At 42.5% G+C, this 228,976-nt stretch overlaps 25 protein-coding genes and 3 long non-coding RNA genes across 68 annotated transcripts; 17 read left to right on the top strand and 11 right to left on the bottom strand.

The window, feature by feature from the left end:
• Positions 1-2,623: 2,623 nt before the first annotated feature.
• galr1a (galanin receptor 1a) lies at positions 2,624-24,531 on the bottom strand. Its single transcript, XM_046418161.1, has 4 exons — positions 24,336-24,531; positions 4,176-5,033; positions 3,925-3,990; positions 2,624-3,497 (listed from the first exon to the last, which is right to left on the bottom strand). Exons 1-4 carry the CDS (start codon positions 24,465-24,467, stop codon positions 3,144-3,146), a joined length of 1,410 nt encoding a protein of 469 aa, XP_046274117.1. The 5' UTR covers positions 24,468-24,531; the 3' UTR covers positions 2,624-3,143.
• On the top strand, positions 16,614-23,460 carry mbpa (myelin basic protein a). Of its 5 annotated transcripts, XM_046418164.1 has the most exons (7): positions 16,619-16,918; positions 18,683-18,778; positions 19,258-19,284; positions 20,185-20,205; positions 21,562-21,645; positions 21,758-21,778; positions 22,189-23,460. In XM_046418164.1, exons 1-6 carry the CDS (start codon positions 16,799-16,801, stop codon positions 21,758-21,760), a joined length of 351 nt encoding a protein of 116 aa, XP_046274120.1. In that variant the 5' UTR covers positions 16,619-16,798; the 3' UTR covers positions 21,761-21,778; positions 22,189-23,460. The 5 variants fall into 5 exon arrangements, with proteins under 5 accessions (XP_046274119.1, XP_046274118.1, XP_046274123.1 ...); XM_046418162.1 differs by lacking the exon at positions 21,758-21,778 and having other exon boundaries at positions 16,617-16,918; XM_046418167.1 differs by lacking the exon at positions 20,185-20,205 and having other exon boundaries at positions 16,618-16,918.
• Positions 24,532-26,250: 1,719 nt separating the features above from the next.
• zbtb22a (zinc finger and BTB domain containing 22a) lies at positions 26,251-31,172 on the bottom strand. 8 transcript variants are annotated; one of them, XM_046418624.1, is made up of 4 exons: positions 31,059-31,172; positions 28,823-29,041; positions 27,934-28,705; positions 26,251-27,785 (listed from the first exon to the last, which is right to left on the bottom strand). In XM_046418624.1, exons 2-4 carry the CDS (start codon positions 29,027-29,029, stop codon positions 26,665-26,667), a joined length of 2,100 nt encoding a protein of 699 aa, XP_046274580.1. In that variant the 5' UTR covers positions 29,030-29,041; positions 31,059-31,172; the 3' UTR covers positions 26,251-26,664. The 8 variants fall into 8 exon arrangements, with proteins under 8 accessions (XP_046274580.1, XP_046274575.1, XP_046274576.1 ...); XM_046418619.1 differs by lacking the exon at positions 31,059-31,172 and adding an exon at positions 30,644-30,857; XM_046418620.1 differs by lacking the exon at positions 31,059-31,172 and adding an exon at positions 30,644-30,856 and having other exon boundaries at positions 26,251-27,782.
• Positions 30,613-36,964, top strand: scn1bb (sodium channel, voltage-gated, type I, beta b). 2 transcript variants are annotated; one of them, XM_046418639.1, is made up of 7 exons: positions 30,613-30,740; positions 32,300-32,383; positions 32,479-32,645; positions 33,974-34,211; positions 35,131-35,272; positions 35,837-35,911; positions 36,460-36,964. In XM_046418639.1, the coding sequence occupies exons 2-6, from the start codon at positions 32,335-32,337 to the stop codon at positions 35,904-35,906; spliced, it is 666 nt and encodes a 221-aa protein (XP_046274595.1). In that variant the 5' UTR covers positions 30,613-30,740; positions 32,300-32,334; the 3' UTR covers positions 35,907-35,911; positions 36,460-36,964. The 2 variants fall into 2 exon arrangements, with proteins under 2 accessions (XP_046274595.1, XP_046274594.1); XM_046418638.1 differs by lacking the exon at positions 30,613-30,740 and having other exon boundaries at positions 31,264-32,383.
• An 89-nt stretch (positions 36,965-37,053) lies between these two features.
• On the bottom strand, positions 37,054-44,611 carry naxe (NAD(P)HX epimerase). Of its 4 annotated transcripts, none has more exons than XM_046418634.1 (7): positions 44,474-44,611; positions 40,246-40,436; positions 40,052-40,160; positions 39,538-39,648; positions 38,531-38,641; positions 38,259-38,406; positions 37,054-37,867 (listed from the first exon to the last, which is right to left on the bottom strand). In XM_046418634.1, exons 2-7 carry the CDS (start codon positions 40,416-40,418, stop codon positions 37,668-37,670), a joined length of 852 nt encoding a protein of 283 aa, XP_046274590.1. In that variant the 5' UTR covers positions 40,419-40,436; positions 44,474-44,611; the 3' UTR covers positions 37,054-37,667. The 4 variants fall into 4 exon arrangements, with proteins under 4 accessions (XP_046274590.1, XP_046274592.1, XP_046274591.1 ...); XM_046418636.1 differs by having other exon boundaries at positions 44,495-44,611; XM_046418635.1 differs by having other exon boundaries at positions 40,246-40,505; positions 44,474-44,592.
• Positions 44,612-44,961: 350 nt separating this feature from the next.
• Positions 44,962-55,177, bottom strand: LOC124075173 (lamin-A-like). 3 transcript variants are annotated; one of them, XM_046418629.1, is made up of 14 exons: positions 54,761-55,177; positions 51,373-51,523; positions 50,617-50,954; positions 48,978-49,134; positions 48,447-48,572; positions 48,123-48,293; positions 47,807-47,932; positions 47,466-47,686; positions 47,081-47,354; positions 46,748-46,855; positions 46,537-46,656; positions 46,318-46,374; positions 45,743-45,940; positions 44,962-45,569 (listed from the first exon to the last, which is right to left on the bottom strand). In XM_046418629.1, the coding sequence occupies exons 3-14, from the start codon at positions 50,952-50,954 to the stop codon at positions 45,534-45,536; spliced, it is 1,932 nt and encodes a 643-aa protein (XP_046274585.1). In that variant the 5' UTR covers positions 51,373-51,523; positions 54,761-55,177; the 3' UTR covers positions 44,962-45,533. The 3 variants fall into 3 exon arrangements, with proteins under 3 accessions (XP_046274585.1, XP_046274584.1, XP_046274586.1); XM_046418628.1 differs by lacking the exon at positions 54,761-55,177 and having other exon boundaries at positions 51,373-52,818; XM_046418630.1 differs by lacking the exon at positions 54,761-55,177 and having other exon boundaries at positions 45,743-45,937; positions 51,373-52,818.
• On the top strand, positions 53,606-61,475 carry usf2 (upstream transcription factor 2, c-fos interacting). 2 transcript variants are annotated; one of them, XM_046418631.1, is made up of 11 exons: positions 53,606-54,037; positions 54,782-54,825; positions 55,070-55,185; positions 56,483-56,602; positions 56,757-56,919; positions 57,602-57,689; positions 57,977-58,021; positions 58,474-58,532; positions 58,677-58,768; positions 59,264-59,392; positions 60,020-61,475. In XM_046418631.1, the coding sequence occupies exons 1-11, from the start codon at positions 54,000-54,002 to the stop codon at positions 60,107-60,109; spliced, it is 984 nt and encodes a 327-aa protein (XP_046274587.1). In that variant the 5' UTR covers positions 53,606-53,999; the 3' UTR covers positions 60,110-61,475. The 2 variants fall into 2 exon arrangements, with proteins under 2 accessions (XP_046274587.1, XP_046274588.1); XM_046418632.1 differs by lacking the exon at positions 57,977-58,021 and having other exon boundaries at positions 53,607-54,037.
• A 642-nt stretch (positions 61,476-62,117) lies between these two features.
• On the top strand, positions 62,118-65,716 carry tekt2 (tektin 2 (testicular)). 6 transcript variants are annotated; one of them, XM_046417412.1, is made up of 11 exons: positions 62,135-62,175; positions 62,408-62,480; positions 62,792-62,951; positions 63,108-63,233; positions 63,322-63,527; positions 63,611-63,754; positions 63,954-64,068; positions 64,380-64,487; positions 64,619-64,762; positions 64,902-64,981; positions 65,133-65,716. In XM_046417412.1, the coding sequence occupies exons 3-11, from the start codon at positions 62,796-62,798 to the stop codon at positions 65,335-65,337; spliced, it is 1,284 nt and encodes a 427-aa protein (XP_046273368.1). In that variant the 5' UTR covers positions 62,135-62,175; positions 62,408-62,480; positions 62,792-62,795; the 3' UTR covers positions 65,338-65,716. The 6 variants fall into 6 exon arrangements, with proteins under 6 accessions (XP_046273365.1, XP_046273367.1, XP_046273366.1 ...); XM_046417409.1 differs by lacking the exon at positions 62,408-62,480 and having other exon boundaries at positions 62,118-62,175; XM_046417411.1 differs by having other exon boundaries at positions 62,118-62,480; positions 62,795-62,951.
• LOC124074459 lies at positions 62,358-75,879 on the bottom strand. The gene is made up of 4 exons (XR_006845855.1): positions 75,619-75,879; positions 75,437-75,511; positions 74,162-74,214; positions 62,358-63,447 (listed from the first exon to the last, which is right to left on the bottom strand). It is a non-coding gene; the product is annotated as an uncharacterized LOC124074459 (long non-coding RNA).
• si:dkey-211g8.9 (free fatty acid receptor 3) lies at positions 66,628-69,810 on the top strand. The gene has a single exon (XM_046417415.1). The coding sequence runs from the start codon at positions 67,923-67,925 to the stop codon at positions 68,922-68,924; it is 1,002 nt and encodes a 333-aa protein (XP_046273371.1). The 5' UTR covers positions 66,628-67,922; the 3' UTR covers positions 68,925-69,810.
• LOC124074457 (free fatty acid receptor 3-like) lies at positions 72,658-73,790 on the top strand. Its single transcript, XM_046417416.1, has one exon. The coding sequence runs from the start codon at positions 72,658-72,660 to the stop codon at positions 73,639-73,641; it is 984 nt and encodes a 327-aa protein (XP_046273372.1). The 3' UTR covers positions 73,642-73,790.
• A 732-nt stretch (positions 75,880-76,611) lies between the features above and the next one.
• Positions 76,612-93,837, bottom strand: ago3b (argonaute RISC catalytic component 3b). Of its 7 annotated transcripts, none has more exons than XM_046417392.1 (20): positions 93,670-93,837; positions 93,205-93,493; positions 89,069-89,240; positions 88,827-88,947; positions 88,517-88,725; positions 87,627-87,763; positions 87,037-87,192; positions 86,670-86,757; positions 86,427-86,574; positions 85,714-85,833; positions 85,490-85,633; positions 84,688-84,854; positions 84,296-84,480; positions 83,932-84,091; positions 83,564-83,654; positions 83,090-83,284; positions 82,668-82,802; positions 82,353-82,454; positions 81,974-82,173; positions 76,612-81,452 (listed from the first exon to the last, which is right to left on the bottom strand). In XM_046417392.1, the coding sequence occupies exons 2-20, from the start codon at positions 93,221-93,223 to the stop codon at positions 81,344-81,346; spliced, it is 2,658 nt and encodes an 885-aa protein (XP_046273348.1). In that variant the 5' UTR covers positions 93,224-93,493; positions 93,670-93,837; the 3' UTR covers positions 76,612-81,343. The 7 variants fall into 7 exon arrangements, with proteins under 7 accessions (XP_046273348.1, XP_046273350.1, XP_046273353.1 ...); XM_046417394.1 differs by having other exon boundaries at positions 85,511-85,633; XM_046417397.1 differs by having other exon boundaries at positions 84,688-84,821; positions 85,511-85,633.
• Positions 93,838-94,484: 647 nt separating this feature from the next.
• Positions 94,485-97,199, top strand: olah (oleoyl-ACP hydrolase). Its single transcript, XM_046417417.1, has 7 exons — positions 94,485-94,746; positions 94,855-95,056; positions 95,206-95,344; positions 95,450-95,549; positions 95,953-96,122; positions 96,231-96,313; positions 96,574-97,199. The coding sequence occupies exons 2-7, from the start codon at positions 94,921-94,923 to the stop codon at positions 96,714-96,716; spliced, it is 771 nt and encodes a 256-aa protein (XP_046273373.1). The 5' UTR covers positions 94,485-94,746; positions 94,855-94,920; the 3' UTR covers positions 96,717-97,199.
• A 4-nt stretch (positions 97,200-97,203) lies between these two features.
• Positions 97,204-117,218, bottom strand: LOC124074451 (sodium/hydrogen exchanger 3-like). 3 transcript variants are annotated; one of them, XM_046417402.1, is made up of 18 exons: positions 117,104-117,218; positions 116,157-116,399; positions 115,610-115,655; positions 103,695-103,997; positions 102,929-103,089; positions 102,139-102,217; positions 101,852-102,029; positions 101,547-101,767; positions 101,238-101,440; positions 101,050-101,139; positions 100,899-100,969; positions 100,679-100,808; positions 100,437-100,582; positions 99,926-100,049; positions 99,273-99,446; positions 98,850-98,904; positions 98,671-98,742; positions 97,204-98,282 (listed from the first exon to the last, which is right to left on the bottom strand). In XM_046417402.1, exons 4-18 carry the CDS (start codon positions 103,915-103,917, stop codon positions 97,969-97,971), a joined length of 2,241 nt encoding a protein of 746 aa, XP_046273358.1. In that variant the 5' UTR covers positions 103,918-103,997; positions 115,610-115,655; positions 116,157-116,399; positions 117,104-117,218; the 3' UTR covers positions 97,204-97,968. The 3 variants fall into 3 exon arrangements, with proteins under 3 accessions (XP_046273358.1, XP_046273356.1, XP_046273357.1); XM_046417400.1 differs by lacking the exons at positions 115,610-115,655; positions 116,157-116,399; positions 117,104-117,218 and adding an exon at positions 110,539-111,009; XM_046417401.1 differs by lacking the exons at positions 115,610-115,655; positions 116,157-116,399; positions 117,104-117,218 and adding an exon at positions 105,190-105,778.
• lipea (lipase, hormone-sensitive a) lies at positions 117,101-124,682 on the top strand. Of its 3 annotated transcripts, none has more exons than XM_046417404.1 (11): positions 117,101-117,228; positions 119,276-119,522; positions 120,035-120,319; positions 120,499-120,589; positions 120,690-120,835; positions 120,935-121,120; positions 121,617-121,769; positions 121,961-122,105; positions 122,420-122,647; positions 123,059-123,435; positions 123,791-124,682. In XM_046417404.1, exons 2-11 carry the CDS (start codon positions 119,283-119,285, stop codon positions 124,031-124,033), a joined length of 2,094 nt encoding a protein of 697 aa, XP_046273360.1. In that variant the 5' UTR covers positions 117,101-117,228; positions 119,276-119,282; the 3' UTR covers positions 124,034-124,682. The 3 variants fall into 3 exon arrangements, with proteins under 3 accessions (XP_046273360.1, XP_046273361.1, XP_046273359.1); XM_046417405.1 differs by having other exon boundaries at positions 117,211-117,481; XM_046417403.1 differs by lacking the exon at positions 117,101-117,228 and adding an exon at positions 117,235-117,663.
• Positions 124,683-125,039: 357 nt separating this feature from the next.
• LOC124074453 (probable ATP-dependent RNA helicase ddx6) lies at positions 125,040-135,738 on the top strand. Of its 2 annotated transcripts, none has more exons than XM_046417406.1 (13): positions 125,040-125,240; positions 126,424-127,505; positions 127,597-127,701; positions 128,265-128,394; positions 128,634-128,780; positions 129,053-129,147; positions 129,305-129,427; positions 129,778-129,906; positions 130,264-130,380; positions 130,587-130,650; positions 130,740-130,841; positions 131,006-131,231; positions 131,323-135,738. In XM_046417406.1, the coding sequence occupies exons 2-12, from the start codon at positions 127,263-127,265 to the stop codon at positions 131,224-131,226; spliced, it is 1,476 nt and encodes a 491-aa protein (XP_046273362.1). In that variant the 5' UTR covers positions 125,040-125,240; positions 126,424-127,262; the 3' UTR covers positions 131,227-131,231; positions 131,323-135,738. The 2 variants fall into 2 exon arrangements, with proteins under 2 accessions (XP_046273362.1, XP_046273363.1); XM_046417407.1 differs by lacking the exon at positions 125,040-125,240 and adding an exon at positions 125,286-125,415.
• Positions 135,739-136,441: 703 nt separating this feature from the next.
• On the top strand, positions 136,442-140,519 carry tomm40l (translocase of outer mitochondrial membrane 40 homolog, like). 2 transcript variants are annotated; one of them, XM_046418343.1, is made up of 10 exons: positions 136,442-136,585; positions 137,127-137,344; positions 137,524-137,591; positions 137,834-137,926; positions 138,020-138,121; positions 138,561-138,666; positions 138,765-138,887; positions 138,999-139,075; positions 139,264-139,366; positions 139,755-140,519. In XM_046418343.1, the coding sequence occupies exons 2-10, from the start codon at positions 137,128-137,130 to the stop codon at positions 139,892-139,894; spliced, it is 1,029 nt and encodes a 342-aa protein (XP_046274299.1). In that variant the 5' UTR covers positions 136,442-136,585; position 137,127; the 3' UTR covers positions 139,895-140,519. The 2 variants fall into 2 exon arrangements, with proteins under 2 accessions (XP_046274299.1, XP_046274300.1); XM_046418344.1 differs by lacking the exon at positions 136,442-136,585 and adding an exon at positions 136,595-136,836.
• Positions 140,520-140,765: 246 nt separating this feature from the next.
• Positions 140,766-142,029, bottom strand: LOC124074974 (apolipoprotein A-IV-like). The gene is made up of 4 exons (XM_046418345.1): positions 141,953-142,029; positions 141,782-141,835; positions 141,510-141,660; positions 140,766-141,428 (listed from the first exon to the last, which is right to left on the bottom strand). The coding sequence occupies exons 2-4, from the start codon at positions 141,819-141,821 to the stop codon at positions 140,849-140,851; spliced, it is 771 nt and encodes a 256-aa protein (XP_046274301.1). The 5' UTR covers positions 141,822-141,835; positions 141,953-142,029; the 3' UTR covers positions 140,766-140,848.
• Positions 142,030-143,696: 1,667 nt separating this feature from the next.
• On the top strand, positions 143,697-145,625 carry LOC124074764 (apolipoprotein A-IV-like). Its single transcript, XM_046418002.1, has 4 exons — positions 143,697-144,231; positions 144,318-144,374; positions 144,473-144,626; positions 144,849-145,625. Exons 2-4 carry the CDS (start codon positions 144,335-144,337, stop codon positions 145,426-145,428), a joined length of 774 nt encoding a protein of 257 aa, XP_046273958.1. The 5' UTR covers positions 143,697-144,231; positions 144,318-144,334; the 3' UTR covers positions 145,429-145,625.
• Positions 145,626-147,612: 1,987 nt separating this feature from the next.
• On the top strand, positions 147,613-150,153 carry apoea (apolipoprotein Ea). The gene is made up of 5 exons (XM_046417595.1): positions 147,613-147,707; positions 147,951-148,014; positions 148,532-148,676; positions 149,240-149,527; positions 149,684-150,153. The coding sequence occupies exons 2-5, from the start codon at positions 147,972-147,974 to the stop codon at positions 149,982-149,984; spliced, it is 777 nt and encodes a 258-aa protein (XP_046273551.1). The 5' UTR covers positions 147,613-147,707; positions 147,951-147,971; the 3' UTR covers positions 149,985-150,153.
• A 1,383-nt stretch (positions 150,154-151,536) lies between these two features.
• On the top strand, positions 151,537-157,277 carry msto1 (misato mitochondrial distribution and morphology regulator 1). Of its 2 annotated transcripts, none has more exons than XM_046417592.1 (14): positions 151,537-151,749; positions 152,535-152,664; positions 152,775-152,844; positions 153,015-153,090; positions 153,238-153,295; positions 153,395-153,545; positions 154,134-154,248; positions 154,395-154,529; positions 154,626-154,778; positions 155,162-155,293; positions 155,368-155,552; positions 155,947-156,051; positions 156,166-156,278; positions 156,364-157,277. In XM_046417592.1, the coding sequence occupies exons 1-14, from the start codon at positions 151,666-151,668 to the stop codon at positions 156,621-156,623; spliced, it is 1,767 nt and encodes a 588-aa protein (XP_046273548.1). In that variant the 5' UTR covers positions 151,537-151,665; the 3' UTR covers positions 156,624-157,277. The 2 variants fall into 2 exon arrangements, with proteins under 2 accessions (XP_046273548.1, XP_046273547.1); XM_046417591.1 differs by having other exon boundaries at positions 153,392-153,545.
• A 115-nt stretch (positions 157,278-157,392) lies between these two features.
• Positions 157,393-163,492, bottom strand: srsf4 (serine and arginine rich splicing factor 4). Of its 2 annotated transcripts, XM_046417593.1 has the most exons (6): positions 163,270-163,492; positions 162,220-162,359; positions 160,330-160,436; positions 159,287-159,501; positions 159,043-159,120; positions 157,393-158,302 (listed from the first exon to the last, which is right to left on the bottom strand). In XM_046417593.1, the coding sequence occupies exons 1-6, from the start codon at positions 163,374-163,376 to the stop codon at positions 157,813-157,815; spliced, it is 1,137 nt and encodes a 378-aa protein (XP_046273549.1). In that variant the 5' UTR covers positions 163,377-163,492; the 3' UTR covers positions 157,393-157,812. The 2 variants fall into 2 exon arrangements, with proteins under 2 accessions (XP_046273549.1, XP_046273550.1); XM_046417594.1 differs by lacking the exons at positions 162,220-162,359; positions 163,270-163,492 and adding an exon at positions 160,911-161,019.
• A 561-nt stretch (positions 163,493-164,053) lies between these two features.
• Positions 164,054-168,085, top strand: xkr8.3 (XK related 8, tandem duplicate 3). Its single transcript, XM_046416902.1, has 3 exons — positions 164,054-165,011; positions 165,651-165,838; positions 166,019-168,085. Exons 1-3 carry the CDS (start codon positions 164,686-164,688, stop codon positions 166,768-166,770), a joined length of 1,266 nt encoding a protein of 421 aa, XP_046272858.1. The 5' UTR covers positions 164,054-164,685; the 3' UTR covers positions 166,771-168,085.
• Positions 168,086-168,370: 285 nt separating this feature from the next.
• On the top strand, positions 168,371-173,622 carry LOC124074228 (XK-related protein 8). The gene is made up of 3 exons (XM_046416901.1): positions 168,371-168,785; positions 169,386-169,579; positions 170,549-173,622. The coding sequence occupies exons 1-3, from the start codon at positions 168,490-168,492 to the stop codon at positions 171,370-171,372; spliced, it is 1,314 nt and encodes a 437-aa protein (XP_046272857.1). The 5' UTR covers positions 168,371-168,489; the 3' UTR covers positions 171,373-173,622.
• eya3 (EYA transcriptional coactivator and phosphatase 3) lies at positions 172,517-188,198 on the bottom strand. 3 transcript variants are annotated; one of them, XM_046416898.1, is made up of 19 exons: positions 188,060-188,198; positions 184,627-184,725; positions 183,892-183,941; positions 183,611-183,705; positions 183,440-183,520; positions 183,256-183,310; positions 182,075-182,184; positions 181,666-181,803; positions 181,382-181,467; positions 180,677-180,854; positions 180,275-180,444; positions 179,959-180,042; positions 179,784-179,873; positions 179,438-179,496; positions 179,149-179,309; positions 177,796-177,910; positions 177,302-177,423; positions 177,099-177,199; positions 172,517-176,410 (listed from the first exon to the last, which is right to left on the bottom strand). In XM_046416898.1, exons 2-19 carry the CDS (start codon positions 184,672-184,674, stop codon positions 176,330-176,332), a joined length of 1,824 nt encoding a protein of 607 aa, XP_046272854.1. In that variant the 5' UTR covers positions 184,675-184,725; positions 188,060-188,198; the 3' UTR covers positions 172,517-176,329. The 3 variants fall into 3 exon arrangements, with proteins under 3 accessions (XP_046272854.1, XP_046272855.1, XP_046272856.1); XM_046416899.1 differs by having other exon boundaries at positions 184,627-184,721; positions 188,060-188,196; XM_046416900.1 differs by lacking the exon at positions 181,666-181,803.
• Positions 188,199-188,204: 6 nt separating this feature from the next.
• Positions 188,205-210,005, top strand: LOC124074226. Its single transcript, XR_006845822.1, has 3 exons — positions 188,205-188,269; positions 190,635-190,774; positions 209,268-210,005. It is a non-coding gene; the product is annotated as an uncharacterized LOC124074226 (long non-coding RNA).
• On the bottom strand, positions 188,802-200,950 carry si:ch211-195b13.1 (STKc_SGK domain-containing protein). 2 transcript variants are annotated; one of them, XM_046416897.1, is made up of 13 exons: positions 200,712-200,950; positions 193,956-194,031; positions 193,112-193,187; positions 192,978-193,018; positions 192,815-192,872; positions 192,624-192,707; positions 192,393-192,524; positions 192,177-192,289; positions 191,911-192,034; positions 191,708-191,803; positions 191,457-191,612; positions 191,257-191,346; positions 188,802-190,819 (listed from the first exon to the last, which is right to left on the bottom strand). In XM_046416897.1, the coding sequence occupies exons 1-13, from the start codon at positions 200,737-200,739 to the stop codon at positions 190,655-190,657; spliced, it is 1,239 nt and encodes a 412-aa protein (XP_046272853.1). In that variant the 5' UTR covers positions 200,740-200,950; the 3' UTR covers positions 188,802-190,654. The 2 variants fall into 2 exon arrangements, with proteins under 2 accessions (XP_046272853.1, XP_046272852.1); XM_046416896.1 differs by lacking the exon at positions 200,712-200,950 and adding an exon at positions 194,543-194,798.
• Positions 210,006-216,998: 6,993 nt separating the features above from the next.
• LOC124075215 lies at positions 216,999-219,815 on the top strand. The gene is made up of 3 exons (XR_006845969.1): positions 216,999-217,937; positions 218,139-218,864; positions 219,023-219,815. It is a non-coding gene; the product is annotated as an uncharacterized LOC124075215 (long non-coding RNA).
• Positions 219,816-228,976: the final 9,161 nt, after the last annotated feature.

Genomic DNA, 228,976 nt, shown 5'->3' with positions numbered 1-228,976 from the left:
ACACTAAAATGTTTTCTGTCTTTTATTTAACAGCAAAATTCAACAACAGAAGGGCACATTGTGACCAGATCTCACATTTGGTCAGATACTGACTGAGTGACACTAATCCTGGGTGTCCACCTTGAGGCTGTGCTCAGATCCTCTGTGAAATTGTGTGTGTGTGTGTGTGTGTGTGTGTGTGTGTGTGTGTGTGTGTGTGTGTGTGTGTGTGTGTGTGTGAAGCATCCACGCCTGTAGCTTCTTCATATTCGGCCAGAATCTGCTTTACTGGCCAAACGTGTGAGCACACACAAAGCAGGTGAATTCATATCAAAGTCTCCATTCATGAGTCTGAACAGACGTGGATTTAAACTGCACACAACCGACACTAAGTGGTAATTCTGTACATCATATCAGCAGCTTGTATTAACAATTTACTGCAAGCAAAAAACCAGACAACTGCTATTCAAATATTGATGTTGGTTTTCTGTATATGTGAATGTAGGAAAGTATACATGACCACCCTGCTGTGTAAATTAGCTCCAGATTAGGCAGACTGATGTCACGGCTTCCTCCTCATCAGTAAGGACAGCATTCACAGTCATTTCAAGTGTTTGCCTGCTTAAAGTAACAACAGGACGTCACATGCGGCGCAGAATACTTAAATGAGATCTGACTACCAGCGTGGGGTACATGCTTTTGAACACCTCTCCAGACGTTATCTGCTCCCTTTCTTTACAGCAAATCTCATTTTCACCTCAGAAATCCTTTCATGTTATGCATAAAATGTTAATATTCATATGCAAATGCTCATCCTCTCATCTCTGAGGCTACAACAACGATTGCTGAGGTTGGACGGCGTTACAGAGAAGTAACATGCAGCATTACCTGTTTGCAAATTTCATCTTAAACAAATTCAGCCTTAGGGATAAACAGGAAACAATATGTAATCTGTGCTGTCGGAAAGCCTGGTGAAAACGCAGCTCTGGTGAAACTGATTGCATCTGAACAAACTGTACCATTCAGGGATTACGGCTGTGCTTTTGCGTGTACAAGTGAATAATTTATTTCTAAGCAATATTATTTATTCATTTCTCTGTATAATTCATTCACTCACAAACTCATTGTACATTTATTTATTTGGGTTTTTACGCATTTCCTTGCTTACGTGAAGAAAACCCGCACGGACATTTTAGCTTTAAAGAATACAAACACTAAATCAGAAATCAGATTGTACAGTAAGTTTGAAGTGTGCGTCTGTGTGTGTGACTCTGGATGGGGATATACTACAGAGAAATGGGACAAAATTTGCAAAGTATTTTGTTCGCAGCCTCCTCCTGGCCCTCACGTGGACACCTGGACTGTGAACAGTCTGTGGTAGCTCAGGTGTGAACCAGCGAAGGGCTTTATTTGTCTTTTTGTCTTTGGTGACAGAATGGTTATCTGTGACGCCATTTACATGCTGCATTGTTGCTGTACATGTACATGATGTGCTGTGGTACAGAGCCAACATATGTACACAGCAACTCAAGTCTTCAGATACACCAAACAATCAGAGCAGAGTCTGGCGATCGCTGCATGTGAAGAGAAGGTTGCCTTTTGTACTTCAGGGTCGCAGGGAAGGACGAAATGTACAGATGCTGAATGCATCCGTTTGAAATTTGAACTAAAAGCTGCTTCGCAAAGACGAGCTTGGCTGTGGCTTGTTGTTAGAAAAGTCATTAGAAAATCTGCAGCCAGAGAACAGGACCCTCATTGCAGATGGTTTATTTGTCACCAGCTGAAGCACTGAGACCCACACAGACCCACACTGACACGGACGATAGACAGATTTTATCTGGACACAGCATATTGGTGCATACAGTATGTCAACCAGAAAGAAACTACAGTGCAGTGCAACACGTCCAGGCCAGTGCGGCAGAGAATTAAATTCATGTTGGATAAATCTGCACCTCACGATTTATTGCACTTAGTCACTGCAGTGAAGTGTAGGAAGCAGTGCGGCCTCCACACCAGAGTATGGATGTCAGTGTGGCAGGTGGGTGCAGAGTACAGAGTGGAGTTTGTATCCTGTCGTAGACCAGACTGTTTATTAAACGTAACGCTGATCTTTTCCTAATCGTGATAAAAGATTTCAGACGCTCACCATGCCTGAACTGTAGTCTCTTTGTCATCATCAAGATGTTTCCTTGACATAATCGTTGCATTGCATTCAGTGTGAACAGCAGTTTATCTCTGTTGTTGTCTGGCAATAGTCTGACTCACTGAATGTTGTTATAAGCCTGCCATTGCACTCTCCTCCCTTCTGCTATCCCTTCTGCTATAGGTCAGAATCCCTGTCGCTAAGTCGCTAAAGCAACAACCCACGGATCAAAAAACTGCATGTTACCCTAACCTGGTGGCTGACAGTATGGACCTAAACAAGCTGACACCTTTAACTGTTTCTTTATCAGGGATTTAGCCATTTCACTTCAAGTTCCCTCCGACACTGACTGTTTCGCAGAGGCGCCGCTGTGATCCGAGGCCATAACATATTAACACTATCTAATTCAGTCGCACAAAACCCACAATGTGATTGATGGCATGAACCATTTGTATTTCTGTTATTTAAGATATTTAAGAATGTTGGAGGGGGGGGGGGGGGGGTTAGCTAACTAGCTACAGCTATAATAAACCTCAGTCTCCTGAGTGGGAGTCCTGTGTCCACCCCCGACTTGTCCCTTGACTCTCTCTTATTCGTACTTATCTACATAACTCTAAAGGTACGGTATGTAATTACTCCCACTAAGGGTTCTTCAGTCAGAACAATAAAAACAAAAGACAATGTTTGATGACGTAGTGACGTAGCATTTTTAGTTACGTTTGCTGACATCCTTCTTCGTTCCTAAGACTTGTTATGGACAGGGGAATTTGGTCATGAAAATCTAAACTCTTATCCACCATCTCTCTTGTTAAATTACAGCACACATTCTACTTCACATGGCTGCAGAGTTTTTCTTTGCCTCGTCCACTACATCAGGAGAATGATATTCATAAAATGTTACTGAGGTTAGCAGTGATTACTTCAGGCTGAGCTCATGACAGTACCAGTACTTTTTAAACCTTAAATATCCTTACATGTGACGGCCTTCAAAATCCAATATCTGTCAGACTCCATTCAGAAATCAAAGCATTTTACTGATCTGAGAGTCGTGGCCTTTGCAAGTCACACTGATGTTGATGGACGGTGCCATCTCCACCCTGCTGCGGAGGTCCCTGGTGTCGTTCACAGGACACTTGCTGGGCATCCGGCACCAGAAAACCTGCTTGTAGGAATTCCTGAAGTTCTCCGATAGGAAAGCGTAGATGATGGGGTTGACGGAGGAGTTGCTGTAGGCCAAGCAGTGAGCCACCATCCGGAACAAGAAGGAGGCCTGGTTCAGGGGGAACGAGCCAAACTCCACCCACAGGTGGACGATGTGGTGAGGCAGCCAAGACAGGCAGAAGACCACGACCACCACCAGGACTGTCTGAGCAGTCTGTGGAGGAGGGACGCAGGAGATAATTATTATATCAACAATACAAGATGACGAAATGTGAATGACAAAGTGGAACTTCCAGATATTTTTTTTGCATTTCTATTGGCTGAATTTCATTCCCAACAAGATTTTCACACGTGGTATTTCAGTGATATAAAGATTCATGTAAGTCGTAAGCTGGTGATAATTTTTTTAAATTGCAAGTTAATATGATGGACAAAATGTAGGAAAAAATCTCCTAATCATATATGACGTGATGAAGTGTTTGAGAGGATGAAATGCTTGAAAAATGACTGTAACAGTTGATCGGTTATCAGTCAGTTAATCATTTTTAACTCTACATGCAAGCCTGCACAGATTGTGCACAATTAGCGTTCAAGCAGCACAGACCTGCCAAACACAAAGACTGAGACAAGCTCACACCGACCTTCTTCTTGGAGAGCTCTGATTTTTTTGAAACATTCCTCAGCTTTTTGTGTAGATGATTCAAAACCTGAAAAAATAAAGATATGGTGAAAGACAAAGGCTGCTGACTTAATTATTTTCTTTGTTTCTGAATTGAGAGCACTGAATTGAATTGCAGCACCAACACATTTTGACATTAACAGTACGGTCCAGACTCATGCCAGCTGCTTGAGCTTGAAAATCAAGTCAGCACCCTGATTGATGCGCACCCACCTTCGCATAGCAGACAGATATCAAAGTGAGAGGCAGGAGGTATCCGAACACAAAGGTGCACATCACGTAGACTTTCCTGTGGTGGTCCGGCCAAACCTCCCAGCAGAAGGTGTTGTTGTCCTCCCTCTCCACGATGCTTTGGTAGTGCGCTACGGGAGCTGCCATGACCAGAGACAGGATCCAGATCAGCACCACTCCGAGCATGGCGTGCCTTCCCACCCGGATCGACGAGGATTTCCTGGCGTGGACGATGGCCACGTAGCGGTCCACGGACATCGCCGACAGAGTGAAGATACTGACCAGCATGGACACAGTGAAGAAATAGTGGATGAACTTGCAGATAAAAGCTCCCAGCACCCATGTGGGCAGCATGTAGATGGTGGACTGGAAGGGAACGCAGAAGAGGAGGTAGGACAGGTCCGCCACGCTCAGGTTGAGGATGAAGATGTTGGTTGTGCTCCTCGGCTGTCCCGACTTACTGCGCGCCAGCACCGTGATCACCATGGTGTTCCCGAGCACACCGAGGATGAAAATTAGTCCAAATATCAGAAGAGAAATAAAATTATCTACACCCATCCCAAGTATATGCTTAGCTGGCAGCACCACGGTGTTGGTGTTGAAAAACTGACTTTGGTTCTCCACCTGTAGCTCCATCTTCTTCCTCACCACTGAGGAAAAGTTACGTGTTGGTATAAGAGATGAATGTGCTCCACATGAGCGCGGGCTGAGGATGGATTTCCTCTCCAATAAAGGTTGGATGGAGCTCATGTATTTGAAGGCTGCTCCTGCCTTCTCAGGCAACGTCAGCGAGTCGTGCGCAGCAGATCCCACCAATACCTTTCCAGTGATACCAGTGACCTGAAGCCAGTATGATGGGAATGAACTGAAATCTTCTCACACACTGTCAGTGACAAGGCTGTTCACCACACATCCTGTCTCACTTTGTTAAAATAGTCTTCTTTTTCTTCTTGTTATTGTTAATATTATTACTAAACGTAATGTCTCATATATTCAGATATGTCGGGCTACACATTCTATGAAAAGTGTCAGTATTTAATGTGTTCTACAATACTTATATTGAATATTGATAATTCATGCATTGTGCAGTCCATCTTTGTTCATTACAATACACGTTTCCTGCAATGTAATGAACCTGTCTGTCAAGATTAACCAAAAACCCTTCAAGTTTCCCCACAGAGTCCACTTCAATCTGCAACAAATTGAACGGATCCAGACATCTTCTGACACTGGGTGGCATCAAAATTAATTATGCTAATCTAAGACCTCTGAGGTTTTCTCCACTCAGTCAGGTCTCACTGTCTGCTAATTCACCAATTGTTCATTTTACATTCCTATTTTTTCACATCTTGCTTGACTATAGTAGTCTACTCTATTCAGTATAGATATAGTACACAGTAATCCTTATATAGATGCTGTCTATTCTAAATCTACACTTATGCAATATTGTCTTTGTACACACAAACACATTTACACACAGGCCTTTCAGTCCATGTCCATATAAACCATGCTCACTATCATAATTTGTTAGTAGCTACGAGAGTAAAGCAGCAGCTGCCCTTAGCAGATCAAAAATATATTGAAACTGTTATTGAAAGTGGTGATTTTAGCAACTAAGAGGCAAAGAATTAAGGATGTCCTAGTCTCTGTGTGCAAGCCAACATATAAAAAAATTACGCTATAAATAAAGCTATTTTAGCTTTACTGTGTTAGCCTAAGTGCTAAAAATCTATCTATGAATGTTGATATTGTAAGTTATTTTATTGAGTGGGTAGTTAAGGGTACGTCTATGTCACGCTTTTATTTTGAACGGTAGGAAACGGAAACAGGCGCTACATTAGGCATGGAACGAGAACAAATTTGACGTCATGCTTTAAATTAAGGAGCCGATCGTGTTATTATTTCGTTATCTTCGTAACTGTAGGCGTAACTTCTGATCCTCTGCTATAAAATTTACGGATATTTAAATGTAGTTTCCAGCTGTCTCACGAACAATATTTGAAAGTTCATCTCCCTTAAACTTCCGGTCCTTCGTGATAATTAAAAACTCCGCCTTTTTGGCCTGCTCTGTAAAAATATGGCGGTGCAACATGGCGGACTCCGTGGAAAAGGACTCATGCTGGACTGTTGAAACCAAAGCATCAGTACTAATTTGGTACCAATCCATCAAGTAGATATTGAGATATTTCACAAAATAACTGAAAAGTGTGAGCTGTTGGTAAAACAGAGGGAAAAGTCTTGATCTTTAATGTCTATACAAAATTTCATGACAATTCATTCTGTAGTCATTTCAGTCTGGATTGAAGTGGTGGGCCAACGGACATACGGACTAATATTGTTATCCAAATCAAAGTCCCAAAATTTCACAGGAGTGCAAACTCAGATTTGCTCTTTGATCTTCCAGAAATATTTAAGAACTTTCCTTTAAGGGAAACAATGAACATTTTGATTTAATTCTTTTTCTGAAGAGCCACTACTGTCAGTACAAATGTGCACCCTCAGCCATAGGAATCATTTCTCTCATTTCCATTGATCATCCTTAGTTTTCTGTCAGTGTTATTGATCTACTCTGACCAGGTCTGAAAACATAGCAGCTATATTATCATTATGCAAGCAGACGAGTCTCAGACAGACCAGTGCTGGGAGATCTGTCCTGGGGATAACCATCTGGAAATGACGACAGAGATGGTGCACATGCTATGTAACCTGAGAGCCAAGGCTGATGTTATCTGGTGCTCCACTTGTCCTCAGAAGATTGTACACATTTGAAACCTTTATTGTTTATATGTGTTGTTAATTTGCTGGTGCTAATCAGGTAAATTCAGCACAGAATCTATACTCTTTCAGTGATGAAAACCTAAGGATAATGGAGCTGAGGATGGTAATGATACTTGATGGTCTTGCTGATGAAAATGACAGTGCAGATTATGGTGTTTGTGACCAATTCCCCCACTTAGCCTATCTGAAAATTAATAAGGTCATTATAGTACTTTTTTTTTCAGTAGCAAGGTTATTATAGTTTTGGGAGCATGGCGGTTGTTTTGTAATTGGTTTCTCGGCTAATGTCCTGAAGCAGCCTGAAGTTTCCATGGTGACTCTTTACTCCATCGACCGAGATGTTATCCTTCTTTCTTCCGGGGAGAAGAAAGGCACAATGAAGCCTTGCAACAGCATGCAATTACCCATGAAATATATGTATTATTCCTGCAGCATCTTGACAACTTGGTGTCTGCTTTAAGAAAAATAGATGACCTGTCCTGTTAGATTCTTGGCGCCGTCCACGGTGATGAATTATATCAGCACCTCGGACAGCTCATCTACTCATGCTGCTGAAACTTGTCCAATTTGCTATCAGTCACAAGGAGATGATTTTCTACTGTAGCTGAACTTTATTATTTCCTTGGTGGTTTTTTAGGGAGGTTCAGGCAGCAGTTGGTGAAAACACTCTCCATCACTTTTGATTCCCAAAGAGGAGAAACAAAAGGACATTTCCGAATGATACGAAGGAAGATCCTTGCGTCATATCTCTAGAAAAGACTGTGAGCCAAATTAAAATATGGTACTGTATTTTTTTCCGTTCTCCTCCTTACTCTGTGACGCTGTATGTTTCCAGAGGTTTCTCTCTTTTTGACAAACAACTGAGGTGATAAGTGAAGGAGAGGAGCGATTTAAGTTAACTTTGTGTTAGCATGGACTAATGAAATCTTAAAGAGCAGAGTCATGAAGGTCTGAAGTCTGAAGTCTTCCTCTCCATCTGCTTTTCAACTCAAATGCACAGTGATATCAAGATATCACACGACAAGCCCGGTGTCAGTGCGTCATCTCACTCCCTCCCCTGTGATTTTCTTCGGTGGTGAAATAAGAAGATAAGCTGCTTTGGACCCTGCTGTTCTTACTCTCAGGTGGTTAGCCCTTTAGCTCAGACTTTAGTGAGACCTGTTGTTACCATGACACTGAGCCATGAGAGAAGACAGCAGCAACAGCACATCCATTTACCCCAATAATTTGAAATGGACTTACCTTGCCTGCTAAATAGCTGCGAGCCAAACATTGCCATTTGGGCAATTCACGGCTGGCACACCACAGTGTTTGTTTTCTTTTGTTTTGATGAGCACTTTGTCTTCATTTCTCTTTGTTTTGTACAAGTTTTCAACTCATGATGACACAGCCATAATTAGTTTCATTTTAATGAAAATAACTATTATTATTATTTTCAATTATTTGATTTTATGCTGATGTTTATGTGTGGAAATAAAGACTAATAACATACGTGTGCAGTGTATTGGGATCCAATACAACCGCATAACCACTCACAGCAATGTTTTGTTTTTTTTTTTTTAAGAGAACTTAGGATAAGAAACCTAATAATCTGCATACAAGAACATTATATCTAATGTCAAACAGCCACTAAGGAATACAATTTAAAAAACAAAACAAAACAAAACAATTACAAGAGTCATAAGAAACATCTGTTAATAATTTAAAATCTTAAAGGGGAATGAACAAAATGTAGGGCGAAGGCATTTTATGCATGCAGAGGACAGTACCATCATAATACCTGAAATGAGTTAAGGTTAAAACAACATATGGGTTATCTAAGATGGTTATGAGATGTAAATGAGTCAACAGATAGGAAGTAGTTTGGTGAGCAATGATGAGTACAAAATTCAGTTTATCAGAATGTCTTCATAACTGAGCATTGACATGAACGGTTTTTGTCTTTAATTCTGCACGGAGAGCCTTTTTACGGGTCAAATATGGAGCATGAAATCTTGAATAAGAGTCTGATGTCAAGCCACAGTGCATTATTTAGACTTTCTGCTGAGTGAGTGCTCACTGCAGGGCGTCAGAAGTTCATTAAATCACTGTTTGTCTGATGTTTTGTCCACCTACTGTCCTCTTCCTGCACAGCGCAGTTCCCCACACCAACAGTAGAGGGAGCAAGGGAGGTTTGCCTCTGTGCTCGCCACACACTGTCCCATCTTCTGTGTGTGTCAAGAGCGACAACAAACAGAACTGCTATCAAATGCAGCAAGCTGCAACCTTTATTTGTTCTGAGAAATGTGTTGAATGTATGCACTCAGTGTCAGCAGCGTCTGCAAATTCAACACAGTCATGCACAACCACCGAGCTCTACCGCTGAGGACAAGGCGGATTAAAGGTGTGTACTCAGTCACACACTTCCATATCCTGCAAATGCAACATACTACAGGAATCAGGATGGCAGTTCATGGAGTGTTCAAGTGGAATTCAGGATTCAGGTTGTGCTGGCAACAACAGCTATTTTCAAAGATCTGAGGGAACTTTTTGTAAATGTCAAACACATCACTGGCTGAGAGATTCGCATGAAAATGATCAATTGTGAAGGCAGCAGCTTGTGCTCACATGTGACTGGATGTGCAGTGAGTGAATACATAACACACAGTCACAGTGAATAAACACTCAGCACACAGAGCTCTTTAACAGAAATGAAAATTATATGCTTGGTGTAAGTCTCAACTGCAGACTGGTTGTAGGTCACTGGTTACTGGTTTAAGGTAACTGGTATTTGTGCAGCATGTATCCGTGACACTGTGGTTTTGAAATTGGTCCAGCGATGAGTGAGGACACTGCAGTGGGCTGCTATGTAATCCTCCTTTCTTGTTCTTTCAGTTGGATACTTTCAGAACAGAGCTACTCTTGCTCATTTCAGCAGCTTTAACTCACTGTGGGAAATATGAAGATATTCATATTGTCTGCTCTTGTCTGCTGGCTGCTCTTCCTCTCACTCCTCTCTTGATATTTTTACATCTAACATGGTGAATTAAGGGTTTATTTTGACCAAACCAGAGTCTGTGATTGTCAGAACATTAGAAAGACGAACCAAGGGGCCTTTGGATATTTAATTTGTACAATTATAAAGTCATTCCCATCTGCCTCAGCTGTACTGTACTTAGTTCAATGCTAATTATTAAATGTTAGCTCTAAACAAAAATGGTAAACCTTATGCTAAATATAAGCTTGGTGGCATCGTCACTGTGAGAATGTTTGCATGTTGAAGTCGTGTTAGTTGTAGTCTCTTCTTAAGTTCTGAATATAAAGGATTTTGTTTCAGGAGAGAAATACAAGGTCTCTATTGAGCTCCTAACTATTGCCTCATTGGTCCAATGAAAGCTAAAAGGATAATTACATAAATGTTTTTAAGAGTATTTATGTAAGTTTAGCATTAGAAAACGCCTGTCTGTGAAGAGTCATTCTACTTTGTGTAACATGCATGTTTATCTGCAGTTTTCTTAGTTCAAGCTGCTTTTACAGTAATGTTGAAGCATGCTTGTTATGTTTTTTAGACATTTCTAACAAATCTGTTCCTCAGATGCACATCTGAATACATCTGATCCTCTTGGGAAAAAATGACAAGGTTGATATAAATGCCAGGATGCTGCAGTTAGCTGCTTTTGTGAAGCATCTTGTTGTTTTCGCTCACCTCGGTTGCCTACCAACATATTTCAGTCACTGGAACACAAGAGAGATTTACTGTTTATATTTATGACAAGAAGCTCTGGTATTCAAGGGATTTACTCAACATCCCACTAATCCAGGATGCTCACCATGCTGGCCCCACCTTCGGTGGTGGTACCAGGTGTGCAACAGGCCATTTTTGTAAACATCAGTGAATCTAATGAATATGAAGCGGCATGGATGACTTTAATCTCTCCCAGGGCCATATGTGTGATAATCAAAGGATGCTGTGAATTTCTCTGAGAAAAATTATTTCACAGGTGTGTGGCAGTGGAGTGAGTGCAGGAAAATAGATACAAGGACCAATTACTGTAAAGCGCAGAAATTAAATATTTGATTTGTCAATTAATTGGGGAAAAAAGTAACACAAATTTTAATACGAATAGTTTCCTGCACCAGAGAGTATAGTCGTTATAAAGTTGTCCTTTAAAAGGGACAGTTGACCCCTTTTAACTTTGATCAGCACAAGCAAAATGCCAAATAGTTCTGTTACATTGGAGAGAAAAGCAGCTGGTCTCCAAAACATAGCATCTCACACCAAAATAATTTGGATGATAAAGAGCAGTAAAGATAAAAGGAAAAATATGTATTTTTGATTTTTGGGTGAACGGTCCCTTTAAGAGTTATGGTCAACTTAAAAAATATTAAGTGTCATGCAATTATTTAATGTCTGATGTCTGAAGTTACATGAAAAGAAAAGAAAAAAAAGAAAGAGTAACTAAAAGAAAAGCAAAATAATTAAAAGATCCTCAACTTCTTTTCTGACATTTAAAAATCAGAAAAAGAAATCTCTCTCTCACGCTTCTCCTTACAACAATCCTTTACTTACAGCAGCACTGCTTCAAAAATATCCTCAAGCCCTCGGCTTGAAACAAAAGAGCATGATATTGTTGAGATCCTAAACAAATGATAGCTTTATGCCCGAGCTCTGTGTGGCAGCTCCTGCCAAATGTTGATGGAATCATTGGCTTTCAACCACAAAGACATTTGCATTGAGTTGTTTACCAGCCAAAGCATCACTGTGAGGATTCACTGTGGGAAAAGAAACCATTCACATCTTACAGTTGATCCTATTAGTTCAAACAATGGGAATTTTCTCAGACAATAAACACACAAAATCAGAAAATCAGTAGCAAGTTTTTAAAAGCCACATCAACTCTAAAGACACTGGTTCTTTATTTAGCATGATTTATCACACATGTAAAATGAGACAATTAGATGTCTCACTGAAAAGAGGAAGTGCAGAGACTTTTCATGGCCCAAGCGACCACTGGATGGTGACATCAGCTGCTCAACATCATAGCTATGTTGTCATCTATAGGCTACAGGGACTGGATGCGACAAAAAGAGGTCATCCATGGTAACAAAGACAATAACACAAAGGCTTTTCACTCTCAAAGCCAATTAGCGAAACAGGATAGAATCAAGTATTCCTATTTTCCCTTGAGTTACTTTCATCCCTCCTGGATTGGAGAGAAATACCCTTGAACTGAGCAGTACAGTCGTTAAATGCTTTAACAATCAACTTATGTAACACCCCCTATTTTCACGAGGCAAATAAACTTCTTCGGTGACAGAAAATCTGTCAATGAAAGTAAAAGCAATCCACTGCTATTGTGTATCAGCAGCTTTCAGGGTCAGATAGATTTAATTTTGCAGAAGGACAAGTTTTCAACCCTTGGTTTGGTGGATAAATCTGGTTTCGCTACTTTTGATAGCTACTCATCTTCGAGTACAGCCGCACTAATCTAAATACATGTGTATCCATAGATGGGGGTATGGAAAGCATAAATTAATGAACTGAAACAAGCAGATACGAGAGTATATGTATGAAGTATGTGATTGTGTCGGACTTACTCATGCTTAGGCTAACCTACACTGGTTTGATAGGCGGTTTCATCTTAATGCCATGGCCTGCTCAGTTATAATAAATATGTTGCTTTCACAGGCAGCATCCCGCACAACCCGCCAAGCAAGACCCAAACACTCATCCTTAACTACCTCATCTTAGCGAGAAACAGCATGCTTCTGTCCACAACATCACAAGCTAACACCATCACGAATAAGTCCTAATCACCAGCAGCCAGATAACATAATATGCTAACTACAGTATTACGATAACTAGCATACTGCGTCAGTCACCAAACAGGCCAAAGAAGTTAGGGTAAGCTAACTAGCATGTAGCCAGAGCAACCACCTGGTATAATGTTTTCCGTGATCACCTTCTTAGTATGCTTACCTTTTAATGACAAGATTATAGGGCTGGATGAAAAGTTCAAAATCAATTAAGTTAGCACAATTCATTTTGAGGGACTATGTTACAAAACAAATAAAGGCACCAACTGCTCGCAATGGGACGCCAGTGTTCAGAAAGTCCTGGTGAATTTTACTGTGAAATGGTTCCAAATCTTGTATCTAGCATGTAGCTAACTTCATGTTATCTACCATACAGGCATCCAAGAGGACACTTTAAAACATATGCAGTCCCAGCATGCACTCCGTAATGTGAGTCTCTGTGTTAAAATGACTGGCCATTGAATTTCAGAGAGATAGGAGTCAAGATGGCGTCAGGTCATGGCGACACACCAAGTGCACAAGGGTGCCTTCACACAGGAATTTCTTTGTTTTAAGATTTCCATTGGTGCGGATGACAATAAAACATGAACTTGTGCTTGAGCTGAACAGAAGGTTTTGTTTACACGGCTCTAATAAAGTAATCATTTGTGTAAAGGGAAACAGATTGTAGGCTCTTTTTGACTATTTTTGACAACACTCTCTAGCTGAGACTGTGACTTATCAAACTGAGTTTAAGAATCTCTCAGACTGACGGTTGCATTTGTACTCACTCACTTAGTCATTAAAAACTGTTTGAAACCATTACTATAACACCAAACATACTGCCACATCTGTTCATTTTCTACACATGGATAGCACAGAGGAAGGCTTTCTTTCTTTATCTCTCTCTCTCTCCAGTAGCAGATAGACATTCAGTTGCCTCTCTGAGTGGGCGTCTTGGTCTTGGTCAACATTCTTGCTGGGGTTCAAGGATATCTCCCGTGTTTGTGTCCCACAGCTCCGTTGCATGGTTGCTATTGTTTTCCCTGTGCTCAACCGGGGCCTTCCAACCACAGGAACAAATCCAAGACTCTTCTGGACACGAGGGCACAAGCAGTGTGGTCAGCCCACAATCTGCATTCCTGTACCTCTGTCATGTCCGTGGGTGCTGCGCTGAGGCTCGGCCCCTCAGGACAAACAGACAGAGCACTGTGTGCAGGACAGAGTGGACAAACATGTCTCCCTCTGAGTTTATCCCCATTTCACTCTGTTTATACAGGAAACTCGGCAGCCATGTTGGCTCCACAGACATCAATATTACGGGCTCATGTTTACGTGAAAGTTGCACCCACTTTCATATTCAGGATTCCTCAGCGGATGAGTTCATGTAAAGGCCTCGAGGGACTCCGTTTTTACAAGGACTTTGGTTTTCTCTGAATCATCTTCTCTAATTATTGCTGAATTAGCTGTATTTGAGCAACATGCAGTTGCCAAAAGATGAGTGAGCTTATATTAGCGTTTGTATTGTTTTAACAGTTCAAACGGTTCACCAAACTGGAAATACATGACAAAATATATACATTGCTAAAACTGAAACTGACCAATGTTATAAGATACTGATTTACTAGTATTACAAAGTAGAAATAAAGTGAAATGAGGAAAATGCTCAAAATAACAAGAAATATGACAAACTTTTGGGTGTCAAATAATGTACACAGACATAACTTTTAGAATGTAAAGATAATCTAATGATTGTGATAATCGCAGTTCAGGCAAGACAAGACTATGACTTCAAAGCAGCTTTAGACTCGTGAAGCAGTACATTAGTGGTGCTCTGAACTAATATCATAATGTCATAATAACAATGCTAACATGCCGATGTCAAGCAGGTATAACTATAATGATCACCATCTGATTTTAGCACGTTAGCTGCTAACATCTGCTGTAAACACAAACTGAGGCTGATGGGAGCATCAGATTTGCAGTTATTTTGTCATAAAACCACATACTGGACAAAGTGAAATTTTGACCTGATGATGGTGTTAGATGAAGTCATGGGATCATCACAGTTATGTAAATCATTACTCAGCAATGTTAAAGGAGATCAGTTTATATCTAACATATAATTTGATTCATAGTTTGCCACAACTTAGGTTTGCTCTAAAGTAAAATGGTTCGTTTTCTAGATTCGCCTCAGTTTTAAAGAGCTATGTAGTGTGATGCATACACGTCTTTCAACTGATGTTTTTTGCTTGTTTGTTTATTTTGTTTCGTTTTTTACTATACGAAAACGGGAGCTTCATTTGAAAAAGGAAAAATAGGCCCTGATGCATGCAGCTGCAGTGAGAGGGACTGGAAAAGACAGAAACATGATTAGACCCTGCCAGCGTTATCCTATAATGAAGCTTAGCGATACCATAGCAGCAGTGAAGAAACCACTCCTGTTCACAACTGGTTTATGTCCAGTTTTTAGCTCTGTGAGAGTCCATGATGGAGAGCATTTTTTCCCCCTACCTAAAATCAGATAAACCCAGAATCATCTCTCCTCTTTCATCTTGTCTGCAACATGGAATATTTTGATCTGCTCGCAGTCTTCTCATATCCTCTTTTACATAGAAACTGTTCCATACATATCAATATAAATCATTAGTCCAGTATATATCCCAGTGATTTACTGTCACTCAAATTCATAAAACACATATCAGTTTGTCAAAATTTAAAATTTTCCCTCATGCTCTTCCTCAACTTCTGCAGCCATATCTTCACCTCTGCTTTCACATGTTGAGGGTTATTTGATGGATGAACAGATTCATCAGTTGCCACACACGTTCAGTTTAACAGACGCAAGTTTTTCCCTGCTCTCAATGTTACTTTTGACTTTAAATAAGAAACTGCAGTGACAAAAAAGCACTTGTTCTAAAATATTAATATTCTGATGCTGCATGGGTGTTTTCTATCACAACTAACCCTGCAACAGATCCTGCTTTGTTCCCTGGCTGCTGCGGGTGAAACAACACATGCAGGAGTCCTTGTAGTGCTGGACTGTGGTGCAATGGCAAAGGAAAGCAAAAGTCACGCAGACATTCAAGGGCATTTGAACTCATGTGTATAAAGGCTGACAATGACTGAAACCGTCACAATAAAGTGAAGGTTGAGCTTGGTATTCTAGACTTTGGAGATGGTGGTTTGCAATGAAGTCCTCACAATGTGAAGTTCGCCCAGTTCTAACCTTCCATTATTCTGAGCACCTTAGAGACTTTTTGTCCATATTAGCCTTTTCATCTTCAAGAATAACAGTTGACAAAGAAGCCTTGATTCATTCTTGACACTGAAATGGTATTGAAGTGCTACCTTTGGTTTGCCTTCAATGGACAACCTTGCATTGACATTACAGGAAAAGTTTGTAATTTTTATGGCTTCACAGTTTCCATCAATCATAAACATTCAAACATGCTCTATGGCTTTCAATATGAAAACACAAAAATACTCGGCTTAGCTTGAAGTTTTCACCGAACAAGCTTCTCCGTTATCCTTGGCCTCTCCACATGTCAATCTGGGTGACTGTACCTCTAATTTAAACACAATCCATTAAGAAAATATATGAGGCCAATTCAACAATGGTCTCACAGTTCTTCGGGTCGCTTTGCATCAGGGTGTGAGTGCAGACTCAGAGATAACCCTTGTTGTCCCTGTGGCCGGGGTGAAGCAGATGGGGAGAGGAACAATGGCTGGGCCCATGCAGAGGGCGGCAGTGACTGACACAGCCACTGAAGCTCCAAAGAATGCCTGGAGCCACGCCAGAGCCATGAACCTCATTGCCACTCCAGCAACACTGCAACCCCACCCCGCCACCACCTGACCCTCCTCACGTCCCATGGTGCCCTGGGACCAAGAGGACAACACCTTCAAAGGCGGCCCCAGTGCATCAGAAGAGCTGCAAACCAAAGTGAAGGAGCAGCAGAGCCGGGTGTTAGCACTGGGGACTGTCTTGGAAGAGGACTACTGAGTGGATAACGAGAGGTCAACCCCACCCAACCTCAACAACTGCAAGCATGGCTACGGCGAGCACCTCAGGGCAGAGCACCTTTGGGCTGGGGAGGAAAAAGAAGAGTCCTGGACTCATGGACCAGATCAGCAAGTTCTTTGGAGGAGACAAAAAGAAAAGGAGCAAGGTGAGCATCCGCATTTGAAGCGATATCTCAGGGATTTTTGTCCATTAAAACTGACTTACTTTTAGAAAATTGAAAAAAAAAAATCAGATCATGTTCTTAAGTGCACAACAGTTCTGCATAATGTCCCATTTGTTTTTAGGGCTCTGTTGAATTTGGACATATTTGTTAGCAATGCCAGTCGTAGTCAGTGTGGTTTAAACGAAGACTTAAGACTTTTAGGTTCTCCGTATGATTAGCTGATCATCAACAGTCTCGCTTTGTGACAATTCTAAGATTACACGTTGGGTTTGTAGAAATTTAAAAAAAGCTGAAGATGTCAGAAAATTTTAGAATTAAGGAATATGAAATAAAATGAAATCATAATAATAAAACTAATACAATATAATGAATCTTGAAAAATTAAGCAGAAGATAAAAAAGACACTCAATTTCAGTAACGCCATGTAAAAGAAGTTACTAGTTTTAAAACAGAGAATAGTGTATTTTTCAATTTGGCTTTTGGACATTTAAAAGAACTAGAGAGCGCTGATGGCTCATTTCCAAATCGTCCAAACAGTCGTTATTTTAGATCAGTGATCAGCGATTAGCTAATTTTTTTTAATACAGAGGCAAAAATCTTATAATAACGATATTATTTGGACTGCTGACTGGAACCGAAATGTTTAAGAGGCTATGAATAAAGATAATGATTTTCAAGGAGGCACTTTATTGATACTGCACTAAAATAAACAAATTTTATACAAAACAGTTTCACCTGGATTTTTAAATTGCAATTATTCTTAATTTCAGACTGTTTACATAAACTATTTTGAGTTCGGATTTTAACTTTTTAATTCACAGTACATTAAGTTAAAGAAATACTGATGTCGGGGAAGCCATAAGCTAAATCTGCAATAGATGCACCAGCGTGCAGGCAAATTAATTTGAGATGCGAGCCTGGCCCTGAGCTGCTGATAGAAAACCTCAGCCAAACTTCTTTCAAGTTGAAGAGTCAACACTGTGTGATGGGAGGGACCCTCCGGAGTCAGAGCTTTCATCCCCTTCTCTTTCATCTTACATCCGAGTGTTTTTCTGTCGAGGTGTAGCGCAGAAAGATGTGAGATTTTTTTCTGGTGTGTGTGTGTGTGTATTCACAAATTTTTCGACAGATGAGTTTGAGGAGTGTGCGTCTGTTTTCAGATCTTTTCCCTCACATGTTACAGGCTCTCGATCCTGCATACTTAATATGACACAGTGGCAAAAGAAACCCACAAAAATAGGCTTCTGTATGTATCAACAGTATCTTTTTGGGTTTCTTTACTTGCTGTGATGAAACAGCAGAAAACACACATTAATGGAAGATAAACAGACATCAGACAGTGAGTCAGACAGACACCTGATAAATCTCTTGAATGCGGTATTACATTCAAGCGCTTCACTCTCTTAATGTGTTTAGTACTTTAAAAGCCTCTAATTGATTTCTCTCTCACTTGACACCCAATGGGCCTTGAAACTTTGATAGTTATTATATTTTGATGTATGGTACAGCTGGGACCAACTTTCAGGAAATAAATGATGTCTATTCAAGCTCATGCAAAGCTAATCCCTTATGAATACACTGCACGAAAAGATTTTTCAGCGTTGCCAAGTTACATGCAGCTTCAGGGTTTTAGAAACCTGATGCCATTTGATTTGAATCCAGTCTGATTTCAGAGTGGCATCACTCCACCTTGTGGTATGTCATATAAACATATACAGTGACTTGACCTCTGCTGATCCACCCCAGGGGTCCTTCCGGGGTCACCTGGCCGCTTCACCCCAACAATCCTCCACTCGCCGCCGGACCAATGAAAATGCAGTGGTGCATTTCTTCAGGAGCATTGTAAGTGTCCTTGAGTAAATGGTCTCATGTTGCATATGTTGCATACGTAATATCATAAGTCACACATAACCATGTACATTAAGCCACTTTTTTGTTGCATCATGCTATCATCCTGAGTTTTATTCAAATGGTTTTATGTATTACTCCGAGACTGCCAGGAGCTGCATAATTCTGAACGCAGAGCAAAACCAATTTCCTTCTTTTTATAATGTGTGACTGTTGAACAGTCAGTGTCTTTTCTTTTCTTCTGATTTACTTTGGATCCAACTACTGGCATTAATAGTGTGGCAGCGTATCAGAAACAACATGCTAAACTTTGTTCCTCAGCTCCCTCCCTGATTACAAAGCTGCGTGACTCCTTCATTTACATAGGCCGACTGAAAAAAAAAATAATTTGTTTATTTCAAAACAGTTTGTTGTTCTACTTTCCTGCCCAGAGCAATCAGTCATGCTGTCGTTTGTTGCTTGATGTTTCTCAGGTTTCCTCTCCTCGTCCTAAATCCAGGGTGAGTCTCATTCCAAAACAGCAGTCCTGATCACTTTTTAGTCATGCTTGTAAGGTTTGAACTGTTGCATTTTCTTTTATGAAATATTATGCTTTTTGTTGGATATCCACTCTGGGTAGGAGTGGGTAGGACTTTTGGGTTACATCGGGGACCTTTGAGAGCATTATGTGTAGGAGTCGTTAGATTTTAACTTTGGCTCCATCTGGTGGTAGCATCAGACAGAAACACGCATCATTAGCCCTCCCCCCCAATGGATCTGAGCCATTGTTTCAACAAATAACAATACAACTGTTATATTTTAACAAACAGAAGCACGTGCCATGAAAATAATTTGAGAGATGCTACGCTCAAATAACAAGGCTGAGATTCTCCAGCCACACTAGCGGTTGGGCACAACGGTCCACTGAGCTAAATGCTAACATCAGCATGCTAACATGGTCAAAATGATAAAGATGACAATGCCAACATTTAACTGTTTAGCAGGTATTAATGCATGTCGGTGTTAGTTTTGCATGTTAATATGCTAACATTGGCTAACAAGCACTAAACACTAGTTTACCTAATTAACACTAAACAGCGGTCTTCAGCTAATGGTTAGCTATTAGCACTAGTTTCACGCTATTAACAAAAATAGCTAAGTGTGACTGGATGCCATGAGTTTAGCAGGTGTTAAGCATGCCTAAAATGGTACGAGAAAAGCTTAGTGGCATGAAATAACACGAAAAGCAAAACAGTCATTGCGATAACATACAGAATTACTTTAGATGTTCACATGTTTTTCATACGCCATTTGGTGAGAGCAGGCTGTGTGTCTTTAACTGGATGACTCTCTGGTGTGTTGAGGCGGATGCTCTGATCTCACCCTATCACTGTCTGTTTGTTTTTTATTTCCATGTCCAGTGGAGAGACGTATTGGGCTTGGTACGTCACACAATCTTTCCCTTCTCAAATCAAACAAAAGCCCCACTGCTGTGTGTGTGTGTGTGCAGTGAACCCATTTCTGTCTGCAGAGAGCTCCTCTGCAACGTGTCTTGTGTCAGCAGTGCACCTGTTAGCTAACCTTCACTCCTGTCCCGTCTTTGCCGCTTTGAGATATCTTTTATACCCGAGCATGTGAAATCGAGATGTTTTCATTAAGAAAAAAAGGGAAATCTGATTCACGGGCACTTACAGTCACTGAAAGGCAAAGCTTAAAAATCACTTTCATTAACTAGTTGATCAGTAAAAAAGATTGATTTATTCATTTTGGACACCAGGAATTATTGGCTTATTGGTAAATTTATTTTCTTTGCTTCAATCCAGAGCGACTCACTGCTTCTGGATGACTTTGAAACCGCTCGACTATTTATGAACCACAGCCGGTAAACATTTTCTCTTAGGACCTCCTGGCCTGCATCACCCTCCTCCTCCTCCTCTTCTACTTCACACTCTGTAACATCTTCATCCCCCCTCTGTGCCAGCGATGACTCACTGATCCATCTGTTTTGCCTCCCAACCTTCTCTTTGTCTCGTCTGTCTGGGGGCTGTAGGCGGCCATGTTGTGTATCATTTGACCGTGATTAGCCACTTGTGTCTGTTCATCGTGGACCTCATCTCGTCCTTGTCATCCACTTTCTTTCCCCTGAAGGTTGCTGCTACCTGAGTCTGGTCCTGTCACATGTTTATGTTTTCCTCCATGACATTTTCTCACAATATGGTACCAAAGAACTGCTGTTTGAGAGAAAGCACATACCAGCAGTTTTGTTGTTGTATTTTTTCCCCCACATACACAAAGAGTGAAATTAAAGTTATGCACAGAAAGAATTTTATAACTTTTATACAACTACAAAAACCTCACATCAGTCCACAAGGGAAATTCAGCTTGAAGCAAAGCTAAATTATGAAAAAATAAATCCAAACACCAAAAGGTCAAAGCAAAGGAAAAAAGGGCAACATGTGAAAAAACCGTAAAAGCTCGGGCACTAATAAGAGGTTTACAACTTTCTCAACATTTCTGAAGGACCAATAATTTTTTTTGGCCCACCACAGCAACAATTGTGCCCTCTTATAACATTTACAAGCAACTGCATTTGGCATTTTGTTGAAGTAGTGGGACATCTCTGCTGAAGCGTGTCTGATCTTGTAAAAAAAAGAAAAAAGAAAAAAAAAGAGAAAAAAGCCATCGATGTAAAATGAATTAAATGCCTGGTTAAAGGTTATGCCATGACAAAGCACCGAGCGTGTCTTCAGGCCCTGCTTTCAGATCTCCATCTGTGCTTATAGAGCATTTTTTTCTAGGCCTCGTCGCCGCGTGCCGAGAGCACAAAGTCGCCGGTCAGAAGACGCAGAGACCAAAGCACACTGTCCAGAATCTTCAACCTGGTGAGCTTACCGCACATCTGCCTCCTTGTTCTACTCGAAATTTCCTCTTTCTGTCTGTGAAACTGAGCTTCATGAACGCCGTTTCCTGTCTGTGTCTGCCCAAACGCAACAGTGACGCTCTCGTCAGAGATCAGTGAGTAATGAACAAATACAGATCAACGAGTGACCATTTCAGTTCATTCATCCTCTTTCGCCAACACGCTTTCACAGCAGCCCGTCATCATCATAACAAACTAATGAGCTTAAGAGCAACATTTTCATTTTTACATTGACACAACAAATAAACCCAACTATTACATTTCTCATACACGTATTCATTGACTAGTTTTCTGCAATTGTCATCTACCTCGACTTTTTCTACGGTTTATTTTCAGTGTGGATGATCTATTGAAGTCCAATAAATTTGGAGCATTTGACAATCACAACCGTTCACATGAAGTTTCAGCACAGCATCGTCCCAGATTGCTCTTAGAAGACATCTCTGGGGACAGAAAAATCGATGTTTTTCCTCAGCCAGCTCATCATCCTCTCCCTTCTCTCCAGGGAGATACCAAGTCCCGTCCACCCCCTAAACGCTGGAGCACCATCTTCTAAGCTCTCCGCCGAGGACCAAAGTGCAGATCCGACGTCGACGGGACAAGATGAAGGAGGAGGGACAGATCTGCAAGCGGCAGACTCACAACCTCAAGAAATGTTAACCCACTAATACAAACCTCCTGTATGTTTGACACGGCATGAAATCCACTCTCCAGGGATGCTTTTAATCCTTCTTCTAAGCATATCTCATCTCAGTCTTTATTTAGCTGTTTATAAGAGTCTGGTCATGCTTGTAGTAAAATATCTTAGCGTTTAAAAAACAAAAGAAATCACCTATTCAAGTATCTTGGTCTGATGGTGCTATAGTGTCTGCTGTCTGAGGTTTGTTCATGGCAGATGTTTGTTTTTCTATTCGTCTCCTGTCCATCTGCATTTTGTATGAGTGACGCTTTATGTATCTCGCTGCTTCCTAGAAACACAGCTGACACACCAAACACACCACTGTTTTTGTTTCACATGTGAAGTCCAGATGGAGTGTCAGTCCTGTTTGTGGTTGTTGTTGTTGTTGTTGTTGTTGCTGCTGTGCTCAAGCAAAAACGTATATGTTGCAAAGAAAATGCATTTGAAAATACAACTGGAAACCTACAGAGTATGAGCAGTGTGGACTCTAATACTGTATTTTATTTAACGGTTTTATTTCAATATGCGTCAGTGTGGTTAATAAAACATGTACAGTATGATTTCTTTCAGAATAAATAAAATGCCCTTTTCAAATGCACTGTTACATATAAATAAGTAATACAAGGGAGGGAAAGCATCCTTAAAACAATTGGTCTCTCTTTTCAACACAGCAGTTTCTGTTTGTTGTTCGAATTAGGTGTGAAATTTTAATGTTGTGTGCGTTTCATTCAGAAGACGACAGGGCAAACGTTCGTTTTATCTGATGGTCAGATAGTAAGTTGATCAAAGGTTTACGGCGATAGCAGAGACGGTATGAGGAGTTCAGTACTGAAGGGCAGCACGTTGATTTCAGGTGTTCTGACGCACGATTTGACAATTTTATTTCATTCATGATAAACTGCGTTGCCATTCTCATTTGTACATAATCTGTCTGGTTAACGGAATAGTCAAATGAACTGCAAAGGTGTTGCTGACGTGCGGTGGTGCTACAGGAGTACGACTGATGCTTTAGAAAACTGAGTGCTTCCTCTTTATGTAAAACTCTTAACCTGAAATAAGCATGTTAAGTCTTCTGTTATTAAATGTTTTATAATCTGATATTTTTGTTGTCTTTATTAAACCAATTTTTCCATGTTTCTGGGATTTTGGTAGCCAGATTACAGTGATACACATTTACAAACACACTTTTTTTTTTAAGACCATAGAAAATATTTTGACTCTGGGGGGGAAAAAAAAGGCTTATTTGCTTTCTTGACTGGAGTTGAGGACATAATCTCACATCTGTACGGTAAATGTGTAGCTGGAGCGAGGAAACGATTAGCTTAGCTTAGCATAAAGACTGGAAACAGGTAGCCTGACTATACGACTCCATAACAACATTATACCTTGAAATAAACATGCGTGTTGAAACATTTTCATAATTCTTGCACAGGACTCACAACAGTAACCTGAAGCAGTAACACCTTCCAACAAGTGAGTCAAACAGCAGGCGAATGCAACACCACAAAACAAAACGTAGCAGACCAACAACTAAACCACAGCTACAAAAAGCCAGTCTGAGATTTACTTCTTAATGATAAATATCTTCTGTACCTTCTGTTAATGGTTATAGTTATTGTTAGCCTGATTGTTAGCTATCCACTGGTAATCCCATCATGATTTATTTACCACAGAGACCTGAGTGTTATCAACCTTCTCATCCAACGCTTAGCATTAGTATCGCTTCTTTCCCAAAACTTCTGACTAAAATATTCCTTTAATATTACAAGAAGTAATAAAAAAGTGCAACAATCACACCTTGTTGGTCAAGATTTTTTTTTTCTACTATATGAAAGCATTTCAAACTTAAATTATTAATTACAGAAATATCACGTTTGATCATAACATTCTTGGTCATGAGTTAATTGGAGGACCCAACTGCAGACAGGACATTGTTGTAAAGAGAGCAAAAAGACTTAAATAAATAAACTTACTCTGAAAATAACTGAAGAAGGCAAACACAGGGCTGCTGGGAATCCAGGCAGCTCGAGTCCAGCTCCACCTCGAATCCAAAAGAATAATCCAAAAGATAAGGAACACAGACAACCAGCATCACAGGTAGGCATCAAACACAAAAAACTGACAACAAACACAAGGAGAGCACAGGTATAGACAGAGGAGGTGACAAGACACAGGTGAAGCTACATAGGGGAGGAGCAAACAATCAAAAAAGGAGGGAAAACAGACATAGAGGGGAATGTAAAGCTAAACAGGAAACAAGGGGAGAAAAATTACAAAATAAAACAGAAAACTAACTAAACTGAAACATCAAATCATGACAACATTTCTGTCTTATTCCCTACACTTTTATTGCAGTTGAGATGTCATGTTTGCGTAGAAATAAGTAAGTGAGACAGTGGTATGTGAGTATTTACCTCATGTTTCTGTACAGGTGGTACAATTACAAATTTGACCTATTAAATATAAACCCCGGTGTTCGTAACCATGACTTCATGGCTTCAAGGTTCACGAGCAGCTCAGTAACTGGAGTGTGTAGAAGAGCTTAAGTTGGGGCAATTGGACTTCAGTTTAAAGTGAAGACGTGAGAACTGCAATGAAGTGTACGTTGAGCAGACCAATGTGGACACGAGACTCTAACGAGTCACATGATGGCTGGGTGGGACGATGACACATACCTTCTTGCAGTCACATGATGGCTGGGCAGGTCAACCATCTAGTCAGCAGGTTTAATACCTGGGACTCCCCACCAGTTAATCAGTTAATCTTTGGATGAAAAGTGAAACATCCTCACTTTAAACTGAAGTCCAGTTGCTCCAGCTTTCTATGCAACATGACCTGGATGACTGATAATCTACACAGATGTACTGAAATACGTACTGCAGTAGACCCTAAACATAACCCAAGATGGTGGATCTTAAGTTATGATGGAAACACTCCCACACACTCTTGAAATATCTTTCCTCTGGAGACCAATCATCTATCTCAGGCAATAATCCCAATATCAAAGCGTTCTAAACACGATGATCTCAAAGCTGTACGTTTTGTGCTACATTTAACTGAACGCTTAATAAGGATGATAGTCACAAGTAGGGTAAACAGAGTTTCTCATCATTAGAAATAACGCTGGGATAGAACCTTTCAAGGACAACGGCCCCCAGAACCACAATTAGCAGAGCTTCATCTCTCCTGTACGCAGCGTTACTGCTATAATTGGCTCAGTGACGCAAAATCTGCATCACACAATGTGGAGGTCAAAGGCAATTTTGATTTTACTTTACACATTTTGGCATCCACCGATGACTAGTATGAGAAAATGTCTCCAAAAATTCATTAAAACAAACAGGGTTATCTGATCTTAGGCAGCATCCCACATACATTACTGTAATATGATTTAAGCAGTTGTTCTTCGTAACTGTTGTGTAAATCCCTTTTCCCCACTGTCCTAGTAAGACTGGTTATATATAGTCTCGTACTGTATGTAATACAGTTAGCTCCTCTTGCACCTCTTTGTCGAGCTGCTCTTTGTCACTGCCTCACGTTTGTCATTGAAATGAAATCGGTTGTGCCCTGAACGCTTCTGAACACATTCAATAACATCTCCCATTCATCAGCTTGTCACCTTTAACCATGTTTTACATTTGATGGCGGCTGCTTTCTTCACACGCAGTGAATGAAGACCTTTTGAACAATTTAATCACAGGAGAGAGATGCTGTAGTATTGAGCAAGAGAGACCTCTGCTGCTCTTACATTACGCTGCAAAGAAGCTGTTCTAAAATGATATGAGTCAAACTGGGTTCAAATGACCGACAGTGAGTCTCAGTGTCGCACAACATGCATCAATGCTTCCAAACAAGCGTTGCAGGATACAAACCAACACTACACAATCAATCAGAAAAATCAGAAGTGTTTTTATTACCATATATAACAAGATTTCTTTCCTTGAGTGTGAAAAGAGACATCTATATGGCCCATTAAAGATTTTTATTTCTATCCTTGTATTTATTTTCTAATGCAGATAAATGGCAAATAATTTATGTGCAAAACAACACAACACAGCTTGTCACAGATGTACAGTTTACAGCACGGAGGCTACATGGCGCTGCACAAATTAAAAAGGACCACTTGAATGAAGCCTAATTGTTCCTTTTCTTCATAATATCCATGACGTGTAAAGAATGCTCACAACAAGGATCAAACAGAAGCAGCTGCTCATAAAAGCCTTCAGTGATTTCAGTCAAGATTTTTAAAGTCATCATGTTGTCCCTGACAAATGAAATGCTTTAAATGTTTCACATTACTGATTAGTTTCCGCTAAAGCTCTCACTCGCCTCCTCTTTAAAGACGTGACTATCTGTGTCTAAGGCTTGTGGCTGAGTTCTTAGATGATCCACAATCCCAGACACACCACGCAACAGGCCACGCATCCCCTCCTCCATCTCCCCGTGAAAATCCACCTCTTCAACTTTCACTTGTCCTTCCGTTGCAAGGAAAGCCTCCCCATCTTCAAACCCGTAACTGTAGCTGTCATCCATATCCGCTGCCGGTGTGCTTGCGTTGTTGCCGTTAGCGGAAGAGCTGGAAGCAAGTCTCTCACATCGGGCCTGATGCCTGAGGAAGCTGTCTCTCCAAATAACTTTCTTCCCACACAGGCCACATTCATAGGGCCGCAGCCCTCCATGAGTCTTAAGGTGCTTGGTTAGATGGTGCTTCATCTTGAAGGACTTTGTGCAAACAGGGCAGCCAAAGGGCCGTAGATTGAGGTGCTGCATCTTCACGTGACGATCACGCATGCTCTTCAGGGTGTAGGCTTTGCCGCAGTGGCAGAAGTGGACTTTGCCCGTGTAGGGGGCACCGGCAAGGGACACTGAGGATGAAGAAGATGGGGTCGGGGGTGAAGAGGGCGGTGGAAATGCAGCAGAGGATGGAGACAAATGGCGGTTTGAGGTGGAGGTCAGTGTGCCACCCTGCCCCACGCTGGTGGAGGGCCAGTTCACCTCCGAGCCAGCCATGGTGAAGTCAGGAGACACAGGCACCAAAGGCCTCTGTGAAACCTGTCCTGTGCCATCTTCAATCTCATCGTACGTTTCTCTGCTGAAGGTCCCTTCTGTGAAACATTCAAAATCCACATCTTCCTCCTCCTCCTCTTCATCCTCGTCTTTATTGCAGCCGACACCCTCTCCTTCCTGCGGCCTCTGCTCCTGTTGACACCAGGGACCCGCCTGCCACTGCAGCCGGGCTGAAACGGGACAGGTGGGGCCGGGAACTCCCTCACTTGTCTGGCAGGCAGGAACAATAGGCGGGTCTGAGGAGGCATCACTTCCTGCCAAGTTTTTCTGCACTTTTTCCTTCATTTCCTCCACACTCGCCTTCCCGCTGGATTGTCTGGCACCTACGCTCTCATTTGAAACTGGGTGGGAGCCTGCTGGAGAAATAAAATCACATACAGACATTCACAGAACAAGGAGAGGAAACATTTTATGACATTTAAAACATTTTAAAAGTCCAATCCAGTTCTATCTAAGTCTTCTCTGTACAGCTCTGAATGAGTCTAATTTTTTTCTTTATCTTACCGCAGTGTCCCATTTGTGTAAAGCCTTCCTTCTTCCCCTCCGTCTCCTCTCCTACTCCCTCATCGGCCTCAATCTCTCTTTTCTCATTCTTCCTCTTCTCTCGTGGCTCGTCACTGTCCCCGCTCTCTCTATTCTTATCGAGCAGTCTTTCGGCGCTCGGCGGAGCTCCCCGCAGTTGAAACCTGACTTTCTGCTTTAATGATTCGCCACCAGGGAGCCCCGCGTGGTGCCGGATATTATGGCCTGGTCCATCATGAGCAAAATGGCTGCTTTTGGTATGGCTTGATACCCATGCCTCCTCACAGCTGGTGTAATCACTATCCACATAGCCAGGGAAGGTGTCGACTTGAGAGTCTGCTAAGTGCTGTGCTGATGAGGGCCGTGGGCGTCCCCATCTGGGGAAGTGCTGCGGGCGTCTCCATGTTGCTAAGGGAGGCAAGGCATCAGGCTTTCTCTCCTTCCTTCTTCCCTCCGTTTCCAGATACAAGCAGTCTGTGCTGCTCGGGGACTGCTGGCGAGAAGCAGTGCCAGGGTGAGCTACGGCCGCCTCTCCAGCGGGGACTTCTACTGAAGGCCGTGGCCTCTTCAGGATCTCGGTGCATTTGTCCACGATGTGCCACATCTGGAGGAAACTGGCCACAGTGACGTAGTTAACAATGTCATCGTGCACAATGCTCAGCTGGCCCGTGTAGGCAGAACTCAGGACACTCTCAAAGGCCACTGGGTCCATAACTGAAGGTAGGGAAACAGTTGTAACATTCTTCAGTAACACCTGTTGAGAGACACAAACAAAGACATACTGAGTTTTAGGCATCTTGACATAAATATGAACTGACTGAATGAACCTGTTCATACATACATCATTGCACACTGATGTTCCCTGGCCTACCTGGTCATGAAAGTATGGCGAGGACGCAGCGAGCACACAGCGGTGGGCTCTGAACACTTGGCCTTGCACCTGGATGGAGAGGTCACACAGCCTGCCCTCTTCCCGCTGGCGGTTCAGACTGTCCATAACAGCAGCACGGGCACCAGGAAAACACACCTGGACAGTCAAACCAGCTGGAGCAGTGGAAACACTGCAGGTCGCATCCATGGTCACACAAAACTGTGGATAAAGCAATTAAAACATCAAAAAGTGTAAAATGCTCAATTGTTTATGATATTTTGTGTCTCAGTACACATAGAGGTGCTTATTTTTCTAATGTTTTATAAAGTAATTAGATTTCTGAACATGAACATAATGTGTATAGCATTAGTAGGTTACATATCTGTACTTCTAATCTTTTGCTGCCGTGGCATTTCCTTCCACTGCGTTTCCCTGTACAGCATATAACATGTTTGAGTATTTTTTGTTGGGCAAATTATTTTTAAGAAGCTTGTCCTTCGTGTCAACAACAGGTTTAGGATGTGTATATGACCATTATGTACAGTTTACACAATGCTCAACTGTGCTTGTTTATTGACAACAACACAAGTAAGGCTACAGACTCATCATGCTGATTAGACATCTTAATGAAGGCAGAAAATGAATTGGACAACATCACCAGTGAATGAACCAATTCACTGACTCTCACATTCCCAGTAAAGATATTCTAAATTCATTAATAGGAGACAATTAAAGTTTGTCCATTCACCTCGAGCTGAGATATTTTGTCAACTAATCAACAAAAAGTCTGTCTTGAACAATTCCGATTATTGATTAATCTTTTTGAAAAGAAAGAAAGATTTAGCTCTGCAAAAGTAAGACTTCCTGCTTCAGGAAACAGGCAACTTGAAGAAGAGTATATAATGGCAGTATAATTAACCATTTTAAAAACGCTGTAAGTTCGGGGTCCAACTAAAGTTTATTTTATTTATTTGTTAGGGTAATCATTAGGTCTAAAACAAGAACATATTCCTGATTAATATCATTCTAAAATCCCCAGCCAGCTATCAAATTCGATAAATAAAAGCATCAAATCCGGACAAGGTAATGTTTGACATGTTGGCATGACATCAATTAATCATTACCTTTCAGCCATAACTTAACTTCCACTTACTTAGTCACTATTTATCTGTCAATTCATTACATATGATCAATTCGTCGATTTATTGTTTCAGCTCTGGAGTCAGTTTACATAGCAGAAGGTAGACTGTCGACAACTTACCTGTTGTGGGCATCCAGAGCTGTAATGATTTGTGATGTAAAGGAAATCAGTTCCACCTGATGCTCGCTATCACATTTAGATGGCTAATGTTAGCTTTCCAACATACGCAGCACAAACTTAGTTAGCATGGTGCGTCACATAACGCTTAACAGTTGTCCATTAAAAACTCTATTATTGCCATTAAGTCAAGTCATGGAACCGGACAACAAAGTTACGTGTTTTGGTACTCTGGCAGTCTGTATTCATTCATGATATGCCCGTTCCCTGCGTTAGCGTCAGGCTAACCAGAAGTCGCTATTAGCTAGCTAGCTAGCTCGTCAGCTAACGTTAGCATAGGTACGTTACCTTTGATTTGTCGAAATGTCGAGCTTCTTACTTTTACAGCGAGCGTCGCTGACTATTTACAGCACATCGTTATTGCCGTGAATCCCAGACACAACCTGTCATCATTTGCCTGTGTAAAAACAAAAAGCAAGCTACTGAATGCTAACAGCAGCTTGCCCGTAGGCGTAGCTGATGCTAGCTGGTTGACAAATCAGCATCAGCATCTTCACGCACACCGTGAGTGGGAGTTGTTGGTGTGAAATCTGGGAATTACTGTGAAATGCCATCACGTCGGCCTCATTAACACGCGGCTTTGGCTGCGTGGACGTCGAGTTAAAATTATAAAACTTGCACTCACAACTTTGTGAGCAGTCATTAGGAAGTTACCGACTGATCCTGCGTTATGTGAGACAGATTCCATCATCGGATCACCCCGCCCCACTGGAGTGCAGTTAAAGGAGTAGTTCACCGCAATTATCAGCGCGTCGTGCCATCACAAAGCGATTTCTTTGTTGTCATATGTGCAGCAAACGCTAGGCGAAGCCCCCCCGCAAAAACTAAGGCGATATCAGTTTAAGACCAGCGGGACAGAAGCTTTAACAGTCGTCACATCCAGCATCTGCTCGGTCACAACACGCACAGCCGTTTTACCGCAGTGCATCTGCAGCGTCCTCCGATCGGGGCGACGGGGCTGCCGCCGTGGCGTAGGAACGAAAAGAAGCCCAGCGTTAACTGGAACAGGACGTGTTTTGGTTTTATTTCCTTCTTTTTTGTGTGCGTGAGTGTGTCGGGCTTTTATGTAGCCGTGTGCGCTCCTGCAGTTTTATCTGCAATGCTAACACGACCGAAACGTCTCTTCTACGAGCACGGGGTCATCAGATAGGTTGACATTTCAAAGTCTTTCCACATTCAGCTGTCATCGCAGGAGAGAGGACAGTATACATACTTAAATACATATTTTTTAGTTGTTGTTTTTTTTGTTTTTCCTGCGAAGAGACGACTCAGCTTGTGGAGAGGAGGAGGCCTCTGATTCGGGACAGTAGGCTCTGATTTCATTGATCCGGTTATGGATAACTACCTTTAGACCATTAGACTGGTCCGCATTAAACACTGGTAGCGTGTAGCCTGTTAAAAGGTAGCCATTTGATAACCATAGAGCATGCAAATTAGTTTTATATGCACCTGCGTGTACGTGTAACGTTAGACGTTCAGTCAGTAGCTGGCATGTTGCACGTTATATAAACCCGCGTTTATTATCCGTTTGTGCGTCCCTGCTGTCTGTGATTTGGCAACATAAAAGAGCATGTGGCCCCAGGCAGCACTAATGATCGCTCTGTGCATCTCACATTAGCACCTCAGGGAAAGAAAACAAACTAAATAAACAAAGATAAGATCTCAGGGTGTTTATCTGGGGAACACTGTGAGTCACCACATATCTGGATTTGCTTCATGTGCTACCTGATAATTAAAAAGCAGAAAGCCCAACCACTTGAATGCATTAGTTGAACAGAGATAAATTTGGGTGAGGGACAGGAGGGGAGGAGGAGGAGGAGGCTGTCTCAAAAGCAGCAATAATCTGTGGCAATAAATTCTGCAACCAACAGGAAACAGTTGCTGGCTTGAGCCAAAGACAAGCGAGACGCTCGCAGTGGTTCGGCGGGACTGTTAGGACCACAGAAGCACATTTGGGAGTGTGAGGAAGGCTTCTGTAGACGGATACGTTTTGCACTTTACCATGCATGTTTAGCTGCTAGCCTCCTGACACGTGATAACAGCCTGCACTTTACAGCTTTTGAAATTTACACAGTCTTCTTAAGATATAAAAGAAAACCTTTGCAAGTGTCCGTTGAGTCTTTGCAAACTCCGAGGTGCTCGGTTTATCGCTTTCTGAGGGCGCCTTGTCAAGGAAACTGTAACATCTGGTGACATGGCGGCGTTACACGTCCTGCTCCTCTCTCTTCTCTGCTCCCTGGTCGGTGAGTTGAATTGATTAGCAGTCGCCCTGTGTGATGTGTTGCCACATTGTGTTAGGCCACAGTACTGACTGTCCGTCTCTCCCTTCTGTCAACAGTGGACCGGTGTCACGGAGCCTGTGCAGAGGTGGACTCTGACACGGAGGCCGTGGCAGGCCAGGGCTTCAAACTGGGCTGCATCTCCTGCAAGAGGAGGAGCGAGGTGGATGGTGCTGCCACTGTCGAATGGTACTTCAGGGCCAAAGGGGAAGCCGATTTTGTTCATGTGAGTGCAGGCCTGCCGTTGTTTTGAATGGAAGGTTTCATGCTTTCAGATGAGTTGCACAAGCATCCTGGGCGGCACGGTGGTGCAGTGGTTAGCACTGTTGCCTCATAGCAAGAGGGTTCCAGGTTCGAGTCCCGGTCTGGGCCCTTCTGTGTGGAGTTTGCATGTTCTCCCTGTGCCTGCGTGGGTTTTCTCCGGATTCTCCAGCTTCCTCCCACAATACCAAAAACATGCACATTAGGTTAATTGGCTACTCTAAATTGCCCCTAGGTGTGAGTGTGAGAGTGTGTGGTTGTCTGTCTTTGTGTGTTGGCCCTGCGATTGACTGGCGCCCAGTCCAGGGTGAACCCCGCCTCTCGCCCGTAGTCAGCTGGGATAGGCTCCAGCTCCCCCGCGACCCTGACGGATAAGCGGTATAGAAAAAGCATCCTCAAACTCAAACCTGTCCGAGGCTGCGCTCCTCAAGACACAAGCTATTTATAAATACATGTATACTGTATATATACTGCACACCCAAGCTCCTTCCTCTCTCTCTCCCTCCCTCTCTCTCTCTCTCACACACACACACACCACACACTAAAGCCCTCGATTACCTGATACCACCCAGTGCTGTGGTCATCACGAGGTCCATATGGACTTCATTGTGATACTTTACATTACGGAGATCATTAAAGCTCCAGGGATGACGTGCGATTGTGCTGACTTTGTGTTGCCAGTCGAGTGCTTTAGCCGTGATAATGTGGCTGCGTGGATGGTTCATTATGCAAATGATGCCGTGTGCGATTTGACTTTTGTTTTAGGTTTTTGGATTCGGTCGTCTCAACTTTAGTGGTAAATTTCGGTCAAAGTTTTTTCTTAGTGCTCATTTATATGGCAATAAAAACCAAAAACAGATCACCTCCCACGTATGTGCATGTTCAGAGTCTTTCCTTTTGTTTTTTGTCTTCTTTAATCTGCACGATGTCATTCCCCTGTATACTGAGGACTGCATATGGAGAGAATGACAATAAATCCTACCTCAAACCTCCATATGCACACTCCTGGGAGTCACTGGATCAACTCCTCTTATTGAAATTGACTCTCGCATCATCCCAACCCACCTCACCTGCATGCGTAACACGGGATGAATTCAAGGCTCTGTGATAACAATAAAGCAAAGATCTCAGGTAGAAAACATCTACCTGAGAGAAAACATCTTCAGTAATAAATACAACAAAACAAATTACATTCGAAAGCTCTGTACTTTACATATAGAATATATGTGCAGAAGAAATGAATTTGCTGTCACGGCAGAGTTTTGGTTAACTCTGATGTTTCTGTGGTGCCAGATCTACACCTACAACGAGGACGGCCCCACCGTCGAACACGAACACTTTCTGGACCGTTTGGACTGGAACGGAAGCAAGAGGAGCAATGACATCCAAGACGCATCCATATACCTGCTTAACGTCACCTTCAACGACACGGGCACCTACCGCTGCTTCTTCAACCGCATCCTCTTCTACAGCAACTACGAGTACAACACCGTCGTCAGCAAGGTGGTGCACCTCTCTGTGGTGGCTAAAGGTACGATGAAATCATCTGCGGTGCTCTGCCGCTACTGCGTCAGTGTCTAATTATTTTATGGATGGCCAAATTTCATGTTAAATTTAGATTAATTCATGTTAAATTTAAAATAAGTAAATTGTGGTAAAGTAATACTTAAACAGGTTTGGAAACCGCCTCCTGAGGTGGCTTGAGCAATCAAATTTCAAACTGCCTCAAATGCATCTTGAATGCATTTACACTCTGTTGATATCCGATAGCTGTCTGATCCACCCGAAAAAGTTGGCCAAGCTGATCCCGACTGTGAAGCATTTCAAGTGGCTGGTCTCGCTGCATGCAGTCAGGCTCGATGGATGGTAAAGGCATTAAGGTGGTGGGTTTAAGGAAATGGGTCTCACTCGCCCTCTGTGCACCGCGAGCAGGAAGCATCCTTCGCTTTGGAGAGTGATGGATGCTTTGCTCAGCTGCTTGGTCATGTTATCGACACCTACTTTACTATACAGAACTCAAAAACAGTCACTCTGATGGAAAGCCTGTAAAGAACCAAACTGTAGGAACAAGACGATGCTTCCTTTTAAATCTGATGCAAAATATGCAACTTTAAAAATGTAAAATCAAATCTAATATATATAATATAATGAAATATATATATAATGTTTTCCTTCGTTTTCTTCACACAAGCGCTAGTTTGTTATTGTGGTGACTGAGCTGAATAGACTGGGTGAGGGTTTAGGGGCAGGACTGGGAGAGAGCTAACATCCAAAAGCTGCTCATTCTTGGCAGCTTGGCAGAATTCTTTTCATTTAGAACATCGATTTGTGATGCAAAGACTCACTCTCATACACTTGAATAAATCCCAGAGAGTTTCTGCTTTGTACGCGACTTGTCAGGTTGCCTTTTTTGGGTGTTTGTCTGACTCTTCCTGCCTTCCTGTGCGCAGCCACCAGAGGAACAGCTTCCATCGTGTCCGAGGTCATGATGTACGTGTCCATCATCGGCCTTCAGGTCTGGCTCCTCATAGAGATGATTTACTGCTACAGGAAAATAGCAGCAGCCGGGGAAGAAGCGCTACGAGAAGCTGCGTGAGTATTTTTATAGCAGTTTGGTGATGTGGGGTTTTTCTAGGATTCCAGTGCATTCGCCTGTTTGTCCTCATTTTGAACAGCTGAATTTTGCTGACAAATTCTGGTGTGATCGGACTTTTACTCTGACAACCGACTCACTGATGTGTTCAGAATAAGACATTTGGCGTGAAAGTTGTGCATGTCAAAGCTGCTGTACCTCAACCTTTGCTTTGTTTCGTCCTCTCTTCGGCTCACGATTCTCCCGCTCTGTCTGTCTTCTGACCTACTTATCAATGTCTCCATCGTGTCTGTCTGCTTTGTCTTTTTGTCCAACGTCTCACGCTCCCCGTGTCCACTTGTCATGTTTTCGTCTTGTCCGTCCCATCATGTTGTCATCCTCCTTCCTAGTCAAAACCAAAACCTCCCTCCTGTAAGTTTAAACCCCCCACCCCCTGCAGACACAGACCTGTCATACCACCATATCTGTGATGTTTTATTTTTGTATTTTCCCACCTGTTTCATTGAAGGGAACATTTTGATAACCACTTGACGTGCTTTCTTTTTAATCTCTTTTCCTTCTAGAAATGCTGAATATTTAGCGATAGCCTCAGAAAGTAAAGACAACTGTGCAGGAGTGCAGGTCGGAGAATAGCACAGGTACGTCACCATCACCATATGTAATGCGCTTAGGACTCGGGCTCGAATCTCAATACTTGTTTGATCCCAACTAAACTGTATTTTTTGGGAGATTTTCTCATTTGTTTTCTTGCAGACAGTTACATAAGACAAATGTGTCAGTTTTTGTACGGATTAAACGAAAGAGATGTAAGCTTTAGGGTGGAAGGACAGAGCCAAGCTCGCTCCTCGCTCTTGGTTTCTGCCTTTATGCTGAGCCAAGCTAACGGGCTTCCGGCTTCAGCTTTGTATTTACCGTGCAGACATGAGAGTGGTATCGATTGAAATCTCAGCGAGAAGGTGAAAACAAACCCACTTAAATGTTTTACCTCTAAGCACCCTGTCCTCCCATTTCTGAGAATATATTTTATATATATATTTTAATAGACTTCCTGGTTAGATTAAAATGAGAATAAGATAAGGATAAATACATTTCAGAAAGGTTCTAGTGTGGTCCCTTGCATTAACCAGGCATATAAACAGGTGACACGGGCTTTGAATGAGTGCAGTAAAATCTGTTCTATCTTCAGGCTTCTTCCATGGGCTGAAATCATCCTTCCACCCTCTGACCTGCATGTAGACACCTTGGGAGACAACGTCATCTCAAGTCTCCGTTTTACCTTTTCCTTGACGAAGATCACAAGTGGATATGGCATACAAAGAGAGCATGGTACCAGCACTGTATATAGTATTCTGCGCGCAACAGCATGTCTTGAACTTACATGAGAAACCATTATGCATTAATGAGCCACAATGTCAAAGCATATACTGTGCTCACAGTATTTCTTCAAGTATGTGTAGTCACACGTTTATACAAAATGTAAGGGGCACTACGGCAGTCTGTTGGACTCCACGAAGCTGATGGTAAAAGAAAAGCTTTTTACTACATCGTCACCACCTAATGTATAAATAATGAGAAACACAACACGTATGGTAAAGTAATTTATAAAGATAGACTGTGATGGACTGCAATAGGCTGTTGTAGTTGTATATTTGATGAAATCTTAAGATGTACTAATAAAAACTGAAAAAGTACATGGGAAAGTCTTCTGTTGATCGAGATTCTGCTAATTGAGTTGAAATGGATGGCTGTGGTTACAGAAATAATACACAAACAACTTACTTCACTTTTGTTTATTTATTTCATGTACCTGATGAACCAACCACAATGTCAGAGTTCTGGTCTTTAACATGATGAAAACTCTTCCAGAAAGCTAATAGAGCTCAGTTATAACACACTACTGAATTTACAAATCAATTTATAGAGTTATGATCACACCCAACATCATCCACACAACGGCAATCAATCGAAATTCCCACATTTAAAGGGCTAGTTTATCATTTAGGGAAAAGCACTCATTTTACTTACCACTCTCATGTCTGTTAGGGGCAGCGCTGGACTCAGGACAAGGTTAGCATGAAGACTGGAAGCATGGGGAAACAGCTTTCTCTGTCCAGGTACAGGTTCAGGCTCCGTGGTGACATGTCTGCCACTGTGATGACCAAAAAATTACTACAGCCGGCTATGTTTGGAGCCAGGCTAGCTGTTTGGCCCTGTTCCGGTTTTAATGCTAAGCTAGGCAATTCAGCACCAGACTCAGACTCTCAGTCGCAGACATGGGAGTGAGATCAATCTTCTTAATTAAGTCTTGTAAAGAAAAAAAAAGGCAGGCGTGAATTGCTTCCTCAAAATGCTGAACTATTCCTTTAAAGGTGACACTGAAGCCTCTCATAAAGCCTACAGTTGTAGCACACAGTCCGTGTCGGGGTACTGAGGCAGGTTGAGTTGGTACTTCCTCTCCAGGCCCGGAGGCACAAACCGGCCTCCCAGGAAGTGGTATCGTCCTCTGAACAAGGAGGCAGACTTCTTGGGAGCGGTGAGAGAGATGAGCATGTCGGGCTGCAGTCCGTCTGAGCTGCCCTGCTCCACATCCCAGCCTTAGAAAAAATAAATAAATAAATCACCAACAGGATGTCACCACCTCTTCTTCTTCTTGTGGACAGAAGATGTCATGACAGTCAAGCCATTAATGAACAATTCTATGCAGCTGAATTTTGAAACCTTTCACTTCTGACTTCTGAGCATCGACTTGTGCAGGTTTGCCGCTGCATAATTTACATATGATTCATTGAGTTTTTCGTCTAATCATTATGAGGCTGGACAACAACCAAGGTTCACTGAAGAAACTGGACAAAGTTCGAATAAAGATCTTCTATTTATAGCAATAGATTCAGAGGGAAACTGCAGCAATCTCTTTTCAGAAGATTAAAGCACACCAACATGGTAGGGGGTTTTGTTTGCGGTATTAATTTTTGCATGAGGACTGACCTGAGGGGATGTCAATGCTGGCTACAGGGACTGTCGTCTTCTTCAGCACGTTTAGGATGGAGCCAAACGGCTCCCGCACAGCCCCCTTGAAGCTGAAGCCGAAGATGGCATCTATCACCAGGTTGTAAGCCTCATCGATCACCTCAGCCTGAAAAATCCATTTTTGCACATTAATCGCAAGCCTTACCTACAAGACCACACATTAACATGTTACTATCAGAAAGTGCAGGTGTAAAAACATTCAGTAATGTTGTGACTGATTAACCCCAAACCTCAGGCATCTCAGTCAGGAAGGGGATCTCCATTTTCTGGCACTGCGTCGTCAGGCCCTGGAACAGAGGTTTGTTTGGCCTCTTCGGGTAGAAGACGGTGGGCTCGTAACCCTGCGAAGCCACAGGAAACACCCTTCATGGTTTGAAAACTGACAGCCACCAGGGTGACACAGCAAAGCTAATCTCCACTCGGCACAGGCTGGGAGTTTGATGGCACAGATTCAGGAAAAGAATGCCCTCAGGTTTAGAGCTCCCGCTGAGGTTTTAGGTAGCGCAGGCTGTCCATAAATGGTCTTCTGCTGACACGACTGAACCACCTGGAGTCAGAACCTGGACAAATACGCTAATGGAGCTTGAACCTGCTGCTGGAGAGCAGGACTGGAAGAAGTGTTGAGTGAGCCTTCAGTAAAAGCAGTAATACCTCAACATGTAACTGCAGTAGCAAAAGCAAAAGTACTTTGTAGGCCAAATGGACTCTTTCATAGTTTTATATATTGTGTATTATATACTTATCACTGATGTATTGTTGTTGTAGCAACTTCAGAAAGTACTGCACAGTTTAATCTGCAAAACCCTCAGTCCTCCTAACATTATTGTGCAGTGAAATATTTCAGTCTTATTTTAATTACATTAGCTTCTTTAAGATGTGTTCTAGAAATCTAGATGCATGTTGTAAGCCGATCTTCGTTCATTTTTGTTGTTTTAGTTGAATAAGACACCATCGCTCCACCAGAACTATGAAAAAGTTGTTTTTATACAATGTTTAAAATTAAATCGTACAACAAACAGCTAAATAATCAGTAGCTTTAGCTGTTAAATAAATGTAATGTAGCAGAAAGTACAGTATCTATGCAGTGAAGTAAAGGTATAAAATTCTCTAAAACAGAAAAATACTACATGTCCTGAAGTCCTGAAAACTGTACTTCAGCCTTTTAAATTAAACAAAATGTTCTCATCTAATTTCCACCACAGCTGCACAGCGTCTGACACAAGTAAAGCACACTCACAAAGAGTTTAAGATGCCGAGCACAGACCAGGCCATCGCCTCCGTTGTTACCTGGGCCACAGATCACCAGCAGAGACGGTTTGGCCTTCACCAGGGAAGTAACTGGATATGCCTGCAGGAAAAAAAAACAATAAAAAAATCCATTTTTGACAAGAAAAGAGGATTTTCTTTACAGCAGCTGCTGTAAAGAAGGCAGAACAATATGATTATTCCCCTCTTCAAGCTGCAATCTGATTTCTGTTCATGGTTTCCTGGTAACACAGCAATCAGACTGATACTTTAAAGGTCTTTAAGGTTAAGTGAATTAAAAAACATCCGTGCATTGTTATGGGAAATAAGATGATGCTGGTTAAAGCTCATGAGAAAAAGCATTAAAAACTGTTGTTAGTTTACTATCATGTCTGACATTTAATGCTGTTTGCCATTTTTGCTTAAAAAATGTCTGCAACAATTATTTCTAATTCTAACTCTGTCATTTTTTTATTTCAAAATAAGGGGGCTGACTGACATCTCACCCTGGCGATGGCCGTGGCACAGCTGAGTCCAGCCAGCTCCATCAGCTGGTCCACACTGAAGCCGTACTCACTGAAGAGCTCCTCGTCAATGCGCTGGGCCTCCTCCTGCCTGTGGAGCATCAACGGGTCAGTCAGGACACTCTAAACACCCTGGAAACGCTTTACTGCGCTGTGTACAAGCTTTCAAACTGCACCCGAGATATTTGACGGTCTGAGCCATGGTGGACGCTTGTCTGCTACTGAAACACTCCTTCTTGTGGCTGTTGGCTGCAGCGGATAGCGCACATGTCCCGGTCTGAGCGAGGACAGTTGCGGCCCTTGAGGTCACCAGGAAGCCGATGCCAAACAGAGTCCGCACGTTCAACATCCAGATGGATCCAAACTCCTGGAACGTAAGGAACCACAGTGATCGACCCTGAACTGAAGGAGGTCGGTCCTCACGCTGATGTCATGACTGCTGAGCCAAAACAAGAAACAACCCCAGTGCTGATGTGCATTTTCCCCCCTAATGAAAGCTCTGCTGCTCAGTCTGCTGACACCGCTGGCTCTTAGAGGCTTCAATCATCCCTGTGCTCTCAGCTCCTGCTCAGTGTGCTTTACAGGAAGAGATGCCACAAAGATGCTTGATGGCAAAATGATCTTTGCATGTTAATGTGTGAGAAAACATTTAAACTACTCATTAAAATTTCACAGAGCTCGTCTTATTGTTTTGTCTGAACTAATACTGAAAAAAAAAATCAACTTTAGTCAGTTTATCAAGTAGATATAAACATTTGTCAGCTCCAGTAGCTCAGATGTGAGGGTTTCCTACTTTTCTTTGTTTTATATCTTTGTAAATTTAAATAAGTACCCACTGAGGTGTCAGTCAGAACTTTTTTTCTTATAACTTACAGACTAAAAAACAAATATTTAGCATTTTTACATGATGAAACAGTAATCGTGAACATTTTTGTCAATCAAACTAATCTTTTTATCTAAGACACGTTTCAGTGCTAATAAAAACAAAACCAAAATTCAACCAAAAACCTAATTTCAACATAAAAAGAAAACGCTGTTGAGGTCACAAAATGACAAAAATTCGTGTGAAAACTAATTTCATCTTGTAACACGCAGCTTTAACTACCAAATCCCGCGGGACGCCTTCAAAAAACCTGACACTGACACGGTCAACATGTAAGACTCACATCACATTGTAGTTTCCGATCGAAGCAGGAGAACAGAACTCAGCTTATTTTTTTAACCTCGAAAGACATCACAGGAAGCTTAATTTAATCCAACAACTTAACATTAATGGTGATCTAACTGATGATCCTCGTAAAATTGCAGACTTCTGCTCCAGTTTTTACAGTGAGCTATATAAGACCAAATATTGTCATCAGTCAGCAACTTTATTTTTTAATTCTTTGAATAACATCACTAAAATTACTGAAGATGACAAAGAGATGTGTGATGGGATTATAACTTTACAGGAAGTCACTCATGCGATACAACACCTCAAAAAAAACAAATCTCCTGGAGTCGATGGTCTTTCTGCTGAATTTTATCAAACATTTGTTGAAGATATAACTCCCTTTTTACTTAAGGTCATTTTAGAGAGTGTGGAACAAGGAACTTTACCTCCTACACTAACACAAGGATTGATTACTTTAATCCCAAAACCTAAAAAAGACCACCTACTTATTGATAATTGGCGACCTATTTCGCTCCTGAACACTGATTACAAGATATTTGCTTCTGTTCTTGCTAAACGACTTAAGAACGTTTTGGACCCAATTATTGATGAAACCCAATCGGGATTTATGAGAGGGAGACATATTTCCAATAATATTCGTCTTGTTTTAGACTTAATTGATTATTCCTCTCTATGTTCGGACGACAGTCTTATCTTCTTTTTGGACTTCTATAAGGCATTCGACACCATAGAACATAATTTCATTTTTCAAACAATTGAACGTTTTGGTTTTGGTGATTTCTTCTGTAAGGCTGTCAAAACTATGTACTCAAAAGGAAACAGCTCCATCAGATTAAAAAATGGGACTTCCCCGAGATTTGATTTACAGCGGGGCATACGACAGGGCTGTCCTGCTTCCCCTTATCTATTCATCCTATGCACTCAACTACTTGCCACTCATATAAAAAGTAGCTCATTGAAAGGTATTTTTATTGCAGATAGAGAAATTATAATAAGTCAGCTGGCTGATGATACTACACTTTTCTTAAAAAATGCCACGGAGGTTCCCATTGCTATCCATACAATAGATTTTTTCTCTGCAGCTTCTGGACTTTGTTTAAACCTGAAAAAATGTGAGCTGTTTCCTCTCAAAGACTGCGGTGAATCCACGATCTATAATATACCTATTAGAAACAAACTCAATTACCTTGGAATTACTATTGTTAAAAATCAGACAGATAGATGCTTTGAAAATTTTAATATGATTATAGACAAGACAAGGAAAAAACTGAACCAATGGCTTCAAAGAGATCTATCGTTGAAAGGTAGAGTGTTACTAACAAAGGCAGAAGGGTTGTCTCGCCTCACTTATGCCGCTACTCCCCTGGCTGTTGAAAAGCAGATCTGCAATGCCATTGATAAGCTATTATTTAATTTTATATGGAAGAATAAGACGCATTATGTGAAAAAATCTGTTGTTATGAATACTTATGACTCTGGTGGTTTAAATTTTCTTGACTTCACCACCCTCAACAATACTTTTAAAATTAACTGGATAAAGCAATTTCTACATAATCCTACTTCCACTTGGAACTTTATACCCAAATATATCTTTTCTACCATTGGAGGCCTTGAATATGTGCTACTATGTAATTATAAAATAGAAAAACTTCCCCTAACTCTATCAAACTTTCATAGGCAAATGCTGTTGGCATGGTCCTTAATCTATAAACACAACTTCTCTCCACATAGATGCTTTATTTGGAATAATCAACATATCAAATATAAAAACAAATCTTTATTTATTAACTCCTGGTTTAATAATAACATCATTTTAGTTACCCAGCTACTCAACGATAGAGGAAATCTGCTAAATTATACAGAATTCCTTCAAACATATGGTATTCCTGTTACCCCCAAAGACTTTGCAATTGTAATGGATGCCGTTCCTTCTGGTATCCTAACTCTTTTAAGAGGTGCTGGAAAACCAATTTGTCCTCCTTTAGACCCCACATTAACATCAGTGGGGCAAATGTGTTTCTCTATCAAAACTAAAAAAAAAAATTGTCTTATTAGATCATTGCTTCAATCTGATATTACCACTACCCCATATGTTGTCCAGTACTGGTCTAATATTGTTAACGGGTTGAACTGGGTTCATATATGGAATCTTCCTTACAAATATTTGATTACCAACAAAGTTAGAGAAGTGTCTTATAAATTAATCCATAAATACTATCCTACCAAACACTATCTGATAAGATTTGGGAAGGATGTGTGTGTGAACTGTTCTTTCTGTGGATCTGAGCCTGAAACTATGATGCACCTGTTCTGGAACTGTCACTATACTGCCATCTTCTGGAAGGAGGTACTGCATTACATCAAACTGAAGATTGACTCAGACTTCCTGTTACAATGGAACAATATACTTTTTGGTGTTCATGATGTTAAAAGTAAAAAACAAAAGGAATTATATGTCATAAACTTAATAATTATATTGGGTAAATATCACATACACAAAGCCAAAGTTAGTCACTCAAACCCCTACTTTATTGCATTTCTAAAGGAAACAGAACAGTATATGGAAAGTATCTGTGAATCTAACAATAAGAAAGCTATGAAAACATATCACTTGTGCTCTACATTTTCTGCATTTGTTTAAGTAGCCTACCCCCTGGCTGACGTTCTGTTGTTTGTATGTATGTTCATTATAATAACTGCCTTGTATTGAATATTTCAATAATAAAGTAAAAAAAAAAAAAAAAAAAAAAAAAAAAAAAAAACATTGTAGTTTCCCACTTTTTAGTCGCTCTGAAAGTGATCAAATAGAGCGTTTGCACCCACAGGAGTGGAGCACCTGCCTCTGCTGCGCTACAGCAACACCACCTGGACAAACCTCACACAGGACTACAATGTGCGTTTAATTATGATCATGATTTCATGACTGATACTAACTTTCTTATTTATATTTTTATCTCAATATAATGGCGGGGACAGTTTGAGCATATCTGAATATTGTGGGAATATGCCCAAATTTATGTTAGAATTACTCTCATGCTAATTAGGTTTACGTAATGGATTTTATTTTGTATTAGCTTTACTGTGCGTAGTAGCTTTAGCAGAGCGCTAGCTAACCTCACAACACAGCAACACAGCTTCGTTTGACGTGAGCTGCTAGCTAACGTTCAGCATTTGCTATGAGCCTGACGCTGCTCCACTTCGAGCTATGACAAAGTGCGGATGAAACTCACCAAGATATTAACCAGCCTGACCTGAAAACGACTTCACACGCTCGTCTGACAGCAGGAAGCACCAGCGCAACAGCACCAACAGCCCAACGGTGTCAGCCACTTCCGGGTTTGAGACCGCAAGGCTAATTTCAAAATAAAGGTCCTCCTAACTGCTTGTCACTTCAATAAACTGGTTTGTTTTAGCAAAATGCACAAAATATCAAACATAAAGGTACTCATGACACAAAATGGTCCTTGTCTTGGTAATATATTCTCATGCATCATATCAATTGGCAATATCAGTATATCAATAATATAAAGTGACAGCTGGCAGTTAAATGTAGTCGAGTAAGAAGTAAAAGTATATTCTCTCTAAAATATAGTTGAGTAAAAAGCAAAGTAAAGTAAAGCATAAGTACTTTATAATCTATCATTATAAAAGTTCTGTGCTTTGGTAAGGTGTGTGTATGTATGGATGGCAATCATGTGACTACTGATCAAGACAAGTATGGCAGAATTATTAAAAAATGTTTATTATATCAGTAAAAAATACACAAAATTCTTCAGATCTGTAGCAAGGCTGGGGTCAATTTACTGCAACTCCAGAAGCAAATTCTGTTAAAAAAAAATGTGTTTTTTGTGAACACAAATTAATGTACTGCATCCCTGCGGCATCAGCTCACTTACAGATTGGCATGTAAATCTGATTTAACTGTAATGTGAATAGCAAATGAAAGCATGATTTTATCAACCAGCAACAGTAGCTGTGGACATCATTCACTTCTTAGAATAAATTATCCCAAACAGTTGTTTCAAGCTGTTGAAGTAGCTGGTAGGATCATATTAATTTCACCAATACAAAAAGAAATGCCTTCTTTAATCAGTATTTAAACTGAAGAAAATAATTCAAAAGCATGCTTATGTACATTATAAAAAACAGTATAAAGTTTTATTGCATACAGTATCTTGAAAATGATTCTTTAGTACATGAAACAAACATAGTAACTACTGCTGGTAACTAAAGAGCTAATAACTGAAAACTAATTGAGAAGCTGAAGTGTTTCAATGTGGCTCCAGGGGCTCACATGATTGGACAGCTCTCCATTCTGTATCCAGCCTAGGACGAGAGATTGACAACGTTATCACAGGGTAATCAATTCAAAATACACAAATACAGAAAACTATCGCTAAAGCCTACAAGAGGAGCAGAATTCCTTGTTTACTCTCTAGTTCGGCCTTTAAACAGAAAAAAGGAATTCATATATGAGGTGCGGGCTTCGGGGCGCCCACCTTGCGAGGAGTGCTGGTGCTGAACACGTAGGAGTGCGGCAGTAAACCCTCGGAGAGGCCTCCGCTGCGAAATGAGCGGGAAGCCGAGGTCACCGAGCAGTTGCTGGACTTGTCTGAAGGGAGTCCACAGGAGCCGCAGACCACCGTCCGGCTCCGCAGGTTGTACTCGCTGTCCCCGCAGGTGCTGTGAGCCACCTGCTGAGGCAAAGACACCCGGTCAGTATGAATATCAGAGCATTTAATAAGAACATACAGAAAACACGTCTCATGTTTGACTGTTATGACCCTGAGGTGATCAAGTCAGTGGCTGATTTATTTAACTTAACAAAACAATCTCTACAGGATCTATTGCACTGCACCAAGCGCTCAGACCGACTGTTTGAAGCCTTAAAATTATTATTATTAATTATTATATCTGGTATGGAAAGCACAGTTTAGTGTACTTGAGGTGTTGTGTTCCATTTCTGGTGAAAATCAGGCATCTGGTTAATGTGTCTAACTGCCTTTCGACCATGTAGATTTCTGTGTTCTGCAGGTATACATGTGGTGTATGTTATCAGTACATTTTCTCTCACCATGTCATCATCATCATCTTCAAGATGAGTGCGGGTGACCTTCCTCATTGCCATTTCCTGGAGAAATAAAATAACTGTAGTGTTCATTCCTGTGTTTATTTATTGCCCATTTGTGACACTTTGGAGCACGGTGAATAGAAGCTGAAACCAGAATTTATACTGTTTCCATAATAAAACAAATCGTAAGACATCGAATGCCGTAAGTTTAATCTAACATACCTCTCCATTGGCGCTGATCAGGCTGGTGTGCAGCAGGTCTCCGGTGCCCCAGGAGGCCTGAGTCTTCCACACCAGGTCAGAGGGAGGATTGTGGGCTCCACCAGCACCAGAGGCCCAGATCTGTCAACCGTAGAAAAGGTACAAGCAGGGTGAGACATCTGCTTCATCACCGCGCTGACCCGCGACTCTGCCGAGCGAAGCTGCTGCTTACCGTGACCCTCTGGCCGGCCTTTAAGGTGAATTTCACCGGGAACTTGAAGATGATGGGAGCACCGGATCCCACCTGGCGCTTCACCTGCCAGTTCCCCAAGTTTTGATCCTGGTAGTGGGATGAAAAGTCGTTATTGTGGTGCCAAATTGCCAAAGTAATGTTCTCCCTTAGCAGAGACTGAATTGATAATCTGGCCTTGCAGAGACGTGAAGGTGAGAGGTTTGTTCCTCTCGTGACCAAGTCGCAAAACTCGTTCGAGTTCACCAAGCACACAGTGTGCAACAGTAGCAGGAAGAGCACTTAATTACCCCAACATTTTATTCATCCTCTCACCTCATCTGATTTGTTGCTGAGTCTGACATATTTCCCGTCCAGATCCACCTCGTCCACGGTGACCCGCCCGCTGGCTGAGGCCTGCTGGGTGATGCGAGTGCGGGCCACAGCTCCACCCGCAAAGCTCGAAGCCTCGCTGTCGGTGTCGTTGGGGCGGCGTCTCTTGGCGGGAGAGCTCCGAGCGCTGTGGTGGAGCGATCGAGAGTGGACTGCAGCGGCAGAGGAACGACTTCCTGTCACTTTGGCGGGCGGGGGGCTGGGGGACAGACGCAGCCTGCAGGGACAGAAAATGATGAGGCTAAGCAGAGGGAGGGACATGGACTACTGCAAAACCGCATGTTCCACTACAGCACTCAGACGCCATGGTCTATGAAGGCCGACATACCTCTGCTCCTCTCCCTCCAGCAGCTTCCTGTAAGCACAAATCTCCATATCGAGAGCCAGCTTGACATCCAGGAGCTCCTGGTACTCATCCAGCTGCTGTTGCATTTGCTGCCTCATCTCAGCCATTTCTCGGTCTTTCTCTCCCAGCAGGCGACGCGTCGTGTCCCGCTCCCGAGACAGGGCGTCCTCCAGGTCCCTCACCTTCGCTTCGCGGGCCGCCAGCTGGACCAGACAGAAGAATCGCATCAGGCGTCAGGAAAACATCGCATAAAGCCCCTTTCCTTTCAGTCCAGTGCAGGCAAGCATCAACACGATCAGAGTGAACTGCTCATTTCAGATCACCTGTTTCTGCAGCTGACTGAGCTGAGCAGACATGGACTCCAGGCGGACTCGTGTCTGCTGGAGCTCCTCGTGTGCCGCTCCAACCAGGTGGCTGCTCCTGTCCGCTGACTGACGAGCACTTTCCAGCTGACAGCAACAAACAACAAGGTAGAAAATTACTAAAAACGTCAAATACAACTCTGCATTCTGAACCTAATTTTGCGTCATTAATACCGCTTTGTGAAACTGATGCAAATCCAAAGTGTCCTGCCAACAGTTTGATGCGTCTGATATCCATTTTATCTATTCTCATAACAATATTAAATTGATGGTCTACCTTGGTATTGTAGGTCTTCTCAATTTCATCCTTGTACATTTTGATCTGCAGTTCATGCTGGTTACGCATCTCCATCAGCGCCTCCGCCAGCTTGCTTTCAAATTCCTGCTGGTGGCCGTTGTCCAACTCCACCATACGGGACTCATGGCGGCGCTTTATCTCCCGCAGCTCCTGTGGGAGGATTACCAAAGTCATCAAGTCCAAGTGAGTGAAATATCAGGCAGAAAGGCTGCTGATGTGATAAAAGGAAAAAAAACAAACGAAGTTCCTTTTTTTTTGGAAAGTAAAAAAGTGATTTATTGAACTTTTCTCGGAGAGTCTGACCTCAGAGTGGAGGTTCTTCTGAAACTCCAGCTCCTCTTTGAGGGTCTGGATGCGATTCTCTCCGTCCACCCTCCTCAGCATCTCATCCTGCAGCTGCTTCCTGGCATCACCCAAACTGGCCTCAAGCTAAGAAACCAGAACAGGAACTGAATATTAGTACAAATCAATATACAAACACTCACATAATAAAGAGCGAGGAGGCTGTTCTCTAATCAAAACGTCTGAGCTCAAGCAGCCGTGATAGAAAGCCTGAAGTCAGCTAATTTGTTGGCTCGCACAGACGCACACACTGACTTCAAGAGTTTTCATATTTTATTTTTCCTCATGAAAATTATGTAAGCCTGCCAAAACGCTGGGCGTGTGTGATGCCCTTTCCAAAATACATAGTTAGTGGTGAAGGCAAACACGAGGTTGTCACCGAGTCTTAGCACGGAGGATTATGAGGACCAAACTAAGAGCTGCTGAGCTCGGAGGCTAACTGCAGAACAACGGACGCCAGATGTGTTTCCACCGCGTTTGGTTTGAGTTTACCTTGGCAACCTGCGTCTTCAGATCCCTGTTTTCCACTTCGAGGTTACGCTTCTCTCCCAGAGCCGTAGTCAAGGACGCATCCTTGGAGTTCAGCAGAGCCTCCAGGTCTTTGAGCCTCTGCAAAGCTCCTGTCAAGTCCGACTCCTTTTTGGTGTTCCTGTGAGAACAATAAAAGTATTTTGGAGGATACTCCAGTGAAAAGAATACAGGCAGACATCCATTTTGCTTCGCAAGTCAAGAAGCAAGAGGGAAATGGATGTTTCCTTTGCACAGCTTAATGAAACAAATATGAGCTATTTTTGACTAAGGATGTAGCCTGGATGAAATAGAAACGGGGAAAGGACCTCGGTGCATATGACTCACAGGCCACAGTGATCCAGCTCCAAACCCGTGTATCTGGTAGCCACAAGCCACAGCCGCTGGTGTTTGGCTGAGATGCTGCCATGGCAACAGCTTGGCTGTGCCAAACACACAAATGCCTTCGACTCAGTATTTATGGAAAAATAATGGAGGCAAGAGCGGAGCCCTCTAAACACTGCCACGTATTGTGTGTATAATGATTACTTTGGCGAAGGAGGAGAAACTGGGGAAAGAGTTAGTCATCAGGATCTGGATGTGGCAGCATGGGAAGGAGACGGCGGAGAAGTCCAACGTCAGCGGGCGGTGAGCAATGAGGAGGGTATGCTAAAGCCGGGGAGTGTCCCCAACGGCAGCAAGCATTGGCCATTAACAGCTAATGATCAAGTGTGTTTTGCTGCCGTGGATACACGTGAGGAAACGCTTTAGTCACTAACGCTGCAGTCACTGTCGCTCGTGCATTAATGGACAAATGGATGCCTTTAACTGAGAAAGTTTTTGTTTGGAAAAGGGGGATTTCAGAAGCCTCGCGGCAGTTGTTCCTTCTCATGATCATCAGACAAACAAAATATCAGCATCAGCAGCCGCTTTTCATTCAAAGGGTGTCCAAGGCCGATTTGTTTTATTTCTAAACAGAGAGCTTTATGATGTAGAAAAAGAAGCAACGAGTTACACAGTTTTTGCAAGTACTTTGCAAGAGGGTTTGGTAATTCCGTCTAGACTCTGTGTGTGTGTGTGTGTGTGTGTGTGTGTGTGTGTGTGTGTGTGTGTGTGTGTGTTACTTTACACAAGAAACTGTGGCCACAAGTCATAATTAAGGGATAACAGCAAAAGGTAAAAATGTTGTGTAACAATAGAACAGGTAGAGAAGAGTGATAACGACACTAACGGGCTCAGTAATTTATCTATTTGGTTTGCTAATTAGCCACCATTAGCTGCTGGTCACACCAGGCCACCTGAGGCTGTAACAGAAAAACTGAGCGAGTCGTATTTGACTGTTTATGAACCACAAACTCAGCTTTTCTTTGTGAGGGGTGATATTATGAATGCTATTTCACTTGTAGTTCCTCTTTAATTGTAAAGAAACTACATCTCACAACCTTACATGGGTGCTTTTAAAGAATTCAGGGCCTCTGATGTGCTGAGACCCCCCCTTAAAGCACCCCACAGCAATCCATGGAGGTCATGTTTGAAAATGTTCCTCCTTTTCCCTCCACCAGCACACACACATAGAAAACACAGCAGGAAATGCTGTCAGACTGAGTGACGTGTTGCAGCCCACCTTGCTTTCAGCTCCTTGTAGTCCTCTCGCAGCTTGCCCAGCTCCAGCTGCAGACGAGCTCGCTCTTTGGCCACAGAGTCCAGAGTCTGGCGGGCATCGGCCAACTCGGTCTCGTAGGCCGCCTTCAGGCCCGTCAGCTCCCGGCTGACCTCGGTCTCTGACTCGGTGATGCGCAGTCGCAGGCCGGCGTTCTCGGCTTCCAGGAAGCGCACCTTGTCGATGTAGACGGCAAGCCGGTCGTTGAGGTTGGACAGGTCCTCCTTCTCCTGGAGTCGGGTGATGCGGTTGGCAGACAGAGGTGTGTTCGGACCTCGAGGAGTGTTTTTGGGCGTCGCCATCTTTTCGGAAACAGACATAATTATCAACTTAATCACTCTGAAAATTAGCTATATGTACAGGATTTTTAATTCTAATGTATGCATAGTGTCTACGTCACACAGGAGGATGGAGGAAGGTGACCACAGAGTCCAGTCTACAAATCTACACTCAGGAAACAGGCCTAACTGGGGCATAAAAGTAGATTTCTACTGTGAAGGAAACGTGTGGATCTGTGAACGTTCTTGACAAAGTTTAGAATTTAAAGTTAACACAATTCACACCCACCGTTTCCACAAACTTCCAGCTCTTTTGAGTGCAATGGAATAAAACACAAAAGGCACAGAGTATAATTGATCCAAAGACATGGGAGGGGTTATCGACTCCACCCGATAATCAAAGACATGCACAAAGGATGCCAAGCGCCATGAGAAGATTTACCTTTTCAAAGCTGGGTGAGAGGAAGAGAAAACTCTGCTCCGGGGATGTTCGTAGACGTCTCTGTTGATGTTCTTGACTGTGTTGCGATCAAAGCGTCCCACTCTGGTCTCCCACACTGTTCAGCCTGTTACTGCACTGTCTGCAAACCCATCTGAGTGTGCCCATATAGGAAAGAATGAGATGGGAGGAGAGGAGGGAGGTTGGCCTCCAGTTTGGCACTTGGTAGGTGGTTGTCTCTCTCTCTGTCTCTCTGTCTCTCTCTCCCACTGTAATGGGTGTGCTGTCTGAATGAATGACTCACCCTCCGCACAGAGAAACTCACGATGCCATGTGATACTGTGCACACACAGGGTAATTTTAAGCAGATTCATTGCCTGAGAGTGCTCATACTTCTCCGTGAGGTTACATAAGAGCTTTCAGATTGTTTTAACCCTTCAGTACAGAGCTGGAGGTTTTCCAAAGCTTGAAGTCGCCCTTTTTTTTCTTTAAATATATTCTGGCCTGAGATAACCTATAAATTGCTTCCATATTCTCCTCATGTAAGTTATTTGCAGCCAAGGAGGAAACTTGACATGTTCTAGCAGACCCCAGTGATGTATCACTGGTTTTCTTTTACAAACTTAGGATTTTTTAAATGGTTCAACTCATAGTGAAAAAGCAATGAGAGATCAAAAAAGGGGAAACTAGACATTTAGGAGTTTTAAATTTATTCCACAATCCCATCCAGCGGATCCCAGCGGAGGTTTTCTTTTGTGTGCACAAACATGGACTTCGTTAACTTATTTGTAAGCTGACTGAGCCCACTTATCAGGAGCCTTTGTCAGCGAACATCACGATTATGAATTAACATTAATTACTGGGTTTGTTGCACCCTCCTAATATGCCTGCGTGTGTTTCAGGGTTTGTCTCAGTGGACTTAATAATAATAAACTTTATTCATCTTGACAAGGTTACATGGAGCTTGTACTAGAAGAATAAAATACATCACAGGTAGCATTAAGTAAAGTGTGGTGCAAATGCACAACACCAAAACCAATTAAATTAATGCTACAAGACACATAACAGCATAACACAAGCACACACAACATCAGAGCAGTAAAACAAAAAAACATGAAGAATTCAAGAAAGCCTTTTACTTATAACAAAGAAGAAGAAGAAAGAGTTTGGGGTTGTGACCTCAGCGAGGACACGTGAGTGATTTTTACGTCAGATATGATTTTCAATCAGGTGAGGGATGTTCATTGCTGTGAGGGATTTCCACAGACCCAAACAGGTGAACACATTAAGAAGGACAAACAAACAGTCAGATGACCCTCAGGTTGAGACTCCATCAGAGCTTGATGTGCGTGAGGCTCTAACTGCTGTACTGTTTCATATCAATAATCAATGTGATCAATACGTCCTGTGCATTTTAAACGTGTGTGATGGAGGTGCTCTGACAGTGTAGTAATTCATAACTTTAAAGCAGTTTCATTTGTTCACCGCGCGGCTCTATTTAATCACCGGAGAATACAAATACACGGAGACATGAGACTATTCGCTGTGCTTCCTGGTGACGGGCGGGCTGCACCGTCGCCTCTCACTCGCCGCGTTTGACGGAGAGGCTGACACCGACGGCAGGGAGACAACACGACCCCGACCCGCCCCTCTGAGCTGCCCTCCAGCTCGACCTGCTCTCTGGGTTTTGAGTAAAAACCGATGCTGGCTGTCCAGAGAGACATAAAATTGTGAATTATGAGAAGCGTGCGAGCGCTGCGCGTCGGCTTCGTGGCACAACGCGGACGGTTTTTGTCATGTGGTCTGTGGGAAAACCCGTATTGGATCTCTGTGGTCACCTGGGCGAAAGGACCAGGGGAAAAAAACAAAACAAAACTGGATGTCCGCGCGTGTTTGATAAATAACACAATGTGATTGCCTGAAACAAATAAACACCTAAACGATTGTCTGAGACGCTCAGTGCGCACAATGCGTCCATATTCAAGTTGTTAACGTCGAAATAAACTGAGAAAACGCGCGACGCTCCCGTTTGTAACCGCAAAACTCTTTCGGAGTCACGTGAACACCGGCTAACATTATCCGAAATGTCCCAAAGACGAGGCAACAGGGGGTTGTGTGTATGAGAGGGGGAAGCACAGTAATTTGTTCACACAATAAACGGCGCTAACTAGTCCACTCCATGTCTTATTGGGCGCAAGCCTGCAGCTTGGCGCGGATAAGCGGCAGCAGCTGTGCGCAGCGCAGCAGCAAAAGGGAAACCAAGGACACACACACACAAAAAGACTTCCAACGAAATCATAAGGAAATAATCTATCTGAGCATCCACTCGTTGGTCTAAAAGACTTTAACGATCCTAAGCCCCACCACCCCCCCCCGGACCGGAGCACCACCGTCTCCGTGAAGCCGCGCAAACACCCCGAGTGTTTTTCTTTTTTTGGTTTTCCGCACAGACGCAGACGGCTCCGTCCTGCTCGGCAGCGGCCTCCATTTTAGCTTCTTGCCCGGTCGGCGCCTCACGTGTCCTGGACTGTCTTCCTCACATGACCCGTGTGTTTGTCCCCGTGATCAGCGCTTCCATCTCCGTAAATCAGTGTCGTTGAATATCGGCGTTTTACACCCGCGAAACCTTCATGGATATGCTGGAGCAGAGTCTGGACAGCTCGGCGAGGTGAGACGCTGCTTGCCCGCTTCCTGCTCAGCCATGGCTCCCACCACGGCCTAAAACCAGTTTTCTCCTTTGCAACGCAATTCTCTGTTAATAAGCTTCTGGCTCCGGATACTTTTAATATGTGCGCACCGTTCGCTTCTTTTCGCTTCTCGCGGTTCAGCTCGCGGCTGTGCGTGTGGCGGAGAAGATGCATTCCGGCATCCGTAAAGACATTTTCATTAGAAATTGTGCAAAATATATCAACATCGCGATTTCTGTTGTATTAACTTGTCGAGAGGGGCAAACGCTCAGCAGTAAATTGTGCCTGTTTTCAGTGTAAAGTCTAACTGCACTGTGCTGTAACTGTGCCTCATGCGACTCTCTCTTTTTTGGATTAAAATGCTTAAATGAAACAAGGAGGGGCGGTGTTGTTTTATGTTTATGAAGTTTGTCTTTGCCTCGTGCAGCTTATCAAAACACGAGGATTTAACTCGAGTTTTGATTCTCAGGTCATTGCAGTTTCTCTCCTGAAAGTTGCAGAAAACAGGATTTTAAATTTTTTTGACGTTTGCACGCCCGTTTTTTTGTGTGACTTTATTTACGTCTTATCCGCTATCTCCTCATGTGACCATCAGGGGTCGCCCTTCGCCCACAAACCACCCGAGTTTTCCTCCACATTTATGACAACTAATGTCCTTATTTCTGAGAAATGTGCATGTTGAGTCGAGCTTGAATTTGACTCACCGGTTTTCTCTTTCTTTTCAGTCACGACAAACAGGAAACAGAAGAGGTGGTGCAGTTACAGGAAGGTGGGAGCCTCGTTTCTTGTAATCCAGCAAATAATCTGCTTGTTCTCTAAAAAATATTAAATCTGTGATGCCACTTTAGGTTTTTGCTCCTTCTGAGAGATGAGACCTCTGAGCAAAGTGTTTGCAGGTCTGCAGTGCCCCCTCCACACAGAAATGCATGCGCTCACACCTGTTGTTTGTGTGGTTCTGGCCTGGTTCGGCGTCAGGGATTTGACACGTGTTGTTGGCATGTTGTGTGTCGCAGGAGAGGCCGTGGGGACGGAGGAGCAGACCGCAGTGACCATCACCGGTGTCCCGCAGGCTGCGTTCGCCGACCACAATGTGCAGTACCAGTTCCGCACAGAGAACAGTGGAGGGCAGGTGAACCCGCAGAGCCTCTCCTCTGCACAGCAACATTTTACATGTTGGTTTTCTTAGGCTTTTGTGTTCAGGGAGTCTCACTGAGCGAGACGGGAACATCGCAACACACACACTGATTAAAACATTCACAAATCTCATCCGGCGTCACGTCCGGCTCGCTTCACGTTTAGATAAGAACAGCATTTCCTTGATGTGCAGTTGTTTATAAAATGTATGCGAGCTGTAGCAGGCTGTAACGACCACCACGTGACATGATGAGCTAAACTCGACAGAAGAGGCGAGTCAAGGGGTCGCAGCCCACTCAGACTGTTGGTAACGACAGCAGGACAGACGGCGAACAACAGAGGAGGTTTTTAGACCGCGGAGGTCACAACCACAAAGCTGAAAAAATGACTTAAGAAGAGCGAATTTTCTCATTAAAATAAACTGCCCAGCCTTCCGGGTTGTTGAGATGCTGCATGTCAAAGCTCTGACCGCAGGCCCGTTCACGCCGCCTCAACATGCGGATGCTGAGCTACGATTGGACAATCGTCTCCCTGTTAATTCATGGTTGAAGTGCAGCGTGGTTAAAAATAAATGGTGAAAATGTAAATTACTCTTAGCTATGTGCACACCATGCAGTGATCACTTTGAATTCTGGAAATAACCCCAAACAGATGAGACAGATGTTAGCACCTTGTAACAGTCACTCATGCTTGGAATCTTAGCAGAGCAAACACTTATGGGATGTAAAGATTAGGTCAAACGTCAATGTGAAAAACCGTGTGCTTAGGTGAGTTTTTTTTTTTTTTTTCTTAACAGGTCTTGGTTTCATTTTGAGTTTGTGGGTAAAACTGTCATCTGAAGCAGGGATGTTCCAAAACAACTAATTTCCCCTTTCACCCGTCGACTGGTCTAAGTTCTCTCAAAATTGAGCACAATTTAATCTGTCAGACTCTTTTTCTTTTTTTTTTACATATATATATGGATATATATCTATATGTATATATAGATAGACAGATAGATATCTATAATATACTAACACTTGACAATGAGGCCAAAAAAACCCTCAAAAAACCATCAATTTGTGCTCCTCCGTTCAGCAGCACCTGACCACCGCGGTGCCCTACGTACACTTAGATCTAGAAATGAATCATACATGGACATTAATGGGATGATAATCAGTCGTCAAATAACAGATGAGTGAGGGTAGCGACGTTTAGACAACAAGTGGGCTAACTGAGCACATCCCCAGTCTGAAGAACCCCAGCACGATCACTTCTTTTTGTGAATCTTTTGCTCTCTGCTCTGTCCACAGGTGACCTATCGCGTGGTTCAGGTGACAGACGACCAGTTAGAAGCAACAGCTGACGGAACCGGAGCCGTCAGCGTCGTCTCGACCGCGGCGTTTGCCGGAGCCCCTCAGGCAGTGGCGCAGGTGAGCGAACGCACCGCGAGATGGAAGCAGGATGTGATGGAGAGGCAGGAATTCATTACTGCTACAGCAGTGTGAACACACATGAAGACATGTACAGTCGACCATATAGTATATATCAGCTGTTTACCGGTTGACTTGACTCCACCTCTGCCAGGCTGTTATCCAGAACCCCTTCAGCAATGGAGGCAGTCCGGGCGGGGAGACTGTGGGAGGAGAGACACGTTTCGCTTATTTCCCCGCCGCCACCGTCAGCGATGGAACAGCCACGGCCGTGTCGGTGCAGGCCACCGCCGACCCAGCGATCACACAGGCAGGAGGTGAGAGAACGACAGTGGCTTCGCTCCTAAATCATCTGGGGGAGGGAGGCCACACGTCTTAGAAGATGAGGGACAAGGCAGAATTCATGACATATTTCAACAGATTTTGTTCGCTGAAGCCAAGATTTTAGAAGTCACACCATATAGATTCAAGTGTTGCTTCAGCACACCAAGACATTTTGGACAATGCTATGCTTCCAACTTTGTGGCAACAGTTTGTCGAAGGCCCTTTTCTATTCCAGCATGACTGGAATAGAAAAGGTTGGATGAGTTTGGTGTGGAAGAACTTGACTGGCCCACACAGAGTCCTGACCTCAACCCCATCCAACACCTTTGGGATGAACTGGAACGGAGATTGTGAGCCAGGCCTTTTGGTCCAACATCAGTGTGTGACCTCACAAATGCTCTACTGCATGAATGGGCACAAATTCCCACAGAAACACTCCAACATGTTGTGGAAAGCCTTCACAGAAGAGTGGAAGCTGTTAGAGCTGCAAAGCTGTCTGTGTGTTTAGAATGAGATGTCATTCAAGTACCCACTGGTGTGATGGTCAGGTGTCCCAATACTTTTGTCTATAGAGTGTAGGTGTTGGTTTTTCTTGACCCGTTGCAAAAACATCAACAATTCATAATTCCAGCATCACTTAGGGATTAACTGTTTTGTTGTTTTTCTCTTTTCCAGGTCAGTTTTACGTGATGATGAGCCCCCCTGAAGTGCTGCAGACGACGGCCCCTCGTACCATCGCACCACGCACACACACCTACACCGCGTGAGTACGACATAACACCTCCCCCGTACGTTCGTTCATCCCATCCCTGAGGCTAACGCATCACCGTAACTCTCTCCCCACGTGTTCGGCTGACTTCTCGCCTCCACACTTTCTCACCGCTTTCCCTGTAACCTCACAGTGGATCAGGTCTTCCTCATGTCTTCCTTCCTCCTTTTGTTATGATTCGTTTTGTCAAATATATATATTAAAAAAAAAATCAATATCCATCATTTAAAACATCCAACATCTGAAAACCGCACTCTGTCCTACTTACCTGCCATCCCCAGAGGCCTTGGTGAAAGCGAGATGTTGCAGCATGGCAGTACAAACTGGTGAGAAGAACTTTCACATTCGCCCCCACCCTGACCCCATCATGTGTTGTAGAGACAGACGTTTGGTGGATCCTTGTGTCCTGAATTATGTTTTGACAGAAGTTATCGATAGCTTAGCAGATAGCAAGTTCCACATCTTAACTCACTGGCTGGTTCCCACAGTCGTTTGTCCTTCAGAGGATCTGGAGGTTCAGCTGTGCTTGCACCTGCTCCCGATATGAGACAGTCAGCAATAATAGAGTCCTGAATCTGGTGCATGTGGACACATCCTGTCAACCAAAATAAACAATAACAGGAGCCAAACACATGTGGGTCTCTGGATAGAGTTTGATAACAAAGATGTCTTTTTGTTGTTAACCTCTAAGTTTAGATGTTACAGATTTGTCTAACACTGAAAATCAGACTTTTGTTCACGATTTCGTTGTAAAATTTGCTTCGCTGTGTCTTTACAGGAAGGTGGAGGGTCCACGGGCGCCCAGAGACGAGAGGCGAAGAGCACAGCACAATGAAGGTGTGTGTTCATACTGTCTCCGTTTGTTTAAGTTGCTGCAGTTACACACACAGTAGTTGTATGTTGACTTGTTTATAGGTGCTGAAAGCTTTAATTTTTGAGAAGGCATGAAGTTATTCTAATGGTGAGCACCTTTCTTTGCAGTGGAGAGAAGACGACGAGACAAAATTAACAACTGGATTGTCACACTTTCAAAAATCATCCCTGACTGCAGCGTAGACAGCAGAACTGGAGCGGTGAGTGCTTTCGTCCACAGATCAGCCCTCAGAATAATGTGTTCTCAGAGCCTTTACATTTTTCAGAGCATGTAAAACTGTGTCACATAGCTGTAGTTACACCAGTCTCTTTGATGAGGTCAGTTCAGTTTTTTCTGCTTTACGCCTGTGACCTTTTTAAATTCGCCTCTCCGATACGTTTTCTGTCCTCCATGTTGTCTTCTCATTGCTTGTCGTGCACTACGCTGCCCTTCCACCTAATGCATGCTTGCATAACTGAAGCTGCAAGTCAGACTGAAACAAACGACTCTCGGCGTCAGCTAAAACGAGCCTCTATTAAGTAGTATTTCTATTAGTCAGAGACATGTGGCAGTGCGTGTTCAGATCATTTATCTGACTTCGTAACCAAGAGTTTGGCTGAAATGGGTTCAGTCGCCGGAGGGAAAGTTCAGTGAAGATTTATGTGAGCGACACGCAACACTTTTGCTTAACATCTCCGTGTTCTTTATCTCTCAGAGTAAAGGAGGCATCCTGTCGAAAGCTTGCGACTACATTCGAGAGCTGCGTCAGAACAACCAGCGACTGCAGGAGAGCTACAAGGAGGTGGAGCGAGTCGAGATGGACAACGAGCTGCTCAGACAACAGGTCGTCCTTCAAGCGCACTAATTTACATGTACATGTTTGATGTTTTTATTTCGTATAATGGAAACCAGACTTTCTAAAGAGGCAGGTTTGCGACCATGAGGCTGCCCCTTTAATTTGTTGTGCAAGTGGGAAAACATTCAAAGTCATTGAAGAAAACTCCAACATTAGCCATCCAAAAAAAAGAGACTGGGGTAATTTGGATGAAGCAAACTTTTTTTGCAAATAAAATAAAAAAATGATTCATTCATTTTGTGGATTCATTTCACTCTTTTTGCGTCTTTGTTTTGTCAAGCTTTTGATATACTGGCTGCCAGTAAACGAGTGTAATAACAATGTCACAGCAAACTGATGCTGTGCTCGAGCTACATAGGAGTTACTGCAATTACCATTTTTTATTCCCAATTGCAATTACAGTTGGGAAGCAAAGATTTTTCTGGAAGCGGTATTTGTAACCCATAACTTATCTTCTGTCCCATATGACATGAACACAGTAGAACTCAAAGAATCTTCATAAATGCACAGGAAATACACCACACATAAACAAATACTGGCCCTAAAACCACTGTAGCACCTTCCAAGGGTGCATGGTATCTTTTTTTTTAGTCTGATTATCTTTTACTTTTCCAGATTGAGGAACTGAAGAACGATAATGCACTGCTTCGGGCGCAGCTACAGCAGCACGGCATAGAAGTCAACGGAGATGCAACGCCGCAGTGATAGTGTACTGGACACATGAAACATCACAAACACAATGTCGCATCCTCCCACCCACCTGAACAATAGCAGGAAAGGAATAACGGCGAGCGACAACAGGACCGCCAAAACACGCGGGAGCAGCACACTGAAGGACTGCAAACTGAAAACGCCTCCTCCACCTCCAGCTGCTCAAAGGCTGAGCGCTCTGAAATCCGTTAACTGTGTAGCTCACTGAACCTTTCATCTCTGCTTCGAGGAGCACCGCCTCTGCACGGCAACACCACCACGCTTGCACCAAACGTACTTTTTACTTTAAATTATAAACCTGCCATAGAAAATTTACTTTTAATGATTACACCTTTTTATTGTACTGCAAACGCCCACTTGTTCCCTTTTTCTTTTTTCCTCTTTTTTTGTTGACATTTGCTTTTTGAAACTACTAAATGTGACATGAATGATAGCTCCCATTTGCTTTTAATTTATTAGTCTTTCAGGTATGTGTGCACAGAAAGGAAAAGCTAATTTCTGAATTTACTCTTAGCACAGAAACAAATAATGGGCAAGTCGGATATTTTGATTGCGCTCACCAACGTTTCTGTTTACTCTCAGTGGATCACGTGTATATATGTTAATCTGAGTGACTTTTTAAATTTTCTTCCTTTTAACACTGACAGCCCAAGAACCAGGCAGAGCTCACACACTTTGTAAACACTGTCCAACGTCAGTAAATTCAAAGGCTACAATACAGTGAAAGCAAACGCAGCTTTGAGAGCACATTTCTAGTGCAAGGCCTTAATAGAAGCCTGTTGGAGAATCTAGGTGTTAACATAGCTCAGGTAATTGGGATAGTGCACTGGCAAGTGGTTCCCAGACTCAATGAAGTCTTTACATGTAGAGTTCAGATCTCTGGTGTGTGTGTGTTCCCCCCCCCGTTAGGTGCAATGTACAGATAAATGAGCATGTGGAGACGATTTTCAGCGTGTGAGTCGTTTTTAACGGGCATTAAAATATAGTTTGTTTGTATATCTGCTAAATAGGTAACAGGTGTAATGCACTGAAACAGAGGAACAGCCACGAGAGGTTTGAGACCGGCCTCTGTTTGGCCTACTAGTCCTGCTGCATTTTTAGTGGACACCCGAGGCGGCTTTTTTTTTTCCTTTTTTTTTTTTTGCAATATTCCCTAATTCTTTAAAAGTTTGGGAACTTTGGGAAGCGTTGCTGCTGACAGAAGACCTTGAAACAACTGCGGTCAGGAATATGTTGAGGATAGTTTTGGTGTGAGTGATGATAGTTGTAATTAACCAGCTTTTGTCACCACAGCATGGAAATATAACCACTGGCATGACTAATTCTAAAACTACAATAAAACAAACGCGTTTATACTTGAGTGGTGTTCATCACAGGTGTTGCCTACATCTTGTAATGTACCGGTAATGTTGTGTTGCCTTTGAGCGGCATGTAAAACACATTGGAGGTCACATGAGACTTTTGTGTTTTCTGTTTTTCTATTGCAGTGTTCTTCCTTCGATTTTTAAGTAAGGTGAAGAGTTGGTTTAATTTTAAAAACTGCGTGTGGGGTCTCACACTCATCTTACTGTTAAAGATCAGTAAAATGCAATATCCACGTCAAGGTTGCAGTAATATTAATCCAGAAAAATCATATGTAATACTGACGGGGACTACAGTGTAAAGCTTTAAGTACATTTTGCTGATTATACTAACATAGTTATACTTAAGAAAAGTTTTTAAGGCAGGATTTAAAGAGTATTTTCACAGTGTGTTATTACTAGGCTACTTTTACTGTAAGTGAAGCATCTGGATATTTGATTATATGATCACTGGTTATGCTAAATGTAACGTTAGAACGTTACGCCCTCTTTACGCTCCATGTTGGTTAAAGGTGAAATGACCGTCGCCATAGTTTTTTCTTGTTTTTTTTTTAATTATTAAAGAATCTGAGTCGAACGTTGTGACGTCCCGTTGCGACGTCCCGTTGCCTAGCGACGGCTGACTGCTTGTTGCTACACACACGGACAAGAAACACCGCGCGCCGTCAGTCCGAACGGTCCGAACATTCTGGAATTCCGGTGAGTAAAATGTAACTGGAAGAAACTCTGAGACGGTTTAACTCGCCAGGGTGTTGAGATTTTCAAAGAGGAGAAATAACTAATACGATAAGCTGCACGTTTTGGGAGGAAGCACATCAAATGACATATTTTATGAGGACTGTTTTCAAGTCTTTTGTTGTTGTTTCTATTGCTTCAAAGTCCGTTGTGCCTAATATCTGTCACTGTAAGTTCCATTTCAACTTCACTACAGCGCCCTGTTGACAAACTTCAGTCATCCTCAGTTAAATGTTATGCTAAATGTAGCATAACATTAACTGTGTACGGTATGATAACACAACACCCACTTTTGAGTCACTTTAAAGGGTCATTGCAGTACAATATTCAAATATACTATTATATTAAGTGATGCTGAAGAATATTCAGAATAATCTCACAAAAAAAAGGACGGAATATTTCTCTTTTCTTCTTAAAGAAAGCCTCATTTTAAAGTAGCATCATGTTTTGAAACATGATGATATCTGAAACAGGTGTGCATTAAACTAACTACTTATGCAAATGATAGGAGCTCTGCCGCTGGTGTCAGTATGTGTCTGTTTTTAAACTGTACTTGGACGTTTGCATGTCGCTGTAACAGTAGGATGTCTGCACTTCCTGCAAAGCCTGGCCTTCGCCACAGTGAGACAGAGTGGCACAGCAACAACCACGAGCTGTCTGCCACGGCACAACATGAGCGATCCGTTTCCAATGTGATCCGGCAGGAAGGGAGGTCACTACGCAACGAGACCAACTGTAAGGTGGGTGCTTCTTTGTGAGGATCCCTGCCAGACAGCCACAGCCACATTCTTGGATGTGATGAAGAATATTACACCTTGCCTTGTCCACATAATCTTTTGTACGTTCACATTTTATCAACCTCCACTCAGTCATTTGCTAGCGCTTTTCCTCTGCAGACAACCTGGGGTGAAAGCGACACCTCTCGCAGGTTAAGTGACCGGGCCTGGGATGTCGCCCGGTGGAAAGAGGCGTTAGAAACCTGTGCAAAGAAAGTGGATGAAGAGATGGAGGCTCTGACACTGGTGATTTGTCCAAAAACCTCTTACAAGTGTCAGACCCATATTTCGTTTTACACCCGTGTGACCTTCGTCTTCATGTATGTTGGGACAGTCTAAGGAGCAGACCGAGCAGGCCCTGGCTGCCACTGCCGTTCCCCTGGAGGTTGGTAGTGAATGCTTGACGCTGAGGGATGGGCGGCGAGGGTACGAGCTTGTCCTTGACCCGGTAGATGAGCAGCTGAAAAAAGAAGTGGAGCTGATTGAAAGAGTGCAGCAAGTTCTGCAGCAGCATATAGACAAGGCCTTTGAACAGCTGTGGTGAGGAGCACTCTGACGCGACGTGAAGACTGCAAAATGTGCCATTTTATGTTCACGCCTTTTTTCTTTGTTCTTGCTCTCAGCGTTTTGCAGGAGACTCGGCACCATCTGACCGCTGACCTCCAAAACAAGATAGAAGCCCTGGACATTGATATATCCTGTCTGTCACTTACAATAAAGTCACCGCAGATATCGTTGAAGACCAACCCAACTCGCATACCATCGGGGTAATCTTGGATTGAGGATGTGCATGAAATAAGAGAAAAATTATACAAAGTGGCAGATTTTTAAAAATTTTAAAGCCACATTTTAAACATTTTGCTAAAGCTTCGGTCAAAAATGGTAAATACAGCAGAATGATGCTTCCTGTTTCACTTTTCCCGATGCCTCATTAAGTAACATGCAGAAATGGTATCATCGTTGTAGTTCCTCCACCCCACAGGAGTGGGTCCAGTTCAGCCAGTATAATGTGGCTCGGGCGCAGGAGGCCATGCAGGTGTCCCAGCAAATGAGGGAAGACGTGAGTCTTACCAGAGCTCAGGTGTGTGTGATATCACTACAGGTGCTCGTAGTGTAGTATTTGTAGTGCAAAAGTATGGTGCATAAGATGCAGCTGAATCGCTTTCGTGTTTATAGTGCTGGTCCTTATGGCAAATCCCAGCCTAACACCTTTAACAGAAAACATTTGCACGCTCATTTTGCTCAGGACTAAACGAAACACAAAATCAAAGCAGGATACGTCTAATTCCCTTGTAGGTTTTCCTCATTGTGTTCCAGTCTCGCTGGTTGTGGCCAGCAGCGTAAAAAGTGTCACATTTACAATGAATTCTTTCTTTGTTCTGTATTTCCTAGTTGCAGAATGAGATGGACGCCCAGCGCAGGGCTACAGAGTTTGCTCTTCGTAAGCGCAATCACCATGAAGAGCAGGCCCGCAATGAGCTGGAGTGGCAGATAAGAACTGTAAGTCATGCAATAGCTTAGAATGGCTTTTTACCACATAGGGAAGCTCAAAGAGGTCTTAATCCAGCCATCCTCCCAGAGATTATTATTTCCAGAAAAGTGTCTCTGACCGTCTGTACATCTGCCTGTAGACTGAAGATGAAATGGTAGAAATGGAAAGCGACATCCACGGGCTGGACGCAGATCTACAGGCGAAGACGGCGTCCCTGAAACTGGCTCACACCCGACTGGAGAACAGGACCAGCAGACCTGGCATGGACCTGTGCAGAGACGAGGTTTGAATGAGTCTAGAATGTTAGCAGTAGCAGTGGAAGTGACAGCAGTAATTAGATCAGGTTAGGTCACGAGGGTTATTGTTGCAACATTCAGAGGCTTCATCCTGACTGACTGACTGATTGTTGTCCTCTCCTGCAGGTGCAGCACAGCCTCATTAGTGAAGTCCATCAGCTGGAGGCCACCATCATGGCTCTTAAACAGAAGCTGTCCGAGGCTCGGTGAGTCAGAAGTTTGTCACTGTGATGGCCAAGCTAATAGTTCATTCATATTTTTATTCATCAGGTTCTCCCAACTGTTTTTGAATACCGGAAAGGAAAGAAATCGCTCAAACGTTCGTTGCTGCATCTCTCCCGTCCCGTCCTCACTCAGGCACTCTCTGCAGAAGTTGAAGCTCCATCACTCCCGCATGTTGCAGGATCTTTCCAGAAAACAGGAAGCCCTGTCTCTGGAACAACGGAGCATGAACACCCGTACCCGCCTCGCGCCCACCTCCTGCACTGATAAAACCCCAGTGCTGCTGGTTCCACTTGCAAACTCCAGTGGGAGGAGCAACCTGCAGCTGCTTGCTCAGTAAGGAAGGGATGTAACTGCACTTTCTAACCGTGCATCACCCTAACCCTATCAACAAGCAACTGACATAACGCTAAAATGTTATGTCTTAAATTAAAGTCTTAAATAATCAAGCCTATAAAGCTGAATAAGAAAATTTGAAGAAGAAATGTTTTCCTGTGTTTTATTTATTTATTTCAACGAGAACTGTCCTCTTGAAAAAATAGTTTCCTGACCTGCCCAGACTTTCTTGTATGGTCAATTTGCTCTTAGTTGTGTTGTGTTCAATTACCAGTGTGTCTTTGAAACATCCGAATTATGTTCCAAAGGTGGATTATGTTATGTTTGCTTCTAGTCTTAATTAAACATTTAGTCGTGGCATCTGAATGAAGCTACGCACATGAGTTTGTCAGTGTCCGTGTTGTCAGTGGAAGTTCTCACGTTCATGTCTGGTATTGACCATTAACTTTAACAGCTTTGTTTGACCTCGTTATAATGTTTGATCTACTGACGCCGTTTGGAGCACGTAGTCGGCAATAATGACGTGAACGCTGACTCATAAGGTATACATGGATTTGATTTTTTTTTAAAAAAAAACCTGTAAACAGGCACTACCCACTGAAAGTCTCCGCTGTCCCAGTTGTAATTTCTTCAGATGGACGTGTTTGCGTCCGCTGGTGCAGGATTTAGATGAAAGAGATCCTTTGTGTTGTCTCTAACGTGAGATCTTCTCAGGTAGGAAGATTAACTGTCTGTTTAGATAATGTGTCTGATTACCACATCACCTACAGTAAATCACAGTGTAATTCAATTGCATGCTGTATGTTTGTAGAGCAATTTCATGTTTTGCATGTTGGTTGGCTCTGGGCAATTGACTGAAAGACTTGAAGATATGCTAGCAGTTAATTAGAACCATTAACTGAAAGTGTAATTAATATCAAATTACTTCGTCCTTCTTGGGAAACCTCTTAGGAAATGATCGGGACAATTGAATAGCTAATTTGTCCGTCATAAAAGACATTTGTTTCACTAAACCACATAAGGATTACTGAGGACTAGTTTGAGATTATGTTGCTTTGTGGAAAATGCTTAGAAATCACCTGAGAAACAGTAAGGGGCAATAATATTGCAAAACTTGGCCAAAGTTTTAAATAATGAGGTAAATGTATGTAAAATTATTTCTTTGTGAACAAAAAGCTTTTTAGCTGTCGGGTTTGTAAATGCGCTGTTTTCTGTGTGTACAACAGAGTGCATAACATGACTCCAGATGGCTAATATTGCTTTGACAGTTCACCATCAAAACTGACGATATGCCAATGTTGTGTTCACAACTTGTTGCTGCTACCCCGAAGTAGTTTAGTTGCTTACTACTTTACTACTACTTACTATTAAGATCTGAATTTACTGAAACAAATCATGCCAGTTGTCCTTAAAAGCCTTAGCTTTTGTGATTGATCAATTAATTGGCCCTCATGTTGGACATACCCACTGCAAGCTCCTGAAAAACAAAAATATGAGGGATGAAGGCTGTGCTAAATACACTTCAGCTAATAAATAAGGTAAACATGTAGTCATAGCTTTGCAAACATTCATCAGAAGAGTAACTGTGCACACATTTGTGATTAGTCTATTGATCCACCAATAGACTAATCAAACAGCTGCCAGCCATATTTTGAACTGCTGCAGGTCCTGCAAAAGTTCCTGTGAAAACAATTCTTGGTATCAATCATTCTGCTCTAGTAAAATGCCTCAAAACACAGTGATTTTATGCTCCATTTTCTTTACCAAAAGCCTTTTGCATGGCACACCCACTCCCTTCTCACAGAAACAAACACTGAGGAACCCATCCTGCACCATAAAAGTGTGAGAAGCGCCCTCATATCACAAACAAGTCTCCGCTTCCCAAAGCCCAACCCATCCAGTCCTCGCATCCACCATCAACTCCAGCACATTTATGACTTTACTGCCTGACCCTCCAGTTCATTTAGAAAGCTTTAAGGGGATGGTCATGCGTTTCCTGACACGCTAAATTATTCTGAATCATTTCACTTAAGGGCCCAGATGCTACCTGTCTGTTGCCTTCCACCGAGAGGGCAATTAAGGCAGCCTGGTGCCTGCTAAATGCCCCCTACTTCTGCATGAGTGGATGCGTCTCCTTATCTGCATGATGTCTCTGTCATGATTTCGTGTGCACCTCGCCCCCTTCGTGCCCACATGCATCAGCACCTTTGTGGCCACCACCCCCTTTTTTCCTTTTTTTTTTTGCTGTCACTTGTCTCAGAGATGTTTGCTGTGTTTCAGAGGTGAGTGTGAACGTGACAGAGGGAGAAACCTGGCACTACAGTGGCTGTTTTACCGGCTTGGAAAATGACACAAATGGATGATTTGTCTTTTAAAAGATTTAGTTTAGAAGTGGAAGGAGCCTGAGGACAACCCTGCATGCAACCCTGCATCAAACAATCATTTTTTTTTGCTTGTTTCAATCAAGACTTTGTTGTCATCTGGCGTTTGTTTGAAGATTTGACCTTGTCATGGTAAACTGGAGGCAGTGCTACCTTTTTGGTGGACTTGTTTTGTCTCTCTGTAGCGTCTGGGTCCAAAACTGAAAACATGCAGTTGGCTTCCAAGGACTGGGTCGCTCTTTTTGTCTACACCTTCACCTTCCTGCTGGGCCTTCCAGCCAACCTGCTGGTCCTGTTTGTGTATGCACGCAAGGCTTGCAAGCGTGGCGCCACACCCAATGTGGTCTACGCCCTCAACCTGTGCGTTGCCAACCTGGCGCTTGTGGCCTGGCTACCAGTCAAGGCGATGGAGACTTACCTTCGTGACTGGAGGCTTCCACCACCCATCTGCCCCATCTACAGCTTCTTCCTCTTCTCCTCGCTGTATGGCAGCTGTCTGTTCCTCACTGCTGTGACAGTGGGGCGATACCTCAGCATCGCATTCCCAATTATTTACAAGAGATACCGCCGTGCTCGACTCTCTTGCTGCATCAGTGCTGTCTTGTGGGCCTCGGTGCTCCTTCACCTCAGTTTTGGCCTGGTGGCTGAAGGAGGAGCTTACTTTGTCTTCACTGAGGGTGACTACTCAGCATGCTATGACCACTTCAACGCCTCCCAACTGGCTGTTCTGCTGCCTCTACGCCTGGAGATGGCCATCGTGTTGTTTCTTTTGCCTCTTATTGTGACATCTTTTTGCACGCTGCGCTGTGCTACCCTGGTTTGGCGCTCAAATCTGCGCCCTATAGGAAAGAGGAGAGTCCTGACTGTTGCACTCTCCACCCTTGCGGTGTTTGTGGTGTGCTACGCACCCTACAACGCCTCACACGTCGTGGGGTTTGTGTTGAGGGAAAACGTTGAGTGGAGGATGTACGCTATGCTGACGAGCTCCTGTAATGTTTTCCTGGAGCCTGTGGTGATGCTGATGCTGTCGCCGGCTGTGTCGAAGGGAATCATGGGAAGAATCTGTGGACGGCAAAGCCAATTCAGCCGCATTGAGGAGTTTCGCCATCGACGTAATAGCACTAACCATGTTGCACATGTCAAGGTGGCACATACACTGTCTGAGAGGAGCCAGGCAGGGGCTGAGGTCAACAGAGTCAGTCAGGATTGAGATCACAGCGGGGCTGGAGACCTCATGGACGTCATCATGACAAATCCCAAAGGAGAAACAGGATAAAAACATTCATGGATATTCTGATAGAAGATGTTTATGCAAGCCTTCCAACAGCCCCTGAAAATCTAGTGTCACCTCTGCAGCCAGGCTCAGATCCAGAACAACTACCAGACGAACCAGCAAAATGATCCAGACAATGGAAACAATTCTTGTATGAGCGTTTCACACAGTGGGACTGGTTGATGGTGTTGCTAGCTTGTCAGTAAAAAGGAACTTAGCCGACCTGGAGATCCAGGTTTTAAATCCAAGGAAACTGCACATGGTTGAAATGGAAGGAGTTTTCCACAAGCGTTCAGTTAGTTGTGAACTTTTACAGCAGGCAGTTAGTTTGGTGGAAAATGGCTCCATCTGGTGTCAGTTACTACTCAAAGCTCAAATGAGTTAAGTCCTCTTTGGGAAAGGCTTGTTTTTTTCCAAAAGGACTAAATACAAAACAAGCTGACCTGTGAGCAGGCATTTCTCTCTGCAGATATCTTGCAATTAATAAGTGGTCACATGAAAAATGTTTCTGCACGTGCGATTTTTGCTCTGACGAGTCCAAACTAAGGCATGTAAGTTAATCAGCAGCTTGATGTTTGAATATGATTTTCTTTATAAATATGATTGTGCCTTAGTTGATTGGTTTTTGAATATGTTAATTCGTTTTCTGAATTAAGTCTGCTTACAGGTAAAATGTTCTAAAATGTCCTTCAGAATAAAGTATGATGTTCACAAGTGTGCTGTGTAGGCTGCTTTTAATGAATATTTGTCTGGAATCTTACATGTAATCATATAAATCATATATTGTAAGCAAAATGGAGAGGACAGTGACACAAAAACAGTGGTACAGATTTTAAATATGCAGAGAAATTCCTGTGATGAAGTTCTGTGAAAAATTTTAAATGAATTTTTGCTATTTTCAGAATAAAAATGTACTGAGATGCAGCATGTTACTCTATAATCCTTACGTTCCCCCTCCAGTATTATGACTGGTAGTAATGAATCTTCTGACCAGGTAACTATGTTCAAAAATCTTTACTTAAATAAGCAAATACAAAGTTACAAGATTCAATCATGAACGGACCGTCAAAAAACTATGTTGCTCCTCCTCCTTCTGATGCCCAACTGCCTGTGGCATCACAATCAACCCAAAAAGGGGCATTACAGCATTTTTCAGTTAACTATTGAACACTGTCATTATGGCTCTTACAAGTATGTTCAGCCAAGATGTAAAACCACAGTTTCAAATATAAACCAGCACACTCCAGTAAAGTACAAGTATCTTAATATTGTACAGTACTCAAGTAAATGTACTTAGACTTCTGTTCTCCTGTAACAACAAAAGTCTACAAATGTTGCTGCTGATGTTAATATTAAGTCATTTTGTTTTCTTAAATTGTTAAAACTTCTCACATTTGACTCAAGTACCTTTTATTTGTAAGGTTTGGTTTGATCTGATTAATTAATACAATTTGTTTTCCCCATTAATCTGGCACAGTCGCAGCTGATTTTTAAGAAATGTGTTTATTTTTAATGCAGTACTCCTATTTAAACACACACACACACACACACATTTTCCTACACAATCTGGTTATGTTGGGCTTATAAAAAGATAAAAACCTCATGTTTGTGATGAAGACTTCACTCCAAACAGAGGAAGGCTTCCTCTTCACAGCATATTTCTTAAAAGCCAGCTGTGAAAACAGCTTTTCACTGTGAACCTGAGAAGTGAACATACAGACCTGCCACTATCTGCCCTCTGGTGGACAGACAGATGAAGTCCCACTCTTTTATGGTCATCAAATACAACACCTTCCCGTCTCTTTCTCACTGTCGCGTCTTTTCGCACAAAAAGTAATTGCGACACTTTCCCACCTGCATCACACCGAGCCTCTGAGCGGTCGCTGGGAGACGATGTTTGGACAGAGAGGAGAACAGAGGCAGTGTCCAGGGGCTTATTTAATTTCCCCTGTTGAGGATGAGATACCGGGCACATACTCAGCAGGACGCGCATATTAGATGCAGTCTTCTCCTCTGACCAAACAGTCTTCTTCCAGGAGGTGAGAAAGCTGCAGCATCAGACAGGACAGCCGCACAGCGATGGACAGCCGGGCTTCTCGAGCCTCATACAGGTGAGTTTCTCACACTTTGGACGGGACATATTTTACTTCTGCGCGGCAGCATGGATGCATCAGTTGATATCAAGATGATTTTTTGGATTGTGTGATTGTTGTTTGATAGTGAAGTTATCAGGTAAAACAGGGGAAAGAGATTTCTGGAACACTACATGAGATTCTAGAGAAAGACAGATGACTATTGAGTCTCATTTCCAGGGCGTCAAATACCAACACTTTGGGTTTGTGGCTCAGGTCCAAAGCCAACCCAAAGCGTCGGTATTTGACAGCCAAACATCTTTCTCGAGAACCGCTTTAAAAGTCACATAGTGTTGCTTTAACAATGAATTGATCCTACTAACAAGTACTGTCTGTGTATCCGAAGTAAATTAATTTAGTCAATCCCACACACACTGAATAGTCGCTACAGCACCAAAAAGCTGAAAACAAAGCTCCAATTTGTGTAACGTGAGTTAAAAACTGCTCTGCCCGGCTATTTTGGGAAATAATTTATAGCCTTTTTACAATAAATGCAGATCTAATATCTTTTTGAAGATGTACTCCTTCTGAGAGCCGAGTGCCACAAAGTATAGAAGCTGGAAAAGCACCGAGAGACTGACTAACACATCATTGGTTTTAGTCTTTTCATGGTATTTGCTGACAATAAGAGAAGCATGTTCCACCTTTTAACCAGGTGTTGACCTACACCTGTCATTTTTAATCCCTGGATTTCATTTGAAAGAGCAGGTGATGTTTGTTTTTTTTTTTTTAAGAAGATAAAAGAGTTTCTCAGAACAGTTCATTCATCCTTTCCACCAGCTTTCCACCAGCTTCCACCAGCTTTCCACCAGCTTTCAGGAACAACTTTTGTCTTTGTTAGTTTAATCCCCCCCTGCAGAAAGGCAGAAGAAGGGATTCCCTTTTTCTACAGAAAATGACTCAGGTTTCCTTCCTCTTTTAAAAACATTCAGATGAATGTAATTGTATGTGTTTCCTCTGTGGAACATCGGTGGTGAGCTGCTAACATGCCCACGGTGACAATGTTAACCTCTTTATAATATTTATCATGTTGGCCATATTAATTTGGTGTGCTACCGTGCTAATATTTGCTTTTTAGCACTAAGAAAAAAGCGCAGCAGCGGCTGACGGGAATGTCATTAGTTTTTCAGGTCGTAAAGCAAAATAATGGATAAATAAAATCTTGACTTGATCACAGTTCGTCCTGTCACATTTAACGGCAATTTGACTGATGGCTGTGATGTCAACCTCCTGGTGGCGCTACAGGAAATTCACCAAAGTCCACAGGAGTCATTCTCTGGGGACCATGAATGTCAAAATGTCCTGGCGATCAGTATTTCAGTCTGAAGTGGTGGATTGACTGACCAACCGCTAAACGACTAGTAAAGCAGAAAATGAGACCAAACTTTAGAAGCTCCTTTGATCATTAGAGATTCAAGAGAGACAGTGGTCAGGGACGTTAAGTATTCAGTAAGATCAGGCGTTTGCTTTTACAAATGATGGTTCACGTTTTCTTGCCTTCAGTGTCTGAGAGTCTGCACCCGGTGAGAGCAGCCGCCATGCTGTACAATCGCCTGCTGCTCTCCTTCTACATCCTCACCTTTCTGATGGGGGTCCCTGCCAACATCCTGGCATTCTGCACCTTCTGCCGCAAGGTGCACCGCAAGGCAGCCCCGATAGACATCCTCCTCCTCAACCTCACCATCTCTGACCTCATCTTCCTGGCTTTCCTGCCGTTTAAAATGAAGGAGGCCTCTGATGATATGGCCTGGATGATGCCCTACCCGCTGTGTCCCCTCACTGGTTTCCTGTTCTACGTCACCATCTACAACAGCACCCTCCTCCTAACGGCTGTGAGTGTGGAACGCTACCTGGGTGTCACCTTCCCCCTCTGGTATGCCCTGTGTCGCAGGCCTCGCTACGCCGTGTTGGCCAGCATCATGTTCTGGGTGGTGAGCTCTCTGAACCTCAGTTTCGTCTACATCATTCCCTACGCCCAGTGGAGCAAAGGTGCAGAAAGTGACAACAACAATGGCAGCACCTCCCTGCCTCCACCCACCTGCTATCGGAATTTCTCTGCGGATGAGCTCAACATCGTGGTGCGAGTCCGCCTGGAGCTCTTCTTAGTCCTCTTCTGCATCCCCTTCCTGATCTGCTGCTTCTGCTACGTCAACTTCATCCTCATCCTGTCCCGTCTTCCAAACATCGGCAGGCGGCGGAAGCTGCGTGCCATTGGCCTAGCGCTTGGCACGCTGGTTGTATTCGCCGTCTGTTTCGGGCCTTACAACGCCTCCCACGTGGTGGGGTTTGTTCGTCAGGAGAGTGAGGAGTGGAGAAACGTGGCGTTAATATCCAGCACCTTCAACGCCTGTCTGGATCCATTTATCTTCTACTTCTCTTCAGCGGCTGTCAGAAGCATGTTAAATCAGTGCTTTAGGAACACCATGGCAAAGCTGCACATCCTGAGGTGTGGAGGGGCGCCTCAATGTCCTCACCAGAGACCCTCTAAGGCTGGGAAATACAGGGAAGCTCCACTTCCTTGAGAGCTCTAGAGAAATTATTGGCGCAAAGTGTTTTTTGAGAGCGTGCGCTTGTTTATTCCTTGTTTATGCCTGCTTGTTTATTAAAAGAAAATATGAACAAAACAAATGACTGAATGAACTCTAAACAGTGAGGGGAGCTTTTTATACGAACTAATAACTTGTAGCTGGCAGACAGATTAGTGTCCTTTTCTCACATCACGTCAGCAGCTTTAACAGGTGGAGCTCCAGAGCTGAAAAAGGAAGCACTAAATGCTTCAACGCGCAGGTTTATTTGTGGTTATTTATCCGATGATTCTGTTTTTGTCAAGCTACAACACTCAGAGACCGATAAAGGTCATTTGTTTAAGTATTTCAATACAGCATTAGTACTAATTATCAGACCCAATTAAATAGACTTAATTATCTACAATCTTTTTCCAGAAGTCCACATGAGAGAAAGAAAGAAAGAACAGCCAAAAACACTCAACAAACCATCCTTTTAAAATCTACTACGATGTAAAAGTAATTACAACGTGTTTACCTGAGTGAGTCAGTCAGTCAACCCTGAGAGGAGGGGCTGGGAAACTCCGACATCTGAGGGAACGTGGCAAAACAACACTGCAGTCAGAAGAGTAACCTTTTATTTATTTAAACAAATAAATAAATAACATAACTGGGTGATTATACTCTTCTAACATGTACTGCTGTACATGTACTTTCCCTTTGATTTGCTGTTATGGGAATAATTTTATCAAATTAGGACTCTAAACAGCAAATTCAAAAAGACGTCACTGGATGATGATGTATAACAAAGGGACATTATTGCCATAATGTCGGTCATACTTGCCGCTCTAAAACCGGTACCATAACTGAGCTAATGGAATCAATAGCATCAAAAGTATTTTTTCCATTTTGGTTTTTCAGTGATTTTATCGTTTATTGTACAAAAAGGAAAATGTGAATCAAAGCATTTTTTAAAAAAATTTTGTTCATCTTCTTTGAAGTCAAAAAGAAAAACATATTGTATCTCCAAATCAAATAATCACTCGTATTTTTTCAGTTCAAAACAAAAAAAAAAAGACCAAAGCTTACACTGAAAGCTGAGGATAACCTTTAAAAGAAAAATGTGAAATGCAGAAAAACACGTCCAAAAACTAAGTGCTCACATAATAATAAAAAACTAATTTTGTGCTCCAAGAGAACAAACCTCTCTGTGATCTATGGGTACAAATGAGGCAAGAACCTGTCCCATCAGGACACATGCAGGCTAAATATCCTCTCATGTGATTCACAGTGCCAGCAGGACATCACTGTTTAATCAAACATGAGTGCTTTAAAGTCACGAGGGATAAAGCAATACAAACCGGGGCATGTTGGACTTCATAAGCAGGAAGTGGAGACAGCACATTGCCAAACTAATATGGAGTGATAAACAGTGTAAACACGCATAAAGAGATTACACAGCGTGAGTGAAGAGTGCGTCCCTGTCTGAAGGGACTTCAAACAGGAAGTGACACATACCTGCCCTCCGGTCATTTCCTGTCAATAAATAATGAACCCTGTGTGCATGTCCTGTGCAGGTGGAGTGCGCGCGCACACACACAGATTTAGATAACACGATGTCCTGTTGTATACAGGCAGCCATGTTGTTCATTTATGAGCTCACCGCGAACACCTGCTGTTTGTAAAAAGTTAGATTGATGTGCCCGTGTCCTTCAGCAGATAAAGAGTGTAGCTGGACAACGATGGACGTGGCAGAGGCTCAAATTCACCTTAAAACATCCTCACGTCATTTAATTTTAATGATAAGACTTACCGCCCTCCAGTTGAATCAGACTGTAATACGCAGGTCTCTCTTGATTGGTGATTCCCAGAGTTCCCAAATAATTTCCTGAAAAGTAAACAAGTAATTTTACAGGGTCATTTAATATAGTGCTAAGAGTCTGGATTATTTACAGCTAATTAATACTCCAACTTACAAATTAGTTAAGTAACCACCTTTTAATTAGCACACATAAGGCCAGCTGAGTTCCGTCCGGTTAAGTTCGCCTTTCTGCGTGAAACTCCGCGGTTAAGTTACCTTATCTATTGACGTGTTCGGCTCCATGCTAACGATGCTAACACGCTGTGTCGCAGGTGTAATCTTTGGCAAGTTAGCATGCTAACATCCGCTAATTAGCTCAGTACACACAAAGTACAGCCGAGGCTTTGGGGAACGTCTTTTATTATTTTTAATATTTTTTAATTTAGTATTAATCAAACTGAAATTTTGATTTGCTGCAAGCAAAAATAAAAAGTCAGCAAACAATAGAGAATTAGCTCCTGGGGAAACGTGACTGACTCCAGGTGGGCCTTCCTCCTCTGGGGAACGTGAGGTTTCTTGGCAATTCATCAAACATCTGCTGGATAAAATTCAGTCTGAACCAAAGTGGCGGTCTGGACTTTATCATCCATAAAGAAACTGAAGTGAATTAATATGTCTGCTGTCTCAGAACATCGTCTCCATTTGAACTATATTAAGTAACAGAAGTTGTTAACAAGAAACCTCTGAGGAAATTAGGGGATCCTTAAAATACACTAATTGAAATGGGACAATAAAATATAACTATTATATTACTTATATATTTATCTTTATTATTTCTGTTCTTGTGGTGCTGAAAAACCAGAATTTGGCCTCTGGGAGTAAAATCACCGAGTTGAAAAGGTTTCAAAACAGCACAGATGATCTCCAACAAGAGCAACCAAAACAGTTTACCGACTGAAGCACGTCTGTACTGACGTTCATATTGATAAACGTCATTACATAAAATTAATTTTATCACCGTGCAAACAGAACACAAGGTCAACTGTGACCTGTTCTCTCCTCTAGAAACATCATGAAGCATGTCCTCCTGCTTTCCAAACTTCTCCATTTCCTTTCATGAGTGCAGATTTCAGCATAGTCAAACAGCCCATAATCCCAATCATGTCCAAACACCAAAAACAAACACGTGTCATACATGGAGTATTTATTCAAAAAATTAAATATGACAACCAAATAAAAAGGCTCAACTTAGGACCAGGATCAGATAAGTGTTAAGACAAAGGTCTTGACATACAGTTGTACTTCTAAAAGTGACACCATTTAATAATCAGGCAAAAAAAAACAACAACAACAAACAAACAAACAAGCACATTAATATACTGTGAAACCCAAACCTAATTTTTTTTTCCTTTTTGAGCATGATATGCAGCCAACCACAGAGGTTTAAAGATTTATTATTGTGGGGAAGCCGGGCACTCGTGGAGGAACGACTCAACCGAACAACTATCCCAAAGTCTGTAAACGACCAAAGTTCACATTAGAAGACAAAAGAGAAACCGCAACGTGACGTGCACACAGTGAGGAAAGGCCAGATAAACTGATTGCAGAGAAACTCACTTCATTATTGCCGTCCATTCAAGAATGAACCTGTAGGCGTAATAAGGAGGAACAAAACATGTTTGCAGGCAGTAAAGGGAGGCGTCATATCCCTATGGAAATAAAGTTAAATAAATAATGCTACATAATGTCTACACTGAGCTACTTGTTACCTACAGAGTCATAAGCGTTCCCCTGTTCCCCACCTTTTATATTTTTAAAATTCTTTTAGAAATGTTAGTTTTTGGGCTGTGCTTGCGAGTGCCCGTCCACTAAACCGATCCCCACAGGCCTTTTGGTCCGGTCAGCTCCACACTGATCAGTTCTGCATATATTGTGTTCTTGGCATATGTCGGACGCATCCACACACACGCTCGCACATAAACAAACACACAAACACACACAATCACACCTTACAGTATTGTCATGTATCAATATATACTTATCAATGTAGACTCGGGCCTCGGCGCCCTTTCTGAAAGTTAAGATTTCTTTGATTTATTCTTTTGTTTTCAGCACCATCAGGAAAGGCACAGTCTGTTAACGGACGAATCGGTCCGTGGATGAACTTTCAACCCTCCTCCTCTCAAGAATATGCAAAAAGAAAAAACAAATCTTTGCAGTTTGCAGCATAAGCACTGAGAAATTTCTTAAACCCCATCAAATGTTTTTATTTAGTTTTTTGACTTGTTTGATGAGCTTTTGAGATGATTAAAGGAACAGCAGAGGGAGGGCTTCACAGGTCTTCTCAGAGGAGGGTTGAGGGCTCATCGGATCACTTACATGACAAAACAACCCACCCACCCACCCACCCCTCCACCCAACAGTCTCCACAAAGCAGGTCAATGCAGCAAACTCATCAATTATGCTTTTCACACAAGTAAACTCGCTGCGTTATCAAATTTGGAAAAATGATCACAGACCACTACGATTATTAAACGCCATATTTCACTACAGCTATCGCGCATCGGCTTCAAATAGGACTTTGTTAGAAAAAAATAAGAGGTGTGTGCATTACGTTAATATCTTTACATATAAATATATCTCGATTCACACTTAAAAATGTCTTTATTTTTGAGGATAAAAGGCATCTGATGTGTGGCGCTGTAGGACTGCCTACAGGCTCCATAGGTCCATCTACTGTACGTGGCGTTATGAGCGGAAAAAGGGATTCCTGTAATAATGCTCTCTCTCTATATATATCTATTATCTGTATATAGATATACATATAACTATATATAGACGTTCAACAACAAGCAGAGCACTACTTAACAATGTTAAACATACCCATGACTAATTTTCTTCAAGTAAAATCAAATGCTGGTAATGTCTGACATTAAGAAACAGCTCCGACACGACAACAAACACAGAGGGGGACCATCTGTTCTCATGTTCAAATGATTTGACTGCAATGTCTACACCAAGCACAAAAACATCTGAGCATCCTGACTCTGTTCAGCCTTAAACACATGCATCTCTTTAAGTGCAGTAAAATACCATGTCCTCTTTGTCTTTCCATATCAATATATAGTCTGTGTGTATCTGGCAAAATATTAAATAAATGTGTTTTGTTTTTTTTTTTAATATAGCAGCTTAGGTTTGGTTCTGGTGACTTGTGGCTAGCACAGTTAGCAGTACAGAGCCCATCAGCACGACGCTGTAAGGCTGCGAGAGCAGAGAGCTAACCTCCACCCTCCACCCCCCATCCCCCATGACTCTCCAAGTCCTACACCCTCACCGCGACCAGGCACGTTGGTTTGGTCCAAGTGATGAAACCTGAAGGGTTCATCTCTATTTAAACTATACTGCAAAACCATCAAGGGCAGAAAACAGATAATCGATAACTTGATAATTATTTGGTTATAATCTGAGATCAATAAGCCACCATTGAGTCCAAATGGAGCAGAAGATAATCTTGTTCCTGTTGCTGAATGACATACTGAAACGTTCACTCTGAAACGTGAATCTGACCAACAGGACCTTAAATGCACCACATGGGGACACATTTCCAAGCAGAAAGTGTCCGACTTCACCTGGCCGGTTGTTAACGCCTGCTCAGAAATTCACATCTACAAAAAGATCCGCTGAAGTGCAGAAAATGACACTCAGTGGTCAGTTTATTAGGTACATGTATACAATCCAACAGTGCAATACAGCCCGGCTGTAACAACTCTCTTTAAAGCTATATGTTTATTATTTTGTGGACATTGTCCACGGACAACATTGTCCACGGAAGGCCATAAATGTGTACATTTAATTATGTTTTATTACCGAGGTCACAGTTAAGCGTGGTGCTTCTACTGGACTACGTTGCATTGAGGCGTTTCTAATTTCTTGTACAGTACAACAGCACCAATAAGCTCAGTCTCAGTGCTCTATGACAGCGTCAACAACTACTGAACCTTGCAGGCATCATAAACATAGACTTTATGGCAAAAGAGCTGGATTGACTTCTTAGACAAATGTCCAGGCGTACCTAATAAAATGGCCAATGAGTGTATATTTAGATTATAAAATGGGCTTTTATTGTGATTGTAGTTTCAGGGCTGGGACACAACAACTGTCTTAACATCACTGAAGGATTATTTTCTAATTATGGTAGAAAACAGTTTGCTGTTTTTCATCGTAACCAACGTAAGCTTTGTTCATTTTGTGACGACTAACTCTGACAACAGAATGTCTTTGTCAGCACGAGGAAAGTCGATATGGAAGCCATTATTTCCTGATCACGAGGACGCGCAACATTAGGAATAATTACACAAACTTTCATGCTTTGAGCTCAGCTATAGTCCAGCCCCGTGTGCCAGGACAAGTGCAGTGTTTTTACAGTTTGCTGGGTTTCACTAAAGTCATTAAGAGAGTCACCCAAACCAACATACGACTAAAAACCTTCCGTCTGACCAACATTTCATCAACTAACCTAATCAGGCACTTCGTTTGATCTCTCCAAACGCCATCAGACCTCACGACTGATCCTCACACCTACGCCATCAGTCCCACTTGTTCATAAGAATGTCAAAATACTGTACATTCCCGAATCCACGCTCATTGTCACTTGCCGAAACTCCCTCGTAAACAACTGTAGCACACCAATACTCTTTGAAAACATTCACCGCTGAACCTGCTCGCTCTGCGTTAACACCTTATTGCACTGAAAGAGTTCTTGACGACTGAATCGGTCAGTTCCTCATGTAAAAAGTGGGAGAAGTCAAAAGGTTTGTGATCATCAGAAGATATACACTGTCTGCTCTGTTGCTGAAAACAAATGTTAATTTAGGTTGAAAAGAAAGGAAAAACCCATAAATAGCAAGAGGAATAAAAAACACACAAGAAATGTTTGGTATAACACTTTGTACCAAGCTGAACTATAAGTGAGAGAAGTTAAAAATTAAAACTGTCCATTTTGTGGCCATGGCATCATATTCTACCAGTCCTCTTTATGCATCCCGCCTTACAGTAAGGCATCAAGCGATACACAATACCTCATCGATGGCTCTATGTGGCTTTGTTTACAAAATAATGTTTCATTCAGTGGTTGATGAGTTACGCTTCTTACTGTCTGGCAGAATGACTGTGAGGAACCATTGGTTTAAAGGGAGACAGAGGAGTAACTGCTAAGGCAGCCTGCCGCAAACGAGCGTACTCAGTTAACGTGTTGCCATGGCAATTGCGCATTTGCTCGACTGACAAAAAACACATACAGCTTTGTTATCTAGACAAGCTTAAAACCCACAAAACAAACAAACATCTAAAAATCTACAATATAAACCAGCAACATTAGGCTCATCATGAGGCTGCGGAGCAAGTCAGGTCCTCAATGGTTATGCTTCACGCCCACCCGTTCACCAAAAAAACATCAGTTTTTGTATTCCCTGCTGCTCCGCCGTCCTTTAAAAGACACAAAAGAAAGAAAAAAAAAAAACAAACAGCAAATGAACACTTTGAGCTGCTGTCAAAAACTGGAAGGCGAGGATGTGACTTGCGAGTTTTAAAAGGAGTCAGAATCCACTGCGATTTAAATACAGCAGACAGGATTGTAGGTGAGAAAGAGATGCATGATCGGGAGCACAGAAACGATTGGCTGGTTTCAATTTGCATAATGTGGCTGTAACTCCTCTCTGGCTTGTTACATCCTCACGCAGCCCGCAGCCATCGGCATTGAGGTCCAGTGACCAAAGCAGCACCAGCCTGTGTGGGTGGGGGTGTCGATCTTCACGACGACAGGAGGCGGCTGATGGAAGCTGGACACTAAGACTGGCTAAGTGGCTGGGAAAGATGGAGGGCAGTGGGGGGGTGGCGGTAGTGGAGGAGGAGGAGGGGTGTTCAGGCGAAGTACATGGTCCTCAGTGTGTCGTGGTGGATCTGAACGGCCTTGGCCAGCGCCTGGGGGTCCCTGCCGTTGCTCTGCCCTGAGACGTGGCTGCCCTCCGCGCTGTCAGGAGGAGACGACACAAGGACGTGATATTAAGTAACATTAAAAAAAGCCTATGTTGTTGCACTTTAGTTGCATCTGCCCTGAAAAATCAATGGATTGGCTCATTCTTTTTCCTTTTCTCATCTTAAACCTTCACAGTCACTAACTCAGTAGCACCTCAGGGTGGCGTGAGCTCACCTCTGGTCTTCACACTTTGTAGAATTAAGGCGCTAAAAACATTTATGTTGACATTTGACACCAGATGATTTCATCAGCCCTGTATGAGTACATGCAGTGAGTACAGAAATAACTCATTAATCTAAAGAACTTCCAGTGGAGTTACGATCCATAACAAAACACACTGAAAAAATTTCCTCCTATGAATATTTAAATATTTACGAATTTATGAATGCAGCCATATTTTGTAGTACACTTAAATAACATCAGCAGCAACTTTCAATATTGATATTTTTTTTCTTCTTTTGTTATCCTACAGCAAAGCTAATCTAATATCTCAAGTGAAAAGATTTGCTCCCTACCTGTCGTGCTCTTTGTCAACAAGGTGGTAGCGGGCACGGAAGGCCACCAGGTGGGCGTAGTAAGCCGGCGCTGGGATGGAGACGGAGCGTGTGCAGCGGACGTAGGTGTGGCACAGCTGGTAAGTGAGGAGCTGGAACTCATCGCCGCTGAAGCAGTTGTCATCCCAGAGAACGTGGTAGTGGGAAGGTCGGCTCGTACCCTGGAGGGGAGAAAAGATGCGTTAATGGCACCCCAGAGGAAGCATCTCCATGGAAAGAGGACAAACAGTCAGCAGGTGGAGCAGGCCTGGTCGTTCAACAGACTGAAATAGATGAAACCACAGTCCTCGAACTCGTCACAGTCGGTTTAAAGTTTTCAGTGACTTTTCATGAAGCCTACCTGGATTCCAGCATGACTGCAGAGGTAAAAGTCAAACTCGTAGGGGTGGGTGATGTCTGTGTCCACTGTGGTGCCGGCAGGAATGTTTCCACTGCGTCCAACCTGAGAGGGAAATATGTTTCAACAAACTCATGTAAGAGGCAGTCAGTTTTCGCTGCACAGGCCTGAGCAGTGAATCAAATCCACAGTCAGTGTCCCTCTTTTGTTCGATTGATTTTGATAAAACACATGGAGAGGGAGCCATAATAATGACTCTCAGAGTACTATGAATATTGTCTACAAAAAAACCCCCCAAAACTCCTCTACAGTACTCACCCGCTCGTTGCGATCTGCACAAAAGAGACGCGTGTGATGCCGTTTCTGTACGACAATGTAAGTAATCCCCGGCTGGTAATCTTTCTCTAGACTGATGCAAGCCTCCCTGATGGCCAACAGCTCATAGTACAACACCTACACAGAAAGACACAGACTCACTGAGTAAACAAACTAGCAAATGTGTTGTTGTTTTTTTTGTACAACTGGTGCAGAGTGGGACGGAGTGAAACTTAAGAATTACACAGCTTAAATAATTTTATTTGCATTAAGTCCCTCTTCCATTAAAGGAAAATAACAGTTATGGGTCAAGTTGGACTTTGTAAAGCATTTGCTTTCTTAAACAGGGTTAAATTCTCTGCCAAGTGCCTCACAAAACATGCAGGATTTCAGCAAAAAAACAGGGAAGAAAGAAGCAGTTATACCTGTCTGAACTGTCCCTCTGACACTCCGTCTCTGTAGAAGATGATCCTGGTTGGCTTGTAGCGGGTTGATTTGTAGAACTGGATCAAGAGCTCTCGCACCATGGAGGCTAAGTCCTGGATGACCTCCTGTCTGGGCCTCTGGACCCGCACTGTAGCACAGTACCTGCTGGGGTGGGCGTCCATGCTGCCCACCACCTGCAGAGGCACAACATCAGTCAGGCACAAAGTTATAGACAATGCAACTTATGAGCATTTGAGAAACATTCTTTCTGTGCTTCTAAATACAATAATAAATACAGGAGCTTAGAGTCATTAGAGATTATAACATTAACATTATACAGGAAATGCTGTTCTGCACTCTGTGTTTGTTTTCGTCAGATATATCAGCATAATTTCATGGAGAGAATGAGCCTTTGGTGGCCACAGACACAGAGCCATACAAGCTTTAAAACATGAGATTGTTGAGATTCTCACTGCGGCAATAGATGGCTTTTTCCCGTCTCCTGCTGGAGGATGAGTGACATCAGCCCCGAGGAAGATGACTGGCTGCTGGAACACAGAGGGTCTTGATAGACAAGAAGAGAGACACAAAAGAAATCCTTCATGATGCGACACAGTGTGACAGGCACAAAGATCACAGTGTGGTCAGGAGACAACACACTGGTACACAGCTGTCCTGTGCTTCTCATGTGAAGTCAAACATTACAGCAATTTGACAAGAAATTGATGTTCTGATAGTCTTATTATTTTACCTTCCTGCTGGGTGAAAAATATCTTTAAATGCTATGAATGATAAGCCCCCAGCAGCAAGGGTTTATTTTTATTTGGTGTGTTCATCTTACCGTTGGTGTGGAACCAAGATGTTGTTGATCCCTCCCAGTTTGACGTTGATCTTGAGGCAGAGGTTAGAGAGGGTCTGAGGGGACGTCTTCACCACGTTCTTCACCTGCACACACTGAGTCGCCATGCCGAGAAGGGTGTCGCCCACCCGCTTCACCTCAGCTGTGGGTCAGAGATCAGATATTCTTTTAACTCCTCATTCACCATTTACTGTATGCAATTAAATGCCTCAGAAACGTCATAGGCCTGAAGCGATTTAGGTCTGTCTTGACAAAAGGTTTCAGTAGCTTAGAGGTCAGAGGGTTGATTGATTTACTGTTCTCTTTTCAAACATTGTATTTGTTTTAGAAACAGTCATTCCTGTACCATAGACGGGTGTCTTCCCAGGCAGGATGACGATGATGAGCTGCAGCCCACCGTAGGTGTTCTTCAGGTGTCTGAACATGGGCTCGACGCTGTCAGCTCCCTGTGCGTATTTACAGAAACATGGCTGGCCTTGGATTGGCATCCCAGCATCCTTCGAGATTTTACGCAGCTGGTCAGTGAAGCTCCTACGCAAGATGGAAAAAGGCATTGCCTTTGTACATGATCAACTTGATGAAAAAGACCAGGCCTGTGTTTTTAATGTCATCACTAACAGAGTATAAGAAAAAAACCATCCATTTTTAATATCTGTAATCATTTTATCGCAACTTAAAATGTGCAGTACTACGACTCAAACTCGACTGAACCGAGCAATAACAGTCTTGTGAACTCACTTGAGGATCTCTTCTCTGCACTGCCTCTGGGTGGCAAAGCAGGCGATGGCCCACATCTTAATCTCCACTCCAGTGTGAAACTGCTTCCCCCTCATGTCCCACACCCCGTGGCTGGGCGTGGCCACCGTGCGGTTCTGCAACGACAGTGCAGGGTTGATCTGCTGGGGCTGGCAGTCACACAGACACATACAGTACAGGGACACAAGGACAAGAATGGATTCAAAGATTTCAAGGGCTCAAGCAGCCAGTAGGGGATCTCAAGATCAGCTGCTACTGATTATTTCATTTATTTTCAGTGATTGGATCATGTATTAGGGTTGTTCTGCAAGAAAAATATTTATAACGGCAGACATGCAAAACATTTTTTAAAATTAAAACCGTTTTTGTGTATGATCTCTTGGAACAGCATGCACGTGAGGAAGCGTATAAAACCACAGCAAATTTCAAAAGTTCACAGACAAAATGTGAGAAGAAAGCAAGATGCAAACAATGAGATATGTAACAGCTGGAGCACATCAAATGTGGGAAAAATAAAACTCAAAACTGCAGTCATAGGGTTTTCCTACAGGAAATTGTTCAACTCAGCTAAGTGTGGTTCACTTTTAAATTTTTGCCATCCTGATAAAAAGGTTTCCACAATACACGTCCCTTCTCACTACGTTAAGGATCATAATATCATCAGAGTCATCAGCATTATCAGTCCAACTTGAACTGCATTCTCAACAGACTAATGGAAACCCTTGTATCTCTGTCTCACACACACACACTCATGCATATGAAGCGTGATTTAAAGGGAAGGTACCATAAATTGTTCAGAGCTCACCCTGCCGCCATACTGCAGCATGGGGGCCGGCAGGACGCGGCCCGTCACCTGTGCCATCTCGTCTCGCACGCGGAACTGAAACTCCTGGACGAACGGGTCGGCCTCGTAATTTGCACTCCTCACCTAAGTGGAGGGAAAATTATTTTGACGTAACAGAGGATAAGAAAAAAGCTTCTTCCATGTCTGGTCAACAGGATACTCACGAGCCTGCTGATCTCCTCCTGTCTGTCTGGTGCAGAACGGGCTGTTGCTTTGATCATGGTGGACGTCTGGTTATCAGTCAGTTTTTTAATGCAGCGCTGTCCAGCCACAATGTTGCACACCTAAAAAGGCAGCTCAGGTTAATCCAGCTCTTACTCCAGCCTGGTAATCGGACTAAATCACCATTTGGTTTCATTTCATTCACTCAGTATTGAAATGTTCATCTTAGCTGAATTCTAGTTTGGTGGGCGTGTTTTGATTTTCTCGAAACCAATAAGAAACATGAAAAGCAGTGATTTACAGCTGAAACCACTGTAGGAGTAAAAGTTAACATTTTCATATCGATTAAAGGAATACACTGTTTAAGGATGTGTAAATGGACTTCATCAACTTGTATCTGAACCTGCATGGCTGCTCATTTTGGCAGATGGCGTCCCTGTCCTTAAGCCCAACTGCTTAGATCTGATTGGTCATCCGTTTCTCAAACAGCAGATGTATGATTACCTGAACAAATCTGAGTTCTGGAGCCAGGAAACCTTTACACATTTTCATCCTCAACAATGTCAATGTGCGGGCTGGATATAAAAATGTGACTATGTTTTATTGTACTGTATTCTGATGTTGTAAAAGAATAAATGACCTTTGACCATCAGAAACAGAAAGAGTGTGTTTTACAGTAAAACTTGCATGCTGGCTCTACTGTATCAGCTCTTACCTCCAGGGGCAAGTACGTGTGTTTTTGCTCCTGGCCCACCTGCAGACAAGGCAAGTGGGGGTACTTCAACTGTAGGTTGTACTTTTCTCTGAAGTACTGCGCCACTGTTCGTTCAACTGTCTGACCGTTCTCAAGCTGCAACGGAAACCTGTGGATTTGAAGGCGACAAAAATCTGTCAATGCCAGCCAACGGCAGCTTTGATTACGGGTTAGCAGCTACTGGAGTGCGAAGTAGAAACATACGTCTGGAGGCTGGCAGGGCGCCGTGTTACATTGCAGACTCTGTACTTCCTACGCATGGTTCCACAGTGTGTCACTTCTACTTTAAGACCTGTGAAAGATGGTGGAGGCATCGATGTAAACAAGCACCAGGAGCTTGTTGTATAACTGAAGCTTTTATTCAAAGTGAAATAACTGAATAGGCTTAAATTCCTCTTTAACTGAGATTCACTTTCATCTGCACACACCTTATGCATCAAGTAAAACTGTCAGCACATGCAAAACATCAATCACTTAATAATCTATGATACATCCTAAAAGCAGAGTAGCTCCATACAACAATACACAAAGGCGTACAGGCCTCATATTGCAGCACAATGAAAACACGCACCGCCTTTCCTTGGTGACACACCTTTGATCTCTTTGGTGAACTTGACCCTGTGGGAGTCAGCCAGAGGGCGCGGCTGCTCGTCAATGTTGTGAATGTCCAGGACCTCACACATGAACTGGATCACTGGCTGGGCTTTATAAAATGCTGTGGCTGACACTGGAAGGATACGGGACAAGGCCAAAATGTAAATCACTTTGGCAAAAGCACCAGGTGGAGGAGGATGAATGTTTACTTAGAGCAAATTACTCCATGGGGTCAAAAAAGATAAATGAAATAAACTTCAGACAAACTGCACATTAGATGTAATACAGCCAGTAAACCAGTTAGAACAAGATCAATTAAACTAATACAGTACCATTTCAACTGGGAGGTCAGATTTCTGATTTAAAGTACACTTTTTCACTTTCTTGCTGAGAGTTAAGAGAAGATGAACTCTACTGTCTGTATGCTAAAGATGAAGCAAACAAAAATCAAAAGGTTAAAATGACAAGCTTTGTGCTAAGCTAAGCTAACCAGCAGCTGGCTGGAGCGATGTGTTTACTGCACATGTATTGTGTACAGATGTCCCTTGTTTCATGGTGCTTACTCACCGTCAATGTTGAGCATCATTTTCCACATGGCTGGTCGTACTGACTGATGAAAGCCAAACCAAACTTCTCTCCCTCCACCTAGCGGGTGGTCGTAGCCATCTGGGGAGGAGAAGAAGGATCGTCCAACGGGAGTGTACCTGAAGAGAACAGGGGGATACAGAAAGGTGACACAGAGGTTAGCAGAGCACAAAATTAAAACTCTAACCACGCTAGGAGTTGCATTCCCTGTGGGGTTCACTGGGTGCAGCATAACACAAGTGCTGTCTGATTTACAGGCCTGAAGACACAGGAAGCTAAAACAGTTTTCGTTTACGTTAATAAAAGCTATTTTGGTTAATGGATTCACCAAATGGCTTACGCTGAGGGCAGATTACATAAAAACTATGTCAGTCCACTTAACATACTAAATTTATGCACCTGTGTTATTATAGGGTACATGCATGTTCCCACCAAACATTATGTGACAATGTTATGGTTGAAATAATGCATGATAAATTATATACACAGTAGCTTCAGAATCCAAAGTATCTTTTGATCATATTTCATGAGCAGAACTAATCAACAAGAAATTAAGTGGACTCATGTCATGCTTAATCCAGTGTTATTTAAATGAACTCTAACCTTCCTCTTACTGTTACTGACGGTGAAAACTGCGACATGGTAAGGGAAAACAGCAGCATATACAAGAGTCATCAACTTGAAGAAATTAGTTATTATCTCAAATATTCAGCTGAACTGAACTTCTGATATGATTTGAGGTTTGTTAGTATGAACATTAGCATGAATTAGCATATATTAGTATTAGCATAAATCCCTTTACTATTCATTCCTATGAAAAGGTGATCACGTGGAAAACAAATCTTTGCAGATGGTTAAGGGAGAAAACTCACTTCATGGAGGGCAGGTGTCGAAGGACAACGTCCACGGCATGAACGGGGTTGGTGCTGATCGGTTTCTCCAGGTCTGCTGGCTCGGACGCAGTGCGTCCCGTCAAGACTTCGTGCAGCATGTGCCAGCTTACCAATGACACAAACCTGATGGTGACTTTAAAAGGGCGATCCTTCCCACCGTCACCCGGCAGGGTGACATCCAGATCGACCTGAAGAAGAAGACAAAAGTTATTGTGGTCTGTTGATCAATGCTTAAAAGAATGTTCTGTTCACAGAATACCAGCATCCAAACTTCAGTGCACAGTCTTACCCCGCCAGAGGCGACAGGAAGCGGATTAGCGGTGTAGAGGCTTTTCTTCCCATCATAAACTGGCAGACAGTCACCAAAGATGGTCACCTTGAAGTGCTGTACCATAGAGTCCACCACCTCCCTGAAAAGATCAACGTATGGTAAGAATGTATGCTCACACAACTGGCCTAGACTGAGCAAACCAGTCCAGTCTCCTTGAAGATTTGCTCAAGACCTGAACCATTTTCAGTCTGTGCTGATACCTGTTGACCCGGCGAGGACATTTATCAGGCTTGATGTCCACCTCATACAGATAGACGTCGATTTTGGGTATTTCCACCTGGAAGCAGTTGGCCAGAAGCTTAATGGGCTTCCCGATGGTGCCATAGCCGGGTCGCCGTGGCAACGTAAAAAGGGCTTGGGCTCCAGCGGCTCCTACAACGAAGCATGCCAAAAATAAGTACTTAAAAACATTCTTAATTTCCTATTCTAGCAATATGATACCTTAACACAAGGGTTAGGATTAAATATACTATTATTACTGTAAGCAAGGACATATATTGTTTCACAGGCCTGTGTTCTGTTTGCACGCAAAATCAACATTTACTTCCTATTAATAAGTTGAAGTGAACAATATGCATCTTTCGCCTGTTTAACAAAACTGCCAAAATGTTTTATGGTTTTCAGCCCAAGAAACTGCTGGATTTTGCTGCACTTTCCCCCCAAATGTCTACCATCTGCATTTACACAAATTCAAAATCCTAGAACAGTAGTCATGAATGTGATCTACCCCTGCAAACTGCAGACTGGAGGAAGGAAGTGGTTAATAAAGAGGAAAGAGCAGCCTGCAGGTGCTGGGACTGAAGATGGTCAGGGACGTTAAAGATTGCCTCACATTAAACTGACAAAACTGAAACAAATAGGTCAACACTGTTCTCCCCCACGTCAATCTGATAACGACCGTATAAAAAGGTTACAGAGTTTGGTGACATTTTAAATAAAGACCAGCACAACATTCACAGACTTCTCCTGACTGACACGGCCTTTGCCAGACGGGAACAGAAGTACGTGGGTGACACACCACACCAATTTGACACCAATTTTCATAAATGCCAAACTGGAAAGTACTCAGTGAAAAAAAGAATGACATCACACAACCACACAATTTCCACAATATGAGTCAGAGGATCCGAACGCATTCACGCGGTGACATGAAGTTTGTACAAAGCTCAAGTTGTTAAAATGGAAAGATGTGTGCCGCGTTGTAACTTAAAGGAACAAACTAAGAACCAGAGAAAAGGAATAATGATGACTGTGGCCATGAAATGAGTGCGAGAGAGCAGCTGGAAGGTCTTAAACTCTTCCAGCTTGTCAGGGTTGAGGGCTGACCCTGAACCTGCCGTAAAGAGTCGTCTTTCAGGGAAGAACTGCACTTTCTGCTGATGCGTCCCCAGGTCGCTTCCTCCTCTGTGCCGTTCCCATGATGATGGCACCCGTGTTGCTACAGTTTCTCCATGGCAACTAAAAGCATGCCGACAGCGGGAGGAAAAACAGGTGCATGCAGATTTGTCTCAGTCCTTGAAGAGCTGCAGTTACAAAAACACCCACTGCTTGAACTATATTTTTACAGCTGCATTTTCCTTTATTTCTAATTACATATTTTTCAGTTTTATGATATGAATATTTGTAAGCAATTGCAATAGCTGGGTGTTCTGTATTTGTTGGTTACTTTATATTGGTTGTTGTCTTTTCAGAGGTGTGTATTTACTGTTTTCACCCTGAACCAGTTTGTATTTTAACCTAAATGCCTGTCTAGATAAAGTTTGGCATAACTCCTTACTTTGCCTAAGACTGTCTGAAGAATGTATTTTTTAAACTTGCATACAAAAACTAAAGACAATCGAATCAAAAAAGCAACACCAAAAGGAACCCAGCCTTTGATGTCTTTGAGTTATTGTGCAAAATAGCACAGACAGCAGCTAACTGCACTGGTACTGACCCCAAAACACAAAGCTTCGCAGAATGAGCAACAATGGAGAGATTAATGACCACTTATCAAGCTGCTGCATCATACATACAAATGCATGGCACAATGAGCTTCGTCCCACACAGATTTGACATTCAGCCCATGCACTTTAAGAGAGGATTCCACTGATGTAATATTGTACAGTCCTAATGTCATTACACTAATGTCAAGAATACCTACATCAGATGTGAAAAATGGGGGGAAAAACATCAGATCTCTCAAAATGCTTACAGAGAACTTAAACAACAATATGCAGAATATGAAGTGGCTATATTAACACTGGGAAACTGTAGATTTATGCATAAAATTATAACTTTCAAAAGGTGAAAAAAACTCACAAAACATACAGAAGTTTGTTTGCAAGATGAATGAGGCTGATCTGTGTGCGTCAAACAGAAGATTTTTAAGGAGCAACAAGACATGGGCTTTGTCTAAATCCAAATGGCCAGACTTTGCTGTTTTTGCACACCTTGGACTTGGACTTTGCAGGTGCGTTCCCAGGAAGTCTGGGAGTGCAGAGGGCTGCCCAAATCCACATTACACCTGGTCCATAAGGACTCTTAAGCCGAATATCTGCAAACTTCCAGAGATTGCAGGCTTCACTCATATAATTACCTAAAATTCATTGCAATGTGAACATGACGTTGAAGTATTTCCAACTGCCAACTGAAAAAACAAAAAGAACTTACTACGAAAGTGTAAAACTATTAAAATGTTATTTGAATCTCGTAGGCCAGAAATAATATCCAACCACATCATCAAACAAGACAAGACAACTTTATTTGTATAGCCCATTTTTACAAGCAGTTTGTCTCAAAGGGCATGACATGTAGAAAACTACAGGCTATAGACTTGATCTAAATTTATGTTATCGTTGTAGTCTTCAGGCCTGTCTATCGGCAGCTTAATAAGCCATGCAGTCTTGACCTGATGGCGATCATATAGGTACGACTGAACTCTGTAAGGTCTCAGGCCTTAAGTCCAGAGGGTGGACATTTGAATTCAGCCAAGCACAGATTACACCAACATCTCATTACCATCACGTTACCCCATAATGGTGTTAAATGTAAGATTTGACTGGAGTTATCCCAATCAATCAACCTGACATCGTCCTTAATGCGCCGGCCATACATGTCCGCAGTGGGAGTTAAACATACACGAATTAGTGAGGAAATATGGACGACAGGACAAGTCAGAGTGATTAGTCCAATTAAACCAAAAAATTCAAACCATCATTTACTGGTTCCAGCGCCTCAAATTTGCAGATTTACTGCTTTATATCATTATATAAGACTGAACTGTTTGTCAGGAAAAAACAAGCTATGAAGCTATCACCTTGGTTTCTGGGAAATTGTAAGTTTAGTGGTTTGTCACATTTTTAAATACTTAAAGCAAGTGTTAATTAATAACTTAAGTCCTACTTGAGAGAATACCAGCTGTGGATAGGTTTGAGTACTGAGGCAGAGTACCGCAACTTTGTCAACAGCTGCTGAGAAATTAGCCACTATGTGTAAAATTAAATAAAAAATGAGCTCATTAATCAAAGTCTGCCTTTTAAAAAAAAAATCGAAATTCATGCCACTCTCTGATAAAGCATTGCTCTGCACTGCTCACACAGTGTGGGAGGAGAATTTGTGGGTCCGTTTCAGTGAACCAGTTTGGCCCCTTCCCCCCTCCCTCCCAGTCCGCCACTGGCCCCAACAACATCAATAATATACAAGCTGTGACTCACAAATTGTGCCCCTTGGCAACAAAGTAAACTGACCAACGTCCTGCCATGCTCAATTGATTTGTAATTATCACAGGGAGCGGTTAACTGAACATTATTCAATAGCTAGGGTAGCTATGGCAGCAGCTGGTGTGAAAGGCTGCCTTTCAAACCGATAGGAACACACACACTCACTCACACACACACCTCCCTGAAAGCGGAGCCAGCCTCTAGCAGACTTCAGGCACACCTGACGGGATCACCACCTGCGTTTGACAGCCGACAAAGAATGACGTAGAACGTACATGCAACCCGTGAGACTGGTTTGGGGGACGCGCATGTGCACGCACGCGCACACACATACACTAAAGTGGCCGGTAAAACACTGCTGACAAACAATCAATCCTGTATATTCTGCTTGTTGGAGCAGAATATGCAGGGCTGGGAAGTTGAAATGACTTTTCAAGTTGAGCCCATGACGGCCTGGTAGCATAATTAACCACAGTGTTGACGAGAAAGTTAACACACTTACAGCTCCCAAATGCTAACTCATGGGGGTCAAACGGGTGTCTAATACTGCACGCTGTCTGGAAATAACTCCAGTGCAGCACCTGAACACCGAATTAGAAGTGTTCAGCATGGCTGTTTTACTCGCGGGATCCCACCTGTTGTTCCGATTTCCATTCATGAGGTCTCTGTCCGGATGACCCGGCACCCTGTGATTACTTCTCCCTGCGCTGGTTAAAACGTGACTGTAGATCCGCTGGCCGACACGCCGCTCCCCCTGCTTCGCGGCTCCCCGTTCCCCGGGTTCGGTCGCTGATGTGGAACCGGGCCGCTTGGGGTTCCCCCTCGGCTGGAAGTCTTCTCCTCTGACTTGCCTTACCGCAAGTGACAGCTCAAAGTTGTACAAAACGTCACCGCTTCCGTCCTTTGGAGTTATCTCGCTTGTGTCTGAAAGAAGACATTATTTTCGGTGTTGGAAATGTCTGACAGTGACAGTTTATACACGGAGTTGGTTAAGTATCACTGACGGTGGTTAAGCTAGCTATCAACGTTAGTTAGCTTTAGCCGACGACAACTGTCAACTAAGTGGCAACTCGACACACAGGGCTAAAACGAATATTTACCAGGTCAAAGGTTCAGTTCGTCGTCCCGGTTGGTGAACGTGCCAATCCAGCGTTCTTTTTTATCAGACAGATATGCGGAGTTCACTACCCCGGCGTCCTCCTCGGTATCGGTTAGAAACCGGTCTGAAATCTGCACTCACACCGCCCTCTCGCTTACAAATATCAATCTCGCGACAATAGAAAAGTAACGTTTTCCTGTTCTCCTTCAAAAGAAGAGCATAACGACCGGACACTTAACGTGTCGCTTAACGGGCGTATTAGCGTCTGTCTTACGATCTTTATGATACATACTCCAATTATTCTTCTTCTACACATTAAAAAAATAATCTACTACTGTAACCGAGCACAGCTTGTGGTGTTTTCATTGTATGCTCTTGGACTTATTTCCATTGCACCGGTGGAATATGTTGTAATAGTTGTAGTAGTTTTTACTCCACCACATTTTTTGACATCTATAGTGACTTTTCATAGTATACATATAAACCTGATCAGCCCGTAAATAAAAACATATCAGCTTGTGTAGTATTGGCATTAAAATGCTGCTTACAAATGAAAGCATCGTAATAGAATAACATAATATTTTTTAAAAAACTGCGCTGGCTATGAATACTTTCTGACAGGGAACATCGTTTTACATTCCTGGTGTGATCTTGTTTAATTCTGTCTAACTTGACGAAGCTGTTACTCCTTCTTCCTCCTCCTCCTCCTCCTCCTCCACTGAGGGAAACCCGTCAGGAAATACCAACTGTAGAAAAAACGTCACTTCCGAGAAACTTTTTTTTTTCGCAACTACTCACATCATGTCTTGAAATAACTCCTCTCATATCCACTCAGGTATTATGTGGACATTTTACAACATTTTTTTAAAGAAATGAATTAATAAATAACGCAAAACTAGTGCAAATTGACATGCACACTCCTTACTGTAGATGTCTCCAGAATCCACAGATATAATTTCACAGCTCCATACATAAACCATAGAAGAAAATAACCAGGAAATATTACACTTCAGCATGAGGAATTCCCACTGTTTTCCCGAGAGAGGTTGATGTCGATGGAGCTGCCAGCAACACAGAGGTGAGATTTTTGCACTTCCACCTAAATGTTTTAACTCACCTCAGCTTGAAGGTGAATTGTTTTGGTGGTGGAGCAACAGTATTGCCTGTGTGCCCTCTTGTCAAACAGAGGTGGGAACATAAACTACGCGGTCATTAGGTGTGAATCACTCTCCGATCTAAGCCCTTCTGTTCAATGAAGATGGAAAAGGTGATCAACTGTTTCAAGAGGAGACCCGAGGCTGTGACCCGGCTGATCTGTTTCCCCTGGGCAGGTGGAGGGTCCATACACTATGCACGCTGGGGAAACGTCCTCAACAGCTCCATAGAAGGTCTTGCTCCTGGAACATGTTGTATAGCACTTTGATTCACAAATTCTGCAGAATTAAGTCTGCTCACTGTGACACCGAAGCATCGACATGTTACAGTGTGATCACATGTCTACTCTGAAGGGTTTTAACCCTGTCTCTGTCCCTGTCAGTGTTTGCTGTCAAGCTCCCAGGCAGAGAGAGCCGAGCCAAAGAGCCCTTCTTTCAGGACATGCAGCAGATTGTGGACGAGGTTATTGGTGTGTTGTTACCGGTGCTGAAAGAGAAGCAGTTTGCTCTGTTTGGCCACAGGTATGAGGGCAACAGAAGGTCTATGAGTATTATCACATCTGTCACAGCAGCACCACTTAGGATTTCTTTTCTAATAACCTTCCTTCTCTCCTGACCTGTTTGTAGTTTTGGTGCCTTCACGAGCTTCGCCGTCGCAGATGCTCTGAAGAGACTGCACGACCTCGAACCAGTTCACATCTTCCTGTCTGGGGCCTCCGCGCCATATGTGAGTTGTCCCAAATCTCCAGGGTTATTCACTCAGTGTTCATTGTTCATTCATTGTATTAAAAGCAAACAGTCGAATAATAAACACATATCACACATCAGTCTGTAAAGTCTCTTGATTGACTGTCCTGATGTCCAGATTTCCATTCATGTTTGAAAGACTCTGGACAGGTTTGTTCCCGTGTTGACTTGTCTGATTCTGATTGCAGATGGTGGCACCGCGATAATGAAAGCTTGCAATTAGCCTGCACAGTATTGAGTCTGCACAGGCTCCAGAATATTTTACTCATGGTCCTCGTGATGCTCTGCAGCAGTTAAACTCTAGAAGATCAACACAACAAACATCTGGTTCCTTCTGTATACACATCTGAAACAATGTCGGTATGTTGTTGTCTGTCATCTAGTCAGAGACGCGTATCAACGCCCCGAAGAGAAGCAGCTTATCCGACAAGGACTTCCTCCAGTGGATGAGTTCCATTGGAGGAACTCCTCCTGAGCTGCTGGCAAACCCTGAAGTCCTGAAGCTCTTCCTGCCTGCCCTGAAGGCCGACCTGCACGTCGTGGAGAACTACAGGTGGGCTGACAGCTATCAGTTCAGTCAGTATTCAACCAATAGTCTGATATAATTTGTGAATTTCAGAATGAATTTTTGTAGTGATTGTAGCTGCTGACCCGCCAACAGGTGCAACAAGCCGGACGATCCGTTCCTCTCCTGTCCAGTCACGTGCTTCGATGGAAAAGATGACGTTCCTCATGACTTACAAGGTCGGTCATCGGATCACTACGCACTCTAAACTATCGTAGACAGGACTTATGCAACAGTTGGTCTCTGCATGTTAAATTTACTTTACACACCACAAAGTGTCCCGTAGGAAGGCACATTAACTACATCTTTGTGAATAAGTGAAGCAAAACTACGTATCAGACAACATTCAGTGTCCATAGGTGTTCTTATGACACCGTGTTACAGAGTTATCTCCATGTTTATGTGTCACAAATTACATTTACACGTTTTTTATCAACAGCTTGGAAAAGCATCACATCAGGAGATTTCACCGTCAGGATGCTCGATGGATCTCACTTTTACCTGAAGGATTCTGCAAATGAAAAAATGATCTTAGACTACATCACGAAGCAGCTGGAAACATCAGAAATGGACTATTTATAACGAAACGTGCAGTCACTGTTTATTGTGTCTAATGACTCTAGGCTTTTACTAATTGATTAAGGCCGATATTAATTCTGTATACATTTCAGAAGTGCCCCATTTTGTCAGTTGGCTCCACGTCTGTCAACATTGGGGCAGTTTGTATTAATAATGAATCTTGATGGGTGTTTTTGTGATTTTGAATCGATTAACAGGTCAGTTTAAGCAACAGGAAATAGGAAGAAGGTAGTGAAAAATGGGTGTTTATTTTTTACTGTTTTACTTTTATATATCAGGTGCATCACATATTAATTAACACCATGTTAATGTAAATATGCCAGACTTTGCTGAAAGGCTCATTTTGATCTGTAGTTCAGTTTTAGTTATTTCACAAAAAAACAGTCCACGTTTCTCATGTTGTCTTGATAAATGAATGAATCAATGATTAATAAGTTAAAAGTTAACGAGGTGACTCGTCACTAATGCACAGTATAACAGACTCCATAAAGATTTTTTCCTTCATTTTTATTTCTAAATCCACACAGTTCACAACAATATCCAGTCAGGGAAAGTGGTCTTTGTTGGAGGTTTATAAATGTAAAGTAAATGTAACTGACTCCATTGCGCACAGGTTCGAGTTAGCAGAAATGTATACACAATACCAAACGTCACTTGTGAATAAATATGTCAAGTTCATCATATGTGTGACAATTTTACAAAGGTCTTATTCTTCAAGTTTAAATTCAAGCTCTATCTCAACTCTGAGACAAATGAGAAAAGACACAAAAATGTTATGTTCAGATTATAAAGTCAGAATTATTTTCATATCAATCTAATTAAATTTATTAACAACACAATCCATAAATAACTACATTCTTGGAAAAAAAAAAGTTTCTGACCCACATTCGGGGGGAGAAATCCTCCGTGGAAACCCGAGTTAGAGTGCTTTACTATGAACCAGAGGAGAAGACAAGATAATGTTCAACATGTGCTGGTAAATAACATGCCACTGTGCATACAGGATCTCTGGCTTTACGTGCAGCTTCGCTCTGCTCTGTGAAGGGTGAAGTTAGAGCAACGAGTGAAGCTGCACCGGGAGCACAAAGGTTGTGTGACTGTTAGTGTTTTGTCTAGGAACTCAGGACTAAGATTAAACAATGGCACGGAAAAGAAAACATTCCCTAGTCAATATTTTGAGTAGACAGTGCAAAGTCTGAGGTTCTGAGTCTTTGGCAGTTAGGTCAAAGGGAGCTGGAGGAGGGGTGGGGTGCTGCTACATGCGGCTTTCGTCCCTGTGAGGCGGTGGCGGTGGGGGTGGAGGTGGAGATGGAGGTGGCGGCAGATCCTCGTAGTCCCTCTGCTGCGTGGCAGGAGCGTCGGCCAGCACGAAGGAGTCGGTGGAGCGAGTGCTGATGCGAAGGGGAGCCAGGCGGCGCAGGTTGCTGGGCGTCCACGGCAGCCTCACCTGGGCCCGCTGCGAAGGAGCCACCATGCTGCTGTCGAGCTCGGCCTCCGCCAGCCAGGGGGGGATCTGCACCTGTGCCATGGGGTCCATTTCAGGCATGAAGGCTGGGTTCTCAATTCCAGCTGGATGAAAGAGATACACTGAATTAGTTTGAAAGCTTAAGAGTACTTGTGCATTATTTGAGTATTTCTATTTTCTTTGCTTTCTACTCTACCACATTTAAGAGGCAAATATTGTACTTTTTGCTCCACCGCATTTATCTGCCAACCTTCTTGGCTTGTGCCTTACTAAAAACAGTCTAGTTGGGGCCACTCAGCATATTTTTAGAGTGACTTGCCCTCAAAAAGTTATCTAAAAAAAACCATTTGATGAGTTTAGAGGCCCAAAGAGGTACATTTTTTTTTTGTATTTCCTAACAGAAAAGAGTCAAAAGTGTCAGAAATAACAGATCTGAGTACTACCTCAGCCTCTGGTTACAGATAAGCAGACCTGATGGTGGATTTATTTTACCTCCTGCTCTGTAGGTAACCCTCATGGGGAACGAACTTCCTGACGCGCTGTCTCCCTCTGAGAACTCAAAATCTGGGAAAAAATAAAGAGAAAATGTTTTTCAAAAGAGGAGTTTCACAAAGTACTTGGACAATTCAGGGCGTGTACATAGTTTTTAAGACTGAAACACAGATACAAACCTTCATCACCAGAATAATAGGTTTTACTTTTGTCCACTGATTTTCCATTTGGCATCTGCAATAGGTGGAGTGGTTATTTTATTAGTAAAGTAGTAAATTACATCTTAAAACCAAATTAGAGAATGTGAAAAAAACATAATACAAATATGTGACTAACAGGGGTTGGTGTTGGTGTTATATGAAAATTTGGGGACAAATCACCAAAGTGATCTATTTTTAAAACCTGACGTCAATAAATATAATCATGAAACTCTCATTTTGATTGAATAAAAGAAACAAAAGCCCTAAAATCCAAACCCAATCAGTCACACAAGAACTGCCAAATTAAATGAGGATAGAACTGGCTAAATTATATTTCAAATCATGCTCGATAACCAGCCCTTATGGCTACTGGTCAAATTCTAATAAAATTAATTCTCTGACCTTCTGCTGTTGGTCTTTCTTTGTGTACTTGGTAATGTGCTTTGGTGGAGCAACGCCCATCTTTGCAGACTTAAAAGACTCCAAACGACTCCTCATGGTCCTCTGGAAGATCTCCTGCACCTCATTTTCATCCTTGTTGACATCAAAATGACTCCGGCTGTACCTGTGCCGGTGCTACACACCGGAGACGAGCATACAGGAGTCAGTATGAGACTTTGAGAGCTGATTTTTAATAAGAAAAAAAGGACAAGTTTAGCATTCAGACATTCATTTTTAAGTTCAGTTTACTCGTTACCCAGCCTTTGAAAACAGTTGTACTATGTCTCCTGTAAGTTCTAAAGCTTGAAAGAAAAATGGGACGGGTTATTCTGAGGACGTAGGGTTTGAAAGGAGTTGGTGCTCGGGAGGCGGGAGACGTCTAATAAAAGACAAGGCGTAAACACAATGTGGCGAAACCAGTGGAGTCGCCCCCTGCTGGCCATTAGAAAGAATGCAGGCTTAAGGCTCTTTCGCATTGGCTTCTCTTTTGAGACCAAGAGGCTCCATTCAGATTTTTTACAGTCAAAGTGAAGAAGGTTATTGTGTTGCATTATGGGAAATGTAGGACATAGAACTTACAGAATTAAGTATTTTTAACAACTTGAAATGCTTGCCTGTTTCCTGCCCTTGTACAGATGCTGCTGCAGCAGATGGTGAGTGTTCATTTCCTCTGTTTCCCTCATGCCCGTCATGGTCTGCTCATGCATTTCTAGGCTTACTGATGGCACGGGGTCTCTTCTGCAGCAGGAAAAATCATATCAGTCACTTAATGCCTTATCACACACTCAGGCACAACACTGGTTTAGGCCTCTCATACAAAACAGATAAAGAAACGTGCAAGATAATTTCCACTAGTTTTGATACATTTCCAAGAGTTAAAACAAGTGCTGTGACTGCTTCTGGTCACAAGGGGGCACCATCTGTGCACATATAATATGAGCAGGTGATAAAATTCATAGCTGAAATGAAAATATGAAAAAGGAAAAGGAACCAGAGAGTTTCTTTTTACTGACTTATTGTTCTTAAAGAGTTTGCTGTCCAGCTGAACATACACTGGCTTGTCTGCAGACTACCTTTCAGCTCTCCTGTGACTGTGGCGTAAATCAGGTATAAATGCTCGCTCACCTCATGGAGGACATTGCACCTTGATCGTCTGACATGTCAGGCATGATGTCAGGCATGACTTCTGAGAAATCGTCACCAAACTTTTTCTTGAAGTCGACATACGCAGTTTCATTGCGGATGAACTCCAGGGAGCCTCTGCGCTCGCCCTGCAACATGGAGGCCAGAGGACTTTGCCTTTAACAACTGCCAATGCCCGTTTCTTTTCAAGTCCACTTGAACAAAATGCACAACGTGAGCCTCACCTCAGCCACATAGCGCATGGCGTCTTTGAGGTTCAGCTGATGGAAGACATTGAAGACGTAGTCACGGTTCTTCCTCGCAGACGGCTTCATCAAAAGCCACGACATCCACTTCTCCTCAAAATGATTCCACCTTCACAATGTGAGACAGGAAATGAATGCAGCATTATTCAAACAGTGATGAAATTTAACTTGTTAAATCGGTAAGTATGTCTTTACATACTTGTCCCTCATGTAGTTATGTCCTATTTGTCCAGATATGTCTTCTATGGCAACAAGCATGTGATCAAACACCTAAACAGCAAGAACAGAGTATAAGAGCTCGGCAGTCTGGAAGTTTATCACTCTTTCTTTTCTTTGATTGTGAGCTTTACCTTGTTCTGCACTTTTTCAACGAGTGTGAGCTCGCTCACTGCAGCTCTCTTTACTTTGAGCCAGGTGACCAGAGGTTTCATTGTTATTCCCTGTCATAGAAAGACATCCAAGCAAAAGTTAGTTAGCTGCAGAAAACCAACGGACCGATATACTATTTTGGTTACTCAGTTATTTTGGTGGTGGTTACCTGCAAAATGACTGTGAAGTACACTACGATAAGAGTAGTGCAGACCATCAGATTCTTCTCCTTTATCTTGGTCTCATCCAGCATTGCGGCCAGGCCATAAGCAACAGCCCCTCGCAGGCCACCGTAGCTCATTATCACCTGATCTATGAACTCCAGGGGGACGAGCCTGAACTTGTTCAGGATCCAGGTGAGGAAAAAGACACCTGTAGCATACATGCACACAAACGCAGTCTGTATTGTGACCTCTGGCATCAGGTGGTTTGCTGTTTCCACTCAAAACTGACAGTTGACAGAAAAACAAAATCTCACCAATGAATCTATACACAAAGATGAAGAAGAGTGTGAGCAGGATGAAGCCCGTGTTCCACACCCAGATTGTCTTATCGATGGCCGAGATACCGAGAAACACGAATATGATGGTTTCAGAGCCGTTGGCTAAAACCTTCATCACGTATCTGACTGTGGCGACGGACTTCTCGTCCATGTTTGAGTTGATGTACTTTTGACAGCATATTCCACAGAAGACAATCCTACGGGACAAACACATCTATATAAATGTATTAAAATGGACACACATAATAAAACAAATGAGATGTTTTACATGGAGCACTCACGACAGGATGGCAGACAGGGAGAGCATCTCAGCCGTCAGGTAGGACAGGTATCCCAAGACGAAGACGAAGCCTGGCTCGATGATTTGGATGTTTTTAGTGCATCTGGTCAGAAGAGAAATCAGCAGGCCAAACACAAAGCCCAGGAGGGAACCACCAAACGCCACGACAAAGAAGGAAACTGCACAAAGAGAAAGAGGACATGTCTATATGTTATTCAGCTGACATTTTATGCTATTTAACGAACACTTTTACCCAAAATTGGCAACTATAAACATGACCCTCCTTACTTATTCCTTTAATGATCTCCATAGCATCAATTTGGGATCCTCCCAGGGACACAAACGCATCAAATACATTGAAGAGCACCTAAGAGATGAGGAAAGTAAGACCCAAAATAAGGTAAAGAACATGGATATGACATACAAACAGGCTATGATGACTGCACTTGTTGTTGTAATATTTACATATGTGCAGCTGTAACGATACTGTCCTATAATCACTGTGTCACGTTCATGTAGAGTGAATGGAAGAAGAATTGGGAACACTAGTGTCCACATATAAGTTTTATTTTGGTGCAGATTATTGTTATTCTACACCTGCAACAAATGTACGTATGTGCGTGCAACCACTACATTAAAATCCCAAACAGCAAAGTTTTAACATGATGCCAGTTCATTAGTCATTCATCATCATTAGTCACCTTTCATTGGAAAGGTGTGGAAAGTTCAAAGTATCACCTTTTCATCTCCTTTCAGGAGGTGAAAGTATCACCTTTCTATTCCCTTTCAGCGATGAATAGAGTGCAATTTCATGATTCATAACACATTAAAGCAATATTTCTTAATGGATCAACCACCTTAAAGAGCGCTTTATTAAGGGATTAAGTTCAAACAAGATGACAAGAACTTATTGCGAGTAAACGTTTTTACTTCCAAGAGCTGCATGTTTGCATTCTGAACACTTCATGTCTTGGAAGTGTACTTTCTAATGATGGATGCTCCAGCATACTCGGAAACCATTCTGTTTTTTAAGTAACACCATAAGCACAGAAGTTGCATTGTATTGTAGCCTACGAACCACCGTCACGCCATCGTTGAGCAGCGACTCTCCAAACACCATGATGAAGAGGACCTCGTTGACGTGGACTTGTTCGAACACGGCGATGACAGCTACGGGGTCCACAGCAGCAATCAGGCTGCCGAAGAGAAGATACTGCAGCAGACCGATGTCCAAGTCACCTGCACCACAGAGGGGCACAAGATAAATCGGAAATTCCAAGATCCTTGAAGAAGTGAGGTCCTCTAACCACCCAACATCCTAAAACAGGCCCTTGTGACACTATTTAGCCACACTAATGGACAAAATGTGCCTGACAATCCACCGCTTAAGTCCTGACTATAAAATCTCAGCAACTGTTGGACGTATTTTCATGATATTTGGTACACATGATCATCATGACTCCCTCTCAGACCTCTCTCTCTCTAGCCCTTAGCATTTCCTGTTTGCAGTGTACTCATGGACAAGTAAAGGTTGCGAATTTATCAGTGTGCTCCAGTTCCTTTTGTCCTCTGTGTTTCTGTTCTCTAAGCAGATTTATGGACGTTAATTTGTAGTGGACATCAGAGATGATGATGTTGTCAGAAAGTGTAACTCTCATCAAATCGAAACACATGTATCAAGGCTGTGTGTTCACATTTGACAGAGGGGGGAGTGCGATTTTTGTAGGCAAAATCGGGAGCAATGCAGCTAACTCAAACACCAGCTTGCACCCGCGCCTTTGAATGACACTGAGCCCATTGACCGAAAGTGGCAGCCTACCGAAATAAAATAAAGTGTTTCTTACCCATGGCTCCTCCCTCCTGACACCCCCACAGTGACAGGCCCAAGCTGGCGGCGTTCCAGCAGGTCCCGATGATGGCGTAGACCAGGATCCCCCCCAAGTTACCGAAGAAGAGCTTGTTCGGCATGGAGTAGCCGGTGTCCAGGATGATTTGTGGCAGCAGGTAGAAGAAGAACACCGTTGGGGTCAGCTTGAAGGTCTGGACTTTGTCTGCACCCCAAACCATGGCACCCAGAATGAAGCCAAAGCAGATGAGCAGGGCGCTCTCAGGGACCACATTGGTCACGTGGTGATTGGCCTCGATGACTGCAAGAAGTGAGAGACAGTCTCTCTTGAAAATTGACTTTCTCTGGTCCTGTTTCTGCATCTGACAGAAGAACCAGCCACAGCAGATTCATAATAACCAATTAAAACACAGATATTCCTTAAGATTTCTGGCAGAACTGTTTGTATTCAGTTTTACGCTCTGGCGCTGACAATGTTTAAAACACAGCATCACAACTTAACCATAAAACTAAAACTCTTTGTGAGGTTACAAAATTCGCAAATGATCGACTTTTGCACTTAACTGAGCAGGTGTTACTTTTTGGTCTGGGCATATGATTAACCAGCATGGTGATGCATATGAATGTTTAGAAATCTCTCTGCGTAACTAAAGACAGACTTTTGCTTCAGGTCGGTTGACATAATGGCCTGGCAAAGTGTCACCAGGGTTTATTTAATAGTCAAACCTAATGAACAACTGCAACAGGTCAATTTCAAAATGTTGATTTCGTTGTTCTGACGTGTTCCATTCAAACGTGACTGATTAAAGTTAAGAAAAGTCTCTTGTATTTGTGACCCCCCCTCCCCCCAAAAAAGTGGAAAATCAGTTTAAACCGTGAAGATGACGCATCTTTTTCCACTCATTTAAGATGAAATATATATTGCAATAATATAAAAAGGTATTTTAACAGTCTGTAGTTATTCTAATACAAGTATGCACAAAAACAGTAGAAACTTTTCTGTTCCCAGGAACATCATGCTGTTTTGATAAGACAAACTACTGCTCACTGCTGCAGCCTCTGACACTTTTCGTTACAATATTGGAGGCTTATCACAGCACATAGCCAAAGACCCTAAGAATCAATTAACTCCATCAGCTTTTCAGCATTAGCGATGAGGTCCTACAACAGTTAACATTTTATTCTACATGACAGATTTATCTATTTATGTTTTCATTCTTGCCCTTGTCACTCGTCAATTATTGCTACTTATTTAGGGGATTAATTCCTCTGTTGCAGAGCCAGTAGCAACATTATTCACACTTTCAGTCATGCTTGTCGTTGCTGCGCGTGTTGATATGACACCATTATGTCAGAAAGACAAAATATGGCCATTATCGCCTTTAATCTCCAAAGTCATATGAGAGGAGAAACCGGTAGTTCATATTTACCCATCTGCATCATGAAAAAGAGCTTTCTAGCCCATTTTATTTCCTAAAATATTTGTTACATACCCATTTTAGCCAAACCAGCCACCAACACCCATAATGCCACTAGATAAGGGGTCTCCACATGGTGCCACTTAAAGGTCACGATCGGTATTCCTGTGATGCTGGAGCCATGGCCATGTTCAGTCTGATTCGAGCTTGATTTGGACTCTGACAGTTTCAGAGGGGGCTCCTGATGTGTTGGCGCCACGTCTCCATTCACCCTCCTGACCCCTGAGGTGAGGCAGATCAGTAACACCGACCCCAGCAGCCACAGGTGTATATTTCCGCTGCGTTGCATTGGCTCAAATAAATTTTAAAAACAGAGTGAAAACAAAAGCTGCACTCAAAGAAAATAGAAGTCCTTCGTCGTGAGCCTGCGAAACTTCAGGTGCCAAGGAGGTGAACTGTCCGTACTAAGGCCAGAATGAACCGTATGTGTCACACTTCTGCTTCCTCCGGTTTTTTTTGTGGCTTGGTGCTTCCTTTGTCTTACTCACTCTAGTTTACTATCACCTATCTCCGTCCCCTCCTTCCCTCTACTGCTCCATCGTTCTATCTCAGCCTGTGACTCTGCATCATCATTCCTCCCACAGTCTGTGAAGTGTGCAGAATCCTGGACTCAGCCTTTTATATGTACAGTATCTCCTCAGTGACCAAGGTTGTGTGTGTGTGTGTCTGTGTGTGTGTGTGTGTGTGTGTGTTTAGGATGTCCAAAAAAAGATCTTCAGTTATTCAGTCACATTTGAAAACCTCACCAGTCATTGCTTTGTTTGTGCTTCTTGCAGCTGAGACATATTTGTGTGTGTGGTGTGTGTGTGTGTGTGTGTGTCTGGGGGGGGGGGGGCAAGTAAGTGATGAAGCAGAGGTCATTTGATAGATGTTACAGCGAATACCTGTGAGTGTGAGTGTGGAACATTTCCGCTGGCTTTGCGTCACAGCTTTGTGCTCAGCAATGATTGACGCTGACGTTACTCAACCCTGGTTAAAGACTCCCAGTCCGTTGGCGTGGGAGAAATGAGCAAGCTGTCCTCTAACAGTCCCTAAATAAACTACTAATAATGAAGCAACCATTCAGACAATAAGGTTATTCTATTTTTTTGTACTGAGTTGTTGACATTAAACTTCAATCAATCAATCAGACTTTATTTGTATAGCACTTTTCACACAAGTGCCATGTTGCCCAAAGTGCTTTCCATGATAAACCCCCCCCACGCACACACACCTACACACACACACACACACACACCTACACACAGTGCAATAAACAACTATGCTACAAACAAAGGACTCAACAAAACAGGCCAAGTCAGATGATATTTACATATTGTCGACAAATACAAAAAATTAAAACTAATAATGAACCTAATATACAATACCTATATCCTACTGTATATATAAAGCTGCACTGTTGTCAAAAAAATTAAAAGGAAAAACACAACTGCCACACTGCTGAAGTGGGTGACTTGTTGTGTGGAATCCCTCCGTTTCCATGCAATAAATACTCTCCAAGTGTGTATCAATCCGCAGCCAAAAATAGTTCCCTACAAACGCACAATTTACTCTTGTTTGGGTGACACTTGCAAAGAACTGCAGGAAATCCACTGAACCTTTTGTTTTTTAAGTAAAACTGTGTAAGTGTGAGACATTTTTAAAGATGCGTGTGTTCAGTGGTAACAGGTGGGCTTGAGGTGGGTTTTCAGAACCAGCTTAGAGAAGTCAGGGAGTATAAAGAGACAGACGAAAGAAAAAGATTTAGCAACAGCAACAGCCTTGTCTTTAAATGGCCACTGTACTTACTAAAGGAAGTAAACACAAACAAAGTAAAGCAGATTATCTTGCGCTGTGAAACGATCCTGCTCTAAATACTGTAGTGATTCACGTGAGCACTGATTCACTGAATTTGTTGCAGTATGATTGGATGTTTTTCTTTTTTATTTTTTGCCACTGTTCCACCCTGTTTGAGCAGCACAAGGGACAATAGCCTCATTGCTAAGATGGACTGGTTTGATGATTTGATACGTAAGCTCTCACACAGGCACAGGTGTGACCCAGTATGTCTCCACTAAGAGGTTTACGTAAGCAACAACAATATCTGAGGTTGCTCATGTGGAAATAAACTGCGCATTGTGTTATATGGTAAATGTCTTTCACAGTGGAGTTAATATAATTACTAATGCACGAAGACCACAATTAAGTTTGGCTTGCTGAATAATTAAACAGATAGATAGATAGATAGATAGATAGATAGATAGATAGATAGATAGATAGATAGATAGATAGATAGATTGCTGGTTTCTAAATGCTGCAAATCATCCCTCTGAGAACATTCAGCTGCACAGCCTGCACAGTCAAGCATGAAGCCGCCTATGGAGCCTTATTAACTAATGACCTAATATGTCTTACTTAACAGTGGCTGGCCTTTAACTTAAACCTTTCAATCATTCTAAAATGGCCACAGCTTCAAAGAGAGGTTAACTTCATGGTGAAAACGAGAGGTTGTACAAAGGTTGTTTCCAGACTGGGAGGTCTACAGTAGCTACAGTTTAAGACTGTTGCCTAATTGTTTGTCAAGCTGATGTGAATAGTTTATTATAACCCAATGAAATGTGTCATCTGAGACCCCACCCAGCAAACGCTTCAGAGTCACAAAACATAAGTGCAGATAAAAGCACATGTTACCGTATATTCATGCTTTCACCCGATGCTATTTATTTTGAGAAGCATCAAATGAGTAAAACAAGAACTTACAACACTGTGTGAAAAGTTCACCCACACAGACACTGACAGTGAATGTGAAAAATGCTCCTGAGCTGTAAAGTCTGAAAACAAAAAAACAGAAACCTACGTGTAAAACTTCCAGGTGTTTCCCATACGTTCACGCACTGACCGACAGGTGAAAAGGAAGCTTTCCACCCCGTGAGAGACACATGAACCTGAATTGATTGTCCATTGTTCTTCAATTAGTACAGAGCTGAGGGGACTGACTGCACTGAGGAGGACGAAAGAGAGAAAGAAAGAAAGCATTGTGACTCTGTAATAAGGAAATAAGATATGGAGAATATTGTGCCACTGTCTGTATTTTAGTGAACTACGCAGATTGAGTATTAAGTACATATTTGTAGTATGCTTTGATTTATTTAAGTTTACTTTATGTTAAGTTTATGTGCAGCACATGCTGATTGTTTCCCACTGCAGAAACGATCACAGTCCTGTTTTGACTGAACAATCAAAGATTTATGGGTCTTATTATCTCTGCATGCATAAGTTTAATGCCTATATGAAATGGCAAACTTATCAGGAACATCGCAGGGATGTCCGCTAATCCTTGTGTAAATGTTTACCTTTTACGTGGCCTTTGCTCTTTCTTTGTGTGTAAACAACTTTAAGTATGAATGCTAAATTACCTCAAGGAAGTGTGGCAATGCCTTTTGTAATCCTTCTAATTCAAGGAATTTGATAAAAGCCCATACCGACAATTCAGTTTGCTGATTTAAACAAAATAAGAAATGAACTTCTCTCGAGGACAGATGTCGTGGGCTGCAGAATCATCTGCTTCACAGCGCACATATTTCTTTGTTATGATTAACAACTTCTCGTGCAGGTTACTGTCAGTACAAACATAACTGTAACATTTCCAGCCAAAGGCAGCACGGATTAACACTGAGGCTGCTGAAACTGTCTTCTGGTGTAACTGCTGGCAGACTATGGAAAAAGTCCGCTAGTTGGCGTCTGATTTTTTTGTTTGAGTCATTTCCTTCATCATGTACTAACCTCAGCCCCTTATTTATGTGAGCTGAGGTGTACACAAACATATACAAGCACACACATACACACACGAATACATGCTCATTCATTTACATTGTCCACAATGCTGCAACCCATTTATGTCTGTTGTGTATACATGAAATGCTAATGACTAGACTGCATGATCACACCAGGACAAGACGAGTACTCAGTCTTCATCTGGTGAGAAGTCAAGCTCTCTTTAGGCCACTCGTTTACACAATATAGACAAAAGTATTGGGACATCTGACCGTCACACCAACAGGGTCTTTAATGACATCTCATTCGAAACATTCAGACAGCTTTGCAGCTCTAACAGCTTCCACTCTTCTGTGAAGGCTTTCCACAACATGTTGGAGTGTTTCTGTGGGAATTTGTGCCCATTCATGCAGCAGAGCATTTGTGAGGTCACACACTGATGTTGGACCAAAAGACCTGGCTCACAATCTCCATTCCAGTTCATCCCAAATGTGTTGGATGGGGTTGAGGTCAGGACTCTGTGTGTTCTTCCACACCAAACTCATCCAACCATGTCTTTATGGAGCTTTGCTTTGTGCACTGGGGCACAGTCACGCTGGAATAGAAAAGGGCCTTCAACAAACTGTTGCCACAAAGTTGGAAGCATAGCATTGTCCAAAATGTGTTGGTATGCTGAAGCATTAAGATTTCCCTTCACTGGGAGTCAGGGGCCGAGAACAAACCGTGAGAACCAATACTTTTGTATATATAGCGTATGTCTGACTCATTATTTCTAGAGTGTATTTTCTCCTGATACAATTGCATTTGGATAGCACAGACATCTCGGATGTCTGCATGTTGCATCACAACATATTGGGTGACTGTTTTTACTAGAACTGCCTGACAGTACTAAGAACCGAAACACATCTTATAGCTCCAGTTGCAAACAAACCCTAAGCATTTAAATGAGGTCGGTCCACCATTAAAAAGATTTTTCTAAGATTACAGAATGAGTCAGCTTCACCTTAGATATCGGTTTCATGGCAAAAAAAAAAAATCATTCAATATGCATAACCAGATAGGCTGGTTATTTTATTTATTTATTCTTTGTTGATTGAATTTCCATGAGGATCACCATATCACCTGGTGGAAACTAACTAAGTACATTTAAAGTACTAGACTGTCAGGTCATTTATTGAAGTACTTCATACTTCTACTCACACTTTTAAGGGGGGCATAATCCACACTCTGTTATAAGCGGAATGTAAAAACTGTAATACAAACCAACAACAACACAAACTCCAGCTTGCAAAAGACCAACAAGTTCAATCGAAACCTCAAAAACTGAACACTACAACCTTCATGAAGGCAGGATTACATTGTTAGGTGGTGAATGGGCCCATTCTTCTTCATGTGCTTTTGATAATTATTGTTAGCACCACAGTGACAAGGACAGCCGGACTGGTCTCCACTGAGTAGCAGCTTTGGTATTTATACTAATACAGACACCCTGATGACAATTAAATTTCACCTCAAACCACAAGTTTGACAAAAAAATAAACATATTCACTAACTATTTTATGGTACTGACGTGCGTTAGGTGTATCTGAGGAGACATTGGTAATGACTCACTGAGCTTGCAGAGCCAGCTGACCAGGATCCAGAGGGCCACCAGGTATGGGACGGAGACATGCTCCCACTTCCAGCTCACAATAGGTAAAGTGGTGATGGGCCCTCCTCCGTGACCGCTTTCCCCGTGTCCATTGTTGTCCTCGGTGCCCGAGCCTGAGCTTGTGGTGTTCCCATGATCGCTGCTCACTGTGGTGACATGTGCTGCGTCCTCATTGGCCAGGCTCAGGTCTGTGGACACCATCAGCAACATGCAGAGAAAAAGTGCAAATCGCCAAGCAGCTGCCATGTTTGATAAAAAAATTCTCCACAAACTGTGATGTAGGCTGACTCAAGTGCTCCGGTCAAGTTCAGATTGTGTGTCAGTCTCTCATTCCTGTCCCATGTCTCCACCTTCTCTCTCAGGACTACGTTCTCACATTTGTCCACATCTTTATGTCACATGAGCACTGTGGCCCTTTCTCTCCTCTGCTCTCTGCCAAGGATGCAGCTTTTAGAGCAGGTGAGGCTCAGCCCATCCTGATGCTGGTCTGTCTCCTCCCACCCTGTAGACAGACCAGCTACGGTAGTTTGGCCACTTTATTCAATGGAAGAGTTGATATTCTTGTTCCGTCTTTAACGGCTGTAAAAGCTTTATGAGCATGTTTTCCCTGATGGTAAACTATAAGAACTTATCGCAAAACTCTGAATCACCATTTCCCTGATTGATGACTTTTACAGCCTTTTACAAACGAATGTCAAGTAACCTGTTACTGGCAAATATAACAACTTAGCAATAGCTTGGTTGAAGTAAGATAAGATAAGATTCCAAAGTGGTCTTAGAACGAATTTCTTTACATCCCACAACTTATTTTCACTGACACCAGGTGTCACCCAGTGGCCCTGTCTGGTATGTGTCTGATAGAAAATTGATCAGCTACTATTTTGATGACAAATTTATCACATAAGTCATTTTAGGTTTTAAAGGTCCAGTGAATAGGATTTGTTTCACAACATGTCAATAAACGCATCAAAATCACTTTTTATTTTTCCTTGAGAAATACTGAATAATTTTACATCATGCCTCTGATGAATGATGTGATGATGTGAACCCATATGAGACAAAGACATCCCTCTTTGCTTAAATAGGTTGGTAGTAGATTATTAAACTGTGAACCTAAACCATCAATTTGAAAGTGAAAACAAAGGCTCATGATAAAATAATTATCCAGACCATTTGTTGTAAACGTTGACTAGCTACTTCACAATTCTCCCTGATGTACGATGTTCCCTGTCGAATTTCTACAGCGCAAACACAAAACACACACATTCCAGGTATATTTACCTTCATATTCACTTTCACTTTCATTCATTTTCATTAAGCGAAATTTTATTGCAACCAATAGGAATGGTGGGCAAAATAGGACTGCTACATGGTTAGCTCACTCGCAGCAGTCAAAATCGCACTGCAGTTCACCTTGGCCGTTAAGCGAAAGACAACGGGACAGCCCTGGGACAAAGACGTACACAGACGTAGTTATTTCATAGTATTTCACATGGCTTTGCGAAACAACAATTTTCAGAAAACTAAATATTAACCTTGATCTTAATGGCCTTTACTGCCTGATTAAAAAGTAAAGAATAAAAGAGACTAACTCTAACCTTGTATCGCTGTCTGATTGTGACTGTCACTACGTATGTGCGTGTGTTTCTCAGAGTTTCACATAAATGCTTAGTATCCAATGATATGAGAACAAGGAGGCAGTTTGACCCATTTGTCTCTCTTACCAGAAAGGAGCGCCTGCACCCCCAACATCCCCTCCTCCTGCCACGCTGCACAACACTGACTGTTGAGCCTTCATTGCCACTATACATGTGTGTTTAGGTGACAGAGACTTGTAAATGAACCTTAGTTTGGACGTGCCGTTTCTTTTCCATGAGTCATTGATCAATGACTTTACTGACCTGTTGGGCACAATCCGTTTAGTTACAAATTAAACAGCCCACATACTTTCCTTCTCGCTTTCGATAAGTTATGGTATAAATTGGGGACACTGAGGAAATGTGAAATCTGGGTCAGATTTTTAGATGATAGACACATAACAAGAAAACAGCTGAATTACTTTGACCTGTTAGGAAATTATGAAAAAATTCTCAAAAATCTTGTCATGTCCAATTCTCTGACCTGTGAAATGAGGAAAATGAAACACACTGAAAAACACTAGTGCTTCTTCTCCCATTATGTTACTATTAACTGCATTAAGGAGAATATAAGACTCTTCTTCATATCACCAAACCACACTAAAACTTGCACAGTCAGTTCCATGCAGGTCCTCTCTTCCGGGACACCAGCATGGACTGCTGTTTTCATGGCAGCTCTGTTGACAGTTTATGAGTAAACTGTCTGCACTGATCGCTACCCTGGATTTAGATGCACCTGACACCTGTATCAAAGGTCAGCGGTAATCGGAGGGTCTCTGTCAGGGCAGCAGGCAAGAAAAAGAAGTGCCTGTTGTTACGGCAATTTCTTGTCTGCCTGTAGTGAGTTAAAAAAAAAGAAAAAAACAACAAGGCTGGAAGAGTAGCATGCACCCAAATGTTTAATCTCTACATAGAGAGGCGGCAATACACACAACCACACGGCAGGAAGCACTGACTGAGGACTTCATCCCATTTTATACTTTCTGATGTGTCTCTGGTCACTTGTTTGGAGCTTCATAAACAATCCTTCACAGATTGACGGGAAACAGACAGGATGTGATAACTGTCAGTGCCCCAGTTCAGGGTTTTATGACTGGGTGTTACTCTTGTGAGATGAAGATCTCTTCCTGCCCTCTCTTCCCAGGATGTTATTTATAATGGGGTTATAGCAGTAGGTTCACCAGGGCATTATTTGGTCACTATAGCATTACCCAACTAAGACTACAGACTAATTACAGTACAAAGTATTATTATTACAACAAGTAGTATTACAGTAAGTATAAAGTAAAAGTATAAGATTATCTCATTGTTACTGCAAAGCACACAAGATTTCCACCACGCTGTCGTTGTGACTTAACGTCAGGTCAGACATCAACAGCAAACCTCTTGGAGGGAACCAGATCAGATCAGATCAGATCAGATCAGACCAGACCAGACCAGACCAGACCAGACCAGACCAGACCAGACCAGACCAGACCGCCATTGAGGTTTTGGTATAAATAAAAGAATGACTCTATGTAATCATCAAAATTACACACTAACAGATGCAATGCATCAACATCGGGTCTGTTTAAGTCTGATGCAATTATGATTAGTCAACAATTTCATTACAAAACCTCCATATAACCTCCAAATAATCAGCAAGTCTGATAACTGATTGTTCAAGCAAAAGAGTCCACAGCCACGCCAGCAGCTAAACGCTAACGTCTACTCAACAGCTACACATTAAACATGCTGACGTGTAGCAGGTGTACTGTTGTCGAGAAACGCCAGCGTTTTTACCGATAGTCCTAAACTGAAGGGCAATCCATCAAAAAGTTGTCCGGATATTTCGCAACCACTAATGTCAACTTCATGCTAGCACAAGAACAAAAGTCAAGGATCATCAAAGTCACGTCCCACCGAGAAGATGTCAAGATATTTCAGCATAAGTGAATCTCTGACCTGCTGGTGGTGCTAAATGAAAAGTCAGGACATCTTCAAAGTCATTGTGATCCTCTGGGCATCATGAATATCTGCACCAAATTTCATAGCGAGCCATCTGATAGCTGTAAGTTGACATTTCACTTAAAAACATGTATTGTCAAAAGGCCACATCACAGTCAGAGAACTGAAACAATTAGCCACTGAATTTACAAGCAAAAAAAATGTTAAGAAACATTCTTTGTCCAGATTAAAAAATATGAGTTTGTGAATTTATTCATCATGTATGATAGTAAACTGAATATCTTTTTGGTTCTGGACTGTCAGTCAGACAAAACAACTTGAAGATGTCACCGTGGACTCAAAAATGGTATTGGACATTTCTCAGTATTTAGTGACATTTTATGGAGTCGCGTCTTTATAATGGAGTTGAAGGGCCAACAGAGTGTGTCACTCTACAGATTTTAACACACACCAGGAAAACTAATCACTGTGAGTAATAACTTGAATGTTGTTTGACAGAAAAGTTTGCTGCTGAGTTACTGAGACAAAGAAACGTGAGCGAGAGTCAGACACACATAAAATAAATAAAAAAAAAAAAGAAAATTTTTCCTCATTCTTGTGACTCTAATCAGGTTTCAGTGTTTATACTTGGATTAGTGCTTGTCTGAGCCACACCTTCCTGATTGATTTGACAGGCTTTTATCTATTAACAAATGCCCAGTGACTTTGCCTTTTTTCATTCATCATGCAAATTCTTACTAACAAACACTAAGTAAGCTAATTATTGTTTTTTTTGGCACTGCAAAGTAGCTTCCAACAGGACAAAAATGGAACATGATGATGACAATTTCGGACAAAATGGGGGCAAAATGTGTGGGACTGTTGTTCATATTTGTTTTTCAGATTTTCCTGAAAATTAGCAGAGTTGTAACAGAGGGAGGCAAAGAGTTCTTAAGAAGTCTGAGACCTGGCACAACAGATACAACCGTATTTTTCCCACTACTGAATGTAGCTGTTTTGCAAAAGTCACTGCATGTTCATCTGCCTCACAGTGTGTTTATGGTGTCAAATAGCCGAGGTGAGGATGTTGGATAAGAGCATTGAAACCTGCATGAACATCAGCTGGATGAAGGACGTGTTTAGGTTTACAGTTCAAGTAAGTAACACAGAAATGTTGAGCCAGCATAAGATCACTGAGGTGACCTTTGGTGTGTGGGCTAGTCTGATATTCCTGAACTTATGTAACTCATATACTTCATTATAAGTGAAGACCAACAGTAATATTAATATCAATAAAACCAGAAAACTCCCGACAGAGTCGTGTCAACATTTGCTTTTTTGACCACAATGACCTCTGCACCATTCATTCATCATTCATCATCATCACACCTGATACATTCTACTAAGGCGCAAAACATCTCCAACTTTTTCAGAAAAGTGACATTAGACTATCAGATGAGTCGCTCACCTCAGGAATTTCAACGGCGTGTTGAGCGTCACCTCATCCAGGAAAACTGCAAACAGAGGAGATTGTGGACCCTTTAAACAGCTTATGTACATTCATTTATTCAATCGAAAAATGTATTTGCCAAAACATTCTGGAATCAATCCACAAGAGAATTATCATGATTCTAGGACAGAGATTAATGATTATTTTAATTAAATTAATCAATTAATTAATTAAACTCCATGATAGCCAAGTAAGTTTTTTTGCTTTGTGCATTTTGTTCAAAAAGGAATCATTCCGTATGTCTCATGAATTACACTGACGTAAATAACACTCAACACGCGTGCTTCTACCTAAAACACGTTCAAGGAGACGAATCACTCTGTGTTATGAAAATTATTAGATTTATTATTATTGGGCTATTGGAAAAATGCCAGAGTGCTTGTGTAAGCGTTAAAGTCCTGGTGCAAGTCTGGGCTCTCTGTAGAGCAAAACTTCACCCAAGTCCAGAGGGTTGCAAGTCATCTGACAGCCACTAGAGACTCCCATAAACTTGTCAAATACTCACATTAAATAGAGAGAATTATCATCTGCAGCAGAATGGACACGCACAACATTTCCTCTTTCCATTACTGTTTGAATGCTCAGCGTCGAACTTCTCATGATGTGTACATGTCACACATGTCGCAGCAGGAAGAACACATACATAACACATAATGAAGTGAATGATGTCTGATTCCCAGCCAGCTGCTTCATTTTCACGGTCCTGGTCCAGTACATGCCAGCTCACCGTCATGGCCTCCTGGGACACCTGAACAGAACAAAGGCTTAATGTTATTAGTAACACAAGGTGATGTTATTGTTAACGCAAGCTTATTCATGAGAATAGACCCCTGGAGATGAACGCTGGTTTAAGTGTGATTTAGTAAGAAATCTTACAAGGCAAAAGCTTAATATTACATTAAAACAGAAAATATGAATGACAACAGTTGGACAAGTCCAAAATGTTAATTTATTCAGTCTTTATATTTCTGAAACTGTTTTGCACACACTTTGCACTTCATTCTGTTACGTGAGCTGCCACGACAAGTGAATTTCCCCGCTGTGGGATCAATAAAGTTCATCTCATCAGATCAAATCTGAACAGTTAGGCCTATTTCATAACATTACATCACAACTTACAAAGTAAAACAAAAAACAAACTATCTCACAGCAGTGATTCACAGTGAATATTTTATGTTGTTTGGTTTGCGGCCTACATTATATAAAACACAGGCCTGTCAGAGTATATGAATTAAAATATCGCTAGGCTAACAACTCATTTTATAACGAACTTGCTATTTAAAAGGAAAATATATCATATGGAATAAATTATGGCATTTTGGCTGGGGTAATATCTCAGATAATCGCTCCAACTTTAATCAAACTCATCCCAAAGTACTGCAGACGTCTTTCGGGTATTTTTATGATGAAAATTTGAGTACAACGACACTGTCAGTGAAGGTGTCAGCCTACCTGTTGATTCATTATGCTAACAAGCTAACTGGCGCCCGGCCTCGCGCTCCGCTCACACGACGTTACCCAGAATTCTATGGGGCAGAAACTGGCAGAAGCACGAACCAGGAAGAGGCTGCGCGTCGGTGAGCGAAGCCAATTTTGAAACACCTCGAAGTCGCATATATGTGCGCATATCTGTCGCGTCTTGGCACATGGTTAGCGTTTAGTCGCGGCGCGGGGTGTTAGCGACCAATCTGAAACGATGTCACCGCGCGTTGTTTTGGCGTTTGTACGTGGCTCGTGAACAGAGAGCAACAGGGTGGTCGACAGTTAAACTTGGTGCTGCGGGCGAAGTTGACAACCGGCGGCCAACTCGGCAGCGGTGTTTGTGTGAAGGTATGTGCGCAAGCTAGCGGAACAAAGCAAAGAGAAGAGGCGTTTTAACGTAAGGCGCGAGACGGTGATGTCTGTGCGGTGGACTGGTGTGACTGTTGGACAGGGGCAGCCTGTTGACAGGCTCACGTCATACATCAGCTGGTCGCGTTCAGGGCTGCTGGACGTCAGCCCGTTTTGTTTTGGTACGCGGCGAGAAGTAACAGAAGCAGAAAACAAAGTTGTTAAAATGACATCGGGCTATTCTGAAGCTTCCCTTTAATAGCATTGTATTCGAACTTTAGATAACTTTAAACATGAAAGTTAAAGCTGATACTTAAATTAATATTTAAAAGTTTTAAAAGATAAGCTTGTGTTGTTCAATATTATCTTTATTGTTAACAAAACCAAAACCATCAATAAATCAATCCTTAAGCCTGATGTAGTTTATTCCTATCTGTTGTTGTCCAAAAACTACAAAGCGCATATACATATTGTTAATGGCTTCTCTATTGTACTTTATGTAGCATATGTTGGTTTATTTAGTATGTTTAGTCTATTTTTCCCACTAAGAGTTAGACCTTGTTTAGTTGTTTGTTTGCTTACTTTTGACTAACCTGCACTGCTGTAATGGGCTGCTATAAGTATCTATTTATCTATCTATCTATCAACATGGGAAATGTATTTAATTGAGATTTGAGCCTCCCTAATGCAACAGTAATGTTTGTTCTATTCCAACAAATGCATTATTTACTTCTGTGCTAACAAGTGCAGCTTTACAGCTGATTGGGGACGTTATAGAGCTTCTGTTTTTCAGAAAATGAGACCACATATTTGTGAGTCATTTTAAAACATCTGTGTCTTCATAAGGAACCAGTAGGCTTGGTGCTGAGTGGTAGGGAAGTGGGAAAATTATGAACACCGGTTTTAATCTTTTCATGGGATTTGTTGATGACAAAAATGATGTAGAACTACACAAGAGTAACTGAACAGTTAAAGAAATAAATTTACTGGCCACTCACCACAAGGCAGAAATGGAAAAATACAGTCCAAGCATGTGTCACAACTGTCTTCTGTACCACTATTATTACTGACTGGCTGACATATTCGCCAGTACTTTTATATTTTTGATAAGCTAATATTAGCCATTATGATGCCACAGCTGATTGATCAGTCAAGATCCAACACAGTATAAATAAATGATATGAGAAAGACTGACACATGACACAGTTCAGTAGCGTCATGTTAACAATATGTCGATATCAGTTATTTTGTTGTCCTCAAACGACAGACACTTTGTGTAATAATGTGGTTAATTCTTGGACTGTGTGCTTTCGCTGACCAGACCCTCACTTTCAGTTGAACCGTCAACCAACGGACAATTCTCAGACAGCTAAATCCATTTCTTATTTCACTTATTGATGTACAAGTTTTCAGAATTTGCATTGCAGTCAGTCTTAAAGCGCATAGGCATGTTTGAGAATGACACCCACTTATGTTATTTTGTCTTTGAGTTCGTACTCACATACAAGAGGAATCACTTATGCAGAGTTTAAGCTCCCAGGACCAAATTGTTGTCCTCAGGCCATCTGGGACTTCAACCCTTGACCGAACGGATAAGAGTACAGTCACCACAGCAGTTTTTTTGAGTTTTGTTGCAGGAGATGAGGTCATCAGGATCTGTATGTTTACCCTTTGGGTCCCTTTTCTCCAAGCTCTGCAGAGCACATCACATGTCCGCTGTGTCAATAAGAGGCAGATATTTAAAGGAGGTTGAAGAAAGCCTTGACTGTGTTATTGTCTCTCTTTCTCCCTCAGCCTCAGTATGGATTGTGAGGTTGTGTTTGCAGCCTTGGAGAAAGTATGTGAAGACAACATTTCTGTTATGTGTGGCCCTTCTGATTTGCCATACGGTGAGGTTGCCCAGCGTCTGGTCACGTGTATGAGACAGATCCAGGAGCACGGCCGAGCTCTGGAGCCCGTGGTCTGCGGCTTCACCGCCCTCTTCCACCATTATGACTTCGATGCACAAACGCCGGGTAATGGCTACCGCACCCTGGTCAAGGTAGGACCGACCCGACAAGGTGTTGTTCCAGTCACTGCGGATAACTGAGCTGTGATTGTGCTAATGAGTGATTGTACCCTTTGTGAGACTGAGCAAAACAAAAACAATTGTATTTATTGTTTTCTTTATTTAAAATTTGCTCTATAAAGCTCAACCTCAGCAGAGTGCTTGCTTTGCAATCCAAAATCCAAAATTCTGATTCCTTCTGATAATTTTTTTGTTCATTGGTTTACTTTAAATATTTTAAGACTTGAGCCTCTTTGTTGTTAAATTATCAAAATTACTCCTAAAAACCTCACAAAATTATCTGGTGACTTCAAAGCTGTTAGATGAGATTTCCTCCTAATTTCCAAACACTCTAGCTAACACACAGTGTTAAATGCAGTGTGATGCAACAGGCTCACCGGCTGATGTCTGTAATGTAATCAGCTCAGTGCTGCACATTTTAAATCTATAAAAGGATAAGACTGATAAGACTTCAGCACAAGTTACATTGTTTTTCTTTCTTTCAGGTCTTGCAGTCTTGCCTTTTGCACATCATTCACAAAGGCCGGTACATTGCCTCGAATTACACTAATGCCTTCTTCAGGGCCGACCACAACACCTCTGAGATGGAGGCGTACTGCAGCGCCCTGTGTCAGCTCCGTGCCCTGCTCCACCTCGCCCAGCGGCTGATGAACGACAACGAGTGCGGCCAGCTGTACTCCCAGCAGGACAGGGAGCTGAGCCAAAAGTTCGTGCAGGAGTACAGCTCCATGCACAAAGCCTGCTTCTATGGCCGCTGTCTGGGCTTTCAGGTCAGCGTGCAAAAAAGGCGGGGCTCACTTCACAAAACATGCTTTTATTTCTGTCCAGTTTTTAGAGAGTTGGACTTGGCCCTCTTCAGATTTTTCTTCATGGTGAAAAAGTATGTGTTGCTCATTTTAATCATTTGAAACCAAAGCACTTATTAACTGTTCATTGTCTCTTTTCACAGTTCTCTCCAACTCTACGCCCCTTCCTCCAGACTGTTGTCATTAGCATGGTTTCATACGGAGAGGTTTATGGTAAACAGCAGTCTGGCTTGGGTTGGTCCTTTTCTTTCTTATTTTTTATTTTTTTTTGTTCTAGATGGTATTGATGGAAGGTCCTTCTCAGATGTGTTTAAAATCATCCATTTTCTTCCAGGCATGGCAGCCCTCTCGCTCCTCACATCGGGGAAGTACGTCATCGACCCGGAGTTGAGGGGTGCCGAGTTTGAACGCATCACCCAGAACCTGGACATGCAGTTCTGGAAGTCCTTCTGGAACCTCACGGAGTCCGGCCTTATAACAGTAGGCAGGGTCAAATGTTCTCCCACTGACTCTCATATGAGCCGAAGTCCTCTTTAATGTTTTGACTGCTCACCCACTGGCTTGTGTTTCTCTGTGCAGGGCTTCAGCAGAATCGCCTCTAACCCAGTGCAGGTGAACTTCACCCTGACTTTGCCTCCTGTTGCCCTGCGCCTCCCGCTGGCCTCAGATCCCAGTCTGACAGCCACAGTCTCACCTCCGATAGCCCACTGGGGCCCTGGGCCAGTCCACATCCGTCTGATCTCCCATGAGCTGCGAGAAGGACAGGTGAGGCTCCGCAGGTCTAACACAACAATATGGTGAGGAAACGGGAAAAAATAAACACAAACAGACAACTGTGGCCTTTGGAAATTGGCAGAAGCTGAATGTTGCAGGTGTTAAAAGTTTGTACATGAATGTTATCCTTTTCTGTGATGAACTCTATCGATATTTAACATAATACCAGTATCTATCTGCGTGTGGATTTTTGAGACACTTTTCACGGTTTCCAGCTCCACACAGATGTCAGCCAATGAGGTACAAGTAAGGGAGACAAAAATGTTGCATTTTACAAGAGGAGCAAAAGGGGAAAACGTATTTAGAAGTGAAAACTTTGGGGATTTAATACAGAGCAGCTATATATATTATCACGTGGAAAAGTTTTATTCGAGATGGGAAAATGTCTTGTTTTTCATTCTCTTTTGGATAATTGCGTGAAAAAGGCATGTTTTATTGCCACTGTTCCTGCTCCTTGCTATCAGTTACCTTACGGTTTACCTTATAGGACAGTGAAGAGCTGTTGACTTTTTCTCGAACCAACCCGCCCCCACTCTCCATGTCCCATCTCCCCTGGGTGCAGAAGCAGCCCCGCTCCCCCTCGCTGCTCATCCACTTCCATGGAGGAGGCTTCGTGGCTCAGACTTCCAGATCCCATGAGGTACAGAACATAACAGAACGCTGGTGTCAGACTGCGGATTTTAGCTGCATCTTCATCCCATGATAATAGTGCCGCTAGTCAGTCCTGCAAAGTTTTTCACAGTCTGCAGAAGTAATGGGTTATCTATTAATATTAAATGCAATAGAAACAAAGAAACTGTTCATGCTTTGCCATTTATTCTTATGAATCAGAATTATCTTCGGAGCTGGTCGAAGGAGCTGAACGTACCCATCCTCTCTGTGGACTACTCACTGTCACCTGAAGCGCCCTTTCCCCGAGCTCTGGAGGAATGTTTCTACGCCTACTGCTGGGCTCTGAACAACTGTCACCTGCTGGGTATGTACCTGACGCCCAGTGGGATGACTCTGTTAATATTTTAAGAAACATGTAGTCGTTGTCAGTAAGTTTACATTCATCAGCATGGGAATTGTTCAAATTAAAATAAAATTACTTGTTTTTGTCCATCTAATGCATACTGTAAGCACAAAATCCTAAAAGCGACTAATTGTTTCAGCACGTAATGGTAGTGCAAAGGTGCTTGGATTTAAAACATCTACCTTAAAGCATGTTAAATAGCCCTTGTTCTTTATTGAAACAGTTGAGAGGATCGTGAGTGTTTCGATAGTAACACGTCTGTGTGTGTGTCTCAGGCTCCACAGCAGAGCGGGTTTGTCTGGCAGGTGACAGCGCTGGAGGAAACCTCTGCATCACTGTGTCCATGAAGGCCATGTCCAGCGGCGTCCGCGTCCCCGACGGCATCGTTGCCGCCTACCCCGCCACCTTGCTCACCACTGATGCCTCGCCCTCCCGCCTGCTGACGCTCATCGACCCGCTGTTGCCCCTGGGTGTTCTCACAAAGTGCATCAACGCCTATGCAGGTATGCGTGTGTACAGGGCGAGTGTGTCGTTTCACACCTCATTTAGCACGAGAGCACTTTGAAGCAGATGATCGCTTCTGCACGAGACACAAGTTCTGTATTAACCCACGGTCAGACCTGGATGTAATCTGTGTTGGCTTACAGGTTTGGCTGGTCAGCTGTCTGAATGCTCAGGTAGCGTAAGACTAAGTACATAAATTGTTTATTTTCTTACGTTTTATTCGACGAGATTTCATACTTTCTGCATTAGGAAGTCAAGTAATTTGAGTAGTGACACACTGTAGTCAGGCGAACTTAAACTTGATATAAGGAGGGAGGTTTTATCTGAGAGAGAGGCAGAACAAAACACACAAACTGACACAGTGTCCCAAAAGCCGTGACTGCATCCCCCCCCCCCCCTCCTGCCTCCAGGTGTAGACTGTCAGACGGTGCAGCCTGCTGTGGGAAGCGGCAGTCTGAGCTCTCTGGGCAGAGACACAGCTGTGCTGCTTAGCGATCTCACTCAGGGAGCCTCCAACTGGATCCAGTCCTTTCTGGACCCCATGCGGACTTCAGGTGGATCACGATCACTGTCACCAGCACTGGGGAGGTTCCAGAGCAGCGAGCGTCGCAGGACTTCCGCTCACACCTCCGGTCAAGTGGATTACCCGAACGGCTTTGAGCCCCTGCGCTCCGAGTGCCCGGCCTTTGTTCGCCCGACGTCCTGCCCCGTCATCAGGAACCCGTTTGTGTCGCCCCTGCTGGCTCCTAACAACCTGCTGAGGGGCCTGCCACCTGTACACATAGTGGTAAGAGAGGGAAGCTGACACAAGCGTGACTCCAAATGAATGAGCAGCCTCTTGCTTCAGACAGGTTGTCCGTCAACATGAATGTTTAAATTAAATTAAGTTTAATGTCTCTTGAAGTTGATTTTCATACCACACTGATGTTGATTATCCATGTGTTGCAGATCTGGGTGACAATTTATCCAAGTCAAAGTTATTGATTATTATTATTATTGATAAAATGTTGATAAAAATCATTATTATTGACAAAATCCAGCCGATAGATTTTGAACAGACCGTCCTGTATTATTCCCAGCAGGATTTACTGCTGTTAGTGCCTTTAGTCCATGTTTCCTGATTCGTCCATGTCTCCTCACAGGCGTCTGCTCTGGATGCCTTGCTGGATGATTCTGTGATGTTTGCCAAGAAGCTGCGAGACATGGGCCAGCCCGTGAGTCTGACGGTGGTGGAGGACCTGCCCCATGGCTTCCTCAGCCTGTTGCAGCTCAGCAAGGAGACGGAGGGCGCTTCAGAAATCTGCGTGGAGCAAATGAGGAAGGTTTTTCAGCAAGATAACCCGACTCCTGCTTTTCGCAAACGGCCAAAGCTGGAAGAGACTTAACAGAGTAGCGATCCATCCAGCTGATCAAGCTCTCATCATTGGGACTTTGATAAGAGAGCTGACATTTTCCGGTGAGAGAGATGCAATAAATTTAAAGGAAATGAGGGATAATTATGAAGAGATATGAAAACTAGAGGAAATTTACTGCGTAACATTTTCTGTAGGCAATGATAGACAAAAGAGCCACTAAAAAGTTTTCTGTACGACCCTAAGTGATGACAGAAATGGAAATAACTATTTTTCTCTCGTTTTCAAGATCAATTGCACATTGAGAGTATAAGAGATTATTAACCGATATGTGGAAGCGTTTGTGCCTTGAATTTGAAATGCTGCTGTATTTGAACAGAATATTGAGCAATGCTTTGCCTTTGTTACCAAACTGACCAGAGTTAAAGGTTTACTTGTACAGGAAACACATTCCAGATGCACTCTATTGTTATTAAATATTATATTATGGTAGGATTTAATGTGTAACCTGATTTTGCAGTTTGTCACATGTTTACATCATACTGACAAGGAGGCCTTTACTTTGTATCTACCAGCAGTATATGGATGTGGAAGTAACTTATAACTCTGTAAATTAAGTATTTCTTAATATTTAACACTACATTGTATTTACAGTCTGAATTAAATCAAAACTGCAAAGATTGCTCGTGGTTACTTGAGGCTTTCGCACACCTGTGGGATCTGTTCTGTGCAGCTGACTAACCTCTTGAGGTTCGGTTGGTGTAATTACAACTAGTAGTCAAGCAGAAGTTGTCATGGGTTAAAGAAGTTTTTGTGATATCAAGATGGTGAGGCAGGTGTTTGTTTTGAAATGTCTCTCTGGCTTGTTTGTGTTACCCAGTTGGTTGCCTGAAATGTCTGCACACTCTTACAACGGATTACTTCCTATGCAGACTTTTCAATCTGAATATTATTATTAAATAATACAAGTTTCTCAGGTCTAAAATTATGATTCCCCCAGCAGTACCCGGGTGTGACAGCAGGCGGCAGCAGCGCCGCAGACTTTCACATGTAATAAACAGGAGTGAGACACCGAGGAAGAGAGGACGAAGAAGAGGGCGGACATGTTGATTTAAAGGAAGAAGAAACACAATAGAGGCGAATTATTTCAAGTAAAATTCAGCTGTTGAAGCAAATTGTAAAGAAAGTAGTTGATCAACCGCACACCGAGTATCCCTTGTAAAATAACAGAGAAACTAAGGTAGGTTTGCGATGACGTGGAATCGTCCAGTTTCCGTTAAAAACATCCGAGTTGCTTTGAGCTGGCTAGCACTAAGCTAACATTAGCGAGTGGAGTTATTTGTGCTAAATTGGCTTGCTAATTTTGCCATGTAGCGTTAGCGAGATAATTTCAAAGAACGCAATGATGTTAATATGTAATGTTTTGCCGCTAGAGTTTATACGTATTGTCAGTTTTTACCATTAAAAGTTTATTAAAAGTATGAAATGCGTGTGTTGCAACGGCTTAGCGGTTAGTTAGCTTTGAGCTGCTTAGCGTTAACTCGGTAGCCTGACGTTGTTAGTGTTGGTCCTCGAGAGACGTAGCATTAAAGTGACGTTAAGTTATTATTTTTCAAAGATGGGTAAAATATATCATAGCTGTGTTTTAGAAAGTTAAAGTTCACGTTAACGTTAACTCTATTACAGAAGGTGTTTAATTGGAAATCGGATAATAAAAGTAAATTGACGTTCATCCGAATAAAAATCCAACGGTTGAAGCACAATCCCGCAGAAGATAAAACGCAAAGTTAGCACAGTTTGAGCATCGCTTGTGGCTCGATATAAGTTGTAAATATAAAATTATTTCAAGTCGGATCCCGGGTCTTTTCTGTGGGTCAGACTTTTAACATCTTGGCACTTTGGGCTTCACTAATCTGCCTCAGCAGACTGCCACCTGGCCAGTTCACCTGTGCAATCTTAAACCAAACCATTTAGCGAATTAGCAGTTAAAGCCTGTCACTTGGTAACTATTGTGATTTTTTTCGAGTAATTTGTGCAAGTTGTTTCTCCCAAGTCTTTGCCTCTCAGTTGTAAAGATTTGCTGTTTTTCTTTGTTCGTGAACCGAATAGAGTCGAGTTTGAACTATTGTGGCTTTATGATTTTATTTGCTCAACTTTCTGACAATTTCTAAACCAAATGACAAACTTATAATGAAATTAGTTTCTTGAATTCCTACATATGTCTGTCTGATTTCACGGTTTCAGATCTTGGAGTTGAATTGACTGACTAAGCTAAGAAAGCAATATAAATCGTTGCATTAAAGTAGTATGAGGTCAGGAAATGTTTACTTTTTATTTGAATTACCTTAACATTGTTTGGGATTTTTCTGTTGACAGCCTGAGTGATAAGTCAACTGCTCATCGCTTGCTTTATTTACTTCTAGGTGATAAATTTGAGTTGTTGGCTGACTTAGAGGAGGCAGCGGGTTGATCACAGCCACATCTGAACACTTCACACACCGATCTGAAGACCTGTGGTGTTCACCTGAAGGAGAAAGAAAACGCACACTGAGTAGTCAAAAGGGGTGAAAAGCTTTTTGGCTTTGGACTAGACCCCCTTTTTTCATTCGTGATTTCAGGATTCAGTTTTTCTCACACGCAAGCAACATAAATCCACACAGTGGAAATTAAAAGAGAGCATTATAAACTATATGACTTTGGGGAAAGACTTGTACAAAGTTGGACATCCTTTTTTTTCCAAGGACAAGGATATTGAGCAACTCTTTTGGACTCAAAGTGGAAACAGGATACATTGTTCAATTTAGAAACGTTGAACTAAGATTACATTGAAAAAGCTGTTCCCCAAGTTCAGATTGCCTTAGTTGTTCTATTTCAGGACTTGAAGCGCTTTGATACTTGTTCACATATAATTTTTCTATATCGTGGGCAAGTAAATTCATGCATATGAATGCAAATTTCTCTTCATTTTGAAGAGCTCTTGTGTATAAAGGTGTTTTTTTTTGTTGTTGTTGTTGTTTCGTACGTCAGTCACTCTGTTGTTGAAGGGGACCGAACTGCACGTACATGTGTATATGTAAATACTATGAATTGACTTCTGTTGTGAAAGCTTTGGACTTTGGGAAAAAATAGAGAATATTGTTTGTTAATGCTTTATTAAACTTTTTTACTTTTGAAGAGGATTTTTAAAAGAAAAACCTAAGAGGCAAAAATCTAATACTTTTGAAGAAAAATTAAAAAAACAAAAGGAGGATAAACAGGAAAAATGGCAACCGCCAGAACAGAAAACGTTGGCTCAGTCGTCATGGGACTGAACAAGCAGAACGGGCAGCTCAGAGGACAGACCAAACCAGCTTCAGTCCAGTCAACACCCACAACTCAAGGAAAAGGTTTGGGTGCACCCCAGATAGCAGGCGGTGCCTCTCAGGACGGAGGAGGCATCAAGTTTGGAGATGACTGGAAAAAGAGCCTAAAGCTCCCTCCCAAAGACAACAGGGTCAAAACCTCAGTGAGTCAAACTTGAGAACAGTTTCTTCAGTCTTTCTCTTGCTGAAAACTAGTTTTAAACTGTCATCCTAACATTTCTGTGTCTACTGCAGGATGTGACGTCCACTAAGGGGAATGAATTTGAAGATTACTGTCTCAAAAGAGAACTCCTGATGGGCATCTTTGAGATGGGTTGGGAGAAACCTTCTCCCATTCAGGTATGATTCATTTTTGTCAAATTTACCCAGTGGGATCCCCCTGCCTCAACGGCAGGTATTGAGAAAAGTTTTTTAGTACATTTCCTTGGTTTACTATAGCGTTGTTCTTTTTACAATTAAATAGTCTGCAACTCTTTTAACCAGCAAAATTATGGCTGCTCTTTTAGGAACTGTTATTTACTTTACAGAAAGGGATGTGGACAGGAAATGATGGACAGACAAATATTATTGGAAGAAAACAACCTTTTAATCAGGCTAGGGACAAAGACAGTTCTGTGCTCTCTATGCATCTTAACCACTCGGTGACCAGGATGTCCTGTGGCTGCAGTGCTGAGGAGTTTGACTATCAGATAGATGCGTTTTTAGCTCATTATAACTCGGCACGAGTGTGTCTTAGTCTAGCGTTCGTCTGCCAATTGAATGACAAGCTATGATTATACAATGTAATATCAGTAGTCGTGCAAAAACCATTTTGTAGATGAGAGAATTGTTGGTTAAGTGTGACACTAAGATATGACACGCTGACTGAGAGTAAAGATTATAATTTTTTTGTTCCCTTGCAGGAGGAGAGCATTCCCATCGCGCTGTCTGGACGGGATATTCTGGCTCGGGCTAAGAATGGAACAGGGAAGAGTGGAGCCTATCTCATCCCACTGCTGGAGAGAATAGACCTGAAAAAGGACCACATACAGGGTGAGACGCTGCCTGTAGTTTCATGTGATTACCTCATTCTCCATCCTTTACCATCGACTTCACTTCCGAGTCTTGTTCCTTTGGTCATCAGGCTGATTTTTTTTCTCTTCTTCTTCTCATCTGTTTCTTTCATATCTTTTTTTTTCCTCTCCAGTCTGTAAGATGTTTTGTCTTGTTAGTTCCGTGTTTTACATGTTACATCCACTGTATTTGTAACTTGTATATTTTTTATGCCCCAGCGCTCGTAATGGTGCCCACCCGTGAGCTGGCGCTGCAGGTGAGTCAGATCTCCATCCAAATCAGCAAACATTTGGGAGGAGTGAAAATCATGGCCACCACCGGGGGCACAAACCTGCGAGATGACATCATGCGCCTGGATGAGACCGGTAAGTCCACAGAGCATCACGCTGACCTGCGCATGTTTGTCTGAAAAGGGCTACTGCCAACTATACACCCAGTGGGCTTGTGCTGACAAATATCACAGTCTCAGCAATAAGTAAGTCCAATCTGCATGTTGGAATATGGGGGTCAGCTTTTATACTTCCGATTTTTCAGTGTAGGGCTGCAAATTGAAGTGAATACACGCATATAAGGATTGTATCCCAGTGCTTCACTTGTTGTACAATTGTAATAATCTTCTGTTGTTCTGTCACATTAGTGCATGTGGTCATCGCCACGCCTGGAAGGATCCTGGACTTGATAAAGAAGGGGGTGGCAAAGGTGGATAGAGTCCAGATGATGGTGATGGATGAGGTAAATATAAATAAACAATAAAAATGCTGTGAAATCTGCTCATAATCATTAGTACATATGATTTAAGTCAGGCCCTCCGAGTTCATGAAAAATCAGTTTGTTTTCGCAGATTGGAGCTTTTCCCGCTTCGTGTTAAGTTGTCTCTGTTGTCTCTCAGGCGGATAAGCTGCTGTCTCAGGATTTTGTGGTGCTCATCGAGGATATCATCAGCTTCCTGGCCAAGAATAGGCAGATCCTGCTCTACTCTGCAACCTTCCCCATCAGCGTGCAGAAGTTCATGGTGAGTAGTCGGCTAATTGCTGCACCACCCAGCCAACCCGATGGCTCGGAGCCACTTGGCTTGCACCGCAGACCAAGCTGTTCTCGCTCCGTGCCCAGATCTGCATTTGTGTTGGTGTGTCGTGTACTTCTCCAGGGCTGTTGCACCATTTGATTGTTCTGCAAAAGTCTTGTGCAGTGTCCTTTATCATGCAGACTACATATGTGAATATTTGTGATTTCATGTAACAAAAGAGAGTATTAAATCAATAAACAAATCATATTTTTACAATTTACATGTACATTTGCGAAAACTGGGCTGTTGACTTGCTTGTCTGGGTCTAAAATATGCATCCTTTGTCCTTGCTGTAGGCCAAGCACCTTCAGAAACCCTATGAGATAAACCTGATGGAGGAGCTGACTCTGAAGGGCATTACTCAGTACTACGCCTACGTCACAGAGAGGCAGAAAGTCCACTGCCTCAACACACTGTTCTCCAGGGTAACTGACTAACTCTATATTCACCGTCCATGCATTTTAAACAGCCACCCACACGGTCACAGGGCGCCTCTTTCCATGTCAAAATGATTCTTTTTAAATTTTATATCATGAGCACAATTTGTCTTAGTGGCAGCACAGTACAACAGTGTATTTATTTATTTGGTTGGTTGTTGAAAAAATCTACTTGCATCTCAGGATTTATTCATCTTACAGCATCGCTAACATCCTGCTCCTGCTCCCCTCTCAACAGTAAATTAGTCATCTTAGGATTTTGATCAGATTTGGACCAAAGGACACACGGCTGGTCTGTTGATCTATAACACGTTCTTTTGGTGTTGTGTCTCCTCTGCATCACAGCTTCAGATCAACCAGTCAATTATCTTCTGCAACTCCACTCAGAGGGTGGAGCTCTTGGCCAAGAAGATCACTCAGCTGGGCTACTCCTGCTTCTACATCCACGCCAAGATGATGCAGGTGAGGCACATTTGATGGAAATGTTGCCTTTGATGTGTTTTGTTTTGTTTTTTATGTTTTCAGCTGGCAGTTGTTTTCCTGGATGATTTGTGCAAAGTAGCTGGAAGTGAAATGACATAAAATAATCTGAATAGATATTTAATGCTAACGAAGATTTTGGTTGTGTCTGTGCCTTTTGTAACATTTTACGTCTCTTTTGATTTCAGGAATATAGAAATCGTGTGTTCCACGACTTCAGAAATGGGCTTTGCAGAAACCTGGTCTGCACTGGTGAGTTTTGTGTTTTTACATCGACGTGCTTTAAAACTATGCAGAGAGGCACGGAGATTATAGTCAAATCTTCGGTTATCTTCCAATAGATCTCTTCACCAGAGGTATTGATATCCAGGCTGTCAATGTCGTCATCAACTTCGACTTCCCCAAGAACGCCGAGACTTACCTCCATCGTATTGGAAGATCAGGTACGTCGCGAAAATGTGCACTAATTCCCAATTTTAAAGCATCATCATTTGTGAGTAAACAGGATTTCACGACAAACCTGAACATAAAGCACAAACGCACTGCCAGGTGATTCTTTTAATGCAATAAGCAATGCGTTCGTGTATACGTGTTCTCTCCCTCTCAGGGCGGTTCGGTCACCTGGGCTTGGCCATCAACCTGATCACATCAGAGGACCGATTCAACCTGAAGGCCATCGAAGACCAGCTGGTGACCGACATCAAGCCCATTCCAGGCAGCATCGACAAGAGCCTCTACGTGGCCGAGTACCACTCGACCGGCCCAGACTGTGATGCGGACGAGGTCGAGGAGAAACCAGGACAACAGCAACAACAGGACAGCACCTAAAGCAGGTGAGATCCTTTAAAAATATATTTTTAGACTTGAATTGCATGCGAAACTGTCAGATCCGTCGTCCTAATCTGACTTTTATCCTCCCTTCAGGACAGTCGGGCACATCGGGCTTTTGCAGCGCTTGCACACAGGCTTCAGGCAACTCTTCAGTTTCACATTTCCCCCACGTTTTCAGAGCCCGTCGAATGGATATAAAGGCTGTTTTTTATTTTTTCATTTATTTTTTTTTTTAACATTTCCTGAGCTTTTCCTCAAGTGGAGCTGCCTCATTCTTTTAATTTTCTAAGTTAAACTGAATTGTTTTGCACCAGACTCGGAGTGAACCGTGCGTCCTGCGTGTGACCTCAGGCTGTTTCTCCTTAAAATTTATCTTGGTTAGTCAGCAGGGCAAATGAGTATCAAAGCTGTTATGAACCCGTCGTCCTTGGAGACCGTTTTCATCGCCAGCGGCAAGGTCGGTCCCGTTCCAGTGTTACAGTGGTGCACTTACACCAGCCATCGCTCTGTCCACTTACACTGTTGTCGTCACTTAAGTGCCTTACTTGCTCCCATGTGCACTCATCCATTCATAGCCTGCTGCCTTCTGTCACGCAGCAGAGTACGAGCACAAAAAATATGAATTTGATAGTGACCCGAGTTTATTTAAACATCCATTATGCAAGGGGAAAAGACCACACACACACACACATACACACTCTAACTCTCCCGCTGAGAGGTGTGCTGAAACACTGCTCAAACTCCTTAAAACAAAAAAAATAACATCCTGAATGTGAACGTTGCAATAAAAAAAAAAAAAGAACGGGCAGCTTTATCTAAATACTGCGTGACTGTTTTTCCCTTTCGCTTTGAATAATACACGAGCTGACGTGAGAAGACGGCCAAACACACAACCCCCCCCCCATTCTGATTCATGGATGTTAGCCTGCAACCACACAAACGGCTCGCGAGATGGAAAGCAGCCTCGTGCTGTGAATCTGTGGCTGTTGCTGGTGAATTCACCTGCAGGCAGCTGTGGTCTGGAGGCTCTTTCACATGGGGGGGGGGGGGTCATACTGAGCTGGTGAATACTGTAAACCACGACCACTGTCGCTGTAGCTGAAAAACTGGTTTCCCCTCCTGTAGCACAGGACTACTGCATCAGAGGTCGGTTCAGAAGAGTTTTGACAGCCACATTTGTCATTACTAAGCTGATAGATAATCGTGCATGCGTAGGTCCAGGGACGAAATGTTTTGTTTGTGTTTGGTGTTTTTTTTTGTCAAAGTCTGTGCAAAACAATAGTTTAACTTCTGTCCTTTTCTTTTCTCCCCACCGCATCAGATTCAGCTGTATTCTGGAGTTAATTACAAAAGCATTTTGTCAGGTCCTAAAGTCAGACTTTCTTTTTAAGCCCCATTGTGACAAAAACTGAAGTCGGTGAATGTATTTGTTGCCAGTGTGTACTCTCTATAGCCCAGTGGCTGAACGCCAAACTCTTCAGCGTATTGGACCGTGATTTGTTTTGCTGCTGTTGCATTAGAAACTCCTCTCCAGGCTTTGCTTTTATGAAATGGTTTCATGGACCACAGTGTGATGAAACCTGCTCAGTCTACAAAGGACCACACTGACCTTCAGTTGACCTACGACTACAATTAGGAAACAAACGTCCGGGTTGTCTCTGCAGCAGCAGAAAGGGAGGGCGAGGGGTGGGCTCTGCGTTTGAAAGCAAAATTGTAGCATCTTTGAACTGGCAGCTGTGACTTCTGTTTGTTTTTTTTGTTTTTTTTTGTTCTCCCCTAACAGAGCGTCAGTAATGCTAAAAAAAAAAAGAAAAAGACATAAAAAAGAAAGTATTTTTACTTTTAAGATTTATTTTTGATGTTGCTTAAAGCAGTTTGAAGGGGTGGGGGGGGGGGGCTGTGAGGCTTTAGCACTGGGTAACTTCTTGAGGTTTATTGAGGTTTATTTTGGGTGGGTTTGCAGAAGCCAAGTGTTTTATCAGGTGCTCTCTGGGCATCTTGAATCTTTCCTTCTCTCTGGTACTGAAAGCAAAGACGAAAGCTTCGATTCAGAGTTGTTTTTCCCTCGAAAGCCTACGCACGACGCTGTTGGCTTTGCGTTTTAAGTGCCGGAGTGAGCGTTAAGTCTATACAGGAGTGAGTTTCTGAAAAGCGCTTGAAGCACTGTGATCTTCTCGAACCTGCTTCGCGTCTGTGTGGCGGGTGGTCAAAGTGCTGTGGTTTGCTTTCAGCAACTCAGTCCGTTTTCCACTAAGGCAATCTTTAATACGAGGTGTTATGAATCATTTGGAGGAAACAAAATGGTAAATGATTCATTGTTTACACTAGTCGTTTGCAATTATACAGAAAAAGAAAATTACTTTGCTTCATGGGTGGCAGAGGAGGAGGAGGTCGAGTTGGGGTTTTTTTGTTTTGTTTTTTTCCTTCAAATAGATTTTCAGGATTCACATTGAAGCAAAACCAAAAAAGGAGAATGTCGTGTGTGTATGAGAGAGAGAGAGAGAGACCTTTAGCAGTGTGTGTGTGTGTGTGTGTGTGTGTGTGGGAGAGAGAGGAAGAGAGAAAGATGACTGCTTGAACTGTGTGTGTGTGTGTGTGTTTGCGTTTGAGTGAGAAGACCATGAGATGCATGTTTGAAGCTGTGACAGGCGACATTTTGTTAAGAATCGTCGCGTTTGCGTGCAGCTTCGGCTGAAGCGTCCGTCTGGATTGTCTGCATTAGCAGCTCGTCTTTGGGGCAAAGCAGCCTTCACTCGAGTAACCCGAGCTGCGTCGGTTAGCCGTGTGGGTGAACAGTCTGAAGCTGCATGTGAGCGTACGTCTTTTATTTCCCTCCCCTGTGTCTTCGCGTGCAGTTTGTGTTTTTGTTGGTGGCGTACGTTGTCTCAAATGTCAGTATGGATGTTTACAGTTGTCAGGGATGTGATTTTGTTTGTTTGTTCGTTTCGCCTTCTTTTCATCTCTCGCTTCCTCCAGGAGTTCAAGTTTGTGGACATAAATCTCATTTCTAAGTCATGTTGATGTTTTGATCACATCCCTGACAATCATTCCATAATCTCCTTTGTGACTTAACACACGTTTATGTGTGAACCTCGGAAGACTTTGAGAGGATTGCTGTGGGGTTTTTCATGTTCTTTTGTTGTTGTTTGTTGCAGTTTTTTTTTGAGGAGGACAACATTAATAACATCTCTCTGCTGTTGTCACTAACGGCATGATGTCATCCCAGACCTTTGCCTGGAATCTGTTCCCGAATGCTTAACAAAGAAGAAAAAACGACCCTTTTATTACAACTTCATTATTCTTGTAGTTCCAGCCATATGTTAAAACTGTGCCATTATTTTAACTCGCCAAAGCAAACGCTGGCGGCTCAGAGCAACTCGGCGCGGCTGCTGCGGGACGTTTCGAGAGCTCAGCACTAACTTGTGGTGAGAGCAGTTGCATCAGAGTGACGTCTGGAGCCGCGAAACTTTTGCCGGTTTTGACAGCGTGGGTTTATAAAATTTTATGTCGGAGCGAACTCGTGCATCAGCGGTCACAAAGGAGGTTATGATGAATGTCGAGTGAGTCAGTCGGTTTTTTGTTTTTTTTGTCTGGTGTTGTCGATGCGTCTGTGTGTGCGCTCTGACCTGTGGAGTCAGGAGTGCTGACGGGTGGGAGGGATATTTGTCCAATTATTAAAAAAAAAAAAAAAAAAAATCGAGGGTGGGGGGTTACTGTTAAAAAATGGAAAGGGTGAGGATTTGGGTACAAAATATGGCAGTTTTGGGGATTCTGCACAATCTGAATTGGTCAACAAAGGAAAATCTCTGAATTCAAAGTACTGTTTATGGCAGAACGGCCATAATAACGTTTCTACTGTGCGTAGCTAATCTGAATTGGACGTCTTAATTTGCTGCACTAATGTAGACTCGCCCTTGCTTCAGGTGACATCAGCCAAACTTAATGATGAACTCTGCAGAATTTTAGTAAGCTGATGGTAACAACAGTATTTCCCCTGCAACATGGATAGAAGACTTTCAATTGGCTTTCAAATTTGTTATTTTTCTGGTTGTTTTATTTTTCTTATTTTTTTTTTTCTCCAGTTCCAGTGTACTGGGTTGGGTTGGAAAGGAGTGGTAATACAGTGACTCTAAATTGGCTTTCAGAAATGTTGTCATGCTTTTTTAAAGAAAAAAGAAATCAAATGTTTCCATTTAAAATAAACAAACCCTCCTGTAGAGTTTTTATTTGATTTGTTCAGTCTTCTCCATATTCTCTGGTATCTTTTTGAGGTCCCGCTTCTCCCAAGATAATTTTCAGCCCGCACATTGAAGAGAGTTAACATCCATTTTGGACTTGAATTGTAATAGCTTAAAACCAGACTCCATGTTTAGGACGTCTGTTTATTTTCTCTCCCTCACTGTCCCATGATTTGTTTTGGTGCCATTGTGTTAATCACTCTGTCTTCTACTGTTGTAACGTGGAAATACATGCAGGGGTTTCAAATTGAATAAACTGAACTCAAATTTACACCGTGCAGTGTTTTCTTATTTTATTTATTTATTTTTTATATTGTAGAGTTATTTTGCTGTTGTGCTATGCAGGCCAGCTACATAGCACCGTGTAAGAACTATCACCAGTGTTTTTATGTTGTACTGTATTAACAACTAATTTTTGAATTCACTTGCTGGATGTAGGTGGCCCAGGAACGTAGGGGACAACTACGTGGATGAGTTTTTTGTACAACCCAACAGCCTTCCAATTAATATTTTGGCCTTTTTTCGTTGCCAAAGATTGTGATTCATATTCAGCACCTAATGCAGAATAGTTCGGCCACAGTCTATAGATAGATATATAGATAGTCAGATGACTTTATTCATCCCTGAGGGAAAATTAGGTTGTCATAGGTTTATAAAGGGTTTAATCTACTTTGTGGAAATTCAATTAGCAATTCAATGGACAACTTTGGGAGCGTTGCGCCTTAGTTTAGAGAGCCGCAGGCTGGTGTGCCGCTTGACCTTGAAAGCATCCCTGTCATTTTACTACACCCGCTCCGCTGTCTGCAGCTGACGTCAGGATGCTCCGCCAATCGGTGACCCCAGAATGTAAGACCCCGCCCCCTTGCTGCTGACAGTATCTCGGTTAGCAAATTGTCTTTGAGCAGGGGCGTGACGCAATCAATAGAACGCCACGCCTCTGACTTTGTGCGCAAAATCAACGGCTGACAGGTCTTTCTACCAATCATTTCTGAGGATGGTGGTATGTCACCCAATCGTAACGTGTTCTAAAATAGGCGGGACTTATAGCCTACACGCGTCTTCTTCTTTGGTACTACAGCATTCAACTTCCGGCTGCATCGTCCTCTGGAAATTACAACGTGAGTAGCTATCCGTCCCTATGTGTTTATACCATAAGAGGTTTCGCTGAAAATATATGAACATATGAGCTGTTTTTTCGGCATTTGGCACCTGCAGAAGTGGCTTTTGTTTTCGTTAACCAGCGGCAACTTTGTGTGTGTTTTAAGGCTGTCAGCTGCTTGACAAGCTAGCGAGCAGGTTAACCACTGCAATGAACGGTGCTAAAGAGCTAGCTTAGCTAACTTTCTTTTCGCACGGGCTTCTGAGTGAGGCAAGTTTCAGTCAAAACATCGGCTTTATGTAAAGTAAATTAGTCAGTAGTCGCTGTTTTCCTACAAATTTCCATCATATGATGTTACTGTTATTTACTATTAGCCGGTACTTCTTGCGTGCTACTGCACTAACTTCAAATGAATGAGCATGAGCTGTGTGAAAGGTTAAAGGGGCACCGTTGTACTCTTGAAGATCGGGTGACTCATTATGTGAAGAAAGAGCCAGATGTTCTCTTTTGGTTTTAATCCCATTACCCTCTTATGCTTTGCCCCCGAATTTCTCTGTCAGAATGGGCAGTGTTTTGGCTGCCAGCTCCCCCAACCCTCCACCCCCGCCAGCCTCTGGCGGTGCTGCCGTCCCGGGGTTGACGGTGCCACCAGGTTTTGGGATGCCTCAGGTCTCTTCTGTCATATCCCCTGCGGAGGCAGCCTCAGGACAGCAGCAGGAGGCAGAAAACCCTTTGCCTAATCCGGGTGCATTTGATGAGTGTCATCGCAAGTGCAAAGGTAAATGGAGATAATCAAAGAGTTCACAGTTTTGCTTCTGTTAAATTGTACATAAAATTGACAATGAATAAAAACAGAAGACCAAGTAGAAGTAGAAATAAAGTTGTGCATTGACTCTGAGCAAACTTGACGTGACTGTACTACTTGGTGTTGCATTCGTGTTTGTCTTTTCTTCTCAGAGGTTTTCCCCATGCAGATGGAGGGCGTCAGGCTGGTTGTCAACAAGGGCCTTAGCAATCACTTCCAGGTCAGTTCAGTTCCTTTGCACCTGGCAGTTTTTTTGTACCAACGCAAAACAGAAGAGTTTTTTTTTTTCCCCCATACACAATGACATGACAAAATAAAGCCTGACTGTGCTTGTGTGTCTCAAAAGTTGAAGTTTCTACAATCCTTTAGTCTCTGTTGTGTCTCAGCACTTCCTCAATGGCTCAGACCAAAGAAAGCAAACTGCAAATGTGACAAAAATTCTGTCTTTTTCAAACTTTTAAGGTGAATCACACTGTGCTGCTGAGCACCATGGGAGATTCCAGCTACAGGTTTGGTGCAACATACGTTGGATCAAAGCAGATGGGTCCAGCAGAGGTATGCTGCAGTGATGTCTCTGTGAATCCCGTCTGTTTATATTCTCTTAATGTATGAACTGTGATGCAAACCCGTTGCTCTTTTTCGGTTCAGTTTTTTCCAGTCATGATAGGAGACATGGACAACAGCGGCAGCCTGAACGCCCAGATCATCCACCAGATCACCAACAGAATACGATCCAAAATAGCCTTCCAGGTAAAGCGCCTACATTTTTTCCGATGTTGGACCTTTTTGCATACTGTAGCTTAAATACCACCATAATCTGACAGTAGTATGTTTTTGTTTTGTCACTTAAATTTTATTTAGTTTTCCCTGATTTCATTCACTGTTTATGATCTTAATTGGAGCTCGACCAATAAATTGGCTTGGCTGATATTAACTTATTGCAGACGTGTTGTTTCGCTGTATATCTTGGACGATCGTGACAAGAAATTGCAACTTAAATAACTTACTTACTCTCACTGATTATGTATGTGCTCACAGATCTTAAGTAACCAAATCAAACAGATCTTCACCAAAAATGTTTGTGTGTGTGTTATGTGTTTATGTAAAAATTTCTTAGCACGTTTTGCACATCTCAAACGTTGTTACTGCCTTTCAAAATCTTTGCAACTTTGAATTTTCTTATCCTCAGACACAACAAAACAAATTTGTGAACTGGCAAGGTGATGCTGAGATCAGGGGAGAAGATTTCACTGCGACGGTTACACTTGGTAACCCAGATGTCCTTGCTGGCTCTGGTAGGATCGATTTGAATTTTCTTCAAGTCGAACATTTAATTTGACCCAGTCAAAGATCTTGTCCTGAATCTGAGCTCCTCTTGTTGTCCACCTGTCAGGTATTGTTGTAGCACACTACCTCCAGTCCATAACGCCGGCTCTGGCACTGGGAGGGGAGCTGGTGTACCACCGCAGGCCAGGAGAGGAAGGCACAGTGATGTCTTTAGTTGGCAGATACACAGGTCAGACACACGTTGTTGTAAACATGTTGTCACTTGGATCGAATTTAGACCCGGATGAGTTTGTTCTGAATTTTCATCTGGTTAAATCCGTATTAACTTCCCCCTGTACAGGCAGTAACTACATCGCCACACTGACGCTCGGTTCAGCAGGAGCTCATGCTTCATATTATCACAAAGCCAATGAGCAGGTAACTTTGTCGCCTTTAACCCGTCCTGTTTTGTCACAATCGGCTCACCTAAAATGTGCTGTGAAGTCACTCTCCTTGGATGTAAATGCTCCCTAGTGCGTTCCACACGATAATCACCTCTTGTTTCTGCTTACGGCTCATTTCATGTAACTGCATTCATCAGGATCTGACAGTGTGCCCTTCAACAGTTGCAGGTCGGTGTGGAGTTTGAGGCGAGCAGCCGCATGCAGGACACCAGTGTGTCATTTGGTTACCAGCTAGATGTGCCGAAAGCCAATCTACAGTTTAAAGGTACGGCGTGTATAACCTCTATTAAAGGGGAAACATTCATTAGCACAGTGATAATCCTGCAAACCAGTTGTTTAAATTTTATTGCTGGTTATACATCCCAGCAAGACAGATATGTTCAGTCATTGCCTGAATCGTTACTGTGCTTTGGCATTGCTTGTGACATGTCATGAAAATGTTAAATTGACTTGACATTGGGGCAAAATGCATACAGTTTCTCTGTAACACTGAAAAATGACCTTTATTCGTGAAGGTTTTTACCTCGTATGACTTTCATTTTTAACAGCTGGTGAACAGGACGACACACTGGCATATGTACCTGCGCATATTATGTTTTTGGCTGTTTATGCATTGGAACCATCTAATCGTGTGGCTCCTGCTGGTCTTTCAGGTTCACTGGACAGTAACTGGATAGTTGGCGCGACATTAGAAAAGAAGCTGCTCCCGTTGCCGCTCTCTCTGGTCCTCTGCACCTTCCTCAACCACCGCAAGAACAAGTTCCAGTGCGGGTTTGGCGTCACTATCGGTTAGACTGACTGAGCGGCGGGTTATCGACCGCCTGCGGACAGACTCGATATGGACTAGCAGACTATGCCCTGTACACTAAAAACTCCGTCTGTCTCCTGATTCGGCTGTTGTCATGTTATTGGTTTCCCAGATTGCATTTCATCAGATGTGCTGAATAAAAGGTAATGATGTAAATCTAATACATTTAATCCTGTAAGACAAATCGCCCGATTGGTCGATACAGAAGTGTAACAAATTAGGTGATCTGTCAGGATTTTGTTGACTGTGAACTCCCGACACAAACCGATAGACTGTAGACATAACACATTGAGAGACGTTGCAGAGCTCTTGGTCTTTGTCACTGAGTTCAGTGCCTGTCGCTCCAATTTTGAATTTTATTCTTTTTTTTTTTTACTGTAAAATCTGTCTGTGTGTGCAGTGAATGCAGTTGTTGTCATTTGTTTGTTTAAAGGTGATTTACTGATTACAGATGACGTTTCCAGCTATCAGAAAGCAGTGTGCCGTACTGCATGCTACTATCACAATCCATCACAGGTTTTGTTGCCTTTTTTATGTTACAACCATGAGGAAGCGTATATATGACCTGTATATACCTCTTGGAAACTGATAAATGCCATTTCTTACAAAACCTGCATGTCCTGGTCATTTCCTTCACTCAGTCTCGTCTCTGCTGGAGTTCATATGAAGACATATGAAAATCTTTTTCAGTGACGTTTACATGCTATTCCCACAATCCTGACTTAACTGGTTTGTCTTATCTTTATATTAAATTTTGCCATGCTTTTAAAATCTATGGGCAGTGAGCTCATTCTGCTGGATGTACGTAACATTTAGGCTAATGAAAATGCCAGGAGACTAAATGTGTTCATCAGTATTTATTTAATAAAATAGACATTGGGTTTAAGGGTCAAATAAATATTTGTTGTGTGGAGGCTTTGTGGCAGATCAGCAGTCTGTTTACTGGGTCTTTTTGGTGAAAGACTCCCACAGTGCAGCCAGCTGAGCCTGCAGGTCCTGAGCGCTGGCGTCCAGCTTGGCCCTCAGCTCCTCTCCGAATGCTGCCAGGTTCTGTTGGATCTCCTGGGTTTTCTGTGTCAGCTGGGTCTCAAAGCTCTGGGCCATGGGCATCAGGCTCCTCTGAAACTCCTCCAGATTCTGCTCCATCTTCTGCTTCATCTCGTCGGTGTAGGGAACCATCTGGGCCTGCAGCTCGTTCACCCTCTTATCCAGCTGCCCCTTCAGCTCCTGGCTCTTCTGCAGCAGGACGGTCTTCAGGGCCTCAGGGTTCATGGCGTTGGCATAGGGGGCTGCCTCCTTCTGCAGCTCCTCCACCTGCCTCTGGAGGTCAGCCACCAGCTCCTCGGCGTAAGGCTGCAGGTTAGTGCTGACGGCGGCCAGATCCTTCTCCAGACGAGCCTTCAGCTGCTCAGCCTGCTGGGAAAACTGAGTCATGAAGTCCTGGGTGAGAGGAGCCGCCTGAGTACGCAGAGCAACAACGTACTGATTCACTGTGTCGCTGCTCTGAGCGATCCGGGCACTGAAGGACACAACAAAAACAGTTGTTAAATTGGAACATAGAGAGTTTCTAATTACGCTTCTGTATGAGATTTACTCTTACTTCACTTCCTGTCCCAGCTCAGACTGTCTGATCTGATTCACAGAGTCCTCAGCAGTGAGTGTCACTTTAGCAACGTAGTCCCAAAAAGCATCTTTCACCATATCCAGATTGGTCTTGGGGGGTTCCGGCCAAAGGATGTTGGCATTGCAAACTGTGGATAAAAAAAAAACAAAAATAAAAAAAGCCGGTTTGGTAGAAACCTAAACATCTCGCCGCTGTTGAATTTACATGGCTTACATGGCTTTTTAGTTCGAAGCAAAAAATTCACTCACCAGAGAAAACAGCAAGTGTGAGAACCACGAACACCTTCATGATTGAATCTGACTCTGTGGGATGAAGAAAACACGTACAGTTTAATGAAACATGGGTTAAAAAATGTGCTCTGACATCCAATTTTGTCACAAATTTCTGAAAAGAGTTTAAATAATGATAAAATGTGTTACCTTGCAGAGGCAGCTTGTCTCGTCTTCGCTCTGTGTCTGATGACTTGTGATGTTCAGGTGGCCATTAAGGGCTTTTATAGCCACACTGAAGGCTAAAGTCCTTCTGCGTTTGCCCAGCTGGACATTTTCTTGTCACTGCTGTCACTCCACGTCATAACTTGTCCTCGCCCTCAGCATCACCTGCAGCAGGTACACTGAAGGTGGTGACTGCTGGGGAAAAGGTATCCAAAGCCTTTAAGGAAGAATCAGAGTCAGCTTTATTCAACAAGGAGGATACAAGCCAAAAACAAGATCACAGATACACATTTAACTGTAATGTACTCACAAGAGGGTGAAAAACAGACATTTGTCCCTCTCTATCACGCAGTATGGAGCAGTGGCTTCTTTATTTGTTTAATACAGAAACTGGAAACTTTTCGTTGAAGCAGGATTTGTCCTCCAAACATCATCTTTGGTTAATTCATCACCATCTTTATTTTACCCTGCAAAACATTAAGAAGAGAGGACACTTGTAGGTGGGAAGGGACAAACAGAAAGAGTGCTGACTTACTTATCAAACAGAAGTAAAACATTTACAAGCATCATTAAATAAATCATAACTATGCCTTTTTAATGAGGGACATAAAATTGCCCAGTTTTATTGTGTGTGTGTTTGTGATAAATTTCAATCATTAGCAGAAGCAGACTGGAATGAAAACATACAAAAGGGTGTGCAGGACTTGTGGATCTATTCTGATGTCAGAAAGACCGACTGCAGAAGAAGACTGCATGTTGTACTTGGCCACCAACACCGGCTTCAAAAACTGACTTACATACAGGAGTGAGTTTCCAAGAAGAGTTTCATAAGTCTACTGTAGACAAGACACACACAGTATAAGACTGTCATATGTACGTATTTTTGTCCTCCCTCGTTGCTCAAAAGACAAATAATTTTAATTTTGTGAAGAAAGCTGTATGGATTTGTCCCCTTTTTTCAAAGTGGCACATCTTCAGCTTCTCCTCGTCTCCTTCTAACTGGTCTGAAGGTCTTTGTGTGAGTCATATGAAACACCTGGGTGTTTATCAGTAGTTTCTCCTGAGAGGAAGACTTTAGCTCCTCTGTCTTATCAGGTAGTCAGGAGAGTCTCGCTGTATTAGGAAGCAAAACATAACCTGAACATGAAGATAACCTGCAGGTCAGATGGCACAGCTGGGTCAAAGTTCTGCTCACACTTCACTGACCTATAAAACATCCAACAACACCATTTTGTCTGCACAGAGAGAAGAACATTCAGGTGATTTGTGTTGGTTTACTCTCTGCTTGATCAGTGACAGTAATCAATACAAGCGATGCAGAAATAGAGAGTAACAAAGAGTGAAACAGTAACAACTTCATTATCTTATCTGCTGTCCAAGTCTCTGTGTCGCAAATCATCACTTTTACGTGAGTGACCCAAACTTCTTCCAAACGTCCCTGAAGGTTTTTCACCAGTTAATTCACTCTTATGACTTAAATAAACAGCCTGTGAGATTGTGTGGAGGTTTTGTGCAGTTGTTTTTCACAGCTTTGTTTTATGTTTTTATGCTAATGGAAAAATAAATTATATAATCAGCCAGTTTACTTCAGTATTAATTTATATCTGATTGGCAGCAGCGCACTGCAAGCTACTTATGAAAGTGTTAGTGCAAGACTGTTACTTAACCAAAGAAGGAAGTTTAATGTTTATCTATGTGCCGTACTAGAGTATTCTTTTTGTTTTTAGCCATGCTAGCTGTGGGGCTCCCAGGCTGCCATGTTGGCCCACCTGTCCACCACTTTGGTCCAACAGCTCAGCGACTAGTGAATGGGCTGACCTGAAATTTTGCACACTTATGGCCCTCAGAGAATGAACTTTAATTTGTCCGTTTGTTCAAACAAACACAATTTGTGGCGTTAAACTTTATTAGTTTCTTCTGATGAAAGACTTTGGAAATGACATAAAGACAGAAACTATGACAAACGCTAAATTTTAAAAAATGAGCTAAATTCTGCGTGTGTAATTGGTCTGATTTGACATGATGTATAATGTGCTGGAGGTTTCAACACACAGTGATGACGTCGGCTCTGACGTCACCGTCAGCACTGCTGTGATGTGGAAGCAGCAGTGACAGCACAACACTCAGCGTTTGGACTTTACTCCTGTGTTTCGTCCATACCACTCAGCTGCTTACATATATATACACACACACTCATGAGCTGTGCAGAACACACACTCTGCATTCAACAGCTCACGGACTGAGCAGCAAACTCATCCACACAGGTAAGACGCCAGCAAGAGGATGTCACACGTCGAGTTACGAGATGAAAAATAACCAGAATGAGATCATTTTGTATGTTTCCTTTCAGCTGTAGCTTCAGTCATCATGAAGGTCCTGGTGGTGCTCGCCCTCGCTGTTTTCACTGGTGAGAAAGCATTTTGGTGAAAATCAACATGTGTAAAGAGACTCACTCAGTGTTCAACAAGTGATGATAAATGTGTTTTACTCTCTTTGTTCTTTCAGCAGGTTGCAATGCCAACATTGTGCGGCCAAACCCAACCAGGCAGCAGGTCAACATGGTCAAAGATGCTTTCTGGGACTACGTGGCCAAGGCAACCATGACCGCCGAGGACTCCCTGAAGCAGATCAGAGGGTCTCAGCTGGCACAGGAAGTGAAGTAAGAGTCTCAGTTTGATAAAGACACACATACTTTAATTAGCCAGCCTGAAATTTTCAAATCTTTCTCTGTGACACAAAATATTCGTGACCAAATAGAGAATAGTTTAATGCTCAAAAACTCAAAAAAAATTTGTCTCTTCAAGGAGGATGATGCTAGCTAAGAGAGGTTTCAGGGACTGGGAACAGTTTCATGTCTTCTTGTCTGTGTTTCTGTTTGCAGCACCCTCATCTCTGAGAGCACCGACGTCGTCAGCAAGCTCACCGACACTCTTCGCACTCAGGCGGCTCCTCTCACCCAGGACCTCATGTCTAGGTTTTCCCAGGAGGCCGAGCGCCTGAAGACCCACATGGAGAAAGATCTGATGGCTATTGGTATTCACCTGCAGCCCTACGCCGAGGAGCTGGTGGCTGACCTCCAGAGGCAGGTGGAGGAGCTGAAGAAGGACGCGACCCCCTACACCAACGCCATGAACCCTGAGGCCCTGAAGACCGTCCTGCTGCAGAAGAGCCAGGAGCTGAAGGGGCAGCTGGATAAGAGCGTGAACGAGCTGCAGGCCCAGGTGGTTCCCTACACCGACGAGATAAAGGAGAAGATGGAGCAGAGTCTTGAGGAGTTTCAGAGGAGCCTGATCCCTCTGGCCCGGAGCTTTGAGACCCAGCTGACACAGAAAACCCAGGGGATCCAGCAGCGCCTGGCTCCATTCGGAGAGGAGCTGAGGACCAAGCTGGACGCTGATGCCCAGAACCTGAAGAGGCAGCTGACTGCTCTGTGGAGGTCATTCACTAAGTTGACCCAGTAAACAGATTTCTCAACTTCCTCATCATCAGCTATCTCTGTTGAATCAGTGTTTATGGTCCAGACCAATAGTGCAATACTTCCTCGTCTGTGTTTTTGTTAATGAAAGGTGCTCTGAAAGGCAACCTTTTGAATCATGTCAGTATTTTCCTCTGTTGTGTTACTGTTTGCAACTATGAACTTTCACCTGTAAAGGATAAACAATAAAACTTATTCTGTGAATTTGTGTGCATATTTTCCCTCTCTAGTGCCTCACTGGTAGATTAAACCTGCTACCTACAGTGTGCAAGTAAACATGATAAATTATCTCAGCGGGTTTGGAACCGTTTCACCACAAATGCATCACATCTTAATGCCTGCTGGTGCCCCACTGTATGCAGCTGGTGTTTTATTTTTCTCCACTGCCCCTCAGAGAGCCTGAGTCTTCCACTGGTCTCGTTTTAACGTTACCAACAGCGACATCCGGCTGTTGACCGGCAGTGATTCAGTCTGATGTTAGTTTGTTCTGTCTGTGGCAAATCATCACAGGAAGGCAGAGCAGCAGCACAGAAAGAAAATATGCAAAAGTGCATCGAGTTTTGATTGTGACAGCATGTCGTCTCCTGCTTCACCAAAGAATAATCTTAAATCATCAGCAATTTTCCCATAATAACTCATCCATCCATTTTCTATACCGCTCATCCATCAGGGTCGCGGGGGAGCTGGAGCCTATCCCAGCTGACTACGGGCGAGAGGCGGGGTTCACCCTGGACTGGTCGCCAGTCAATCGCAGGGCCAACACACAAAGACAAACAACCACACACTCTCACAGTCACACCTAGGGGCAATTTAGAGTAGCCAATTAACCTAATGTGCATGTTTTTGGTATTGTGGGAGGAAACCGGAGAACCCAGAGAAAACCCACGCAGGCACAGGGAGAACATGCAAACTCCACATAGAAGGGCTCAGACCGGGATTCGAACCTGGAACCCTCTTGCTATGAGGCGACAGAGCTAACCACTGCACCACCGTGCTGCACAATAACTCAGTGAAGATGATTATCATCATACTGGTATCCTAGCACATAGTCATGTAGAAGAAGAGTGGGCATTTCTGACACAATTGCAAGGTACATGGAAACTGGAAAAAGATGTAGATGAAGTCAAAACTGCAGCAACACTTTGAGTATAAACATTGTTCATCATTTTGGCCTCAAATTTTGCCAATAATTTGCACTTGAAGAAAAGAAGATCAGCAGAAAGTCAAAAATAAATTGGCAGAAATCTTTCTTTTCTCCTGCTTTGTATCTGTTATTTGTGCATATAATAACTTTACTAATTATGGCACCTTTCATAAACAAATTTACACTTTACAATACAAGCATATAATAAAACCAAATAGATTCAGAATGAAAGCTATGAGAAGATAAACAATAACAATATTAAATATTAAAGTTACTTTAGAGAAGAGATTTAAAAGAGGTCAGTGAGGAGATCCACTGCTGGAGGGCCTCAAGTCGAGATCTGGAACCACGAGTGCGGCCCTGCCAGCAGCAGTCAGGTCCAGGGTTCGTAGATCAGAGATGCAGGATCCTGACCATTCATGGTTTCCTAAACCAGCAGTAAAATCTGAAAATCAAAAGCAGTAAGAAGAGACGATCGCTTGTCTGGTGGTTGTAGTCAATATCTCATGTCTGTTTATATTTTTAGCTGCCATAAAGGCAAACATTCCACACGTAAAGACAGAAGTTATTCATTAATTACCCCATAATCCAAAGCGGCTCACTGGAAAGTTTCCCATCTTATAAAGGTTGTTTTAATGCAGGCAGTTGGAGCACACTATGAACCAGATCAGCTGGACAATGATATGACATGACCTTTGGCCTTTCAGCTATCAACAGGACTGTGGTTGTCTCAGACAAGGACTGTGTGAAATTCAGAGTTTCTTTTCTGAACAGAGTCACATGAGCACAAAGAAGGCAAAAATCACACTTTATCTACGGAGCTGCACTAAAATCTTAGGACTGATATCAAAGATTCAGAAGCCTTAACCTTCGATCAGACGTTTTGGGCTCTGATTTCTGCCCTGCCCTGTGCTGTGTACTTTCAATGTGCGACGTGGAGCCAAAACAACACACAGCAATAAAAGATGACAACAACGCAGTTCGTGTTGGGAACTTCGGACACAGGTCAGCGATCTTCTTTTATCCATTTATTGGATCACATCAGTGCCACCCAAACTGTATAAATACTGAGTGACTGAGCTCAGTCAGCCTCACAGACGTCACAGATCAGGACTGCTGAGGTAGGCCACACAGCGTTTCCACAAATATTTAACAGCTGGTTTGTCTCTGGTGGTTGAGTTAGCGATTTGTTTGTAACTGTGTCAAATAATTAGCAAATGTTTATTTAACTTTACACTCAAGAACACAAACATATTGATGATCTAAGTTAGAGAAATGTTTCCATTGTAATGTCCAACTGGTGAAATTCTTTAGCTTTTTGTGAATAAACTAAACTAAACTAATATGATATTGTGATATTTCAGGTGTGCTTGTTTCTGGTCATCATGAGAGCCTTTGCAGTCGTGCTGGTGTTGGCTGTCCTCTCAGGTGAGCTCAATATCAATCTTATATTTATATCAGTATAAAGGAGAGATGAACAAAGAAAGCTGGCAACTTGCTGACTACTGAAAACTAAAAGTGAAAGTACAGTAAAAGAGGTAATGATTAATAATTCATATTTAAGTTTTGAGGCTTTTATTTTGAAAATACCACCTACTCTCTTGCTCCCCAAAGCTCTCAAACTTTTATCATTGTTATTCTTATTATTATTACGTGTTGAATAACAGTCACAAGTTGCCTCTGAACACGTGAGCAGTTTACAGTTTCTTTAGATCTGAGTCCTTTTTCCAGACCAGATCCCTCCTCAGGGTTCATGTGGTCCAGAAGCAGGTCCCAGAGTCTCTTTGTCCTTCACAGCCAGAGAGATATCTTTAAATGAAATAACACGTATCACAGTTTACTGCCATTCATTTAGCGACTGCGTTTTTCTCTGTAATCCTTTCCAAAACTCTTCCCAAAGATTTAGAAGTGAGTATTTGAGGTGTTTTGTCTCCGTCTGAACCAGGCTGCCATGCGAGAACCGTCCCTCAGGAGAAAAGCCCCTGGGAAGCAGCAGTCGACAGGTTTAACGATTACTTCACTGACCTGAGCCAGAATGCGGAAAAAGCATTGACCACAATCAAGAGCACTCAGATTGGCAGAGAGCTGGAGTGAGTGATTTTCTACACGGTCCATGGATTATGTTTCTGACATATCTGGTGTATTGTTTTGTTTTAATCTGAACCACCTGAGATTTAACAGATTTAATAAATCCAGTACAGCTGAATTCCAATTTGCTGTTTAAACCCTTAAATCAATCCCGGGTTGAGTTTATTGCAGGACCCACTACATTTCCATACTTTGAGTGCCTTTTGATAGAGTCAGAAGGTTTAATCAACACGAGTCAGTGAGGTGAGACGTGGAAGCAGCTGCTCATTGAGGCCTGCGCTGCTCTCAAGTCCGCTTTTATTGTTTGGACTTAACGTTGCTTTAGTCTCAGCTACTGTTGAATCCTTTCTCGACCTTTCAGTTAAAATGTTTTGATTTTTGCTTTGAATTCTTCAACACGTAACGGACCTCCCACAGGTGCCTTTCTGATGAGACTCACAAAAGTTTTATTTTCACTTTTTTTTTCCCATCTTCATCTTCAATGAGGCCTTCATCTGCTCCAACCTCTTTGCATTCTGAATGCTCCACATAAAACAAAATCCCTAACCTCGTCCGTCTCCAACAGAATCCTGATCCAGGATAGCATGGCTGACCTGTCCATGTACAAGGACGACCTGCAGACCAAGCTGGGCCCCTACACCCAGGAGGCCACGCAGCGTATGGGCGCAGACCTGGAGAAGATGACCGACAGACTCCACAGACACATGAACGAGGCCAAGGAGCAGATGGAGCAGTACGGCCAGGAGCTGCGGACCATGATGGAGCAGAACGCCGAGGACGTCAGGGGCAGGGTCTCCGCCTACACCCGCAAGCTGAAGAAACGCCTCAGCAAGGACACGCAGGAGATCAAAAAGTGAGTGAAATGTGCTGCATACTTTGGATGTGACACAGTAAGAAAATACATTTTGCTGAAACCTCCTCCGTGTCACGCCTTCTTTTCAAAGCCATGTGATAAACAAGACATTTTTGAGTCTTATTCAAAGTCAAACCTCTCCTGTCCTCCTCTCAGACAAGTTGCCGACTACCTTGAGGAGCTTCAGTCCCGCACCACAGACAACGTGGAGGACGTGAAGACACGTCTCAGCCCTTACTTTGCTCAGGTGCGCGACAACGCCCAGGCGAAGATCACCACCATCACAGACATTCTGAGGTCGCAGATGGAGATGCTGCAGGAAAAATTTGAGGACACAGTGGAGGACCTCAGGGAAAGATTTGAGAAAACCACAGAAAAAGTGCAATCCACCTTCAGTGATAAGATGGAGGCGATGAGAGAATTCATTGTTAATCGTTATCAAAATTTTCCCTACTAATCCGTTGTCTGGGCTACCTGTACATCCAACTTTCTGTATCAAAACCACCTTGAAGGATGCATGAGTTAAACTCGGCTACTAAGCAAAGGCTTTGTTTTGTCCCAAATGTCCACCACAGTTGAAATGTGTCTCTGTCCCTGAATAAAAACAAACTGCACAGGTGTGTAAATTGTCTCCAGTGTTTCCACATATTAAATGATTGATGGTGGGTGAAGGATTTGAAAATGTCTCACTTTTGGGGATGAATGTGAGGGCAATACAATAATTTCAAAGAAGCTATAATAACTATAACAGACATTTGTGTCAATGCATATTTATTAAATATTTTTGTTCAGTGACCATCATGTTCTTGTGTTGAAAAGTGCTGGCAATCAGTCGTGTGTTTTTAAAATGTACATTTACACCTTTGTTCCAGTCACCTTCTCCTAATTTGTGCCTTTTTTTTTTGCATACAGTAACTTATTTTCAGTCACTAAAGGTAGATTTTGATCATATAAACCACATTGGAATGTTTTAATTTCTCTATGAACAAAAACTGACGTCATTAATCAAATTTAACCATCAAGGCCAAAAATGCAAAAACACCAGAGAGAAATCATGGCAGCGACTATTCTTATAGAAAAACTATTATATTAAAAAATATTTTCACAGATCATTATAGAGTCACAGAATATATTTTACAAAGATGTTTCTGTTGGCCATCACTAAAACAATCATAACTGTTTACATCTATTACATCATAACTAAAAACACTAACTCAATCAAAACAGACCTGTATAATTTAAATATTAACAGAAACAACAATCAAGCTCTGTCAAAAATAATGGGTCATGACAAAAGCAAATGTAGGCACAAACAAAACATAATATTTCAGTTTTCCTTGAAAGGCTGAGAAAATGCCCTGCTTCTTTCTTATGCAGGATTTATAATCACAAATACGTTTTCATTTGTGGATAATCACCAGGACATAAGGGAGCAGGACCACTTCCAGATTGTCTGCCATGTTTCTGTAGTAACAGACAAACCAGACATTGGCTCCAGCGAGGGCCTTGCAGGTTCTTAGCAGCCACAGCAGCTTTGAGACGAGGCGTGTTTTGGTGACATCTAGTGGTGGGATTGCAATCTGCACTACATAAAAAGGATGAAAACGAGATGATGCAGCATCACCAGTCATTATCTTTTACTGACTACAGCTGTTGTGCTTTTATTTCACTGTTAATAAAATTTATGACCAATGTCCACAAATATTTTTGTTTTTTTGGAGGGGTCATCGTTTTTTAATAATAATTCTATTGTTATTGTTTTATTTTGACACAATTGACACAATTAAACATTATAGTTCATCTTAACAATTTATTTGTACGTATGCGCTGGAGATTTAATAAAAATGTACAATAATCCTTTGTAATTTTCATTTTAGGAAACTTAGCAACGCTTAAAATGCTTGCCGGGACCGCACGTGAAGCTACGGCACGGTGAAACCACACTTGAGGCCGATGTCATTGTATCATCCAATCATATTTCTTTACACATCGTTTACAGCCAATCACAGAAGCTGATGTACGCTGGAAGCAGGAACCCGGTTAGGTTGGATCTGTTCAGAGGTGTCGTTTCTAAACATGTCCATCATGTTTAAAGAAGAGAATTTCATATTTTCTCCTGTTTGTTGATTTCCGTCACGATGAGTAACCCTTGTAGGGAAGTCGTCACTCTTCAGCTGGGACATTATTCAAACTTTGTGGGGACTCACTGGTGGAATTTACAGGTGAGGAACTCAGTAGCAGCTAATGCTAAGCTAGCCAGTTAGCGTTAGCTTCGCATGTGTTGTCAAACTTCAGAGACTGCACTGTGTTTCTGCTCTGAGCTGGAGCGACCAGCTAATGCTAACAGCACCGCGAATGTACGTTTTGTGGTCATTTCAACAGACCGACGACGTGTGATAGAACTAATCATGGACACAGGAGTTAGAAGAGAAAGATGACGTTTGCCCAAAGAGTTTGTGGTGCTAAGGCTAATAATTGTGAAGTCTCATGTTGGCTGAGGACAGATAAAGATATTATGAACAGAATTTGGGGGGATTCCATCGTAGAAGACACTGACTGTGCGCTTCACATGATAGCTTAGATTGAGTTTAGATGGATGTGTAAATTAGCCACTGCTTTACTGATGGAGATGTTTACTCTGATGCGGTTACACATAAGACATGGAGTCCTGAAAAGGTTGTTGTTCATGGTTTGATGCACATATGACAGCACGATTACTGTTGCAATGTTGAAATATTTATCCAAACAAAAAACAACATAACATATCATACAACTAACATTGAGATAGAAGTTGTCCACGAGTGTTTTTTTTCCTCTTCTGTCAATCCTGTGAGTAATTGTCAGATTTGATATTTTGATGCTGATTGAATTTTCCAGGACTTTTCTGATGGTAGAATCTCACTCTCATTTCCTCCTCGATGGAGCTGAATGTATTGTGGTACACGTGGTCTTTCTAGCTTCGTAATCCATGACAGAAAAATGACAGTGGACTTCTCTTGGTTTGCAGGATGCATCTTTATCGTACGATCCGGAGACGCCACCAGGGGACACCCAGAGCGATGTCGTGTTTCGTGAAGGACAGACTATGGGCGGACACGTCACCCACACGCCTCGACTCATTGTCATGGATCTCAAAGGTAACTTCACCTGTCACATGTTTTTATTAGGTTCCCGTTAGTGAATTCCTACAGGGTGATGGCTCAGTGAGCTTCACCACCTGCTCTCTGCCCGTCTCTGTCTAAAACAGGAAGTCTTCGGACTCTACGGCAGGAAGGAAGTCTGTATGAGTCGGGCAAAGACACCTCTGCTGTCACATGGTAAGTGAGTGTGTCTGTAGGTGCATTGTTGCCTGTGTGTTCACAAAACTGTTAAACATTTTGGGATTTTCTGTGGGTTTTCTTTGTTGTTAAAGATTTTATTGACTCCAAGAGTCTTTGTATGGACAATTCATTGTCTCTGGGATGTAACAATGTGCTCCACCTGGCAGGGAGGGAAACCTCATGATGCACAAAGAAAGTCCTCCTGCGAAGAACTCCTTCCTTGAAGATCTGGACAAGTTGGATGTGAGTGTTTTTTGGTGGAAATAAAACCACTCTGTTAGTTCTGTCTCTGCAGTTCGTCTTGTTATCTCAATTTTTTAGGCCACTTTTCCACTTCCACTGCTAATCCTACAGCAGAGGCACAGTGTAACTTCTGTTCTTGTCTCCCAGAGAGGGGAGATCCTGGCTGAAGCAGATTTTTACTCCAGTCCCCAGCCTCAGTGCTCAGGTGAGAAAACCCTTAACAAACCGTCTTTTGATTTCTGTATGACAAACAAGATGTGTGAATGTGTAAATCGCAGCACTCTGAAAACTCTGCCGCCAGCAGGTGCATTGAGTGTGGAGACTGTGAACAGTCAGCTGGCTCAAGTCCAGAGGGGCTACAGGCTGGAGGGCAGCGTGAAGGTCTGGTCCGACTTCCTCAGGATCCACCTGCACCCTCGCACCATCTCTGTCATCCACGAGTACAACCATGATGGGTTAAGTGCAGACACTCTTTTGAACTTTGATGAGATGAAGCTTTGAGATTTCATTTCGCTGTAGTTTTCCCCCAGTTAAGAGTATGAAGATTTATCCTAAAGTAACATTTACAATACATCTGGGCAGAAAATATCATCAGTATTAACAAGAGGTTGTATATAATAGTGAGTAATCTAAAACCATATATAATATAAACCCAGTGAGCACAGACGGATAATTCATGTGAAGGTAACCCTGTAAAAAGACAGAAACTGTTTATTCCTTCCACACAGACGGGTCAGTACCAGCTTTTCCCCAGTAGATGTCAGGCTTCACTCAGATTTAGGGCTTGTGTCACAGGCTGCTCTCTGTGGGCCGACTCTTTAACGCTCGTTTCACTTGCGACTGCACCCTAAATCGTGATGTCTAACGCTGTCACAGCTGACAAACAGCGTTTACATCATCAGTCACATTTAAATGTGTTTAAAGATGGATTTTCTTGCGTTATATTTGATGGGTTAAGTGCAGATCTCAACACAGCTTTTAATTTGTGTGCACGTTTCAGTATTTCTGTGTATATTCATTCTATGATATGCGTGGATCACCAGGGAGGCTCACCGCCTGGAGGCTTTTGGCCAGGGAGAGGCTCTCCTGCAGGGGTCGGTGCTGGAGGAGCTGGAGGACAAGCTGCACTTCTTTGTGGAGGAGTGTGACTACCTTCAGGTGAGATGCCGTTTTTTTTTTTTTAATCCTAGTAAAGTATTAATCTGTATTATATTGAAAACATGTTGAGTATTTCAGCTTCAGTTTTCCAAAATCGTTTCATTCATCATCTCTCCTCTCTCTCTTGCATCCTGTCTTCCTCTCAGGGTTTCCAGGTTCTGTGTGACCTGGCCGATGGCTTCGCAGGCCTGGGGTCAAAGGTCACAGAGATGCTTCAGGACTCTTATGGAGGAAGAGGCATCCTCACCTGGGGCTTGGCACCTGTCAGTCACTCAAATTCAGTGAGTCTCAAACTCCGCAAGCTCAACATCACGGTGGCGATTTTACCTTTTTGTAAATGGACTTCTGTACTTACTCTGTTCTTTCTGTCCAACCAGACTCCAGTGAAGGACCTCTACCACCAGTTAAACTGCACATTAGGGACCGTCCACTTGGCCAATAACAGCTCCTTCTTCTGCCCGTTGACCCTGCGTGGTGGACTAGACAGACGACCCTCATCCCCCATCGCCTTCCCCCACTTAACTTATGATGTGAGCTTTTCATTTCTCGTTTCTCTCCGAATTATTGTTCGAATTTAACGGTAATGTCTTGTCACCGGCAACCTTTACTGGATCAAATTTACGCTTTATAAACCTTTTCAGCGCCCTTATTCTGACATTTTAACTGACCTTGTTTTAATTGGAGTTAAATCAAATACATCAATTCAAGAAATGACAGATGGAAAGAAGAAGGGAAATACTATCATTCTGATCTCTGAACTTACTTCAACACTAAAGCGCATGTTCACACTCAAAGTAAAGCTGGATTAGAATCACTTTCTTTAAGATTTTGACTTTAGATATGATGAAGGACTTGCAGAGGCGTGTATAATTATATGTAAAATCTGAATCCGGCTGTCTTTTCTCTGTTCCAGCCCTCACTGTGGTACCACTCCAGCGCCGTCCTGGCTTTGGCCCTGGATGCCCTCACTTCGCCGTACAGGCTGAGGAACAACAGCGTCCCCATGTGGCAGGTGGCCGACACGCTGGCCGTATCTGGGAGAAAGGTGACTTAACTGCCGTGGGATTCGTCTCTTCAGATATCTGAGCTTACGGTGACAAGTGTGATTTTAAATTGTAGGTGGTGGCTGCTTATGGTGCCGTCCCCTTTCCCATGATGCACGGCAGCTCTCTCCCCGACGCCCTGAGCGCCTGCACAGATGTGCTGCCATGGAAACCTCTTTCGGCTTGCTCCGAAGCTGGCGACGGCCGATGCTACGGCCAGTGGGCGACGCTCAAAGGCTTCGAGGGTCAGAGGCTAATCAGGTCAGGACATATGAATACATGCATGTACTGTTTCTGTTTTTCCAGTTGTTTTAAATTGACAAAGTGATGATTCAGACTTATAGCTGAATTTGTGCTGAAAAAAGGGATGCGTGTGAGATGAGGTCAGTTTAAAAGACAAATGCTAATGTTTTTATTAACCTGGACTCGGTGGACTCAGACCCCATTACTGATTCCAATATGAAATCATACAGTTGCATGAAGTCGAGTTATTTTAGTAAGAAGTGGAGAGACGCCACATTGAGGTACAAATCAAGTTAACTCGTCTTTTGTCTACATTTTAGTAAATTGTTAAAGATGAAAACGGCTTACAGAAACATGCAAGCATCAGACATGAATCTTTAATGTGTTGCTGAAATAATTTTCTTTCCATCAGCTCTCTGGCTCAGGGGACCAAACCTCCCACTCCTCTGCACAGCCTCCACAGCGGGGAAGACGTCCTGGCCGCGTACATCAGGTCTTTCTATCCTACGGCGCCTCTGTGAGTCCCCACGCCGTCACATGTTGTGAACTGACGAATCACGTGACTCGTTTATCCTCAGGTTGGACGGTATATTTGAATCCTGTTGTTCTCTCCCCATCCTCACTCCCTCAGTGCTCTGCAGTTGGTGTCTACGCCCAGTAAGCTGACGCCACCTTTCCCTCAGATATTCAGTCAGTTCGTCGGTGCTCAGGGCTTCCTGCAGAGCCAGCCGCCCCCGTCTGGGTGTAAATACATTTCTAATTACCTCTCTTTACAATGTTTGTTCAACCCTGATGGGTTTAATGAAATAATCCTCCTATTTCTCTGCAGTTCCAGCCCCTGTGGTCTCTTCTGTACCCGTCATGACGTCCCTGCAGTCGGGGCCTGCACTCGGCCCCTGGCTGTCTGAGCTGCATCGTGGTGCCAGCACTTTCGACATACGCCGCCTGGCCCCCAGCTTCCTGTCCCAGGGACCCGAAATGGCCGACTACAAGGAGGCCCTGGAGCAGCTGCGCCTGATGTCCCGGTGTTACCGCGACGACAGCGGCGGGGTGATGCGCTCTTCCTCAGAGGAGGAGGACGACGACTGATGGCTGCTGACCCGACGTCTGCTTTGAGTACCAGCCTGCATGCACTCATACAGACACGGCGAGATGACGTGGAGGAGCTGAGCGTCTGGTTCGAGGAGGACCAGGACTGAATCACGCGGGGGCTGAAAGAAACAAGTTTCTGATGAGATGAAATAGAACTGAGCTGCACAACACAGATGAGGGAATATAAACTTCTTGAAGAGATGTGTGTAGGGTTCAGAAAGGTGATGAATGCATAAGACTGTATGCACTACGGTTACATTTCTGTTTATGTGTAATTAAATGTGTTTTATACCCAGTGTACACTATAAAATGACTACTTACATGAAGAGATGTAGTTGTCCTACTTGTTTTTGGGGTCCTCTGACTGTTAATTCACTTTAAAGAGTAAATAGCACATATGTTAACATGATGCACTTTAAACCGAGTTCTCGTCCTTTTGGAAACAGATTGTTTCATTGCCAAGAGACAACTAACCATAATAATAAATTGTCTTGATGTTTATTTTCTAACAGGAAAACCACAGAACAGCACTGGCCTTATCCTCGTAAATCATCTCTATTGCAGTTAAGAGGGGTGAAATTGCAATGTTATAAACTTATAAATGGAAACATTACATTTATTGGCTTTAATAAACCTGGTTCCAAAGAAAAAGAAGAAGTCAACAAATCCCTGAAACATCTTGATCTCAACTCTTTGTGCCCCCCCCTCCCTCATGTCCAACTCACTGACTTTGAATCCATCACCAATAAAAACACTGACAAGTGTAGAACAGGCATTTGTTTTTAATTTGAAATAAAACGATACAAGGATTTTACAAAGATGAGATTTTTCGACATATTCCCACCCAGCGTTTTGACATAACAGTATGCTTCTACATTTGCTTACAAAAAAAAAAAAAAGCTAAGACACCATCATTTAAACTTATAAAACTGAGATTGCACCCTGTTACTTTACAAACACCTCCATCACACAAGACCGCTCTAATGAAAAAAACATGTAGAGTAAAAGTCCGATGAAGTGGAGAAGCATGTGCATAAAAGACATCGAGCAGAGTGCCTGGGATTCTACAGCTATTTATTAAAAAACAGGAGGCAGGATAGTGTTGTGGGGTCTGGGGAATGTAAGAAGAGGACGGGGGGGGCAGACGGTGGGGCAAGGGCTCATGACAAACAGTCCAAATCCTGAACTAAGAGCGAGAACGGGAGCGAGAACGAGACTGGGAGCGGGATTTGGAGCGGGACTCTGAACGGGAGGCGGATCGGGAGTGGGAGCGGGCTTTGGCGGGTGAGGGGGACCGGGATTTGGATTTGGACTTTGATTTAGACCTGGCTCTGGATTTGGATTCGGCGGGCGAACGTGAACGAGAGCGGGACCCCCTCTCTGGCTCGCCTCCCTCGTCGTCGCTCTTCGGCTGCTCGCGGCCCTTCGAGCCAGATTTCCTAGAGCGATCTTTAATGCCTGACCTAGAGCGAGACCTGGAGTGAGAGCGAGACCTGGACCTGGATTCGTCCTTCTTGCCCTTCTTCCCTTCTTTCTTGCTCTTTTTGCTCTTGGGGCTGCGGCTCCTGCTGCGGTCCTTGTTCTTCTGAGCGCCGTTGCTGCGCTCTTCTTCCTCCTTCTTGCTCTTGCCCTTATTCTTCTTGCTGCGAGATCGGCTGCGGGAGCGAGAAGCAGCTCTGGGGACAAAAATCAGACAGAAGAGGAACTTAGTGCTGTTAGATCTCATTTCTGGGGACAAAAACAAACTATAGATAGTTTAAAAGTGGATTATTTTCACTGTCCCTTCTACAACAAATCAGACTACTTCTTTTTGTACATAAATTGTATCACAAAAGGGTACAAAAATGCTTAAAAAAAAAAACCCAACACAAGCCCAAATCCACTGTGACAAGATTGCGTAGCTTTGGTGTGCTTTAATTAAGTCCATAACCATAAAATAAATGCAGAGAGGCAGGCTGTAGCGAAACAACAGCTGTGAATATTAGGCTACGACTTGACGTCACCTAATAGCCAACTGCGTACCAATGCGAGCACCTGTGCACTTTCCTCGTAAACATTTATTTATAGACACATCTCTTACAGCTAACTGGTTATGCAATGTGGGTTTTAATAGGCAGCTGCTGAGAGGCTTCATGGCCGTCAGCCATTGCTGTTACTGCATGTGCCATGACATGACTTTAAATTTCTTTAATTCGAATGCACATTTTGATCTCTGCGATCTGCGTGTAAACATGCACGTCTGTCTCGCTCAGCTGCAAACTAACCCATTACAGAAAAGAAAAAACAACAACAAGAAAAACAAAACAGCTTCAACAAGTTCATTTACTCTCAATGTTTTCCAACAGCTCGTTTCACCACACAGATACTGTGTGTTTAGCACAATGTCCTCTTTCTGTCAACAGTTTCGATTTCTCACCTGGAGTGGGAGCGGCTGCGACTGCTACTCTCACTGCGGCTGCGGCTCTTGCGGGACCTGCGGCTCCTGGATCGGGACCTGAGGAAACACAGCAGCAATTACCAACTGCCACACTGTCTGCAGAAGTGACCGTCATAAAGCTTTACTGGCTGCTACACCAGCTTCTCTTTCCTCTACACCTGCATACTCCTTTGTAAAATCAGTTTTCCAAGCATTGCACATGAAACACCTTATATCGTCTCACCTGGAACGGCTGCGACTGCGAGAATAAGAGCGTCGGCGTTTGGCTCCAGGGCGATCCTCGATGAGGCGGATCTTCCTACCGTTCACTTCTGTGCCGTCAAGCTTCTCCAGAGCCCTCTTCATGTCGGAGTAGAGCCTGAACTCTATCACCCCCTCATTCCTCCGGCCCTTGTGGGTGTCAGCGTAAGTCACCTCCCCTGCCTGCCTCATGTAGTCCTTCAGAGAAACAGAAACACACATGGTGATCAGAGGGTGAGTGATGAGTTTTAGATGACTCAGACTCAGAGGACAAAATTAAAGACGTAGGAGAGAAAGGCCCTGTTTACACCTGGCATTCACATGCATCTTGGGTGGTTTGATCACAAGTGGAAAACCTACAGTACGCCAGTTAACTGCTGTGCGTCCTGAGTGATCACCTACGATCAGGTGTCACTTACCTGCTCTCTGTGCAAACGCACCCATGTCATTTACATTTGCAAAGACCAAATGAGATGCTGTTTTCAAGCAGTTAGGTACTTGAATTTCCCTCAGGATCAATAAAGTATCTATTGAGGTAAGCAGTGGCCCAGGACACATTCACCTAAACACAGTTTAAAGAATGTGCTCAAATTCAGCCCAGATCATCTCCGAATGTGGTCAACAGTTGTTGAGTTGCTGAGTTGTCTACTTCAGATACAGGTTACACAACATGAAAACCAGGGCTTTGTGTAAACAAGGCCAAACGTGCTCACAAAGTGTTGCATAATTTATTTTCCTATACTGGACCAAAAGCTTATCTTTATGCATTTTCTGTTATTTTTCAGTGGTGAATCTTTAGCAGTGGATCTTTAACCGTTTTCACAGTCATCACAAAAACACAATCCTGCGAAACTGATCTGACGGTTCAAAAGTCCTCCACATCTTTTACAAGTACAAGTTTTAAGGAACTACACAGCAGATGAGCAAGACAGCATTTTTGTTGTTCTACTTATCGATTTCCTACTTCCTTAACATTCAAAAAACTGAAATGCAATGCACGGAGCAATGAATAAAGAAAATACATACCTTCAAGTCCTGCCAGCTGCAGCGACTGGAAAGATTCTCAACAATGAGCCGATAATCTGTCCTAATCGGTGGTCCATATCTGTCTCTTCCCCAGCGTCCATATCCACCTTTTAAGGTAACAAGGAAAGGACAGGACAAATGAGGACCAAAAAGAAAACAGAGATGGTGTATTTATTCTAAACTCCAAGCTACACACTTTAAAAAAAAAGAAAGAAAAAAAAGTCAATATTCATCTGGGAAAGGGAAACAAACAAGGTGAAAACAAAGGTAAAAAAGAAGGAAAAAAACAAAAAATTACATCCTTGGGAAAAAAAACTTCTTTCTACAAGTGGAAATCTTTATTTAAAAGCATAAACCTATACAACACTATTGTAGCTAATTAGAATTTGGTAAAAAAAGAAAAAGAAAAAAAAAAGAAAAAAGAATTCAATAGGCCTAAACAAAAATAAATTAAAAAAATATATATATATAAAAATCATAGCTGATTGAGGAAGTACTTACGGTGAACTAAAGCAAGTTTCTAAGCTATCCTATCTACAAACATTTCACTGTTACAAAACATGTTCTTTTTTTTCAGGCACCTATAAGAGCTGAACCCACATCTGTTCCTAACCCCATGGCATCCTCACCACCCGGCCTGGGCCTAATGGGAAAAGCGGTCTTCATTCACAATGGCTCCCTTTTTTGGTCTGCCCAGGGGCCCAGAATGGTCAAACCACACTCTTGGAAAGGGGGGACACCATGGCCAGCAATAGGGGCAGGCAGTCAGCAAAGGACTCTTTCAATTAAAACATTGAGGTTCTTTGTTAAATCTTTACCTTTAAATTGACAATCATTTTATATAAAATAAAAAATGGAATAAGACATCAATAGATTACAAGATATTTGACAATCAAATAATTATTTTACAGTGTTCAAATGAAGACAATTGTATCCTTTCCATCAGTAAGCCATCTCCCCATCACACATTCATATGTAGCTGCATTTTTACATCCATCATGTGGAAATCCAAGATATTTTTCCCAAGTCATTGGTGGCTCTGGTGCAAACAAATGTAATCACATTAAGTGCTGATAAGCAAATCCCCTCCTATACACAGTGTTTAGTTAGTGCTCCTACACTATCTGCTAACTTATTTGCAAGACAATAAAAACCGCAGCTCTGGAGTACCCTATCCAGTAACAGAGACATGCCCATATGCAGGCTGTTGAGAACCAGCAGGGCTCGTTGAGGTCAGAACAAAAGCCAGACCTGATGAAATTAAGATGGATGGGCGTGTGCAACTCAATGAAATGTAAAGACCGAATTTCATAATGTAGAAAAGGAGGTTAAAATGGGCGACTGGTACCAGCAGAGCTGGGTGATACTGACTGATTGTCTAATTTTGTACCTCATCTCAGAATAAATGGACTGATTCCAGACTTCTTAATAGTCTTACCCTCATCCATTTTTCAGAAATTCACTTCTACTGATAAATCTAAAAAAAATGCAGAAATTCCCATAACAACTCAAACCCAAAGACCAAACATCAACATCACAGACAAGCCAATTTCTTTGTGTGTCCATATGTAAAACTTTGGACAGGTCAATATTCCATTTCCTATCCTGATTCAGCTTTTGTGAAAATAGAATGTTTTTGCTATATAATACAACAACAAAATAAACCTCTTGTCCCATATCACAACATCATGTAGTATTGGGATCAAGCTCATCAACCCTAACAATTTTCATTACAGGAATATAAATTGAATGCCCATCAGCCACCAAGGACAAGCTTAAAAATTTGTCCCTTTGAAATTTGGATTAAAAAGCCCCTGCAATGATAAGAAACCCCCATCATCAATAACACTGTTGATTTTAAATCAAGACCACACTCCACTGAGCACTTACTTCTCCCACCATAACCTCCATCACGACGGGGTCCCTTGGTGTGCTCCACAATGACCCTTTCCCCGCACAGCTCCTTGCCGTTCAAGTCATACACGGCATCGTCAGCATCACGGGGGTCGTCAAACTCAACAAACCCATACCTTTATGAAAGAAGAAAACAATACCAGGGTTACAACAAAGCATTTTGACCAGCATCAAAAATACAGTGGAGGCCACAGGCCCCACACACACACGCCCTGACTTCGCTCTATTAACACAATAACCAGGAAAGAACAAACTTTGATCCCGGCCATGTTACCTTCCCTTATTTTCTTACTTATGCAATGAAGCAGATTTTCTTTATTGCAGACAACGGATTGGTCAGTTTTGAATCAGAAAAGTACCGCACTGGTGGTCAGACAAAACAAACTATGTGAACGTGTCCGCTCTGAAGTGTTGACGAGCGTAAAGTACTTTCAGCTTTAGATACTTAAACGGGAACTACGTGTTAATTTGAGGAGACTAGCTCCATCGTTATGTAATTATTACATACCGTTACCTCAAACGCCACATGTAAATGTAGAAGGAAACCGATAGGGTGAACCGTTTAAACAGGAAGGAGATGTAATTTAGGCGTGCGCATTTGTAGTACAAAGTACATTCAACCCAATGTTACACATGGGGTGTGCCTGAACTTGCACTTGGTCAGCAAACGATTTGCTTGTATACACGCAGCCGGCTATGACATTGCCACGTCTAACATTAGCTAACTGGTTAGCCGTGGTCGGTAAAGCGCAAACATTAATACCGAGGCTCACACATACACTCGTTTTCATTTTAGTATGTTACCGCGAAAAATATCACTTTACCAAACATAACACCGTGCTGGAGTTCAGATGCTCGACGGTTTTATCTGTTAAACATTAAACACACTAAATAGCTAAGTTAGCATTAGCAGGCCAGGCCCGCTGCAACCAGCAAGGCCCAGAGTGCAAGTTAGCTTAAACGCTGCGGCCTGCGCTGACGTTAGCATCCACATCAACGGATATCGACGGACAACATCAACGTTACCCATTTTTCAGGTCGACTTCGAGTATCTTCCCGTAGCCTTTGAAGAACCTCTCCACGTCCTTTTCTCTGGCTCTGTAACTCAACCTTCCGATGTACACCCTCGACATCTTGTTAGTTCAAATGTGCTACCGAAATGTGGGCTCCGACCGTGAGATACGACGGGCACACAGAGGAGGCGCGAGGCTGCAAGGGTACATACAAGCGCTTCACGAACACAATAGGTCACGGCCGCAGGGGGGCGTGTCTTCTTCTGTGGTTGTTTTTCTGGCCTGAGTTTGGTCTCTCAGGTAGCCCCGTTAAATTACATTCTCTATTAGTGCTGAGGCGATTAACAGTTGAGTTGATCTAACAGAATACATACATACATACATACATACATTTATATATATATATATACTGAATTTATTAGCTGAAATCTGGTTCCAGCTTTTCAAATGTAAGGATTTGTATAATTGTTGATATTATAAATCCTGGGTTACTGGATTATTGTTTGGACTCAACTAGTAATCTGAAGACGCCATCTTGGAGTCTGGGAATCAGAGAGGGGTCAATACCCTGAATCCATAATGAAAATGATAACTAGCTACTATGACAATATTACGACTGGATTTGAATGTGGTTGATTAAAAGTTTAAAAAGATTAAGTTTGTTATTGAGAATAATTTCTCAAAAGGTTGTGCTTCTACCTGACTTCCATTCAACAGATACCACACTAAATATGTCAGTTAGTTGCACTGACCACCATACCCACCTCTACTAACAACAACTAACATGAAGATTGGGGTGAAAGGTGTCCTTAAACTATGTTGGCAAGAGGAATCCCGACTTCAAAGTACCAATGTTGTTAGGAATGTGACATATTAGTCCCACACGGGGGAAATTCACATCGTCACAGCAGCAGAAGGATAGTAAAAGAAAAGATGCCATAAAAGATTAGTTAATTTTCACATTTTCGTTGTTTCATAAAATATGTTTTGTCAAACTGATGCATCACTTAATAGACTCTTCCTTCCACTTCAAACAGCCGCTGGGGCGTTGAATACTAAAATGTTTCCGTCCCGGCTTCTGTGACCAATCGCCACAAGCACAAGCCGCGATGGGCGGGCTAGCAAAGACTAGACAAGTATGACTACAAACAAATCAACTGCCTCCCTGTGTGGCAGGTATTTATCTTAAAGGTCAGCACTTTTCCCACCACAAATATGCGTGCAGAGTTTTAACATTGGTCCTCGGAGTGACTTCAGCCTGCTGCTCGAGTGGGAAAAGTGTGGGAAACTTTTTGCCTTCAATGGGTTGAAGAATGTGGGCTCGCTTTGGGAGGGAAATAACGGTACACGACGTTAGCCGAATGTTAGCTTACCAGCAACAGGTCGGTCGGTTAGTCAACATAAGTTAACTGACTCGGGTACGGCGGCTATGGAGCAGACGACTTTTTCCAAGTACTCTTGGATCGATTTTGTCTTCTCTGTGATCGGAGTGTGTACCTTTTTAGTTGACTGGGGCTCGGACGTGTGGGTGGCCACCGAGTTTTACTGCCGGGGGGACTTTTTCTGGTTCGGGGTGCTGGTCGGCCTCATGGTCCTGTCGTCTGTCGTGGTCCAGATGTTCAGCTGGTTCTGGCTCAAGTATGACCGAGAGCTGCCTGGCTTCAGCGCACAGACCGGGGGAGGAACCGTGCTGTTCGGGGACCAAGTGAAGCTCTCCTGCCTGTTACATGTGCTGCAGCTGGGATTCCTTTGCAGGTAGGTCCACCAAAGACTGTGTCAAAGTCAGCAAAACCATAACAGTTTTATCATTAAAATTATACACACTATGCAGATCTTATCTCAGTTAAACATCATCGTAATTTGACAGACTTGACACACTTAAAGTCAATTGGAACTGTAATGTCTAAATGTCAGTTTGATAAATGGCTGTTTCTTAATATATGCAGAGTGTTTCACCAGGTTACAACGCCCAGCGTGTGTGTTGCAAACACACTTCAGTCTTTCAAAAGCTAATAAAATGCTCCCTCAGGCAGAAGCACCTTTACAAAGGAGCATTTCTCTCTGTACATATTTAAAAACTGGATAATCCTACAGAGTAGCTCAAGCAAACAAGCAGGTAGGTGATAAAATGTGATAGGTGCTGTGACCATGAATGTAAAATGTCAGGTGTGGCAACCAGTAAATCCAGTGCATCAGAAGGGAAGTGAAAGCCTAAAATGCACAAACAATGAGTTAATGAGGTATGAAAAGCTGAAAATACAGGAGAGTTAGTGCCCCTCAAGACACTTAACGCATCACGACAGATTACCTGTCAAAAGAAATATATTGAGCTGCATGTGACCGTTGCTGTGAGACTGTGTGTCCTGTAAACGCCCTCCTCTGACATCCGTGTAGGCACATCTCCGCCATACGTCAAGGCTTCAGGGTTTGGTGGCGGAAACAGGAAGGGTCCGAGTATGCCGTTTACCTGACGCACGACCTCAGCATGCTGCGACTTATCGAGACTTTCTGTGAGAGTGCTCCCCAGCTCACCCTGATGATCTATGTCATGCTGCGCACAAACAAGGCCAGGACTGTTCAGTGTGAGTCTTTAATTTGATTTAGTTCCAACCTTACAATAAAAGCACATTTTTGGAAGGGATGGGGTAACGGTCGAGACTTTTAAAACACTGGCTTATGGTAAGTCAACACACACCACGAATGTGTATTGTGTTCACTTCCGCTTTGTTGCTCCACTGATGGTTCAACTTCTGTGTTTGCAGTTGTGAGCATCGCTGCATCAACCACTTCCATAGCCTGGATGGTGGTGGATTACCACCGCTCTCTGCGCTCCTTCCTCCCAGACAAAGCCAAGCAGGGCTGGGGTTCTTCTTTAATCTACTTCCTGTGGAACCTTCTGCTTATCGCCCCACGTGTGGCGGCCCTGGCCCTTTTCGCCTCTGTCCTGTCTGGTTACATTGCTGCCCACTTCCTGATGCTGTGGGTCGTCTTTGTGTTATGGGCCTGGCAACAGAGGACAGACTTCATGGACAGCATCGGCGGGGAGTGTCTCTATCGGGCCACTGTGGGGCTCATCTGGTACTTCAGCTGGTTTAACGTAGCAGAGGGTCAGACCAGAAGCAGGAGCATCATCTACCATTCCTTCATCACCACCGACGGAGGAATCCTGCTGGCGACTTGGTGGTGTTACCGGGACCCCGTCCTGACGGAGTCGTATGCGCTCGCTCTGCTCATCGCTCTGCCTTTCACCTACCTCCTGGGACTGCTCTTCAAAGCCATCTACTACTGCTGCTTCCACCCCAAGCTCTGGAGGCCCCCGGTGAGGGACCCAGGACTGCCCATTGATCTGCCCGATGCAGAAGTGTCTAGTAAAGCCTTTTCCATCCAGGACAGCAGCCTGTCGTCCCAGCTTCTCAACAAACGGATGGCCTGCCACGCCACTCATTTTTACTCTGAACAAAGAGTCGTCAGAGACATTGATGGCACAAACCGAGCAGAGTTGTCACATTTGTGATGACTGACGGTGTGTGTCACAGCCAACCATGTGCTACTGATGCAAGGTTACCTTCTACTGTAGTGACAGAACACAACAGTCTCCCTCTAGTCTCGTATTCGTGTTACACCAGATGCTTCTTATACTGTAAACCAAAACACAGGCTGAAAAACAGTACGTAAAACCAAGAGCTGTCAATGTGGATAAAGTACTTTTCATATGAGTACGTAGACCACACATCGGTACACATACTGTGATATAGTGGATCAATTGAAAAACCTTTATGATAAGTAAGAATTTTTACTTAGCCAAAAAAAATAGAAATGCCTGACAAATCTACACACTTCATCACATGGATGCAAATTCCATGTAAACAGAAGAATCTGTTTACAAATTCATAAGAAGTCACAGTGAATTCTCTCTCATATTTCTGAACTCAACTAAACTTGAAACTGAGGTCATTTGCTAAATTAATTTCTAAAGTATCAAAGTGAAGTTATATTTGATTCGTTTTCTACGGAGCAGATTTTATTTTGTTGCCTTAAGGCTCACAGGAATTTAGATGATTTGACACCAACGCTTTACAAAGTGCCACAAAACAAATACTTTGTCCATAATTAAAATATTGGATGGTAATAATAAAGCGATCGGAATAGTTTCACATTACGAAGGTTTTGTAACCTGACCTGTGTGGTTTGACAATTTTTAAATTTATTCAGTTCACCTCTAAAATTAAATGATTTTGCCAAACATTGAATTTCTGAGATTTTTACGTGAAAAACGTCTGTTTGTGTTACATTTTTGTTCGAGCTGCTGCTACTGGGACCTACTGAATGACCGTGAATGTAGACCTGACTGTCAACTCTGCTTTTATCATTTCTGTTCTGTTACTTGATAGGCTAATTTTTATTGATGATGTAAATTAAGTGCCAATTCTTTGCATGTCACCTAAGAATTGTATGTACATTTTTAACAGTGGATGCCATCACCGTAGCTTCAGACGTCCTGCAGGTACACACCTGGCGTGACTCTGACTCCCTCGCCCGCTGTTTGTTTAGCTTGTGTAAATGTCACGTGTCAAACATCTCTGTTTACTTTAGATGTTGGATCAAATTTGAAAATGATCAGTGTGGTGAATCGAAAAGTGCCGCACTCAAAACCATTGGCGTGTTTTATTTGAATCTTTTTCATGTGTCCTAAGTTGGCGTGTCATGATGTTCTCATGCGTTAAACCTTTTACAGCTCATTGTTCATTCCTACAAATGTTCACCAAAGTACAGATCTGTTTCTTTTGCTGAAACCAACAGCTAAGGTGCAGCCATTAAAGTGAATAACGCTCTGTTATCTCTTTTAACTTGTGTCTTTTGTTCATGAACGTTACCTGATTTACGTGATGAGTTTACAGCTCAGTTTCTCTCTCTTTTTTCAGTAACATCAGTTCACATAAACACATGAAGACTCCGGAGTCCACTTGTTAAAATGACAGCTTTCAGTATGAGTTTTGTGTGTGTCTGTGTAAACTGGTAATGATCATGTTGGTACATGTGCCTTTAAAAGTTTGAGCTTCCTTAAAGGGGACGGGGTGGTGTCAGTTTGTAGGAGGGGATTGCGTGATGTTTAAACTCTGAACCTTGGCTCTTTTCTCACTTTCGTTTGTCTTTGTGACAGCTCGTCCTGTACAGGAATTAGGCAGTTAAAGGAGATATGTGAAAAGTTTATTTTATTTTGACTACTGGCACAATGGGTGTGTTCAAGTACTCCCTGTTGGACTTCCTCTTCACTTGTGTGGGTCTGGTGTTCTTTCTGCTAGACATCGGGCTGGATATATGGACTGTTGTGACTTTCTACCAGGAAAAGGCCTACGCGAGCCTCGGGATCCTGCTGCTGTTTCTCCTGGGCTCGTCTGTCCTCGTCCAGGCCTTCAGCTGGCTGTGGTACAGCTACGAGGACTTCAACAGGGAGACTAAAGCTGAGAAATGCCTGAGCCAGAAGCAGCTCAAGCTGCTCCATGTGCTGCAGCTAGGAATCTACTTCAGGTTGTGTGAACCTCGTACGCTTTCACAATCTTGGTGGTTTCAAAGTGCTTCAGGCAGCTGCTTTTTCCTTTTGTTTCTGTCGCACTGTGTGGAAAGTAAACTTTTCAAGGAAGACAGTGAGGAATGAGGTTGTTTTCGGTTGTGGCTCTTTCTGAGAGAGCTCCATGCTCACACACTCTTGTCTGCTAATGCAAATCCATTCATGGGAAACCAAAATTAAATCATCTGAATGGAGCAATATAACGTGACGCTGCCCTAATGTAGTTTGGCACGTTTCCAAACCAGTCTACAGTAAGCGTGACACTGTGGAGGGAAGCACGATGTTGAGTCATGTTTTCCCGTGGGTTGCATCATCTGTCATTTCTCTATTAAGTAATTCTGAGGTAATGGTGAGTCAGGAATAGCAGAAACATAAACACTGTGTAGAGGAATCTTTTTTCCTAACAAGTTTTGTTGACAGCAGAGTGTTTTTTCTGTTTGTGCGTCAATGAACTTTGTGTGATTCAGCTGGTGTAATTGATTATTATGGACGACAGACTGTGTGGTCATCGCAGTGGTTTTAACTTTGAGTTTTCTGTCCCGCAACCTTGTTCTTCTCAGGCACGCGGGTGTCGTGGAGGTTTCTCTGCGCAGCTTCTTCACCAAGCAGCCTTGCATCCACGAGGATTTCGCGGTGTACCTGAGCCACGACCTCAGCATGCTGCGGCTCATAGAGACGTTCTCAGAGAGCGCCCCTCAGCTCGTCCTCATGCTCACCATCACCCTGCAGCGCGGCCACCTCGAGCCCGTGACAGGTGCGGTATGTTACTCGCAGTTACGTCCTGTCCACGTGGAGGAAAACTGCCACCAGTGAGGAATAAATTCAGTCGGGCCTCAACAACTGATTAGGGTCGAGAGTGTGTCATTTCAATATTCCACACTTTAGAGTTCAAAAATGCTTTATTTAAAGGGTCAGTTCAACCAATTTCAGCAGTTTAACATAAGGATGATACATAAAGCTATTGTTAGTACATGCCGCAATTAAGTAGCAGTTTTAAATGTCCTCAGTTGATTACTTTATTTGAGTGTTTCCATTCTATGCTTGTTTCCACTTTTACTCAAACACATCTGAGAGAAAAATAATTACATTTTTACTTCACAGCTCTTAAAATACTGCACTCACATTGAGTCATCATAATATAAATGATATTCTGCATAATAACACTGAAAGTGGTGATTGAGTCTACATAACAAGTACTTTACTTTTCATACTTCGTATGCATTTTGCTGATAGTACTTTCCTTATAACGTGTTGTACTGTAGTATTTTCTTTGGTACTATTTCCTTCTTTACCCTCAGTAGTACCTTACGGTGCAGGTATGTTTATATGCACAGTAGGCTGTGTGTGTTTTCAGGTTTGCCTCAAACACAGTAATGTGGAGGTAAATTTAGTTTGTGGAGCTCAAAGCCACTAAAAATATTTTAAGAAAGCAGTGAAATAATAGTAATAACAGAAATTGAAACAAAAGTGACTTGATTGTGGTGTCAGTGGACTGGTTCTTCAAATTTGAGCAATTTCCTCCTCACTGTAGGTTTCCTTGCAATCTTTGTTTTTCCCAGAAGCTGTTGAGCGCAACACTTCATCAAACTCTTTTCTGAAGTCAAATTACATTTTGTGTGTTGAAGCGCTCATAGACAGCGCTGCTCGTCCGTAATGATGGACCTCAGGCTCTCATTATTTTTCGGTTGCAGCTTCTCTAACGATGACTTCCTCTCCTCCGCAGTGTTGAAGGCCGTCGGCTCGGCCTCGGCCATCGCCTTCAGCATGACCATGTACCACCGCTCCCTGCGCTCCTTCCTGCCCGAGAAGGAGAAGCAGAAGTTGACCTCATCGGTGGTTTTCTTTGCCTGGAACCTGTTTCTCATTGCTTCTCGCCTCACCGCCCTCGCCCTCTTCGCCTCCATGCTGCCCTGCTTCATCTTCACCCACTTCTTTTGCTCTTGGCTGCTTTTATTCTTCTTCGCTTGGCGATCCAAGACCGATTTCATGGACAGCGCTTGTGGCGAGTGGCTTTATCGAGCCACTGTGGGCCTCATCTGGTATTTCGACTGGTTTAATGTGGTCGAGGGGAGGACGAGGTACAGGACTGCGATCTATCATGGATACATGCTGGCTGATATTTCCCTCCTCTGCGGTCTGTGGTGCTGGAAGATGACGAGTGCAGAACACACTTATTTTCAAGTGTCGCCTTTGTACGCTGTTATCACTGCTGTCAGCGTTGTTGCAGTTTATATCCTTGGTATCTGTTTTAAATTGATATATTATAAATACTACCATCCAAACCTTGTCAAAGAGCAGTTGAAAGGACAAGCCTCTGATGAAGCTGCACAGGGACCTCAGTTTGAAACATTTCATACAGATGAAATTGACTTTGCTTCCAACCCCCAGTGGGACCAAGGTGATGCAGATGACTTTCCTCAGACTTTAATGAGGGCTTGCATAGGGGACATTGGCATTGCAGATCGCATTGGGTCCTGTCTGCCAGCACCTGAAGTAAAACGCTGCAATAAGAGGATGAGGAAGTTGGCTGAGAACTTCTACTCCTGAGCCGCATCACTTGACATCCACCAGACAAGGACGTTAGAGTCATGCAGACTGTCAGTGGACCAGCCTGGTCAGACACGAGGACTGTGATCAGCCATACAACCTCATGGGAAATGACTTGTGTTCACTGATCACTGTATTCTCCTAAGCACTTTCTTCACTGCATTAACTGGTGTTGCTGTGTGCCAGAGCACATAAAGCTGCCACTCTTTATATTTTACATGTTTTTCAGTGTTAGGTGATACTTAAATGGCAAAAACTACATTGAAAGTCTTTTTTGGTCACTGCAATTCTCCCTCCTGCTCGTACTGGCTGTGAAGAGAGAGTATACAATATGGAGGATAAACCCAGGAGTCCTTTTTGTGCTAAAATGCTTTCCAACATTTAAGGGACTGTATGAAAATTATCGTCATGGGGAGGGTGGTTAAACTTTATTAAAAATATTCAGTGAACCTTCCCTTTGACTTAGAAAATAAAAAATGCTGCAGCTTCCCCATTAATATCTAAAAACAATATAACAGCATCAACGTGGTGCATTTGAAAGGGCTTAATATATTTTATTTTCACAGCCATATTCTGCTTTTGATAGTATTTACGGTTGCCATTTGTTTCTACAATAGTAATTTAATATATTAACATTCAGTAAATATCTCTGTATATAGTAACTTTTATTGGACGTGGTGGAGTCCACCATTCTGGCACTGGATTCAGACCAACGCACTGATTCAGTCTTATTATTCCACTGATGGTATCAGCATCACGGTTTAGTATCACATCTTTGTATCAACAGAGCAGTTTTAAGAAAACAGTATCTACTGCTGCTGCTTCACGTTCAAAGCATTGAGGTGGGAAAACGTGGGGAAGCTTTGATTGTTAAGATATTACAATTATGTCAGACAGATATGCTTGTAGGAGTTCACCTTTGTTCAACTTTTCACTCAGTTTTGTACTAAAATGACCATAATTTAGAAAGCTGCCCATTTGAATTACTACCTCAGACAGAAAAAGTCTAATTTTTGGCCTTGCATAAAAATTTTGCATGCTTACATTTGAATAGCATTGCATTTTTATACGACACTTTTATATCAATATTGTGCAATTGTTTTTTGTTTACTTTAATAAATAATAGTCAGAAATGTGAGTCTGAAACTTTTTAAAAATTTATTTACACTGTACTGAATATCTTAGGTACACAGGAAAACCTTCCAGGACTGTGTCCAAGGTCCCAAACAGCTACTGTGGGGAAAATAGTGATTACAGTAATTAAATTAGCATTGATTATTATGATAGTGTTCAGTTTACAGGATCACATTCAGGCTCTCTACATCATCATCATATGTGGCCTCACGGGTCCTCGAAAAATGAGATGAAACACATAAAAAAAATTAAACACACAGCATTAAAAAATAACTACAGTATTTGGCATTGGAAAGAAAAACAAAAGAGGACAGACAGAACAACATACCGCCTTTAAACAATGCATGGTCTTTTTATTCCCCCACAGCCATGGTACGCTTAAAAAAACAGACTGACATGCACACAAAGTAAAGAAATAAACAGAAAACACCTTGAGGAAAAAAAAGCACAGACTGCACGCGGTCTCTGACGCTCTCGAGCGCAGGTAGAACGACGCGACCTTCCGCTTCAGTCACCTGACCGCATTTAAAAAACAAAAACACTACGTGCCACAGATTGTGATTGTCTCCAAGCGCTTCACAGCAACACAATGAACGCAAAACCTTTTCAACGGGGAGCAAAAAAAACAAACAAACAAACAAAAAAAACTCACACAAAGCAGACGCGACTGTACACGTGGATTTATGAGACACACGCACGTGCCGCCTCGTCATAACGAGCCAGCCAACCCGAACCCTGAAAACTGAGCAAACAACACCTCCCAAAATGGACACAGTTTTCCAGAAGGAGGCCTTTCAAATACAGTGCAGACAGGACAATCAAAAAAGTCTAGTAACAACAACAACAACAACAACAAAAAAGTCTCACCAGCACTTTAAAAAATTAGATTAAAAAAGAAAAGAAAAAAAAGAAAAAGTAGGATAACACTTTGGATAACAATGCAGTGATAATAAATGTATCAAACGAAAATCTTACATATTTCCCTTTGAGATTATGCATACAGATGAAGGTTAAAAGGCACAATATAAATATGCGCAGTCACGCGACACACACGAACAAATTACACAGAAATACACATTCTTAACGGTCAAGCTGCATGTGTGTGTGTGTGTGTGTGTGTGTGTGTGAAATACGAAATCTTCTTCAGGCTCAGTATTGTTCAGTCGTAATCTCACACAGAGCAAGGCAGGGGGAGGCCGACACCTTCCTCGCTTTTTCTCTCGCCGTCTGCAAATGAAAATTCCCTTGAAACACAGTTAATGAGCAAAGTAGAAATGTATTGCACAGTCGTCATTCCTTTTTTATATTTTATTCTCTTCACCCCTTCAATACGCCCTCGAAAAGTCAAGTCGGGGGTTGACATGAGGCTGAGCCATGAAGTCATTTTGTGGTTGAAGCCGGCTGACACAGAGGAATGACCTCCTAGTTTTAACTGGAGCAGAAACGATCAGACGATTAATCGATTAGCCTGCAACTATTTTTCATTAATTGGTCGGATAATTTTCATTTGCTTGTTTAGGTGCGATTACTTTCAGTTTAGGCCATGTGAAAAGCTGTCACTCCAGGCTCTGGGAATCGTGACATTTCACTATTTTCTGATATTTTAAGAGACAAAATTTGGGCTGTAACTCAAGATCAGTTTCACAATCTTTTGGTCTGTCAAAGTGTCAAACCTCCATGAAATCTCCCAGACCCCAAAGTGACGTCTTCAAATGGCTGGAATAAACACAAGAGAGTTTACTGATCGAGTGCAGCAAAGAAAAACAGCAAATCCTTTCATTTAACAAAATCAGCAAACTGCAGCTTGTTGCAAATGACCGACAAAATATCCTGCAGACGATTAAAAGAAAAATCCTTAGCTGCAGCTCTAATTTTAACCAAGTGATACAACGAATGTCGGCTAAATGAAATTCAGTTTGTACAAATGAAGCAGCTGAGAAAAATGCTGAATAAAGTCTTTGGTAAATGATGACTGTGACATTCGGCCGCACTTAAAAAAAAAAGTGATTCTGCGGCAACAACACGACAACATGTAAGAGTAATAAAATGTGACTCTACAGGCCAACATGTTGGTTTTGTGCTCCCACAATTCAACTGTCCCGCCACTAAATCTGCCTGAGTGGACATTGTGACGAGATGCTAAAACCGTCTCGCAGTTCACTGAAGACAAGAGGGAATTTATAAATGAAACCTCTTAAATGAACTACCAGAGGCTGACACCAGGTGTACGCATGGACGGATTAGGAGACAATGGGGGCCCCTGGGGGGGCGGACGGACAGACGCAGGCGTGTCAAAGGCCTCCCTGGTGTCCTATACAGGAGCAGCCCAACCGGGACCCTCATCCTGCAGGTGAACCCGAGCTCTCGGGTGCTGCTGAGGGCTCAGAGGCTGTCTGACTCCTGCCTAAAGCTTCCCGTTCCAACAGATCCACAGCAGTCCAGTTAGCGTTCACAGCTAAGGAGCCTTTTTACAACCAATGAATGAAGACTTAATCCTTCGTTAGACAAGCAGCGTGTCCCAAATCCACACCACACACTAATTCCAAGCAGGTTTCTCCGTATACAGTGTGCTCGAACACACCGTCTGGCTGCTCTGATCGTGGACGCTGTTCTCTTCTCCCACAATGCAATGCACAAAGGAAACAAAAGAACCGGGGGGGAATTAACAAGCATTGTGGAAACAACAATCAGCATTAAATCTTTAATTCGATTTGTTTGTGTGTTTAACTTTCAGTTACGTTCACACGCTGCTTCATTTCCTGGTAATATTAAACATTTCACTGATTTTTTTAAATATTAACTGCTAAAACAGTATATAAGTCGTGTATACTGTACAGAATTAGTGTGTAATATAGATTTGGGATACAACTCAGGTTTGTTTTTTTTTTTAAATACTCAAGAATCTTACCAAAACCACCACGACTACCGGGGCAAGAAACCACACTTCTGGGCTACTAGCCAAAGTGAAGTGCAGCGCCATCCTGCTCTACTTCCCACTGCTCACATGACTGACTCATACAGAAAAGGTCGGTCTGCGGTTGCGACACAGTGGAAAGGGCAGAACAGCTGACCGATGGTGTCAGATCAGGAGGTGAGGTCACATGTAGTCCCTTAGGCTGAATGGCGACACGGGAACCAAATATATAAATGATGGGATTATTTGATTGTTGATGACTGGGTGACGTGATTTACAAGGGAGACTGCAAAGTGATGCTTTCAAGTCTTCGAATGAGTGCAAAACAATGCAGTTTTTTTTTTTTTTCCAACAACTTAGCTTTGAAATAATTCTTTCACTTACACAGAGCCTAAATAAAAAAGCCACAACAACCCCAAAAGTGAATAACAATAAACAACAAAGGCCCTTTGGTTGTTTAAATCCAGAGAGAGAAATAAAAAGATTCACTGCAGACATTTCGATACTTGAGAAGAAAATGAGGATCAAGACCAAAGAGGAGGAAAAAAAATGGATGGTTTTCCCTTCTGTGTTCTCAAATCAGTGCCAGTTTCAGCTGCTGTGAGGTTAGCTGCCGTAGAGGACGGGAGTGCTGGGCGTGAGGAACTTTAATTCAGCCGAATGATGCATCCAGTCTGTTTCTCACAGTCAGCTCCGACCCAAAGTCCGCCTCAGTACATCGCCGTCACACATCACACAGTGAGTCTTTAGTTGTGGGGGGGTGAGGGAGGGAGGGAGGGAGGGAGGGTCCTAATATGCCAGAGTGTGTCGTCGGGATTGTGGAGGGTTTCCTTACACGATGTCACTCCACAAACCAAAAGGCAACGACTACATTTTCCCTTTAGTGAGCGACATTCAACGCCGTCTCCTTTACAAGAAGTCCAGTTCCAGCGCCTGGTGCAGGGACACGAGGTCGCCGTGAGTGGAGATCCGCCAGAAAGGCATGTTGTGCTGCGCAGACAGACAGTCAGACAGACAGACAGACACAACCAAAGCTCTTTTAGAAACAACACTCACAGAACAAGTCTAGACAAACAGCTTGTTAGTCAGAATAAATTTCCATTTCATCTCACTCATTTGAATGAACAAATCGTAGGCGAGTAGTTCTGTAGCCAAAGAGAAGCTCTACGCTGAACTTTAACAAGTAGTCAACAGACTTGGGCTCTGGTTTTACATTTTCACATTTATTTCCCCCTCAAAGCCTCACTTGTTTTGTTGCATTTATGATTGATCACCTTCGAGCTGAGCAGGCTCACATGTTGACTTGTAAGCTCACAGTTTTTAAACAAACACAGTCAGTGTACTTGCAATTCCCTGCAGCCAAATACCAGTTTTTGGAGTGAACTGCCTACAGAATAAGCTCGTGCTCAAAACAAATCAGGTGCTGTGGTGAAAGCGGCTCGAGTTCACTCAAGTGTGGGTATCATGTGTACGCAGAACGCAGACTGCAGGGTGGAGGGTGGAGGAAAAACAAAAACATTTTGCAGAAATGAAACCAAAACGTCAAGTGAGCCGCCGATTTCAAGTGTCCACCGTAATGTCTCGCAGTTCTACAAAAATATCAACAACATTCAAATAATCTAAGAGGTGAAACAGAGCCACTGCTGTCCTGATGCAACAAAATAAACTTTAAACGCACCTGTTTTGCTGCAAACTCCTCGTCCCGACCGTCGCCTATCACCACATACGTCACTTTCTTCCCGAAGCGAGAGACGATCCTCTCAAAGCAACTTTCTTTGCCTGCGTCAACGGAAACCACAGCGAAAGCAATGCATAAGCAGCATCTCAACATAATTTTTCTCCTCCTGTCACAGCAGCTAAGTCATATTTTTCCATACGCACCTATTTTTGTGGCACTGTAGATGTTCTCGATGGGGAAGACGTTTCCCAGGCCGTACAGCAGCACTTTGGCCAGCGCTGGAACCAGCTGAGTGGTTGTCACCAACACATTCATACACTTCCCTCTGTTGGTGCAACATACACACAACACAAATGAAAAGTCTAAAAAACAAAACAAAAGACACAAACACTGGCTCACAGGTGAGTGTAGACTGATTTACATCAGTACTCTGAACTGTTTATCTTGCAGATACTGAGCAAGCATCAACGTAAAAACTGTGGAAAATGCAGGAACACACACTGTTGAAACTACATTTTACATTTTAACACAGCCGAGCTAACAGTCTGTCCCTTTGAACTCCTGTCTGTTATTGGAAAAAACGTTGCCACAATCTCGTTATTCACAGCGGGGTGCGCAGTAGGACACTCGGAGTGTGACCATAAAGATGTTTTTATTTTTTTTTATTTTTTTAATATGAAGCGTTCTCTGCTCAGACCTGGACTGGATGTGCAGCAGAGACTTGAGCGCCGTGCTGAGCCAAGCATCCGTAACGTTCTCGATCTCAGACTGAAGCCGGAGAAGCAGCTCCCTCTTCATAGGATTCAACAGGCCTGAAAGACACGACACGCGCTGATGCAGCAACTGGACTATAAATACAAACTCACGGCTATGAGATTTACATACATCACAAACAACATGGAAATCTAAAATCAGTTCCTTTTTAGTTTCCACAGTTTGGTATTAAAACAGCAAAATGCAATGTCTACATACACACACACACACACACTTTAACACAAATAGTCGTCCGTTTATTTTGGCCACTTAGCTTGCTTGTTTGACACAGTTGGAATAAACTGGGAAAATTCAGATTTGCAGCATTTTGCCTTTTGGCTATTGGACTTACTGTTGTCAAACATGACAAGAAGCTCCAAGGCTGTTTTTTCCTTGCACTACAAATACACCAAAGCATGATGTACGAAGAGTCAAGGCTTTACTTTAACTAAAGCTGGCCTCAGGCTACAGGAATTTTAAAACTCCAACTGTTTTTGAAATTGGGTTGCATCACACACACACACACACACACAACGAGAAACTTAACAGATTTTCTTCTCTATATCGTCTCTCAAACATGCACACACAACAAGATGTGAAAATAATTGAATGAAGTGAATGACACATGAGATAATATTGTGAAGATTATAGTTTCTGAGGTAGCCATGCACCACCTAACATGATGCCTCTCGTGTTATCTCGGGTGTTGAGACTGATGTGGTGCAGCAACCTTCTGTCGTAATGCTTTGCAGTGAGAAACAAAACCCAGGAAGCACAGTTTAAATGACTCTCAGTGAGGGAAAAAAACAACACAGGTTATCTATTCATCAGTGAGAAATGGTGCTGAGATTCAGTTTCAGTCAACAGTGGTATGACAGGTTTAATGTCAGCCACAGAGGTTAAGTGTTTGCTGTTGCTTGGCAGCACCGTCAGCTCCGTCTCAGGTGCTCTCTCTCTATTGGCCAGTGTGGTCCCACTCGCAAAGTACCAATGCAACCATTCAAATTTTAAATACTAATACATCAAAACACACCGGAAATTTCTGGTGGGAACCGATGATGCGTGCAAGCATTTCAGGAGGTTTAAGAGCGACTCTGTAAACCCGTTAAGGTACCAGATAATCTGGGCCAAAGATCAGTATCGACCACAGTCCCAGACCAGATTAAATCTGCTCAAAACTCCTACAGTCTCAAGAAGTCTAGAAAAGATTTTCCAAGTGTCGTATTATTCAAAGGAAATTCTCCTGTGCAACTCCAGAGGTGATTATTGTTACTGAAGATTACTGAGGCAAACTCACCTCCAACATTCCCTTTATAGCTATTGTAGATCTCTTTTAGCCGGCGGTAGCGAAAGGCCAGTTTCCGCATCCACTCCACGCCCCCCTGGACTCCTGTGGTGGTTCCTGATGCCCCTCCACCACTGGGACCATTAAAGCCATCCGTCAAGAAGTTGTAGTTACTAAAGCAGGGAGAAACACCTTTTGTTTATTTGTTTAGATGACACCAAAGTGTGGAATGAGTCCGATATGCGTGCGACGAGGCAGTCGCTGTAATGCATGTTCGTTACAGGACAACGTGTAACCCCACCTCAGTTCTTGTCCATTGTCATCTGAGGCAACATCCTCAATATGGACCTGATCGCACTCCTTTAAGGAAACAAAAGGTAGAGTCTTCTGTTTTACAAATTGTATAATCAGATATTTCATATGAAAAAATGTAATCAACACACTTGATATGGCGGCCCTTTGCAACTGGTCCTTGTTAACTGGAAGAGAACCTTGAGTTCGTTTCTCTGGAATCTAAGTTCTCTCGCTGTAGTTGGACTGGTTTTGACTGGCAGCCCATCGTGACTCCACCTTTTTCTAACTAACTTTACTCTTTAGTAACGTTTCGTGCCAGCCTCCGTGAAACCAGCCTGACGGTCTAACTGTACCTCCAGGTCATTGAAGAAAAGGTGTGTGTCTGCCAGCTCAAAGATCAGTTCCTCCATCTGCAAGCCCAAGTTCAGCATTGTTGCTGGGTCCTGAGCAAATAAACAATAAACCGAGTCAGACTGTTTCTTTTTATGTTGTACGTATTAAACTTCATGCATATGTACAGAAACAAACCTTGCCAAACTTCTGTGCGTAGGAGCCGGTGAGCAAGGAGTGGAATATAATGATGGTCTCATCCAGATCCCAAAGAAAAATGCGCTACAAACAGCAGGGAAGAATAACATTACACTTTGCATATTAAAAATCATTTCATGCATTTCATTTCTGTTTTACAGTTGAACATGTGATTTGTTTCTGATTTAGTCTTAATGTGTAAAATGCTGAGGGAAACAATTGGCGGTTTGTTTGTGTGTTTGTGTGTGTGTGTGTGTGTGTGTGTGTGTGTGTGTGTGTGTGTGCAGAGTGAGAAGTCAGCTGCTGGCTTGGTTACCTCCAGGTCGCTCTCGGTGGGTGGGGAGTTGTCACACTTCTTGCCTTTCCCTTTTGCTTTGCCGACAGAGTTTCTACGTCCAACCTCATCCTGATCTCTGGCTCCAGTGGGGAGAGCCACGCCGGCAGGAAGGGCCGCACCTGCTGGGAGGTTCTCCGGTGGGGACGCATCTTAGGACAAGAAAGGCTAAAGTCAGTGCTTGAATAATTATGGATCTAAAACTTGCACAAGGATTACAGATCTCATACATTAAAGCAGTGAACTCAACAGTGCTGCAAGTAATTCAAATCAATGGTTATAAATATTTTATGTGATGACATGGTGCTTTTGAAACAACCATCAGAATGTAATTGAACTCTAATATTAAATCAGAAATGATATAAATCAAAGCGCTGAGGCTACCTCTGGGAGGCAGCCCGGCTGAAGCCGCCTGCTCCGATTTCACAGCTGAATACTCGGTGCCCTCTACACCCACAACGTGGTCCTCACTGCTGGGCAGCCCTGCAGGCACGTAGCTGGGAGGCAGAGTGTAGTACTGAGAGAACTGACTCTGTCCCAGAGAGTTGTAGTTGCTAAATTCCTGGACGGATTTAAAAAACAAACAAACAAAACAAATGTGGTCAAGATAGTAAAAAAGAGCCACATGGGGCAGTCTGACAAACTCCACCTTTTAAGATCTTTTCATATCATTCCCTGCAACTGTGATGAACTCAACTTGGGTGCTAATGAGAAAGTTAAGCCCAACACCAGATACATTTTCTAAAATAGAAAAATAGAAAAAAAAAGAACAGAATTAGTCCTGGTACGGTCATCAGTCTGTCTGTCCAGACTCATAATATACGTAGTGAATACCCTGACTGTAAACTACCCGGTTAAAGGCTGCAAGGGTCTAAAAAAAGCTTGCGATATGTCATATAATGTACATATCCTGGCACAGATTATTAATACTGTCTGTAATGCATCATTGGTATTCTGATCATTTTAAAGATGGAATACTTTTCTAAATGTTTGGGTTATAATGTAATCTTAAAAAAAAAAAGAACATCTCTGTTCTCATGGCAATAAACACACAGAACTTTGTTGTTCATTTCTCTGAGAAACACCAACCTGGTTGACCACTGGAGTGGAGGTTGTGGTTGTGGCCGTAGCTGAAAGGATGCTAGAATACACGCTGGATGTTGTGAAGCTGGAGCCTGGAGACAGAAAGTGCTCAACTGAAACAGTGCCAGAGGAAAATAAAAGTATTTCCACACAGTATTTGAAGCGACCGACAACAAGAGAGGAAAACAAAACTGCGCCACAGAAAGATCTCCTATATTTTTGAGTGCTTCTGGTATTTGCAGCGAGTTTGACAGCGTTATCCTGTGAGACAGAGTGAGGTTGCAGCTTGCCTTGGCTGGGGTATGAGTAGTGCAGATGGCCTGGCTGGGTTGAGGTATATGCGGTGCTGAAGCTGAGAAACCCAGATTGGCCACCAGAGGGCGCCTCAGGCAGCCCTGTCTCGGTTTTAATGCCTGGCCACATAGCACCTGAAGATGAAAGAGAGCAATGGAAGCAGAGAATGAAAGAATGAAAGAGGCGGCGACAGGAGTGTGCCATTAAAGATGGCGCAAAGTTAAGAAACCAGGTCCTTCAGTCAAGATCTGGACCCTGTTTTAAAGGAAGGATCAAAAGCAAAATCAATTCCACAGCACCAAGGCACAGTAAGGGCTCTGAAGCAAAGGACCAGAAGGTGTGATGCTGGGTTTTTAGTGAGCAGACAGTGTTAAAATAGGCTGTTAGAGAGCAGCATGGACTAACCAAAGGGCGGGAGGCCATAGGTCTGGCCGGTCTGGGGGAAGGATGAATACACAGTGGACTGGGCCAGAGGAGGAAAGGCCACCTGGCTGGTGTACGACGTCACTGCTGGGCTGAAAGAGGGAAAAGAGAACCAGTGCTTACATCAGATCAGAGCAGGTGGACCAAGCAGACTTACAGATCTGTTGTTAGGACAAAAGACTATATGTGTAGAACTGTTCTGACACCACAATCGCAAACGTTTTCCACATCAGTAATCTTGTAAAGCGTTTGAAAAGAAAACAGAGTTCATCAAGGCAAAGGGGGGAAAGAAAGAACTGGCCCGACTGTCAAACTGAAACATTAAACATCAACAGCATTCACTCCCTGTATGTATTTATGTTTTACAAAGGATTAAACCTAAGCCAGGCAATACAACAATGAGAGCAATCAAATCACATCCATGCAGAGTATGAAGCTGATTAACAACGATAAACTGATATGTTATGGGATCAGTAGTGAGTATCGCATAATAAACAAGTCATCATCAGTATGAGGAAGGCAAAAATGGTATCAGAACATCTCTTCTGAAGATTTTGTTTTTACAAGCATTGCAGCACAAAATTTGGCCACTCAAACATTTCCTGAAAACAAAAACAGAATTTAACCATGTTTTCCCAGCCGTAAGTTAAGTAGTAGTAATATCCAGGGTTATTACAAGCTAAAAGAAATTACCTATCTGCACTGGAGGTAACTGGGGAACATGGGAATAATATGTACGTCAAACATCTACTGAACACTTCTGCCAGAGGGACATAAATCAGCCAAAGTCGAACTAAACACATAAAGGACCTCATGAGCAAAACCAGCCTCGGGGACAATGTGGAAAAAGGCAGATCACCCGAAAGGTGAGCCATGCTGGTCTCTGCATGAACCTGCCGTCGTCGGCTACTCTCGGCCTCCAGCAGCACTTCGGTTCAATGACACATTATATTTTGAGGTGCAGTCTAAGCACTGGGTGTGGTCTAAAATTTGAAATGAGAAGTGTTGTTTTTGTGCCAACAAAAATACAATTTAAACTGCACGCTACCACTAAATATGCATATCAGTCACTCGGCAACCCTGCACTTTATGTTACAATTCTTAAATCCAGCCAACATTTTAACCGAAAAGATAACCTCATTTGTTCCAAGCCGTGTACTCACTTGCTTCCTTGATAAACCTCCTGGGTGTATTCAGATGTGGCCGTCGTGTCTGTGGCTGTCAAAAACAAACATACAAACAAAAAAAAGACAACACGGCTTGAGCTTGACACACAAGAGCAGCTTTCCTCTTCTCAGACCTTTAATGTGCACTGTTTTAGAACCGAGTCAGGCTTTATGCTCATACCAGAGTGCGCATACGAGTTCAATGAGTCACCGCACGTTTGAGACGCTGCCCTTCTGTCTGTGTCCGGCTGCTCCTGATCACCTGCAATCAAACACGACAAACAGAAGTTTAATTCATCCATCTGTTTTCCCCAGGATTATTTCTGATTGCTATCGCCTTTTCTTTACTTACCTGGATCAAGCTGGGCCGCGGACAGGGCAGAGAAAGAGCTGCCCTGCTCTGATGAAGCCAACACAACCCCTGGACTCCCATCATCACCTAAATTACTGCAAGAGAGTAATGCCAGACAATATAAAAAAAAATACAATCCGGCAAAAAGGCTGAGACAACATTCAGAACATTAACAAAAAAAAAAAAAAAACAAGCTGCAGCGGAAAGAAAATCTCTCTTTAATAAATAATCAACAATTTAACTGATTTAAAAAGACTAGAAATAAATCACTGAAGACCCACCTTGACTCTTTCTCCAGTCCACCGTCTATCTCAAGCTTGGCCTTCTTTGTCTGCGTGCACACACACACACACACAAAGTTTACAAAAACATTTCAGCATAAATCCATTTTCAGGACTGTTATGTGCATCTTTTTAAATCTAACTAACCAACCAATGAAGTCAGATGAAAATAAAAATCCAGCCAAAATGTGAATACAGAAAATACTCCACAACACTGAGTTTTCTTTCATGAAGAATTTTGTATAACATTTCATGACACAGAGAGTATATTTCCTTTGTTGCATTAAGAATAAATAATACTCAACAATAGTAGAATATACTGGTACACAAGCCATATGCTAATTAAATACAATTTATTTAATTCATATTTATTTATTAACAACTTGTTGGATCTGTAAAATCTGAAAAATACATTTTCTCAATTTAAGCAAGAACCCTGCTGGCTGAACACAAACTTAACTCATTTAGAACAGTAAGCAAAAAAGAAAAATGGCAGATTCTCACATCTGAGAAGCAACAACTGGCAACTGTTTGATATTTTCTGTTGTTAAATGACCACAATCATTAAAGCCATCATTGATTAACTTTCCATCAATTATCAATTCAGCAAACCTGCAGCAACAACAAATAAAATATCAAATGTTGATTTATATCGTTTCCTCTAAAATGCAGTTTGACAGAAAACAGTCTACACTGCAGACCGCTCTGTGTTGGCGTCACTGTGGGTAGACTCACCGGCAGCTCCTGCGAGTCGTCCATCTCTGCAGCAGAGCGACCCGACATGTCTGCACGCACAGCCTACTCTCTGTACTTGGAAAGCGTGTCCGGACCTTGCTTTACACAACCACAGGAGCAAACACACAAAGGCACAGAATAAATGGCTGGGGGTCATGCTTTATATAGTTTCCCAACGCATTGCTCTCCCCTCCCCTTGTCCCATAAACGTTCATCGATGCATCTCACTCTCTTGCCTCTATCGTGAGGGGGATCGGCAGGGAGGTGGCGGCAATAGGGGAACTGGGGCACCCTGGCCTAATCTCCCGCACGAGACCTGCAGGTGAGGCACTTGTGGTACTGATGCTCGTGTTTACTGTGGGATTAAGGAAGCGTGCCACCTTACATGTGACCTAACCTTCGTTCAACGAAAACATATTCTCCAGAAGCATTAGGTGCTTAGGTGCAAGCTGTCACATCAAAAGATGCCCCAAAGGGATAAGATCTAACCTGATTTTATTTTTTAAACTTTGCTTATTTTTTGACAAGTGACAAAGACATCATATACATGAAAAAAGGCAAAGACAAACAAAACTGGGGACGGTGACACTAAAATAAAAATGCCAACCCCCAATAACACAAAGTATATAAATAAAAAATTCAAGGACAAAATAGTAGGCCGCTGGATATGTATTTGTTAAAAAAACAACAACAAAAAACTACAGGACCGAGAGAAATGTATTAAGCAAGCATGTCGCATTTTACTATTCACATTTGCTCTTTAATGTGGATAAGAAAGGGATACCATACTTACTAAAAAATAAAAACATTTTTGTGGAGGCACTTTTTGAGTATTTTATTTTCTGTTAACTTAAGAAAGCAGAGTACGTCGTTGATCAGAGGGGTAAAGGTAGACGTGTTTGCCGTCTGGCCATTAAAGCAGTAAAGCGATACAGTCGGCTTCAGTCTTGTGGGGGTTTGGTGGACGCAGTTGACAGTTTTGTTCAGACATTCTGAAATTTCTTTAAAAATGAGAGACTAAAACTCTCGAAGTTTAGCACAAGGCCAAAACATGCAGCCATCAGTAGTGGAAGATGCGTTGCAGTACGTCTAACAAGTTATGCAGGATTCTGCAGCGCATTATGCCGTGCCAGGCGCAGACTGAGGTACGAACTTCTTTTTAAAACAAACAGCCATTACTCCTCTGTAGTATCTTCACCCAAATCTAAATCCAAATCCACATTAATATGAGGAAGGTATGAGCGACACGTCTGTTTCATCCTTTATAATGTGGAAATTAGATCTCTGAATGGTAGAGGCCACTTGAAGTGTGCATCACATGGGCTGCACGAAGGTAGGGCAGGAAACTGGGACAGGGTTTTGTATACTCGGACATGCAGATAAAGGAAACAAATCGCTTCTATAGAGATTAAATTGGAAACATAATTGCTCAAATGGGGAAAACACCATCCTAGTGCAGATCAGTGCCTGAATGAACATCCTGTTTAGTAAAGAGGGTGAGAGTGAACATGACATTTCAAAAAGACCAAACATCTAAAATGACACTGCATCTGTGTCTAGAGATTTAACCTCATTTTGTCCACTGCTCACTCAACTGGCCTTTCCCCAAGGCTGGAGAAATGAAGCATTTATCTAACTGACATAATGCACTCACAGAGAAAGGAAACAGGTCAAAAAGCAGGGTAAAAAAAGCATGAATGTGTTAATGGTGCACACTCTGAACCAAACGAGCCTCACGAACTGGTTGGGCAATCGGCACATATGTCAGCTTATGCAAGATTGATATAAGTCGGGAAATCTAAAAAAGCTTTACATCTGAAGGAAAATAAGACCACTGGATGGAGATGTGCTGATGGTAGAATAACCCATGTATTTACAATTTAGAGATTTTGCTTGTATATGCAGTAAGATCCAAAAGTAAAAAAATAAACATAGTCAAAAAGAATAAGATAATCAATACTTTCTCAGCTGCACTGACCCCTCCTCTCCTGTGCCAGCATCACAGCAACATTAAATCACGCTACCTGAGGAACAAAATGGCCCTGTAGGATCCTTCAGGAGTCTCTGTTTCAGGTATTCCCAGAGGGTGAAGTATCAAGTTCAAGGGAAACCACAGACTGGGAAAAATCAGTTAAGTAGCTGTGTTGGGTGCTAATATTGTGCTGGACTTGATTTACACTTTACTTCATCTGGTTTCCCATTTGTTATGACAAAAGTTGCAAACTTCTTATTTTAGGGGTTATATCATTTCCAAAAGTTTCCTGGAAAGAAATTAGGTATTTATTGCTGATTGCACAGGGAAACAATAATCTGAGATAGATGAATGAGTTTCTAAGAAGAAGTTGCTGATTTTGGGAGATCTTTCCCTCTCTATTCAGATATTAATGACAAAGATCAATTTAAGCAAAATATTTGTCAAAATGGTTGCTTGCCTGCAAAGTGATCTCAGATTTTAACATTTAATTGACTAGAAATACTCTCTAGGTTACACAAACAGTTAGAGTAGCAACTGATCACTGCATGTTCCCCACAATTACTACCGAATAAGGATCATTTCCAGAAACTTTCATAAGAACCTTCAGTGTCATCTTTGTACTTTATAGTAAATTATTTGGAAAATGTAATAGAAATCATTACCAAAAGAGGTTTATATTATGTTCGTTAGTTACGTGTAAGAGGCTTGTGTGTTTCTTTATACTAAGAATAAAATTATGTCTCTGTTTGATGTAACATCCATGTTCAGTAACTGTTTGCCCTGCACACAGCAAATTAATACCGCTTGGCAGAAGTCCAGGTACAGTTCCTATCCAGGTCATCAGCAAATGTTAGCCGACTACCATCACGATAGCTGAATCCACCAAATAACACAGCCGTGAACAGTTTGCTATGAAGGTGAAGTCTGACAACAGACTAGTTCCTGGAAAACGCTAGCTCGTTTAGCTTTACTTTAACCGCAGAACCACAGAGCGACTAAAAATAATTTGCACAATCGATACAGGCAACCAGCTAACATTCACTGATACGGCTACTGCGATCAATTATAATACAAACCAATAAAGCGTAACACACCAGCATTTAGACGCCACCTTGTGAGCTTTCCAACAGGAATGTTAGCCGACGCGCAAGCTATAATACCACGCTAACCCATCCTTTCTAACAGATCAGGCTGTGTCATCCTCTGTCGATTATGTATATATACTAGCTAACTTGGCTATGGTTTGTGGCAGTTAAATGATCACGCTGCTTGTGAGTTACTTAGTTTGGGCCAAGCATGAAAGTTTTCAGGTCCAGAAATTAGTCGACACCAGCAGCCATTGGAGTGGACACTGAAATGGCATCGTGTGAAAGCATCTCACTCCCGCTGCACCCAACACCAAAACCAATCGCAAAACAAACATCCCCGACACACCGAAATGGTCAAAAACAGTCTTACCATTGAAGGAGTGAATGAGAAACGCTTTTACTAAGGCGTCTTCATTTGAATCCACTGTGAGAAGCTTTGTCTGTTGTTAGGGAGCACTATTTTGCAGGAAGTTTGCCATGCTGGGTCTACTGCGCATGTGCAGAATGTTGTCTAATGTCTAAAAGCAGTCCTTTCTTTGGCGCGATGGGAGACGACAGGTGTGGCGTTACATCCCCACAGGTGAGAGACAAAACTGCAAACATTTGTTTTTGTATTTGAACAGATGAACCCACTCGTTAAATGTTGTTAGCTTTGGCCGGGCGGTGTGTTATTTGAACATGTGTAGAAAATAAATGTTTGCTCAGTAATTATTTAGTTTCATTTTAAGCTAAGTTAGATGAATTCAAGTTTAAAAATTTAAGTTAGGGCTACTTTGTCATTTCCAATATAATATTTTGTCTCTACAGCCAGATGAAATATAGAAAAGAGGGAAAATATTGGATAAAACAGCAAGACAAAAACATAAACAAACAGTTAATGGATAAAATTGAATTGTTAGCAAGAAGGTTCACCTTCTAGTAGATCAAACGTCACATCCAACACGCTAATAAACTGACTGTCTTCGGAGTTTGGACTGTTGGTTAGACAAGCAACGATGCCACCTTGGGCTTAACTATTACTGGCATTTTTCACTATTTTCTGTCATTTTATAGACCAAGTGTTTGTGTAAAAGTCGCATCAATCACGTCACAAACAAAAACTGCACACTGGCTTTGAATTTTGAGAATTTATTTGCCATTTCTGACTCAGATTACAGTTTAATATTTCGGTTGATCATGTAAATTATCCTCTTTACACAGTAGCAATGGCATGAAAATAAATATACATAAAAAATACAAAACAGAAAAGTAATGCTTCCAAATATGGAAGAAAATTATCTAGAACTGTGTTGCCATTTTTTTTAAATTTTCAGCAGGCTTGAAAACGCACCCTCTGTATGCAAACTCCTAAAATATGTAGACTGGGACAAAAACAAGAAAATGAACAATCTCTGTTTGAGTGAAGAACCTCTCTTAATAACTCAATGCTTATCAAATCATAAATTACAACTCACGCTTCTGCTAAAAGAGATAAGATGATCATTTTTCTTTTAGGGTGAACAACATTTTATTGCACTTTCCAGAACCATGTTATGCAGTGGGCCAGTGGTTAAACGCTGTTAGGGCAAGCCGGCACCTGCTCCACCTAGTGGTTCTTCTTCATAGTTAATGAAGCACTTTCTTAAACAAGTTGTTCTCTAGAAAAGGGACAGAGAGGTTTAGGGAAAAGAGATATGTACATACAGTATATATGGATCAGGCCGCCTTGGACAGGCACAAGACATTCACAGTTCTTCTCTACATGATGCATAAATAGAAAAACATCTTTAATCACAGATTCTAGTTTGTCTGGAGTGTTTGCAATAAAACAGCAATCACTTAAATTTGAAAGAAGACTGATATACAGTAATGTGTGCTATCATTGATGTGGGTCTGTTATTGCTGGTTGAACTCTCTCCTGATCAGTAAGAGAAGTCATTCATTAAGTTTGCAAACAGCAGATATAGATTAACACAGTCACTGGCTGTAAATGAAAAGAAGTTGGAAAAAACAAAAATAAAATATAGAATCTATTCATACATACTAAGAAACATTTATAACTCATTTATAATATATGCAGAACTTTCTTAAGTAAAGTGAGAATGTTTGTGGTTATTAAAACATGGAAAACCTTTTGGTTTTGCATTAAAATATATGTAACCTCTTTGTTCTACACAGTACAGTAAAACTTTGATCTTCAGTTAATGAGGACAAACCGGTCAAAAAAAGTGTTAAAGCATACCACAGTTAACAGTTTGGTCCAAGCTTCGCTAATAGTGGACACATCTGAAATGCCTTTATGTCTTTGTCCAAACTACAGATATGAAAAAATAAAGAGGAACGATATGCAGCTGTCTAATCCAAAGTTGCTGATGCTTAAAGCGGAATGTTTCACTTTTCTTGACCCTTGTTTCCTCAAGTGCAATTGAGCGTTGACATGAAAACAACAAAGCATTGTGAACTTGGAAACAGTTTTAACATAAGTTAACAGTTCTAACATAAGTTGACGAGTAACAAAGGCATCACCCATAACAGCTCAGGTTTTAAAAAAAGCCCGACTCATGTGAAATGGTTCTGTGGTTTCCGATAACGCTGTTGCTGCTGTCCAAACTGCCTTTCGAACCTCAGGCACTTCTCTTCATGTCACTTCACCAGTAGCTGTGAGGTCCAGAGCGATGTTTTTTGACCCCAGAGTGCATCCATACTTGGCACACATATATTATAATTCTGGGTGGTTTAGGCAGAAGAGTAGGGCCAGTGGTGTTAAAACATGAGAGTCCCCATCTGTACACTTTTTCCATGCACAAGATCCCTCAAGATCTGCCCCCCTTTCACTGTATTCTTGTCTTTTTTTGTCAGTTAGATCCTCTTATCAGGCCGTGTAATATCCCCCATACAGGCAGCTCCAGCGTGGTCCCTCAGTCAAAACTCTCAATCCAGAACTTTTATCTTGTTTCTTGTTACAGACACGCAGAGATGTTGGCGTTCACATAAAGCAGTGGTCTGCTGGAGGCCCGTAAGAGAAGCCTGGAAAGGCTCCGGCTGCTTCCTTCACACTGCTGGTCACAGTCAGGGTCTCCGTGCACAAAGAGGAGGTCACGGGCAGGTGGGTGAACTCGGGGTCAAAGTGTCGGAGGTCCGTGGGGCCGGTCTGTGAAACCAAGCAGGAAGGATGGGAATTAGACATATATTATATATTACACCTCTGCCTTTGGTAACTGATAATTAATTGAGTTTTCTTTGTCTATCTACGAAACTAAATACTGTCGGTCAGACAAAACAAGACATCTGAAGACGTCACGATGGGCTCTGGGAGACTGTGAAAGACATTTTTTTCACTCTTATCTTTATCAACTCTTTATCAACCAAGCAATTAATTGATTAGATGAACCGATAATCAAAATAATTGTCAGTTGTGTCCACATATGAGTGTAAATTAAATATTTTTGCTTGTGGACAGTTCGACTGATGAGCTGAAGATGTCATAATAGGGTTCTGGTTTTCCACATTTTTTCTGACATTATGCAGAGAAAATTAATAATTGACAATGATGAATAGTCATGAGTTGCAGTCGTATTGTGAACTCACCACTGAGGGGATGAACGGAGGTGTGATCTTCTTGGCCATCAGATCCTCCCAGTTGATTGGAGAGAAGAAGGAATGGTACTTGAGTTCAAGCTGGAGGAAAAAAGAAATGCTAGATCAGCAGGCTGATAGCAAACAAACTTCACAAATCTTTACCAGTTAAGTGTGTTGAGTGTGCTTCAGGGTCAGCTGTGAACACTTACAAAGTCGTCCCTCACTCCCAGCCTCTTGGTGCGGTCCTTCTGCAGGAGCCCCTCCAGCAGTTCCCTGCCTGCGTTCGACACATTGGGCTTGAGCACAGGAGACTTGTGCAGGATGTTGTTGTACATCTCGGCTGTGTTGCGACTGTAGAAAGGGGGCTGCGGAGCAAAAGTGACAACAACTTTAGTTTATCTGATGCATGAACAAGCAGCAGAGTTGCACCAAGAGCCGTTAAGTCACAGATTTCACTTACAAGTCCATAGAGCATCTCGTAGAGCACCGATCCCAGACACCACCAGTCAACTGTGCGGTCATAGGCCTGCTTCTGGAGAACCTCAGGGGCCAAGTACTGCGAGCAAAGCAACAAGGAGTCAACACAAAGCTGACAATTGTAATATGTCCTTAATGGAGGGTTTTAGGATGTATCAAGAGATTCAGATGTAGATAGGTTTGTACCTCAGGTGTCCCACAGAAGGTTGTTGTAGTACCATTGGCCTCAAGGCCTTCTTTGCAGAGGCCAAAGTCAGTGAGGACAATGTGACCCTGGGAGTCCAGCAGGATGTTCTCAGGCTTCAGGTCCCTGTAAAGACAACAAAGAAACATTTTTTTTTTAAAAAAAATGACGCAAAGCTTCAGAGTTACTCTTATGCTCCCTCACTTCAGTTCAGAACCGAACATGTCAATAAATGTCCACTAGGGGGCGGTGTAGGATTGCTCATTACCTGTACACAATGTGCAGGGAGTGGAGGTAGCCAAGCGCACTTGCGATTTCAGCAGCGTAGAACCTGGCTCGGGGCTCCAGGAAGATCCTCTCCCTTTGGAGATGGTAGAACAGCTGGAGCGAAAACAGTCAAACATCTGTCAACATCAGCCTGAAACATGGATGCTCTGACCTCATTCTGCTCCGTGGTTGATTTCTGGGTGTCGTGAGAACTTACCTCGCCACCATTGACATAGTCAAGAACAAAGTACAGCTTGTCAGTAGTCTGGAAGGAGTAGTGTAGCCCAACCAGGAAGGGATGCTTGATGTTCTTCATCAGAACACTGCGCTCAGCCATGATGTGCTTTTGCTGGAGGGGATATATGAAAGTTAATGTAATGTTGTACACACTAAAGTGTCATTTACCATCATGACGGTTCTAAAAAACATATCTAAAACAGGTGCTTACTTCTTTCTTCTTCATGATGATCTTCTTCTGTAGCACTTTGACGGCATAATACTTGGTGGACTCCTTGTGCCGAGCCAGCAGGACCTGTAATATAGCACATGTTTGTATCGGTGACGGTGACGCAGCTCAGGTGGCATACATGAGCTGGTAAGAGAAGTAAATTGAACTAAAGAGAAGTTATGCACACTCACCTTTCCAAAGCTGCCTTTGCCGATGATTTTGAGGTAGTCAAAATCACAAGGTTTGATCCTTATGTAGAGAAACAAACAGATGATTACGATCCTCATTGACACATAATTCACAAAATTGTTGCCGTTTCCATGAAAAATAAAGAGATTTTACACGACTACTTACTGAGTTTCCTCAGCCAGTGAACTTCGTGAATTTAGGCACATCTGAAAGATATGAAATGGGGAATTTTTAAAATTTCCAAACAAAAGTTTGGAAAGCAAAATTAACCATATAGTCAGTAAACAGTTTCTGCTTACCAGACTTTCAGGAAGTTCATTTTCAACCTCCTCGTTTTGATTCTCATCAATCTTCAGGAAGTTGTTAACTTCAACACTGGGAAAAAAAAAACAAACAAAACAGCCGGTCACAAGATGAATTTTGACATCAGCTCTTGTACTTTAATCATGTGGTGTCACGTTCTTTTTTTTTTTTAGACTTTACAGTATGAATGACTGCATTTGAATTTGCTTGTGATGTTCTAAGACTCAAAAGCTGAATGAAGACTCCCTGCTGGGGTGTGAATGGCCATCCAGACAGGTCAAGTTTAGGCTCACGGGGTCGTTACAGCCTGACCTGTCTGAGGAAAAGCTTAAGCTGCTGCCTCACGACAGGAGGATTCAGGTGGCTCTGCAGGACTCGGCGGTCCTGCTCAGACGCCCTTTCCTTCCTCTGAAGGTGGGGGACAGATGAACCGCACAGCACCAGACCCCGACCTGGATGTCAGGACGCTGTGATGGGACGGGCCATGTATCATGCTATAACTGAATTACCGGTTTATCCTCGTCTGGGGGACAGAGGGGATTTGCTTAGGCAAGGTGATTAGGCGGTGGAGCGGTTGTTAACAGGCTCGTCATGAAAGGACTATTATTACCCTGGCTTCTTGGACCCAGATTATGGTGTTCACAGAATGTCCTGCCAAACTCAGGTGGCTGATGAGATTGGACACTGATCATGAATGGGCTCACGATCAGAAATAAATACCGGAGCCAGGAAGTAACTAATGCCTGGAGATGTTCCCTGTGCCACATTTTAGGGCCAATTTTCCACCAAACATTTTATCCCTCATGGGATATCTATCTGTACGTTAGCACATATACTCACTGTTGGCAGATATGTGGGGTAGACACCAGCTTCTGAATGAAGTCATTCAGCCCCATTTTTCTCTCCTTGATGAAAGCTGCGATTGGAGAGAGGGAGAAAGAATTGACAGTCAGTGTTGGACACAATATCAGTCACGTCACATGATACAAAATATGTTTTTGTCTTCCAGTAGAGCTGTAATCCGCCGTTTTTGATTTCCACATATCCTGTTATAGGGTAGATTTGCGTGTTGTGCATAGACCTCTAATGCTGCGGGCTTATAGGTTATGCAACCACTTGGGTCACTCATTCAGATACCAACAGTGGTGGCCAACAAAGCATTTTCCATCCCATATTCTTACCGCAACGTAAACAACCAGTTTCGAGATTTTTACGCAGATTTCTTGTCAGTGACACATAATTCAAAGCGATTTCTCCAAAAGTAGAACAAAAAAAAGGCACTTTGCGATTTGGTTTAATTCACCTGTATTGGCATTTGTTTGGCTTACTACTCAAACCATAAAAACAGGCACATTTAGTTTGCTTCATTTATGAAAACAGTATCAGCTTTCGACATAAATTGTGATAGTTGTGTTTCTGACGCTCACCGGTGAGAACGGCGACAATTCCCCTCATCTTGCAGTAAGTGAGATCACATCCAGCCTCAGTCACAGCCATGATGAGCGAGCGAGCGACGAGTATCCAATACAAACACGGAGAAGATCAATAACAATAACAATAATCGTTCCTGTCCGGTCCTCCAACACTCAGTTATCGCTTACTTCGTGCCTGGTTTGAACGCGCAGAGCCCAACTGTCCGCGCTCCGCTCTGAGCTGTCGCTGCCCACGGCGCGAGCCAGCCAGCGTTTATATACGGAGCACGTGGTGCCGGGAGGCAACACCCATTTTTTTTCGTCACTCGCGTAACCACGGCAACTGCTGGCTGGCGTGACGTCACGGGATTCCGCTGCGGCCATATTCTGCCTGCAGGAGGCGGGGGATGACGAGGAGAGCTCACCGCAGAGGAGGAGGAGGTGGAGGAGGAAGAGGAGGGGAGTGAGCGCTCCCACCTCCCACCTCCTCCACCCCCTCCTCTTCATCATTTTCGCTCAATGGAAAGCTTTAAATGACTAAAATCGCCGTGCGCACTAAGGGATTGAACTCAGTTATTAAGAGAGGGCACAGTCACACGGAGTTGATAAATGTCGGTGGTATATGTTCACTGCAGAGAGCTCCCACACCCCCTTCAAAAATAAAAAATAAAATAAAATAGGTCGTTGCTTTCCTACAGACATTTTATTTTGAAAAGGCGTGGAGAAATGTATGTCACGATTGCTGCATTTCGGCGTCTGCCTGAACCAGCTGCAGTTTCTGACCATGATGATCCACACAAAGGCTATAACATGTCTGGTTACAAAACAAAGAGGGGAACAAATAACAGTTCTGCTTCGACAGCCCCCCCATAGAATTTCCAGAAATCTCCATGTGCTTTGCATTCTAAATAATTAGAGGATTTCTCCGCAGCTGACGAGGACCAGGTTACAAAGGTGACTTTGCATTGCAGAATTATGTAAATTCAGAAAAATTGCAGATGACATCATGCTCCTTTAAGCCAAACTAGTGATCAGTCCAGATGTCATAGATGTGGTCCACTAACCCTGTAAGTTACATAACTGTGCCATAATGCAGATAGCTATTCTGCCTGAGGTGGAGAGCGAGTCGCAGAACAAATGTTCCAGTCAATGGTAATGATTTTAAAGTGGAGGTTATTTGGTTCATACTGTTCAGAACTGTCTTTTAGTGTTTTATTGCACACATTTCTATTGTAACTGCTGCTTTCTCTTACAGTGGTGGAAAGTAACTAGGTTGTGCATTTAAGTACAAGCTTGAAGTACTTTCCAATATTTGCTTTTTGTGTTACTTGATATTTAATTTAATTTGAGAGGCTGGAACCTGCAAATGTTTGGCACTTTTGCTTAAAACTACATTATTTTTGATTGACTGATCCCCGCAGCTTGACTTCTTTGACTGAAATAAAGGATCTGGGGTGCTTGTTCCACCGCTGTTATCAAAAACATCTGCCGCACTCCTTAAAGATTCGCTCAACTGAGCTCTGACAGTGGGGAAGTCCTGGGTTTTGTCCCCGGGTTGACATGTGACAGTCATGCATAACTTAATGGAAGTGAGACTCCACAGGACCGGTAGTTCTTGTATTGATGAAAGAGGAAGTGAGGTGCCTGATCTGTGTGTCGTATGACCCAAACAGAAACTGGTTGTTGTAGAGTCGTCCGGCCGCGTGTCATGTCATCCTCTGGAAGGAAGGCTACCTGAGCAAACACTCAGAGCTCAGGCTCAGCTCTGCTTACACACAGAATTATACCAGATCCAGTTGCATGACAGCGACACCTCTCCTGGGCTTTTTCCTCACCTGATGTGGTCTTTCTCTGAATTATTATCTGTATCTGGGAACGTGTAGAAGGATAAACATGACTGGGTTTCCTAGAACAGCGTTATTTCTCTCCTAATTCTGTCTTTGATTTGCATTGTTCCTGGCACGATGCAAAAGAAAGTCAGGTGCTAAAAAACAAAACTCAGCTGGCTGAAGTGGTATTTCCCCTTTTTCTGAATGACTCTGCTGTGCATAAGAACACTGACGTATAGGAGATGAAGTGTGAACAGAGACTGACATTCACGTCAGTCTGCTGTAGATAAAGATGATCTGTTCTGTGGAGGTTAGACATCACCGCACCACAGATATGCATCAGACACGATATCTCTCTCAGCTTCTCTCTCTGTCTAAACGTCTTTCCAGTAACTGATTAATCAGGCTTTATTAAGCACCCTCACAAAAGCTGAAAAAGCTGCCCTGCTCTCTCGTCACTGTGCCCCATCGTGTGATTGATGCTGAGCAGACAGGCAGTCATTTGAGTCACCTGCCATCAGTGAAAACCTTTCCAACTCTCACAGAGTGCCGTCGATCATAACTCCCTCATGACTATAGGCTCTGCGGCTTGGTGTATGAATAGCAGTGACAGTTAACCCCAGCTTGTGTATCTCGTGTTACATTCGAGACATAGAGCTAAGCATTTGATTTTAATACCATCTATGAAAACCGAGATGGTTATTGCTGTTCTTCCAGAAACCTTAAACCTGTTTCTTGCTTCCTGGTGGTTGAAACAAATTGTGAATGCAACAATGGTCATCACCTTTTGAGTTAATATATTAGCAAACCATTCACACATTCAGGAGTTGTGATGATAATGAACATTAGTCCTATATTTCCTTTCTTTTAGCTCTGTTTTTGGTCTCCACCAGCTTCTGTGGGAAATATTTAGCTCTTTAGCTGCTAGATGTTCCTCTGTGTTCACCAGCTAGTGTCTAACTGTGTCTGTCTGCTGTTTCCTCCTGAGCAGGTTGTGCACACAGGGTTTTTAGAGCTTTTTTCTCTGAAAACAGCTGTTTGCTGTGGCAGAAAATGACCCTTTGAGAGCAGTGAGAATGAATTAAAAGAGTGAAGCTGCAGCCGCACAGCTAAACAATGAGCTGAACCTCGTTAAAAGCTCATTAAAGCCAAAGGGAGCTTCAGATTCAGATGATAATTCACTATAGGTTCATCACTAAGAGATATGTGATTCATTATTATTATTAAAATACCGATAATAGCCTCACTGAAGACTGAAAAAATATTCTCTCACAATAAAAATATTTTAACCTCTTTCTAAAGATGCAGCTGTATTTTATGAAACCAGGTAACCTGAAATCCAGTATCAATTATTGTATAGTAGACTGAATATTTCTTCACCCAGATGGTTAGAAAAGCCTTTAAGTATTCTGGCAACACCTTCAGAACAGATGCAAGTGTTCATAAAGCACCTTCTGGGTATTTATTTGTCAGGAAATTGGATGCTTAACTTTTTGACTCAGATGCATGAGAAACTAGACTACTACCTGCCTTGCTGAACCGCTTTGGGTAGGAGGCAGCAGAAGGTGGACAGATGAGTCATACAGCCAAACAGGTCCTTAGTGACCAACTGTAGCGCTGGCAGGAAGGCTGTCGGCTAATGAGCGTGGAGGATCTCTAATTACACTGTGGGTCTTGTTGATCTGCGGCCTTGTGAGTTTCACCCACACAGTCATGCCAGCATCACCAAGCTGTGTTCTAACAGATCGCTGCTAAAATCTCTCCAGTTACTCTTTCTGTTTGAGCCTGCATCATTTTCTCACATACTCCTGGCACTTAGCATTACTCATACAGAGGACTGCAGAGATGCAGACCGGAGGTGGCGGTCCAGCCTCAGGCCGAAGCGAGTGGGAGTGGATTTCGAGTTAGAATTACAACCACCCTGTTCGTTTCCCTCCTGAATTCCCTGGCAGGAGATGAGATGTGTTTTCTATTTTTCCCATTCTCCACAGGGGATTAGATGACTGCTCATGCGCCTGCTTCATCAGATTAAACAAAAAATAAATAAAAAAGAGGAAAGATATGTTTGCTCTCTTATGTGATGACTCAGACACACACACACTGCTGCCAAATTATTACAAATGATGCATTACTTTAATTCGCCTCTATTAATTAGACTAATGTGATTGCTATTACTGCTGTCATTACTGTCATTATGGTAAGATGAGCTTTGTCATGACGCGCCCTGGTATTACCCTCAGTCTAATAGAGCGGCAATCGAAGATTATTTTCATCATCGATTAATCTGTCATTGTCCATAAAATGTCAAAGTCACATTCTCTAATGTCTCAATTTCTCCACAACTCAAACATATTCAGTTTCCAATCACATCTGAGAAACTGAAATCAGAGAATTTTGACATTTTTTTTCCTCAAAAAATGAATCAAAACTATTAATCGATTATCAAAATAATTGATTATTCGACTAGTCGTTGCAGTCGTTGCATCTGCTCTGTGACTCTGGTGCTGGATGTGAATGTACAGCAGGTTTCCTGTGTGTTATTGAAGCTGTAACCGTTCAGTAAAGAGGAAGAAGATAAAAAAAGATCTTTTCATTCGTTCACTGGCTGCACTTCCCATGTAGACCAAAAATCATGAATCAGTGGTGGACCGTGGGGACTTCCGTTACTGAGTGCAGTTCCAGTTTCTGTTGTTATGTTCTCCATTGTGATCATATGAAATATGACACATGTAATAAGCATTTACTGTCTATGGGGTGAGCCTGCTTCTTGAACTCCATAGAGGCACACAGACTAGCCTGAATAAAGGGAACACACTTGCACACAACCGCCAGCGTAGCATCGCAAATCCAGCATAAATCTCATGGTGACACGTTCATCTGGAAAACATCCACTGAGAATCAGTCGCGTGTGGCAGCTGGAAACAAAACCAGGTAATGAACTGTGCAAAGTGATTTAGATGATGACGTCAGCGAGCCATATTGTTTACTGGGTGCCACTTTGCCACGGTGCATGTAATCAGTCAAATGCAAGCGAAGGTAGTTTTCAGTACTCTGTCAGTCTGATCCAGTCACCTCCAAAGTAATTTTGGTCTGCGTCCAATCACGATGCCCCTAATCCAAACAAATAGTCCAAGCTTTTCCAGACGACAGTGAGTGAAGTTAGTGGGCAGGTTTGTGAGGCTGCACAGAAGAGACCAAATATGTACATCTGTCTAACAACCCAAAACAAAAATACAAGGAAGACTTCCAGGTTTGGTGACCGTCCTAAAGGAATGGTTTGACATTTTGACAAATGCTCTCATTTGCTTTCTTGCTAAAAATTAGACAAGAAGATTGTCACTGTAAGCTATCTTAGCTTAGCATAAAAAATGGAAACCGGATGAAAGAGCTGGCTTTCCTGTCTGAAGGCAAAACAGTCGTGTTTGTAAATTGTGTTTGTTTAATCTGTTAAAAAACCAAATTGCATAAATGAGTGGCTGTGGTTTTACTCGGAGTCATGTGCTGAACTGTCTCTTCTCCAGGCACAGTAACTTTCTGCAGTCCTGTCATTACCATCCTAGATGCTAGGAGGAAAACTTTTTGGTTTTGGTTTTTGGACGTTTTAAACAAATGATAATGAACTTATAACAATAAGCTAACCTAACTATTGGTTAGCTTTATCTTCATATTCACCATACGGACATAAGAGTGCAGTCAGTGTTCTCATCTAACGCTTGTCATCAAATAAGTGCATTTCTCAGAATGTTGAACTGCCCCTTTAAGATTTAGAAGCTATTACAAGAGGGACAGTTTCCTTTTAGATTCCTTTCCATCTGTATCCATAGAACCAAAGCCATTTTTCCTGGCTATCACTGAGGGCCAAAATCATCCGATCCTTTCAGTCTTGGTTGCAAAATGAAGGCCTAGCAGTAGCTCTTATCCTCTCGTGTGACAAATGAAATGAAAAGCAAGGGAGCTGCAGAGAGAAGGCAAGAGGCTCTGTGGTTGACATTACAAGGAGGAGAGAGGACTGCCAGTTGATGACTTTGAGTTTGACATCTGGCTGCTGTGTGTGGCCAGAAAGCAATCTAAGCAGTGCCAATGACGTCAAAGCAAGCAAAGGGAATTCAACAGCGAGGAGGTGATTGAATAGTTAATAAACAGTCATAAACCTATAATAGCCAGATGACTGAAAAGGCAAACAAAAGGGACAATGTTTAGATGACTGAGCTGCTGGATGCAGACAAGAATCTTAAGCCACAAAAGAGGAAAAGTTGCATGTCTCAAGGTGTGTCCCCCTCCGCTGTGGTGCCGAGAGGCTACACATTATTCCCCAGACAATCTCATAACAGAATGTGAATTAAAGAAGCGCCTACCTATGAAAGATTTCTTGCCAGTCTTCATGTCCTCCTCTTCTTGATGAATGAGTCTGCTGCAAAGCGTCCAGGTGATTGACTGCACTAAAAAGATGTATTCCTGCTGTAAATGTGCCTCCCCCGTCCTCCTCCGTCTTCTTTTCCGTGGCTCACGCTGCAGCTCTGGTCAGAAAAGTCTTCAATTCGATGGCAAATAACTTTCCCCTCTGCACTTCCCTCTTCCCTCTGCCGTTTCTTCCTCTTATCGCTCTGCCCGAGCTGAGTGCAAATAGCTGAAACCAAAGATCTGTGACGCACCTGCTTTTCCTCCTCTATACACTCACCCCCACCCGCCACCCCACCACCTCCACCCTCATCTGTTCTTTTATCTACCTGAAGAGCACAGAACAAAACAAAAGCAGGTGTCTGGTTACGGCTCCCGTGAGTGTGAGAGTCCCGCCGGAGGGGAAACCAGTTTCCATGACATGGGAACCACCTGAGGAATACACACACAGCGGCAGCATCACTGATGAGTTAAGCCATTTGTCACACAGTGAGGTGCTGAGCTGAATTATCATTTTGCTTTGGAGGCTGGACAAGTGAGCTACAATCAGCACTAACAGTCTCAATAAAATCAAACATGATTTCAGAAGGTTTTTATTTGATTTTGTCTTCTCTCTGTGCTCTGATGAGCCAGCAAATGAAAGAATGGAAAAATACTGCATCATAGATGTCTTTGTTTGCACAGCTCTTCTCTGTTTTTGACTTCCTTTGAATTTAACATGTTAATCCTGTTAAGCTTAACTCAAGCTCTGCTTCAAGGCAGCAGCACTGAAGGATCCAGACAAATTTGTGAAACACAATGCAGCAATAGATGGATGAGTAATTACATGAAAAATCAATATTAAACATGCTGGTAAGATGTTGCTCCACCAGAAAGGCTTCAGTGCTCACTTTAAAGGTACAGATCACATGTTCATGCCACAGGTGTAGACCTGAGGTGTTAACGTGTGATCTGCATCTGTGGGTGTCGTCCGTGAAGGGACGATTGGAGCTGCTTGTAGATTTTGTCGGGCTTGCTTGAGCTAACAGGAAGACCTTTCAGCTTGCTGAGTTTTGCTTTAAGAATGTGCAGATTCACTTTGACTTGACTGCTGTAAGACTGAGCCTACCTGAGACTTGGCCTTGCATGACCACACACCTTGAGCATTTAATTGATAGGCCCAGACTTAGACTTTGTTTCTGTTATGTAAAATCAATATTAACATGACTTTTAAAGGAGCAACCATATTTGATTTAATTCTCCTGACCTGAAAAATATTAGGCTAAAATAGCAATTTTCTTATGAGATGTTAAGTTCTTCCCAAACAAATGCCTCAGAGCATGTACAGTGCTGAATTACTGATATGGACATACATGTAAGGATAGGAGACTCAAGAATTTATTCAGTGACAGGCAGCGATCATCTTCAATTTTCTGTCTTGATTTTGACATAAAGTTGTCACAGATAATGACTGACTGCGCAAAAACACATCTGCATCGCTCATAAAATAAAGATTTCTATGTAATAACCACAAGTCACATTTACAATATGAGACATTTAACAGCAATTCATTCTGCCTTTACTGATACTGAATCAAAAGCCTCTGACGCACAGATTCCTGCCCTGCTACTGAACTCCAGCTTCACAGCGAACACAAAGTGCTCCCACCACTGACGAACAAGCATTATTTAAATTTCAAAACATCAGAAGGTCAAGGCGAGTTTATACGTGCACTCATTCAAATGAAAGAGAACTGTGCCTCATCTTTAAAACTTTCACCGAGTCATCTCATAACTGCAGGCCTGCAACTTCGCCAACAAACATATTTTTTCAGCCCGCTTAACACCTTAAACAACACTGCGCGACTGAGTTCACACGCGAAGTGAAAATAAATACAGACTGATATCCTGTAACTTAAGTAAAGACTGGTGGATGGATGTTGTTTTTCTTTTTTTGATGGAAATGCAGATTGTTTATACATGAGGCTGAAATACAGATATAATATGTGACAAACCACTTTGAGTGGACAGATTTGCATGTAATTTAAATCCGGGTGGTGTGAGATGGATACGAGTCTGAGTGATGCAGAAACTGGCAGATGTGTTGATTCAGATGTGTGATTGTTTGTCACTGACAGTATTTCATTGTTGAGGACTCTTGTTGACACGGAAATGAGGGAAACAGTTGTTTGCTGTTGTGCTTGTTTAATGGACTTTTTCCCATCTGACACTTCATTGTTTGACTGACCTTAGTTTCACCCTGGTAAATCACGATGCACTATGTGAATGACAGTTGGCTGCATGCATGAGAAATGTGCACTTAAATAACTTTAGAGAACCTAATAGGCAAACTTTATTACCTTTGGACTGAGCCAGGCTAGCTGTTTCAATTGGTTTCCAGTTTTTATGCTAAGCTAAGCTAACCTGCTGCTGCTGGCTGTGGCTTCATGTTTAATGAACAGCGGGATCAATCTTCTCACCTTGTCAGTGAGAAGGTGAACGAGCACATTTACCAAATTGTTGAAACATAGTTTTAAGTAAGGATTTTAAGCTTCCTAAATGTTTGTATTTTCTCTTTTTTCTGTATTATCAATATCAATATATCAATGTAAAATGAAAGGTTTAGGGCTGTTGGTTGGATAAAACAAGAACTCTGAAGATGTCTCCAGAGGAAATCAGCATTTGTGTTGTCTCCATAAAACTCAGCTCTGCCTCTGAAAGCATCCTGCTGCCTGGTAATAGATCTGCACTTGTGTTTGGCCCACACTCTCCTGGTTTGGCAGCATTCAGGCAGCTCATGACCGCTAAGTCAACTCTGTGCATGGGAAGGACGAATGACCGGCGAGCAGGAGTGAGGAGGCCAAAGGAGACGAGGGATTGAGATCACTTTGTCTGCACAGTCGGTCACTCTGGGAACAGCACCGGCTCACCTGTTCCTATCTTTAACCTGATTAGCACCATTCGTGTTGGAGGAAGATTTGTCAGGAGTGTGTGTGTGTGTGTGTGTGTTTGTGTGAAGCAGGCTGGTTCCTATGGATATAAAAAAAACCCTGAAAAACAACTTTTACAATTTCAAGGAGGTCAAAATGAGACCTGGTGTCAGTCTCTGTTTGAGGGTCACAGTAGGTGAGGGTGGATTTGAAGACATGCTTTCTAGACATGGAAGAGCTTATCACCCACTGTCACATAAATAGAAACAGGCCGGGCTACTTTAGCCGTCTTAAGGACCGTGTGATCCTAAATGTGAAATGTTGAGTCACAGCAGTCACGGACAAAGAGGACAAGTAAAATGACTAAAAACTGTTGGTAAACCTTTGCTAGATTTTTATTTTTCATTGTTCTCTGTTTTACCAAGAGGCCTTTTTCACGTTTTGACAGGTCACAGTTGGTGAAGCACAGCCGTAAATAACAAAATCAATCACTGGTTGAATTCCATTTAGCTGCTTCGGTTTCAGAGTGCTGGTGTTGTGTGTGCTGAGTCACTGTCATACCGTCATACCGTCATGCCTTACTGAGACGCTTCAATAGAAAAGACCCGTTGTTGATTTTGTTAGTATCACATGTGCTTTTCCTACTATGAAAAACCAAAATGTCTGCTGTGAAAAATGCCCTTAGAGAAAGGAGTGAAAGTCAGATCGAACTACTTAAAACTTATTTGGGAGTGTAAATTATGATATCTATAACAGGTCTAAAAATGTTATTTTTATGCTGTCTGTCATGAGGATATATTTGACCTTGTTCTGAGTATGATGAGAGTTAAAAACTGCTGTTGAGCCAGGTTGAAATATGTCCAAAAGGCCTGATGGATTCCCATGAATTTTTGCACAGACTTTCATATTTCCCAGTGGATGAATCTTGATTGACTTTTGAGATCCTCTGACTTTTCCTCTAGTGGCACCATGAGATTGACATTTGTGGTTTTTAGAGAAATACCTTAACATCTATAGGATGGACTGCAATGGAATTTGTCGGACACATTCGTGTTCCCCTCAGGATAAACTGTCTGTTTTGGCGGCTCAGAATGTTCAGAGCTAATTGGCAAATGTTAGCATACTGAAGTGCTAAACTAAGATGGAGAACGGTGAACATACTACCTGCTAAAGATCAGCATGTTAGCTTTGTCAGCCCGAGCTCAAACTATGGAGTCTAACTAGAAATATTCAGGTTTTAAGAATCACCAGATCAGTTTAAACATATTTTCTGTTCCCAATGCACCTGATGTTACCTGCTGGAAGGAGATGTTGACCACCCATGTTTACAATAAGCAACAAGAAAATCTTTCAATGATATGAAGTGAAGGGAAGAGCTGACCCGAGACCCTTTATGGAAGTTAAGTGAACGTCGGACTCTGTTTCGTGGTTCTTTGGGATCCGTTCTTTGGGATTTGAGTTGGTAAGGTGAATGGAGACGGGATATTTTCCAGAAGACACAAGATGCTTTATGCTTTCTCCTCACGTCGACATGGCTTTGCACACAAACAGACTCTCACAGCCACTTGAGAGATACACGCTGGAGAGAGTCAGACAAGATAAGTCCGAGTCACAAATACTCAACAGACCTGACTGTGCCACTGCACTCTTACAAATGTGACAGCTTCATTTCTGTCGGTAATGAGGACACCACGCTTTGCCTGGTCTATAGTAGGGCATCTGCCCAGTCTACCCCCAAGGACAGAGCAGAATGGAAAATATAATGTACCAGTATAAAAATAGCTCACTCATCCCAGCTCACTTACACCTAATTCTCACAAGTCCCCTTTTTTGGTTTTTTTTTACCTTTCACAGGACAGAAAAAATGGCAATGAGACACGTTACATCACACTAAAATGTCAGATCATTAATGTCACCACTTCATGTTACCCTGAGTTATAATCCGTCAGCTGCAAATGTCATAATCTGCCAATTCCTTACTGGTAGCTCACTGTATAAGTGTCTAAGAGGGGCTGCGTGTGTGTATGTGCGTGCAGTCATGCATTTATAACTCATACTGTGTGTATGAGTGAACGTGTGTGCATTGTGCAAAGCTGCACACCAGTGAGCAGGATGAGTTTAAACATCCATCACGAATGCTTTGTGTTGGGATAGTTACACAACACCTCTCATCATCTTACCTAACTGCTGCCCTACTGGGGAGGATTACAGGGATGTGTTGGGATACTGGGAATGATGTGTGTGTGTGTGTGTGAAAATTCAGATAAATGTATGTGTCACATACCTAAGGTTATCAGTAAATAACTGCTTTTCACAGAATGTGTGGGATTACTGTATTTCCTCTAAGTACAGGAGACAGCCATTAGGCTAAAGGCAGCAGGTTACCACAGTCATGTGTTTTAAACAAGAGTCTGCAGTCATGGTAGAAGCTCTGAGAGGCTGTACTTTGGCCCATCGGTGCTTTCAGCTAAATGCTGACATTAGCATGCTAATATGTTCACAGTGACAAAGTGGATGCTTGGCAGGTATAAAGTTTACCATGTTCAACATCATTAACTTAGCATGTTAGCATGCTAGCATTTCCTACTTACCACCAGACGTAAAGCGCAGCTGAGGCTTTAGAGGATTAGTTTTGCTGCTATTTGGTCTTTGGACGAGTTAAAATTTTGAGGTGTTCAGATTTTTCTTAATTTTTTTAAGAAATAATAACTCATGGTTACTGTTGGCCAAAAACATTCCTGTATTCTCATCTTAAAGTTATAAAACATTTAGAATAATATATAAATATGTAAACTCGAAGGGAGTTGGATCAGCTGCATCTTGTAGATGTTTCACCACATTTCCAAGAAGCTTCATCAGTTCTGTGTCCCACATATGTCCACTCGCAGTTCATTTCTCTATTTTTGGATGATGATGACGAAATCCTGCTTCAGAGGCTTGTCCATCCTGTTCAGGGGCAAATATGCTGAATGGTTAGTTGATTAATCCATTCGTCGATCCAGCAGAGATATGCAGACGGTAATTTATTAATCATTAATAATAATTTTTTAATCATTAATCAAAATAACCTGCTTCCAGAAGATTTTTTGCTTTTCTGTTTTATATTACTGATTATTGGATATCTTTGGCATGTTGAATGCACAGATCAAGACATTTGCAGCCTTTCACTCAACAAACCCATAGGTGGCTCAGAAATAAAAAAAATCCTTAGTTGATATATAAACCGCTTCAATCAATATGCGTGTGTGTGTTGAGGTAAGTACTCTGGTATGTGGCAGGAATGTACCAGTGACAGTTTGTGTGTGTGCGTAAATGGGCGTGGACTCAATGAAATGCCGGTAAAAGTGTGGCTTCATCCAGATGAATCACATCTCCTCCTCCTGTTTGTTCTGCTCTCCTCTTGGGGAATTTTGATATGGTTTAAACTGTTTGAATGTCACACATTGTTCTTTGTCGTTCACTTCCCTGATCTGCCTCCGTCCTCTCTGTGCTCTGCTTTGTAAGCCGAACACGTCAGAGTCATGTCAGAAAAGAAAGGAAAAAGAAGGAAATAAAACGTGCAATGATTACATTATTATTATAACTGAAAATTAAAAGGAGGATTTTTCTCTGTATTAAATTAGTGAATATCTTTGAGTGTTTGATGATCATCCGACAAAAAAGGTTTTAGAACGTAGACACTTTTCTGAATTTTTTTTTAATTAGCTTCAAACAAGGCTGTAATTAATGGTTACTTTCATTATCGACGAATCTGCTTGACTGGTTTGTCTGTCATGATGGCATGAAAAATGCCTGTTATTATTTCCCACACCTCACTGAGATCTGCTCAACCTGCAGTCCAAAACCCCAAAGCATTCTGTTCACTGTCATTTGTATGACAGAGAAAAGCAGATCTTCACATGTGAGAAGCTGGAACCAGAGAATATTTGGCATTTTTTGCTTGAAAAAGGAAACAATAAATTGACTGTGAATCGCTGCAGATTAATTGCCTGTAATTGCTGCAGCTCTAATTGATGATTCAAAATGATCCAAAATGAAGCCACTGAGGGAGGACGGATCCATTTTTTGAACGTTTTCTTTTTCTTTTCCATTTTCCCTGCAGGCTTTCATGTGTTCTGTGTAACAGAGCAACTGACTAATTCTTCCGCCTTTTAATTTGATGGGTGCGTCACCTGCTCGCAGGCAGCAGGAAGTGGAGGCCGAGAAACAAATGAATGCTGGCCTTTGAATTTTTTGTTTCACAGCTTGAGGTGAATGTCAAACAAGCAGGTGCTTTCGTCGCAAAGCGGCGCAATTTGATCCAGATGTGCAGTTGCATGACCGCTGGGCACTAGATGCATACGAGAGTTTAGAGCAGGACGCTTACGTTGGCCTGAAGCCGTGAGTTTAATATTAATGAGCTTGTCTGCCATGACAGAGTTTGTAGGAAGAGCTGCGGAGATGAGAACCAGAGAGCAGGTGCAGGCCTGAAGTGATGATGATGATGATGATGAATCATGTCCCGAAGAACGAGCCTGGAACATTTATATAATATGTGTGTGTGTCTGAGTCCAAACACACTTAACACCCAATGATACAGAGATGGAGGTCGACATGTGGGTTTAAATCTGCTTCATTTTCTCTTTGCTCTCTGTTTGAGAAGATCCCTTTGGGTTATTATTATTATTATTATTATTATTATACAGTAAAAAAATTAGGCCTGGTTGTTGACATGAGTTTCAATAGCAACACCAAAACCAGAGCCAGCACTGTTTTTAAACCGTGCTTGGCCAAGTGCAAACCTCTTTTTCGCATATTTAACTAAACAAGCCAGTAGTGTTTATTTATTTAAACTAGAGGCTCATTAATTTAAAAGCCAGCTTCTCCTGTGTGAGTATTTGAAGTTTTTCTCAGTTTTAAGATACTGAATATCTTTTGGTTTTAGGTTCTTCAGACTCTGAGTTTGGTGAGATGTGCCTGTCTTGCTGATTCAACGTCTATACTCTTTGTGTCTGTGGAGTTGGTTACGCAAAAATGCAGAAGTACAATCTGTCGTTCAGACAACATCCCATCGAACTGACAAAAGTCAACAAAAAGCGTCACATGAGCAGGAGGCTCTGGACGCAGGCAAAGTTTCAAATCATTCATTTACATGTTCTACCTACACTGTAATAATACAAAGCTGGTTGAAGAGCAGCAAAGTTTCATTTTAATCTTATGGTTACCGGTACTTTGAGTTCCTGGGGTGTCAGAAAACATCCATCGCACTTCCTGGAAGCCCAGTGTGACATGTTCAAATGTCATGGTTTGTGTGACCAGCAGTGAAAAAAGCTGAAGCTGGAGCCAGTGACTCTTTTGGTATTGCTCCTTAAAAAAGATTTAAACTGGAAGCTGAGAGTAGGAGGGCTAAGCTTACATCATCATCATCATTAATAATTCATACATCTGGATTTTCATTAAATTTCACTGTAAAAAAATTACTGACAATGATGTGTTTTTCAATTCGAACCTGTGAGAGGATGCTAGTCGAGATTTAGCTTTAATGCCTTTATTTTTTATTACCTTTCCTTCTCTGGAAAAGGTTTGAAGCTCATATATTTTGTCTGCTCTTTTCTCTCTTCTCCAGTGGAGGAGTTTATTATATAACATCCAGCCATAAGAGGTTCCAAAGAAAGAAGCCCCGCGGGGGAGACTGACCTGCAGCTGCAGCCGCTGTGGGAGGACCACCTGTTTTTGGCTGCCGAACCCTCGCCAGCCAAAGTTTAGTACCCGATCACACATTCAAATCCATACATGTCATACGAAGACACACGGAGAAATGCAAATAACAAGGCTGCCAGCACCACCTGTTTCTCACAGAGGATTTGATAAGACAAAAGTGAAAGCATAAGTTTGGGCAGCAGAATATTTATATTAGCCTTTATAAGCCTTTAATCATCTAATGACCGACACATTTGTCTTGGGATCGACCTGCAGGTTGGGAACCACAGCTTTACAGCTTGGTGGTTGCAAAAACAGCTGAAAATCACTGTTGTTTCGCTTAAAATATGATGGAAGAGAGCAAGCAGCAACAAAACTGTCATTTTCTAATTACCATCAGTGCCAAGAAGAGGCTCGACTTGCTCCTTTAAAACAACACCCTATGACTGTAAATGGACCGTGGCGGTCCAACAAAGGTTGTATAACGACAGCAGAGACTGAACAGATGAAATAGTTTGTTGTGACTTCACTGGTTTGCTGTCGTTGTTTAAAAGGAGCCAACTGGCACAAAGAAAACACAGTTTAAACAACAAAAACTTTGTTCACTTTAACCCAATGTTTAATATGGGTGATATTTAAATAAATTATAAATTTGTGAATCAGACCATCGTCAAATTCAAAAGTTTGTGTCTGTCAAAAAGAGCTCTGCTCATTAGAGGACTAGTTCAGCATTTTAGGAAACAGTACAGCACAAAAATGACAAACTATTCCTTTAAAGGTTAGCTTGATTAATAAATCATTTCTGCCATCAGAGTACCTTTACCTTTGTAAAATCATGCCTCACTTAAGCCCGAATCTGCTCTGCTGTATGTCATCTGTGCTCTGATAAAAGCGGTTGAGCCTGCACAAACTGATCAAAGAGTGCTTGACATTTTAAAAAGCTTACATAAACAGGTGCACATGTGGTTTGAAAGGATGTTTGAGAGCAGCAACAATGGAGGGAATAACAAAACTGAGCTTATGAATTAGTCACCTCCATCATGTTCTTTTCTGATCAAAGACTATGATTTAATAGGGAGCCTCAAACCTGACAAAATGTTGTATATTATTGTTGTCGCAAACTGGGGATTAAGTGCCTTGCTCAAGGGCAGTCGGCTAATGGAGGGGAATCGAACCGTTGACCCTCCCAACACAAGCTGTTTCTCCAACCTCTAGGCCACAGCTTGCCCATAGTGCATCATCTTCAAATTCTTCTTCAAAGTGTTCATCAAGGATCACATTTAAAACACTACAGGTTGTGTGTGTAAAAAAGTGAGTGTTTTCCTCAAGATGAAGCCTTTCTTCATTATTCATGAGGGGAAAAACTGGCTCTGTCCGTATCAGCGTGTCTTCTGAACGCACATGAAACCACACGGCTCGTCTCATGTGGTGCCACAAAGGCAGCATGTGCGCTCACATTACTGATCCACAGTGCAGATGACGGAGGAGCTGCACATTCCTGGTGCTAACACAATGTATAAGGCAGCAGAATAGGCCTTTTGTTTCCCATCGACTCTCGTTTAAACCCCATGACACAATGCAAAGACCTCCTGGGTTAAGTCATCCAGGAAAAGTCGTAAAAAAATGCAAACAGCTTGTTTAAAATACCTAAATCACAAGTTTGGTAGATGCTCAGCACACAAATGGAGGTGCAAAACTTTTCAGGGAACGTTCAGGAAGTTCCAAGCAAGCGCAGCTTTTCTGGGAAATGAGGTCAGCAGAAGTGAGAGGTGATGCGGCCGCAGATGCTGGATGTAGGTCTAGTATCGACCAACGCAGGTAAACCAGTCGCGGTATGTAAAACAGATACTCGGGAACATCTAGAGCGTGACTCGCTGTGGGTTATCTGCAGCAGGAACACACATGGAGCAGTCGGACGAGATTATTTTGAATATATATGAGCTGGAAATGCTGTGCTGAGTCTCTAAAACATCATTCACTTTATAGGGAAATTTATTTGTCTCACAGTCGGGAAAAGTCTGGAAAATATACAAACGCGAGCATAATATACATAAATTGTAATTAGATTGATCAAATAAAACGTCTGCAACAAAGTTCACATAAGACACCCAGTACATAAAATATATTAAAGTGCCACATTGACTGAAGTACTCGTCTGATCTGCTATTTTCTTGCAGATATAAAGATTAGGCTTATTTGCATAATTGCAGTGTTTCATTTAAATGAAAACCTTTTCTTCTTGTGAAGGCCATAATTGCTATATAACTCAGACGAATACGTCTGAGTGACGCACATTGTGCTACACCAAAGCAGCCGTCCTAATTTCAGTCTCTTTTTTCAGACTCTTTCTGGTATTGAATTTCTCTGCTCGTTTTTGAGAACACCTATGGATCCCAAAGCGGCTCCCATCATATCATATCATATCTGATATTTGGCCTCCGGTTAATGTCTCTGTGGAAGGCAGATTAACTTTTTTTAAACTAGTTTCATCCAGTTACGTCCAATGTTCCCCACCTGAGAGTCGAGCCCTTCTACAGTGGTCACAAGATAAATGTGAGGGCGCATGAGATGATTAATGGGATAAAAGTTAAAGTTCAACAAGATTGTTTTTCATATTGTGGACTTTTCTCTAATCTTTGTCAGACACTTTTTTTGAAATTTTGGAAAATTTTACCTCACACTGCTTTGATGATCTGAGAAGTTTAGAAGGGAAGTTTATCTCTAGTATTTCATAAGGGCTCAGAAGCCAAAGCAAAAGGTTGGGAAACAATGTTTTAATCTTTAACAGTGTGCTGTGTTTGGTAAACTTAAGTGTTTTTACATAAATTCTGATTCTGAAAAGTAACTGCAGCTGCTAAATACATGTAGGGGAGTTCTAGGAGTACAATATCTCCCTCTGAAATGCAGTGACACCATCAGCAGTAACATTAAAAGGAAATACCTGCTGTGCAACCCAACCTGCCAGCAGGTATGGATCAGCTGGCCGTGGCAGATGTGTAACCCGGAGAAATGCAAGCTAGAGATTAATAATACTGTAATGTGGAGCGTCTATCTGAAACACCACTGTGGGAGGATGCAGAAAGAAAACACCCTCTGAGTCATGGTTCCTGTTTACATATTAATAAACAACTTGATTCCAAATCGTTGATCAGTTGACCTTAAAGCTCCCTGCGATGAGCTCTAAATCTGCTGTCTCGGTGGCAGAAATGTTGATGTTGCTGAGCTCAGTAAGGTTTCAGCCACAGTCATTAAAGAGCTTACATAATCCTTTTGATTTTGCTCAAAAATGAAATATTAAAAAAAAAAAAATCAGTCGAATTTGCTGATACTAAGAACAGCTGGCTGTTGTGAAAGAGGAACTGAGGTTTGACTCATTGACTTATGTAAAACTGTGACTTAACCGTTAGCTTCTGCTAATGCTAAAATTAAATCAAAATAAATTTGTAGTGATAATAGTTTTCTTAGGAAGTGTAGACACAAAAATGCAATGATCCAGTTGGAAATAACAACAAAATAGGGAAAATGTAGGTAGTTGTATTCCCAAACAGACTGATGATACACAAAGATGCAGTTCAGTCATCTTAACCCATTAATCTGGACTTTGTCGTTCTTTAATTTGTCCCTCGGTCTTCTCCTCATCTGCTCAAAGTCCGTTGACGTCACGCGGTCTGATTGCCAGTCTTTCTCTTACATAAACTCGAGGCCAGTGCAGCACAGAAACTCAAATCCTTGTGAATGATGAAAGCTCTTTAGCTCCTTTCAGCTGAGTTGCTGCATGGCGCACTTTGCCCGAGGAGCCCCAGCCAGCTGAATGTGGCGCCATTTACTTCTACGTAACCTCCGGTGATTCTTGTTTTGTCCTCGTCTTGTCATTCTTTTCATTCCTTTCTGATTCTCAGGATCAGACCGCGAGTGATGCTGCCCCGCTCTGATGATGAGGTTGTGTAAGAGGCGAGCTTGTTCTCTCTCAAACTGCGCTCGTCTGTATCTGGGTTAATGCCACTGCAGTTTGACTGAAGGAACAGAGCAATGCATTCAGCTGAGGAGAGTAGATGTCCTCATACATACAGAGCACTCAGATCTGATCTCATAACAGCGAGTGTGGTTGTCCTCAGCAGCCTTGACGTGACCCTGAAGCCATCACTTTTGATGTCGACTGAGCATATTAAAGGGTAATTCATCGGTTCATCGGTTGATTAGTACAGTGACAATGTAAAGATTTGCAGCCTTTCTCTTCTGTATCTTAACTGGATGTTTTGGGTGTTGGGTTGTTGGTTGCAGAGGCGACTGCTGGCAGAGCAGAATACACAAAATATTGGAGGTGTACAGCAGTCAGTGGAATTCGCTAAGTTGATTAAATCGAGTGATTAAATTAAAAAAGCAAAGTAATTAGTTGGCCACGTTGCCAATTGCCGAAACAAAAACGCCCTCCATGTTATGATTCTTCGTGTTTCCATCTGCTCAGACCAACAAATGCAACACAAAGTCCAATTTTCACGGCAGCGACACGCTCTTAAGCCGGGATTCAGACCGTATCCAGGCAGGGCATATGGAGAGATGACGTGGGAGCAGCTGGGCATCAGTGAAGCAGTGTGTGGAGTCAGAATATTTTCACATTTCACTGGATTAAGGATTATATGAACCAAACCAGGCGGTTTTACGCCGTTGGTGTCTTGTCTTGACTGAAGTGTGTTTTACAAGTTAACAGGGCAGTTAAAGCTTTTCTGAGTTTGATTTAAAAAAGAGTAACTGTGCTACAGAAGTTTCCTTTCCTTTCTTGACAGTTTGTGAGTTTGTTTTGCTTGCTTATTAGATTAAACACTAAGAGAGATACTGTACATGTCCCAGCTACAACTACCGGTCTGTCTTCTCTAGAGGTACGAGACAGGAAGTGGGGTTAGCATGCTGACTTCAATAGATATCTCTGCCACACAGCACAGAAACGTCTCTGAGATAACGTCAGCACTGTTTTTCCTCACATCCTGTTGATATTTTTTGAAGGTTTTAAGCTAAAACTCTGTTCATATCCTACAGATTGCACCTTCATGTGTACTCAGTTAGTGTCCATGTAGCTATGAACGATGGCGTCTGCAGTCTCTATTTTGTTTAATTTTTTTTCCACAGAAATTGAATTATTTATTTCATCTCATTGTATTGGTTTGTCCCTAAAGTGCAGCATGTTACCTGATAATTTGATAAAGCCCATGACAGTCAAAAGCTCAGTCGATCTGAGCGCCCGCTGCCACTCTAATTGGCCATTAGCTGAAAGACCCGGTGTGGGCTGATGCACACACTGACAGCATTTAATTAACCCACTGTGAGACTGGAAAAGGAGGCAGTGTTGGTTTCTTTGTCTGGTTGATGTGGAGGTTGGAAATGAAAGAGATCAGGCGGAGTGATTCTATATTCAGCACGTTGTTGAGTGTTATATGGGTGAAATTTTGGGAATTTATTCTTCCCAAATTCTGGCCTCAGTCCTCTCTCTCCCTCTCTCTTTGTCTTAATCCCACAGAGGGGGGTTTTAATGGAGGTTTTAACAGGAGATTAAAGTCTCTCTGCTGCTTGATGCTACATTTTGAATTGATTTTTTTTTCTTTTTTTTTTGAGACATCATGAAACGGCAGATGGAAAATTCAAACAATAAGAGTAATACCAAAGCTGTCAAGGTCAGGTACAGATTATGTTTCCCTCAGATTTTACTTACAGACATCATCAGATGCAGGTACTGAAATCAACGATTCTTTTCACTATTTATAAATGGGCTGCATGTTCTCTCAACTAATCATTTGTCAGAGATGTCAGAAAACGATGAAAGTGCTTCTCTGACGGCGGGCTGATGCATCTGGCCATTTTTGGTCACTTGTGGGAGGCGTGAGCAGCGTCTGTCAGCCTCAGTCTGGATGAACCCTGAGATCTGAGAGATGTGACTCATTTCCTCCGGATAGCTGATGGATAAGACAGTGACAAGACACATGACCAGTCAGTGTGGGGCGAAGGCACAGTTTAAGTCGATTTTTAGCGATGCCCCCCACTTTGGTCACGGAGAAGAAGTAGAACTAGTAAGTCATGGTGGCAAAGATTCATAGCTTTTTGAAGACTGTCATGTACAGACAGAGAGACAGATGGAGACGGACATTGGTCTTAATATTGAGGTCTTCTGTTGTGTCATGACCTTACACCAAACACCGAACCAAAATCCGTAGCAAATTCAGTTTATTATGGTATTAAATTATAAAATCTTAATCAGGAATGAAAGTAGGACATCGAATGTCAGTCCTCCACCAACCACCGGTTCAAACTACTCATGTTTCTGATAGATGTGTGTGATTATGAATTAGGATTGCATTGACGTGAGTGGTCAGTTATGAGACCCTAACTGCTTTTTTTCACCCTAACGTAAATGAATAATTTTATGATTTTTGGCAGGTGTGAACACACAGTAAAAATGCACACTGACACAACCTTCAGGAAACTGTTACTATGTTGTGAGCAGTCTGAGAACCGGGGGTTATGTATGTAACTCATCACTGTGTCAGCAATCCAAACCACAGTCTGAAGCATCAGAATGAAATATGCTCAAAGCAGACAGCCTGCAGGCTAAATTTGTCCACTTTTTGATCGACCAAATGGGAATTGGAATTGTGGGAGCAGCTCACAGCTTTTTGAAGTTTAATAAGCAGAAACTTTCCAAAGCTGCAGTTTGATTGGCAGCCAACGATCCGTTTCCTGTTCGTAAGAAAGGAGTTAATCATGTTGATATTCTTGCATACAGACAGGTGAAACAGTGTGCTGCGATGAGTAGTCTGTTGTACAGGTTTACCACAAAACTGTTGTCTCTGCAGTTTAGCTCATGACTTTATTTACTTATTTATGCTACTTCTGCCCATGCAGAGGGAGAGCCTGCGATTTCATTCTGCTGAAGAAACAGAACTCCTGCGGCTTTTTTAAAGTCTTTCAGTCGGCACTGTTGTTGTGATCAGATATGGATGCTGAGGGAGGGAGGGAGGGAGATGCGGCAGGTGTAAAGGAGGTGAAACTTCAGTTAGAGGAGAGCTTTTTCTGATGGAGGATTAAGAACGCATAAAGTGTTATGAAAGAGGGAGCATCATCCTGAGGCAACTACAGCTATGCCGTCCTGTGTCAGATGCAATCTCACGTCGCCGTTACACAACGCAGCCCCCGTCCTGCTAGTGCAATTCATCCTCAGCAGTCAGCAGGTACTCTTAAGCTGGGTCGTAACAGAAAGTATGTGCCTAATGCACGACTCTGCTTCACACAGTGCCAAGACCGCTCGCTGTTTTCTGATTGGACGGTCTGCCTCAGATCAGTTGCAGCAATTTGAAATGATTTTTTTTTTTCATTCCCCTGGATTTTGAAATCTTGCACCAGTTCTGTGTTACAGTTTCTGATCTTGCTCGAAGCCAGGCTCGTCCTGTGTCTTCTTGTTTCCCAGCCGGTGCCATGTTGACACACTCCAGATACAGAGACTCAAAGATCGCCCGTGCTGCAGAATCAGTTGATTAAATCTCCTTTGACAATGTGGGTTTAATTTGACTTATAAGGCAAGAGCCACTTTGGAGGGACTGCTTGGTGTCTCAGCCTTGTCCCCCCCCCCCTCTGCTGCTCATGTTCCTCCTTATGTAACAGTCCCAGTACTTGATTCATCTGTGGGCTGTTTGATATTATGGGCCAAAAGCTCTGACATAATTTCCAGGGCGAAGAGCCTGTTGAGTGTCTGGTCGTCTTTCTGTAACTATTGTCTCTTACTGATGGATGGCTGATTATTTTATATGTGCTGCTTAAACAAACGCTACACCCCGTCACAGTTAGTTTACAGTATGTGGTGAGCTGTTATCGGAAAGTCAAGAATATTCCTGTAAAGATCGCTGTAGTGTCTTGGCGTGGGTCAAAGCGTGAGAGCAGTTCAAACAAAGCGAGATATGAAGGCTACAAGCTTGGGATTGACCTTTGGAGGCGTGGGGTGAAATGTGTGGATGATTTGGAGATTCACTCACAAGGTGAAGGATGAAGGGGAATAAATATGTCAACAGCTCTGCGTAAAGACGAGAGGTTAATCATAGCACCATAATGCAAACAGCATTATACAACTGCTTCACGTTTGTCCTTCACTGTTTGTTAAATATTCACAGAGGGCACTGGGTCACAACACAATGAGCCTGCAGCAAAACAACCGACTGGGAGAAGTTCCCATACGTCTTTTTATTGATGATTCAGGCACCTCGCTGCATGTCCCAACAAATCTTCAGTGAAATCTCTTCTCTTTGTCTATGCCTCAGAGGAATGCCATTGTTTTTGTTCTGATAAGTGCTTTTGCAACTCCGTCTGTGTCTCCAAATCCCAGGGATTCCTCAGATAACGCAGTGATTCTTCTGAACAATGCCAAGTTTGTCCAGGCGTTTTTCTGGGCCTCACGCTGTCTGTTTGTCCACCGAAAGAGGAATTTTCCACCGCGTGCCTTCCCCGGAGAGAGCGGCTTTCTTCTTCTCGCCTTGTTTTATAGACACAGGTGGAAGTGGGTCACTGCAGTTTTTCCATCGAGAAAATGCATCTGCGAGAGGATGTTAATTTGCACTTGGTGGGTGTGTTGCTTGTGCACATATTTATCCGCGTGCATCTAATTTGTGTCACTGCTGTCAAGAGTCCCTAAAGAAAGTTTTTTTTTGTTGTTGTTGTTTTTTTTCCCCCCACGTCATATTATTGTATGCCAATACCATTGAGGGACTAAGAAAAGTCATGCTTAATTTAGCCATGCATTCCTCCGCCCTCTCATTTACAGTGATCATGGCCTGTCAGTGCCATTTAAATATAGCACGGTGTCACCGCTTTGACGCAACAGGAACAAGCACGTCGGTCGTCCGCCTCGCCCAGCTGGCTTTGATGCTGCCGTGCAGACAAAGCAAACATGTGGGAGAACATCGTGAGCAATGCTTTGTGCACAAATTAAAAATAACTGCATTTACAACATAATGCGCTGTGTTCAAAGAAGTGAAGTGCTGTACAAGTGACACCAAATCACGCCACACACACACCTAATCCTCTTAAACATTTGCTCAGCCAATCTAATTTTATCTGCAGGCCTGAACTGAGCTGAATGACTGACTCTGTGACGATCTGTCTCCAGCTGCAACGCTGGGTCTTCCTGCACAGATGAAGACCAAAGGGGCAATATTGTGGACATGTTGAACAAAATTACTAAAAGTGAATCAGAGTCGTGGCACATCAGAGAGAGTGCACTAAGGAGTCTGGGTTACACATACACTGATCAGCCACAACATTAACACCACTGACAGATGAAGTGAATAACATTCATCATATGTTTACAATGCAGGGAAACTTTGGATTCTGGCAATCAAACCTAAACATTGCAGACCACATACAAACACACCCCCAAAGGCAGCGGAGGCTTTGGAGCTTTGACTTGTCAGGGGAAGGCACTCAGGACCTCTAGGGGTATTTTGTGGTCCCCAGCATTGGATCCTTTGGTTGCTGTGCAGGCCTCCAGGTAGGAGGTCCAGCAGACAGCCACTGATTAACACCCTCATTCCTCTTTTTTTTTTAGAACTTTGATATGCTTTCTAGCATAATGCTTTCTAAGTGAGTGTCTTCTTTCCTTTCCTCTCCTGCATCCATGACCCCGCTTTTCTAATTCATCCAGGGAAGGTGGTGCAAATGCAAGTGTCAAGCAGCTGGTTCATTTAACCAGATCAGAGATGAAAGGATGCGGCGAGGGCCTCTGCTCTCGCCGCCTGCTGCTCAGCAGCCTTTGAAGTTTGCCGTGTGCAGACTCAGTTTGGGATAAAAGAGCATCTTGCATCTTTTACAGGTACTTTGAAAACATCTCCCTGGAAACCTTGTATTCACTTGACTTAACAGTGTGAAACACCACTGCTGCATGTCCTGGCATCAGCCTGACGCAGCAGGATGAAGCAGACTGCAGTGTGTTTATATAGAAGAGGACGATGAGTTGGGCTCGTGTAGCCGCCCTACATCCAAGGAGACTCCAAACATAGCTCAACTTGTACAGGCAGCAGATTATCCAGCAATGTGAACGGTGTGAAGTATCACAGTCTGGACATCTGTGATACACACCGAACCTCAGAGTGTAAACATATTGAGTTATTGCTGCCTCTGTGAGTGCATTGGACTATGCAATAGCTGGAATCATTAGAGCAGATTCATGCCTGCTGTGAATCATTAATATTTAGGTCTGAGACGCCAGGCAAGCTTAACTTATACATTTTGAAGAGCGCTAAAGATGTCATTTACAGTTTTTAACTGTTAGAGAATGTATGCTTGTCTCATTAGCAACATGAAGAAGACATAGAATATAAAGTTTAAAGGGCCACATGTTTTATGAGGTGTTTTTTCCTGCTGAGGGCTTTTATTTCTTCCTCTGGGCATCAGATGTGAGACAGAATGTTTCATGGAAAGTTTCATTATATCAAATAAATTAAAACCAAAGTACTTCAGTGATTTTACTGGCTTTCTGTTTGTCACTAAATGATTAATCATTTATTAAAATACAGTAAAAGTGTACACTCACATTTAATTCTTTTACTGTTGATATAGGATTTTATTTAGACATAACTTGCAGTGACGGTTCTTTTTACCACTTGGCTGCTTGTACACCATATGGACAGAAGTATGACCTTTACACCAACAGGGACTTTAATGACGTCTCATTCTAAACACACAGACAGCTTTGCAGCTCTAACAGCTTCCACTCTTCTGTGAAGGCTTTCCACAACATGTTGGAGTGTTTCTGTGGGAATTTGTGCCCATTCATGCAGTAGAGCATTTGTGAGGTCACACACTGATGTTGGACCAAAAGGCCTGGCTCACAATTCCCGTTCCAGTTCATCCCAAAGGTGTTGGATGGGGTTGAGGTCAGGGCTCTGTGTGGGCCAGTCAAGTTCTTCCACATCGGTCTTTTCTGTGGACAAACACACAGGGATTCTGTTAGCTTTCAATCTTAAATGAACTTCACACCCTGTGATGTCTTTAGATGAAAATGTTTCTGGAGACATTCAGTCTAAAACACGAGTGAACACTCGCTGAGGCCCACGTGCCTGAAGGAGGCCTGCCAAATGTTTGATTATGAGAGCAGAGGGTCACTGAGCTGGATCATGGGAACCAGAGGCTGATGACCGGTGTAGACTGCAGACATGAACCGTCTCGGCTCCTCGTGTGTCATATGACCGAGACCGAGCCACTGGAGAGGTTTGCACTTTTACAATTTGCATTCCTGTCCTCACTTTATCCTTCTTTTCTCTCTCTCTTTCTGTATCTACTGTATACACACATTTTTCTACTGAAGTTTCTACTCACAAGAATCGTTTAGCCCCTGCATTCCTGTACCACATGAGTGGAATTAGGCTAATATCCGATGAGAGAGTTATATAATCCTGCATGTATTCTACAGGCGCCTGGCCTGTAACCTTTGTTTGCTTTATTTACTGCAATGTAGACCCATGGGACCACTAAAACGACGCAAATGAACCCTGTGTAACAAGCAAGAGGATCAGTTTCCTTCAGCTTGCTTCTGAAGTTGCTCTCCTTCTGTGTATGAATGTTGTAATTTGTTGCTTTCAGAGCTGGTGCTCACATAGATTACACCACATTACGTGAAGTTGTTTAAAGCTTCGTTAGGTGATTGTTGGACGTATGGCGACACACTGGTCAGCGAGGCCTCCTCCCTTTACTGCTGAGGATACTTCAGCAGAATGAAACCCCCGCAGCATCACATTGGCTTATGATTGAATACGATACGACAGGCTTTAAATATGTTTTGGTTAAAAATGTCAAAAGGCAAACTCAGGATGAAATGAATGAGAACAACAAGGCCTTGTCAGACTGTAGGATCTGTGACATTGCCAACTTCATTTGGCCATTAAAAGTGATGTCTGTCATTTAGGCGTAGGTGTCTGCGAACAGAAATGTGTGTTATTTGTAATGTTTGTCTCTGCTGGCTACACCTGTCGTGAATTTTAAACTTTAATTCATTCCTGCAGTTTATTTGTATGACAACTGAAAATTCAGGGAGTGAATACTGGTCCTGATGATTGTTGTGGTTGTACGAGGCTTTAGTCCACTTTGCTTCAGATTGCAGTTACCATAGAGTTAAGTCGAGGTATTCATGGTGCTCAGAGGATAAATCCTGCAGACTTTTCCTGTAGAGCCACCAGCAGGTCAAAGCTTTTGCTTATTTTGTGAAATAAATCACATCTGCACGACGGATTGGTACACTTCACTTTTTAATGTAGCTGTTGTCCGAGAGATGGATGACTGGCTGATATTCTGCTTCTCCCTCAACAGCTGGCAGTGGGTGTTGGTTGGATTATACATCTACTGTGTGCATAACTGGGATTAGCTGAGTCTCTGTGCAAATAACCTTGATACGATACCCTCATTCAGGAATAAAAAAACATGCATCACCCTCTGAGCAGCAGGCTTAGATAGCAGATGTAGTGTGGATACATGAAGGAGGCTTGATGGAGGGATTTAACAGGCGGTTTTCATGAATGAGTGGGGGTGGGGGGGCAGCAGCTTTATTCTCACTGTGTGTGTGTGTGTGAGAGAGAGAGAGAGAGAGAGATTATAATAACATCCAATGTTCCCAGGTGCAGGAAAGTGGAAAATAGATTATTAGGTTAGCAGCTTCCCCTGCATGCTCTGAATGACGAGACTCATTATTCAGTTAGTGACAAACGGACAAATAAAACTCTTAATTATTGCTTCTCGCTGCAGAGGGTGAAATCCAGAAATGTCATGGAGGCAAGGCAAACCTATTTATGCATCTCTCATCTCATGCAAAAGATGCAGAAAAGAAGGCATAATTAATTAAGAGACAAATAACTTTTTTAATTAATTTAAAAAGACAGCAACAGTCAAATTAAGGAGAGAGTTAACGAGGTGGATAAAAGCCTGTTGAAATGAGTGAAATTTGTGCCCAGTGCAAGAAAAAATAGGAAATCTATGTCTCATTAAATATGTTGTTCAAATAGATGATAGTTTCAATTCAGTTTCAATTCAATTTCCCTTCATATTCAGGATTAAAGTCTGCAAATTCTCTTCAGTTCAAAAAATCTGTGGTTCTGCCTTTGTTGAAGAGTCGAGTGAACTCAGCTGACAGGAAACAAATGAGAGCGATGAGGAATGATTTTCAGCAATTTAATGGAACTTAGAACAAGATCAATATCACTCTCACTTCTGTATGGTGAGCGTGCTAAACATGTAGCTATACAGCAGCTAGTTCGCTTAGCTTAGCTTGAAGGCTGACAGCAGAGGGCACAGTTAGCTCATGTTGACATTACCTGTTCAAGAAACAATCTGACATATAACTGCAAATTTGTTGTATGGATAACAGATTAAGCAGATTTTACCTCTAGAAAGAAGCAGGCTAGCTGTTTCCCCCTGTTTCCAGTCTTTGTGCTAAGCTAAGCTAAGCTAACCAGCTGCCGACTGGAGACTCGAAGTCTTTGTCTGCGAAACAATCACCCACTTTTATCTCACCGATGACCTCAACCCCTAATAATATAGAGAACTTATACATCACTTTCTTTAAAAAGATAACCCACACATTCAGTTCAGCTGAGTGTCCCGATGGACGACTGGATGAACTCGTCAAAGCTGTCCTGAACTCCTCCCTGTTTGTCCGTCAGATCTCAGCAACAGCTGGAGGATGCAGGGCACAAACAAGCTGAAATCAGGGGGGAAAAAAGATCCGACAGACCAAACTTTGAGAGATTAAAGGACAGATTTGTACTAACTGTACTGACACAGTCTGTACTGATGGTGCAGACAGGCTTAATGCAGACCCCTTTTAGGTTACCTTTTTTAGGACCCGTGTGAGAGTTTTTAACAATGAGTGATGTTGCCTTGGGGCCTCAGCCGGCGTTTTGACATCACGGCTGTTTCCTGGAGGGACATCAAAAGTTAGCCGAGTGGTTCCCAGCAGCTCTGTGGATGAGTCGGCCTCCTGCAGATATGTTCTCTCCTTGGCTCTGACTCAAGTGTGTCTGGCTAATTATAGCAGCTCGCCGCCCAGGACGGCTTCAAACATCTGGTGTTATGTGCGTTTGTTACTCCTCCGTTTGTAACGGGCTCCCGCTGAACAAAGTTCACTATGAGACGACACCTTGTTTTTGTTATTTAATCTGTGCTCTCCGCTGTTTTTTTCCTCGTAACTCGGCAGAAGGTCACGCAGTCTCGATTTCCTGTTGTGAGATGGGAAATATTTTATCTCACAGTGGCCAACAGTTTTAAGACTCGATTGTGTTTTTACAGTGCATAAACAGTGAATTGCAGTTGAAATTTAACAGACAGCTTGATAATTGATCAGTTAACCAGTCAATTGGAGTTCAGATATTTAGTTTACCCTGTGGAATATAAAGGATCCTGTGTTTTTTAAGTTTCGCTCATCCACCAAAAACAGGAATTAAATGTCAGGAGATCTCAGCCTGTGATATTTTGATTTTGAACTTAAAAAAAAAAAAAAAGTTGGCTCTTGTGATTCCCCAAATGTTTAGAAATGGAACACTAAATTTCTGCTGTACCCATTAAATCATATACCAAGCAAAAGTGCAAAATATTTATATCAGACATAACAAGCAATTTAAAGACTTCATGGTCTTGGTCTTTGGGGACATTACGATGGGCCTTCGTCATTATCTTCTTTACTTCTTTGTCAATTAATCTCTGTTTGATGTCATAAAGTGTTAAAGGACGTGTATCAATATTTCATAAAGCGACGTCTTCAGATTGCTTGTTTTGTTTGACCAGCAATCCAAAATGCAAACATATAAACATATAAATGTCCCATGACATAAAACAGCAAAATGCTGGATGTTTGCTGGCTAATCAACAGTGGCAGTATTAATCAGTTTTATTCTAACTTATTAAAGTTGAAATTGTGAAGAGAAAAAGTATGCAGAAAGTGTGAATTATATTTTTGCCACATTTAGCTGATGCTTGCAGATGATCTGGAGCTAATTACAATGAGCCGAATCGCAGAATAAGCTGAAATTTTCAGATCAAAAAGCAGCTGAGAGTTGTTTTTGGTCAGATTCTGCTGGGGGAGGGCAATGACAACAAAAGCTCCAAGCCTAAGGGTGAAAATAATGAGTTTTGTATGTTGTTCTCACTGTGCAAATGAAGCACCAAACCAGGTCTGTTGCAGAGGATGGGTGACGAATGGGGATGCGGTTCAGCTCGGACTTTCAGAGGATCCTGTGGGATTTGGGCTACAGATAATAGACTTAAAGACAGATCCCAGCATCATTGCCCCTCTTTTCTCAGTGAGAGCTGTAATCACTGAGCCTGCTGAAGTGGAAACTTTCCATCGGATCAGGAGTTTGTGAGAGCGCTGGACTGTGATGGACACATTGATCAGCTCTTGTCAGCTGATTAGTCTGTGGTGGAAAATTCCACCCAGGGCAGTTTAATATATAACCTGTGCAGTTATGGCCACAGGACCAAACACTCTGCATCACATGAAACACTTAAAACCATATATTAAATTTACTTAATGGGGACTGATGGCTGTCAGGCTGTCATGGTCAGGATTTTTATTAGATTACATTATATCAGATTTAAAGCAACTAAACTATTTCAGACTTAAATAACACAGGTTGTTATAATGATGTTTAGAGGGTTATTTCCAGCATTCTCCTCATAAGCTACCCAACAACCTCCAGTGATGAGGTTAAAAATACTTCTGCATTAAATTTATGTCTGTGGCTCAGGGTTCTTGTTTGGGGAAGTTAGGCTGCACATGATCGCATGTGCACTGTATAGGCAAAAGGATTGGGACACTCGACCATCACACTGACAATGATGCCTCATTCTAAACACACAGACAGCTTTGCAGCTCTAACAGCTTCCAGTCTTCTGTGAAGGCTTTCCACAACATGTTGGAGTGTTTCTGTGGGAATTTGTGCCCATTCATGCAGCAGAGCATTTGTGAGGTCACACACTGATGTTGGACCAAAAGGCCTGGCTCACAATCTCCGTTCCAGTTCATCCCAAAGGTGTTGGATGGGGTTGAGGTCAGGACTCTGTGTGGGCCAGTCAAGTTCTTCCACACCAAACTCATCCAACCATGTCTTTATGGAGCTTTGCTTTGTGCACTGGGGCACAGTCATGCTGGAATAGAAAAGGGCCTTCAACAAACTGTTGCCACAAAGTTGGAAGCATAGCATTGTCCAAAATGTCTTGGTATGCTGAAGCATTAAGATTTACCTTCACTGGAAGTCAGGGGCCGAGCCCAAACCCTGAAGAACAGCAGCATACCGCACCTGAATTCAGGAATAAAGAGGTTTGTCTGAATACTTGTCTGTATATACTGTGTCAGCAGGTGGGAGGCCACAATATGTCAGCTCCTGACAGCAAACTGCTCAGCTGGCCTCGGCCTCACAGCAGCTTGTGTCCCCTTTGGTCATAGAAGTCAAGAACAGGTTGACAGGACTGACTCACTGACAAAAACAATGGGATGATCAGTTGGTTTATAAAAGAACAAAGTGACTCATGAATTGACCAATAACAAAACTTCACATGTTGCACCTGAATGAGTTGTGAAATTAGATCCCTCAGGGTTAAAATGTTGGCAAATAATTAAAGTGGCGCATCTAAGAAATGGCTCTCCAGTATGAAGGCTCAGTCAGACCAAAATCAGTTCGTTTTAATAAAAAGCTTCGCTCACGAAGGCAAAGTAAATAATGCAGAGCTTGGAATCAGCAATCAGGGCATCATTGACACTTTTCTGTGAGTTTTCCACTGTGATCATGAAGGCACTTAACAGTTTTATTTGTAGTATTTCCTGCCATGCAAAGCCAGCATCTACAGTAAGAACATGTAAGTGCTGCAGGACATTTTTTAGGCAGAGAGGGAAAAACTAAGATAATCTGATAAAGTCAATGATGCGTTCAGGGATGTGGAGCACTGCTGGTGAAAACACCCCCCCCCCACACCACCACCACCACCCCACAGCTGTCCCTAAAACGTGTGTAAAGGGATTAAATCCAGCAGAGGAAAAATATCTCTGTGCCATTAGCCACTGTTAATTGATTTTCCCTGAGTAGGAAAAAAAAATTGTTCCTGCATGGGCTCCATTAAACCCCGGAGAGCTTGACTCCTGGCAGGAGACGTAGGGAAACTGTGGCTCCGGTCTGAACAACACCCACAGGTAGGCCGAGAAACAAACGACCAATTATGAGTGGCGGATCAGCACGTTCTGTCCCGGACCACCTCCCTCTAACCTGGCCTGTTGTCAAGCTGCTCGTGCTCGGGTCCCCCGCCTCCGTCTGCCTCCTCACATCTACTTCACAATTACAGCCTGTCTGATGGAGTGATAATCACTGCGGTAATCAAATCAGGCTTCAGATCCACTCCTGTGTTTCTGCTGTGGCTCTGCAGCATCCGCCAGGCTGCTCCGACGAGATGCATGTGATCAAAATGAGAGTGGAAACCGGGCAGATTTAGAAGTGTTTTTTTTTGTTTGTTTGTTTGTTTGTAAAGCTGATTTGTTTCTTTTTCGCTTTCTTGTTTTGAGCCTTTGTCCTGAAAACCAGTTCATTTGCTTGATGTGGAGAGCCAAATGACGCATGAGAGTGCAGGCTCCTCTGTGGACCCACGGTTACCCATAACACCCTTCTGTGCATCGAGCCCTGGAGCCGTCTGCATGGATCTTTGCAAAACCATAATTATGGCCTTATAGGACACAAGTGAAGCAGCAATTATGGTGTTGATTAAACAGATTTAATTTTTAAAATCCGGTAGCAGAGATAAAAAGGAATGTTGACAAGTGATTCCTGCAGCTGTTCTTTGGACATATTATTATACTGTAAACCAAAGAGATGAGAAGTAGTTGCAGGCCTGTTGTTATCTGTGGGATAGTTTGTACAGTGTTTGACAGTGTCTTCACAAGAGACTTAAAGTTGTTTTCCACAACAGGTCAATTCAATAGTCAATAGTCTTTATATTATATCTATACAACAAAAAAGAAAAAACTTTGTATGTCCAAAACAGTTCAAGAAAAGTGATTTTGTGCACATCAGATCAGTAGATCAGACATTTTGGACAATGCTATGCTTCCAACTTTGTGGCAACAGTTTGTTGAAGGCCCTTTTCTATTCCAGCATGACTGTGCCCCAGTGCACAAAGCAAAGCTCCATAAAGACATGGTTGGATGAGTTTGGTGTGGAAGAACTTGACTGGCCCACACAGAGCCCTGACCTCAACCCCATCCAACACCTTTGGGATGAACTGGAACGGAGATTGTGAGCCAGACCTTTTGGTCCAACATCAGTGTGTGACCTCACAAATGCTCTGCTGCATGAATGGGCACAAATTCCCACAGAAACACTCCAACATGTTGTGGAAAGCCTTCACAGAAGAGTGGAAGCTGTTAGAGTTGCAAAGCTGTCTGTGTGTTTCGAATGAGACGTTAAAGTCCCTGTTGGTGTGATGGTCAGGTGTCCCAATACCTTTGTCTATACTTCTTACTGCACAGGTTTAATAAGATTAATTAAAAGATTTTGCTGTATTACTGTTTCCTCTGGCAGTGATGTGTATGTGTCCCTGTGACTGGAGGCATTTTGTTTTCAGGTACAGATATTAAATCAGTCTGGACAGACATGGATGTCAACTGCAGTTTGACTCGAAGAGAAATCTCTTTATAATAATGTGAAAAACCCTGAGTTAGATCCCAAGTGTCGTGTAAAATGGATCCACTACAAGAGGAGCTCTGTTTCCAGCCTGTTTTTGAGTGTTTTTCCATCAGCTGAGAGCATGCGATGGATCAGATTAAGTGTGTCAACTGCGTGTGGATAAAAGAGCCGCTGAGACCGCAGGATGTTTCCACTTGAGTTCCAAGGTAGAGAAAAGGCGACATGTGACACAAAAATACTCATAAATCTTCTTTGTCCCACATGCTGAAACTCACAAAGTGGAAAAAATCCAATGTGACAACACTCATTGTCACTGCGGTTGTAAATACTTGAAATTTTCCTGGTATTTTTAGAGGCTGTATTTCACAGGGCAAACCAGGATTGCAATAAAAACGCAGCAACAAAGCAATCATCACCTTGTGTTTATGGCCGGAGAGTTGTTGGATAATTGTGAAAGATGTTTGAAGCTGCAATTTAACCCGTGTTGCTGATCATAAAAATATTTTTATCGCCAATGCTTTTGCATGCAACGTGTTCTTGTTTTGTTGGCTCAAGAACAAAACATTTTGATCCAATCGTGCTGTAAACACTCATGAGTAACAATTTCTCCAGCAATGTTGGTTGTGAAATCCCAGCACAGCTTCCAAAAGCCGGCGAGAGGTGCACTGCTGAGTCATACTGCACGGCACACAAAGTCTCGTGTGTGCAAGGCAAGTTACTCTAAGATAAGCATCCTGACGCCTACAAAAACACCCTGGTTGCGTGTTGTTCACTATGATGTGGATTTTCCCGGACAAAATGGACAGATAATGACGCCGACAGGCGAGCTTGGATGAGAGTGTCTGCAGAGTCATGAAGCCAGGACACTGTGTCAGGTGATAAGGCTATTAGAGACGGATCTGGCCTCCTTAAATAACCTGGATTTAAGCCTTCCCTGGTGCCACTGAGG

The sequence above is a fragment of the Scatophagus argus genome, chromosome 17, assembly GCF_020382885.2.
Source record: "Scatophagus argus isolate fScaArg1 chromosome 17, fScaArg1.pri, whole genome shotgun sequence".
NCBI classification, from domain to species: domain Eukaryota; kingdom Metazoa; phylum Chordata; class Actinopteri; family Scatophagidae; genus Scatophagus; species Scatophagus argus.
This window is presented reverse-complemented; position numbering and strand designations above follow the sequence as displayed.

Bases quoted from the DNA above. Each gene is read 5' to 3' on its own strand.
- LOC124074974 (XM_046418345.1), bottom strand. From the start codon at position 141,821: ATGAAGGTGTTCGTGGTTCTCACACTTGCTGTTTTCTCTG. The intron at 141,661-141,781 runs GTGAGTGAATTT...TTTTATCCACAG, and splicing joins CACACTTGCTGTTTTCTCTG to TTTGCAATGCCAACATCCTT. The intron at 141,429-141,509 runs GTAAGAGTAAAT...TGTGTCCTTCAG, and splicing joins GAGCTGGGACAGGAAGTGAA to TGCCCGGATCGCTCAGAGCA.
- msto1 (XM_046417591.1), top strand. From the start codon at position 151,666: ATGAGTAACCCTTGTAGGGAAGTCGTCACTCTTCAGCTGGGACATTAT. The intron at 153,546-154,133 runs GTTAAGTGCAGA...GTGGATCACCAG, and splicing joins CACGAGTACAACCATGATGG to GGAGGCTCACCGCCTGGAGG. The intron at 155,553-155,946 runs GTCAGGACATAT...TCTTTCCATCAG, and splicing joins GAGGGTCAGAGGCTAATCAG to CTCTCTGGCTCAGGGGACCA.
- ago3b (XM_046417392.1), bottom strand. The intron at 84,855-85,489 runs GTACCTTCCCTT...TGTGACTGCCAG, and splicing joins TGAGCTCTGAACAATTTATG to CCCCAGCAGATCAACCCTGC. The intron at 84,092-84,295 runs GTACAGGAATGA...TCTGACCCACAG, and splicing joins TGGGAAGACACCCGTCTATG to CTGAGGTGAAGCGGGTGGGC.
- LOC124074451 (XM_046417400.1), bottom strand. From the start codon at position 110,824: ATGGCAGCTGCTTGGCGATTTGCACTTTTTCTCTGCATGTTGCTGATG. The intron at 103,090-103,694 runs GTAAGAAACACT...TCTGTGGTGCAG, and splicing joins TCAGGAGGGAGGAGCCATGG to GTGACTTGGACATCGGTCTG. The intron at 102,030-102,138 runs GTAAGGAGGGTC...CTCTTTGTGCAG, and splicing joins GGAGATCATTAAAGGAATAA to TTTCCTTCTTTGTCGTGGCG.
- tomm40l (XM_046418343.1), top strand. From the start codon at position 137,128: ATGGGCAGTGTTTTGGCTGCCAGCTCCCCCAACCCTCCACCCCCGCCA. The intron at 139,076-139,263 runs GTAACTTTGTCG...GCCCTTCAACAG, and splicing joins ATCACAAAGCCAATGAGCAG to TTGCAGGTCGGTGTGGAGTT. The intron at 139,367-139,754 runs GTACGGCGTGTA...CTGGTCTTTCAG, and splicing joins AGCCAATCTACAGTTTAAAG to GTTCACTGGACAGTAACTGG.
- srsf4 (XM_046417593.1), bottom strand. From the start codon at position 163,376: ATGTCGAGGGTGTACATCGGAAGGTTGAGTTACAGAGCCAGAGAAAAG. The intron at 160,437-162,219 runs GTAAGTGCTCAG...TTACCTTAAAAG, and splicing joins TGGAGGTTATGGTGGGAGAA to GTGGATATGGACGCTGGGGA. The intron at 159,502-160,329 runs GTATGTATTTTC...GTTTCTCTGAAG, and splicing joins GCAGCTGGCAGGACTTGAAG to GACTACATGAGGCAGGCAGG.
- tekt2 (XM_046417408.1), top strand. From the start codon at position 62,742: ATGTGTCTGTTTTTAAACTGTACTTGGACGTTTGCATGTCGCTGTAAC. The intron at 64,763-64,901 runs GTTTGAATGAGT...CCTCTCCTGCAG, and splicing joins TGGACCTGTGCAGAGACGAG to GTGCAGCACAGCCTCATTAG. The intron at 64,982-65,132 runs GTGAGTCAGAAG...GTCCTCACTCAG, and splicing joins CAGAAGCTGTCCGAGGCTCG to GCACTCTCTGCAGAAGTTGA.
- zbtb22a (XM_046418619.1), bottom strand. From the start codon at position 30,694: ATGGCATTTCACAGTAATTCCCAGATTTCACACCAACAACTCCCACTC. The intron at 29,042-30,643 runs GTGTGCGTGAAG...CTTTATCCACAG, and splicing joins ACCAACAACTCCCACTCACG to TTTTGTGTGACCATGGATGC. The intron at 28,706-28,822 runs GTAGGCCAGGGA...GTCTCTCAACAG, and splicing joins CGCCATACTTTCATGACCAG to GTGTTACTGAAGAATGTTAC.
- lipea (XM_046417404.1), top strand. From the start codon at position 119,283: ATGGATTGTGAGGTTGTGTTTGCAGCCTTGGAGAAAGTATGTGAAGAC. The intron at 119,523-120,034 runs GTAGGACCGACC...TCTTTCTTTCAG, and splicing joins GCTACCGCACCCTGGTCAAG to GTCTTGCAGTCTTGCCTTTT. The intron at 121,770-121,960 runs GTACAGAACATA...CTTATGAATCAG, and splicing joins AGACTTCCAGATCCCATGAG to AATTATCTTCGGAGCTGGTC.
- eya3 (XM_046416898.1), bottom strand. From the start codon at position 184,674: ATGTCGGGTCGCTCTGCTGCAGAGATGGACGACTCGCAGGAGCTGCCG. The intron at 181,804-182,074 runs GTTAGTCCATGC...TTTCATCTTCAG, and splicing joins CTATGGCCTCCCGCCCTTTG to GTGCTATGTGGCCAGGCATT. The intron at 177,911-179,148 runs GTGAGTTTGCCT...CGTGTCTTTCAG, and splicing joins CTATAAAGGGAATGTTGGAG to GCCTGTTGAATCCTATGAAG.
- LOC124074453 (XM_046417406.1), top strand. From the start codon at position 127,263: ATGGCAACCGCCAGAACAGAAAACGTTGGCTCAGTCGTCATGGGACTG. The intron at 129,148-129,304 runs GTAAATATAAAT...GTTGTCTCTCAG, and splicing joins AGATGATGGTGATGGATGAG to GCGGATAAGCTGCTGTCTCA. The intron at 129,428-129,777 runs GTGAGTAGTCGG...TCCTTGCTGTAG, and splicing joins TCAGCGTGCAGAAGTTCATG to GCCAAGCACCTTCAGAAACC.
- mbpa (XM_046418162.1), top strand. From the start codon at position 16,799: ATGGCTACGGCGAGCACCTCAGGGCAGAGCACCTTTGGGCTGGGGAGG. The intron at 16,919-18,682 runs GTGAGCATCCGC...GATCCACCCCAG, and splicing joins ACAAAAAGAAAAGGAGCAAG to GGGTCCTTCCGGGGTCACCT. The intron at 20,206-21,561 runs GTACGTCACACA...ATTTTTTTCTAG, and splicing joins GGAGAGACGTATTGGGCTTG to GCCTCGTCGCCGCGTGCCGA.
- apoea (XM_046417595.1), top strand. From the start codon at position 147,972: ATGAGAGCCTTTGCAGTCGTGCTGGTGTTGGCTGTCCTCTCAG. The intron at 148,677-149,239 runs GTGAGTGATTTT...CGTCTCCAACAG, and splicing joins CAGATTGGCAGAGAGCTGGA to AATCCTGATCCAGGATAGCA. The intron at 149,528-149,683 runs GTGAGTGAAATG...TCCTCCTCTCAG, and splicing joins GACACGCAGGAGATCAAAAA to ACAAGTTGCCGACTACCTTG.
- LOC124074228 (XM_046416901.1), top strand. From the start codon at position 168,490: ATGGGTGTGTTCAAGTACTCCCTGTTGGACTTCCTCTTCACTTGTGTG. The intron at 168,786-169,385 runs GTTGTGTGAACC...TGTTCTTCTCAG, and splicing joins CAGCTAGGAATCTACTTCAG to GCACGCGGGTGTCGTGGAGG. The intron at 169,580-170,548 runs GTGCGGTATGTT...TCTCCTCCGCAG, and splicing joins CCACCTCGAGCCCGTGACAG to TGTTGAAGGCCGTCGGCTCG.
- usf2 (XM_046418631.1), top strand. From the start codon at position 54,000: ATGGATATGCTGGAGCAGAGTCTGGACAGCTCGGCGAG. The intron at 54,826-55,069 runs GTGGGAGCCTCG...TGTGTGTCGCAG, and splicing joins GGTGGTGCAGTTACAGGAAG to GAGAGGCCGTGGGGACGGAG. The intron at 58,769-59,263 runs GTGAGTGCTTTC...TTTATCTCTCAG, and splicing joins TAGACAGCAGAACTGGAGCG to AGTAAAGGAGGCATCCTGTC.
- si:dkey-211g8.9 (XM_046417415.1), top strand. From the start codon at position 67,923: ATGCAGTTGGCTTCCAAGGACTGGGTCGCTCTTTTTGTCTACACCTTC.
- LOC124075173 (XM_046418629.1), bottom strand. From the start codon at position 50,954: ATGGCGACGCCCAAAAACACTCCTCGAGGTCCGAACACACCTCTGTCT. The intron at 47,933-48,122 runs GTAGACCATCAA...TGTTGCTGTCAG, and splicing joins AGAAGACCTACAATACCAAG to CTGGAAAGTGCTCGTCAGTC. The intron at 46,657-46,747 runs GTAAGCAGCAGC...TACGGTTGACAG, and splicing joins AGGCCGGCCAGAGGGTCACG to ATCTGGGCCTCTGGTGCTGG.
- LOC124074457 (XM_046417416.1), top strand. From the start codon at position 72,658: ATGCTGTACAATCGCCTGCTGCTCTCCTTCTACATCCTCACCTTTCTG.
- galr1a (XM_046418161.1), bottom strand. From the start codon at position 24,467: ATGCCTACCTGTGATGCTGGTTGTCTGTGTTCCTTATCTTTTGGATTA. The intron at 3,991-4,175 runs GTGGGTGCGCAT...TTATTTTTTCAG, and splicing joins TATCTGTCTGCTATGCGAAG to GTTTTGAATCATCTACACAA. The intron at 3,498-3,924 runs GTCGGTGTGAGC...CCTCCTCCACAG, and splicing joins CAGAGCTCTCCAAGAAGAAG to ACTGCTCAGACAGTCCTGGT.
- xkr8.3 (XM_046416902.1), top strand. From the start codon at position 164,686: ATGGAGCAGACGACTTTTTCCAAGTACTCTTGGATCGATTTTGTCTTC. The intron at 165,012-165,650 runs GTAGGTCCACCA...ACATCCGTGTAG, and splicing joins CAGCTGGGATTCCTTTGCAG to GCACATCTCCGCCATACGTC. The intron at 165,839-166,018 runs GTGAGTCTTTAA...CTGTGTTTGCAG, and splicing joins CAAGGCCAGGACTGTTCAGT to TTGTGAGCATCGCTGCATCA.
- olah (XM_046417417.1), top strand. From the start codon at position 94,921: ATGAAGATGGAAAAGGTGATCAACTGTTTCAAGAGGAGACCCGAGGCT. The intron at 95,550-95,952 runs GTGAGTTGTCCC...TCTGTCATCTAG, and splicing joins CTGGGGCCTCCGCGCCATAT to TCAGAGACGCGTATCAACGC. The intron at 96,314-96,573 runs GTCGGTCATCGG...TTTTATCAACAG, and splicing joins CGTTCCTCATGACTTACAAG to CTTGGAAAAGCATCACATCA.
- scn1bb (XM_046418639.1), top strand. From the start codon at position 32,335: ATGGCGGCGTTACACGTCCTGCTCCTCTCTCTTCTCTGCTCCCTGGTC. The intron at 34,212-35,130 runs GTACGATGAAAT...TCCTGTGCGCAG, and splicing joins CCTCTCTGTGGTGGCTAAAG to CCACCAGAGGAACAGCTTCC. The intron at 35,273-35,836 runs GTGAGTATTTTT...TTTTCCTTCTAG, and splicing joins GAAGCGCTACGAGAAGCTGC to AAATGCTGAATATTTAGCGA.
- si:ch211-195b13.1 (XM_046416896.1), bottom strand. From the start codon at position 194,612: ATGGCTGTGACTGAGGCTGGATGTGATCTCACTTACTGCAAGATGAGG. The intron at 194,032-194,542 runs GTGAGCGTCAGA...CTCCAATCGCAG, and splicing joins AATTGTCGCCGTTCTCACCG to CTTTCATCAAGGAGAGAAAA. The intron at 191,804-191,910 runs GTACAAACCTAT...CTTTGCTCGCAG, and splicing joins CCTTCTGTGGGACACCTGAG to TACTTGGCCCCTGAGGTTCT.
- naxe (XM_046418634.1), bottom strand. From the start codon at position 40,418: ATGTTGAACGTGCGGACTCTGTTTGGCATCGGCTTCCTGGTGACCTCA. The intron at 40,161-40,245 runs GTGCAGTTTGAA...GATGCTCCACAG, and splicing joins CAGACCGTCAAATATCTCGG to GCAGGAGGAGGCCCAGCGCA. The intron at 38,642-39,537 runs GTGAGTGTGCTT...GTGGCTTCGCAG, and splicing joins CTCGGCATCTTAAACTCTTT to GGTTACGAGCCCACCGTCTT.
- LOC124074764 (XM_046418002.1), top strand. From the start codon at position 144,335: ATGAAGGTCCTGGTGGTGCTCGCCCTCGCTGTTTTCACTG. The intron at 144,375-144,472 runs GTGAGAAAGCAT...TTGTTCTTTCAG, and splicing joins CGCCCTCGCTGTTTTCACTG to CAGGTTGCAATGCCAACATT. The intron at 144,627-144,848 runs GTAAGAGTCTCA...TTCTGTTTGCAG, and splicing joins CAGCTGGCACAGGAAGTGAA to CACCCTCATCTCTGAGAGCA.